The 288,358-nt window shown below is 40.8% G+C and overlaps 6 protein-coding genes and 1 long non-coding RNA gene across 43 annotated transcripts in view; 5 read left to right on the top strand and 2 right to left on the bottom strand.

Moving 5' to 3' along the window:
* The window catches only part of DNA2 (DNA replication helicase/nuclease 2), a 35,060-nt gene extending 5,182 nt beyond the window's left edge, over positions 1–29,878 (top strand). The window contains exons 3-21 of one of the 3 annotated variants that reach the window (XM_037903515.2): positions 2,008–2,191; positions 2,779–2,924; positions 5,522–5,653; positions 6,739–6,958; positions 7,676–7,793; positions 8,156–8,321; positions 9,871–10,065; positions 11,249–11,476; positions 12,185–12,301; positions 12,397–12,506; positions 14,858–14,967; positions 15,717–15,941; positions 17,920–18,113; positions 18,213–18,302; positions 18,399–18,600; positions 24,210–24,299; positions 25,604–25,786; positions 26,500–26,646; positions 28,651–29,878. In XM_037903515.2, the coding sequence (XP_037759443.1) occupies positions 2,008–2,191; positions 2,779–2,924; positions 5,522–5,653; positions 6,739–6,958; positions 7,676–7,793; positions 8,156–8,321; positions 9,871–10,065; positions 11,249–11,476; positions 12,185–12,301; positions 12,397–12,506; positions 14,858–14,967; positions 15,717–15,941; positions 17,920–18,113; positions 18,213–18,302; positions 18,399–18,600; positions 24,210–24,299; positions 25,604–25,786; positions 26,500–26,646; positions 28,651–28,707 (2,914 nt within the window). In that variant the 3' untranslated portion in view covers positions 28,708–29,878. The remainder of the gene's footprint in view (positions 1–2,007; positions 2,192–2,778; positions 2,925–5,521; positions 5,654–6,738; positions 6,959–7,675; positions 7,794–8,155; positions 8,322–9,870; positions 10,066–11,248; positions 11,477–12,184; positions 12,302–12,396; positions 12,507–14,857; positions 14,968–15,716; positions 15,942–17,919; positions 18,114–18,212; positions 18,303–18,398; positions 18,601–24,209; positions 24,300–25,603; positions 25,787–26,499; positions 26,647–28,650) is intronic. The other 2 variants (XM_037903517.2, XM_037903516.2) reach the window with 2 other exon arrangements.
* Positions 29,879–35,612: 5,734 nt separating this feature from the next.
* On the top strand, positions 35,613–97,399 carry RUFY2 (RUN and FYVE domain containing 2). 17 transcript variants are annotated; one of them, XM_043551242.1, is made up of 18 exons: positions 35,614–35,799; positions 38,317–38,490; positions 39,843–39,960; positions 46,375–46,476; positions 48,834–48,957; positions 62,816–62,877; positions 63,343–63,408; positions 66,964–67,030; positions 68,369–68,470; positions 69,355–69,471; positions 70,888–71,055; positions 72,515–72,612; positions 76,960–77,079; positions 79,035–79,164; positions 84,694–84,788; positions 86,124–86,172; positions 92,965–93,042; positions 94,035–97,399. In XM_043551242.1, the coding sequence occupies exons 1-18, from the start codon at positions 35,796–35,798 to the stop codon at positions 94,176–94,178; spliced, it is 1,818 nt and encodes a 605-aa protein (XP_043407177.1). In that variant the 5' UTR covers positions 35,614–35,795; the 3' UTR covers positions 94,179–97,399. The 17 variants fall into 17 exon arrangements, 16 of the variants coding, with proteins under 16 accessions (XP_043407185.1, XP_043407177.1, XP_037759436.1 ...); XM_037903508.2 differs by having other exon boundaries at positions 35,619–35,799; positions 66,961–67,030; XM_037903506.2 differs by having other exon boundaries at positions 35,769–35,901; positions 66,961–67,030.
* An 8,324-nt stretch (positions 97,400–105,723) lies between these two features.
* Positions 105,724–113,987, bottom strand: HNRNPH3 (heterogeneous nuclear ribonucleoprotein H3). 10 transcript variants are annotated; one of them, XM_037905837.2, is made up of 11 exons: positions 113,849–113,982; positions 113,014–113,046; positions 112,031–112,166; positions 111,344–111,482; positions 110,601–110,788; positions 110,123–110,209; positions 109,708–109,823; positions 107,372–107,507; positions 106,592–106,672; positions 106,423–106,512; positions 105,724–106,025 (listed from the first exon to the last, which is right to left on the bottom strand). In XM_037905837.2, the coding sequence occupies exons 3-11, from the start codon at positions 112,143–112,145 to the stop codon at positions 105,949–105,951; spliced, it is 1,029 nt and encodes a 342-aa protein (XP_037761765.1). In that variant the 5' UTR covers positions 112,146–112,166; positions 113,014–113,046; positions 113,849–113,982; the 3' UTR covers positions 105,724–105,948. The 10 variants fall into 10 exon arrangements, with proteins under 10 accessions (XP_037761765.1, XP_043407186.1, XP_037761766.1 ...); XM_043551251.1 differs by having other exon boundaries at positions 110,646–110,788; XM_037905838.2 differs by having other exon boundaries at positions 113,014–113,028; positions 113,849–113,969.
* Positions 113,015–253,298, top strand: LOC119566874 (WAS/WASL-interacting protein family member 2-like). 10 transcript variants are annotated; one of them, XM_043551257.1, is made up of 5 exons: positions 113,015–114,168; positions 115,007–115,071; positions 132,265–132,628; positions 250,360–250,435; positions 253,179–253,289. In XM_043551257.1, exons 1-3 carry the CDS (start codon positions 113,271–113,273, stop codon positions 132,295–132,297), a joined length of 996 nt encoding a protein of 331 aa, XP_043407192.1. In that variant the 5' UTR covers positions 113,015–113,270; the 3' UTR covers positions 132,298–132,628; positions 250,360–250,435; positions 253,179–253,289. The 10 variants fall into 10 exon arrangements, 8 of the variants coding, with proteins under 8 accessions (XP_043407192.1, XP_037761773.1, XP_037761769.1 ...); XM_037905845.2 differs by lacking the exons at positions 250,360–250,435; positions 253,179–253,289 and adding an exon at positions 159,810–164,496 and having other exon boundaries at positions 113,015–114,137; positions 132,265–132,315; positions 132,427–132,628; XM_037905841.2 differs by lacking the exons at positions 250,360–250,435; positions 253,179–253,289 and adding an exon at positions 159,810–164,496 and having other exon boundaries at positions 132,265–132,315; positions 132,427–132,628.
* Positions 117,055–119,334, top strand: LOC122466566. Its single transcript, XR_006292194.1, has 2 exons — positions 117,055–117,381; positions 119,055–119,334. It is a non-coding gene; the product is annotated as an uncharacterized LOC122466566 (long non-coding RNA).
* ATOH7 (atonal bHLH transcription factor 7) lies at positions 164,613–165,065 on the top strand. Its single transcript, XM_007054642.1, has one exon. It carries the CDS (start codon positions 164,613–164,615, stop codon positions 165,063–165,065), a length of 453 nt encoding a protein of 150 aa, XP_007054704.1.
* On the bottom strand, positions 177,662–284,237 carry MYPN (myopalladin). Its single transcript, XM_037905846.2, has 21 exons — positions 283,678–284,237; positions 268,021–268,965; positions 253,158–253,333; positions 250,326–250,377; positions 246,130–246,244; positions 226,120–226,191; positions 225,761–225,902; positions 223,937–223,960; positions 219,960–220,076; positions 218,862–219,228; positions 215,583–216,182; positions 212,104–212,251; positions 204,307–204,399; positions 199,355–199,576; positions 198,707–198,856; positions 197,141–197,220; positions 195,936–196,062; positions 194,234–194,441; positions 187,626–187,791; positions 183,486–183,619; positions 177,662–179,277 (listed from the first exon to the last, which is right to left on the bottom strand). The coding sequence occupies exons 2-21, from the start codon at positions 268,962–268,964 to the stop codon at positions 179,108–179,110; spliced, it is 4,107 nt and encodes a 1,368-aa protein (XP_037761774.1). The 5' UTR covers position 268,965; positions 283,678–284,237; the 3' UTR covers positions 177,662–179,107.
* Between the last annotated feature and the right edge of the window lie 4,121 nt (positions 284,238–288,358).

Genomic DNA, 288,358 nt, shown 5'->3' with positions numbered 1-288,358 from the left:
CTGAAGTGCCTTCCAAAATTTGAGGGATGAGGTGTGGCGCATACTTTCAGAAATCTTAAAAGAGCCACGCTCCGAAGTGGAAACTACGGAACCTGAACCACCAAAGAAGAAAATCAACCTGCTGGTGACATCTGACTCCGATGATGAAAATAAACATGCGTTGGTCCGTACTGCTTTGGATCGTTATCGAACAGAACCTGTGAATCTTTAGCGCATCTGGCACGTAAATATCTTGCAACGCCAGCTACAATAGTGCCACGCGAACACATGTTCTCACTTTCAGATGACATTGTAAGCAAGAAGCCGGCAGTATTATCTCCTGCAAATGTAAACAAACTTGTTTGTCTGAGTAATTGGCTGAACAAGAAGTAGGACTGTGTGGACTTGTAGGCGCTAAAGTTTTACATTGTTTTATTTTTGAATGCAGTTATTTTTTGTACATAATTCTAAATTTGTAAGTTCATCTTTCATGATAAAGAGATTGCACTACAGTGCAGTGTAAGGGGAACTACAAAATACTATTTTACCATTTTTATATTTTTATTACAAATATTTTCACTGTAAAGTGAGCACTGTACACTTTGTATTCAGTATTGTGATTGAAGTGAATATACTTGAAAATGTACAAAAACTTCCAAAAATATTTAATCAATTTCAATTGGTATTCTATTTAATAGCGCAATTAAAATGGCGATTAACAGCAATTTTTTGTTAATCACGTGACTTAACAGCGATTAGTCGACAGCCCTAGTTTTTTACTATCTTAAAGATGAAAACAAAATTCAGAATATATTATCTTAATACAATTAATATAATATCAACTCAATATATGACTTAATATGGTATCAACATGTTAGTGTCTTTTATTAATCTTGAGAGCAGCTGGTATCAAATGTCAATTATATTGTCTTCTAGTCTTCACATCATTTTGTCATGGCTTAATACTCTAACAAACATGCAAAATGGTGAAACTGTAACTGTGCAGTTTTATGTGCTAATTGCAGCAGTTAGTGCTGTTCCCAGGTTTGTGCTAATTGAACTGATGACATGGCCTCGAGGAACACTGATTCTGTAAAGTATGTAGGTTACACATTTCTCAAGATATACAGTCTCAGTAAGAATAACCGTGTCATAAACTGAGTTTCATTTCAGATCACTAAATTTGAGAGTAGCTGTTTAGGGGAAAATACAGCGGAACTAGTTTAATGCAGAATCCCTATCCCCTGGATTTCATGGGCTCAGTTTTTGGGGGCTCTACTCCAGATGTAAAGTTGGCAAACTTGTTATATGAAGATAGGGCAATGCCAAAAAGCAATCACTTAAAATAAGTTAAAGACAGGCTTTCAAGAAGAGGATAGCTTGTGGTAGAGAATTAAAATCTTGGTTGGGATGGGACACTTTCAGAGTGTGATTGCTTTTATAAGGGGCACTGGCAAGTAATTGTTCTCAGTTGTTGTATTACATTGGATAATCTGGTAGAACGTCTTCCTGATTCTGTTCTATTCTGAAGTCACTACTGCAGTTCTTCTTAAAAATTTATCTTAGATTCTGCTTACAAATGAGGCTATATAGAACTGATAAAAATCTTGCAGAATTCTATTTGACGTTACTGTAAATGAGTAGAAAGTCAGTTCTGTACAAAGTCCATGATCATGTACAAGATCTGAGTGCAAAATATACTGGATTAGTTTGTGAGACTGCTCTTGGTGGGGTTTGAATTATTTGAGTACATGTGTGTTGTCTGTAACATAGAAATTTGTGCAATTTTTTTTTTTTGAAATACGCTTTCTCTCAAATATTAAAAGATACTGTTTCTGTAACAGTCAGTGAAAATCATGCTTGTTTTACTAGTGTAAATTGCTTTTTATTTAATTTGTTTTCAGTGGTTTCTCCAGACTGACTTTTTGAAAAATTGGATGGTTTACTCTGATTTTGGAATATGAACTTCATTTCTAATATATCCTTATGTCTTGCAAATGGTTATTGCAATTTGTAATTACTTTATAGGTATTCTGTTCCAGTAGTTCCTGGAGACATCATTCACTTAGAAGGAGATTGTCATTCTGGTACCTGGATAATAAATAGAGACTCTGGATATCTAATTCTGTACCCAGATTTGCTGCTTTCTGGCACTACAGTATCAAATAGTATTCGATGTCTGAGAAAAGCAGTACTGAGTGAAAAGTTCAGGGTGAGTACGGAAACCATGGAATATAAAACATCCTAAAACTGGTGACAAATCACTTAAAAAAAAGTCCATGCTTTGGAACAGGGACATGAAAATTGGCAGATAGTGGCGTTTGTCTGGGTTGTGCCTTTTGCCATCCATGTGAAAATCTACTGAAATTTGGCCAAGTTACAAGCCTTTGAAAAATTCTTAGTTTGCACATTATCGGAGACTTTGTGGAGCTTTGCAACCAAGTTCACTGGAAAATTCCTTGTGTACTGAGTATAGGGCTGAGCAGGACTTTACCTGTAATTGCAGCTTTGGGCTGCTGCAAGCCAGGGTTGGATCCAGGCGTGGGAACTAAAAGCAGGGAGAATCTTCCTGTTCTCTCCCTATTGCCTCCTAGGCAGCATGGGTGAGGAAGCAGCCTGATTTGAATGCAGAGGGGTGGGGAGAATTCACGGTCCCATTCCAGTGGACTGAGGAGAGGCTGGTCCCTACTGCTGGCAGCAGCATTCAAGGGTTGGTAGTGCTGGAATGAGCCCGCTGCTTCCTGCGTGGGGGAGGGGTGTGCTTGTTGTGATTTTTTTTTATTTATTTTCCCCTTGTAGAGTTGTGAGTCCAGTTCACGGCAGATGCTGATTGGTACAATCCTTCATGAAACTTTCCAGCAAGGAGTAACAAATAACTTTGCACAAGAAAAACTACACGAACTTGCTTTCAGAATTGTCCATGGACCAAAGTATCTAAAAGAAATGTAAGTGACATTGCAGATATCTGTGTCTAGATTTGAAGGATGGAAGAAGATGATAATTCTGTCTTCCAGGTGAAGTGTCTGTGGTGCAGTAACTCTTTTAAAGTGCAGGATATTCAGAAGCAGGATTATTAATTCAAGAATATTCCACCAAAATAATCTTTGTGTTTGTAGAAAGTATTCATGGGTTTTATAAAGACACTTCCTTGTCTGAGAGTAAAATATTTTATTTAAATTGAATTCAGCAACTGAATAAGATGTACAAAACCATAGCCACTCAGGGGAGAGGTGAGGAAAATTATTCTTTTGGCAGGGTGGGCAAGTGGATTTTTTTGGCCTGGGCTATTAGATTGTCACAAGTTTTGCAAACCTGTGCTAAACGTGACACAAATAATTTAAAAAAATACTGTGCTGATCCCTAGAAAATTCTCAACTGACAAAGCAGTGAGGCCTCTAATTTTTTTAGAGTACTAATCTAATTATTTTATACCACTCATCTTAGATTCTAACTAGAAACACTAACAGTTACAGAAATCTGTCTCTTCAATTCCCAAACTCCCATTTTGTATTTGTGGCCAAAAGCGACAAAAGACTCTACATTTTGATCTGACGGCCATCAGATTTGTGATGATGCTAATCTCAAGACTTTGATTAACTTTGCTACAAAGTCCGTCAATTATGAATAAGGCTCTGTTTGTTACAGAGGTCATGGAAGTCATGGATTCTGTGACTTCTGCAGCAGCCCTGTGCGTCAGGCCCAGGAGCTGCCTGAGCAGCTTGGGCAGTCCCCCGGGTCAGTCGCACTGGCTGCTGCTTGAGCAGTCTCTGTGCCCCTCCCCTCCCCGTACTCCCCCCTCAGTACCCCAGCAGCAGGAGTTTGGGTGTCGGGGGCTCCCCTACTACCACATGCTGCCTCTGCTGGCAGCCAGGTACCGTGCCCACAGCTCCCGCTGGCTGCGGTTCCGAGCCAATGGGAGCTGCAGAACTGGGGTTTGGGGTGGAGTGGAGGCAGCACGTGGAGCTCTAGAGAGCTGGGGCCGCTGCTTCCTTGGAGCTGGGTAATGAGCCTGCCCCAGCCCCACCAACCCCCCCAGCACCTGCAGCACCCCCCGACCACCTGCGCCCCCATCCCCAGAACCCGTGGCCGCGACTTGCCCAGAGCACCTGTGGCCCCTCCCCAGCATGTGTGGCACCCCCCCAAACCCCCTCTCCCCCAGTTTTAGTCAGGGGTATTTTTAGTAAAAGTCATGGACAGGTGTCAGTCAGATTCAGGACTCACATAATTTGTCAGACCGCTCTGTTTATTAGCAAAGCGCTTTGCCAGTGCACCCAGATACAAGTGAGCCCCCTGCAAAAGCTCAATCTAACTTATTTATACAGAAGCCAAAGCCAATTTAACACAGGAGACAAAAGGAAGCAGAAACTGACAAATATACATACATATCTTATTTGCATACTAACATTTACCAATCTCCTAGCTCAGTAGGAGCTCTAAGTTAATTAGTTTGAGGACCCATTGTCTCACACTCCTTAATGTTTCTCTTCCTGACAACTATATTTCAACGAACTCTTCAAGCAGCATTTCTTTAATGAATTATAATTTCAATATAATTCGTTCTACTTTCACACAGGTTACAGGCCTGTGAATTTTTATTTACTGTCCATGACCTATCCATAACTTTTCTTAAAAATACTTGTGACTAAAACGTAGCCCTAATTATGAACTTGAGTTGTGCAGAAAGTACTTTGTAAATCACAGGCTGCAGGAAAAATTTCAATGGTCACTTGTCCATGGACAGTTAAAAGTTCAAATGTACTGAACTGATAGAAATATATTTGTCCCAATTCTCAGATTGGGGGCCTTATTCTCCCGTGTGAGTTAACCATAGCAGCAATATTTCATTTTATCTGAAGGTATTTTTTGTTTTCTACTTGCTCTGTTGGCAGCTATTGTGGCAGGTTTCTTGATTGTTAATTTTTTTTGTATTTTCCTTCAGTTCTTTTAGTGTCTAATTTTGTCATCGCTTTAAAATAAACTAAAATGCCACTCCTATCGCTCTGAGCTTGAATTAAAATTGAGACCATGTAATTCAATTTAAGTAATTCTAATGCATAAATAAACTTAAGGATAATGGCTGTCAGGTTTGAAATCTAGACCTGATAATACAGAATACAACTAATCTAGTCCTTAGTTGGTGCTGCCTAACATTATAGGGGAGTATCCTGTGCCTGTGTTCACATAAATGTTCATAGTCCCCTTTGAAGCCTTTTCTTTTGTTTTTAACTGAGGCTAATATTTAGTAAACTACTTCAGAGTGCACAAATATTTGTGTGTAAATCTTTCAGCAGAGACTTAAATAATTTTTCTTTTTATAGTGGTTTATAAGTAATTGTCTCAGATGCTCCATTATTGCACACTCTTAACTTCACATAGTGAGCAATCCCACAATGCAGAAAGTTTAAACACTTGTGTAAGTCTTTGAAGGATGGAGGCCCCAGTAAACTAGATTGCATATTCAGTTTTGAGTCTATTCTCCTTCACCCTATATTATTCCTTATTTTCTACTTAGTACTTAACGTGTATGGGTTCACTTGTACAGGTACTACTTAAATCTGAAACAAGAAGAAATCATGCAAGAGATAGAAGAATATCTTCCATCAATTTCTAAATGGGCAGAAGACTTCATGCACAAACCTAGTCAAGCTAACCACAACAAAATGCAGATAAAACTGTAAGAAACCATTACTTGCACATTAAAAACCTGTTTTATTGTTACCTAGCAAAGATGTCACTAATGAAATTACTTTACTTTGTCTCATTAATTTGTTCATCTGAATTTTAAAGCAAAAACCTTTTATTCCTTTCTGCATTTATTGATGTGGAGCTGACTCATGGCCTCGCTGCCTAGAAAGTTGGCCTTGTTAAGCAAAGAATGACTTGGTCTACAGTGAGCTACTTGTTTAGCTGCAGCTGCATTGATTGGGAAACAATATTACAGGTGTCCATGGTGATGGAGAAGGATCTTGTAGAAATAACACCTTTTGTTCTTAAAAAGATTCTAGTCACAGTAGTCAGTGTTGGCCAATTCACAGAGTAGACATTTTGGCACTGGAAGAACTAGCTTATTTAATCAATTGACTAAGCTATAAAAATATATATAGTTAAGATTGAAAATCTGGCTTTCATCATACTTGCTCATTGCAAAGTTTTCTTCCTGTCCATGCTTCTCTGCCATTTGGCTGCCTGCTCCCATGGATGTAAAGGCCAGTCACCTGGTCCTCTATTTCCTTCATAGTTAAATTGGCACTGTTGAGGAATAAAAGTGCTTTTTAAATAGTATTAACTTCAAGGTAACTTTTAAAAAGGTTAAATATTTTGAAGATCAAATAAGGCATGTTCTTCAGAAGGAATTCATGACACTTTAAATTATGTTTTTGCACATCTGTAACAAACATTTAAATTTAATTTTTAAAAATATAACTTCTTCAGACTGAGAAATTACCACATCAGTGTACAGTTTAAGGTAGCCTTTTGAGTTGAGGCCTGATCCATATATAGAAGGTTTGCTTGAGCGGGCCGTAACACTCTAACTATCTTAAATTAATGGCTAATATTACACATGTAAATCTTTTAGCCACTGCGGTGCATGCACACTAATAGAAGTTCCCTGTGAAGATTTAAATCTTTGGAATTCTCATGGGCACCTGTTTAGAGAAATGCAGCAGCTTATATCTGTTTCTAAAGTAGTCTTGTAACTCTTCAGGTGATAAAGTTATTTGTTTTTTTTTTTTAAAATTTGTTTTGCTTTCCTCGTAGACCAAGCGATGGAAAAATAGAAGATTTATCTTGTAATATTGAAGTTGCAGAGTTCCTGGATATTGAAGAGAATATTTGGTCTCCCAGGTTTGGATTAAAGGGCAAGATTGATGTTACAGTTGGTGTGAAAATACATCGCAAGTCTGGAACGCAATATAAGATAATGCCATTGGAGCTTAAAACTGGCAAGGAATCTAACTCCATAGAACACAGAAGTCAGGTAGAAATGTTTAAATGTTCAGCATACACAATTGTCATATACTTGTTTGCACTTCATCTAATAAATGATGGCTGAACCAGTTTATATGTAATATAATTAGGTATTATGGATGGCTTATCATGATCTCAAACCTGTATTTATGAATGAGGAATTGAGGAATGTGGAAGTGTTTACAAACTACCACCTTCAAGCAAAGGTTCAGATTTCCATAAGGGAGTGAGGAGGTAATCTCAATGAGTAGCCCCAAGGGAAGAAACCAGGATCATTGTGTGGAGACTGTATCTTTGACCTGCAAAACCTCCCACAAAGGCTCTAGGGAAGAGAGAATATTAGCTTGAAATTGTGTTATCTTTCAAGAGATTTTTGCAGGGCTGGATGGGTAACTATTCATTTCTCCATAGCTAATACCTCAGAAAGGCCTCTTCAGGGTCCGGAGATGGGGAGGTATAATATTGTAGAGGTGGCAGAGTTATGGGTATTTACTTCCTGCATCACCAACTAAATAAGCAATTCTCAAATTTCAACTTTTTGAGAGATTTTTCTTATGCAAGAAATCTTTAATGGAAAAACATCAATTAGATGACAAGCATTTATTCTTTGTAATCTTGTTGGCCATGATAAGGCTGCTTATCTGTACAACCGTAACATATTCACATGACTTACGCAATTTAGGTAAATATCAAAATACACTTTAATACATTTTTTAAATGTCTTCAGGTTGTTCTGTACACCTTGTTGAACCAAGAACGAAGAGCGGATCCTGAAGCTGGATTTCTTCTTTACCTTAAAACTGGCAATATGTATCCTGTGTCTGGCAATCGAATGGATAGGAGAGGTGGTTTTTTCCCAGAAACAGTGCTTAACTATCATAAATTCTAAGAGGTTTTTTCCACATTAACGGTTACTACATTGTTCACTCTTGAAAATATTTATATTGGTTGATGTACCACTTCCAGGAACTAGTAAACAGTGTTGAGATAAGTTCTTTGTTTTGACAAGAATGCTTAATCTTCCTGGAATAATTTTGAATATAAAAAAATGTACACTACACCAAAAATATCTTTATGATGAATACTGTTTGTGCTGTGTACGTGCCCATTGCTTGGAGCCCCAAATCAATTAATAAATATTCACTTTTTTTCCTGTTTCTAACTCTGAAAGACTAGTTCACATTTCTTTTCTTTTTTTCCTTTACAGAATTACTAAAGCTAAGAAATCAACTGGCCTCTTACTTATTCCACAGTATGTGTAAATCTGCCCTGGGAAATAAGCAAACACAACTTGCCTCTTTGCCTCCTGTAATTGATGATAGTCGGGCCTGTAAATATTGCTCACAAATGCACAACTGCTTTCTTTATAGCAGGTAAAAGAAACTTTCAGATTTTGGATAGTAAACACTTAATTTGTTTAAAAAAAACAAAAACAAAAAACTAAATGGTTTTGGATTTTCTGTGGTGATTTCACAGTGTTGATTAACGCTTGCCCTTGGTATGCAATGACTTTCTCCAAAGATAAGCATTGTTCCATTGATTCCTCCCCAGCCTTGACAATTTAAGAACCTGTTCCTACAGAGGCTTACCCAACTATTTATCTTTACACTCTGTGAGTAGTCCCACTGAAGTCATATACCCAAACCTTTGCAGGGTTGGGGTCTAAATTTGTGATTCTCTTAAGGCTTGCCTACACAGGGAATTGACTATAATAGCTATAAGAGGAATAATTACGCCAGAATGGCATCCACACAGGGAGTTATGCTGGCATAACTATACTGATATAATTATTCTGCTAGAGCTATACTCGAAAAATTTACCACATAGACAACCCTTAGTTACTGTTCAGGGCATCCAACTTCTGAAATTTTTCTGCACTTAGTTTTAAAAGTTGAATTTTTAATAACAAACTTTGATTTTTCTTTTGCCTGTCCAACGGTATTGAACTTTATATTTTTGTTTTATCATGATAGAAGAATACAATTAAAGGCAGTCTCAAAGATATTAAATGGGTTTTCAGTAAATTAACTTTTATTAATTATAATACAGTAATTCATTTGTATATCGTATTTAAAAAAGTCAGATTATTTACATCAGTTATAAGTGTTGGGTGTAAGAGAGTAGGAGGAGTAAACGGAGATTACCCCTAAACATAGTGGCCAAAATTGTATGCCTAAAATTATATGGTGGGGAGATCTGGGCCCACTTGCCTACATACTGTTTTCTAAATTTAAATCACCTGTGCCCCTGTGATATTTTCCTTTTTAAAGTCAGTCTTGTAGTGTCCTCCAATAAAGACCATCTTAAAGCTGCCTGATGTTTTTAGTTAGGTTAAAAATTGTTTCCTTTCAGGAGTGTTGTTTTCACACATGACACTATACCAAAAAGTCTACAGGTATTGCACTTGAAACAGTTGTGGGGGTGAGTCCATTATGTATGCTATGTAAGTGTATATGTACATTAAATAAGATAAGGGGATTTCGCATTCATAAGACAAAATGATGCTATATTGATAAATATAGTCTTCAGATTCTTTACACAGCTGTGGCTCATTTTGTAAATAGAGATAGCATTCTTTATGTAGAGGACAGAGAATATTATGCTTGAATTATTTGGAAAAAAAACAAAACAACAGCGAACTTTTCATCTGTGGACACTCCAAATTATTACCGGGGACATCCAGTCACTAATGTGAAAGTACTAATGTAAATAAGGGATGTAGGAACAGGTTCTGTATTTGGAATTTCATGCTCACATGTAAAGATTTGGAATAGGATGCTTTTCCCCTCGGTTTGATTTGTTTAAATAGATATTTTCATTTAGCTTTTGTATTTTACCTTATGGAATTTAGTAAGCATATGTAGTCTTAAAAGAAGATGACTTTTTTCCTTTTTTTAACTTGATGCTTGTGTCTATTTTTAGAGCTGTAGAGCAACAGATGGACAATGTCCTTATTCCTCTTGCTATGGTACCCATTATTGAAAAAGAGACCCAGCATCTGAAACTGTCTCACTTACAGTATTTCAGCCTGTGGTATCTGATGTTAACCTTGGAGTCACAGTGTGGAGAGGGCAAAAAGGGACGTAAAAATATATGGCTGATGCCTGCTTCAGAAAGGTAAGATGGAAGTGAGGGCATTGTCTGTGGACAGCTCTTACCTGCTTGGTTTCTTGTAACTCATTGTGTCTCCTGCAAGAGACAAGATCTTTCCTTCAATCCTTGGGTAAATATTCTGATTATACAGTTACTTGAGATAGCAGGAAGTGCTAGTTCGTGTGTGTGGGGGTGTCTATCAAAAGCATTGGGCTAGTACATCTGGTGGTATGGTATCACCAACCTGTTAGGTACCTTCTTGGGGGAAGGAGGGGAACCATAAAAGACTCAGGAAGATGATGATAAATTGTGCCTTATCTTCATTCTTATAAAATAAGATCACAATACTTTTACTAGCCTCACCTCCCTTATGTGTGCAGCTGGATGTTGTCTGCCACCCCAGCGCCTTGCGCTGCCTCCCTGAATCAAGGCTCTTGACAGGCTGTATTCTGTTCTCTGCCATATTGCTAGTACAGGCTGCTCCATAGGTGGCTGAAAGTGGACTGAGGGTTCATGGTAGTGCATCATTTCCTATTAAAATCTCACTAGCAGCCATGCATAACTTTATTGGTGAAATGCAGTAAGAGATTGTTTCAGTGAAGCATGGGCAGTAAGACTTACGTTTTACTACTGAAGCGCTAAAAACCAAACTTACATTATAGTGCGATTCAACCTTTTATGTTTCAGAATTTAATACTTTGACTTATCTTGAGTAATCTCCACTGTGTTGAGAATCTGTAGACCACTTATCTGGGAGTTTCACAAAACAAGCAATGTTCTTTTGTTTTGAAGCCCACATATGCTTGCTTTATCGCTTTCCCTTTTGGGAAACAACATCTGATAGTGTAGAATAGAAATGTATAGTATTCATAGATTTCTTTTCTTTTTAAGGCTAGAAGAAACCATTATGATCTAGACTGACCTGCATAACACGCACCATAGAATTTCACCAATTAATTCCTGCTTCGATCCCATAACTTATGGTTGTGATAGAATATATATTTTAGAAAGATATCCAGTCTTGAATTGATCAGGGCTTTGGAATGTAGCTAGTACATTTATCTTGGGAAGAAAAAGACAGCCAATATAGTGAAAAAAACTACTCTAAGACCTAAAATGAATTACTATTAAATCTTAAACTGATAAAAAGCTACTTCTAGAAAATTACTCAAGGCAGCTTACACTTTTACTTTTAATGTGTTCATAGAGAAAAGGCTGGAGACTGCATTGGAAATGTGATCAGAGTTGAACATGTGCAGGAAGTTTCTGATGGACAATATCTACATTATTTCCAGCGTAAAAATGGTACCATGCATGGAACAAACCTGTTGGTAGGAGATAGAGTTGTTGTGAGTGGAGAGAAGACATTACTTGGCTTGTCTGCTGGCTACGTTAAAGAGGTCAATGTGACAAGTATTTCCTGTTTATTGGACAGGTAATACAAACAGAAAAATATGGCTGTTTGAAAGGAAGTGTGGGTGCGCTTTTTTACAATATAAAATTAAGCACACTTTGTTTGTTAATGTCCACCGTCATAAAAAACAAAAGCCCCACACTAAATTCAAATAGCAAAACTTGGGCTAGGCCTGAGAACGTGTGTGCGTTGTGTTTTTCCCAGGGAGTTGTCCACCAATTACCTAGACTATTAGCTAATAAGCAAAATATTACAGCATGTTTCCAAGCTCCATCTATTTATGACAACAAAATGAAATGCTATTCATAGACTCTGTGGATCTTTATATTATATCTTCCTTTCTTCCTTGAATGCAGTGGTGTTGGAATAATTTTTATAGTGGGAATGCTGAAAGCCATTGAACGAAACTATAGACCCTATATATGATGGAAACCACTTCAAGCCAGAAGGTGCTGGAACTAGGAGTACTGGAGGTGTGGCAGCACCCTTGCTTGAATGCTTTCATCACCAGTGAAATGGGTACTACTGCTGATTTAAATGATCAGGCTTCAGAGTTCTCACCTTGCTGACATGAATAGGGGTAGTTTTATTCCTTCTTGGAGCTATTGTTTCAGGTTGCCTGCATACGTCAGGCAACGTTACTGACAACAATGCTGTAGGATGTTAATAAGCAGATGTGGAAGCAAAGGCAATTATATTCCTGCTTATTATTCTTATTATGTCTTTCAGGAACTTATCTAAACTCCCTAAGGACACTATATTTAGGTTAGATCATGAAGAAGGAATTTCTGGTATTGATGCCCCCTTAAGAAATCTTTCTAAACTGATGGAGAATTCTTCTGCCAGGTTTGTAGAATTGAATTGTTTTCAAATCTTGTTTAGTGATTGTATAAATGTTCTCACTGATAGTAATTTTGTCTAATTCCTTTTTTTCTCCCTAGTGAAAAGCTTCGTAACTTAATAATTGACTTCCACAAACCACAGTTCATCCAGCACTTGAGCTCTGTTCTTCCTCCTGAAGCAAAGGAAACTGTTGCAAACATTTTAAAGGGTACAAATTATATTTAACTCATAGCAGCTTAAATTATTCTTTATTTTTTGTGCGAATTCTTATATGCATTGACTGATTAGAAATATACACCTCAATTGCTAAGCACCTGGCACCTTACATCAATAAAATGTGAGCCTTTCCACTTTAAGGTTCAGATCTGAGCAACTCCAACTTGCCCTTATTTCTACTATTAAATTAGTCCTAAACCAGTAAAAAGGTATGCATTTCTTGTGCATTTAAGCTCTTTAGTTTCTTCCTCTTACTGACTATTGGAGGGAGCAGGTTCAAGAGAGATCTACCTTTCACTAAAACATTCTATGGGTTGGTAAAAGGGTGTTAACTGTGAGAACAAACAACAAAAATGACCGTTCAGAGTAGCAGCTGTGTTAGTCTGTATTCACAAAAAGAAAAAGGAGTACTTGTGGCACCTTAGAGACTAACCAATTTATTTGAGCATAAGCTTTCGTGAGCTACAGCTCACCGTAGCTCACGAAAACTTATGCTCAAATAAATTGGTTAGTCTCTAAGGTGCCACAAGTACTCCTTTTTCTTTTTAAAAATGACCCTGTAGATTCTAATTTCTATAGGGGGTGGCAGAGAGAGAGAGAATCATCTCAGGCTTTCTAGCTCAGAGGTCGGCAAACTATGGCTCGTGGGTCACGTCCGGCCCACGGGACCCTCCTGCCCAGCCCCTGAGCTCCTGGCCCAGGAGGCTAGCCCCTGGCAGCTACCCCGGTGTCTCCCCGCCCCCACAGCCTCAGCGTGCCGCTGGCGCAATGCACTGGGCGGCTGGGCAATGCAGTTGCAGAGCCGCGGCCTGACCTGGCGCTCTGGGCAGCGCGACTGTAGTGCCGTCAGCCACTGGCGCTCCAGGCAGCCTGGTAAGGGGGCAGGGGAGTTGGGGGTGGTGGTTGGGGCGGTCAGAGGGTGGGGAACAGGAGGGTTGGATGAGGCAGGGGTCCTGGGGGGGGGGGGGGCAGTCAGGGGCAGGGGTTCTGGAGGCAGTCGGGACAGGGAGAAGGGGTGGTTGGATGGGGCAGGGTTCCCGGGGGGCTGGTCAAGAATGGCGGGGGGGTTGGATGGGGTGGCGGGGGGGAAGTTGGGGTGGTCAGAGGGCAGGGGGTGGGGGTTCCGGGGGTGGTCAGAGGACAGGGAGCAGGGGGTGGTGGATGGGGTAGGAGTCCCGGGGGGGTAGTCAGGGAGCAGGGGGTGGTGGATGGAGTAGGAGTTCTGGGGGGGGGCCATCAGGGGGCGAGAAGCGGCGGGAGGGGCGGTGTCAGATAGGAGGCGGGGGCCAGGCCATGCCTGGCTGTTTGGGGAGACACAGCCTCCCTTAACCAGCCCTCCACACGTTTTGGAAACCCAATGTGGCCTTCAGGCCAAAAAGTTTGCCCACCCCTGTTCTAGATCGTAACCAGCACTGGAAGCAAATTATGTAGCCACTGTGAAACACTGAGGTAGTGTTATGTACTTATAGCAGTCTGTCCGCCCGTGCCCCCTTCCCTCCATTATCTGTAGTGTCCAGGTGTTTTTCAGGCGTAGCCCTAGATGCAGTACCTTGTAGTAATCTAGTCTAGAGGCTAAAAAAATTGTTTAAGGTCTGCATCAGATAGGAATGGGTACAGCCTCCTGGCTGACGGCAAAAGGGGAAGGGGGAACAGAAGGAAGAAGAGCTGTGTGTACGTGAGAATTCAGAAGTAGTATTGGGTAAAAAATGACTCTAAGACTGCAAAACACACTGATAAAGGTTGAAGATCATGACTTCTAGTAGAAAGTGCACTTGTAACATGTACCTATTAGTTTAAACATTTCTTCCTGCTTATCTCTTTCAACTGAGACTTTGTCTACACTACCGTGCTTTTAGAGACATGGCTGTGCCGCTACAGCTGTGCCGCTAAAAGGTGTGCAGTGTAGCTGTTTGCAGAAGGAGAAAGCTCTCTTGCTGGGAAAAAAAAAAACTTGGACCCCCCCCCCCATCTCCCCCTCCCCGGATGAGCAACAGCAGGAGAGCGCTCCTGCTGACAAAGCGCTGTTCACACTGGCACTTTTCGTTGGTAAAACTTTTGTCATTTGGGGGTTTGTTTTTTTGTTTAACACCCCTGAACAACAAAAGTTTTGCTGAACAAGTTCCAGTGTAGGCAAAGCCTGAGTTTTAACTTAGGCTGGGGAGCTTGCATCTGTTCTCTACTGGGAAAGTGAACTCTGTTCTAATGTCTCACGTAAATAGCAAGATGCTCTGGCCTGCATCTTTTTATCTAGAAATATTTTTATCTGAAAATTTTTATCTAGTTCAGGTTGCATATAGGATTAACTACAAGTATTTAACTTTTTTTTTCTTTTTCTAATTAAAGGTTTGAATAAGCCTCAGAAACAGGCGATGAAACAAGTGCTACTTTCAAAAGATTACACGCTCATCGTGGGTATGCCTGGAACAGGAAAAACTACTACAATATGTGCTCTAGTAAGACCATAATGTGACCTAATGTTAGAAGTAAATTGTTAATTTAAAAGCTTGGAGGGCAAGCATCAAATAAGCTGTATATGAGGTGTCCTCTTCACAATTAAGGTTTATACAGGACTGCTGTCTGTGTCATTTACATTGAAATAAATATGGAGCCAGCTTTACGATAAAGAACATTAGCATTAGTAGAATGACAAAATGTATCCTTCAGGTCAAGTGGGGGGTGGGGGTGTGTGTGTATGTGGTTTTTTTCATTACCCCGGAGGTGGGTGATGACATTGATCACTTTCCAATGTTTTAATGGTGTTAAAATACTTTGGCACCAGACTACAATAAAATCTTCCAATTTTGAAGCAGATCTGAGGTTTGGAAACAAGCACTTCATTAGCAGTAGTTCTGGTGTGAGACCCAAGGTTTGTCTGCACTGGGATATTAAGTGCTGGTGTAGCTGCACTAGTGCAAACTCCTAATCTTGGCCTGATTTACACTGGTGAAGCTTATCCCGTACAAATTGTGCTGCACTGGTTAGAGACAGAGGGTTTACACTGATGGGTAAAATTCCAGTGTAGACAAGGGCCTACTTGGGAATCTTTGTCCCCTCATCTGACTTTTTGGCTTCCTAGGTCCAACACCAATTTAGAAAAATGTAGACTAACTTATCCTTTTTAGAAAGGAATTACTGATTCCTATGTTCATGATAATATCTGGGTTTTTTCTTTTTTCTCTCCTTGCTACTACTCCTATTTTAGGTAAGAATTCTCTATGCCTGTGGCTTCAGTGTTCTGCTGACAAGTTTTACACACACTGCTGTTGACAACATCCTGCTGAAGTTAGCCAGGTTTAAAGTAGGATTTTTGCGCTTGGGGCGAGCTCAGAAGGTTCATCCAGACATACGGAAGTTTACAGAGGAAGAAATTTGCAGATCCAAATCAATTAAATCTATAACTCATTTGGAGGAACTCTATAACAATCAAGTAAGAAGAATAATGTTCAGTTGTCCTGCAACATATTCAGGGCAATATAAATGAGTGTATCTATTACAAATGCTGTACAGAGACAAAACTTACCTCAGAAGTGTCTGGGTGGCTCAGTGATCAGAAATGAGATCCTCAATTTCTGTCACTAATTCAAGTTTGGCCATTGTCTATTGTGAATCAGGTTACCATCTGAGTGGGGTTTTTTGGGGGGGTGTGTGTGAAAAGGGGGGCATTTCTCTTGCTCGTGTGAAATGAAATGAGCTGGTTAGTCATGGTTTGCTTCTATTTGATGTCCTATTTGTAGAATAGTAGTGCCTGAAGATCTTTGACTGCGACCCCATTGTGTTAGACTAATACAATAAATATATATACACTTATGTACCACTAGGACTGTCATTGCCCCAGAGAGCTTACAGGAAGTGTTTACATCACAAAAAACTCCATTAGTTGTCTTGTTGGTAGGCTCTGCGAGGAAGTAGAGGACTGAATTGATATGGGAAGTGGCTTACGTTTTTCTTTGATCACTTCAGTCAGGATGCAGTTAAGGCACGTGAGTTGGGGTGAAGAAGATTGCACTGCCATCACCATGTCTGTATTTAATCTATAGAACAGGGATACTGACACTTCCTGGAGGTACCCAGAGTTGATGCACTTTGCTACCACCTGCCCTTAGCGTGAAGAAGTCTTGTTTGTGCCTGCCATGGATCAGCACTCCCCTCCCCCCAAGCCACTGGCAACAGAAACACTCCCCTCGAGGCCCCACTATCAAGCCCTCCGAGTGTGTCCTTAGAATGTTCAGCCCCTGGTCCACTGGACACTTGCAGCATATTCCAAAGAAACAGTACACCCCAATTTACCAGTTCTACCTCAGATTACTGCTCTGCTTAACTAACAGCACTTACGTTTGATTAATGGTAAAAAAAATCCTGTTTATTTCACAAAGCATAGCAATTAAAGTAATACGAAGCAGAAATTTTGGAAACAAATGGTTACATACAAAAAATAACATACATTCTGAGCCTAGACTTGATTAACAAGATAGTCTCATGTCTAGTAGAGTATTGCTCACCCAAAATCCTTGCAGCGTTACATAGCCAGGTGGCTGTGACCGTTGTTTCATGAGACAATCCTGCTATAAGTTTGCCTCATAGATGAAAGATTCAGTGTCTTGAGTTGCACTCCAAGTTATACAGGATCAATCTTTTGTCTTGATTCATAAGCAGGACGCCCCGTTACTGTTTTTCTTCCTGTAGATTTCCTCTTGTAAAATTCACAATATCTCAATGCACCTCTTGCTCAATATGCAAATAGGCATACAGTGTACTGTAGGTATATAATACTCAAGTGGCCAGACAGGGAGATGGATGTCTGTTGTCTTCTGCCTGAAGGGAATATCTCTGAGGTAGTCATTGCCTGGTGACCTGCCTTAGCTCTACAACTTTAAGAGCATTGTTTTCAGGATAGATATTAAACTCCTTAAATATTAGCCATACATATATTTTGTCAATGATTATGACCACCAACTTGCTCAACAAAAGATCTCCGATGCCATCCTTTGGTCAACTATTATGCAGCTCTCTGACCCAGGGGATCCCTGTACAACCTATGCCCCCCTGTACCTCCTGCCAGTTAACACCAAGTGATCTCTATCACAGACACCAGTCTCCAGGGCAGTCAGTTCAGCACTAGGTATAGCCTAGCTCCATATTTGTTAATTAAATTTAAATTTAAAAATAGCATCCTAAACACTTGGCAGGAATGAATCATGAACTGTATGCTAGTCTCTATATTCCAGAACTAAATCAGCATATTGTAAAGTTTTTGGATTATATTTTACTTTCATTTTTTTTTAAAAAATGTAGCTTTATTTGATTAGAGGTCACAGACTTATTAATGTAGAAATTGTATTTAAAATATGAAATGGGAAAAGGGAAGAAAATGCCTTTTTATCTGTAAGATATGTCCAAATTTTCAGCCAGTAGTTGCAACAACGTGCATGGGAGTAAACCATCCAATTTTTGCTCGGAAACTGTTTGACTTCTGCATAGTGGATGAGGCTTCTCAAATAAGCCAGCCAATCTGCCTGGGGCCACTCTTCTATTCACATAGGTTTGTGCTGGTAGGGGACCATCAACAGCTACCTCCACTTGTACACCACACAGAAGCAAGGTAAGATAAAATGCTACTGGAAAAACATAAAATGTGTGCGGTGTTAGGGCAACAAGTGGACTTTCAAGGCACTGACTTTCACATCTGATTTTGTAACAGAGATCTTGGCATGAGTGAAAGTTTGTTTAAGAGACTGGAACAAAACAAGAATGCTGTTGTCCAGTTAACTGTGCAGTACAGAATGAATAGGTATTTAAAACTATTTATGTCAGTTACTAGTGATTTTTTTAATGTAAATTTCAATCTGTAAGACATGAAACTGCTTTTTGTTTTTAAACTCCATAGTAAAATTATGTCATTAAGTAACAAGTTGGTGTATGAAGGCAAACTGGAATGTGGCTCGGAGAAAGTGTCAAAAGCCACTGTTATCCTGCCAAACTTAAAAAACTTGAAGTTGGAGCTGGAATTATTTGCAGATTCTTCAGAAACATGGTTGAAAGAAACATTTGAGCCAAACAATCCTGTGTGTTTTCTTAACACGGAGAAGGTAAACTTTGGTTGCATACTTCCCTTTATCTTCACGCTATCCTGCCTTCAAAATACTGTATTATTTTTATTTTGTTTGTAGCCCATATTTGAAATATAGTTCAATTGTTTAAAGTTAAAATTCTTATGACTCTTCCTTATCAACCTTGTATAACTTAGAGTATAGGCAATGGTATGTAGTCTTGAAAAGGGCTCTTCCAACTGTATGCAAAGTGTTCCGAACTTCAAGTGCTGCATTAACTGAAATGTAGCCAAAAGACATTCTCATCCTTGTTGTATGCTTACACTGTACAGCTACTGCTATAAGCACCACACTTCATGGTGTACAGGCAAAAAGTCAGTTCAGAAGTCTGATCATAGGCTATCTCGAAATATTTAGCATCCAGCATCTTTAACATTATGAAAAATCTTTGATGTGTTTTTGTTTCTTGAACTGTACTAACTTCATTAATATTGAGCCAAATCCTGCACTCTGTTACAAGAATGCAACATCAGTGACATTACTGGAAGTTGTGAATATGTAACCAAATAGTATCCCTTTCTAACCCTTAGCAAATTGTTTCTGAAGGTTTTCCATGGGGCAGATATGAGTTGCTTAGTGCAGGAGGATGAATGTTTCCAGCAGCAAGGCAGATTGTGACACTCTGGTTTTAGGGAATTCTTCACAAAATCTTTCTCTTTGGACTGTACCCTCTACATAATCTGCCTTGCTGTTGTTCTGTACCTGACCCTGGGCTGGAAGCTAACTTGCAGGCCGGAGCGAATTACTTTTGGAATGTGTGATGATCATTCAGGGGGACTGGAGATGGAATGATCTCCAGGGAAGGAAAGTGGCTGGATTGGAGCACTTCAGTGGTTGTGGGATGAGGATGAGTGTTGTAGGCAGAGAACTTTGTGCTCTATCCATTATGCCACACTGCCTAAGGCTATGTCTACACTGCAAAATAAAATGACCCCCAATGAGGGGTGGTAGCTTTGTTGGTTGGAGAGCTCTCCCCAGCCCGACAAAGCACTGTGGACACCAGCACTTTTCATTGGTAAAACTTTTGTCGGTCAGCGTGTGGTGTGTGGTTTTGTTTTGTTTTGTCCCCCCCACACCCCAACTGACAAAAGTTTTACTGACGAAAGTGCAATGTAGGTATAGCCTAAGCCCTGTAACAGAGGCAGCAGGGTGTAGTGGTTAGAGCAGGTTATTGGGAGTTGAGGACTTTAGAGTTTCTCATCTCTAAAACTGATTTTAGTCCCTTCCATATACTCTACAATGGCTTTGCCAGTCTCCATGGCAATTGAAGGAAGTACAGATCTTTCCTCTGAGCCAGGGCTTGGTCGACTACCCCTCAAAGAACTCTCCAGAATTTCCAGCTTCCAAGCAGCACAGACAGCAGACTCCAGATCTCCCTTCGTAGCACTTTCACAGGATCTTGTCCATGTCCCCTTCTCTGGCTGGCTGCCTGCCAGAAAGATTTAACTAATTGTATCTCAATTTCTTCATTGGCTTTAAGGATTTTATTAACTGTTAAAGAATATTTTTTGTTTGGCTTTCTGAGGAGAGTGTGAAGGTACAGCACCTCTCCTTCCCTCTTCTATGCCATTTCTGAATGCTGCTGGAACTCTGCTTCAAGATGGCATGTGGTCAGTCACCATGCTAAGATGGTTGAGTTCCTTTTTAATTGTACATGAGTATATTGAATCCTCCCCCCAGTGGTCGTTTACTGCTTTCTACCCAGGGTTGTTTTTTCCTGACTGTTGCTTGCTTCTCAAGTAGTTTGAAAGAAAAGTTTTTCCTCCAGGAAATTCCTAAATTTCATTTATGCAGCCTAGTGTCTCCCACAATTCTGTGAAATCTGGGCTGTTCCCCTACCTTCTACAGTTCTGGAGATGGTTCAGCATCACAGTGTAGCCTGTGTTGTCCGTGCCTCCAGAACTCCTGTTTCTGTGGCAGCTGTTAGCAGTAGTTTGCTTTGCTGCTGACCAATTCCTTTGCTAACTTTGATTCTTAGTATGTTTTCAGGAGTAGTAAACTTCTCCTTTCCTGGATCAGGTAATTGGCAACATGGTGGCCTCAGCTACCTGGATCTGCTTGCAAAGCACCTTCCCTCTGACACAACCTGCTGCCCCTCAGGCAATAGGAGAGCTGTCCTGGAAACATAAGGCTAAATAAAAGCAGACCTCTATATTGAGGCAGCATTTACAGTCTCTTCGGAGAGCAAATTATTCCACTCCTGTTTGTAGCCATTTGACCCTGAGGAGCTGCAACTTCAATGCAGAAAAGCCTGATCAGGAGCTTCTGAGCATTTTGGGGAGAGAATCTAAGGACAAGGTTGGCGCTGTCTGCCTAGCTCTTGGGGGTAAATTCTGCAAAAGACCCAGAAGGAAAAGCCCTTTTAGAATCCTTGAAGTCTCTTTCCTTAGCCCAAGATCCTGAAGGGGGTCCACAGTTCCCCCCAAGACGGATCTGGGGATTCCTATGAACAGACCCCATCCCCCACGCAAAGGGACTGGAGACCCAAAAGGGAGGACACAGAGATACATCTAGAGGATTCCAGGCTCTTGATAAAAAGGGCCGCAAGAGACCTTACCCCAGCCACAACAATGCAGGAACCCCAGCAGAACAGGCAAAAAGAGCCAAAAACAAAGGAAGCATAAAAAGGAAAAAAAAATATAACATCTAAATTTCATCCTCTGGCACTCCTCCTCCTCCATTGAGGGAGAATTTTCTGATTCAGGCTTTGAGCAGAACAAGGGGAAAAAACAGCCAAGGTTTTTTCTCCAAGCCGAATTTGCTACTGTGTGCAAGAAAATGGCATCTGCTGTACAGCTCCAACCAGATGAGAATTCAAAGAGTGAATACCTGCCAGAGAAATCCCCACCTCAGAAAGCAAATTCCCATGCACCCTTCCTTTTGAAGATGTAATCAGGGATTAATGGGAACACCTTGATAAGGGAAAGCATACAAGCAAAACATGCACTTAACATTTTTTACAGTATTGATCAAAAATACCAAAGGTAGAGACCACCCTTAAGAGGAGTTTTTGGTTTTCTCAGCTGTTCTGAGCATCCATGGATGCTTTCTGTTTAGCAAGAGCTGCAGTAGCCTGACTAAACTACCTAAAGGCCCTGGATGACCAATATCATCCTGACTTCAGGACTATCCTTAAGAGACTGTGTCCCTGGTAAGTGCTAGTTGCAGATGGCTCAGTGAACACAATGAGGTTCTCAGCCAGGGACATGGCATCCAGATCAGCAACCCAGTCTGTTTTTATGCACTTGGATAGCAGATGGCCACTCCAAACAAATCAAGAAGTCTTGCACATGATCTTACAGACACTTGGCCTCCCATCTGTGGATCTGTTCACCAGGAACAGAAAGCTTGACACAGTATTTTGCAAGAGAAACAATTTATAGATCAGTATGTACACATGCTCTTTCACACAAGTGGCTGAAGTGCTTTCTTTATGCATTCCCACAACTTCTGCTTGCAGAAAGGGTGATTGAGAAGATAAAAGGAAAGGAAGCAAAGTTGATCGTTCTACCGCCACACTTGCCAAGCAGATAATAGTTTTCAGATTTGGAGACTTGGCATTGGAACCTAACCCTACAGTATCAACCAGTGAGTCCACAAATCCTTCACCAAGGTTCTAGTCTCTATTCAAATACAAGTTGCCTCCAAGTGACAACGGAGCTATTGAGAAGAAAGCATTAAGTGCACTCTGTTTATCCTCCAAGGTAAAGCAGGACTCTACTGGCTTCCACGTGGACTTCAACGCTAAAGGGCTACTCCTCCATCTGGGCATGGTTTAGCTCATGGTGCCAAGCAGACAGAAATCCCAAGGACCCTGGAATTTCACCTATTCTAGATTTCCTTCAGAACAGTATGGACAAGGGACTGTTGCCCAACACTGGAGAACGTTAGTTGTCAGATTTAAGCAGAGTCTTAACACACTGTGTCCTTGGGCTCCTCAGCTGAAAGTTTGCAGGCTGCAAGATTTCTCAGAGTAGCCAAACTGGCTAAACCTGCAGACAGACCAAGCTACCTAGGTGGGATTTACCACTGGTGCTAAAATCCCTAACCACCTATCCATTTGAACCGTTCAGCCTTTCTAGTTTAAGAAACCTTGCTTCTTGGTTGCTAGCATGTCTGCTAGATGTGTCTTGGATTTGGCAGCTCAGGAACCATACTGTGACCCCCATGATAACAAGGTGGTTGTAAGGACTCCAGAATTTTTCTTACCAAAGGTGAATTCCTCTTTTAATTCTAGATGTCCCAGGAAATGAACTTCTCATCATTTTTGTCCAAAACAGAAAAGGTGTGGTATAATCTAGATATACTTAGAACACCAAAGATCTACCCTCAGGTGCACTGAATCATTGAGAAGATCAGGCTCCTTGTTCATGTTCTTTCACCTGGAGTTCCAAGGCCTTCAGGCATCCAAACTATTCCTGGCAAGATGGATTAAATTGTTATGCATTGTGGTGACACAAAAGGCACCAGGTAAACCTGTTCTTGAAGAGGTGGGTTTTAATTCTTTTGGGATCTCTAGCAACATCTTGAGCAGAATGATATGTGCCTCAACTGAGGAAACTTGCAGGACAGCAACATGGTGTTTTATCAACACCTTTATCAAACACTATAAGATGGACTTTCTAGCCTCTTCAGAGGCCTCCTTTGGCAGGAAGGTGCTGTATGCAGTGATCCAAACATAACTTGCTATTTTAGTTTCAAGGGGAGACTTCTATATTTGTCTGTTTCTTTGTCTCTCCCTTACTACTTACTTTCCAAGCATCACAAAATTGTGGGAGATGCTTGGCTATGAAATAAAACTTTTTACCTAATTATCTTTTTGCTAGCAGCATCTCTTCCAATTCTGCCCTCGCTAATATGACTTCTATAGCCAAGAGGCAACATTTATTTTGTCTAGTTTGTGAACCAGGTAGCCTACTGTAGATAGTTCACTGCTTGGTATTAAGGTTATTGTTGATGATTCTGTGCTAAGAATTTCTACACAGCTTTGGAATGACTCTTTTGGGCGGCAGCTGGAGAAGGGGGGCATGACCAGCATGGGCTGAACAATTTCCAAAACTGTAGAGAGTAAGGGTACAGCCCAGGTATCACAGAATTGTGTGAGATATTGCTAGAAGAAAGGAAATAAATAAGAAACTTTTCATTGTCAAAACTCTGTTGCAAGTGGCTTCAGTTGAAGAGTACTTACAAATTTTATTTCTAAAGCTGAAAAATACAATTATTCTGGAGAGTTCTTCCTGAGGGGTGGTCCTAAGACCAGGTTCAGTTTAGAAACAAAAATGGTCTGCCTCCAGTTACCATGGAGACAGAATCCCTACTGTAAAGATTAACATGGAAGTTCCTAGAAAGAAAAGTCAGATAAGACAGAATTTTCATTTTCTGTGACATTTGGACAAGCCACTTTGTGCTTCAGTTTCCCTGTTGTAAAACAGGGATAGAGCCACCTGGCTAAATTGCTTTGTGATTTTTAGGATGAAATGTGTGATTTGAATATAAGCAGTTTTACATGAGCAAGTGTAATACAATTTCACTGAACTAGTGAAAAAAATAACTTGTTGCATAGAATAGTCATTTGACTTTTTATACAGGTTCCCGCACCAGAACAGGCAGAAAAAGGTGGTGTAAGTAACATGACAGAAGCCAAACTAGTACTCTTCCTCACCTCCTTCTTTATTAAGGTATCTTTCTTTTAATATGACATCTGGAGGGAGGGCAAAATAATTGTACTTTTAACAATGGTATAAAACCACTGCAGAATGCAAACCTGCATGTTCTGGAATGAACTGGAACCTCAAGAGTAAACTGAAGGCTGGTTGAATGGCAGTCTGATGCATGGGTTAGAATTCAGGACCTCATTTTGTCTTCTGCCCCCAGCCTGGCTGGGCCTAGAGTGCATTTGAGGCAGCATGTTTGGTCCTTGAAGGAATGGGGAAATGCCTCTTCCTCTTCAGGGACTTCTAGAGCGAACTTTGAGTGGCATTGACTGACATACTCTGGTGAGAGCTATGTTCAGCCTTCTGAAGGACAATCAGCTACATGGGATTTTTTTCAAGTATGAAGTAGAGAGCGAGAGAGAGAGAAATGAGGACTTTGAGGACCTCTCCCTCCTAAAGTGCCAGGGAAGGCCAAAGCTTGGGGCCTGATTTTAACTAATAACTGCTTAGACTTCCTTTTGATAAATGATTAGTCATATTCTGTAGCATTGGGAGTTCCTAGAGGGTCTCTTGGGTGTAGAACAGAAGTGGGCAAACTGTGGCCTGCGGGCCCGTCGTACCCGACTGCTGAGCTCCCGGCTGGGGAGGCTAGCCCCCAGCCCTTCCCCTGCTGTTTCCCCTCCCCTGCTGTTTCCCCTCCCCTGCAGTGCTGTGCTTTCCAATAAGCCTGTCCTGCTGCTCTGAGTGGCATTGTAAGGGGGCGGGGGAAGGAGGGGGTTGGATAAGGGGCAGGAGGTCCCAGGGGGCAGTCAGGAGACAGGGAGTGGTTGGATGGGGTGGAGGTTCGAGGCAGGGCAGTCAGGAGACAGGGAGCAGGGGGGTTGGATAGGGGATAGGGTACTGGGGTGGTGGGGGGTCCAGGGAGGGGGGGATAGGGAGCAGAGGGGGTTGGATAGGGGGCAGGGTCTTGGGGGGGCGGTCAGGGGATGGGGGTCCCAGGAGGGGGCGGTCAGGGGATGGGGGGGGGTTCGATGTTTTGGGGGTCCCAGGGGGCCTGTCAGGGGTGTGGATAGGGGTTGGGGCAATCAGGGGACAGGGAGCAGGGGAGGTTGGATGGGTGAGGGGGGCAGTTAGGAGGTGGGAAGTGGGAGGGGGCCAGGTTGTTTGGGGAGGCACAGCCTTCCCAACCCAGCCCTCCATACCGTTTCGCAACCTCAGTGTGGCCCTAAGGCAAAAAAGTTTGCCCACTCCTGGTGTAGAACATACCCCAAACTAACCACACTGTCATGTTTTCAAATCACTCTTTTTTGCTTTTTCTTTCTGTTAAGGCTGGCTGTAAAGCTTCAGATATTGGTATCATATCTCCATACAGACATCAGTTAAAGATAATCACTGACTTGATGACAAACTCATGTATCAGTACAGTGGAAGTAAATACTGTGGACAAATACCAAGGAAGAGACAAAAGTATCATAATAGTATCTTTTGTTAGGAATAATAATGACGGAAATGTGAGTGGATCATCTTTGACTAAATTATTCAAAGACATTTCACAAATTTTGACTGCCATAATGGAAATCCTTAAAATAAGACATTAATACTTTTTACTGAACATGCATGAATGTATTTTAGTCATAATTACCTCTATAACAATTGCACTTACAGTGGGGAAATTGAGTGGCTAGTTGGCATTTACAAAGTAATACAGACGGATTAAGGACATTTTTGTTAAAATGCTATTTTTAATTATTTGTATAGTGTCAACAGTTAGCTCAACACTTTGATAAGATGCTTGTTTTAAAATGAAATATTTTAAATTTAAATTTAGTTCATTCATACTGTTTGGCTTTGTTTCTTACACGTGGACAATGAAAATGGATTAATGGGTTTCACTTTTGTATATAGTGTTTCTAACCACTTTTCATTTTTTTTTCTCCTCCACTAGCATATTGTGTTAAAGTTTGGGTTGGAAAAACTTAAGAGTGGTTAAGAATGTTATATTAGAATTAAAATAATTGGATAATTTATGTTGGCTAAATTTTTTAATGCATCTTATAGAAACATAATTTGGAACCAAATTTGACATGTGTTCCTTTTTAAGAAATATATGCAAATTCCTTGAGATTTAAAAATTTGAAGATGGGTTGTACTTATACACTTTTTTTTCATTCTTTTAAAAAGTAGGAATTTAAGAGAGAGAAAATAATTATATTCATTTCAACAGCTTGGAACACTTCTGATGGACTGGAGGCGTCTTAACGTTGCTATTACAAGAGCGAAGCACAAATTAATCATGCTGGGTTGTGTTTCATCACTGTGCCTCTATCCTCCTTTAGAGAAGTTACTCTGCCATTTAAACTCTGAAGCTATGATATCCTTTTCCTGTGCACTTCTGTATATCCTGATACTCTTGCTACTGGTGTTGGATAAATATGTTCTTCTTAGTTTTAATATTTTAAAATGTGATAAATTACAACAGTTGAAACTGCACACTTTTTTTTATTGAAACAGACTGGAATTATATGCTGAGAAGCATATATACTACAGAGAGTGCTTTCAAGGGAAGGAAAAAGTGCTGCTAGACTGGGGCGCTCAAGCTCTGTAGCATGAGAACTGCATTTTCAATTTGTATATTTACAGTAAATATACATTATTCTTAGAATAGACCAACTTAATATTTGCCCATATTTGTAACTTACATTTTTGCCAACAGCTTTCCATTTAGTAGTGGATGTTATCGTGAAAGTCCTCTTTGAACATTAAACTATGAAACAATTTAAGTAAAATACTTTGTGCAGCGGTCCCTATCTCAGTGCTGTAGAATTCCATGTTTGCAGTTAGCCCAGTGGTTTTCAAACTTTTGTACTGGTGACCCCTTTCACACAGCAAGCCTCTAAGTGTGACCCCTCCCATATAAATTAAAAACAACTTTTTTTTGTATCTTTAACACCATTATGGCTGGCTGCAAAGCGGGGTTTGAGATGGAGGCTGGCAGCTCATGAGCCCCCATGTAATAAACTCGCGACCCCCTGAGGGGTCCCGACACCCAGTTTAAGAACCCCTGAGCTAGCCCATTTATTCAGTAATTTAGCAGTTGAATACACAGCATCTCAAAAAGAACAGGGAACACCTTGAAGATGTTGTTTCTTCATCTTGAAAAGTTGTAACAGTCTATTGAATTACAAGTTCTGTTTTTCAGTATGGTCTTCCCCATTGGCTATTGCTGCCATGATACATATTCTGTTTTCTCCCATGATTTGTGATCAACACCAGCAGCCAAAGGAGGCTACTCAAATGCCATTTCCTTGAATGTTGGGTCTTGTGTGTCTAGTGTCAGGAGTTGTATCTGTAACTGAGCTGTAGCAAGATTTGGGGTAAATGTTTCAGACTCTTCAAGATGCGCAAATTGTGGCCTGTACTATATAGTCAACCTATATTACAGTGGAAAAAATTACCAACTAAACCTATTAAAGGGGTATGCTTTGGGTCCAGCTAATAAGTGAGTCCAAACTTTGTAATTCTCTTCCACAATTTGCAAATCAGCTTCAATTAGGGGTTTGTTTACACAATGTGGCAAGGGTCTCTAAAGGGGTGTGACTTGCAAAGCACTCTAACTGCCTTGTGTTAGAACCTGGGGAGGTGCTCTAAAATTTGGCTGGGCCAAATCTGAGAGACTGGTGATATGATCCTATGCACCAGGTTGCAAAACTCAGAGTGGGGAGCTGGGCCCAGCCTCATGGGATAGAAGCTGCTGCTGCAGGGTGAGTGCAGGGAGAATTCACTTTATCAACCCTCTGCATACGAGGCTGGGAGAAGTGTGTTTGCCTAGGCTCAGTGATGGGCTAATGTGCCCCTGGACATGGCACCCCATCTAGAACCTTCCTGTGATCCAGACATACTGTTTGGGAAACACTGAGGCTACACTTTTTAAAATTTTTAAACTAAAGCTACATCAAAACAGGCCTCCTATTTAACACTGTTTTTCTACCAATGCATTTTATAGTCTGCTAGATGTGGTTAGCATGTCAACTTTGTATTTTCTCAAACTTGTGGAAGGAGAGGACATGTATTTAAAAGGAATTGTATTGATAGTGTAATAATTAATAAGGTGCGTAGAACTGCAAAAATGCTATCTTTATGTGCATAATCTCTCTTGTTAATTGAGTCTTTTAGTTAGACTTCATCCCTTCTCAGAGTAATTAGAGAAACCTATAACTGCTGAAAGAGCATGTGAAGTGGAAAGGTTGGAAGATGGCATTGTGATATGCCCCAAAACTACTTTTGACACAAGACAGATCCTTACACTTAAACTCTTTTTTGCAAGAACAAGATATTATCCAAGTATTTGAAGTTTATTTTCCTTAACTTTTATTACATTTTCAATCTTCCATCAGGGGCACATGAACGAGTCTATCAGTGTAACCTCCTATGATTGTAAAAATGAAGAATTTGAGGGGGAAAAGTCATCTTGTTCATTTTCTATATGTGCTGCTGAATGCAGATAATGGTTTAGTAGACTATGGGTGCTGAGTGCACCATGTAGCCTGAATGGATTTGATTTCAGTCTGGTTTCTCAAACTGTAAAAGTTTCTTTTCACCATATTGCACAAATTATTTTAAAGAAAACAGGTAATTTTAATACCAGTGTGACACTACCATATCAGTAACACAAAAGTCTGCACTTGTAGAGGTACTAGATAGCTACTCTCATATTCCATTTTCCTTTGGATATATATATTTCTTGTGGGTGATAAGAAATTTCTTATTGGCCACTCGATACAAATAATACACTGCTTTGAGTGACAAGAAATTTGGGATCATTCTGGTTTTGCAGATTTTAAAATGTAGTTTTTTGCAAGAAAGAAGGGAATTTCTATGTAAAACTTTAAGACTGTGTTTTTGTGTCTGTTAGAAAATGAGAGTTCCCTTTTCTATTTCCAATGCCCATTCTGTTGCTTTCTCTTTAAAGTCTGTCCTACGTGTAAGAACATACATAATTGAATTCCAGACTTCTCACGCTGACACAACTTGATAACGTATCTCTGTCCTCCACTAGCTTTTGGATAAGTTTTGAGAAATATGATATACCTATTCGCCTTTAAGAATTAAAGTAAAGTTTTTTTTTAAAAAAAAAAAAAACTTTCATCGGGTGAAATCCTGGCCAACCTTGAAGTCAATGGCAAGACTCTTTGACTTCAGTGGAGCCAGGATTTCTTATGTAGTATTGGCTTTCTTTTGGGAGTTGTTGGGTTGGAGACAGAATTGCAACTTACTGTTAATAAACTTACATGCCAGGTTGTTTCCTTAAATGATGCAAATTTCCCTTTACTTGACAAAGTATAAGAGCTAAAATAGAACTACCTCATGCTTAACACTTTAGTTTATGCTATTAACTCAACATTAATTTGTAGATTTTAACTTTTGACTCTACAAAAAGACACAAATGCTGTTCGTTGTATTTTTTCACATTTCTTTCTTTTAATATCAAAGTTGTGTCCTAAGGGTTGTTCGTAACTTTATACATTAGATATGGGCATTTTTGGTTTTAAAATTCACTAATTTTTGTAATATTTGTAATGTAATAAAAATTTGCTCAATTGTTACTATTGGGCTAGTTATGGCACTGCTTGAATCAAACAAAATATCAGTATTTTCAGTTGAAATGCTTAAAGACACAATGACTTACTGTGTAACTGAACTTCTCATGTATGTTACTGTTTTTTCAATAGCAACGTAGGCAGCTGGTGAAAATATCCTTTGAAGGGGCTGAGCTCACCGCCATTCACTCTGCAGAGGCAGCTCCTGTTGTGCAGGTTTGGCTTGGCTACCCATTCCGGCCTGTTGGGTCTCGCTGCTCACGGATTCAGAGAAGTGCACCACTGCATCACTTGATGTGTCTGTCCGCACACAGGTGGTTCCTCCTCACCTGCAATACCTGCCTTATTCCCTTCTTGGCCCTGGAGATGCTGGACACCAGCCTTTATCGCTCAAGCTGGGTTGGCGGTGGGCAGGCTCAGAAAATAGATTAGGTATGGCTGAGCCCCTTTGAGCCTTAGCAACCTGCCGCCTATGATAGGCAACAAACAACTCTTTAAAGGTGGGAAAGTTTTAAAACATGTAAAATATATAAAATCTTTCAATACTTCAGTAAGCTTGCTGGAGCAATCTGGTATCTCTTTCCACAGAATTTTTCCTTCAGTTTTGACTTGTCAGTAATTGCTTATAAGTGTTCTGAAGTTTGAGATATTTAATATTATAAGCCAAATCCTCAGCTCGTATATGTTGACATACACTGATTTATACCAACAGAGGATCTGACCCTATTATTGATAACATAATACTGATTTTGATTAACTTAAATGAAAAGTTTGTAAAATCTCACTTACACTACATGAAAATCAGGCAAAAGAGTAAGTCTGCCATCTCCCTCTTCCCCCAGTAGTTAAAATGTGCCTTCTTCAGGGAGTGGAGTTTAGCTGAAACTAAGAAATACCTACAGATAAAACTGCACTGAGCTGGAAAACATAGAAATGGAGAAAATATACTGACAAAGGAAAATACGGGATTCATTTAGAACCTCATAATACAGGAGTGTCTTGGTGCTAGAATGACAGTTTAAGATTTAATTTTTAAAAAATCTTAATATCCAGTTTTGGGTGGCATCAGTGTGTAAGGATACACAGCTAAAGTGTGCTAAATTCAGCTCACTTTCTGATGTAGAAACTAAGGCCCTGATCCTAGAGTAATATCCATTGGTACAGAAATGCAGGAATCTCCAATATCAGATACCAGGATAATAGCCTAAACCAGGACTGTTAAACAGGTCTTAATTTAGTCTTCTGTAAAAGTGAGATCTTAGTGAAAAAGCTGTCAGCTGACTAAAGTGGAGCTGAATGTCTGGTGAAAGGACCATTTTAAAACTCACTTCTTCCTCGAACTGCTTCTTCCATTCCTCACCTCTGCTCTTTCATAGGGATCTGGCTGCAGGAAGTTAAACTTGGGAGTGTGTGTGAGATGAAGTTTGTAGCTTTGTGGCTGTTTGGATTAGACTAACAAAAAGCTACTTTAGTTTTCCATTATCTCTTTTCTACCTACATTAATTTAGGGTTCTTTTTAGTAATGTTTCCAACTGTGCAGTGTTGGATCTTGGTGCATGGATCTGACAAACACCCAGGAGACCTTTAAGAAGGTCTTTGGATACTCAATGTCCATAGTCAGATTCTGTCTAATCCCTATTTTGAAGTAAAGCACTAATGTCCTCTGTTCTGTACTATGCCTGCTGGTGACTAATTAGCTCACCCCTCTGACTCAGGCAAGTGGCTAGCCATAATTTATTCATGGAAATACCAATACCTCTAAGTAATCATGAGAAGTTGTCAAACCTAATGACCAACTTGCTCATAAATATCTGAAAAGAACAAAATTTATAGGATAGAAGGTATACTTTAAGTTACAGCTTTCTAATATATACAGATTTTCAGGTCTTGTAAAGTTATATAAGAACAAATGACAGAATGGATAAAGGCCATAGAAAAGCAAACATTTTTAGAGAACCATTTATAAATGGGTTTTCTCACTTTCTTAAACACTACAGTTCATAAGAATAAACACAAAAGTTGTTTGATCCCAAACTTATTTTAGGCTAACACATACAAATAAAGGCTAGTGCTAACTATTTCATTCAGCATGACTGTATCACTGCTGGCCTATAGGTAGTTTTCTGTTGCTTCTCATCTGTACTTTATAATCACTTCCTGATATCTCTTCATGAATTTCCAGTCACCTTAAACTCAGTGTGGGTGAAGCTGAGCTCTTGAGCTTTCCTCCCGAAGCCCTCTCTGTCTGCCACTGTGGACATCACTGCTATCCTCCTACTCATTTAATATTTTTAAATGAGTAATTTTTTAACTTGGCCCTCTGGCTGGATCTGTGTGTTCAGCAAGATTTAGAAATAGCCTGTTAATACTTACCTAAAATCTAAATTCCAGCTTTTTCTTTCTATCCACAGAGACAAAATTTCAATCCTCATCATTTCATGTCTTGACTGCTTCGGGTACCTCTTTGCTGGCCTTGAATATTATACCCTTGTTTTTCCCAATTCTATTCCGAATGCTCTTGCTAAAATCTTGGTTCAATGCTCCGATCATGTCAACCCCCTCTCTGAGCACCTCCACTACTTTCTCTCACCTGCCCTTGCCCTTCGGTTTTCCTCCAGACTTGTCTTCTTCTCAGCCTTTCTAGAATCTTGTGAATGTCTTGCTGTCAGTTCAAGTTCAACATTGCTGAAACAACACTTAATCTCTCCCTGCCCCCTCTAGGCCCTCTTTGCTACCTCCTTTCTCAATCAATGCAGATAGCATCACTATTTTGTGCTCTTCAGTCAGGCCTGTTAGCTGGGTGTCATCTTTATGGACCTCTTTCAGTCCTCAATTGCAGGCTGTCTAAATCTTGCCTATTCTTTCTGCATAATATCGCTAAGATATGACCTTTCCTATCCTTCCACCTGGACAACTCTTGGCCAAGCTCTCATCTTGATTATGGTAACATCTTTTTCTCTGCCCTTGAAAAATGTAATCTTACCCCATCATATCCATTCAGAATACAGCTTTACAGATGATTCTTACCAGTTGCTTTGAGCATATCATTCCTCTCTTTGATTTTCTAGTGGTTCCTCCTCCCCTGTTGTAACAAACATGTTGCTTGTCTTCACTTTCAGTGCCTTCCATTGCAATTCCCTACCCTATCATCCTGTTTCATTCATTATCCACATGTCAACTTCCACTTCCTCTCTGTCATGATGGCAGTTTATCATTCACTTGTTAAATTTTCAAACAAATACCTTTCTCCTATGGTGCCCTTACTGCTTACTGTACCCAGCTGTAATGCTACCTCATTCTGCTCTTGTGACCCACCTTTCTAAAATTCCTTTTCTGTAATGGTCAGTTTTTTGTAGGCACAGTTAGACCCTGATCTCAGTGTACCAGTACTCCATCATGCTGACCAATATTGTCTCATTGTGTCCTTGTACTCACTTACCTGTATCAATTTCTTGGTTCCTATATTACAGTTAGTACTACTTTCATCTTGTTTTAGTGTGCCTAGAAAAGTGGGATCCTGGTGTGTGAGTAGGGTTTGTAAGTGCTAGGGTAGTGCACTCCTGAATACAAGCTTTTTACATTTCAACCTCTTCATTATTTACTCCCTCATCTAGCTTATCTACTAACCTTTCCTGAGCCTGATCATGTCTTTGCTTTACCAACATTTCTACCTGTTCTTGCTTGTTAATCAGTTTTGTGTCTTACAGATCTCTGAAGGCTTTTGCATGTTCCTATATATGTAGGCAAAACTCCCTCATAAAACCTGATCAGCCCTTTCCTTAACTTCTCTTGATAAGACACCTGCCCCTTGATACTCTATCATGGCTGAGCAGCTGATGAACTGTAACAGTGCCTCTACTTCCTTTTCCTACTCTCTACCTTCCAAGGCTAATGCTAAACATAAGTCTGAGGGAGCAAGGATTTTGTTACATGTACTTTATAAAATGGGGATAAATATCAGATTTTTTTTACCATATTGAAGCAGGATGTTTGAGCTGTAGCATAGCTGTCAATGCTTCAGTGCAAGAGCCTTGAACTTTTTTTTTTCCCCAATAGCCATGACAACCCCAGCTCCCTAAGGGTCCCTTGTCATAAAGTTTCTTAGGCATGCTTTCACTTGTGGAAGGCATGGCTATTTTCTTTTACATGCAGCACCTGTAGCAGAAATATGTGCATCAATCACAGCCCCCGACTAAAACCTCTCCAATGCATCATCAGCAATCTACAACCTATTTTGAAAGATGACCCATCACTCTCCACAGATCTTGGGAAACAGGCCTGTCCTGGCTTAAAGACAGCCCCCCACCCTGAAGCAAATACTCATCAGCAACCCCACAACAGAACTACTAACCCAGGCACCTATCCTTGCAACAAAGCCTGTTGCCAACTGTGTCCACATATCTATTCAGGGGCCACCATCAGAGGGCCCAATCACATCAGCCACACTATCAGAGGCTCGTTCACCTGCACCTCTACCAGTGTGATAATGTGCCAGCAATGCCCCTCTGCCATGTACATTGGCCAAACTGGACAGTCTCTACGTAAAAGAATAAATGGACACAAATTGGATGTCAAGAATTAGAACATTCAAAAACCAGTTGGAGAACACTTCAATCTCTTTGGTCACTCGATTACAGACCTAAAAATGGCAATTCTTCAACAAAAAAACTTCAAAATCAGACTCCCAGGAGAGACTGCTGAATTGGAATTAATTTGCAAACTGGACATCATTACATTAGGCTTGAATAAAGACTGAGAGTGGATGGGTTGTTACACACAGTAAAACTATTTCCCCATGTTTATTCCCCACCCCCACCACTGTTTCTCAGACGTTTTTGTCAACTGCTGGAAATGACCCATCTTGATTATCACTACAAGAGGTTCCCCCCCACCCAGCTCTCCTGCTGGTAATAGCTCATCTTACCTGATTGCTCGCCTTACAGTGTGTATGGTAACACTCTTTGTTTCATGTTCTCTGTGTATATAAATCTCCCCACTGTATTTTCCACTGAATGCATCTGCTGAAGTAAGCTGTAGCTCACAGAAGCTTATGCTTAAATAAATTGGTTAGTCTCTAAGGTGCCACAAGTACTCCTTTTCACTTAATTTATGTTGTACGTGGAGGGCACCTTTTGTATTTATCCCAAGAAACGAGAAGCTGCACCAAACTCAGTCTTGGACTTCACTTCTTCAATTACTTTTGATAAGGGGCATGGGAGAATAGGCTTATTGGTGCATAAACAAAATTTACCTAAAGAGGGAACACTGTATTATAAACATTTATACTATGGTAGGGCCCAAAGGCTGGGTGCTTGTACAATTATAGAAGACAGAATCCCTTTCCTGAAGGGTTTACAATCTAAAGCTACGCCAAAGCGATGGCCTGCGCGACGCAAAATACCCCCATTTGTCAGTACAAAAGGAAATCATGCATTAGGTCAGAAATGGTACTTGAATGCGTGCACTGAGGAGTGAAAGAGGCTAACGTTTTCTCTGTTATGATTGTGAGCCTCCTCTGGGGCTATTGCTGCAAGCCTGTGTAGGACGCTGGTGGTAGCTGAGCCCTGTGTAGTTTGGGCTACTTATGGAAGAGCAGGGTGAGGCTTGGCCCAATAAGTTGCCTCCTGTTCCTCAGGGGTGGGGCAAGGCTGGCTCTAGACCCCAATTTTGCGGCGTCAGCGGCTACTGTGTGTGGCTGGAGCACGGGGGAGCTACGCTGAGCTCTGCCCAGGAGCAGCCACTCCCCGCTGGTTGCGCTCTAGGGTGGGCAGAGAGGGGCAGGTCCTCCTGCCGCCGGGGGCGCAGTGCGGCTTGTGACGGGAGAGTGGAGGGGAAGGAGCCTGCGAAGGGCTGGAGCAGGAGCCGTGCAGGGGAGCCCAGCCCGCCCGCCCGCCCGGGACCAGCTGGCGGCTGCTCTGTGGCCATGGGTGAGGGCGCCTCTGCTCCCCGCTGGCGGGGGGCAGCGAGTCGGGGCGGTGGCAGGCCCCGCTCGGGCTCCCCGGGGGCAGCTGTCGGTTCCCGGTGGGGAGGTAACGGGGTGAGGCGGCGCTTCCCAACGGGCGCGGAGCGGCAGCCCGAGGCGGCGGCGACTGGGCGGTGCGTGGCCCGGCCGCCTCGCGGCAGAACTTGGGGTGGCTCCAGCCGCCTCTGCGCGCCCGAGGCGGGCGGTGTGCGGGGGCCGCCTGCGGCCGGGGGAGGCGGGGCGGCCGGGCGGGTAAGCAGGCACCAGGCCGTGGCTCCCTGCGGGTAACGGGTCCGAGCAACACCGGGCAGCGCGGTGACAAAGGAGCTGAGCCCCCGAGAACGCTGCTTGTCGCCGGCGTGTGGGATGCGGAGCGGGCGCCTGCCCCCGCGGGGCAGACAGCCGCTAGCGGCCGGCTGCTGGGCGAGGTGCTGTCTGGCCGCGGGGGTGGCGGCCGCCTCCCGGGGAGCAGCCCCCCAGGTGCTTTGTGGGGACTGGGGAGGGCGGAGCAATGGGAGAGCCTTCGCCGTTGTGTCTGCACTGGGGGGAGGGGGGGAACTGGTTCTTTTTTGGGAAAGAAAAATAAACATGAATTGTTTGGGGTGCCTTTGCGTATCTTGGGCATGGTGCCACTCCTTGTAAAGTGAAGTGGAATGATTGTGTTAAACTGTGGGCATGTGCAGGTTGCCTTCCTGATTTATAGCGAAATGGTTCAATTAAAAAAAAAATACTTAAATCATAAAAGGGTTCAACTGAACGGCCCATCTTAGTCCAGTTACGAAGTGCCTGAACTCACAATGGGCGCTGTTGGAATGATGTTCACACTAATTTTTTCCATGGATGTGCAGAATGAATTTTGTTATGTGCACCAATATGGAGGTGATGGCCCAACTTGATGATCACTTTAGATAAGCTATTACCAGCAGGAGAGTGGGGTGGGAGGAGGTATTGTTTCATGGTGTCTGTGTATATAATGTCTTCTGCAATTTCCACAGTATGCATCCGATGAAGTGAGCTGTAGCTCACGAAAGCTCATGCTCAAATAAATTGGTTAGTCTCTAAGGTGCCACAAGTCCTCCTTTTCTTTTTGCGAATACAGACTAACACGGCTGTTACTCTGAAACACCTCTATATTGGTGCACATAACAAAATTAATGTGGCGGGGATGGGGCCCAGGGGTTTGGAGTGTGGGAGGGAGCTCAGGGCTGGGGCAGAGGTTTGGGGGGTGAGGGCTCTGGCTGGGGGTGTGGGCTTTGGGGTGGGGCTGGGGATGAGGGTTTGGGGTGCAGGCTGCCCCAGGGCTATAGCAGGGAGAGAGGACTCCCCCCCAGCTCTCTCTCCCTTTTCAAACTTTTATTTAAAACAGTAAGGGCTGGAAACTTAAAAGAAAGCAAGAAAACTGAGATTCTCATGTGATCTCTTTGATTCCAGCAATTGTGATTTTAAGAGAAACAAATAGAATGAGGCTCCTGATAAAATTATGAGATTTGACAGTACTGGATTAAGTATCATGACTGTATAATAATTATATAACTCTCATAACATATTCCGTTAGTCATTTCCCATTTTATCAGAAACATATAATGCACCCTGCTAAAGTGGCCAACTAGTTTTAGGCCCCAATTTAGATTGTTTTGGAAAGTTTTATGTATTATAGGTAGAAATATTTTAATGAGTTTTAAAAAAATACAGAAAAGAAACTTGGTTTTGTGTGTCCGCTTTAAACTTCTCTGTGTAGAACTGTAAATCAAAACTACAGTATTATGCTAGTGGGTGAGGAACTATGTCTGGATCTTACAAATGCTTATGCATGTGCTTAACCATGTTCTACTCATAGAATGTAGTCAGTGGGACTTTACAGTGTGTAAAGTTAAATGCAGGCCTAAGTCTTTGTGGAATCAGGGCCACAATACAAACTGTTTATATGTAAAGGAGATAACTGACATCTGTTTCCATGCTGGATATATAACTTGGATTCAAATAATGTTGCTGGATATACTATATTAATGAGACACATGTTTTGTACTTATGTGACTGCAGCTTTGGTATCATAGAAGAGAGTCTCTGAGCCCTGTTAACCAGCTGATTTTTTTTTCATTGCTTTTTCCATATTCATTGTCAGTGCTGCTTTCACTTTGTCTTACAAGCCAAGCTAGGTTGCCCTTCTGGTCCTGACCAGTACTGAAATGAATTGAGACAATAAGTGTGCCTCAAATTATGACATCCCATATAGTGCATGGAAGAATGGAAGGCAATAACAGCCTACTTCATGTGTATTTACATATTACACATCTTATATTTCTGTAAGCGTGTTTGTTTTGGAGTGAATGCTGTTTTATAGCACTGTGACTTTACAGCAGTTAATGGATTTTATTCCTTTGATTAAATACAGATTGGGATCAAAGTGCTTTGAACAGGAAGGCATTTAGTGAATTTTTTTTGCTTTCCTAATTGAAATATGCGTATTTTTCGATTGTTTTAGCTGTAAAAGACCCAACAGCTGTAGAAAGAGCAAATTTGCTGAACATGGCTAAATTGAGTATCAAAGGATTGATTGAATCAGCTTTGAGCTTTGGCCGTACTCTGGATTCTGACTATCCACCTTTGCAACAGTTCTTTGTCGTTATGGAGCACTGCCTTAAACATGGTCTTAAAGGTGCAGTAATCACTTTATTCATGTATTTCCTGTCCCAAATCATTTTGAAATTTTGTTTCTAGAATGTGATGCATTATCCTCTTTGTACAGCAGTTTGAATTTGTACAGCACTCTATAAGAAGTCTGAAGCTGTTACCACTCAAAAAAGAGATCTTGGAGTCTTGGATAGTTCTCTGAAAGCATCCACTCAATGTGCAGCAGCAGTCAAAAAAGCAAACAGAATGTTGGGAATCATTAAGAAAGGGATAGACAATAAGACAGAAAATATCATATCGCCTCTATATAAATCCATGTTATGTCCACATCTTGAATACTGCATGCAGTTGTGGTTGCCCCATCTCAAAAAAGATATATTGGAATTGGAAAAGGTTCAGAAAAGGGCAACAAAAATGATTAGGGGTATAGAAAGGCTGCCATATGAGGAGAGATTAATAAGACTGGGACTTTTCAGCTTGAAAGAGAGATGACTCATGGGAGATATGATAGAAGTCTATAAAATAATGACTGGTGTTGAGAAAGTGAATAAGGAAATATTTTTACTCCTTCTCGTAACACAAGAACTAGGGGTCACCGAATGAAATTAATAGACAGCAGGTTTAAAACAAACAAAAGGAAGTATTTCTTCATACAGCGCACAGTCAACCTGTGGAACTCCTTGCCAGAGGATGTTTGAAGGCCAAGACTATAACAGGGTTCAAAAAAGAACTAGATAAATTCATGGAGGATAGTTCCATCAGTGGCTATTAGCCAGGATGGGCAGGGATGGTGTCCCTAGCCTCTGTTTGCCAGAAGCTGGGAATGAGCGACAGGGAATGGATCACTTGATTATCTCTTCTGTTCATTCCCTCTGGAGCACCTGACTTTGGCCACTGTCGAAAGATAGGATACTGGGCTAGATGGACCTTTGGTTGACCCAGTATGGCCATTCTTATGAAGTATTGATAACCATAACAAACATTTTTTTACACACTTGCACTTTTTTCTTCTTTCTAAGATACCCCTAAGTGACTATATATGTTTTATCAGTTACCAGGATCAAATGCATGTTACTTATATCTTGATTTCATGTCACTGTTACTCTTACATTGGCATGGTTATGCTTCAGCAGATCTGTTTGAAACATGAAAACAGAATTGCTACTTTATAAGATTCTTTTCAGAAATTCCCAAACCACTGTGACTTATTTTTAAAGGTTAATTAATTTGTCATATAAATACCTATATTCACAGTACAGTATTTTAAAAGAATGTATGTATACAATTTCTAACCCAGGTATACTGTTGTAAACTGTATGTGAGAGAGTAAGCTAAGTAACTTAATTTGTCAACGAAATTATGTTTTCCTTTTCTTAGTAAGAAAATCTTTTCTAAGTTACAATAAAACAATCTGGGGCCCGCTGGAACTTGTGGAGAAGTTGTACCCAGAAGCTGAGGAGATAGCAGCTAGCGTCAGAGATTTACCTGGCCTCAAGTGAGTAGTGTTGGTAAAAACATAACATTTGCTGCAATAAAGGTTTGGGGCCTGATCCAGTGCCCATTAGAGTCAGTGGAAGAGCTCAGACCCTTAAAGAGCAAAACATATTGTGGCAAAAGTAGTACTTGGATTTTAAGATACTGTGTTGAGAGAATTTAGAAGAAGAACCTTTCTCACACTGAAGAAGCTAAATACTTTAAAAATGAAATGCCTTTTATTGTACTGGTAGAATCATAGAAGAAAAGCACTGGAAGGGACCTTGAGAGGTCATCTAGTCCAGTCTCCTGCACTCATGGTAGGACTAAGTATTATCATTCCAGACAGGTGTTTGTCTAACCTGCTCTTAAAAATCTCCAGTAATGGAGATTCCACAACCTCCCTAGGCAATTTATTCCAGTGCTTAACCACCTTGACAGTTGGGTTTTTCCTAATGTCCAACCTAAACCTTCCTTGCTGCAATTTAAGCGCATTGTTTCTTGTCCTATCCTCAGAGGTTAAGAAAAACAACTTTTCTCCCTCTTCCTTGAAAACTGTTATCATGTCCCCTCTCAGTCTTCTCTTTTCTAGACTAAACAAACCCAATTTTTTTCAACCTTTCCTCATAGGTCATGTTTTCTAGACCTTTAATAATTTTTGTTGCTCTTCTCTGGACACTCCAATTTGTCCACATTCTTCCTCAAATCTGGCGTCCAGAACTGGACACAATATTCCAGTTGAGGCCTAATCAGTGCAGAGTAGAGTGGAAGAATTACTTCCTGTGTCTTGCTTACAACACTCCTGCTAATACATCCCAGAATGATGTTTGCTTTTTTTGTAACAGCATTATACTGTTGACTCATATTTCGCTTCTGGTCCACTATGACGGCCAGATCCCTTTCTGTAGTATTCCTTCCTAGGCAGTCATTTCTCATTTTGTATGTGTGCAACTGATTGTTCCTTCCTAAATGGAGTACTTTGCATTTGTCCTTCTTGAGTTTCATCCTATTTATTTCAGACCATTTCTCCAGTTTGTCCAGATAATTTTGAATTTTAATCCTGTCCTCCAAAGCACTTGCAACCCATCCCAGCTTGGTATCGGTCACAAACTTTATCTGTGTACTCTCTATGCTATTATCTAAATCGTTGATGAAGATATTGAACAGAACCAGCCCAAGAACTGATCCCTGCTGGATCCCACTCATTATGTCCTTCCAGCATGTCTGTGACCCACTGATAACTACCCTCTGGAAATGGTTTTCCAACCAGTTTTACACCCACCTTATAGTAGCTCCATCTAGGTTGCATTTCTCTAGTTTGTTTATGAGAAGGTCATGTGAGACAGTATCAAAAGCTTTACTAAAGTCAAGATATACCACATCTAATACTTCCCTCCCATCCACAAAACTTGTTACCCTGTCAAAGAAAGCTATCAGGTTGGTTTGACACGATTTGTTCTTGACAAATCCATGCTGACTGTTCCTTATCACCTTATTATCTTCTAAATGTTTGCAAATTGATTGATTATTTGCTCCATTATCTTTCTGGATAGAAAAGTAAAATTGACTGGTCTGTAATTCCCTGGGTTGTCCTTATTTTCCTTTTTATAGATTGGCACTATATTTGCCCTTTTCTAGTCTTTTGGAATCTCTCCTGTCTTCCATGACTTTTCAGAGATAATCGCTGATTGCTCAGATATCTCCTCAGTCAGCTCCTTGAGTAGTCTAGGATGTATTTCATCAGGCCGTGGTGACTTGAAGACATCCAATTTGTCTAAGTAATTTTTAACTTGTTCTTTCCTTATTTTAGCCTCTTCTGATCCTATCTCATTTTCACTGGCGTTCACTATGTTAAACGTGAAAATTGAATCAAAGAAGTCATTAAGCTCCTCTGCCATTTCCACATTTCTATTATTATTCCTCCCCCCCTCCCCCAATTGAGTAATGGATCTATCCTGTCCTTGGTCTTCCTCTTGCTTCTAATGTATTTGTAGAATGTGTTCTTGTTACCCTAATGTCTCTAGTTAGTTTGATCTCGTTTTGTGCCTTGGCCTTTCTAATTTTGTCCCTACATACTTGTGTTATTTGTTTATATTCGTTCTTTTTGTAATTTGACCTAGTTTCCACTTTTTGTAGGACTCTTTTTTTTTTTTTTTTGGGAAATTGAAGATCTCCTGGTGTTCTCTTGCCATACTTCTTATCTTTCCTTCGCAGTGGGATAGTTTGCTCTTGTGCCCTTAATAATGTCTCTTTGAAAAACTGCCAATTGTTTTTTCCCTTAGACTTGCTTCCCATGGGATCTTACCTGCCAACTCCTTGAGTTTGTTAAAGTCTGCCTTCCTGGAATCCACTGTCTTTATTTTGCTGTTCTCCCTCCCACCATTCCTTAGAATCATGAACTCTATCGTTTCATGATCACTTTCACCCAAGCTGCCTTTCACTTTCAAATTCCCAACCAGTTCCTACCTATTTGTCAAAATCAAATGTAGAACAGTCACTCCCCTAGTAGCTTTCTCTACCTTCTCAAATAAAAAATTGTCTCTAATACATTCCAAGAACTTATTGGATGATCTGTGCGCTGCTGTGTTATTTTCCCCAGAGACATCTGAGTAGTTGAAGTCCCCCATCACCACCAAGTCCTGTGCTTTGGATGATTTTGTTAAAGTTTTGTTAAAGTTGTTTAAAAAAAGTCTCATCCACCTCTTCTTCCTGGTTAGGTGGTCTGCAGTAGACCCCTACCAGGACACCACCCTTGTTTTTTACCCCTTTTATCCTTACCCAGAGACTTTCAACAGGTCTGTCTCCTATTTCCATCTCAACTTCAGTCCAAGTGTATACATTTTTAATATATAAGTTAACACCTCCTCCCCTTTTTCCTGCCTGTCCTTCCTGAGCAATACCCTTCTATACCAATATTCCAATCATGCATATTATCCTACCACGTCTCTGTGATGCCAACTATGTCATAGTTGTGTTTATTTATTAGCATTTAAAGTTTTCCCCTGTTTATTTCCCATACTTCTCACATTAGTATACAGACATCTAAGATACTGATTTGATTTGCTCCCCTCCCCAGTTCTGTCTTGTCCCTTCTTTATCTGCTATAACAGCCCATGCTCCCCACAAAGGTAATACCCTTATGTCTCAGTTCTAATTTTCCAAATGTTGCATAAAAATAATATAACAAAGACTGTCTTACCGGTTAACTAGCGAAGAGTAATCCGCCTGCCTTCCCATTCTTAGCTTGATCAGACATTAAATGAAATCTTCTCTATTTCCAGCATCAAATATAATGTCTTTGTTATCAGCCAGTGTTGCTGGTATCTAATTATTGGGGGAAAAATAAGGTGATTGAGGCAGTCTTGTAAATGTTTTATTCTTTTTGGTGTGCTGGTGTCTTTTGGAATCCTCAAGTTTACTTGTTTACCGCTAGCCTTATTTCAAGTACATGATGTTCCCATGGCATCAGCTGGAGGATGTAACTCTAATCCTCATATTGTGGCAAACAGCAGAGTCATTAGACCATTGCAGTGATTCTCAGTGATAAAATTTAGTTTGCTTAATATGCTAGGAAATATATAGCTTCTAACAGAGTTTCCCAGTCAGTTATATATTCATCCTCTTTGCATTTTGTTCAGTGTTTGGGACACACCTTTATGTTAGTAAAACTACCTTGAAAAAAGATAAGGTCTAAAGATAGAGCTGTGCAAACTTTATAGGATTCCTGCACAGTTTGGTAGTGGACGTCCACATGCTTCTCTCTCAAACCCTCCCGACTTTGTAAGTATTTGAAAGCAGGGCTGAAAATATCGGGGACAAAGGTTGACAATTGTACTGAGGCCCTAAACTTTGGGACCCCCCAAACTTCTGTAACTGGGTGAAATGGAAGGGGGTGGGTCCCCAGCAAACTTGATGTACCTGGGCTCCAAATTTCTCTTGATGGGCCTGTTTATAAGATATTCTCCAAACTTTTTCTAAATAAAATAATTTTTTTGAACTTTTATTGTAAACATTTTTAAAAGGACACTGTCAGATTAAGAATCATTTATTTTTCTTCCCTGTGTTGGTATTAGTACCTTAACCAATAAAAAAAAATGATATTTTACCCTTTATGTTGTTTTTACTTTCTACACAGTGCTTTGCTTGGACAATTAAAATAGAGTGGTTGTTTTCACTCTCTGATTCTCATGCGGTAGCATAGTACTGCACTGTTTGGGTTGCAAACACTGCTGGAAAATGTTGGCATCCAAACAAAAACTATTTTACTTCAAATATTTTCAAAAATAAATTCATGAAAACATTATGGGGGGAGGGATAGCTCAGTGGTTTGAGCATTGGCCTGCTAAACCCAGGGTTTTGAGTTCAGTCCTTGAGGGGGCCATTTAGGGATCTGGGGCAAAAAATGGGGATTGGTCCTGCTTTGAGCAGGGGGTTGGACTAGATGACCTCCTGAGGTCCCTTCCAATCCTGATATTCTATGATTGTATGATTTCTAGTTACAAGATGGATTAAAATCAATAATATAATTTTTTTGTTTTAAATTGGATTTTTTATTTAAATTAAATACATTTTTATTTTGGAAAAAATGTTGAAAATTAAATTTATTATGACAACCTATGTTAAGGCCTAAAATTACTGTAGTCTACTAAAGTAAATTATAAAAAGCTACGTCAATGTGCCCTCCTCAGGTTGTAATGAGTTAAAAAGGATTGGTACATTTTTAAGTATATACAGGATCAGGAGGAAAACATATTTAACTTTTGAGGTTAACTTAAGCTTTTTGAATATATCACAAAGTTGTGTACTTCATTAAGTATCTGTATTATTTTCAGTCTTTACAATGGAGTGAATGCTGGTATTTACATATTTCTAAATGTAAGTACTTTCAGCTTGTTATGTAGAAAAGCTTTTGCCTTAATTACTTGTGGTTTTAGTTTTAGTTAGCAGGTGCAGACTTTTTTTTTTTTTTTTTTTCATTTGGACAAGCTCATTCAAAATTGAGAAACGGACTGGGAGTTGAAAAAGCAGGAAAGCTTGTTTTTTGTCTTCCAGTCCATGGGGAGATAAACAAGTTGGGAGAAGATGAGATCTAGTAATTGTGAAAACTTAAAGGACGTGGAGTGACCCAAGAACCTCTTAATGCCAGCTGGCAAGGGGATGTAGAGAGGTTATAGGGATCTTGTGGATCTGACCTATATGTTCCAGTTCACCAAAGTGTGTCATGTGAGGACTCAAAGCCAGTGTCACATTTGTTATCAATATTGTGACGTGTGCATCGATAGTGTGTAAGGACTTATGTATATACACTGTAAATTACATTCTTAAAGTTTGTGTCGAGGGACTGGTCATCAGAAAAGGTGAAAAGCAGGCTTTTCTTGAGGCAAGATATGCTGCTTCTTCAAGTGATAGTTCTTTTGTGTATTCTGCACGTGGGTATATGTGCCTGAATCCGTAGATTTTTTTTTTTTTTTAAGTCGGCAGTGTCCATTGGTCCACTCGTGCAGTTGTTTTTGGAATTGGTGTATCAGAAACCATATAACCCTCTTCACAATATACCCACCAGGTGCACAGAACTCCCCAGCAGCCAGTCTCATCAGACATTTTCCCACAGATCATGAATGGGAGTTCCATGATTCTGTTCTGAATGAGATGTTCACCCAATGAGGAACACTGTCTTGGGATCTCTTTGGCTCTCAGGAGAACAAGAAACTATTTCTGTACTGCTCTAGGGCAGCTCTGGGTCACAGCTTGAAGGGCAACACCCTGCTGCTACCCTGGATGTATCACCTCACATATACCTTCCCACCCATGCCACTAATACCACTAATCCTATGAAAAATCTGTAATGACATGGCTTGAGTTATTGATCCCTTTATTTAATAAATCCGTTAGTTTTAAATGAAACATGTTTAGGTAGACTTTTTTTTTCTTGTGTATTCTGGAACATTGAAGGTAGTTTTATTTAACTAATAAAAAATGTAAAATGCTTGTTTTGTACATTTTTAATTGAATTCCAGTTTTCATCCAAATGCAACTTGACACACATCCTGAGTAAAAGATTATCATCTCGTAAATAAGAAATGTACTTCAGCATTTTCTAACATAAGAATGTAAATATTAAGAATGAGTAAATGTATGGTAATATATATATGTAAATATAGTATATTCTCCTTCTTAGCTTAAAAGTACCAAAAGTAATATAAAGCTTATAATTGGTTGCAAATCAGCATGTTATACTAACCAATGAGAGTGTGTGTGTGTGTGCGTTTGTTTTTTTGCTTTAGAAAAATAGATAATTGTGTCTTTTAATTGACCGATTGAGTGTTATTCAAATAATAACTTAAAATCTGAATTTGTGTATTAACAAACTGATTCATGAAGGCAATAAGACTAATTGATGTGCAGCTGTATCCTGACTAATTTTTCTTCTTTTCAGAACACCATTGGGCCGTGCCCGGGCTTGGTTACGATTGGCATTAATGCAAAAAAAAATGGCTGATTATCTACGCTGTTTAATCATTCAAAGAGATCTCCTTAGGTTAGTGATTTTGTTGAAATTTTATCTTTTTAAGTTTTTAACAAAATTTGTTTAGGAAATCAAGTCTAGTGTTATATTTGGCACTTTACCATATCATAAAATTTAATTACATTATAACTTCTTGTTTGTGATACTGCAGTTGAAATATATATGAACTTCCATTATAAGCTCCAGGCACGATTCAGCCTATAAGGGTCTCTTCTTTCCTCTTCCCCCCCATGGGAAAAAATTAGTTATCCTTAGGGCTGTCAGTTAATTCCAGTTAACTCACATGATTAGCTCAAAAAAATTAATTGCAATTAATCGCACTTATAACAATAGAATACCAATTGACATTTATTAAATATTTTGGCATTTTTTTTCTACATTTTCAATATTGATTTAAATTACGATACAGAATACAAAGTGCACAGTGCTCACTTTATAATATTATTTTTGATTACAAATATATGCGCTATAAAAGTGATAAAAGAAATAAAGTGTTTTTCAGTTCATCTCATAGAAGTACTGTAGTGCAATCTCTTTATCGTGCAAGTGTAACTTACAAATGCAGATTTTTTTTTGTTTACATAACTGCACTCAAAAACAAAACAGTGTAAAACTTTAGAGCCTACAAGTCCACTCAGTCTTACTTCTTATTCTGCCAATTGCTAAGACAAACAAGTTTGTTTACATTGACAGGAAATACTGCTGCCTGCTTATTTACAATGTCTCCTGAAAGTGAGAACAGGCGTTTGCATGGCACTTTTGTAGCTAGCGTGGCAAGGTATTTACATGCCAGATATGCTAAACGTTCGTATGTCCCTTCCATGCTTTGGCCACCATTCCAGAGGACATGCTTGCATGCTGATGATGCTTGTTAAAAAAAATAATGCGCCAATTAAATTTGTGACTGTTTTCCTTGGGGGGAGAATTGTATGTCTCCTGCTCTGTTTTACCCGCATTCTGCCATATATTTCATGTTATAGCGGTTTCATGACCCAGCACGTGTTTGTTTTAAGAACACTTGCACAGATGATTTAACCAAACGCAAAAAAGTTACTTATGTGAGATTTCTAAAAATAGCTACAGCACTCGACCCAAGGTTTAAGAATCTGAAGTGCCTTCCAAAATCTGAGAGGCACGAGGTGTGGAGCATACTTTCAGAAGTCTTAAAAGAACAACACTCTGATGCAGAATCTACAGAACCCAAACCACCAGAAAAGAAAATCAACTTTCTGCGGGTGGCATCTGACTCAGATGATGAGAATGAACATGCATCAGTCCGCACTCCTTATCAAGCAAAACCCATCATCAGCATGTCCTCTGGAATGGTGGTTGAAGCATAAAGGGACATATGAATCTTCAGCGCATCTGGCACGTAAATATCTTGCAATGCCAGCTACAACAGTGTCATGCGAACGCCTGTTCTCACTTTCAGGTGACATTGTAAATAAGAAGCAGGCAGCATTATCTCCTGCAAATTGTAACCAACCTTGTTTGTCTGAGTGATTGGCTGACCAAGAAGTAGGACTGAGTGGACTTGTAGGCTCTAAAGTTTTATATTGTTTTATGTTTGAATGTAGGGTTTTTTGTACATAATTCTATGTTTGTACAATACAATTTTCAGTATGAGGTGAACTGAAAAATACAATGTTTTTTTTTACAGTTCAAATATTTGTAATAAAAATAAATATAAAGTAAGCACTGTGCACTTTGTATTCTGTGTTGTAATTGAAATTAATATATTTGAAAATGTAGTAAACATCCAAAAATATTTAAAACTAAATGGTTAACAGTGTTTCTGTTTCAGACATCACAAAACTTTGTTTTTAACAAAAATAAATTCAGAGAGGTGGGAAGAGGAGGTAAGATTTTTGACACTGTGTCGGTTGGGCATGTAACTTTGTTAGCAGAGCATACATTTCTTTAAAGACTACTACAGCTTTAGGAAATTCTTCCTGCCTTTTTCCTCCTCCAGCCAATCTCTTGCCTGATTTCTTACTCCTTTGATTTCAAGCCCAATTCTCTTAAAAAAAAAATCAAATATGCTATATCTGAAGTATCTCCAGAACATTTCACAAATATGGCAAGATTTTCTTTAATATTTTTACAAAACATGTGGCGCGATTTCCCATAATTACCACTTTTCCTGCATTTTCTAGTGTCCCTGCTTTCCTCTTAGTTAAAGATCAGTGATGAAGTTAGAGTATGTACAGATCTGATTAATCTTTAAGAACATCAGAGTAAGGCTAAAATTACAGGAACAACTCAGATACACACACCCCATTTACCAGTGACTGACTAAATCTCAATATGTTAAAATGTTGCAGGAAATAAATTATTATTCTGATACAAGATGTTTTATTACTTTACAGTGAATTTTATGAATATCATGCACTGATGATGGAAGAAGAAGGAGCAGTTATTGTTGGGCTCTTGGTTGGGTTAAATGTGATAGATGCTAACCTGTGTGTAAAGGGAGAAGACTTGGATTCACAAGTAAGTGAATTATAAACTTCTTTTGAAAGGAACTTTTCAAGAAAATGGTCAATGCTTTTATAGAGGCAGATGCATAGCTGCTTATAAATATGTTCCAATCTGTTCATCCATGACAATGAATTTTCTTTACAAAATTATTTGAACTTAAACACTTTTAGTGGTAATTCCTGAATTCCAAAATGCCATAGTTAAGTAGAACTGCCTCTTACTTAATATCAGTTCACTATTGAATCAGGGGTAAGTTGTCTACAGTTGTTGCTGTTGTTTACTTGTATTATTGTACTGCCTGCAGTGTGCTAGGCACTTATTGGAAGACATAGTCTGTGCCTTGAAAAATTATAATCTAAGATTACAAGCAACATACAACTGCCAATAAAGAAATGCATGTCTATTTTCTACATTTTAAAAAATTACATAAAATCGGGTATCCCCAAATACTTCTCTACCCAGTCTTGGTTAGTTTGCTAATTTTTATAGGAGACGGTAGAAATGAGTCTTGAAGAGTGATTTGAAGGAGAAGATAGTGGCCGTACAAATGAGTTTGAGAGGCATTCTGTGTGTAAAGGTTGATGTAGGAGAAGCTGACAAATAGGGCATCATTGATGGTGAAGAAGGCTGGAGGTGATGCTGTCAGAGGCAAGATAGGATAAGCAGAGAGTGACAGTTATGAAGGGCCTCGGAAAATTAATACAAGAAGCTTGAACTTGGTGTGTAGAGCCCTGCAAATCTGTGGATATCTGCTTTATATCTGCAGACCATTTTTGCAGATCACAGATTGGATGCAGATACAAGTTTTGCATCTGCACAGTTCTCTACTGATGTGTTGGAAAAGAAATAGCTAGTGGGAAGAGGACTTAATATGGTCAGAATAATAGGCAAGGGAAGATGATCTCAGCATTTGTTTTTGGTATAGATTGGAATAGGGTGGTATGGATGTCAGGCCACATTAAGCAAGTAGTTGGAGTAGTGAAGTTATGAAAAATGAGGGCATGAACAAGAGTTTTAGCTGTATGGACAAAACCTGGATTTGGGCACAACCTGGATATGGGGAAAAGAAGAGGGGTAGGGAGGATGGTAGTGATATCAGCAGTAATGAAAAATAGAAGTGTGTCGAGATGGTGGAAGATAGAGAATTCAGTTTTGACCAAGTGAAGTTTAAGCTGACAGCAAGACATCTGGGAGCCAGTCTGAGACAAGAGTCTGGATCATGGGAGACAAATCCAGAATGAAAAGATAGATATGTCAGTCAAGAGGGTAAAGACTGAAACTATGTGAGAGAGAAGTGCATGTGGTGGGCTGCAACAGAGGACAGAGTCCGTGGAAAGTGTGAGTAGACAGGAAGAGGGGGGACATGTCAAAAGAAACATTGAAGGAGCAATTAAAGGAGCATGAGGAGAACTGAGTCCTGATCTACACTACGAGTTTAGGTCGAATTTAGCAGTGTTAGATCAATTTAACCCTGCACCCATCCACACAATGAAGCCATTTTTGTCAACTTAATGGGCTCTTAAAATCGATTTCTGTAATCCTCCCCGACGAGGGGATTAGCGCTGAAATCGACATCACTGGGTTGAATTTGGCTTAGTGTGGACGCAATTCGATGGTATTGGCCTCTGGGAACTATCCCACAGTGCTCCATTATGACCGCTCTGGACAGCACTCTCAACTCAGATGCACTGGCCAGGTAGACAGGAAAAGCCCCGTGAACTTTTGAATTTCATTTCTTGTTTGGCCAGCATGGCAAGCTGATCAGCACAGGTGACCGTGCAGATCTCATCAGCACAGGTGACCATGGAGTCCCAGAATCGCAAAAGAGCTCCAGCATGGACCGAATGGGAGATACTGGATCTGATCGCTGGGGAGACAAATCCGTGCTATCAGAACTCCGTTCCAAAAGATGAAATGCCAAAACATTTGAAAAAATCTCCAAGGGCATGAAGGACAGAGGCTATCACAGGGACCCGCAGCAGTGCCGCGTGACACTTAAGGAGCTCAGGCAAGCCTACCAAAAAACCCAAGAGGCAAACGCCTGATGTGGGTCAGAGCCCCAGACATGCTGCTTCTATGATGAGCTGCATGCAATTCTAGGGGGTGCCCCTACAACTACCCCACACCTGTACGTGGACTCCTGCAAGGGTGTCTCACGTAACAGGGATGAGGATTTTGGGGACGAGGAAGATGATGAGGAGAGGGAGGCTGAAAATAGCGCACTCTAGGCAAGCGGAGAAACCGTTCTCCTCGACAGCCAGGAACTGTTTATCATCCTGGAGACAGTACCCTCTCAACCCGGGCTCCCGGACCTTGAAGGCAGAGAAGGCACCTCTGGTGAGTGTACCTTTGTAGATATAATACATGGTTTAAAAGCAAGCGTGTTTAATGATTAATTTGCCCTGAAGACTTGGGATGCATTCGTGGCCAGTACAGCTACTGGAAAAGTCTGTTAATGTGTCTGGGGATGGAGCGGAAATCCTCCAGGGACATCTCAATGAAGCTGTCCTGGAGGTACTCCCAAAGCCTTTGCAAAAGGTTTCTGGGGTGGGCAGCCTTATTGTGTCCTCCGTGATAGGACACATTACCACGGCAGACCAGTAGCACGTAGTCTGGAATCATTGCATAAGAAAGCAATGGCAGTGTGTGGTCCCAGTGTTTGCTGGCATTCAAGCAACATCCGTTCTTTATCTCTCTGTGTTATCCTCAAGAGAGTGATATCATTCATGGTCACCTGGTTGAAATAGGGGAATTTAATTAAGGGGACATTCAGAGGTGGCCGTTCCTGCTGGGCTGTTTGCCTGTGGCTGAAAAGAAATCATCCCTGCTGTTAGCCACGCAGTGCGGGGAGGGGTGAAGCGATCGTCCCAGAGAATTGGATGGGCGGGGGGGTTAGTTGGGTTTGTGCTGCACGTTAACCTGAAAACATCAGCTCCTCCTTTTAAATGGCCAGTGTGTCTTTTTCAATTTTAATCTCCCTTTTTTCCTCCTGCAGCTGCAAATGTTTCAATGCTGCGACTAGCATCTCCTTCCCAGAGGCTAGCGCAGATAAGAAGGCGAAAAAAACGCACTCGCGATGAAATGTTCTTTGAGCTCATGCAGTCCACCCAAACTGAAAGAGCCCAGCAGAATGCGTGGAGGCAGACAATGGCAGAGTCCAGGAAAGCAGAAAATGAACGTGAGGACAGGTGGCAGGAGCAACAGGAGAGGTGCCGGGATCAAGAGGAAAGGTGGCGGCAGCATGATGAAAGGAGGCAGGATGCAATGCTGAGGCTACTGGAGGATCAAACTGATATGCTCCGGTGTATGGTTGAGGTGCAGGAAAGGCACAGACCGCCACTGCAGCCCCTGTGTAACCAGCTGCCCTCCTCCTCAAGTTCCATAGCCGCCTCACCCAGACGCCCAAGAACGCGGGGGCTGCGGACACCCAACCACTCCACCCAGAGGACTGCCCAAGCAACAGAAGGCTGGCATTCAATAAGTTCTGAAGTGCAGTGTGGCCTTGTCCTTCCCTCTTCTCCTCCTCCCCCACCCCACCAAGTGCTTTCCTCCTCCCTCACCCCTCCCGGGCTACCTTGGCAGTTATCCCTCTATTAGTGTGACGAATTAATAAAGAATGCATGAATTTGAAACAATGACTTTATTGCCTCTGCAAGCGGTGATCGAAGGTGGGAGGGGAGGTTGGTTGGCTTACAGGGAAGTAGAGTGAACCAAGGGGGCAGGTTTTCATCAAGGAGAAACAAACAGAAGTGTCACACCGTAGCCTGGTCAGCCATGAAACTGGTTTTCAAAGCTTCTCTGATGCGCAGCGTGCCCTGCTGTGCTCTTCTAACTGCCCTGGTGTCTGGCTGCGCGTAATCAGCAGCCAGGTGATTTGCCTCAACTTCCCACCCTGCCATAAATGTCTCCCCCTTACTCTCACAGATATTGTAGAGCACACAGCAAGCAGTAATAACAATGGGAATAATGGTTTCACTGAGGTCTAACCGAGTCAGTAAACTGCGCCAGCGTGCTTTTAAATGTCCAAATGTACATTCTGCCACCATTCTGCACTTGCTCAGCCTACAGTTGAACAGCTCCTGACTACTGTTCAGGCTGCCTGTGTATGGCTTCGTGAGCCATGCCATTAAGGGGTAGGCTGGGTCCCCACAGATAACTATAGGCATTTCAACATCCCCAACGGTTATTTTCTGGTCTGGAAAGTAAGTCCCTTGCTGCAGCTGTTCATACAGGCCAGAGTTCCTTAAGATGTGAGCATCATATACCTTTCCCAGCCATCCCATATTGATGTTGATGAAAAGTTCCTTGTGATCTACCAGTGCTTGCAGCACCACTGAAAATTACCCCTTGCGGTTTATGTACTGGCTGCCTTGGTGCTCCGGTGCCAAGATAGGGATATGCGTTCCGTCTATAGCCCCACCACAGTTAGGGAATCCCATTGTAGCAAAGCCATCCACTATGACCTGCACATTTCCCAAAGTCACTACCCTTGATAGCAGCAGCTCAGAGCTTGTGTTGGCTACTTGGATCACAGTAGATTTGCCCACTCCAAATTGATTCCCGACTGACTGGTAGCTGTCTGGCATTGCAAGCTTCCAGAGGGCTATTGTCACTCGTTTGTGAACTGTGAGGGCTGCTCTCATCTTGGTATTCTTGCGCAGGGGAAAGCAAGTCACAAAGTTCCATCCCAGACCTGCTACACTATGCGGTCCCACCAGTCTGTGCTTGTTTCCCCGAGCCCAAAATCGGCATTCCATGGCATATGGAGCCTGCCCCATTGGCACCAGGATGACCAAATTGTCGAAGCCCATGCTTTGAGAGAAGTCTGTGTCCATGTCCTCATCACTGTCGTCACCACACTGCCATCGCCTCCTCGCCTGCTTTTGCAGGTTCTGGTTCTGCATATACTGCATGATAATGTGCGAGGTGTTTACAATGCTCATAACTGCCGCGGTGATCTGAGCGGGCTCCATGCTTGCCATGGTATGGCATCTGCAGGAGAGCAGAGTTGCAGGGGAAGCGGTGGTTGGATGACCAGTTTTGCAGACCTACTGCACCGTCTGCTGCCAGGACCCAACAGCTGAGCGGGCTGCACACTTGCCGTGTTATGACGAGACAATAGCAGCCGAGCTGAGTTGCAGCAGAAGCGGCCCTGCGAGACCATCAGGAGAGCAGAGTGGCACCGGAAGTGGTGGATGATGACGGTCATATAGAGGACCTGTGAGGTTGATTCATAGTATCAGGAGAGCAGAGTGGCAGCGGAAGTGGTCATTCAGTGACGACGGTTAGCAGTCTTACTGCACTGTCTGCTGAAAGCAGTATGGCGCCAGCATAGAAAAAATGCGCGAAACAATTCTCTGCCATTGCTTTCATGGAGGGAGGGGCGACTGATGACATGTACCCAAAACCACCCGTGACAATGTTTTTGCCCCACCAGGCATTGGGAGCTTAACCCAGAATTCCAATGGGCGGTGGAGACTGCGGGAACTGTGGGATAGCTACCCACATTGCAACGCTCCTAAAGTTGACGCTAGCCTCGGTACTGTGGACGCACTCTGCTGACTTAATGCGCTTAGTGGGGACACACACAATTGACTGTATAAAATCGCTTTCTAAAAAATCGACTTCTATAAATTCAACCTAATTTCATAGTGTAGACATACCCTAAGAGAGAACAGTGTTGTGAACGCCAGAGGAGGGCAAGATTTCAAGAAATCATTTATTCTCAGTTTCAAAAGTAGCAGAGAGATCAGAGGATGAAGGTGGACTGGGGCCCTGAGATATGGCCATGAAGGGGTTGCTAGAGACCTTGGTGAAGAGAGGAGGGAAGAAATCTTGGTGGAGGGAATTAAGGATGGAGTCAAGGGAGAGGAACTCAAGGGAACAATTGTAAATTGCCTGTTCAATTATTTCTTTTTCTTCGGATTGTCCCTATTTGTGGTGCACTTCAGATTGTGCATGTGCTCCTTGCACCCAGACCAGAGACGTTTCTTCCCTAGCAATGTCCATTGATCTGCGCATATGCCCTCGCATTCCTTGTGCTTCGCACCAAGGAGATAAATAGGGCAGTCGGACCACTATCATTTTAGTTTCTTCTTACTGTTTGTGCTTTAAAATGGAGGTATGGTATTTGTGCTGGTTTCTTCAGGTTCTCTCCAAATAGTTTTAAAAAGTTTCTTATAATTAGTTAGTTTTTAGGGGTTAGGTTCCCTAACTATACAAAAAAATATTTCCATAGTTTGCGATCTCTCCCCTGGGTTGGAAGCGATCTCTGTAACTGACACAGACGTTCCCTCCCTCCCTCCCTTCCTCCAGCCTTGGTCTTCCTATGGTTTCAGGAGAGTATGACAAGAATCCCCAGATTTAAAAGCTGCATCAAATGCCACAAGCCCTTCCTGGTTACAGATTACCATGACACCTCTCTGTACTGCCAGGGAGAAACCCACATCCCTTCCAGGTGCAGTATCTGTAAGTTGTAACCAATACGTAGGGCCCTTCCAAATTCATGGTCCATTTTGGTCAGTTTCACAGTCATAGGATTTTAAAAATAGTAAGTTTCATTAATTAAGCTATTTCATTTTGAAATTTCATGGCGTTGTAATTCGAGGGATCCTGACCCAAAAAGGAGTTGGGGTGTGTGTGTGTGTGTGTGTGTGTGTGTGTGTACGTTGTGGTATTGCTACCCTTACTTCTGCGCTGCTTTCGGAGGTGGGTGGCCAGAGAGTGGTGGCTGCTGGCCAGGAGCCCAGCTCTGAAGGCAGAGCTGCCACCAGGAGCAGCGCAGCAATAAGGATGGCATGGTATGGTATGGCATTGCCACCCTTACTTCTGTGCTGCTGCCTGCAGAGCTGGGCCCTCAGTCAGAGGCCACCACTCTCCGGCTGCCCTGCTCTGAAGGCAGCAATGAAGAAAGTAAGGGTGGCATATGGGATGGTATTGCCACCCTTATGTCTATGCTGTTGCTGGCGGGGCGCTGCCTTCAGAGCTGGGCGCCTGGCCATCAACCACCACTCTCCAGCCATGCAGTTCTGAAGGCAGCGCAAAAGTAAGGGTGGCAATACTGTGGAGACCCCCCCCCCCCCCGCCAATAACCTTGTGACTCCTCACCCCCTGCAACTCCCTTTTGGGTCAGGACTCCAATTTGAGAAACTGTGGTCTCCCCCGAAAAATTGGTATAATATAGGATAAAAGCACACAAAAGACCAGATTTCATGGGGGAAACCAGATTTCACGGTCCGCGATGCATTTTTCATGGCTGTAAATTTGGTAGGGCCACATGAGAAAGAAGTGAAGAGACTTGATCTCATTGGGAGAAAAGTGTATTCCTTGGTCTTTCAAGTCTCAAACTGCTGAGCGTTGATGGCCAAGTATGATTTTACCATCTATGGCAAACTAGTTGGCTTTGCCGTTAAGGACATTCGAAATCAATTGGAGGCTCTGATTGGTGAGGGAAAGCTGATGATGAGATTGGCCCTACAGCCTTAGATGTGGCAGATGTGGTGTCAAGGTCCATGGTGACTGCTGTGGTATTAATGAGACACTCACTTGTTGTGGCTTTCCTCCTCGGGAGTCCAGTAGGAGGTTGAAAGTATGGCAGAAGACCATCTGTTTGAGTGGTAAAAACTGTTCAGTGTGAAAACTGGTGAGTCTCTCCACTTGCTGAAAGACTCTTGAGCCACGCTTCACTTGCTGCGTGTTTACGCATCTGTAAATTAACGATTTAGATAATGGCAGAGAGAGTATGCTTATAAAGTTTGCTGACGATACCAAGCTGGGAGAGTTTGCAAGTGCTTTGGAGGATGGGATTAAAATTAAAAATGATCTGGACAAACTGGAGAAATGGTCTGAAGTAAATAGGATGAAATTCAATAAGGATAAATGCAAAATACTCCACTTAGGAAAAAATAATCAGTTGTATGCATACAACATGGGAAATGACTACCTAGGAAGGAGTACTGTAGAAAGGGATCTGGAGATTATAGTGGATCAAAACAAGCTAAATATGACTCAACAGTGTAATACTGTGGCAAAAAAGAAGCAAACATTCTGGGATGTATTAGCCATTATCTAAATCATTGATGAAGATATTGAACAGAACTGGACCCAGAACTTATCCCTGTGGGACCCCACTTGATATGCCCCTCCAGCTGGACTGTGAACCACTGATAACTACTCTCTGGGAATGCTGTTCCAGACAGTTATGCACCCACCTTATAGTAGCTCCATCTAGGTTGTATTTTTCCTAGTTTATTTATGAGAAGGTCATGCAAAACAGCATCAAAAGACTTACTGAAGTCAAGATCTATTCTACCACATCTACCGCTTCTCCCCATCCTAAAGTCTTGTTACCAGAGACAGCTATTAGGTTGGTTTGACACAATTTGTTCTTGACAAATCCATGCTGATTGTTACTTCTAGGAGTCTGCAAATTGATTGCTTAATTATGTGCTCCATTATCTTCCAGGTACAGAAGTTAAGCTGACTGGTCTGTAATTCGCCAGGTTGTCTTTATTCCCCTTTTTATACATGGACACGATATTTGCCCTTTTCCAGTCCTCTGGAATCTCTCCTGTCTTTCATGACTTTTCAGAGATAATTGCTAATGGTTCAGATATCTCCTCAGTCAGCTCCTTGAGTATTCTAATTTGTATTTCATCAGGCCCTGGTGATTTGAAGACATCTAACTTGTCCAAGTAATTTTTAATTTGTTCTTTCCTTATTTTGGCCTCTGATCCTACCTCATTTTCACTGGCATTCACTATGTTAGATGTCCAGTCGCCACTAACCTTTTTGGTGAAAACTGCAACAAAAAAGTCCATTTAACACTTCTGCCATTTCCACATTTTCTGGTACTCTTCCCCTCCCCCCTTATCATTTGAGTAATGGGCCAAGCCTGTCCTTGGTCTTCCTCTTGCTTCTGATGTATTTGTAGAATGTTTTCTTGTGGCCCTTTATGTCTGTAGTTAGTTTACTCTCGTTTGTGCCTTGGCCTTTCTAATTTTGTCCCTACATACTTTTGTTATTTGTTTATATTCATCCTTTGTAAATTGACCTAATTTCCGCTTTTTGTAGGACTCTTCTTTGAGTTTCATTTAGGGAGGTAAATTGGAGCTGGCTAGGGAAACCTGCACCTGATTAGTGAATGGTAAAGAGTTGCCAGTCTAATTAGTCTGGGACTACATATAGGCCCAGAAGAAGCAAGTAAGGGGGAAGCCAAAGAGTGGAAGAAGAGCGGTAGCTCTTCCCTCCTGGGTACAGAAGCTGAGAAGTCCTTAAGGCTGAAAACCCAAGCTGTATGTGGTGAGAAGGTGGTGGGAGTGCATGCTGTAAATAAACTGCACCGGTGATTGCTAAGTCCTAGGGTCTGAGTGATTTGTGAATGCAGCAGAAGCAGAGCAAAGGGGGCCCTGCTACAATCACTTTAACCCAAGCTGCCTTCCACTTTCAGATTCTCAATCAGTTCCTCCCTATTTGTCAAAATCAAATCTAGAACAGCATCATTTTGATTAAAAAATTAGAATGATATAAAATTAACATGGCATACATTGAATGGATTAAAACAGGCTAACTGATAGGTCTCAAAATGTAATTGTAAATAGAGAATTGTCATTGAGTGGGTCTGTTTCCAGTGGGGTTCCACAGGGTTTGGTTTTTGGCCCTACGCTATTTAACATCTTTATCAGTGCCTGGAAGAAAACATAAAATCACCACTGATGAAGTTTTCAGATGACCCAAAAATTGGGAGTGTTAAGTATTGAAGAGGACAAGTCACTGATTCAGAGCGGTCTAGATCGCTTGGTAAACTGGGCTTGAGTAAGCCATGTGTTTTAATATGGCTACATGTAAATGTATACATCTGAGAACAGAGAATGTAGGCTATACTTATAGGATGGGGGACTATATCCTGGGAAGCAGTGACCCTGAAAAAGGTTTGAGGGTGGTGGTGAATAATCAGCTGAACACAAGCTCCCAGTATGATGCTGTGGCTGAAAGAGCTAATGTGATCCTGGGATGCATAAATAGGGGAATCTCAAGTAGGAGTAGAGATGTCGTTATTTTACCTCTGAATTTGGAACTGGTGCAACCATTGCTGGAATATTGTGTCCAGTTGTGGTGCCCACAATTCAAGAAGGATGTTAATACATGGGAGAGGGTTCAGAGAACAGTCACAAGAATGATTAAAGGATTAGAAAAACATGCCTTATAGTGACAGACCCACGGAGCGCCGTCTGTTTAGCTTAACAAAGAGAAGGTTGTGACTTACTTATAGTCTGTAAATATATATGTGCGGAACAAATAGTTAATAAGGAGCACTTCAGTCTAGCAGAGCAAGGTATAACACAGTCCAATGGCTGGAAGTCGAAGCTAGGTGAATTCAGGCGGGAAATAAGGCATACATTTTTAGCAGTGAGAGTAATTAACCAGTGGAACAGTTTTCCCAAGGGTTGTGGTGGATTCTCCAGCACTGACAATTTTTAAATCAAGATTTCTAAAAGAGATGCTGTAGGAATTATTTTCGGAAGTTCTATGGCCTGTGCTAGACAGAAGGTCAGATTGGATGATCACAATGGTCCCTTCTGACCTTAGAATCTATGAATAATACAAGGAAAGGACTAACCTCCCCAACCCAGTCACGCTTCTCTGAGGGCATGGTATTTGGATGGATGTCAGAAATAGAAAATGCCTACTCAGCTTATGTCCAGACCATCCTGAGCAGAAGTAGAAAGGACTCTACCGGGAATTGCTATTGTGCCTGATTCTTTAAAGATTAATAATTGCATTGGTTGCCAATTGATAATAATTTAATGAACTGGGGGTAAAAGGGTTCTATCCCAGAATCAGAAACAACAGAATTAAAACTAAGAAGTTCAATATCTTGTGAGGAACCCCAGAGTATATGGCAAAGACACACTGAAGGCAAAGCAAAGCGTTAGCCACTTTTATTAACACAATCAGTAAAGACAAGAAAGCTCCAAACCACATAAACAAATAGCAGTATTATAGCATTAGAGATATCTTTGGTATCATTCCTTGCATATGCTCATATACTTACCCTTCCTTGGGGATCTGGTGGTTAGAGACAAAGAACCAGCTCTGTCCCTGGCATGCCAAATGAGTCCGATGGTCCAGACCCCTAATGCCCAAAGGTCGGTGATAATAACAATGAAGAGTGAAGGGTAAATGATGGAAAGCTAGCCCCCGTTACATGGTAGTGTTGCCTATTATGGGGTCTGGGGTCTATCATGAATATTCATTTGGATACCCAGCCTCCCATATCCATATCTAACTTCCTCACCTAATAATATTGGGATGCCTTTATCCTGTAGGTTAGCATAATAATGCCTTTTAGCTCATTACCATATACATCAACTATTGTGGTTAAACATCTGCCAATGATTTTATTCTAAAATAACCAAGCCTAATATCAGTTCAGTATTCCTGTGGTTGCCTGGTATCATTATGTACCAACTCTCCTTGTAAGCAAACTATTACCTGTTCCCCAAAATCTAGGCCATGTTGTCTATGCTAAGGGTCGTAGGCCTGCTTCACTTATGCTAACCTGTTTAAGCCAATGTCTTACAGTATGCAAGCTGTAGGTTCCTTGCATTGCTGCTAAATAAAAGGCTAAGCTATCTCTATTGGCTACATTATGAAGCAAGTGGAAAAGATTTGTGTTTTGGTGTGACCAATGAGGAATTCCCTCTTTATGAGCACAGATTCTGGACATGTTGTACTACCTTCTACCCTTAAAATCCACGGGGCGGTCTATTAGTTCCCTTGGGCTACCTTGGCAGGCATCAATGCATTTAATTCACCAGTCATCAAATATTCTTTTTTCCCCTGCACCCAGTCTTTTCCCACTTCTTGAAGGGTATGACTAGAACCTTCCCTTTGGTGGCTAAACTGGGACATGAACTTTGTTTTATCAACCCTCACTAAATCACTGTTGAAGCCTCTAGCATCTTGCTCTCTGATACGTATCTCTATGAAGGTAGTGTTTTTGATCACTATCACATTGGCCGGAAGAATTGGAGTTAGGGGTGCTCATGGCAGGACCTCTCAGTACAATTAAGAATATGGTATCCACGACACTGCATCCAAAGTTCATCCAGAAGGCATTAATCAAAGCTTCCATTTACCGGTATTCTAGCCTAAGCCTTTCTCTAACAGAGAAGTGGCATGGCACTCCCTGGATGTGCGTAGGACTCTTGGCTTTTACCTGCAAAGGACAAAATCATTTTGAGTGTCTCCTAGGCTCTTCGTATAATTTGTGGAATGAAGGAAAGGAAAAGGGACCATTTCCTCCCAGGGGCTGTCAAAATGGATCTTGGGATTCATCCTACTCTACTATGAGATGAACAGTAAGCCCCCTGAAGGCACTGTGAGAGCACATTCAGTGAGAGCTGAGGCAACACTGGTAGCTTCCCTGAGAGCGACATCCCTCTTACACCCATCTGGAGAGAAGCAACTTTTGAGTTCTGTACGCTCTTTTGCTAGACATTAGCTGCTGATGCAAGCAGCCGCCTCTGATGTTTCTTTTGGGCAGGGTAGTTCTGTAGTTTGTTGTATTACAGGACTTCAGGCACTGCTTGTGAATCACCTGAAGTGCACTACACAGGGACAGAAGAATGGGTTACCTTGTAGTAACTTGAGTTCTTTGAGATGTGTTATACCTATGTATAGTGCACCACCTGCCCTCCTTCCCTGCTATCTGGTCCTTACTGGGAACTGGTGGTAGAAAAGGAATTAAGATGACTGTGGCCTGGAAGCCCCCTTTATTCCCTCGGTGCAGAGCATGAGGAGAGTGAGGGCACATGCACAGACCAGATGGACATTTCAAGGGAGAAGTCTGTGGTCCTGGGTGTGTGGAGCGCATGCTCAACCTGATGTGCGCTACATATAGGGACAACATATCTCGAAGAACTCTAGTTTTACTACGAGATGAATAACCCAGCCTTTTGAGGTGAAGGGAATAAGGGAGATGAAGCAGTAGTTAGGCAAGTGGGACAAAAGTTTGTTTTGCAAGGATGGTCAAGATCAGATCATCCATGCGTTGTGCTGTAAACAGGCGGTCAGAGAGCATGAGAGTGAAGGTAAGGGAGGTCAGTAGTCAGGATTGGATAGTATCCAATGGGACAGGTTTGAAGAGTTATCGACAGAAAGCTAGGCTTTTGTGACAGTGTTGGAGTAGGAAAAGTTGTGCAAAGAGGTGGGGAAAGAGTGGAAGGGAAGCCATAGATTTTGTATGTTTTCTTTTTGAAAAACTTGGCAGAATCTTGTGCTGATTGGGAGCAGGATATGATGGGGTCTTAAAGGAAGGTAAAGGTTGTGTATAAGCGGGTTGGAATTGTGGTTGTGGGAATCAATGAGGATGGAAAGTCATGCAGTTTGGCAAGAAATACTGTGGAATTGAATAAAGGGAGAACAAAAGTGTAGTGGAAGAAGTGTTAAAAATCTGTTTACTTAGAATGAGTAGGAATGCCATGTATTTAACAGAGTTCCAATAAAGAGATAAAAATAATTTTTTTCCTACTACTCCTTGGATAAACCCACTCAAATATAATAAGCTTGTTTCTCCAAGAACCAAAAAGGATTTATTGCATGTTTTCATTATGCTCCTAAGCTTATATGATCCTAAACTGATTGTATCTGTTAAAACAGAAAATTTAAGACTTTTTTGTTTTTCAAATAATTTCTTAAAATAAAGATCAACTGCAAAAAATGTTAACATTCATATTTGCATACTCCAAGAAAGTGTGTCAAGGCTGGATCACTCTTAGAGAAGTTGGACTAACCGAGGTTTTGGTAGTTAAATACGTATAAAGGCATGAATAACGACACATTTTTATTCCAACATTATTCATTCCAGGTTGGTGTGATTGATTTCTCTATGTATTTAAAGAATGAAGATGATATTGGGAGTAAAGAAAGGTATGTTCTGTCAAAACACCTTGGATTTTGCATATGAAGTTAAATTATTTGTTGAACATCTTTCATATTTAGTATATTTATTGTATTTGTTTAGATTTCTAAAATGCACTAAGCAATTTTCTGCAATTTTGTGCATAATAGTTTTGTGTCTAATCCACTGGACCATTTCCTTCAACCAATTAGTTGATTTTAAAATGGGCTATTTTCTTTAAGTTTACACTTGCTCACAAATTTTAAATATAAATTTACATTTATTTGCAATAATGCAGTATCAGTTTTTGTCACATGGTACTTATTACTACATGATATGATTGTAGAGATTTTCTTTTTGTAATAAAATTAAGCCACTTCCATGTATTTTCATAGAATTTTTAATATGTATATTTTCATATGCTTATAGAAGATCTGTGTTTTTGAATGCATAGACAAATTGTTTGCTAAAAATTAATTGCCTTCTCTCTTTAGAAATGTCCAGATTGCTGCAATTTTGGATCAAAAGAATTATGTAGAGGAACTGAACAGACAACTAAAGTAAGTATTTCTTGGGGTATGTGTGTCAGTCCAGACTTCCTCCAGGTTAAAACACATCTTTCTCCCTCTGCTCCTATATCATAACCTTGGCAGGAGAAAAGTTCAGGGGAAAAGATTAAAAATCCTTTCTACTTAGTCTGAGGATGGAGAGGAATTGCCAGACATATATTCTCTCCTGGGGAGACTGTAGGAGAGGAGTCAAATGTCAGTTTGTTGACTGTGCCTCTCCAGAAGATCTTTGGCCTTACAGCATACGATGTGTGACCACATCAACATTCCACCCTAGCAACATGAGCAAATTATGATTCCTCAAGGACTCCATTAACCAGTGGTTCTCTAATTTTTTTTTCGCGGACCACTTGAAAATTGCTGAGGGTCTCGGCGGACCACTTAATGATCTTTCCAAATGTTGTTTGTACCGTTAGCTAACTATTGTAAAGCACTTTGGATAAAAGCGTTATATAAAAAAACCTTAATAAGAATTTTTTTTGTTCTACAAATAAAAGCACACCACTCATATTTTAATATCAATAGTCTTACCTTTCTAATTCGATGGATGTGCGCTCTCTCCCTCGCTGTGGCAGCCCCCGAGCTGGGGCTGGGAAGGAGGGGGGGGTCTCTCCAGGCACTGCCCATGCCCACACCTTAGAGGGAACTATCCATGGACCACCTGAATGGAGCTCGCAGACCACAGTTCGAGAACCTCTGCCATAAGCTATTTCTCACGCTAAACTCCATGGCACTTTGGTTGTGGCTGTAATGTTGAGGATCAAGTCTGAATAGAAGAAGAGCAACAAAAATGATTAAAGGTCTAGAAAACATGACCTATGAGGGAAGATTGAAAAAACTGGGTTTGTTTAGTCTGGAAAAGAGAAGACTGAGAGGGGACATGATAACAGTTTTCAAGTATGTAAAAGGTTGTTACAAGGAGGAGGAAGAAAAATTGTTGTTAAAGTCTGAGGATAGGACAAGAAGCAATGGGCTTAAATTGCTGCTAGGGAGGTTTAGGTTGGACGTTAGAAAAAACGTCTTAACTGTCAGGGTGGTTAAGCACTGGAATAAATTGCCTAGGGAGGTTCTGGAATCTCCATCATTGGAGATTTTTTAAGAGGAGGTTAGACAAACACCTGTCAGGAATGGTCTAGGTAATACTTAGTCCTGCCATGAGTCCAGGGGACTGAACTAGATGACCTCTCGAGGTCCCTTCCATTCCTATGATTCTGTGAATGATTTGATGGACCCTGACCATAACTGTGTACACTGGAGATCTAGAAAGAGAGTTTTCTGGAAAGAAGAGTTTCCCAACAAGTAGCCAGTGTAAGTGGTACTTAGTACCAAGGTGATAGCTTTTTCTAATGCACATAAAATTGGTATTTGGACAGAACCTGATTTGAAGGCCTGTGTGAATATGCTGCCTCTTTTTAGGAAAAGTAGATGGAATTTAAGTAGTGAATGAAGCATGTGGTAAAACAGAGAGAGCAGCTTTCTCAGGAACTGATTCCCACATGATTGACGAGTTCAGGTTTCCAGTATTAGGTACAGCAGAGGCTAAAGTATGGAATATGATGGAGGTAATATTTTTTTGATAAGTGGAAAAAAAGGAATTAAGGATCATTTCTGCTGGTAGCAGCTTTAGCATTTTACCATACAAAATCAAAGGAGGGTAAAAGAATTTCAGATTATATTTTATTTTCATCAACATTTGATGTGAAATATCCATATCACATATAATGTACTATCAATAACTACTTTTATTAAATCTTTACTTTTAAGAGCAGAACCTACTGGGACTTGAGACGAGCCTCTGTTCTGATTTTGGGAAATACCATTCTTCCACTGCTGAAATCCCCCAGCAGAGTGTTGCTATGTAAAGCTTAGGAGTTTCATTGTCCAGCTATGCCGGAACGACAGGAGACACAGGATTTGGGTTTAATTAGGCTGTAACTTTATTCTTAAAATATCTGGGACTACCCAGCAGATACAATTATACAGTGCAGGTAATTCCATGATCATTTCCTTATACTCGGGGGCTATCGCCATCCCTCCCTCTTTGCCATCCCACTGCTGGGACCCTGCCACTGCCCCCTCTAGATGAGTGTTAAGGGAGCTGTAAAGAAGGGGGGATTTGACTCTCTACCATGCGAGTTGTAGGAGCCCCATTCCCCCCCTTTCCCACTCACCTTTAAAGCATGCCTCCTTTAAATTCTTTACCCATCCATTTTTTATCAGATCCATATCCATTCCCGACATCTACCACAAGGTTCCATAACGAGTTACAACTTTAAGGCCTAACACCCCTTTATTACCCCAGTAGATCCCCAGCTTGCTGTGGAAAAGGTGAAAAACCCACCTCGCCTAGACCAATCTGGCAATAAAGGGAAAATTCCTTCTCAGCCATCTGTTTACCTCCCCAACAAGATGCCCCAATTAATATTGGGGCCCCATTCTACTAAACATTGTAGAGACACCGATGAATTCTCTAATAGGAAGTATGAGACAACAAATGGGATGTAACAAATGAAAGTGGAGGAGGGGAAGTGAGTAGAATTGCTGCAATAAGACCAAGTGGATAGATAGGTTGCCCATGTTTATAACTTGATGATGTCAAGACATTTAAAAAAAATTATACATACATGCACATGCCCCTTTCTGTACTGAACACCCCACAAACTAGCTGTTCCCACGCACATATAAATAACAATCAATCCCATTAATCCCCTCCATCTAGCCATTGATTATCAGTTGGGAGCCTTCTATAGGCATCATAGTAAAAGTAGGTTTGGAGGAAAGAGCACGTGTCTTTACAGACTAGGTTTGGGATTGTTCAATGCATAAAAGTCAGCCTGGAAGATGCTTGTGCGAGAAATTGGCAGTCAGACAGTGAAGGAGGCTTGGTGGGAGGGAGAAGCTATGTAAGAGATGAGCAGATAAGTAGGAAGGGACACAGCTGTGAAGGGCCTTAAAGATAAGAACGAAAAAGCTTGAAAATAATGTGGTGGGAAAAGGAGGGTTAGAGGAGGGATTTCAAAGGGGAAATGAAATGAATAGAATGATGGAGAAGGAAAATGATTTTAGTAGCTGTGTTTTGAACGGACCTTAAGGGTGAATGGAGTCCAGGGAAGAGCAGTATGCAGTAGTTAAGATGGGGAAGTGCTGAGAATCTGGACAGGAGTTTTAATTGTATGGAAAAAAAAGCAAAAACAGAGCTTTGGAAAACTTATTGAGGACAAAGCAACAAAATTTGGACGCTGTGTGGTTGCCAAGGATGAGGGAGCAGGAGTCAAAGATGACACCCAAATCATGGGCTTGGGTGGCTGGGATAATGACAGTGTTGTCAACAGTGACCGAAGTTGCAGGGAGGAGTGTGTGTCACATAAGTATTCATTAAAGGAAGATAATCTGTAACATTTTTAGAAATAATTTCCAACTGCAATGATCAGTGCAGTTCTATTGGCTATTGCCAATAAACTTAGTGCTTGGCATAAAACTTTTTGTGTTTGTTTGTATGAGTTTTGGTGTAACACTGAATATTGATTTCTTTATTACTTTCAGTAGCACAGTCAGCAGCCTTCATGCAAGAGTTGATTCATTAGAGAAGTCAAACACTAAACTAATTGAAGAGGTATTGTTTCTTAGTAATGTGTAATACTATTTTTTAACCAGTGGTGAACATGTTTCCTTTTTTCCTCCCTCTACAAGTACAGTCTAATTAACTGTATTGAAACACTGCCTAATATATTCAGCTACATTTGACTCAGTCTGAAGAAATAACACAAAGGTTGCTGGGACCTGTGTTCAGCTTTATCCCAGTTGACTATTGGATTAGCAAAATGCTGTAAAACATTGCAATTTCACAGCAGGGTTTAAGAGTGTACAGAAGAACCCTATCTTAAATGTGCTGGGAGTTGCTGTCAGTTCCATTTTGTGGAGACCACAGAGTAAAGGCATTCCTTCAGACTGCCAATCCACAGGCGAAATAGATCTAGTTGAGCGGACAATGTATAATTGTCTCAGTTCAAGCCAAAGGACTCTTTTTCTAAAAGCTCATTCACAATATGCAGGTATAAGTTTGTCTGCCTCTCTGTGCCAGGTTGTTTGGGTTGTTGGGTTTTTTTTAAAACATCCTGTACTTTCCAATGTCTTAATACTTGAAGTAGATAACAACATATTTGGGATTAGGAGGGGAAGAAAGTTTTTCCCCTTATTTTTTACCTGCCCTGAAAGAGAAATGGGAGGAAAAATGATATTTCTACATTTAGCAGTTGAGGGGGCTGTTAGTTTATTCTGGATGTGAACAAATCCAGACAATGAACAGCATGTATACTGCCCCTCACCCCTGCCCCATGTTTCGCAAAATCCCTTACAAATCCTCTTCTCTCACCATAGTCTACCCCTTCTGACAAGCCTTCTGCCTAACTCCCAGGATTAAGTTAAGGGGCCCATAAATATTCTGCTGAGGCCTTTCTTTATTCTGTCACACTGTAGGACTTTCCTAGTCCTCAGTGTCCCAGAGTAATCCTTCCTTACCCAGGAAATTTGCTTCTGTAAGATGCTACATAGTGCTGCATACAGTATACCTGGAGTTTCATGTTGAGAAACTGCTTTAAAACAGAAGAAAATATATCCATTTAAATTGAAGTGTATATATAAGAACTTTAACAAGGGGAAAAAAGGGAGTATGTATCCTGTAGCTAGAATAGAGTATCACTGAAAAGCTATTCTTCTGTACAAGAGATGTAGAATAAAAAAGATGGTCCTAATTTAGATTTATTCTCACCTCAGTATGTAACTCCTACTATAAATGGTAGTTGTGCATGCGCACAAAATAGATATCTTATTCAGCACACTATGAGACTAAAGTAAGCAGTAATGTTAGCTATGTATACATTAGAATAATTTTGTTTTGTTTTTTAGTGTTCGCAAAAATAGTCATACACTTTCTCTCTTTTTTCCCTTTTAGTTAGCAATAGCAAAAAACAATATAATTAAACTTCAGGAAGAAAATCATCAGTTAAGAAGTGAAAACACACTGATTTTAATGAAAACACAGCATCACCTAGAGGTATGTGAATTCAATATAATTAAACGTTACCTGGCTTCTTGTCATTTGAATGTTTTATGTTGGGAACTATATCTCAGCAAATAGTTGGACTGCCATAAAACAATTTTATGTGAGGAATAGGCCTATGTGATTTGTTACATTTATGACTTATGATAAAGCTTATCTAAATATTATAGGAATCAATCTAGATTATTATTCTAAACAAATTTTGAGTTTTTTTTCTTACATTTTGCATTCATCTTTGAGATTATACAACTTTCTGATTGCAGTGGTTAATGTAATATTTTACTGTAAACCTTGTCAGAAAATAATTTGTGTGTTGGACTGGGATATTGTACATCCTATACTACTCTGAACAGTCATGAATAATTTTAGATTCAGTTATTGAAAAATATTTCTGGATAACCTGGAGAACCCAATATCAGTGATATTTAAATAACTGGGTGAATTAAATGCCTGTGGAGTTACTCAGCGACCCGGTGAAATACTGTACCAAAAATTACTCTTCCAGGCCTCAATTCAGCAACATATTTAAGCACATGCCTAATTTTCAGCATGTGAGTTGTCTCCTTCCGGTTAATGGGATTACTCACATGCTTAAAGATTAGGCATGTGCATAAGTAACTTGCTGAATCACAAGTCTGCAAGAAGTTCATTTCATTTTGCAAGGTTTACATTTTTAAGCTAAAATGTAAATTCTCAATTTAAAAGTGATTAATCCATAATGTAGACAATCTTGGATCTTACTGGTTTAGTAGGTGTATTGTGCTTACGTAGTCCACTGTGAATTTAAGCAACATTTCTCTCCACAAATTTGTTACATTTAATTACAACAATTGTTATATTTGTAATGAAAACCAGATACATCTGTAATTTCTGCATAGGTAACCAAAGTGGATGTTGAGGCAGAGCTTCAAACATACAGACACTCCAGACAGGGTCTGGATGAAATGTACAATGAAGCACGCAGACAACTTCGAGAAGAATCACAATTACGACAAGTGAGTGTATTTAAAATGTGCTATGTAAACCTTGACAAGATTAACATTTACTGTCTCTTTAATACATTACTTTGACTATTTCTAGCTTTACATTTTTTTCCAGGGGATGTGTGCTGCTAGTAATCTACCACACTGTTTCTCTAACCTCATGAAAATGTTGTTTCAAGTTTTTGAAAACTTGGAGCCATTATATTAGTATTTCTTTAACAGTAGTGTCTCTAAGCATAGTTAGGAAGAATACTGATTTTTGTATGAATAATGTGTTGGATTTTAGCAGCTATGTTAATTTCAAATATTTAGCTACATCAGTATTTTGAATAGGTTTCCTAAATACATGCATTAAATGTTTTTTCCAAAAGTAGAAATACTTATTTTTTTGACTTTTTAATATTGTAAATAGAAAATTGACTCTCTTATTCTTAAAATATTATTTCACTTATAAGAAATTAGGCTAATGATATTTCATAAAATGAGGTGGCTTTTATTAAGGTACAAACAAATGAACACAAGTCACCAAATGCATGACTGAGTGCAGTGTTTACATAATATTTACAATATCTGTTTTGCCAAGTTTCACAGAAGGTAGAGATTTGTGAAGGTGAAAGATCCAGCACTGCAGGACCTGCAGTGCCATATCTCAATTTTGCATCAGAAATACTAGATAAAACGTTGCATAGCTATTTACAAAATCGGTGTTGACAGAGTATAGGGTTGCCAACCCGCCCGGATTTGCCAGGAGTCTCCAGGAATCAGCCTCAATCTACCGGTTGCTACTGAAAACAATCCGGGAGATTTTAATAGGCCAAAAGTCTGGTTGGCGGGCGTGGCACAGCAGGGCTAAGGCAGGCTCCTTACCGGCCCTGGCTTGGCGCAGCTCCTGGAAGTGGCGGCATGTCCCTGCGACCCCTAGGCGCAGGCAAGGACGGCTGGGGGATCTCTGGGTGCTGCTTCCTCTCTGAGTGCCGACTCCGCAGCTCCCATTGGTCATGAATGGCAGCCAATGGGAGCTGTGGGGGCGGTGTCTGAAGGGAGGGGCAGAGCTGCCTGGCTGCCCCTGCCTGCGCCTAGAGGCCGCAGGGACATGCCGCCGCTTCCGGGAGATGCCGGAGGTAAGTGCTGTCCAGCCGGAGTCCACACCCCCTCCTGCACCCCAACCCCTCCCCTGAGCCGCCTCCCACACTCTGAACCCATCGGCCCCAGCCCAGAACCCGCATCCCCTCCCATACCCGAACCCCCTACCCCAGCCTGATGAAAGTGAGTGAGGGTGGGAGAGATGGAAGGAGGACGGAGTGAGCGGGGGGTGGGACCTTGGAGAAGGGGCGGGGCCACAGGGCAGGAGGCGGGACAAGGGTGTTTGGGTTTGTGCAATTACTTGGCAACCCTAACAGAGTATAATTGTTTTTGTGCAAATTGTAGGACATAGAGAATGAGCTAATGGTCCAAGTCAGTATGAAACATGAGATAGAACTTGCAATGAAGTTGTTGGAGAAAGACATTCATGAGAAACAAGACACCCTCATAGGCCTTCGACAACAGCTAGATGAAGTTAAAGCAATTAACATAGAAATGTACCAAAAGCTGCAGGTAAAAGAGATCATTCTTAAATTGTTGAAACCTCTTTGAAGTATAAATGTAAGATGTGTGTGACTTTTGAAATAGTGCATGCTGCTCATGGCATTTGAAATAGTATAGCAATAGAAGAGTATTTGCTTCAGAAAGCTGATAGTCTTTCATCCATATGTTAAACTCTTGTTTTCTTAGTTTTGCTCATTTTCGCTGCTTTTTTAGCTCAGCTTTCTGCTTCTACTCTCTTCCTCTTTCAGAATAAATAGATCCAACTGTATAAGTTAACTGCATTCACATAACACAGGTTTTATGGAAGTCATTTTAAAGCATCGTTGCGATGTATAGAGGACTGAAGCACAGGTGATCATCATGGTACTGTACATAGGGAGAATGATATACCTGAAGTTTTGTGCTCCATTTGGGGGACCATATTGGAAAGAACAGTGAAGGAATTATAAAAAGTAAAGGAGGATAGTGAAGCGGTTAAATGGGCTTTGAGAGTTATAACTGTGAAGATCAACTAGGATAAACTGCAGCTAAGAAATGATCAAACACCAAGGAAATTCAAGAGAAAGTACTTTGTGATAATTTTAGCATGTGTGGAAGAAGTTGTCAAAGGCAGGAATAGAAGTTAGTCATGGCCACTTGAAAAAGTGCACAGAGAAATGACATTATACGATGCAAAGAGTAGATTTGTGGACCAAGATGCTGCTGTCCACGTCTAAATGTTTTGTGTAAAAAGCAGAACAGGAATAAAGATCTGTCTTTAGTAAAATAAACTGAGACAGTATAGGCTCTTCAGTATTATTGTTGGTGTTTATGCAGAATGTCTGTCAGATCTGTAGTTTTTCTGTTTTAATCTGTGTTTTGAAACTTTTGTGTGGTGATATTAACTGGATTTAATGACAATACTGTACCTATATTTAGACCTGGAAGCATGGATGTTCACAGTTGTCAGAGGCTGGTTAAATTAAGGTTAGAATATTAAAGTACTCAACTATATCAGTAAGTAATTGTAGCTGTTGTTCTGGTACAGACCTAAGGCCTTATCGGTGCCTACCACCTTGCAGGATTGGGCCCAAGAAGACCGCAGCATGAACTAAAACTAATGCTTATAGGTGTTGTTGCTATGGATATAATGAGCTATTTAAAAAAAAATTATCACTGAATTTTAGTAGACACACATAAAAAGATATTTAAAAGAAATAAACTGAAAAATATATATTATTAAATAGAGTGTACACTTGTAAAATGCCAATAAAATGAAAATTGAAATTCTATAGATTAGATTGAAATTCTATACTTAGATATTTTTCTTGAATATTGCTTTATTTTTTTTTAGATGGGAATGTTTAAAAAACATAAGCAAACAAATTCCAAAGCCATATTACAAATATTTTCCTTAAGAGAATGAACAAAAGCATCAAAAATACAGTTTAATATAAAACCTGCTTCAGTATTAATCTGTTTAATATAGGTTTCTGACGATGCCATGAAAGAAAAGAATGAAATAGTTAGTCGACTAGAGGATAAGACCAATCAAATTACTGCAACTATGAAACAATTGGAACAAAGGTACAGCATCCATCTCTATTTTACTTACTTTTCCACATTCATTCCTCCTCCCTTACTGCATTCCCACATAGCTACCACTGAAACTTAACACTCAGTAGGAAGTTTTAAAGAAGCATCATCTGCAACTGGTGTTTTACCATTGATCTTCAAACAAGTAGATTTATTTTTTGATGTTGTGAAGGCCAAGACTTTAACAGGGTTCAAAAAAGAACTAGATAAGTTCATGAAGGATAGGTCCATCAATGGCTATTAGCCAGGATGGACAGGAATGGTGTCCCTAGCCTCTGTTTGCCAAAAGCTGGGAATGGGTGACGGGATGGTTCACTTGATGATTCCCTGTTCTGTTCATTCCCTTTGGGGCAGCTGGCATTGGCCACTTTTGGAAGACAGGATACTGGACTAAATGGACCTTTGGTCAAACCCAGTATGGCCGCTCTTATGTACTGTAAGAGTAGAAAAATACAGCCATAAACCAAGCCTTTTTATCTTAATTCACTTTCACCATTCAGTGGAGCTGACATTCTGTGCCTGCATCCAAGGTTGTTCTTTCAGCTACCGGGCTCAGTGATGGCCACTTCAGAATTCTGATTCATTATTACCTCTGTGTTATATTTTAATGCTATTCAATAAGGCTTTGACCCACCAAAGCACACGGTTAACTTTAAGCAAGACTGCTCACGTGCTTAAAGTTAAGCCTGTGCTAAGTGTTTTGGATCAGGACCCTGGCTGGCCAAGATTCCAAAGCTTACATTAATTGCTTTGGAAACTCCCTTAGTGTAAAGATGTTCACATGAGTATTACATCATGAATTAGTAAAATGAAATGATATAATATCAGTGTGTAAGTTTATATTGTGATTACTATATATTTGTTACATAATATAAAGATGTGACTTGTGTGTGTCAGTTATTTAAATGGAATAGACTATATGCATCGTTAATATTTTTAATTGTAAAATGTAACATATCCATAGCCCTGTCATGTTGGTGTTGACGTGTCTTACCATTGTTTTCTTTTAAAGCTACTTATTAAAAACATAATTATATATTAAAAGATTTAGTGACATGAATATTCTTTTATTGACATCCTTTTTCCTCTTTTTTCTTTCTTTTTTTCCTTTATCCCAATTTTTACATTTTGAACTTTACTACCTTTATCTGTCTTTGATTTTGTCCATTACATACGTGAAGTGACAAAGATCTGTTAACTCAAACTAGGACTATTGCAATGTCATTTGTGAAATGTGCCAGCAATGAAGCACAGCACCAATACAAACTTGTCAAAGATATATCATTTTGAAAGCTACTTGGCTATTGATAGAATAAAATTTGTATGAGTTGGTTTAAAAAAAATATGGTTATGATCTTAAATGGTATTGGGAAATCCTGTATTATAATTGGTCAGTAAGTACTAGTGATTTTGACACAGTGTTACAGCTTGGAACGACTTTGTTTTCCGAAATAAAATCCTCTTCACCCCTTTCTCTCCTCTCCTCTCCTCCCCTCCCAAAGAATAAAAAAATCACTGTAATATTATTGACCAATCAGAAACTAGAATTTTCTAATGCTATTTAATCATTTTACTTTTTTTAATGTTAAATACAAAGTTTATTTAAAAATGTTAGCTGCCTTTACATTTTTGATTTCTCATTGCCCTGACACTTACCTCCAGTTATAGGGTTTTCTCTCACCCCTTATTTATAGCACTTAAATAAATAAAGAACCTCCCTTTCAGTTAATAAAAAACCCACATTTTTATTGTTGTTGCACTTTCAGGACTTCTCTATACCAGAAAACATGCTGTCAAGTCTTTTAATGTGGTTGCTGATAGCATCACTTTCTTGAGTAGCGTAGACAGAAGTATTTTTCCTGAGAACTGGCTAAAACAGCTTATAAAAATGTGCCATAGGTTCTGTCTGTACTTTACAAAAAACAAAACCCAAATAACTTCTGTATTTGTAGGACTCTCTTATACACAGTTAAAATACAGTTCAGTCTGCTAGCATAGAGCAGAATGTAAGATGTTTTTACAGAGCTACTGTATCATGGATACAATCAAGATATGACTAGAACTAAAGACTATAAAGCAGGAAGGCCTTATCTACGTAGAAATCTTCGTAGCTGTAATTCCCTCAGGGGTAGCAGTGGTAGAAAGTGTAGCATAGGCAGGACTCAGACATTTACGGGTAGATCCTCAGATGGTATATAAATTGTCAACTGAGGATCTACTCTTATCTGAGTTGCTACCCTGGTGGAGCTGCACTGGATTTGAATTACCGCTATAGAATTTGCAAGCTGCTAGTGTAGATACAGATTCTGTAGATGCTAGCATGGTTCTCAGAAAAAAAAGTCCTTGTCCATATTAGTCTTGGAAACTGTGCTAATGCAGTTTCAGCTGTAGTTCAGAGAGGGTCTTAGTGGTGTTTTTAGTTTTCCTGTTTCATTTAGTCTTTCACCCTTCTCTGCCTTCTGGCATAGCAGCAAGAATTAGCCTTGCTGTGCACCAATATTCTCCCTTCTCCTATCCATCCTCTTTGGCCCTATTTGTATTACAATTACAAACACATCAAGGAACTTCATTATAACATATTGTAGTGTAGAGTAGACCCTAACAGTTTTTCCTACCTGGGCTAAATTCAGATGCTTTAAAATAACATGGTTCAAGTCCAGTGTGTTGTCATTTCTGCACTGGCAGTTTTTGGTAACTGCCCCACCTGTGCAGCTTCACCGTTGGTAGCATGAGCGTAGGTGGGGAACTAGAGCTTTTATTAACATGAAATCTAATTCTGCTGAGATGTTTAGTAATGCTGGTGCACTGTCTACATGAGCCCTCTCATTAGTTGACTGGTAGCACAGCAATGGTAGGCAGTTTCCCAAAGATGGCCAGTGTAGATGAATATTACATTATAAAACATTAGTAGCCAGGCTCCCTAACATGATTGTGGTTGTAGTGTAGACAGGGCCAGTAAGAAAGCTTTCATTTAATTTTACATTTAACAGTGATAAACTGGGAGTTGTGTGTTACTCTACATTCAGCTGACTGGGAAGTGATGATTCAAGCCAAGCCTTGAGAGAAGAACCACTGAGTTTTCTCTCAACATTTTGCAGGCTTGTGTACACTACAGATGCTACAGCAGCACAGCTATGGTGCTGCAACAGTGCCGTAGTGTAGACACTTGCTACAGCTACAGAAGGGGTTTTCCGTCACTGTAATTAATCCATCTCCGTGAGAGGTGGTGTTCTTCTTCTGTTGACCTCCTGGTGTCTAGACTGGGGCGTAGGTTGGTTTAAAATGTCTTTTGGGGGTGTGATTTTTTTTCACATCCCTCAGTGCAATGTAGCTAGGTCAACCTAAGTTTTAGGTGTAGAGCAGGTCTGAGAAGGGACAAAAGAGGCAATTGTAAAATGAGACACCTCAACTGGGATGAGGCTCTGAATGATGTTTTACTGGCTACTCTAATCTCCCTTGTATATCCCAGTAAGACAGTTGAATATGGAGTAACATACAATTTTTGATTTAGTGTTTACATTTCAATTAAATTTAAGCCACATCTTTTTTGGGCAGAAGAGAGGGTCAAACAGAGATAAATCTTGATGCATTGGTGAGGTATAAGTGAGGGGAGAGGGCTATCCAAAACAGGAATGCAAAATCCCTTGAAAATCAAAAGGAAAGAGCTTAAATGAAAGCCTGACTTCTGTTATTTATTCAGTTTTATTTGTTTTGTTTATCATATGGAGCTATTTTTAACCATGATTTTTAATACACATTATTTAAATATATTTAATAGTATTTTTTATTAGTGGTTATTCTGTAAGTGTAGTAAGACGCTCCAGGGTGTGTTCTGCTGTCTTACTACAGCTGTGTTCTTGCTATCTGATTCCAGTGTTCTGTATTCAGGCTCATGTCTGAATTGCTTCAAGTCATTCTAGCACAACACACACTGTCTGATTGATTGATTAATATAGACAAAGTAGTTACTGTACTTCTACAGTTCTTGTAAAAATTCCTCCACAATAACACATGTATGTACGCTCAAAGTTAGAGCAGTAAGTGATATAGATCAATTATAAAATCTGTATGGTTATGCTTTGATGGCATCTATTAATGGTGAACATAAAATAAAAACAAATTGGAAGACTTAATCTGCTTTTCTTTGTGTAGTGAAAACCAGAAACTAGATTTCTAGGCATTGTGTGGCTCTCTTGTTTGAGTTTGTGAGTTTCCCCCAATCTTTGTTTTTATTTAGAAATGTTTCTATTTCCCCATTTTTCTTTTATTTGTCTTCTTCACCCTTTACACCCTAGTTCTAGCCTCAGTTTTACCCAAAGTTGATTTGAATTACACCAGATTGCAGCAAGCGGAGAAGTCTCAAATGGAAGCTGAGAATGAGGACAAGAAATTCAAACAAGAATGTATGAGTAAATCTGAAAACCTGCAGAAAGAAATCTCCCGAAAGGAGAAGCAGCTGTAAGTATACTTCCCTTTTGGAAAAAGTATAAGGCACTTAAAATCTTTTTTTTCTTTTATGTTTACTTTAAAACATTCTATTAACTAAAAATGTAAGATACATTACATAATATAGGCAGCACATTACTGATGATTTTTAATTGGATAAAGATGCGTCTAGGAAGACATATATTAGGCAAGGGCAGGGTGGAAGAAAATCTGTCATTCCAAGTAAATCAAGCTACAATTGATTTTTTTTTAAATAGCTGTCCAGCCAGAAGAGGGGGAAGAACACGCATGTTTTTTGGCTGAAGATAGTCTTAATTCACTAGGGAAAAAGTTGTTAACAGGAAAAAAAATTTTAAATTTATAATAAACTAGATTAATCCACATTTTATTATCGTAAATCTTGCATAATTTAAACAGCATAAATTTACAGAAACTGCATAGAACAATTAAACTATTCAGGCTTGAAAAAGAAGCCAGAATCCTTCAGAGTGTTTGTAGCTGAAAGGCACTCATGAAATCCTTGAGTCTGCTAGAAACTGAAATATTAAATCAAGAAATAAAAGCCAAATTCTGCTTTTACACTTGTGGAATTCCATAGACAGGTATTTGGCTCAGAGAATCAATGCAGCTACGAGTACTGATGAAACAGTCAGGAATAGCAGTAATTAGCACTTAGACTGTGCTTTCAGTGCACTTTATGAAAATCCCTGAAATATCCATGTGAGGTTGGGTGGTATTTCTCCCCTATTTTAGTGAGAGAGAGAGAGAGAGAGAGTGAATGACCTAAGATTACAGCAAGGATTAGTGCTTGGGAGTTCAAAGTTTCCAATCTTGTGTTCAGACCACATTGCCTCTCTTACTAATTTAAGTATCAATACTTGTTCAACCATCATGACAAATGTTCACTTTACCACCAGTCATCTTCACAGATTTTGGCAAAAGAGCAGTTCAAACCTCAACCTTAGAATTCCGCAATTCTGAAAGCTCAAGGTCATGTTCACTTCTGATCTTTTCCAACAAACAAGATGCTGAGGTAGTGTCCCAAAAAGTAAGTTTTTCCTTTAAAAAATGACTTAGCTATCCTGTTATAAAATCAATACGGACAAGAGTTCCTCTTGAAAAACTTTCATAACTACAGTCAGATCTTTCCTCCTTCATTAGGTAGTAGGATTTCAATCCAGGAGTTTACTCTCATCTGCCGTTAGTTTGTGTTTTCTATGCGGTTTTAAGAATCATTCTTTGTCCATTTAAATTGATGACAGAATTGCAACAGTGGATCCATCGACAGATTGGCCCCAGTTCCTTTAATTGTAATCCAGTAGCTGTGATTCGTATAAAGCAGAGCCTCCTTTATATCATCTGGTGTATAGGAATTTCAATAATATCCAGCAGCTCAAAATACTTTACACTATATTCAAGATCCCTTAGAAGTTATATATTCTTAATTCTGTCCCTATAATCTCCACTCTGAAATAAAAAATAGAGGCTTTCAATTTAAAGTCTTACTAATACAACACCTTTTATGAGCACTAGAAATTCATGTAACCGCTCAACATCTCTCACATAGGAGATCTGTATTATAAAAAAACTATATGACAGGAAAAGCTTAAGACAAACAGGAAAGGCCTCTAATATTTATGTTTCAGTTGCCAAAGAATAGTTACTAGGACAGCAAATTTAAATCATTGCAAAAGCCAGTTCTTCAGAATTGTTTGACACCCTCAAAGCCTCTCTCAATGGAAGCCCTCTATTTTCTTATAATTTATTACACTTGTATACAAAATCTTCTTAGGAAATTGCAGATAAATTTAAAATAAAAATAATGAACTTGTAAACAAATTAAAATAGTAAACTACTGTTGTTTGTTGGGCTGGACTGATAGTGAAACTAGAAAATTGAAAAGGGTTTATTTTTTTAAAAAGATTATACCGAAATGCACCATGATGGTCTTTTGTTTGAAATTCTAGTGTTCAACTGGAAACAGATTTGAAGATAGAAAAGGAATGGAGACAAACCTTGGAGGATGATCTGCAAAAGGAAAAAGAAACGTTATCTCATCTGAGAGTAGAGACCCAACAAATAATTTGTCTTAAAAAAGTAAATGCTGGAGGAAAACTTTTCAATTTCACTTTAGCAGTAATTTAAAAGTGAACTTGCCAGGCTTTTAAAATATAAATGTTAACTCTCCCAGATCTGAAATCCTTAATAGAACAAATGTTTAGGCTTAAAAATACAAATAGATATTTAATTTTTTTTTTAAAATCCGTCCTGTCTCACCCCTGTAGTCTTGAGTTCAGGATTCTGTGTTTTCCATAAGGAATAGTGAAATCCACATTCTCCTTTCTGAATCATACTGAAGGATATTTCACTATAATCTTGTGATGGGCCAGTGAGGGTTAATGTTCTAATCCATCAAGCCCTGTCTATCTTGCTACTTAAAAATCTCATATCACTAATTTCTATAGTATCTTTACATTTCTTTACCTTGGAAGTGATTGAAAAGAAGCAAGTGAGTGGAGTGTCTGTCATTTAGCATCAAACTGAAATGAAATTAATTTGTGAATTGCTACTGTTGCTGTTAGAATTAGATCTGAGATTTTAATAGAAATAGATATTTTTCGTGTCTCAGCCAGACTCCCAACGTTCACAATTTGGTACTGGAAAGGCTGATGTTAGAGGATCTGTTAGGAGTTCCTGAAATCCTTCTGGCTCACCTAGATTCCATTTCTTTTCCAGAGGAGTTACTTAGACAGAATGGTCAACCACAAGCAGAACTAAATAATCAGAAATCACTGCTGGGATTCAACTTAGAGTAAATTCTTTTGAGAGAAATTCAGGAGGCTAAAAACCATGTGGAAAATGAAGTCTGCCCAGAGTCCAATGCTGGGAGGCACTTATAATAGAGAATAGGTCTAACTAACAAACTGCTGTGGGTAAGAGAGAGTTCTTGAGAAGTGTCTCACTAACCTTAAACTTTACCTGAATATATAGAAATTAATGGACTGTACCATGGATAAATATACAAAAAATTGCATGGATTCAAAATGTCATTTTAAGTTTAAAACAAAATCTTTCAGGCTGAAGGAAATTACACCGTCAAAAATAGAGGAAGCAATAGATTAGTGAACGGTCAGGGGGATAATGTATGATCTGAGACAGGAGAGCAGGGCTTCCATTTTTGTGTATTAGCAGACTCCCAAATAAAATACTAAAAAGAGTTATACAAATATATTCACAGAAGGATATTCCTGAATGGAATGAGTATTTATTGTATACCTATTTGACACACTCAGTGTGATAGGATTTCAGGAACCTACTGTTGTTTTCAAGTAGTTGGAAAAAATCCACCCATAGATGTTATGGTTTTTCAGGATTTTATTACTCGAGCCAATAGAACTAAAATATATTCTAGAGACATAAACTATAGATTTAAATTATTTGTTTCAGTTTCTTTAGTTTATCAGGAGCAAGTAACGTAAAGCATATTTTCTATTTAGAGCAGCTAGCTTTACTAGTAAAACCCAGTTAATAAATGTGAGGACATTAGTGTCTCATTTAAGAGAATTTGATCCTGAATTTTGCCCATTGAGGCACTTATCAACAAATTGGCATGTGTTCATGCACATTGCTGCTGAACTCTCCAGGACTGGTATCGGAGCTGTGTACCCTCTTCTGTTGGTGTAGCCGTCTCAGATGGCCTGTCATAGCCTGTGATTGGTGGTATCATTAGCAAGAGGTAAGGCACACTTGGACTGGGCGTTTGGCAAATTGTTCTTGCCTGTTTGACAATGAGGCAGCAATTTGTTGGTAGACGTTTTCAGGTAGAAGAAGTGCTGGGATTTTTATGGTCCCTTTTTGTGCAGTTCAGTGTTTGGGCTTTTTTTGTGTGTGAAGAGCTCAGATACTAAAATGAATGGGTGTTTACAAATCTTTAAATAAGAATTTTAATTAGATTCTGAATCTTCATTAGAAAAAAAAAAAAAAAGGTTATGCCCTGTCAGGCATGGTATCACATTTTTCCCAGATCCCTTACTGACTGCAGCTAGCTAGCACCTTGGGAGAAATATTTGAGGATGACCAGTTTTCTGACCTATGTCTTGGACTTGATTGCCCAGTGTCCGGTACACTTTGCCCCTCTGCCCCTCACCAGATATCAGCAGTTAATATTTCTCGTCTTGAGGAACCAGTTAATGTAAATAACAGTTAAAGAAAAAGAGGGAGAAATCTTAAAAGAAAATGTTATTAGGCAGTCAAGAAACCAAAGGAAACCAGCTGAGAAGTAAGTGGATATAGAACATATGAAGGTCTGAAGTTACACTGAACTTCATTTAATGTAGGTGAAAACTTTGTTCTAGAGGCAGATCTAAAAATGCTTGTATTGTTAAATCTTGTCTGCTTGTATCATCTCTCTCTCTGTCTCTTAATATCACCATGTCTAGAGGATAAGTCCATCAGTGATTCTCTGCTCTCTTTGTTAGTCTACTTTCCTCTACTCTTCCTTTGTGTCATGTCTTATCTCGGACTTCTTCTTGGTTTATGCTGAGAGCCATTGAAGGAAAGGAAAAGTAGTACTTGTGGCACCTTAGAGACTAACCAATTTATTTGAGCATAAGCTTTCGTGAGCTACAGCTCACTTCATCGGATGCATAAAGTGGAAAATGCCGTGAGGATGTTTTACACACACAGACCATGAAAAAATGGGTGTTTATCACTTCAAAAGGTTTTCTCTCCCCCCACCCCACTCTCATGCTGGTAATAGCTTATCTAAAGTGATCACTCTCCTTACAATGTGTATGATAATCAAGGTGGGCCATTTCCAGCACAAATCCAGGGTTTAACAAGAACGTCTGAGGAACAGTGCGGGGGGGAAGAACAGGAAAAAACAAGGGGAAATAGGTTACCTTGCATAATGACTTAACCACTCCCAGTCTCTATTCAAGCCTAAGTTAATTGTATCCAGTTTGCAAATGAATTCCAATTCAGCAGTCTCTCGCTGGAGTCTGGTTTTGAAGTTTTTCTGTTGTAATATCGCAACGTTCATGTCTGTAATCGCGTGACCAGAGAGATTGAAGTGTTCTCCGACTGGTTATGAATGTTATAATTCTTGACATCTGATTTGTGTCCATTTATAAGAATAAATCCATTATGCAAGGTAACCTATTTCCCCTTGTTTTTTCCTGTTCTTCCTCCCCCCCCCACTGTTCCTCAGACGTTCTTGTTAAACCCTGGATTTGTGCTGGAAATGGCTCACCTTGATTATCATACACATTGTAAGGAGAGTGATCACTTTAGATAAGCTATTACCAGCAGGAGAGTGGGGTGGGAGGAGAGAAAACCTTTTGAAGTGATAAACACCCATTTTTTCATGGTCTGTATGTATAAAACATCCTCACTGCATTTTCTACTTTATGCATCTGATGAAGTGAGCTGTAGCTCACGAAAGCTTATGCTCAAATAAATTGGTTAGTATCTAAGGTGCCACAAGTACTCCTTTTCTTTTTGCGAATACAGACTAACACGGCTGCTACTCTAAAACCTGAAGGAAAGGAGTGAGAGCTCTCCTGTGTATTTCTTTTCAGGGTTTTATACTGTCATCATAATATATGAGCGTCCCTTTCCTCTTCTAGACATGCCATTGCCTCTCTATTAGTACCCAGACTACGTAACTTTTTGACAGGGCATACAATTAGAAGGGACTCAAGTAATCAAATCCAGTCCCCTGCTATCACAGGCAACCCTGTTCATATGATCCCATTCATAAATTTATCAAGATCTGTCTTTAAACTAGTTTTAGTATCTTTAATCTTTAAGTATCTTTAAATAGTTTCAGGTGATTTTATTTCTCTCTCTTTCTGCACATCTACTATAGGATATAATATTTAATGTTAGCCATATTCTCTAGATAGGCTATTTGCTGAATTCAACAGGTGTATATGCAGCTTCATATCTTCCCCATGCAATGTCCCCTTTCCTGCTGAGACAGCACATTGAATGCTCATTTATATAGCTGCTCTTGTCTCATCCCATGTTAATTTTTGCATCACAGTGCTTAGTTGTTGTATATTCAAAATATAGCATTGCTGGTTTTTGAGGAGGAGTTAAGTCTTGATTTGCATTTTAGGATGAGGCCTGGTTTTAAAAGGAAGAATAAATCAAAAGGAAGAGCAGACATGCTTAATTTTTAAAGAACTGACTATGAAAAGAGAGAGAAATATTGTCCAAAATATTGCAGATTTAGAAAGTTTTCAAGATCTACAGTAAAGAAGCCAATTTTAATTGTCTTGTTTCAAATTACCACCTGTAACTGATCTACAGAAAATAATTATTCTATAGATATTGTATTAATTAGTCGCCTCTTAGCTGTTTCGAAACTAGAGAATCATAGCAGTTATTTTTTTAAATAATAGGGTGTGAGTGTTCCTTTAGAAAACTGTCATCTGACATAATTACACTGTAAGATGAAATACCCATCTGTATATAGTAGAAAGAAAAATGTGAATCCATTACTTCTTATCAGAAAAAGAATCCCCGACTCATACATTCCAAGTAATGTGTTTTTCCTGAAACAGTTAAGATCACAGCCAACTAAAGAGGACAAAAAAAGGGCCTCCAGCTACTTGAGGTGTTTGCAGTCTCTGCTGTTGCAAGGAAAATGGGAAGGTGAAGATGCCAGAAAGATAGGAAAAAAGTGAATGTTAGATGAATTGTACTCATAGATGCATGAATACTTTTTCAGCAGTAGGGTTTGAAAACCAACTGTTTGTCTGCCACAGTCTTGTAAGAACCTCAAGGCTCTGAGGTTAAGTGAGCATAAAATTTAAATATAAAGTAAATGTAGATTAAATAGCAGCAGAATATCCTTTCTAAGCATATGTTTGTTATACCTTTCCACCTGCTAAACTTATTTCTCAGATACCCACACAATATTTTTAGTGACTAATAGGCACAAAAATTGTGTCCAAGGAAGGATGCTGGGGCAGTGGCATACTGGGGATGGCGTAGGCTATGAGAGTCTCAGTGCTTCATGCTCCTGCAGATCTGCTAGGACTATGCCAGAGATTAATTTCTTAGGAGAACGTGAAGCACATTTAAAAGGGTAAAGCACATTTAGCCACATATATATTCTTAACCTTTTTTGGGTCTGCCTTAATCCCACCAATCCTACCTTTCCTTTTAGGGAAATAGTACAAGAATGGGGTTTCCCTTAGTATTTCTCAGTGCCTGATCCAAAGCCCATCAAAATCAGTAGCAGTCTTTCCATTGACTTCACTGGGCTTTGATTCCGGAACTTACAGCAGAAAAGTTTGAATAGTACAGGAGGAAGTGGAAATCACATAACATTACTGGATGTGGAACACAGGCAAAACCACTGGTGGTAATTATGTGAACATGTCTTCCCTCCCTCAACCATCACACAACTTTGTTTATGGGGTTGCTATTTATCCTTTTGATATTACCCAAATATTATTAGTGACTATTGCCCCTTCCTGTAACCTTCTGACTTGACATACAATATTGGTTAACATGTAAAGTTCTAACACTTAAGAGTAACTTTCTAAGTAATAAGTGTGTACTATGTTATTTCTTCTTACTTTAAAAAAACGCCACCTTTTATTTTTTTTAAAGGAATTCCTTAAACTACAGGACAAAAATAGGCAGTTGAAAAAGATATGTCATGACCAAGAAGAAGCTCTCCAAGAACTGGCCTGCAAGCTTAGCGAGTAACTTATTTTTCTTGATGATTTTTGCAATGTAAAATTCAAGATAAAGCTACTGAAAATAACTGTGCAACTACCATGTAAATTGAGACCATGGAAATTAGGGAGGATTACTGGCTTCAAATGAAATTTATTCAGTTCAGTAGGAGGAAATTATCTGACAATTTTTCAGAAAAGAAAGCTGTGTACAAATGGCCTGGGTCTGCATCTTGAACAGAGTTACCTTCACATTAGGGTGGTGGGTAGCCTCTAGCAATCGTATAATAGACTTAATTATGTTCATCTCAGAAAAATCAGTCCTAATTAAAAATGTTTTGGGCAATCTAAGAGATTCCTCAGACTTATCTTATGAAGATCTTCCTGTCTCTTAATAAATGCATTCAAGACACTGTTGGATAAAGTTTGAGCATTTGTGTGAACTCCATTTCACTAAAGACTAATTCTGTTAGGAATCAATAACTGTGGGTTCCACAACAGGAAGATTCTTATAATTTGAGATGATTGTCCACGTGGATCCCATTCCCTACTCTTCGGCGATGCACATCCCTGGCATATGAGCTCAGAAGCTTTTAGCAAGTAGTGATCATTAGATGCATGCGCATGTTCAAGCCTCTGCATACGTGCTAGGATTCCAGGGTATAAAATGGGATGCAACTCCAAAGACTGTTCATGTCATTAGACCATTTATCAGCAGTGGGCTCTGAACACAGTTCAGTGTCCTTTAACACTTTCCTCCTTGGTATTTTTGAGGAATGCTTTCTCCTTTTTAAGGCTATTTTTCTCTTGTAAATAGTTATGCCATGACTAATGCCGTGTTTTACATCCTGTGTCTAAAAGAGTAGTATCATGTAGCTTATAGCTTAAAGCCCTGTTTATACTGCTTTGTTTTGCACTGGTGTAGTTGGACCCAGGGTAGATGCTCTGCAATGGAATAAAATTGCTTGCACTAGTGAAATTTAACCCAGTGAGTTCCAAATCCCATTTTGCACCAGTGCAGTGTGTCAGCATTAAGGATTTGCATCTAGATTTAGTTACATTGGCATAAATTTCCCAAGTCTATACAAGCCCTAAACATATGCCACCATTCATAGGATTGCGAACTCTTTGGAGAAGAGATTGTGTCTTCCTTTGTGTTCGTACAGCACTGAGCATACCCTGAATTGGGGCCTCTAGGTGCTACTGTTCATATAAATATTTTTAACAATATATCAGCCAGAAGTTCATAATAATTTGCCTTTGACTTTTAAAAGAATTGTAACTTCTAAAGTATTTTAACCATATGTGGTAACTAAATACTCTCAATAAATGTCTAAACTATGTATAATCTTCTATGTTTAGATCAAAGCTTAAAATAGAAGATATAAAAGAAGCAAACAAAGCATTACAGGTTAGTAAGATTTGGAGGGAAAAGGAGGGAAGCTTTTTCTTAGTTATTTTCTTGGAAATTTTTAAACACGAGAGAAGATTGTTTCTCCAAAGGTAAGCATTTAGAATAGATTTTCATTTATCTGGTCTCATGCTCCAGGATGAAATAAGTAGGCATTCTCTGAAGCACTTAATGGAACAGTTTGACTGCTTTGGACCTACTTAATTTTGTTTGGAATGTTGCGATGGGACCTTGGTTTTTGTTTTGAATTTGCTATCAAAATACCTTAATCTTTTAGTTTAAAAAAACTATATTATTATATGAAATAAGCGAATATCTCCTTGGTGAAGTTAAATTCCAGCTTGGTTATTTAGTCCTAAGGAACTGAATTATTACTAAATATAAATTTGTATAAGAGAGCCTGGTGAAATGTCCTTGGAGCTCTTTAGTTTCTGGATGTTGGGTGCTATCCTGAATGCTTATGAAGCTCTTTGGGGCAGAGACCATCTTCTTGTTACTTGTTTTTACAGTGCTTAGCACAATGGGGCGTTGGTCCATGACGTGGGGCTCCTAAGCCCTACTACAGTTTAAATATATTATATCAAATTAATGATAAAATTATTTTCATGTAACTGTTGTTTGAAATAATTTCTTGTGCGCACTCATCTACACCTCAGGCAAAGTTGTGATTTATTGATTGTTGGTTTGGCCAAAAAGAACTTAGCAGTTCACAATGCTGCTATCCGTTTCCCCAGTCTGAAGCATTAGATTGTTGCCATCTGAGAGGCAGCATGGTCCAGTGGATGGGGCATTGGATTTGGTCTCAGAGAATTTATGTTCTCTTACTGGCTAGCTGTGGGACATTGGGTGAATCACTCTGTCCCTTTGTACGTCTCTTTCGGTTTCTGAGTAGTGTCCCTGCGGGAGCTCCACTTCAGATGTGCGTGCATCCCTGCACCTTTGGAGATTTGTGGCAGCAATGCCCATTCGACCCGCGCATGCCCCTACACATCCTCATGCCCCATGCTGAGGCTATACAAAGCTGTGCAGGCGAACCCCCCTCAGTTCCTTCTCAACCAACATTGGCCTGAAACAGAGTTTAGCGTATGCCTGTTTGCTTAGCGCTTGTTTGCCTCTTTTATTAGTATTTAGCGGTAAAGTTAGTAGAGTAGGTTCAGTACCTTACAGTTGGACTGTTTGTCCCCTTTTTTCTTTTCTTTTCCCCCCAATGAGGGGTTTGAGTAACTTATTTTCTTCTGTTGGGAATCTGGGCTACCTGGGCTTTAAAATGTGCCTCTCGCATAGAGAAGCAGTCCTTGTTAGTCATGGGCACTCCTACTGCATTCATAGTTTGGGAAACTCGCATATTCCTAGCAAGTGTAAAATCGGCTTGTCCTTTAAGGGAATATCCTGTAAAAACAGGGACATTAATTACAGACTTTAAATGATAAAAAAGAATACTACATCCCAGCCAGAGACTGAGTTTTTTATTCTCTCACCCAGCACCAAACTCTCTGGTCATGGATGTAGTCAATGAAAGGGGCAGATGGTGTACCCAAAAGGCCACTCCTTATAATATTTGATACCAGATATGTCTATTTGTTTGTAAGAGCTATTCATCAGCAACACTTCAGTTCAGGATAGCTCATCACCAGGTGCTGATGTCAAAATATGATTACCTGGACTATGCGAAGTTTAAGGATTTTATTGACCATTTACTACAGGAACATCGAGGACAGTTCCGTGCCATAATAAAGGAGGATCAGGCTTTTGTAAAAGACCTCACTGCAGGCTTCATAGATGTGGCTGACACTGCAGCCGGCTCTGTTTCCATCGCAGTTGTGACAAGGCTAACTTCCTGGGTTCAGTTGTCTGGGTTTCCACAGGAGGTACAATCAGCCATGAAGGATTTACTTTTCAATGGCCAGAAGCTTTTCATAGATTCCACAGACAACTCACTTCACACCCTAAAAGACTCTAGGGCAACGCTTAGGTATTTAGGAGTATATGCATCTGCTGATAAGAGAGAATGTAGCATGTCTCAAAGATCCCACCCTGTTCAGTTTTCTATCTCCCGCAGAACGCTGGAACCAACAGCTAAGAGGTTGACTGCATCAGCTGAGCCTTTGGCATTGTCCAAACATCGTTTTTGATGGTTTGGTCTAGAGTCCAGACCACCCAATGACCGGATTTTATCAGCTGCATTACACATACACCCCTTCCTCAATTTGGACACTGTCTCTCTGTATTTCATCAAGCCTGGGAGGCTATAACATTGGACAAATGGGTATTGGAGGCGATTACTTTGGGTTCTACAATCCAATTTACCTCCATCCTGCCCCTTCAACCACTTACCCCCTTATGATTAATTCTTACACAGGAAATGTCATCACTTCTAAATCTAGGAGACATAGAACCAGTCCCACAAGGGAAAATGGTTCTATTCAAGAGACTTTTTGATACCCAAGAAAAATGGATCTCAGACAACTGGACAAGGATGTCAGACACTTAAAATTCAAGATGGTGTCCCTAGCAGATGTAATTCCCTCCCTGGAATTGGGACTGGTTTGTGACCCTTGACTTCAGAGGTGCCTACTTCCATGTAATAATTCATCTTTCCCACAAAAGAGTTCTACAATTCACTTTCAATCATAATTGTTACCAATACCAACTCCCACCCTTCGGTCTGTCTTCAGCCTCTAGGGAATTCTCAAAAATTATGGCAGTTGTTGATGACTACCTCTCTTGTCTAGGAATAACTGTTATTCTACCTCAGCAACTGGCTCCTCAAAGGTTGGCCATATCCGGAGATATGGTCAGCAGTGCAAACAACAATTTCAGTATTCTGAAGTCTAGGCCTGCAGATAAATCTCGAGAAGTTAATTTTCTCAGTGATTTCTCTTCATAAGAGAACTTCCAGATTTAATAATGTGCAGATCTTATCTCCCTCTCACCTGGTTTCTTGCTCTAAGGAATCTTATACAAAGAGTGCAGCTCAGCCCTCAAGTTCCAGCAAGGACATCTGTGCAACTGCTGGGACACCTGGTGGCTTGCATTTTGTGATATATAACCTGGTGTTGTATCTTCAGTGTCTCCAGGGATAGCTCAGGACTGTTTCTGTACCCAGCAAACATGGTTTGAAGAAGCAGGTATCTGTACCTAGATAGATTCTACAGTCACTCACCTGGTGGCTGAATCCTTCCAAAGTTTGTGCAGGAATCCTGTTCAGTCAGAAACACCTTACAGTTATATTAACATTGGATGCTTCCCTCTTGGGATGGGGAGCACATTTGGGTCCTCACACAGTCCAAGGCAAATGGCCACAAAAGGAACAGCACTTGCACATCCACCTGTTTGAATTAAGGGCAATCAGAAATGCTTACCTCCAATTTTTTCCCTGCTCAGAAACAAGTCCATCAAGATCTTGACAGCAAAGCATGCATGAACTATATCAATCATCAAGTCAGAGCATTTTCCCCCTCACTCTGTGCCAAAGCGATAAAGCTTTGGAACTGGTGCGTCACCAGTTGGATAGTCATCTTGACTTCTTACCTCCTGAGGATACAAAATACCATGGTGGACGACCTGAGCAGATGTTTCGCCCTAAATTTTGAAGGGGAGTTGGACTCTGGAGTCCTCAGCAAAGTATTCCTAGCTTGGGGATTTCCAGAGGTTGACTTTTTTGCCACAGCAGCCAAAACAAAGAGCAAGAAATTCTATTCCAGAGGAGGATTCAGTCCCCAATCTCAAGGGGACTCTTTCCTCGTTACATGGACCAAAGATCTTTTTTATGCGTATCCAACTCCATTGCTCTTAAGGGTCCTTATCAAGATCAGACAGGACCAAGCCAAAGTCATTCTGACTGCACAAACTTGACCAAGCCAAGTTTGATTCCCCTACCTCATCAAAATCGTCTCTTGCCCTCTGTGGCAGCTCCTGATCATATCTTGATGGTTGTCTCAGGATCCAGGTCAGATGCTTTGCCCTAATCTGAACATCCCACAACTGCAAGCTTGGTTCCTCAGTAGTTTTCAGGACAAGAGATCACATGTCCATTGGAAAACAAGGATACCATTAAATAGCAGAAAGGAATCTACTAGACACACTTACCTTCAGAAATGGAGAAGATACTCTCTGTGGTGTAACTGGCACCATTTTCCTCCGACCCACTCCTCTTTCTTCAGTCCTGGAGTTAGAACTCATGGAAAGGCCTGAATTTTTTTTAGCAAGCTTCATTCAGTGGCAGTGACAGCTTTACATGTGGTAGGTTTCTCAGTATTCGCTCAGCTGACCACAACAAGATTCCTAAAAGGACTTATCAATTTTTTTCTCAGATTAGAGCCCCTATGCCGCTTGTGGGATCTCGACCTGGTTCTTAACTGACTCATGAAACAACCCTTTGTGCTTGCTGCTACATCTCTCTTTGAAGACTGCCTTCTTGGTGGCCATTACCTCTGCTCAAAGGTTGGGGAGATGGGGATTCTAATGGCAGATCCTTCTTTTACTGTCTTTTCCAAGGAGAATGTATCGATACAACCTCATCCAAAGTTCTTACATAAGGTGTCCTCTGGGTTTCATATCAACCAAGCTATTCACCCTCCAGGTTTTTTTCTTAAGCTGCATCAGCTTACAAAGTAGTCTGTCTTTCATACACTGGACTTTGAGGGTGTAAGCCTTTTCTTTGAACAGGTCTAGGCCAGTCAGAAAGACCCCTTAGATTCCTTTTGTTTCTATTTCAGATTAATCTAAGGGGGTGCCTGATTCCACCCAGGGATTTTTTAAATGGATCTCTGAATGTATTATTGCCTCTTATGATTTTACTCAAAATACACTTCCCCTAAGAGTGATTGTACACTCTTCTAGATCACAATCTACAACTGTAGCCATACTCAGATATTCCTGTTGCTAAAATTTGCAGGACTGCAACAATGTCCTTGGTGCACACATTTTCTGACCACTGTGCCCTAATTCATGCTGCAAGATCAGATGTGTCAGTAGGTAACACAATTCTTTCTTCAGTGATGGACTCTGTTCTGAAACTCCCACCTCCTTAAAGGGTTACGGCTAGGGAGTCATCTAAAGCGATGCACCAACAGGGATGCTACTCACAGAAGGAGCAGAGGTTATTCACTTTGTGCAATAACTGGAGTTCTTTGAGATGTGTCCCCCTGTGTGTGCACTCCACTACTTGCCTTCCTCCCCTTTGCTTCACAGTTGCCTCTGTGGGTTTTGCAGTAGAGAAGGAACTGAGGGCAGTTCACCTGCGCAGCCCTACATAACTTCAGTATGGGGCATGAGGATGTGTATGGTGCATGTGTGGGCCACATAGGCACTGCTATCAAACATCTCTGATCTAAGGCATGGGTGCATACGCGCCTAAAGTGGATCACCCACAGGGGGACACATCTCAAAGAACTCCAGTTACTGCACAAGGTGAGTAACCTGTCCTCCTCCTTCCACTCTTTATTCCTCTTGTTTATTTAGCCTGTGTGACATTACCGAGGGTACAATCTGGACTGTTGAATAGCTGGGTTCCCTCAAATTTCCAAGTTGGGGTGCCTTTTACAATGCTTCGCTGTAAGAGCAACCACTCGTGGTCCTGCTCTCTCACACCCTCTAACATGTAAAATTGCTCCCAGTTGAATTGTACAAATGCTTTGGCCACTCACTCATGAATGACATACAGGGCAACACCACCAACTTCCCAGTCCCAGACCTTCCCCCAGAAACGTGCATCTTGTATTACCCAGCTCTCTACTGGACAATGCAAGCTCATATAAGGTCAGTGCTATTATCTCAAGTGGAGGTTCCCAACACTTCAATACAAACACACACTGGTTTAGATAAAATAAGTTTATTAACTACAGAAAGATAGATTTTAAGTTATTGCAAGTAATGAGGCATAAAAGTCAGAACTGGTTACAAAAAGGAAAGAAAAGGTAAAATGCAAACTAATACCGAACTTAACAAGTTAAGTGTGTTTTAAAAGCAAAAAGGGTTTTCTCGCCGTATGCTTACAGCAGTCTGGCTGGATTGCTTCAGCCAGGACCTCCGCCCATTCAATGATTCTTCCTTTGTTTTTCAAACATTGTTGATGTCATGAGTAGAGATGAGGGGAGAAATAATTTGTGTTGTGGGTGTCCTCTGTTCTTATATCATTCTCCACTCCTTGAGGATTATTTCCAGCTGGAGTTTAGGTGACAGTCTGTTTATACAGAAACCACAGTTGACCCCTGCTGTCGATATGTTACGTTCTTGCTTACACCCTTCTTCATGCTGAAGAATGGCCACTTAACCAGGTGATAGTTTATGATAATCCATTTGATTATTCTGATACCTGGTTGGGGTATCTGCGTCATCACCAGCTTTTCTAACCTTGGAACATGTCAGAACACTGTTATACAGTAAACTCTTACAACTTTACATACAACGTTACCACACATATTTTACCAGGACAATAATGATCAGCAGATTGAGTTTTTAAATGATACCTCACAAGGCATATTTTGTACAAAATTTATCATAGTTTTGTAAAAAGAGTAACATTGGGTACAGACTGTCACAGCCTATGCAAGTTGTTTTGGGGCAGGATCCATCTCTTATGTCTCTCATCTGTTTATACAGTGCCTCATGCACTGGGACACTGATCTCAATTGGCACAATGATGGTACAACTCCAGATGCTACTGTAATATAAAAAAAGAATAGTGCTTCTGTTGAGCACTCCTGTCCCCAAGAGCCCCAAAGGTTGGATGTGTCACAAATATTTTGTGTTTTCTGAAAAAAACTTTTCCTCCCCTCCCCTCCCCTCTAGGGACAGGTTTGGCTGAAAGACAAAGAAGCTACACACTGCAAGTTATGTGAAAAGGAATTTTCTCTTTCCAAAAGAAAGGTAAGATTGGGTAGAGATCTAGATCAATTCCCAATCTTTAAATGTCATATATAAAGAACATTCAATTTAGTACTCTTAGAGGTACAGCAGAGACTCTCACACATGAATTAATACAGTTATTTTAGGGACATTTCCTAAAATGCTTATATTTGAACTTCTCCATCTGTGTTTGTTGTGTACATACACACATGGGCCCTGATTCTACAAGGTGCTTCATGTGGGCAGACCCCTATGCCTGTACAGAGCCCCACTCATGACCTCAGGGGTTTGTCCGTGCAGTGCACCTTGTAGGATCAGACCCTTAAGTAACTTTTGAAGTGCACTGAGATCTGTTATTGTCTCAAGTAAATTATTACAGTTGGTGATATTGTATTTAAAAAGTGTTTGCAATGCATATTTATACAAGAGACTAAGAAAATATGAATTAATATCCTGAGTTTTAAAACAGCTTGTAGAAGGTTGTATTTGTGCATGTGCTTTAACTGCTTCTGAAATTAAATTATCTCAACCATTTTTAATTTTTTATTTTAATCCCTTTAGCTACTAGAGATTCTGGACAGATCATTTCATTTTCAAATCAAACCCATATTGACTTCTACAAATGTAATTCAAGACATTTCTAGCATGTTATTTTACAGCATACATGATGCTGCATGCATAGGTCTTGAAGAGCAAAATCAAGCCCCAGTTAGTGGTAACATTATTTATAGTGCATTTTCATTTGATTTTGGTAATTTCAGTTATACTTTACTTAGGTCAGAAATAGGAGGTTCATAGATTGGTAGCTTGTCTAGAAAAGCATTACAGATTGGGGCTTTTCATGTGTTGTCCTGTCATCTTTACAAAACAGCCATCACACTTCTTACCTAGAACTTAAAAGTTTAATTTCAAAGAGTTCTGTTTCTGTATTTGTTATAACAGCTAATTATCAAATGTATAACAAACTTTGTGTGCAATTTAAAATATCCTTTTGTTTCTCTATCTTTATTTAGCATCATTGTAGAAACTGTGGTGAAATTTTCTGCAACGCCTGTTCTGACAATGAACTGCCTCTACCATCCTCGCCAAAGCCTGTACGGGTCTGTGATTCCTGCCATGCGTTTCTTATACAGAGATGCTCTTCTAACATGCCATAAGATTCCTCTCCAAAATATTTATGAACTATTGCTATTTAACATAGTATATAAAAAGATATAATGTAAAGTAATAACATGTATATTCCTGGAATACAAGTAAGCAGTGTAGATTTGGATTTTCAAAATATACTAAGGCCTGGTCTACACTACAGTTAGGTTGATGTAAGCCACCTTGTGTTTTCCTAGTTGTGCATGTGTCGACGCTTAGTCTCCTACTGATGTAAGCGGCCTGTTATGCTGACATAGTAACACTACCTTCCCAAGCAGCGTTGAGCCATGGTCGATGCACCATGAGTGTAGATGCTGCGTTGCCCATGTCAGCTCAAACAGTCCTCCAGCAGCTGTCCCATAATCCCCAACACTGACCGCTCTGGTTTGTTGTGTAGACGTGGCCTACGGGAGTTAGGTATCCAGCTCCCATTGAAACTTAATGAGAAACAGGTGTCTAGCACCCTTGTGCTCCTTTACAGATCCCAGCCTTTAATATTTGATTCTGTTTGTTACACCCAACAGGTAGCAAAGGAATGAAAGGTTTTATATAGTTTTAATGGAGAGAGTATTTCATATTCAGGTTTTTCTTCAACAGAGTTCATGTAATGGTATTTAAAGGACATTGAACAAAAGTTTGACAGGAACCTATTTCCTTTTCTACCCAAACACAGACAGTGGGAATTCGAATAAATGTGCAGGGTAATTCAAAATAATACGTTACAAATTAAGCAATTTTGTAAAATATATTAAATCAATCTTGTTTAATTAAGCATAAGTATTTACACAGTTAACATTTCCCTTATTTTTAGTTATCTACGTATTTTTTTAAAAACTGGGCTGTTATTTTAGGAGAAAATACACTCTTATAATAGCCGAAATTACTCTCAGATGTATGCAAACAACTTCCATTGATGTCAACGGAAGTTCCACATGCATATCTGAGGACAAAATTTTAAATTTAGATTACTCATAAGTGTATGTTATGTATTTACCGTATTACTTTAGAGAAAAATCACTGCTTCACACTCAAAACACTGTTTCATTGTAGTGCCTGTTTTTTAATACTTTTGATCTTCAGATTTCTGAGATAAGTGGGAATATGTTAATTACAGTGAAAAACCGTCTTTAGGAGGAAATGATTCCATAAATGTAAATTAAATATGTTTTGTGCTTTTTTTAGGTCATATTCCAACTGAGGCACTACAGTAAATTTTTTCTTTTCATAATGTTTACAGGATATAAGAATGTTTTATTTACTTTTAATTATTCAGTGGCGAAAAAAGGAAAAATCCAATTTTTTTTAGCAGTATTCGATCTGCTTTTTAACATTTCATCCCCTAGTTTACATTATAATACTTTATTTAGAGGCTTAATATTAAGTTAGTGCATAAACAGCCTTCTGTTCCTGCTACCAGCTGCAGAATATGTGTACATCAAGATAAAATGCTTTAAAAGCTAAACATTTCAATAAAATATACACTAATCCTGGTCTAACTGCAAATTCCAATAGCGAGTTAGGAAAATGTTTTAGCCAATCAACCTCCAGGAGTGATTCCATTTAGTTTAAAAATATTAAATGAAGGAGCAACTGAATTATGAAGCTATAACTCTTTTATATTAAAGGTTTTAAAACCCAGTATTACTACTTGTTTAAAAGAAGCCTATCTAAATAAATGAGAGAGAATAGAGTTGTAAGGCTATGTCTACACTACTGTGGGATTGACGGTGCTGTGATCGATGCACCAGGGGGCGATTTAGTTCGTCTAGTGAAGACCTGCTAAATCAACGGCAGAGTGCTCTCTGGTCGACTCTGGTACTCCACCGGGAACAAGAGGAGTAAGATAAGTCGACAGGAGTACATCTCCTGTCGACACATGCGGTGTAGACACTGCAGTAAGTCGACCTAGGCAACGTCGACTCTAGCTACATTATTCACGTAGCTGGAATAGCGTAACCTAGACGACTTACTGCAGTAGTGTAGACATAGCCTAATACTAAGTAGGACGTGCCTTGTGTTAATAGGTTGATCAACTGTTGTTTTAGCTGCCATCTGGCAGTGACAACTATAATTAGGTTGCATAACATCTGTTCTAACTCCCTGTTTTCACTGGTTGTAACTTTTCCATATTCACCTTTTGAATTAAAATTTTCCAGACTTGATATCTGCTTAAAATGAATTTTGTTATGTAAACTTTTTGAGCAGAAACAGTTTGGCCTGTTTTCACTATGAGGATAGTGAAGGTGGGGAAATATTTTTTCAATTTAGAAGAAAAATTGCAAGGTTTTTTCAGGTGAGAAAGGTGAAATATGGAAAGGAAATAGTCATCACTGAAGCTGTGCACAAGATTGTTCTGGAGCAAAATGGGTTTGATTTGACCAAATGAGTGTTTGAAACATCACTAACCCCTTCCTTTAGACTTAGGCATTCTCCATTGGGGGAAGGCTCTGGCTGATGAGATGCTGTGCTCCTGAGGAGCTTAAGAACTTCACCAGCCCAGAGCTTTGTGTAGCTGCAGTGTTAATAGGGTGCAGAAGAGAGGGCTTCTGTTCCCTCTGAGGGGTTGACCAGTGTTTTGTTTAGGCAAGCTGACCTGGACTACATGCACAACACTCCTTAGACTGCAGTTCTACTTAGACAAGTAGCTCCGTAAAAATGGTATGTAATTATTCTGTGTCCATGCATACAAACAAAGGGGAGAATTAGGGTTGAATGTGAACCCTTAACTTTGTCATATCCTGGTATTTGTTTGAGTGCTTAACCATGGGACCTTAATGCTTTTTTCTATGCTTTGTGGGTGAGCACTAAGACCCTTCCCTTGATTTTTCAGAACTTCAAATTTGATAATTAGAAACTTCTTTGAATCTAATAGAGAAGTTTCTGCTCTGATCTTACTTAAGGTAGAGTGGATATCTTGAGTTCTGTGAAAACAGAGTCCATTCTGGGAGCAAAATAAAGAGGTGAGATCTGAACTGTGTCAACATTTTTAAATTTACAAGACCCATTTCTAGACAGAAAAATGTACTGCATTGTCCAAGTTTGGATTAGTACATTTGCACTGATAGTAAAGTATTTGTACAGTGGAAATTCTTAGAGGAGTATTGTTTTGGTATTAAGAGGAGCAGCCCTAAACTGTGGATTTATTGTTGGTCTCTTTGTTACAAAGAGAGTCTTTACAGTCAATAGGCCAAATTCTCCAGCACGTTATAGCCTTTTGCATCAGTCTACCAATGCCAAGGGTCAAAAAACCACACAGCCAGTATAATGAGCTATATGACAGTCCTCAACCTAGGGAGTGTGACCAAAGCACCTTAACTCTGTCATTCACTGGCTGCCTGAACAGCCCACGGGCTTTGCTCTCACCTACACCAAGGTGAAGGGTATACTACATCAAACACAGATCTAGCACTGGGATCAGGGAGCTCTTAATAGTTCTTGCTGACACCGCTCCTTAGCTTTGTCTGTCATCTATTAGGCATAGCTGAGAATCTGGCTCTAGTACCTGATATGAACTCCTACTGAAACCTCCCCGAGGAGAGTTATGAACTTCTGTTAATGCCTTAATGGGTTGTTTACATCAATCCTAACTGCAAACACTTTGGATGCCACATGCACAGATAAACTCTTCATGTCTCAGTGATGTACAGTACCAAAGAGACAAAATGGACTTGTTTAGGTGCAGATTCTGCGCCTGTGGGTATATAGAGCACTATAAGTGGGTCCACTGCATGTGGAGGAGGAGAAGAATCGATGAGGGTTAGGAATGAGAGGAAGTCCGACAGTGTGGTGTTGAGGCTAGTGATTGCGACTGCACTGAACTATTGGCTAGGCCCCAGTAAAGAGAGATGCAACAATTACTGTGCTTACAGCAGCCCGCAGGCGGTTCTAGCAAAAGCTATTTGTGCTCTGCAGTAAGCTAAATTCTGTAGCAAAATTCCTGTATTCAGTGACACTTTGTTGTGGTAGAGGAAATTTTGTGGTAGGTGTCTTAAAAGTAAAAAATTGAGGTTTTTATTTAAATATGAAAATGAACAGTATAACCAGTAGCCTGTTTATTTTAAAATTATTTCTTAAGTTTCCCTTCACTTTGAGTTATTGATATGCCAAAATATTTTTGCAGTAACCACATAACTGTATTGTAGATGTTGTCCAGAGCAAAGCTGGAGATTTTGCCAGCTACTTAAGAAACACTTGGGCCTTTTAGCACCTGGGTGGGTGTGGGAGACGCTCTGAGATTGTTCAAAGAACATTTGCAAATGTTTCTTCTAAGCGATCAGCAATTTAAATGTCAACAATGTGAAATATTTGTCTCTAGGTTTCAGAGCCATGTAAATGAATAGGAAAGTTCACATCTCAGAGTTGTTTCAGGCTGTGCAAAAGCAGGCAGATATCACTACATCAGTTACACTTGTGCTGCATTTTCAAGTTCTTCGCAACTGTAAGTGTTAGAATATTTATTAAAGATGTGTAATTGTATGGCAAAGTCATGGACTACATGGGGCCACAAAGCTGTTCTGCTGCTTGGTGAGAGGGGAAGATTCTCCCTTCCTATCACCTTGCAAACCTGCAGAACTCGGGCTTTGTGAGTGAGAGGGTTTGAGTCAGTATGACATGACACGATAAATCCTGCCCCTTTTAAAAATGGATATTGCATGGCAACTGTGTCTGCTGCTAGAACACGTGTACCTATTCCTGTAGTGTTTGATGTCAGTTAGATAACAGGTTTCAGAGTAACAGCCGTGTTAGTCTGTATTCGTAAAAAGAAAAGGAATACTTGTGGCACCTTAGAGACTAACCAGTTTATTTGAGCATGAGCTTTTCGTGAGCTGCTATGCATCCGATGAAGTGAGCTGTAGCTCACGAAAGCTCATGCTCAAATAAACTGGTTAGTCTCTAAGGTGCCACAAGTACTCCTTTTCTAGTTAGATAACAATACACCCAGCAATTATTACATGTGATAACATCTCTATAAGTTTCAGAGTAGCAGCCATGTTAGTCTGTATCCACAAAAAGAAAAGGAGGACTTGTGGCACCTTAGACACTAACCAATTTATTTGAGCATAAGCTTTCGTGAGCTACAGCTCACTTCATCGGATGCATTCAGTGGAAAATACAGTGGGGAGATTTATATACACAGAGAACATGAAACAATGGGTGTTACCATACACACTGTAACGAGAGTGATCACTTAAGGTGAGGTATTACCACCTCACCTGAACTCTGCTCCCTACCCCATTTCTACTGGGATTACTAACAGTCCAAACTTTTGACCACTGTTTGAAAAAGAAAACCCACTCTGCCAGAATAAAACTTCCTTCTTCCATATGAATGCCTCAATGCTCCAATAAGCATTGCACACTAAATTCATTATGGGACTGGGCTCCAACTGCAGAATTTACTCCTAAATCTGCACGTCTCTTGTGTTAAGCCTATCAAATAGGGTCTGTTCTCCAAGTCCTCTCTCCCCAAAGGGCTCAGTTCAGTGTCATCTCCTTTATCACACCACATGCTGGCATGTCTTCTTTTATGATCTCCCACCACTTCTTGGGTCAGCCTCTCTTTTTCCCTTGATCTGTTGGACTCACATATTGTGAGGACTGCACTGTACATGGCCAAGCCATTTGAGCCTGCATGCCCTCATTTTTTTAAATCTGTCAGTGTTACTGTGAACATGTCTCTAACAACACATTCCTCACCAAGTCTTTCTTGCTTACACCACTCATCCATCTCAGATTTGCATTTATGTGGAACAGAGCTGTTGCTCAGCACTCAAGTGTCATACATTAATACTGGATGAACCACTGTTGTATAGACTTCTCTTTTAAGTTTACTGGTAACTTCCTATCTCTTTCCATTTGACCCAGGAATTTATTCTAGCTCTGATTTTGTCCTTATTTCTCCCAAATCTGCACTGGCCAATGGAAAACCTGAATAGTTATCAGCCCAGTTATTTCCTTTATCCACAGATTTGGATTGCTCCTATTATAGGAGCCAAGATGGTTTTGAAACAATTCCATTTTTTAACTCAGCTTCATAAATCATTCTTGCACATAAAATGCTTAGCTGTAGCCTTTGAGAGTAGTCATGCAATTAATGTTCTACTGATGATGCCAAGAATTTAATTGTAAGTGTTTTTGTAAAGAATTTTTTTTAAAAATTGAGATTTTTGTAAATTAAAATAATGCAAATGTTTGTAAACATGTAATTTGTTTGAAAAAATAAAATGTGACGTAACCAAACTGCACCTAAGCTATTATTTGTGTGTTTTGGACACTTGACAGTTTCCACTATTAAAATACTTTGTCTTAATATTGCCTCACAAAATGGGCTAAATGCTGCTCACTTTATTCCTGATGTACTACCCAGCAGTGGGACTGTGTGAATAAAGTGAGCAGGATTTGGCCTAGTATGTAGATTTGCTCTGGTTTAGTAGTACCCCAGCTTTCCATGACATCTGATCTTGAAAGCTGGAGAAATACACTCCTTTAGCTGACACTATGAGAGCTAGGGCCTACGATGTCCAAATTCATGTGCTGATCATCAGAGCCCTGGGCACATGGGACCCTGGTAATGAGCCAGCGCTGAAAGAATGTGGTCCATCAACACTATGCTCAGCTGATGCGGCAACTCATGGGTTTGGACACCATCAAGTGGTCAAGGGACATCTACATAAAACACATCACCAGACAGCGGCAATACCAGGAAGGAGAGCTGAAGTGCCCATGAGAAGCAGTCAGGAAAGTAACAAATACTTTCCTCATGGACTGTCTTTTTCTCTAAATGGACAGCCTATGCTAAATTCTCAATTACTGAGGGACAATCTTCACTCATTAATAGATTTTGCTTTCCACCACCAACTCTGTATAACTTTTTTTTTCCATGAGTAATATACTGAAATGCATAGATGCTAGATATCTAAACCGTATTCTTAAATTCATTCACCTCAGTTTGGGTTATTGCTGATTATGCACTATGTGTATCTTCTGACTTTAAAAACAAACTTTGTATTTGTGGATAACCCAGCCACTATACCCAGATGTACAGACACTTTTTTTGTTGCTGAACCCATGCTGCCCTGATTTTGGACTATGCTAAAATAGCATGTGGATAACACCATCTCCAACATTAGAAATCCAACTTAATAGGCTTACTTGGTCCTACTAGAGGGCAGGGGGCTGCACTTGATGACTTCTTGAGATTCCCTTCCAGCCCTACATTTTTGTGATGCTCTTCTTTTTCCAGCCAGCTTTGAATAAAGGGCAATTACTTACCTTGTAAAGTAACTGGTTCTGCAAGATGTTTTTGCCTCTGTGTAACCCCACGGCTAGGGGCTTTTGACCAAAAAGTTATAGAATAACTTTTTCCTTCTCCCTTTTACTAAACATTTTACTACCAACTAAAACTAGCTAAGGCTGTAGAGCTGCTGTCCATGTTTATAGCCATCTGTACTTGTGTGCAATCAGGTTATTTGCCAGTGCTCAGCCTTTCCACCTGATCTTACCTGGTTTACTAACTTCATAGGTTGCCTTCTGCTGTGAGGCTTAACATCATGGAAGAGGTGGTATAGCTTTTCTATTTGAAATCCCTTAGAGCAGGAGTCTCAAACTCACAGCCCACAAACCTCCCCAATGTGGCCTGCAGGGCTCGAGCAGTTTTGGGGCTGGTTCTCTCTCTTGGACCCACCTGCTCCCCTGCCAGTGCAGCAGAGCTGAGCAGTGTCTACATGCACATTCCAGTGGCTGCTGGCCCCTCCCTGTGCTGTGGGGTAGGGCTGTGCCTCTGCATGCTGCTCCTGCCCCACGTGCCCCTGTGGCCAATGGGATGCTGTGGGGGCAGTGCCTGGGGGCACCACACCCCTGCACCCCCTCCCCCTACACTCCCTCAGAGCCTGCACCCCCTCCCAAACTCCTTCCCAGAGCCTGCACCTCAGACCCTCCCTCCCAGAATTTTGGGGGGGCAAGTTCTGGGCAGCATGAGTGACATCATTGGCCCACTAGGAGGATTTGAGGACTGGCACTGGCCCTAAGGTAAACTGAGTGTGAGACCCCTGCCTTAGAGGGATAGAGCATCTGACCTTTGGAGTGCACACCTGATGATGGGACTGTAAGTTTAAGCATAATCATAGGTACGGACGTCCCGTCACAGTACGTTTCTGGATTAAAAAGGGGAACATAGCTGCTCCCTGAGCCTTATCTCCAGCTCTTCTAAACTTCCTTGTTCCTGTAGGCCTGGGAGAAACAGATTATAAAGCTGCAATAAGAACATGAGGTGCTGTTTTGCATCAGTCTTCCCCCCCACCTCCTCAAGTTTGGCCATCTTTTAACTATGCAGAAGAGTTGGTACTATTTCAACAGTTCAATGCCAAGCTTGTATGTTAAGCTGTCTCCCCCACTTATCCCTTTTAGAAAAGATATTGTAAAAGTGTGGGGAAAAATCCCCATGAAAGAAGCCAATTAGGAGCACTTTAATGGCCAGCTTTCCTGTGTCGGCAGTTGGCTCTGCTTCCTCATCTGAGGAACATAAAGGACCTCCACCAAATCTACAACAGTGGCCAGGCCTACTTCGGGGAGAAATCTGATTACTTCACATCAGCCTCCAGTATGTAGTTATTTCATATTTAACATTGAAGCTATCAGCATAATGTGAAAGTGTTGCTACTATAAAGGCTTGTAAGTCATTTCCCAGACCTGAGGAGGAGCTGTGTGTGGCCTGAAAACTTGTCTGTCACCAGCAGACAATGGCCCAATAATAAAAAAAAAAAATACTAGCTCACCCACCTTGTCTTAAGTTATTAAAGTGAGTACAAATAAATATATTTTCAGATCATTAAACTTCAGATAAGCAGTTCTAGTTCAGTATCAGATGGTACTGACCCACTGACTGAAAATAGGCCAGGTAGATGGCAATGAGTTGATCTCACTCCATTCCATCACAAGACACCATTTGCTACCACAATGTAACAGAATGCACTTACCTTTGGCAGTTGGTAACCTCAGCACTAACTTTTAAATAAGTTAGGTCACAGTGCAACAAGTTGCATGAAAAAGCTCTAAGTAGATTTCTGTAAGAGCTATCCACCATGTTTCAAAAGCAGAAGCTAGGAATGAGGCAAGGAGATGCACAACTTCAGCTATTTTACATGTAAGCACCTAATTTTCAACAGGTCTCTGTCACTGCATGTTCAATAGTTATAGCTAGGGCCCTGTGTAAATCAAGATTTTTTTTAAAATCACATTCATGACTAAAGGGTAAGGTATTGAATTTGCACTGAAGGAATTTTACTAGTAAATTTAATCAGTTTCAAGGAACAAATATTAAATTGGGATAGTTGAGGGGAATATTTTCACGATTCCCATATGATTACAGAGGGCCTTAGTTTATCCAAACCCAGAACTAGACACATCTAACTTTTCTACTTATGATTGAGGAAAGCTTACTTAGCTTTATCCTAAATGCCTCTCCCCCTCAATAAAAAGATACCAGAAAGCCCATCTAATGGAGTGGTGCAGTTTAGTTCAGTACTATGCTACTACTACTTTAAGTATGAGTAAGGCATTGGGTCAACAAATGAAGTTCACTTCAGTCTAGAACATGGGTTCTCAAACTACATTGCACTGCGACCCCCCTTCTGGCAACAAAAATGATTACCCAGCCCCAGGAGTGCGGACTGAAGACTTAGCCTGCCCAAGCCTCACCGCCCCGGGGGGGGGGGGGGGGGGGAGCCTCAGCCCCACTGCCCTGGCCAAGGAGGCCAAAGCCAAAGGGCTTCAGTTCCAGGCAGGGGGCCTGTAACCTGAGCCTCGCTGCCCAGGGCTGAAGCCCTCAGGATTGAACTTCAGCGTCTATCAGTGGGGCTCAGGCTTCAGTTCTGGCCCCGGGCCCCAGCGAGTCTAAACCAGCCCTGGCGACCTCATTAAAATGGGGTTACGACCCAGTTTGAGAACTGCTAGTCTAGAATATTCACGATCAAACAAAGCACGTTTCCCTTTTTCCAGTATCGAACTAGCATACCTTTTCGTCGCCCAGACCACTTTGGTTGCAACCACTCAGCACTTAAGGTTTGACCCCACCATACCCTCAAAAAGTCTAGAGCACAAGTCTCAGATGGGTTGTGACTCAAGCAGTCTGCTGTCCCTTCATATCTAAGAGAGACAGATTCAGCTGTGGTTTTTCATATCATAGGGCCTGCTCTATGATAAGGAAAAACTTGAGGAGAGGAAGGGAAAAGGTTAATACTATTGCAGGTGTAGCTACACTGAACAAGAAACTTCCATTTTAATTCTCTCAGCTGTTTTGTAGACCTCTTAAGGTAATTTGACACACACACACACACACACACACACACACACACACACACACACACACACTTCCTAGCAAAATAAACTCCATTCTATTGTCTCCCACAATAACACATTTATTACAAACACATTACTAGCAAAAACAGGTGACAAACTTTCAATAACCAAGAGCACATTTGACAAATTAGAGGGAGGCATTTAAGGACAAGCAGTTAAAATTTGGAAGAGCATGGTGGCTGAGAATTATGAAATACCTTTTTCTTCATTATACATCATGTATGTTAGTGTCTTCAAACAATATGGTTCCAAACATCTTACATGTCACAAATGCACAAAAACATTACCAAGCTGTGGTTGGGTTGTGTGAAAGTACTTTGAGAAGTACTGGTCTTATATGTTTGCTTTCATTTGAAGGGGTATTTGGATGCCAAATAACTCCCTAAAATGATGAGTGCTTTCTTCAGTGAAAAAGAAACTGCCAAATTTTGAATAGATGTAGGCTATTACCTGCTATTCAGCAGCAAAACTACTTGTATTTTCTTTTCTGAACAGACTCAGGAAAATGAGACCCATACACAATTTGACTTAATGCCTTTTAATATTCTGACATGTTTTGGGTATTAAATATATTAAAACCAGACATAGTTTAACGTAACTAGTACTCTGCCCCATTTATTTTTGTGTCCTGTCCATATGGAAAAGGAAACTTTAGTAATGTTTGAAGGTAATTTAACTAACAAGACAAATTGGTTTGTAAGTATACAGACATGAAGATTTATCAGTAAATGTGAAACTTGCTAGATATTAGTGCAAGGATCAGCAAAATGAGGAGTTGAGTTGCCCATTCTTATGGACATACAGACCAGACACCAACCAACCTATGCAGTTGTGCATTTGAAGATAGTGCTTTTGACATGAAAAACAAGGAAGCCAAATTTGAAACTTTTATCCTCCATACCTATAACTTAGTATTTTGTTGTGGGATTTTTTTTTTTTGTAGTATATACTGGAAAGTCAATTTAGAATAAGTTGTAACCAAAACCAAACTAATCTACTTTTCTATCTTATTCCTTTTAACAAGTGTATCTTTAATCTAAGATTCAATTATACCATGTTTACAGAGAACTGAATCAGTGTTCAGAGAAGTTACAGTACAACCACCTTTAATAAACCAATAGTACATCTTAAACCAAATGCATTCTTGAATATGCAATACATCCTTAGGAGTAGCTAGTATAAAAAGTATCAACATCAGTGGTTTGAATATAAAAATTTATTTAAAGTCAGAGTATGCAACAAATAAAACCTACAGAAAACAGATTTTCCCCATCACAATCTGTTGCTTACCAAATAATATTGTGAAAACACATTCCTTCAGTCATTATAAAGTTCTTAAAATACAAAAGAAATTAAATTTTGTAAGAAAGTCTAGTAGACCAGATACTGTTTCTTCCAGGGTATTTTGTAGAAGCCAGGTCACTCTTCAATACATTCCACGCCATCCACCTCCACCCATACTGCCTTGCCCATAGTATCCACCACTATTTCCACTGCCACGACCTACAAAGTAAGTGATTAAACAGTTACCAGTTTCAGAAGTAGTTCTCCATTTGATCCACTGAGACCTGCTTAGTCAGAGGATATGGACCCCTTGTTTTTAAACTGTTAAATTGCATTGAAAAGCAGCTGAAAATGTTCCATTTCCCCCAATATTTCTTTCTGTATGAAAACAATTGCCACAGTTGCCATAAAAATTTGATTCATTCACCAGTGGGAGCAAAGGTGGTCTATAATAAAGACATTACCTCTGGTTAAAAAAAAAAAAAAAATTCAAGTTTTAAAAATGTTTCAATTCTAAAATTTCAAGTTCTCACTTTAAAACTGCACAAAAACTTTCAAAGTGACAGCAGAACTTTTGTAGCCAATTCACGTAATTAAAAACAAAACCACTACTTACCATATCCACCCAAGCCATCAGGAGTACCATATCCTCCGCTGTAATTGCTACCCATTCCCATTCTGCCAACAGAACCATAACCTCCTTGATCTGGAAGGTAAAACATGCAATGTTATAATGAGATCAAGTTTCTATTTGCTAATGAACTAAAATCTGAAGCCATACATACCCATTCCATCTCTGCCATAGCCTCCCATTCCAGAGCCTCCTCCAGCAGTTGAATTCAGAAACAGTTCAATATATCGATGTTCTTTAACAAATAAAAAAAACCTACTCAGTATTTTAGATCAGAGAGTCGGTGTTAGATTAGTTCCTAATAGATAACTGTCCATATTCATTATGACTACTGTCACAATTTGCACCCTTACTGGTAGTCTCAAAAAGACAATGACTTAAATGGACAATGAAACCTCTTACTCTGCATGTGGTCATCCCATGCCAGAGCTGAGATATACAGGCAGGGCAGCATATGCTGCACATGCTCTGTGGGTAAACAGGTTTCAGACTTTCAATGTTATTTTTCCACAAGCTATTAACATGAAATCAAGCCATTAAAAAAATAAACAGGAAAATCAAGCCACACCACAATGCAGCATAGGTGCAAGCTCAGATATTTAAAGGAACTTTCAGGATCTGCAGATGTGGAGTGTCTAAAGGCAAGAGCCTGCCTCCACTCTCTACTTCCACTATTCCTCAGGCTAGTTGGCTCTATTCACGTTCATAGCACCTTAAGAACTGCTTTTCCTTCCTACTGCCAATAAAATATGTATTTCATAGAGAAAGCAGAAGGCAGGTGGAAGAAAGAAGTGAGCTGAGAGCATGCTGTCAGTTTCATCTTAAGTTTTTACAACACCCAATGACAGCTCTCATCTAGTAGATGCACAAAAGACCTAGGAATCTAATTAGGGCTGGTCATTGAATGGTTCAAGTTCACACTGGTAATACTTACGCATGTTATTTTTATCCTTAGACATGGCAGCCACTGCATCTTCATGTGTTACAAACTCCACATCTGCTTCTCCTGTTGCTCTTCCATCTGCCCCAATATCAATGTGAACTCTTATAGGATTCAGTGGTGAAAAAAACTAAAAGATTTACAAATTAACAATGTTCATTCACAAATATCAAAATAATATTCAAGCATTGTATTAAACAGCTTTAGAAGCAACATTTAAATTACGATTTTAAAGAGCTCATCATGATAAGTGACAGTTTAAAAAGAAAATGTTTGGAATTACCCAATATTTTTGGTTCTAATTTGCTCAATCAGTCCAATGTTTCTTATTCCTAGAGTATGAACAGATTAATTCTCCTTCTAGACATGACTATATTCTCTATAAATACTACCTCATCTTATAATAGTAAGATTTATCCAAGGATCTCACTTTACAAAATTTAGCTGTCTTACAGGTAAATTCTTAAGTATTATCCCATTTGTCAAACAGGTAGACTAGATTCAGAAAGGTAAGTGATTTGTTAAAGGAAACAAAACAAGCCAATAGAGCCAAAAATAGAACTGTGGACTCATGGATCTTGTCCTTTGCACTTGACATTTCCCACGATTGGTATAACTAGTATAACAATACTTTGAAGTTAAATATTGTAGAACAGTAGCTGAATCAAATTTAATAAGCTAAAGGGTACTTGAACATGTGAATTGGTAGAATTGCGACCTCTTTAACTGCTGCTTACAGAGAATATAAACCTAAAGAGCAACGTGGTCAGTCTGAGTAGGTCTGATAAGACAATAGCATTCCATCCACAGGAGATCAACATTTGAGAGAAAACAAAAGCTTCAATTAGGTAAATGCTTTCAGAATCGAAAGCTTTTAAGTAGCACATAGATAACTTGTTAAAATGGTAGTGTACTGTTAAAGCTCCTAACCTGCAAACACTTAAGCATGTGTTTGCAGAACTGGGGCATAACAAGATACCTGGGTAAGGTGCGTATCTGGGAAATTGAGAAATACGGTAAGCTGAATCATGGTTGTTGCCTGTGCCACATGAAAGCCAAAGTACCGAATAAGTAATGAAAGGTGTTTTAGACCAGTGGCATTCCCACCTCAGCAAAACCACTAGTCCATGGGTTCAGTAATAATTTTAGGATCACACATCAAGCAAACTACCAGTCCTACGTAAGTGTGCTCTGCAGCAAAGCTTTGTAGTCAAGTTCTTTACCATAAAAAGATCCAATGACAGGAAGCTGAAATTATGTTTTCATTTTGAATTTTTGAGACATGTTCCCCCCCCGCACAAATCAGGATTGGAACAATTTAACAATGGATGTAATGATCATCAGTCACTTGGAGTCTTTAAATCAAGCTTTCATATCTTTTGAAAAATATTTTGTATTTCAAACCACAAGTTATTGGGCTTGATACAGGAATTACTCTAGGGCAGTTATGCAAGAGATCATCTTATAGATGAGGGCTGCCTCTAGCCTTAAAACTGCAATTATTTCCAAATTTGACAAGCTAACATCACCTGCTAGAAAAAAACTGCTTTGCATCATCTAAATACAGGCTAGAAATCCCACCTTTTGAAAGGCTAGAAGCTATTAGCTCCATCTATTTGAGAGATAACTGCTGCTGGATAACTAGTCTAGTGTGGAGAAAAGCCAGAGGGTAATCAGAGAGTGGTACCACTTAAGCTGAAGTAGAACCTAAATAGTTTTCATTTATGGCCAAAAAAAGTTTAGTAACTACCCACTTGCTGGTTTGGAAATCTGACATCAGAAACATCACAAAGCCCCCCCCCCAATTTTTAAGAACTGTTCAGTTTTAATTATTTCTGCTGTTTCACAGTGTGCTAGTAACATTCTAATAATTTTGAAAAGTTATATTTAATTAGGAGCTCTCATATCAAGAACACTTTCTACAACTAAATCTCAACCAATGGGACTGGAAACAGAGGGCTAAGCCATAAACCTGGTAATTTTCTCAGACTTCTAGTCAAAAGAACAACTGTGTATGTTAGGATGGGATTTTAAAAAGCATTTAAGGGAGTTAGGCACCCAACTTTCACTAAAAGTGAGTGAGCAATGGGTGCTTATCTCCAATACCTCTGAAAAGCCCAACCTTAAATTGTGAGTTCAGTGTTGTGTTGCTGCAGATACAAGCAATTGTTTCCACTGCAGGAGAAGCTACAATAGATTCAATGGGATTAATTGCTGACTCTTAGAACAAAAACATGGAGAACCATAAAGAAGAATAGCTATGTCTGGGAGAGACAGCAACATGAAAAGCTACAGCACAACAGTAGGAGAAATTTTCTTATCATACTTACATTAGCAATATCATTTTCTGTAGCTCGAAAAGGCAATCCTCTCATATGAACAAAATGACCACCATGGAAACCTGAACTTGCATCTCCAGCTCCACCATAGCCATGTCCTCCCATACCTGTAAAACAGTACACTTGAGTACCTCATGAAAGGCTGGAAAGACTCAATTACTACCACTGGTTGCTATTTTCAAAGTATACACATCATGAAACTGCCACTCTTGACTGGGACAAAGTACACCCATATCCCAAACCTTGGTAACAAAAACATTTTAACCCCAACACTCATACATGCCAGATATTTTTACTTTAATTGACAATCTGGTGGTTACTTCTCATATGAAGACCAATATCCGTTCTTTGAGAATACCCTTTAGAAGAGCACATTATGTACAAAATTTTTAATTCTTGATTTTACCTCTCCCATCTCTCATTCTGTCATCATAGCCATCATTTCCATAGCCATAGTTATTATAGCCACCATAATCATCAAAGCCACCATATCCTGTACAATTTAAGAAGAAAAGTGTGTGAATGTGCTATAATTACAAAACTATAATATATGAACAACATTTTTGCAACCTTTTGGTAACTTCCGTTATGTGCTGATGACAGTAGGATTTCTCAGCATCAAGTGTAAATGAAAAATTTCCTGCATCAATTAAAAATAATAATTTCCTGATGTGTTCTCATACCATTCCTTTACCTTTATAAACACGTCACCATTTTCAACAAGTCCCATTGGGTAATGACACCACAGATAACAATCCAGATTTCAAAAAGACTCTCCAAACCTAGTAGGTACTGAAATTACTGCCATTTCTCTATTTCTTGACTAAAATGTCAGAAACATGAAGAAACTGACAACAGAACCTTTGCTCATTAGATACACATACCACCGTCATATCCACCACCTCCTCGACGCATTCTGTCATACATACTTCCACGCCCAGCTCCATAATAACCCCCTCTTCCTCCTAATGGTCTATCATATGGTCCAGGTCGTTGTTGTCCCATCATTCTTCTTGGTGGGTCATAGAATCCTCTGATTTCACTCTTACTACTTTTGAAGATTTCAATGTACCTAAGTAAGAGAGGATTTTCAAGGCACAAATAAGAATACATGCATAAGCTCTTTGAAAGTTACAACAGATATTTAAATAATTTTGTACAATCATTTCTATAACTAGATGCAAAATCCAATAAAAAAGTGACTAGAGATACCATACAACTTAAGTTTCACCTAAAGCCTTAAAGATTCTTAAGTGTATCAAAAGAAAACTTTACATTGGTAAAATTTACTACTTAAAAATTCTAACTGTAAAAATTAAATTCAAAAGTCTCTGAAACTTGTTCCCCCAATATGAAATAATACAGCTGAAAAACGGCTGACTATAGATTTATCATAGAATACCCTATACAAAAAGACAAAATTCTGATTTTAGCAAACTACATAGTATTACTATCTTCCCCCACCCCCCAAATCTATTGTATTTTCCAAGTTAAACTTAGGATCATAATTATAAATTCTTTAAAATAGCCAGTTAAAATATTATGGTCCCCACCCCCCAAAAAAGCATTACTGACCCACAACCCCCAAAAAAAAGATTTAACACCATCCCAAACTCTCCATCCCCACCTGTGCCCTATTCTTTCCTTGTGTTTCCCCAGAGCATTTTCTGCTATCTCCTTTGAAGCAAACTGCACGAAGGCCTCCCCTGTGCTTCTCCCCTGGTAGTCCAGCGTCAATGTTATCCCATTTGGCACGATTTCCAACCCTTTAACCCAAGGACAAATAACCCCATCAAGGGGAACAGTGTTAAAGGCTGAAACATTCCCAACTGTAGCAAATACTTAAAGCAAATCTAAACAACAAAAAAAATAGCTTAGTTTTCCCCCGTCACCCAACAAGACAAGCCATTGATTTTTCATTAAAAATTAATGGTTTAGCCATATTCGTTCTAGTAGTGTTTGTTTATGCTATACAGGAATAAGTCCGCCCACATTATATGAAGATATCATAACTACCAGTCAAATATTTTAACTGTGCTCCAAATTCTAACAAACAGAGTAAGTTATTTCAATATGCATGATACATTTACTACCCTGACTAAAAGTTAGACATATTCTAGTCTTTACTGAATCTAAATTTATTTGTACTTTAATTAGAAGAGCATAATTCACAGTTTGGAAAAACAATCTAAGTTTAAAACAAGACTCCCCCTCCCACCCAAAAAAGTGGGTATTAAAAGTTAAACTATGTGAAACACTGATGTGAGAGAAATGTAAAAACAAAGTCACTGTATTTTGACTATACTAGAGATACCTTGAAAGAACTGAACAATCTCCTCTTTGCTGCAACCAAAAGGCAGTCCACGAAGTCGTACTGTTCCATCACTAGATGTATCATTTGGACCATTGTGTTTCCCAGTCCAGTCCATCTTGCTACTTAAATCAACACACTACAAAAAACAAGGAGAAAAAGTCAGTGTTTTATAATCATAAGGTACTGCTACCCCCTCCCTCCCAAAACCCTACTCCATACACATTTAATTTTACCTCAGTTACAAGCTAATATGATGCATCATACGCTCCATTAATGTTACATTCTGGAGTTGTACTATAATATGCAACATACATCCAGAAGGGTATCAAATATGACACAGAGTACTGTACTGCCTCAGATTTAGTTGAACAAAGCAGACAAAACTCAGTACACAATCCCTCTACAGTCTGACAGTGTCTCTCACATGCACTCACATCTTCACTTGCGGTGGGGGGGGGGGGGGGGGGGTTGAGATTCTACAAAAAAATCCCCCTTAACTCTTCACAAATTAAACTAAGAATAATGTCCCATTTTTAACTTGGCCTGCTGTATGGGCCTTCTTGAAGACATGAGAATAACTTTACTAAAGATCAGAATGCTTTACTTTAAAAACCTGAAGAGACAATTAAAAAGGAATACAGAAAACAAGGACTATCTGAGAGTCAGGGGTAGATACGGAACAAGAATACAAGTTAAAGCTGAGTTGTAACTTGGGTCCCCGGTAATGGCACTTTTTTCATCTCATTAATATTATTGTATGATTCAAATTTGACCAAGATAATGATTCAAATTTGACAAACGAGATTATTACTGTTACTACCAGAACACATCAAGAACATCTGTTTATAAATTAGAGAGACTTTTGTATGAATTAAGCATCAAAACACGATATTTAGTTTTAAAGCAAATATATGCTACCGTGCCAACAAAAGACATGATTTTTTTATTACTATTATACTATAACTACTAATATTAGCACTTACATAAATCAATTTTGTCTTCCAAGCGCAGTGTATCTGTTAATGGATTAATTCCCACAACACCCTTGTGAGGCAGAAAATATTATCCCGACAGAGGAAGTCTTTGGGGAGCAAACTGCAGGAACCCGGGGAAGGGGGACGACTAATCCACTCTGCATGAGGTAGATCCCTCCACAGAGCGGGAGACTCAGTCAATCCGCGCCTCGGATCGCACTAATCCCGTGGGAGTCTCACAATAGGCCGCGAGGCTGGGCACGGGGATGACAATGGCGAGACCCTGCACGCGTTACACCGCGGCCCCGCCTCTTCATCAGCAAGGCCGAGACGTCTCTCGCCGTTGCCGTCCGCCTTTGTGGTCGCCGCTGCCGCTCAGCCAGGCCGCAATACTAACTACCGCCAAGTGCGCGCCTCTCCCGCCCGCTCTCAGGCGCCATTTACCGCAGCTCCTTAGCCACCCCACCTCCCGACCTCCTATCCCCCCCACAGGGAATCCCTCAGGCGCCTACTCCCATCACCCCAGGGACCTCGCAGCCTCCATCCACACCCGCTCAAAGGCTGCCCCGCCGTACAGTCAGGCTCCCGGGCCACTGCCGCGTTCAACGCCACCACTCAAAATGGCGGCCGCGCCCGAGCTAGGCCCCGCGAAGAGTCGCCGCCGCACGTCCCCTACCGAGAGGGTTCTCGCGGCCTTCAGCGCCCTCAACACCCCTGCCCGCCCCCCTGCTCGGGGGCGGAGATGTCTGTCCGCCCCCAGGGCCCGAACTGCTGCAGCCGCCTCCTCCGGGCACACCGGGCGGGCTGGGCTGCGGCGAGCTCGGGCCCTTCTCCCCGTACTCACCGGGAGATCCTCACACTCTCCTCGATGTGCGGCGACGGTAGGCTCTATGGTGAGGGTCGGGAGGGCGAAGAAACCTCCGCCTCCTCTCTTCTCACCGGCGGGCGCCTTGCTTGCTCGGCAAACTACGCAGCGAAGGCAGAAACAAGCAGGTAGGATGGCGTCGCGGGCACACAAGTATCGCGATAGCCACGCTGCGCACAGAACCCTAGCTCTGCTTACGTCCAAGGTACTGGGAACGGCGCATGCGCACCTAAGTCAAGATGAAGAAAAGCGCATGCACGAAGGAAAGGTACTGCTCGACAATAACTCCCGAGTGCCTAGTAGGTGCAAGGGCGCATGCGTTTCAAAACAGTGGGCGTAAGCGCGCATGCGTAAGGTATTCGTTATAAGACCAATACCATGTGTCCTTAATAGCGCACAGACAACGCCAAGGTGCTGCTTAGACATCCCGCTAGATTCTAGAACAGAGGGAAGGGTGGTGGCGCATGCGTAGTTGTTGGGTAGAGGTAGGGAGGTCTATTGTGCCTTTGTAACGGAACCAGACAGCTCCGCCCTGAGGCGCGAAATACCCTGTTCCCGCCCCACAGGCGGCAGCTTCCCTCTCACCTGGAACGCCGTGACCACCCCCCCCTTCCCACCGCGCAGGCCAGCACCTTTCCCCCTCCGCCTGCTGCCTACCCGTTCACGGGCTGGCTCCTCACCTCGCAAGCCGCGATCTCTCGTTCAACTGACCTCTGCCCGGGGGAAGGCGAGCCCGGCTATGCGCAGTGCTTATTGTAGCCGCGGAACACACTGCGCGCGCAGGAGAACTGGGCTGGTTTGGGGTGTTTGCCTTGGGGACGATCGATGGTCATGTCCGTGCACGTTCAGGATAAAGAAGGGGAGCGCGTTTTCTAGCCGTTTGCCTTGTGGGCGGGTGGGGAGACAGAAAGTCTTGAGACCTTTGTAATTATTGTGCAGCTTGGGGCTTTTCCAGCTGGCCACAAACATCACCCTCAACCACTCACATGCTCTGCTGTCAGTAGCATTATTAAGGAGTAGGCTGAGAGCATTGGCCAGGCTTATACTCCACCAGAGAGCCTAGTCAAGCCAAAGCTGTAATTCTTTTCTCTTTCGTTCACTTTAACATAGTCCTAAAACTGTATTCTTCCCTGTCAGGTCTGGAGCAACTCAGTAAAAGTCATAGAATCACAGAAGATCAGGGTTGGAAGAGGCCTCAGGAGGTGATGTAGTCCAACCGCCTGCTCAAAGCAGGACCAATCCCCAACTAAATCAGGGGTGGCCAACCTGAGCCTGAGTAGGAGCCAGAATTTACCAATATACATTGCGAAAGAGCCACAATAATATGTCAGCAGCTCCCCCATCCAGTCCCTAGCACCTGCCAACAGGCCCACCAATCAGCGTCTCCCACTCCTTCCCCATGCCTCCCGCGATCAGCTGTTTCTTGTGTGCAGCAGGCTCTGAGGGTGGGAGGCATGAGGGAAATGTAGGCCCCAAGGAAGGAGCAGGGACCATCGGGAAAGGGGTGGAGTGGGGGCAGGGCCTGGGGCAGAGCAGGGGATTGAGCAGTGAGCACCCCACAGCACATTGGAAACTTAGCATTTGTAGCTCCAGCCCCGGAGTCAGCGCCTATGCCAAGAGCTGCATATTAACCTCTGAAGGTTGGCTCCGGAGCCATAGGTTGGCCACCCCTGAACTAAATCATCGCAGCCAGGGCTTTGTCAAGTCGGGCCTTAAAAACCTTTAAGGATGGAGATTCCACCATTAGGGGTGGTCAGGGCAGTCAGAGGGCGGGGAACAGGGATTGAATGGGGGCAGGGGTCCCGGGGGGGGGGGGCAGTCAGGAAGGAGAGGAAAGGTTGGTCAGGGCGGCAGCGGGCAGTCAAGGGACAGGGAGCAGGTGGTGTGGATGGGGCAGGGGTCCCAGGGGGGGGGGGGCAGTTAGGGGCGAGGGGTCTGGGGGCAGTCAGGGAGAAGGGGTGGTTGGATGGGGCAGGGGTCCCGGGCAGTGATTTCCCTATGGCAGAGTCAGATTCAGGACTCACATAATTTGTCAGACCACTCTGTTTATTAGCAAAGCGCTTTGCCGATGCACCCAGATATGTGAGCCCCTCTCTGAGGCTCAAGCTAACTTATTTATACAAATAAGCCAAAGCCAATTTAACATAAGAGACAAAAGGAAGCAGAAAGTGACAAATATACATACATATCTTATTTGCATACTAACATTTACCAATCTCCTAGCTCAGTAGGAGCTCTAAGTTAATTAGTTTGAGGACCCATTGTCTCACACTCCTTAATGTTTCTCTTCCTGACAACTATATTTCAACAAACCCTTCAAGTAGCATTTCTTTAATGAATTATAATTTCAATATAATTCATTCTACTTTTACACCTACACCCCCCCGAATTTCCCCAACCCCCCCCCCCCCCCCCCAGTTTTGTGAACTAGTTACATGCCAATTTAGTGACTTTGGAAATTTGAATTGAAATTGAAACATTAATACACACTTTAAAAGCATATAAAGTATATGATAAAATACATGTATCTGAAAAAGTATAATAGATTTGAAAAGTATGAACATAGACTAGCTTACTTATACAGCTGTTGATTTTTATGACAATATCAGTGCATTCATTTTGGTGATGTTGGCCAACCTAATAATTTCAAATTATGATTTGTAAGCAAAGTCTAAATGAGCTCTCCCTCACAGCTAGTGATGAGCTGGGGGGAAAGGCTTCAGGACCAGATTGTATTTACATTTATACCTAATCTACCTAGGTATCTAGCAAACAGAGCTGTGTTGCCCTCGTGATAGATTTTGGCTGGGGTTGGGTTACAAATCACTTGAATGCGGGGGCGGGGGGTAATGAAATGTTGTTATTCTTATTATATGAGTAAAGGGCGGTAGAACTGTACTTAGCCTGCGTTGATTGAGGGCATCAAGAGAGAGGGTGGGGACAGGTGTTTTGCTTGATGGTCTGTCTGAGTCACAAGTACGATTTGACCTGCCCCTCTCCACTGTTTAAAGACAGAGCTGATTAGGCTCCATAGAGAGTCTTTTGTTCTGTTAAGTGACCACTACAGCTGAAATCACTGATAATCAGGTCTAAGTGCTTAGACCTGCTGTGGGACAGTGTTTCTGTGGAAGAGACGGCCCAGCCTGTATTAGCAGAGAGGTTCCCCCACTGAGATCTCAGCTGAAATCACTGATAATCAGGTCTAAGTACTTAGACCTGCTGTGGGACAGTGTTTCTGTGGAAGAGACGGCCCAGCCTGTATTAGCAGAGAGGTTCCCCCACTGAGATCTCAGCTGAAATCACTGAGAGCCAGTGGAACCTCAAGAGATGAGCTTGCAGAGGTCACGGTAGTAGCAGAAGGGCAATTGTGCAGGGCCATTTGCAACAGAGCAGTGGAGTGAATGGTAGTACAACGAACAACTGGACAGAGCAAAGAGTGAGCAGCTGGAGGAACGATCAAGGTGCCTTCTTTTCCCCCAACTCTGAGTCTCCACTGACCAAGGACAACACCGGTGAGTGGGGTGCGGTGGAGGGAAAAGTGAGGGGACGTTAAATAAACGTTTGTTAGACTATATTTTAGTGACTTTGCTCCAGAATGCTAGATTTGTGACTAGGAATGGAAACTTATATACATATGTTGCCTAGTAGGCCAAGATTTTTAAAATGCATTATTTTCCAAGGTTGTTATCTCACATCGTTGCTAACTTGAGAGGCCATTATGTTGGGGAGTATCTGTACTAAACATTATTATTATTTTATTATAATTAATTTTTATATAAGAATGGTCATACTGGGTCAGACCAATGGTCCATATAGCCCAGTATCCTGTCTTCTGACAGTGGTCAAGGCCAGGTGCTTCAGAGAGAATGAACAGAACAGGTAATCATCAAGTGATCCATCCCCTGTCGCCCATTCCCAGCTTCTGGCAAACGGACTAGGGACATTCAGAGCATGGTGTTGTATCCCTCTCCGTCCTGGCTAATAGCCATTGATGAACCTATTCTCCAGGAACGTATCTAGTTCTTTTTTTAATCCTGTTATAATTTTGGTCTTCACGGTATCCCCTGGCAAAGAGTTCCACAGGTTGACTTTATGTTGTGTGGAGAAGTACTTCCTTTTGTTTTTTTAAAACCTGCTGCCTGTTAATTTCATTGGGTGACTGTTAGTTCTTGTGTTATGTGAAGGATTAAAAAACATTTCCTTATTCACTTTCTTCACACCAGTCAAGATTTTATAGACCTCTATCATATCCCCCCTTCGTCGTCTCTTTTTTCTAAGATGAAAATTCCCAGTCATTTTAATCTCTCCTTCTGTTTCATACCCCTAATCATTTTAGTTGCCCATCTCTGTACCTTTTCCAATTCATATATATATATATATATATATATAATTTTTTTTTGGGATGGGGTGACCAGATCTGCACACAGTATTCAAGGTGTGCATGTACCATAGATTTATATAGAGGCAAAATAATATTTTCTGTCTTATTATCTATCTCTTTCATAATGATTCCCAACAGTCTGTTTGCTTTGTTGACTGCTGCTGCACATTGAGTGGATATTTTCAGAGAACCATCCACAATGACTCCAACCTCTCTTTCTTGAGTGTTAACAGCTAATTTAGACCCCATCATTTTGTATGTATAGTTGAGATTGTTTTCCAACGTGCATTACTTTGCATTTATCAACATTGAATTTCATCTGCCATTTTGTTGCCCAGTCACCCAGTTTTGTGAAATCCCTGTGTAACTCTTAGTTAAGTCCAAAGCAGACTGCTATCTTGAATAGTTTTGTATCATCTGCAAATTTTGCCACCTCACTGTTTGCCCATTTTTCCAGATCATTTATGAATATGTTGAACAGTAATGGTCCCAGTACTGACCCCTCAGGGATACCACTATTTATCTCTCTCCATTCTGAAAACTGGTAATTTATTCCTACCCTTTGTTTCCTATCTTTTAACCAGTTACTGATCCATGAGAGGACTTTCCTCTTATTCCATGATGGCTTACTTTTCAAAAGTCAATTTAAATTAAATACATTTTTAAAAAAAATTTATATATATATTTTTTTTTAGAAATCTAGACCTGTTATGTGTGTTGGTGTATTTTGCATTATCCTCATGTTAAATTTGCATTATCCTAACAAAACATTTAATTTATTCATGTCTCTTTTATATGTTGCAGGTGAAAGTGAAAATGAAAAGACAAAAAACAATACAACAATTTTTCCACTCAAAGGCCTCAAAAACTAACCAAGGTGAAGAACACACGAAGAACCAAGAATATATCAACATGTCATCTGAAGATTCAAGTGGTGTATCTATATCTGACCAGCCCGAAGCACAAATACAGCTACCTACTGAAGAAACTGTGTCTCCAAAACATAAAGGCAGTTCCCGATGTTTGTTGGTCAAAGTGTTCCCATTTATTGAAGTTACAAAAGATGGCTACTGGTGCACCTCTTGCACAAAAAAAAAGAAAAGAAAAAAAGCCTTAGGAAGAAGGAAAGCTTTCCAATGCTATAATTGGTAAAAGTGGAGGAGCTTGGCTTGTCAGACTGATCAGCAAAGCCAATGCTGACAAACTACATGAAAAGGCAGCAAAACACCAGGCCTCTGGACTGCATCAACATTCAGAAAGCCTTATAAGCCCACTTTCAAAGCCAATTTTAGAAGTACTTAATGAGGCTGTTAAGAATGCTGGAGGCACAACATAGTTCATGCGAACAAACATGGCTGTGGCATTCTACTTTCTATTTAAGCAAGAGATACCACACACTGCAAACTGGAGGCCAATGTTAAGTGCATTGTCACTTGTTCATCCTGTAATTGAACACTAGTTCCAAACAAGACCAGCAAATGCTCACTATCTTTCTGCAAGAAACTTAACTGACTGGCTACAAGTATGCAGTGCAACAGTGAAAGACTCAACAGTTGAAAAAGTGAAGAACTCTCTCACCACAATCAAAAAAATTGCATACATGGCTGATGAATGCACCGATGCAAATGGGCATCAAGTATTAAGTCATTGTGTACGTTATCTTGATGTCAGTGGTAGGCCAGTAGATGCATTTCTAGATGTTCAAGTTATAGAAGACACATCGGCTGCATCTCTGACAGCCCACATCTTAGAGTTAAATGCTTGTCAATTGGACCCCAAACAGATGGCTGCTTGTGCATTTGATGGAGCTGCAAACTTTTCTGGAAGACATGGTGGAGTACAAGCTTTGCTCAGAGAAAAGTGTAACCGTAATCTCTCCTATACACACTGCAAAGGCCATCTACCGCAACTAGCGCTAGTATGAGCTGCAGAATCTTCAAAAGACAGGAAAAAAGCCATAAATTTAATGTCTTCATTATATTCTTTTTTCAGCAAGAGTCCAAAAAGACTGAATATCTTGGAAAATATAGAAGATCCTATTTGTCCAACCTGGGAAAACCCTCTGGCTTTCTCATGAGCAATCCTTGGCTGTTATTACTGGCTTTGGAAAGTATCTACCAAGATGGGATGGATCTAAGTAGTGAGGCTGGTGGATTATTTTTGCTACTACGTTCAGAGAAGACTATTGCCATTCTCTCTTGGGTCATTTTAAACAATGCCATCCAGGCATCTACTACAACAGTAGTAGATCTTTGTCCAGCAATAGAAGCTACATTTGGATCAGAGAGCTATCCATTGAAAAAGTACTGGAAGAAGCAAAGACTTCAGTCCAGAAGTTGACTAATGAAGGCGTTTATATTGAATCCTTAAGTGAAGAGGGCAAGAAGTGTTTGTTAAGACAACTGAAAAAGTACACAGACTTGATTCTTAAAAATCTACAACAGCAACTTCTAGATTCTACTCAACCTCTACGTAGCTTTTACAGATGCCTGTCCTATTAAAAGTTGAGTGGAGTGAGGCACTACCAGCAATGGGGCTGCTATGTGATCAGGACAAAATAGAGACTTTGAACACAGAGTGGAATATCATATGATGAATGAATGAAGATTTGACTTCAACTTCTTTTTTTATCATTGCTAGTGGTTCGACCCGATCTTTGTGCTATGTTTCCTGGGATGAAAGAAGTAGAATTCATCTCTTGCTACTCCCAGTCACAACAGCTACCGTTGAGCATTCTTTTTCATCATTAAATAGAACTTTGTATTCTGAAAGAAGTTGCCTTCTGCCTGATCATGTGAATGAACTAATGAGCATATCAACTGAAGGAATGGAAGTACCGGACACACAAGAAGCCACCAAAGATGAACGCATTGTATTCAAAAAATTCCTTAACAGAATTGTGCAAAATTACAACAAAAAACCAAGGAAGATGTAGACTTAGTGCTTCATAGAAGGCTTGAGTAGCCAACTTTAATTTGTGTGATGATTTTAAAACATGAGTTAAATCAAATAAAATTGGTCATGAAACGTTTTTTCAGTTTTTACTATGGTGCCATACAGCCCACCTTCACCTCACAGTCTGACCCCTCATCAGCCCTGACTCCTTCCCCCTCTGAACACCCCCCGCTAATTTCAATCCCTGGGGAAACCACTCCCAGGGAGGCAGTCAGGAAGGAGGGGGGGTTGGATGGGGCGGTGGGGGGCAGTTAGGGGCGGGGGGTCTAGGGGCGGTCAGGGGACGGGGAGCAGGGTGTGTGTGGATGGGGCAGGGGTCCACGGGGGGCTGTCAGGGAACAGGGGGAGTTGGATGAGGCAGGGGTCCCGGTGGGGCATCGGGGGCGAGAAGTGGGGGGGTTGAATGGGGGCGGGGGCCAGGCCATGCCTGGCTGTTTGGGGAGGCACAGCCTCCCCTAACTGGTGCCCTCCTCTGGGCTAGATTATATTAAGGACACAGTAATATCAGTGGCTATACAACTATATAAAAAAATATAAATGGAAAGATTAAAAACAAATTTTAAATAGTTAAAACTGGGCCTGATATTCTGAAAGCACAAAAAGCTTGGTGCCTCATGAAATTGGGCTAAAAGTATGTCTTAGGTGTAGGGGTGTCATGAGAGAGACTTACTAGCATACAAATTATCAAGTCTTTCTGCACACCTACTGAAACATTAACTTTGAGATTTGTGCTAGTGCTTGGAGAAAGATTAGTTAGTCTGCTCTTTGACAGAACTTTTAAAAGCAACTTTATAAAGACGGAAAGAATGCAGATTTCTTTCTTCACAGTTGATGTGTTTATATGTCAGTCATTTTGTGGAAATCTTACAGCAGTTTGTCTCCTTGAAGATGTAAGTTTTTTTTAAAAAAAAAAATTATTTTAAAAGCAATTAAAATGTTATTACCTGTGCTATACTTAAAATGCGCCTGACCTTACACAGACTCTACTTCCGTTCATTTTTTACTTGCATAAGACTTCAGTATCTGATATTCTGCTGGTAGAGAGAGCTTCAAACCAGTGTTGTTAACATCAACTATTATGAACACTAAATTCTTTTTTTCAAAAGACAAATGTTTAAATTTTTTTTAAGAAGCACATTTTTTGAGGTTGATATGTGTTTTAGGAATAAACTAATTTTGTTCCAGATTATTTGAATTTTTGAAAAGCATTAGAGCAACAGAGCAGGAAAACAAATTTATTGAAATCTGGTCTGGCAAGCAGTTGTAATAGAATGGATCTTGAATGTATGCTGAAAGGAAACTGAGCAGGGAGTCAAAATGACCTAGGGAATAAAGACCAAAGTAATTCCTACAATTTCTGAAACTTGTGTTTTCTTTTTAATGAAGTTGGATTATTTTTTCCAACAGGGAAGAGCAGGAGGAATAGAAAGCTTGGGGAACTGTTAATGGGATAAAGAGCCTTTCACCTCTGTGTGGTTGGTTCAACTTTAGCTCACTTTAGTAGAGAATAAAAATTTGTGCTACTTGATGATTGTGGTAGTTTCAGTCCAATTCCCAGTGGAATTGTCCATATCACTAAAAACTTGGTACCAACTGGCACTCTGTCAGTCTCACCAGAGAGGCCAAGTATTAAACTGGGATGCAGAATTCACTGCCCTTTCATTACAAGAGGTGGTTTCACAAGATAAGGTTTGAGGAATATTGGTAGAGCTATGCGTGGATGCTCGCATTGCCTCTGTCTAGTCTAATTTATCTAAACTGTCTTTCTTACATTAAACATTTTAAAACATAACCATACTCATCAACATTGATGCAGTTTCAAGAGAATGGAAGGAAATCCTTACACTCCCTCTCCCCTTCCAAAAGAAATCCTAGAACCATCCCTACTTAACCCAGGACTGGATTAAATAAGCTTGAAACATGCCCCAACTCCCATTTGGAGTGGTGGTGGAAAGAGGTTCCCTTCCCTTCACAGAGAGCCAGGAGTAGTGGCATGGGGCTAGTTTATAACTCCTTCAGGAATAGCAGCACTGTCACTCCTCGTAGGAACGTCAGGAATGGCAGTACAGGTCTCCTCAGTATTTAGCTCAATAGTCGTGGTGTAGCTACTTATGTGGATGTGTTATGCTTACAGCACTCTTTTTGCTCCTGTCACACAGTCCTCTGCTGGGGCCTCCTGGAGCAGTGGGTCTTGTAATTTAAAATCCCATTGAGGTGCAAGTAATTGTGGTTTTTTTTTTTTCCCCCCCCTCTCAGAACCATGTCTGTAGGCTTAGATGTTGCTGAATCTGTAACATTCAAATCACATTCCCAATCTTTTCTTTGTAATCATGTCGGCTAGAAACTAAACCCTGAAATTCTAGGCATTGCCTATAATGTCTATCACTGGCTCTGGTCACGATTTAATCTACCCATTCAGGAAAAACCTGTTGTGGAACCTGCAGTGTCTCTGGACACCATTGGGATTGCCAGTCCTACCTGTTAAAAAAAATTATGAGTCAAGCTTCCCAAAATGATGAGATTTTTAGTTTTAAAAAAGTTTATTTTTATTTGCCTTCTGCTTTGGGTGCTGTTAGGTTCACATTTTCAAGATCTCTACAACGAGGTCTAGAAATTTACTTTAAAAAATGAAAGCATAGATTTTCTTGTAATTATCTGACTGCAGGATATGGGGCTTTAAAAAAAACCACCAAATATTGTGAGACTCCTGAGAGTTGGCAATACTGAATGGTTGTTTTCAATCCTTACATCAGCTGATGTATTTCAAAAAGTATTGATCACTTACACAAAAATGGGAAAGTAGATCATGTTATGTTTCAAAACTGCCACAAGATGGCAGTGTTTCAAAACATTACTGATAAACTCTGATTAAAACCCCCCTGATATTTTAGCAGGCCTTTCATTTTGTTTTATTGTATTTATAATGGTTAAGATTCAGAGCTGTTCCTCTGGAGAAATAAAGAGACTCAGTTACTATAAAAAGTTAGCATGTTGTAAGTTATGGAGGATCAGTTGTTCAAGAAAAAGATATGTTATTAAGCAATCATTATTTTACGTCTGTAATTTGGGATCACTGGCTGCAAATAATCGAGGAAAATAAGTGGAGTTAGCAGATTGGCAAACTTCAATCCGTCAGCAGTAACAATGAGTGAGTTTTGGAAGATTCACTGATTTACTGAAGTCCCAGTACTTTAAAGACCAGATCCTCCAGTCTGGTCAAGGTGTGACCCTTGTAAGACTGTGGGACCGAAACTGGAAATGGGTGAATGTGGCTTTAAACTACCTTTACAACTCCCATATCCTGGGGTCAATTTGCACTGGCTTGGACCCCCAGTGAAAGTTAGAGCAGCCTGTTGAAAGGTCAGGCAGATCTGGCAGTCTCTCTGATTGGTACCAGGTGTCATTCTTTTCAGATTTCTTCCATTTTGGTGGTTGCCTCCAGTAAAAGGTGCCCTAGGAATTACACATGATATTTGAATAGAGCCTGTCTGAACTATAATCCCAGCCTTCAGAAAGGCTTGCATTCATGAATGGGATTGAGTTTCAGGGTGGTACATTTTTGAATGATCCCATTTTCTCCTCCTTAATCAATAGATATGTAAGATAATGAGACAGACAGCTATTTATCACTCATTGTGCAAAAGAAAAAATATATAAAGCATAATATCTTTTCTAGTAAATGGACAAATCACTTTATCTTTATTATAACAGAAAATGAGATGGTTTAGTTAAGTTACTGAAAAGTCTGATGCTGTATTTGCTGGCCTCCTATTGAATTTTTTTTCATGAAGATTCACACCAAAAAATTGCAACAGAAATGAACCTCTTGGAAACTGCACTCTACAGATGAGTTTACCAAAAGTAAATCTATGTTTTCCTAACAAAATTACTTGCCGCATAACAAGGAGAATTTCTTTCTCCATATTTTAATGGTTCAAATTTATGAGCCTGTAAGAAAATAAAGCAAAAATCTTGGAGATGTGATGGTGTCATATATTTGAAAGAGGGTAGGAAAAAGTGTCCTGTACATAGATTTTTAAAGAAGGTGAATTCACTCTTTGTTGATCTGTTGTGTTTTAGGTGAATTACATAAAGACAATATACTAACTAGCAACCTAGGTAACGTAATATTTAGCACTTTATACGTAGTATGTAAAATATATAGCAAACACATATCCTTAAGGCATTGTGCAAAGATTAATAAATCTTCATCTGAGATAGGTAGGAGGAAAGTGTAATTATTCTTATTACACAAGTAGAGAAACAGACGCATAGAGAAGTTATTACTTGCACAAGGCTCAATGTGAGTCAGTGACAGATCTAGGAATAGAACATGGTTGTTCAGTAGATCATGATTGTTTGCCTCCAGTTGAAGTGCAATGTCTGATTGTATTATATTCCATTATCTCATATCCACATATATCCTAGTACTAAGTGGGTTATAATACTGCCATCAAGTGTCAAAATAGATTCATTAAGTGTATTTTATATATTTAGGACTTCTATTTCATCTGTTTATTAATTTCATTTGTGAGGAATTATTTTTAGGCATTTTTGAGTTTTATGTAGATGTTCACAAATTGAAGTTTGTTTTTTCTACTGGTTTCTCTTTGTATATACTGTAATGAGTAATCACTTTGTAATGTTCCCTGGTGCGCTTTAATGTGGTTCTTTTTCAAACAGCACTATGTTAAAGTGCATTGGGGAATCTTTAAGCAGGGTGGACCAATTAATGCACAGTGCTTCAGTACACTTCAGAAATCACACCACTGTAGACGACATTATTGCTCCGTATAGACAAGACTTTAGATACAAGTAACTATTTTTGGTGTTTTTTCTAGCACTTATTGTATAAACTCAAATTGTATCAGGTTTTTTAAATCTGTGTTTATCGGTTAAAACCAAAAATCAGAAGCCCTCCAGATTTAGATTTTGCATATCCTTTAAATGTACGATAAATACAAGTTAATATTACATAATTAAATTTACTTTAATAGATAGTGGGTCAGAGCCTCAGCTGGTGACTCTGATGACATTACCAAGAGTGGATCACAATTAAATGGTCTGAAGAATGGTGGTAGGCCCTGAAGATGGTTTACAGGCACGGGGGTTGCAGCTGAGAGCAAGACAGTATGCTGTGTGTGTTGGGCGGAGGGTCAATAGTATACCACAGATCTGAACTTTATGTAAACTACGTCTACCTCCAGAAACATGGAGCCCACCCATGAGGGTTCTTGGACAACAGGATGTGTTTTTGGAGGAGGAGCAGCTGTAGTCAATCCCATTCGTGGAGCACTGTGTGACAAAGTTCCTCCTCTATCTTGGTGGGTCTTGCGCGTATTGGCAGATTTGCTCTCCTTGGAGCTTCACGGCAGCCCTCAGCTTGACTGTTTTTCTGAACCTATAGTCCAGGTCAACTCCTCCTGTGTCTGACCAGGAGTTGGGAGGTTTGGGGGGAACCCGGGCCCGCCCTCTGCTCCGGGTTCCAGCCTAGGGCCTGTGGAATGCAGCTGTCTAGAGTGCCTTCTGGAACAGCTGTGCGACAGCTACAACTCCCTGGGCTACTTCCCCATGGCGTCCTCCCAGCATCTTCTTTATTATCACCATAGGACCTTCCTCCTGGTGTTTGATAATGCTTGTACACCTCAGTCCTCCAACAGTCCGCGTTCTCACTCTGAGCTCCTAGTGCCTCTTGCTCCCAGCTCTTCACAAGCACACCACAAACTGAAGTGAGCTCCTTTTTAAACCCAGGTGCCCTGATTAGCCTGCCTTAATTGATTCTAGCAACTTCTTGATTGGCTGCAGGTGTTCTAATCAGCCTGTCTATTTTAATTGTCTCCAGAAGGTTCCTGGTTGTTCTGGAACCTTCCCTGTTACCTTACCCAGGGAAAAGGGACCTACTTATCCTGGGGCTAATATATCTGCCTTCTGTTACTCTCCTGTAGCCATCTGGCCCGACCCTGTCACAACTGATACAAGAATAGTACAGTATTCTATAGTAATAAGGCCTCCCCCTCAAAAATAAATAAATTATAGTAACTTTACTGTATTCTGTAGTATTTTGGGACCCTTCTGTGCTCATATATGGAGTGGCATGCTACATCCCACTTCTCTTTGCTGGCAGTTAAGAAAAACTTGGAGCACAACAGTACTTGGGAGAAGATATTACCACTGTTTGTGGGGACACAGTATTGCTGTTTGGGGGAGGAAGGGACATAGTGTAACTGTCTTTCCCAATATGAGCCCTATGGTGGTATTTTCTACTAAGGGCACCATCCAAACAGGCTTCCTGCATAATGACCTGCTTGTCTGTCTACAGTCCTGTCATAGCTAAACTCCATCTCACCCTGCTCTCAGCCACACAGTTTTGAATGCAAAAACAACAAGGAGTACTTGTGGCACCTTAGAGACTAATACATTTCTTTGGGCATAAGCTTTCGTGGGCTAAAACCCACTTATCAGATGCATGGACTGGAAAATATAGTAGGCAGTATACGGAGTACATGAAAAGGGAGTTGCCTTACCGTGTGTGTGTGGGGGCGGGGGGACTCAGTGCTAACGAGACAATTCAATTAAAGTGGAAGTGAGCTAGTCTCAATAGTAGAATCCCAAGGGAGGAAAAATCACTTTTGTAGTGGTAATTAGACTAATGTAATCAGGGTGGCCCATTTCAAACGGTTGACAAGAAGGTGTGAGTAACAGTAGGAGGAAATTATTTTTTGTAGTGACCCATCCACTCCCAGTCTTTATTCAGGCCTAATTTGATGGTGTCCAGTTTGCAAATTAATTCCAGTTCTGCAGTTTCTCGTTGGAGTCTGTTTTTGAAGATTTTTTTTTGTTGGAGAATTGTGACTTTTAGGTCTGAAATTGAGTGACCAGGGAGTTTGAAGTGTTCTCCGACTGGTTTTTGAATGTTATAATTCTTGACTTGATTTGTATCCATGTATTCTTTTGCTTAGAGACTGTCCGGTTTGGCCAGTGTACATGGCAGAGGGGCATTGCTGGCACATGATGCCATATATCACATTGGTAGAAGTGCAGGTGAATGAGTCCCTGGTGGTGCGGCTGATGTGGTTAGGTCCTATGATGGTGTCCCTTGAACAGATATGTGGACAGAGTTGGCAACGGGGTTTGTTGCAGGCATAGGTTCCTGGGTTAGTGTTTTTGCTGTATGGTGTGTAGTTGCTGGTGAGTATTTGCTTCAGGTGGGGGGCTGTCTGTAAGCGAGGACTGTCCTATCTCCCAAGATCTGTGAGAGTGAGGGATCGTCCTTTAGGATAGCTTGTAGATTCTTGATGATGTGCTGGAGAGGTTTTAGTTGGGGGCTGAAGGTGATGACTAGTGGCGTTCTGTTACTTTCTTTGTTGGGCCTGTCCTGTAGTAGGTGACTTCTGGGTACTCTTCTGGCTCTGTCAATCTGTTTCTTCACTTCAGCAGGTGGGTACTGTAGTTTTAAGAATGCTTGATAGAGATCCTGTAGGTGTTTGCCTCTGTCTGAGGGATGGGAGCAAATACAGTTGTATCTTAGAGCTTGGCTGTAGACCAGTGGTTCCCAAACTTGTTCCGCCGCCTGTGCACGGAAAGCCCCTGGCAGGCCAGGCCTGTTTGTTTACCTGCCGCGTCCGCAGGTTCGGCCGATCGCGGCTCCCAGTGGTCGCGGTTCACTGCTCCAGGCCAATGGGAGCTGCTGGAAGCGGCAGCTAGTATGGCAGAACTAGTTTGGGAGCCACTGTTGTAGACAATGGATTGTGTGATGTAGTCTGGATGAAAGCTGGAGGCATGTAGATAAGTATAGCGGTCAGTAGGTTTCTGGTATATGGTGGTGTTTATGTGACCATCACTTATTTGCACTTTAGTGTCAAGGAAGTGGATCTCTTGTGTGGACTGGTCCAAGCTGAGGTTGATGGTGGGGTGGAAATTGTTGAAATCCTGGTGGAATTCCTCAAGGGCCTCTTTCCCATGGGTCCAGATGTTGAAGATGTCATCAGTGTAGTACAAGTGGAGTAGGGATTTTAGGGGACAAGAGCTGAAGAAGCATTGTTCTAAGTCGGCCATAAAAATGTGGGCATACTGTGGGGCCATGCAGGTACCCATAGCAGTGCCACTGACTTGAAGGTATAAATTGTCCCCAAAGGTGAAATAGTTGTGGGTGAGGACAAAGTCACAAAGTTCAGCCACCAGGTAGCCACCAGCTGTCTTGAGTGGTTCCTTAGAATATGTGCTAATTACTTATGCTAAACAATGGGTTCCACCTTGCATTAGCTGTGCTGCTGAGAGTACCTTTTGTAGACCTGAAGTAGAGCTCTGTGTAGTTCGAAAGCTTGTCTCTCTCACCAACAGAAGTTGGTCCAATAAAAGCACCACCGTGTCTTTCTAATATTCTGGGACTGAGCCGGCTACAACTGCACCTTAAATTATTGTCTGTCTGTTATAAATAGGACCAAATCTTGAAGTCCATATTCGGATACCCATAACCTCCCCCATTACTCTCATTAGTGAAGGGAGCCAAACGTGCAAAACTGGACTGGGGCAGCTACTGAAGGGAGAGAGTTTCTCCAGTTATTTCCCCTCTTAGGCCAAGAGGAAATCCCTACACAGGTTGGGGCCCCATTGACTGATATCTGGTATATCCATTAACTTCAGCAACATGTGAGTTTTGCTTGAATAAGCACTGTCTGACTTGACCCGAGATCTTTTAAAGTACAACTCTAGTTTAGATATTCTGCTGAAAATGTAATAACTCTACCTATTTGAATATGCCAGTAAGTGACTTACATAATCCACAGATTCTCTTCTTACTGCTTCAGCTTCTTGCTTTTGATAATGAATTAAATGCAACAAAATGTTGCAATGTTCTTTCTCTAGAAAACATGAATACATCTCCCACTTTTGTAACTCTGAGTAGGGAATTAAGGCCAGACAGGCAGAAGATAATATTGTTTTGGACTTACCCCATACTCAACCTACCCACAAGTCAGACAAAATTATATTTATAAATTGCTTTCAAGAAAAATGTATGTATTGCTTAAAATTTTTTTAATCTAGGAGTTTCAGGAAGCGGACGAGTTAGTAAAGGTAATATTTCAGTCTACATATCAAATCACTTTTGTAATGGCTATAAATATTGTAACATGTTAAAGGTGAAATTCTCCTGCACAAATCTGAGTTCAGGAGTTCAAGAAACTTTGTCCTCCAACCTGGTGGTAGACTTTTTAGTGCAGCAGTTCCTCTGTGATTTCTACTCCAGCTCTACTTCCTGAAATAGTAGCCTTTCTGTGTCACCTTTCTATCCTTTGTATCCATGTAAGAATAGATATTATCCTTTATCTTGTTTCATTCCAGTGCTCCCTTCCATGCTGGCATGTACGATGCTGACATGTAGCATACCCCCCTATGTTCTTCCATCTATCTGGATTCAGAGGGCCTTAATGCAGCTGCTCTTTGCCTACACCTTCATTGCATTTATGTATGCTGGAGCTGCATGAAGGCCTTGCCTAAGTCCACTGCTAGCAGGTGAATTCACCTTTAGTAAAATGGTAGAAAAAAATCATATAATGTAATGACCCTTAACTAGTCTTTTTGTTTTATCTAACAGTTTGTTCACCAGGAAGCCGTAGATGATAAGAATATTCAAAACATTCACTATTCTCCTGACACAAAGCTCCAGAACAAGGAGCAATGGTCTCAAGTTGCAGTGGGGGAGGTCTAGGTTGGATATTAGGAAACACTATTTCAGTAGGAGGGTGGTGAAGCACTGGAATGGGTTACCTAAGGAGGTGGTGGAATCTCCATCCTTAGAGGTTTTTAAGCCTCGGCTTGACAAAGCCCTGGCTGGGATGATTTAGTTGGTGTTGGTCCTGCTTTGAGCAGGGGGTTGGACTAGATGACCTCCTGAGGTCCCTTCCAAACCTAATCTTCTATGGTTTTATGATTCCTTGTCCATCTCTGTGCACTTTCTGTGATGCTGTTCTTGTAGTAACATATAAACTTTGTTGATTTACCCACCTTCCCCTCACATAGTGGTCTTTTTTTATTCTTGTCTTTGAAAAACACGTGGAAATAAAAAAACCCTTCGCTCCTATATTCCACAGTTGTATGACCTTGGGCTGTGATCTTGTTGGATCTTACAAACTGAACAGGATCAAGTTTAGTCAGTACTTGAATTGATGACATCCCCAGTAAAACCCAGGAAGTGTAGAAAATAGTTTTAGTGACTTACTAGGTAGTATTCTTCCCACTGAGCCAGTAATGATCCAGTGACCCACCAGAACTGTAGTGACACTGCAGTAGCATGAGTGTATGAGCCCACCCAGGATCCTGGGTACGTACTTGAGCAGCTAGCCAATGTTGCTGCCCTTGCTGCCGAAGCTTCACCGCAATTGTTGTTTGAGCTAGCTATATCAAAGCTACCTTGGGTATGTGTTCACATGCTGCATTCACACCTCTGATTGCAGTGTAGACATACCCGTAGTGCCATCATGCCCAAGGTTGGCAGTCAGTTAAGTTTTTGCAGCTCTGAGGATATTAAACCCTCTCTCTCCCACTGGATATCCACATCAGTCCAGCTTGTCCTTTTTAAAATGCATCTAAAAGCCTATTTCCAATAAATTATTTTTCTTAATCATAGTGTATGACTCCTCTTGAACAACATCATTTTGTTTGTTTGGCTATCCAACTTTTTGTTCTGTTATTATGATATATTTTATTTGTTTTATTTATTTTAAAACCTTTGGTCAAAGGTTTTTAAATATTATTTATTACTACTGTGGTTGCCTAAGTAAGAACCTTCCAGATTAGCTAAGCTCCCGTTGAAACCAAAGGGAGTTTTTCCTGAGTAAGGACTTAGGTTTAGATCCAAAAATCTTACTGTTGTTATTAATAATAATTAAGCTGTAACTAATAACAGTGTTAGTTTAACTCCTCCCTAGACTCTTAAATGCTTTGACTCTAAACACAATAAGCCTAGTTCTTTTATGTTTACTATTTGTGTATATTTTAAACTGTGATTGGTGCCTTTAATGCAGTGTTATAGTGTTTTTTTGTTTTTTTTTTTTAAAAGGATTTGCCCATAGCTACTGGTCACAACAGCTGAGGAGAAAAGAAATGCTTGGTAAGAAGAGCTATTCTCTTGCAAAATTATCCACTTTTGAAAAATGGATATTTAAGCAGTATACAAGCCATCACAGTAAAAGACCCATCCTATTTGTCTTACTCATGAAAGTAGTCGCAGCCATGTCATCGTGCGCAAGAGAGAGGAGCTGAAGGGCTTCAACTCACTGGATGACCTGCTGCACGTCAAGGGCATCACCACCCAGATCCTGGAGCTGAACAGCCAGCGCATGATCTGCAGGAGGAGGCCAAGCAGCGAGGAGGTTCCTGGTGGGAGCCCCAGCCAGCAGGGGCACACTGCCCCCGTGCCTCAGGTAGGGAGCAACGGGCCATGTTCTGCCTGTGCTGTGCGGGGTGCCCAGTTGGGGGAGGGTGTCTATGGCTCTCCGAGTGGGAGGGGTCCAGCCATTATTGTAAAGGGAGGCAGGTACTCATGGGTGTTTCATTTGCACAGAATCTTTTTCATCATTTTAATGCAGGGAGGGATAGCTCAGTGGTTTGAGCATTGGCCTGCTAAACCCAGGATTGTGAGTTCAATCCTTGAGGGGGCCATTTAGAGATCTGGTGCAAAAATTGGGGACTGGCCGTGCTTTGAGCAGGGGGTTGGACTAGATGACCTCCTGAGGTCCCGTCCAACCCTGATATTCTATGATTAGTAGCGTAGTACAGCTATTAATATATTCAGAAACTTATCCTTATTATAGTCCAAATTATGATACAATATGCAGCTACAAACTCTGCGTTGTGTATGTTTGCCCACTGTTTAGTATCTCCTGTCCGTTATTTTAGCTTAATAGTATATTTAATAAATGTATTGAAATGCGTTCCTTGTGTTGTTTATATATATCTGAAAGAAACTACCTCCTTCCTCGTGTCCCAGTATAGCACTCAGTGTTTGCTGTGGTGTTTGAACTGTGAGTGCCTAGATCTGAGCTTTCTGCTGAGAGTGTCAGCAACTTTTGTCTCTGGAGCTTGCGCCTCCTGGCTGTCTGTTAAGGGTTTTTGGACTTGGCTGTAGATATTATACTAGGTGTCCTTTTGGAGGCGGGAAGGAATTAGCCTGACCATTGCGGGGGCTTTTTTCACCTTTTTCTATCAGCAGCTTAGGGACTCAGTGAATAGGTTAAATTGTAAAAATCCATGTTGTGGCATCTTGGCAGGTATACAGTGCAAGTAATCATTCAATAGACAGTTCAGTTCCCTGATAAACTAGAATTGGAAGTTGCTTAGGAGAAGGCAACTCCTAAAGAAGGTAGGGAATAAGGCTGGGGCTCCTAATGTTTGGTAGAAAGTGGAGACAATCCCTCTTCCCCGTCTTCTTACCCTTCATATGAGGAGAGGGTGGTGGGATCTGTGACGTTATCTGATTAAAATATGATCATATAGATAATTGTTGCAACCACTGTTATATATTTGCAGCAAATCTTATACAAAGGTTGTCAAGTGAGGTGTCTATGAAAAGGTTATGATTTGCTGGTTCTGATTATGCTATAGGTATGCATGTATCATTTTTGTATTTGAAGTTTATAAATATTGGCTCTATACCTGGATTTCAAATGTTTGTTCCTGGGGTAACACCCACAAGGTAATTAGCCAGCACATCTTGGAGAGACTATTTACATTGAGTGGCCCATCAAAAGAACATTTAACTGACAATGGACCATGGGAGACACCTATCTACACTTAATAGAATTTCCTGCTGTGACAAGGCAAAATGCATGGACATGTGATTTGCCCATGTGACTCCAAACTCCATCTTGTTGCTGTAATTTTCCACAGTAAGAACAATGGGATTCCCTCCACATGGCAGAAACTATAAAAGGCCCTGGAAACTCCTCCATTTTACTTCTGTCTTGCTCCAGCCTCTGGACTATAAACTTATATTAATGGGAGCATTCTAACCAATGAACTGAGGTCCTTCCAATGATTTGGAAGCAGCCAGAGACATGATTTAAGCCAGCAGTTTATCCCATCACTGCTACAAGCCTGAACCAAGAACTTTTCAATTTATGTATTTGATTCCTTTAACCAGTTTTAACTATCACCTTCCTTTCTTTCTTTTTATAAATAAACCTTTAGATTTTAGATACTAAAGGATCGGCAACTGCGTGATTTTGGGTAAGATCTAAGTTATGTATTAACCTGGGTGTGTGGTTGGTCCTTTGGGATCAGAAGAACCGTTTATTTGATAGACTGGTTGTAAAGAACCGCTCACCTTTAAATCCAGTGTTTTCGGTGGTAATACAAGGACTGGAATGCCCAAGGAAACTGCTTTTATGACTTCTTGTTAGTCAGTGTGGTAAAACAGAAGTTTACTTTTGTTGCTGGTTTGGTATATCCTATGGGGGATTAGCCACCAGTCTCGGGGTGTATATGCCCTATTCCTCAGCAGTTCGTCCTGAATTTGGCATCCTCATTTGTGACCCACTGAGGCACGGTTACAGGGTCTCAGTAATGGTGCTGGGACCAGGTTAACGGAGTGGAAGGTTGATGGCAGCCCTCTACCAGATTACAAAGGAGAGAAGATCTGCACTGGATGAGTTATTGGTGCATAGATCCCAGATATTTTACTTAATAAAGTTGCGGCCTACTTAGACAAGACATCAGGAATTAGTTTTATCTGTCATTTGGCCTGAAAACCTCAGAATTAGTGGTCTCAGTTCTGTTGTTCACCGGCTACATCACAAAACCCACTATTCGTAATTTGTACTAACTGGCTGTCTTGTTGTCAGTCTCAGTAGAAAGGGGCTAAACTGGCACAGAACTTGATCTATCCTTCCACATGTAAGGCTCATTGGTGAGGCAATATTTGTACTGGTGTTGCACCTGTTCTGTAGTTTTCAGATCCTTTCAAGAACACTAAGTTTATTTTTAAAATAATGGAAAATTGGAAATATAGATATTAATTTGTGGACTCTTGTTTTCATTTTAGCGTTTTAGTCTCCTCCCTGTGGAGGAGAAGAGAAGATTTCACTACGGAATGATGGAAGGGTTGATGTTGGTGGTCAGATAGTTGTTGTATTAATAGCAAATTTGACATTCTGAAGAGAATCGGCACTAATGGCTCCATCACTCCAAGCTTCAATTTGTTCAAATTGTGTGTAATTATCTCTTAGTCTTAAACGGTAAATCACCACCATCTTAAGAAACTCTCACTTCTCTCCTGTCTATTTCAGAAATCCCTGTTTTCAAGATCCTGTGTAGACTTTTTCTCTTCACCTCACTCTCTCTCTGAACTGAGCAGTTCATTCCCTGTGTTTCTCCAACTGCAGATGTCTTTGTCCTCATTCCTTGCCTCTTCAGAGGTGTAGATCATTCTTTTGCACTGTCCAGGAACAGCCTTTTTGTGTTCCTGCTCCCAGCTTATGCCATCTTTATTTTTTTTTTTTTTTCAAATCCCATCTTAAAAGCCTTGGATATCTTTTAAAACTCTGTCTCTAATAAAATAAGCAAATTCCTCTCCCCTTGCTCAGTCATTTTCTCTCAACTGTGACAGTTGTTCTTCTTTTATCCCCTTCTTTTCCACACCTGTAACCTACAAATTATACCTGTAACATTAGATAAGTTATTAGCATCTGAAATCTGTAAATGGATATTAAATATTTTTTGGTTCTTTTTATGAACTATGCTTTACAAAAATGTATTGTAGAGGCCCATAATGTTAAGTCTTGATTTGAAAATTGAGTAAAGTTTTAGAGAAAGACTTAGAAAAGTGATTAGCAAAATGATATGTTGGATAAATCTGGCTGATACCTGGGAGAAACACTCTTGCCTACACTATAATTATTTTTACTGAATGTTTTAGAGACTGGCTAAAAAGTTCACCCTGCAGTGCCCTCTATGGACCACTCTCTGTCTTACCTCATGTAGATTACTCACCTGGGTTTTTATTTTGACCCATTCTTGGTCTCCTTTCAACTCATCAGTTGTGCTGCCCTATTTATCTAGAACTCTCTCCTCCTTTTTACAAGTTATTACAAGTTATTTTTTTCTAAACCTTGCTTTAAGTCCTTCCTTTTCTCTTTAGCTTGTGGTAAACCTGGTGTAATTCAAAGGCATCAGTCCCAAGTCACCTTCTGTGGTCATATGAGAGCAATTTGCACCCGTTATGTATGTGGGATTAGCTCCACTTTTGATTTTATCACAAGACTCTCAATATCTGATGTTTTACTTAAAGCTCTAGTGCTGTTGGAGACAAGTGATTATGAGAGAGTCTCATTTTATGGTTAAAAAAGTGAATTTCTGGTCCACATGCTTGCAGAGAAAATCTTGAAAATGAGAATAGGAGTGTGCCCTAAAGGCTCAAAAGCCAGAAGACAAACATAAAGAACCTCCAATTAAAAAAATAAATCTCATCATTCTTAAGCCAATCTCATGACTCTTTGCAGCCTGATTCATGATTTTGAACATTTGGGATTATCAATACTGGAACCCCAAACCAGTGGACGGTAATAGAACTAGCCCTGGGACAATGCTGAAAGAGCATGTTTGACAGCCAGGCTGGCCCTGCTTATTCCTGGAATGGATTTGTCCACTTTTGGGGTGCACTGCTGGCTCAAGGCCCCCTGGTGGAGCAGTAGTTATACCTTGCCTTTTCCGTTATGCTCCCCACTTTAGACAGGCTTACTCAGGAGTGGATGTGGCTCATAATCTAACTATGAAATACTGTTAGAAAAACTCCATAAGAATGTAGCTGCATTAAAGAAGCAGTTATTGTTCACCTGTCCAGATTTAACAAATAGATAGTACGGTTTTCTTCCCCAAGGGGACTAATAATCAACAAAGCCCAGTAACTTTTTAATATGTCTCCTATCTAAATCTTCCTGACCAAACCAATATACTTGCTGTTTAATGCAGATTTTTTGTAGTTTATTTCTTCTTAGTCTCCATTTCTGTTTAGTGTAGAAAAATCACCAGAGCTCAGGTGGGACGCTGTGCAGTAATGTGTTTGTAATCAACAGATTAGTTAATCAGCCATGATTTATTAATGATGAATTAATTATACCTGATTGTGCAGTTCTGCTGGCTAAATGGAGCTTTAACGGGGTTATTTTATTAATCATCACTGTGCTAATTGCAGACACTTACAGAAAGTCACTAATTAAACATGCAACCAACCATATGTGAAACAAACCAGGCTGCTGAGAAGGGCAAGAATAAGAGCACATATTTTCTGAACAACAAACTTTATTTTCCATGAAATATTATGTTGTTGACTTGGCGATGCTAATTAACCACCAAGAATTGTTTAATACATTACAGATTTTTGGTCAGCAAAAAATGGAAATTGATCTTTAGGCCAAATTCAGTAGGCACTCTTTCTAGCCCACATTCTGCCTGGCTTCTCTCTCTCATGTGCACAGCCCCAAAACAAATTGTTTACAGTCTGTGTCCTTGTTCACTGTAAATAGCGAAGAAGTCTTGTTAACTGTAAAAGTGGATAGCCATTTTGGAAACAGTGCTCATAACCTTGTGCCCAGTCGTCGAGGTGCTGAATGACCTCAGCACATTGTAGGACTGAGGCCTTTATTAGGATTGAAATTAGAACAAGTGTGAGTGAGCCCTCAGAAAGGGAACCATAGATGTGTTAAACCTTGGTAAAGCAAATATTAGCAAAATATATTTGAACAGAGTTTTAGGAATTGAAACAAATGGAAAGGATACAGAAGGAAAATAGGAAAAACCCAAAGGTGTGCCGCAAGGAATACAAAAAATATGTGTCTTCCTGATAGGGTGACCAGATGTCCCAATATTATCAGGACAGTCCCTATATTGCCTCCTCGCCATGTCCTGATTTTTCACACCTGCTACCTCGTCACCTACTTCCTCTTGAAATGAATAAATTGCATTCCAGTCAGCTTGATTAACATTAAATGGTTGATTTTTGTCCATTTGATCTTCAGAGTGCACATCACAGGTTGCATTGTGTCCTTAAAACATCAATAACAGTGTCTGAATGCTGCAATGTTTTGTTTTAGACATCATTTATGGGTTTTCCCTGGGCCTGGAATCTTGTTTTATTCAGACTGTTGGCCTTTGTTAATTAAATGTCAATTTACTTTTAAAGCAACTACTTTGAATGGTGGAATTGTCTAGTACTACCTGCCGAAAGTGACCACAATTAATCAAAATAAATAAAGTGTGTAGTTTATATTATTTTTAATACAAAGGATTTAATTTCCGAGGTTTGATCAAATTAAATGGTGGGTTTAATTAACTGATAATTGAATTAAATGGAAGACACTCTGAGGAGGAAGCGGGGAGAAATGTAGTGGTCCCCATTTTGGGCTCCACTGTGGCTCCTTTATGTTCATTCACCTGATACAGAGGGACCACATAGTTGTTGAGGGGGCTTCTGGGCCATAACTCTGATTCCCAGGATGGCATAGGACTACTGGAACAGGCCTATGCTGCTTGCTTTATACAGTCCCTGGCACAGGGATGTGCTCATGGAATGACTATGGTCAGCCGAAGCATGTTGGGCAGGGAGTGGGTGTGTCTGGATATTCTGGGTCATGAGAGCATCCACAGAAGGCCATTCAAAGCCACCATAACTTAAAATAAGTCCCTGGGTAGGCCAAGAATTCAAAAGATACATATGTGGCTTAAATCCACTTTTGCTTCCACAACTTTCTTGACCTGCACTGCTGCAGGAGCACAGCTCAGAAATGACATATAGGAAGGAAACAAAGTTGAAAAAGAGTAAGAGACATAAATCAATATGGTTACTACTATAGGAGAAGCTAAACTACAGAAGAGAATGTAAGACGATAGAGAGAACCAATAGTGCATAAAATAAGCAATTTAACTGATTTACTTAATGTGCTCATGAAAATCCTTTGTTACAGTTCTTTGTCGTGTAGGCGAGCATAAACCGAAAAACATACATAAAGTCAAGACTAAAATTAAAAAGATAATTTTAAAAGTTGCAAATAAAAGCAATACCAGATTTTGCAAATCTCCACACAGCAAGAGGTCACTGAGACGGAGACCATGTGCTCCATGAGGGATAGTGAGGGAAGCTTAGCAACAGATGAGGCAGATATTGCTGGGAAACTAAACAATTTCTTTGTCTCAGTGTTCATCAGTGAGTGACAGGGAAACATGCCAGAACCAGAGAGGAGCTTCCCAGGGATACAAAATTGAAACTGAATGAAAATTAAGGTTGACACCAGAGCAGGTAAAAATTGAATTAGTTCAATTAACAACCGAGACATCTCCAAGACAGGGCAGCTTGCAAGTCAGAGTTCTGAAGTGCTTTTTGTAGGAGCTGGCCTTTAACTCATTCTCAGGTTTGTAAAGAAAAATATGAAACAAAATATAATTGTTCTAAGTTTTTATTTTATTCCCTAAACATTTTCTGTACAACAGTCAGAAAATGTGTATGGTTCATAAGATTTTGGAAAGTAAAAATAATGAAAATGAAAATATCTTTGTACATTAGAGAAGTTTGAAAGAGAACACTGATTGAATGGCTGTAGCAGAGACTGTTCCCTCCTGCTGATATGAACAGACTGGAAAGGGGTTATTTGAAAGTTATATAAAATTGTGAAAGCCTTTAGGAACTGATGAAAGCCCCACAAATAGGAGAGCCAAAGTTTTCAAAAGGGTCCCCTTTTTTTTTTCAGTGCCTCATTTTTTTGCGTGGCCAACTTCAAACACGTTAAGATGAGGTGCTTCAAATTGGTCACCATGAAATGGAGACAACTCCAAATCAGAGCCCATTTTTGAACATTTTAGCTTTAATATCTACTACAGGATGGACAAAGGTGAATTTTATAGATGAGTCATTTGAAGTAAAAGGTTGGCTTTACAACATGGTGTCTTCATTCAGACACAGATATTATTCCAAACCCTTGATTTTTTTTTTTTTTTTTTTTTTTAAGGATTCAGTGGCATTGCTGTGATGGCATTTAAATATGTGATGGCATTTAAATATGATCAGCCACAGCAAAACAGCATGTGCATGCATCAGTTCTGAACTTGAGCTGTTGTCTTATGCACCAGTCATTACACAGGAAAAACTCTCTTTGACTTCACTGAGTTTTTATTTTTAGATTATAGAATGGGACCCTGTAAGTGAAGGAAAAGATGAGCATTACGTTGATTTGTCTTTGTAACTTTTAATTTTGTTTTGATACAAAAGTTGTCTTCAGCATTAGAAAATCTCATTAATCTGTTTCAAAAGGGAACCTGAACCTGACATATCACACAGATATTTCAAAGCTTTTTTTAGCGAGAGATTAGCTTTTGGGACATTGTGTTTTTTCTTGGCAAAGCTTTAGGTGTTTTGCCTTATTAACTGATAAAACCAGACCTCTTCTTTTCTTGGCTTCATGATCTATGTTATAGGCTTGTGCAGGATGTTACACTTTTCAGGTTTCCCTGTCTCACTTGTGACATTATCAAACTAAAATATTGTTTTTCCTATGAATAATTATTGTGCTGCATAAAACTATGAAGTAGGTAAAATTAAATTAAGCAAACGCATGGCACGATCCAAGGTGTGGCTTTATCTGGGGGATTATTGGGACGCAGAGATTCGGAGGAGACAGGAATAACTATGACTCTGAGCTCCATCCAGGTTATGCTTCTCCTCACCACCCCAGATACCATGCTCACATAGAGATTATATGGTGACGAGTGTGGTTTAAATATCTAAGGCAAGATCCTCAATGTCTGCAAATTGTCATAGCTCAGTTGAAGTGAATGGAATTATAACAATTTACACCAGCTAAGGATCTGGCCTCTAGATATTAAACTACCTAGAGCTGGCAGCAGAGCCTGGGTAGAGATGAGAGAAGGTCAGAGACCTGAATCTGCAATCAAAATCAGGTCCTTTGCGGTTTTATTTCTGCATTGGACCCAAAACAAAGGGATTTGTCTGATTCCAGATCCCTGAAACCAAAACCCTTTTAATTCACAATGGGTGGGGTTAGATTTGGACTTTTTGATTTTGTCTGGTCTGTATTTTGTCAATCATTTTTCTTCATAAAAGCTTCCTCCTGGGGGCACTAACAGAAATAAATAATCTTAATGATAATGAGCATTGCAGTTGAGCAAATTCAGAAGAAATGGCTACCACTTATATTGTTTCCATTCAGAACAAATGCCTCTTTTTTGAAAGTGAAGAGGCAATGCTCTGAAGAATACTCTGGATATCAACTTCCTGAAGAAATGTGTGATTGACTCGTGTGTTTAACACAAACATCTCTTCTATTACATCTGGGTTTATATTTTTAAGAAATCTGTTTATTACAACTATGAAAAACTATGTGACATAACTAAAATATTTAATAGCAACAATATACAATATATTACATTTAATAAGAAACTGAAGACTCTTGCTCAGTAAAATAACAATTTCAGCAGAAAAACAAGATGTAAATTAAAAGCAAACACCTGCTCTTGTAAAATTGCACCACTGCAGGTACCAGCCCAGGAGAATTTGCAGATGGTTCTGTGTTTGCACACCTGACCTTAGCAGCCCTTCATCAATCTTAGACTGATTGATTCTCTGGAAAGCAGAGTACATTGTATCCCAGGATATTTCAAGACACCTTTTGAATTAGTTCCAACCAGAAGACCAATTAATTAGTACTTTCTTTCTTTTTAACACTTGCTAACAAAGGATCAACTGTGTCATCAAGGCACAGGTCTGACTGAGGGGTGGTGCGGTTATGTTGTCTCAGGGAGAGCTCTCTGAGGAGATGTACCTCAGGAGACAAAACCCTTGCCAGAATTCCCAGACACATGGGGGAGTGTGCAGAGTCCATCATTCTCTAAGATTGTGGAGAGGGTCAAGGAAGATTTGGTGGAGCCATGCGCCCTCTCTACATCCTCTAGAATGGTGCAATGTGATCCCATCCCTTCACCTGGCCATCTCTTCTGGCCAGTTCAAACTGGTAGAGAGACCATGGCTCCATCTTCTTTCTCTCCTTCCCCATCCCCTTTGAGGTGTCTTGCACCTCTCGGAGCTATAGGAGGGAGCAGTCTCTGCTGTCCCCTGAGAGGAGGGAATGATTATGCCTCATCTTTGCAAGGCTCCTTTTGCCCTCCTCCCCCTGTGCACCCATGCAAGGGCCTTGCACAACTAGAAGATGGTGCAGCTTGGTTAAAACATAATTGCTTTTTATAAAATTCATTAATTACAATCTAGAAAAAATGATTATTTATAATATAGATATTTGCTTGTCTTTCCCAAAGGCCTTCACATGTGGAGTCCTTCATGTTATGTACTTGTATACTTGTTCCTGTCTTAGTGCAGGGGGCTGGAGTAGGTGAGGTCCCTTCCAGACCTACATTTGTATAATTCTTTGTTTCCATCTTGTCACCTGTCTCGTTCAATATTCATAGGAAACCACTGAGGAAGATGGTGGTGTGCTTTGGGATGCAGTGTCGTCAACATGTTAATGATATTCAGCTTTATGTCTTCTTTACATTGAACCTGGATTCTATGATGTCATTATTCTCTCAGTGTTTGATAGAGATAGGGATATGGATGAAAGTGAACTGGCTGCCATTCCACTGAGAAAAAATAGAGGTGAAGATTGTAGGAAGTAAGAAGCATTTGAAGGTGTAAATGAAGGCTTTGGTCTGCATCTAATTTTTGCCAAAATTGTTTGCATTCTCAGGATTTACTGGATCCATTCTGGATTCCCATATAGCTTTAGTGGTCTGTGGTGCATTACATAGATGCATAGATTTATAAGGGATGATTGTGACCATCTAATCCAAACACAGGCCATAGTATTAAATCAAGTAATTCCTGAATTGAGGCCAATAACTTGTGGTTGAAGTAGAATTTATACTTTAGAAAAATATCCAATCTTGATTTAAAGACTTTTTACTTAATAGAAAATCCATCACATCCTTTGATAAATTGTTCCAATGGCTAATTACATTCACTTTCAAAAATTTGTGCTTTATTTCCAGCTTTAAGTTTTCTATATTCTACTTCCAGCCATTGGGTTTTGTTATCGTTTTGTAAGGTGGATTAGGCAGGCTCTATTACAAAGCCTGGATTCGTGGCTATTTGATGGTGCAGAGCACACCTCCTGAGCCTTGTGGGTTTACCTGATGTCTGTCCCTAACATTGTCACTGATCCCTGGAGCTAGGACTGGTTTCACTATACATAACTATGTGATTCACAGTTTTCAGTTGATCTTAATCACAAAAAAGTAGTTATTGTTACCAAATTCAAACACTTATGTCTTTGTCCTTTAAGGTGACCTGTAAAGAAAATAATTTAGTATGTTCTTTGTTGCTTTTGCTTCTGTATGGTGTATAAGTAAGGCCTGCTGTATTTTTACATTAGAAATTCAGATCTTGTGTATGGACAATTAGAGAAAAGAGGTTGGTTTATGACAGATACCAAGAGAAATTTGATTAACTGAGAAAGAAAACAGTTTTTTGAATGTTTAAAATTTTTTGTTTGTTTAAAATCTATTTAACTCAAGTGCCTGAATATATAGTAGTAAGAAAAGCTTTTTGTCTTAAATTTTAATAACTCCTTTAATTAGGGGCTTAGAAAATTCCCAATCCATATCTCTGGATTCTCCAAGAGACCTCCACTAATAAGAGAGAAAGCACAATGTGACATTCCTGATATGTCTAAAGTAATAAAACGTAGAAAAATGACTAACTAACTAGGATGATGCGGGGGTCTGACTAATTGTCTCTTTTTGGAATTAGAAAGGAATTTTTCCAGTTGGGCCAAATTGGCTGAAGCTGGTGGTTTTTTCATCTTCCCTGAAGCATTCTGGAGGCTCAGAAGGGGTATAGAAGACTAGGATTCAGAAGTCTAATATTAAAAGAAAATAGAGTCTATGTAGTTTGTCACAACTTTCCGTTGGTGTTCATTGGAGATAAAGGCTAAAAGGGCCAATTCCCAGAAGTAAATGAGATCTGGGATTTTGTAGGTGGACTTTGTGTTGGTAAAGAGAAGGGGAGGCCTGAACTCTTCACAGAACAAGGTTCCCCATTGGTACTTTCTACCTGCGAGGGGGAGGGTTAGAAGACTCATAAGTGAGCTAAGTCCTGGAGAGTAAGCTCAGGGATCAGCTTGAATTATTGGTTCTGGGTAGTCCTGAAACCCCCCACTGGAACTAGTTAAGTGCCTGGTATGTGAAATGGAGTGGGCATATACTGCCCCATGCAGTGTTAAGTTGCAGGCTTCTGCTTAAAATCCATTCAACTGTCTTTCATTCACCTGCATGTCCTGAATAAAAAGCTGTGGCATTCTGCTGTCCAATAGGACAATGAGCAGCTGTGCATGAAAGTGTCTAGGGAAAAATACAAACCACTATAGCAGCATTTCTCAAACTGAGGGTTCCGACCCAAAAGAGGGTTGCAAGAGTATTGTAGGGGATTTGCAAGAGCAGCAGCTGCTGGTCGGGCACCCAGCTCTGAAGGCAGTACTGCCAGCAGCAGCACAGAAGTAAGGGTAGCATGGTACATGTGTGGGGGTCATCACAGCATGAAATATTTTCAAAGGGAGTCCCAGCAAAAAAGCACTATAGCTATAGAAATTTATAGCTGTATAGCCATAGAAACGTTTTTAATGTTCCCTTTTAATTTTGGAGATCTTTAGTTAAAACTGCAGCAGTTCTCACAACCAACTGCATAAGCTATAAGTTAAACAGTGTGGATGACTTAATTTGCATAGCAGTTATCTAATTACAATGTCAAAATGTGGGGATAGAGTAACATAAAAGGGAAGTGTTGTATATGTTTTTTTCTCTTTAGCCAGCCGTCTTGTTTCTACATATCTTTTTATCTTTTCACCCAATTCCTAACCGTCTTTGCAAATTGCAGCAAATAAGACAAAAGACCAAAATGTACTTACTCTCTGGTTTTTGAAATAAAGTCCACAAGACAGAGTACTTCAAAATGGGCATACAGTTGGTAGAATAATGTAACTCATTCACTCCCTGAAAAGGCTAATGCACTGCTGTTATTAACAAAGCACTATCTTCATTAACACTGTGAGAATTGCAAAATTGAGGTCCCAGTCCTGAAAAAACTTACACATGCTTAACTTTATGCACAAGAATAGTCATATTAAGTTCAGTGGATTACGCACATCTAAGTCTTTGCAAAATTAGACGTTGAAACAACTAATTAGCTGTAGAACTCTCATCAGTAATTTTTCACATAACATCCTAAAACATACCTCTAAACAGAATATTCTTAAGATTAAGTGATAGCTTAATATTTAGAAACATAACATGGTCTGTCTAAACTAATGTAATGTTAAATACAGACATGCAGCCCTCTTGGCATCTCTCATTGACTGGCTTAGGTAAGGAACAACCTACTATGCTCGCTTTTGGAGATGGCATTCTTAGGCGCCTGTCTCTTCCCATTCATTGTAGGCGCCTAACTTGGCGTTGTAGATCTCAGTGTTGTTCCTGTTATTTTCTAGGCACCTCAAAGTTAAGTGCTGTCACTCTGTGTTGCAGTGCCTAAGTCCTATAATGGATCCCAGCCTTTAAAACTCTATCACATTGTTGTTTTTTTATTGAGAAAATTGAATGAAATACATCTTAATGCTGAATGTCAAAGACCGTTAAGCCATAATCTAGATAACATGAGCTGTTTTGTTTTTGCCACATTCAGGGAGGCATTTGAGTGAAAACAACGATTTTTAAAATTATGACTTTTTTAAAAAGGCTCCTTTAATTTCAGCCTTATGAAACACCACTTTGACAATTTAGCCACAAATCCTCCAGACATTGCTGAAAATACAGTAATTTTCCTCAGTTTGTATTTCTTTATGGAAGAATCGTATTTTGTCTTTTGGTTGTTTTCATTTGTAAAAATGAAAATTAAGTAAGTTTTCAAGTTAAATACAGATAGCTTGATTCCCACCCCCACCAATCTTAGTATGAAATACTCTGGACACTGATTGTGAGTACCTATACCTAAGAAAAATAAACTAAATGTCTCATTTATGTAACTGCTTTGACCCATTAGAGGCTTTTAAAGCATGCATCGCTGACTTCAGGGTTGCCTTTGTGAAGCTACTTACAGATCCTAGTTAAATCAGGCATTTTTATGTTTTTGCCCTCAGTCCCTTTTGTTTACCAGCAGGAGACAAAATATTTAATTAGTTTGGGGCCATTTATAATCTCTTCTGGGACAGCTCCAGCCACAACGCTGGACGCCACTTCTGAGTTAATTCCAGTCAGGCTGGCCCTTATACTACAACATATGGGTAACCTATAAGCCTCCAGCAAAAGTTGCAACAGCAAATATTAGTGGGGTGGGACTTCCCTGCTGGGAAAATACCGTGCAACAAAGCAAAAGGGGGCCAGCGTCACTAGTGGAGGTCAAGGCAGCACTTAGACCAAACAGCATCTGGCAAACTGTGGCAATTGGAAATCAATGAGAAACAGGGGGGTGGGCTGTAATTTTATGGCTGTTTGCACAAGAAAATAACTCCTCCTGAATCTAAAAAAAAAAAAATCTTATAGCATCCTTTGACATCATTCTCCATTATGGTTTTACATCTCTGTGTTTCTGTCAGTAAGTTGCATTGCACAGTTTGGTCATGATTTGTTTTTGTCTGTCAGAGTTAAACTGTGCCATTTGTTAAGTTTATCCGTTCTTTGACAATTTGGAAATTTCTTTCTAATTGGTTATATATAGGAGATTTAATTGTAATCCAATTCCAGTGTGTATTAAACTCTGTTAATGATGTTAATAAAACACTGAGGCTGAGGATTTAACTTTACAAAAGTCAAGATTCAAAAACTATAGAGCCAGGTCCTTAGCCAATGTAGACTAGTGTAGTGTTTCCGTGGCGACATCAACTCAGTCACAGTCACATACAATGATGATATATTCTGGATGATTGATTGTTAGTGTAGATTTTAAAATATAAGTGAGAGTTCCATTAGTCCTTGATTTTGTGCATTTAAATTCTCAAATTAGTGCTGTATTAATAAAAAATGAGGAGTATTTGTGGCATCTTAGAGACTAATAAATTTATCTGTCCGTAAGCTTTCATGAGCTAAAACCCACTTCATTGGATGCATGCAGTGGAAAATACAGTAGGAAGATATGTATACACAGAGAACATGAAAAAATGGGTGTTGCCATACCAACTGTAACTAGACCAAACCAATCAATTAAGGTGGGCTATTATCAACAGGAGAAAAAAAACTTTTGTAGTGATAATCAGAATGGCCCATTTCAAACAGTTGACAAGAAGGTGTGAGTAACAGTAAGGGGAAAAATTAGCATGGGGAAATAGTTTTTACTTTGTGTAATGACCCATCCACTCCCAGTCTTTATTCAAGCCTAATTTAATAGTGTCCAGTTTGCAAATTAATTCCAGTTCTGCAGTTTCTCGTTGGAGTCTGTTTTTGAAGATTTTTTTTGTTGGAGAATTGTGATTTTTAGGTCTGAAATTGAGTGACCAGGGAGTTTTAACTGTTCTCCGGCTGGTTTTTGAATGTTATAATTCTTGACGTCTGATTTGTGTCCATTTATTCTTTTGCGTAGAGATTGTCCGGTTTGGCCAATGTACATGGCAGAGGGGCATTGTCAGCACATGATGGCATATATCATATTGGTAGATGTACAGGTGAATGAGTCTCTTATGGTGTGGCTGATGTGATTAGGTCCTATGATGGTGTCCTAATAACTAGGCTATAGAGTCATTCTCACTCTTTTTCTGCTCCAATTAATATTTAATTATTTAATACAAAGTGGAATGGCTTGAACAAGAGAGACCCACATCAGAAAATCCCACAGTCCAGTAGTTACAGCACCCACCTGAGAGGTGAGAAATCCCTTTTCACATCTCTTCTCCTCATCAGGCAGAAGGAGGAATTGAACCAGGTTCTTGCACATCCAATGTAAATGCTTAAGAACTGGGTTAAAGGAGATAAGGTAGATTGTGCCTCCCCTACCATTTTATGTGGAGCTAGATGTACTCTGAGCACAACTTGTAGATCAGGAAAGTAAACACCTGGTTTGAGGATTGCTCCAAGGCTGCCTGCTGGCCTGGGTCCCATTCAAAACCAGGAGGAAGAGATGCCCCCATTATAACTTTTAGCCCAGTTTTAGAGCACTCATCTGGGTTGTGGGAAACCAAGATTCAATTCCAACCCCTCTGCCGGAAAGGGAGAAAAGAGACCCCTTGTTCAAGTCATATCTCTCAGGAGAATTCTCTAATCACTGAATTCTTGGTTCTTCTTCAAGGAGCATCCCTATGGAAATCCAATTTAGGTGTCTTGGCGCCCTGTGCTCGTAGTGGGAGATTTGTAGTAGCAGTGCCACTCCAAGCAGGTACTTAGCATGTGCTGCCAACAGTCCCTCAGTTCCTTCTCTACTGCCTTTGGCTCAGGTCGGAATGACTGCAGCGCTCCATCCAACTCGTATATTGCTTAATCTTCACTTTTATTTGTTCTTTCTCATCTTCCCCACTTCCCGTCCTTATTTACCCGTTTAAAAAAAAACCCACCAAAACCCTTATTTTCTTCATCCCCTGTCCCGCCCCCCCCCCCCCCCCCCCCCAGCAGCGCTCCGCCAATGGTGACTGAACTCCAAACCTTCTCAGCCAAGCCTGGTTCCCCCCGGATTTAAACGGTGCTTAACCTTCAGGATATCAATTCCTGTATCGGATGGTCACGCTCTGTGCATCCGCTGTCTTGGGGAAACCCACGTATCTCAGAAGTGTCCACGCTGCAAAAAAAATATCTGCTAGGACACTGACAGCCAGGAACCTCCAACTACAATTCCTAATGATGGAAAAATCCCTCCGGCCAGCCTCTGACCCAGAGTCCAGGACTCCTCCTGGCCAACAGTCTCTGGCGACAGCCTCAGACAAGGATTCCGCATAAACTGTGTCAAAGGACCCTGCACCTAAGAAGGCGACCAAACATCAGTCGCAGTCATTGCCACAAAGAGATCCCCCCCCACCCCCCCAAAAGAAGCGGTCTCCTGGCGAAAAATCTGCCCTGGTACCTATGGCATCGAGAACCTCGGACTGAGAGGCACCAGGAACGTCTGGTTCCGAGATGTCCCGAGGAGCCAAGGCAACGACGCGGCCAGGCTCTCATTCAGGTGCATGGGCGAAAGCTAAGCTCCCTAGCTCAGCACTGACAGTGCCTAAGAACGCCTTGGCACCGACTAGTGTAATGGTGCCATCTGCCGCATATACACAGCCTAGCAAGACCTCGGCACCATCAGAGCATACCATGCTGCAATCCATGGCACCGAGTTTCCCAGTACTGCAGCTCTTTACCAGTCAGGCGGAGCTGGCAATCTCCTCCACGCTGGCAACCCCTTTGTTCGGTACCGACGACCCCAATCAGGCCAGGACCAAGCCGAATAGGCACTCCTGCTAGATCTGCACCACCACTCTCTAGTGATGATGAGGAAGGGGATGACTTAAGTCTTTTCACCCCTCACCATTCCTCCCCGAAACCTGGACCCTCACACCAGCAACCACCCATGCAAGGGCACAACTGGCAGACACTACGATGGATGCCCCTGCCCATTGGTATTCCATCTGCTTGGCCATGCTGGGACCTATCGGCAATTTATAGGGCTCAAACTCTTATACCGCCCAACCCTCCAGCACCTAAGACTACTCAGTCCCCATCACCGAGGGGACCACCGCCATCAGAAGACCAGGAAGAAGAGGGAGAGGACCCCGAAGAGGCCCCTTTAGGTGATACACGGCCGCCCACTCATATTTCATCCTCATCCTAGGACGAAACAATTATGCCATGGCCTCCCACTACAGGTGACAACTTCAAATCCTTCCAAGACTTATTTAAAAGACTGGTAGCATCCCTTGATATCTCTTCAGCAGAGCTGCCACAGACCCAGCACAAATTTACTGACATCCTGCAGGCATCCCCGTCAGCGAAGATAGCCCTGCCCATTAATTCAGCCATCATGGACCCTGCAAAGACAATATGGCAGACACCTGCCACTATCCCACCGTCCTGCAAAAGCTTGGACAGGAAATCCTATGTGCCAGCAAAAGGAGCTGAGTTCTTACCCACACGTCCAGCTCTTAATTCACTGGTTGTGGAGGCTGTAAACTGAAGGGGAAAGCAGCACTAATCAAAACCACCCCTCACAACAAAGACTGGAAAAGGCTCCACCTCTTCGGACGTAAAGCCTATTTCTCATCCTCACTGCAATTTCACATAGCAAACTACTCTGCTCTGTTAGCTAACTACACTTAGAACTTGTTTAGTAAAATGACATCTTTTATTGAACAAATCATAGAATATCAGTGTTGGAAGGGACCTCAGGAGGTCATCTAGTCCAACCCCCTGCTCAAAGCAGGACCAATCCCCAACTAAATCATCCCAGCCAGGGCTTTGTCAAGCCTGACCTTAAAAATATCTAAGGAAGGAGATTCCACCACCTCCCTAGGTAACGCATTCCAGTGCTTCAGCACCCTCCTAGTGAAAAAGTTTTTCCTAATATCCAACCTAAACCTCCCCCACTGCAACTTGAGACCATTACTCCTTGTTCTGTCATCTGCTACCACTGAGAACAGTCTAAATCCATCCTCTTTGGAACCCCCTTTCAGGTAGTTGAAAGCAGCTACCAAATCCCCCCTCATTCTTCTCTTCCGCAGACTAAATATCCCCAGTTCCCTCAGCCTCTCCTCATAAGTCATGTGTTCCAGTCTCCTAATCATTTTTGTTGCCCTCTGCTGGACGCTTTCCAGTTTTTCCACATCCTTCTTGTAGCGTGGGGCCCAAAGCCGGACACAGTACTCCAGATGAGGCCTCACCAATGTCAAATAGAGGGGAATGATCATATCCCTCAATCTGCTGGCAATGCCCCTACTTATACATCCCAAAATGCCATTGCCTTCTTGGCAACAAGGGCACACTGTTGACTCATATCCAGTTTTTCGTCCACTGTAACCCCTAGGTCCTTTTCTGCAGAACTGCTGCCTAGCCATTCGGTCCCTAGTCTGTAGAGGTGCATGGGATTCTTCCGTCCTAAGTGCAGGACTCTGCACTTGTCCTTGTTGAACCTCATCAGATTTCTTTTGGCCCAATCCTCTAATTTGTCTAGGGCCCTCTGTATCCTCTCCCTACCCTCCAGCGTATCTACCTCTCCTCCCAGTTTAGTGTCATCTGCAAACTTGCTGAGGGTGCAGTACACACCAACCTCCAGATCATTAATGAAGATATTGAACAAAACCGGCCCCAGGACTGACCCTTGGGGCACTCCACTTGATACCGGCTGACAACTAGACATGGAGCCATTGATCACTACCCGCTGAGCCCGACGATCCAGCCAACTTTCTATCCACCTTATTGTCCATTCATCCAGCCCATACTTCTTTAACTTGCTGGCAAGAATACTATGGGAGACCATGTCAAAAGCTTTGTTGAAGTCAAGGAACAACACATCCACCGCTTTCTCCTCATCCACAGAGCCAGTTATCTCGTCATAGAAGGCAATTAGATTAGTCAGGCATGACTTGCCCTTGGTGAATCCATGCTGACTCTTCCTGATCACTTTCCTCTCCTCTAAGTGCGTCAGAATTGATTCCTTGAGGACGTGCTCCATGATTTTTCCAGGGACTGAGGTGAGGCTGACTGGCCTGTAGTTCCCTGGATCCTCCTCCTTCCCTTTTCAAAAATGGGCACTACATTAGCCTTTTTCCAGTTGTCTGGGACCCCCCCCCGATCGCCATGAGTTTTCAAAGATAATGGCCAATGGCTCTGCAATCACATCCGCCAACTCTTTTAGCACTCTCGGATGCAGCGCATCCGGCCCCTTGGACTTGTGCTCGTCCAGCTTTTCTAAATAGTCCCGAACCACTTCTTTCTCCACAGAGGGCTGGTCACCTCCTCCCCATGCTGTGCTGCCCAGTGCAGCAGTCTGGGAGCTGACCTTGTTCGTGAAGACAGAGGCAAAAAAAGCATTGAATACATTAGCTTTTTCCATATCCTCTGTCACTAGGTTGCCTCCCTCATTCAGTAAGGGGCCTACACTTTCCTTGACTTTCTTCATGTTGCTAACATACCTGAAGAAACCCTTCTTGTTACTCTTAACATCTCTTGCTAGCTGCAACTCCAGGTGTGATTTGGCCTTCCTGATTTCACTCCTGCATGCCCGAGCAATATTTTTATACTCTTCCCTGATCATTTGTCCAGTCTTCCACTTCTTGTAAGCTTCTTTTTTGTGTTTAAGATCAGCAAGAATTTCACGGTTAAGCCAACCTGGTCGCCTGCCATATTTACTATTCTTTCTACACATTTGAGATTGTTTGTCCCTGTAACCTCCATAAGGATTCTTTAAAATATAGCCAGCTCTCCTGGACTCCTTTTCCCCCATTATGTTATTCTCCCAGGGGATCCTGCCCATCAGATCCCTGAGGTTGTCAAAGTCTGCTTTTCTGAAGTCCAGGGTCTGTATTCTGCTGCTCTCCTTTCTTCTCTGTGTCAGGATCCTGAACTCGACCATCTCATGCTCACTGCCTCCCAGGTTCCGATCCACTTTTGCTTCCCCTACTAATTCTTCCTGGTTTGTGAGCAGCAGGTCATGAAGAGCTCTGCCCCTAGTTGGTTCCTCCAGCACTTGCACCAGGAAATTGTCCCCTACACTTTCCAAAAACTTCCTGGATTGTCTGTGCACCGCTGTATTGCTCTCCCAGCAGATATCAGGGTGATTGAAGTCTCCCATGAGAACCAGGGTCTGCGATCTAGTAACTTCCGTTAGTTGCCGGAAGAAAGCCTCATCCACCTCATCCCCCTGATCCGGTGGTCTACAGCAGACTCCCACCACGACATCACCCTTGTTGCTCACACTTCTAAACTTAATCCAGAGACACTCAGGTTTTTCTGCAGTTTCATACCGGAGCTCTGAGCAGTCATACTGCTCTCTTACATACAATGCAACTTCCCCACCTTTTCTGCCCTGCCTGTCCTTCCTGAACAGTTTATATCCATCCATGGCAGTACTCCAGTCATGTGAGTTATCCCACCAAGTCTCTGTTATTCCAATCACATCATAATTCCTTGACTGTGCCAGGACTTCCAATTCTCCCTGCTTGTTTCCCTTCTTGCATTTGTGTATAGGCACTTGAAATAACTTGCTGTTTGTCCCTCTTTCTTAGTATGAGGCAGGAGCCCTCCGCTTTCATGTTCTCCTGCTCGTGCTTCCTCCCGGTATCCCACCTACCTCAGGGCTTTGGTCTCCTTCCCCCGGTGAACCTAGTTTAAAGCCCTCCTCACTAGGTTAGCCAGCCTCCTTCCGAAGATGCTCTTCCCTCTCTTCGTTAGGTGGAGCCCGTCTCTGCCTAGCACTCCTCCTTCTTGGAACACAATCCCACGGTCAAAGAATCCAAAGCCTTCTCTCCGACACCACCTGCGTAGCCATTTGTTGACTTCCACGATTCGACGGTGTCTACCCAGGCCTTTTCCTTCTATGGGGAGGATGGACGAAAACACCATTTGCACCTCAAACTCCTTTATCCTTCTTCCCCGAGCCACGTAGTCCGCAGTGATCCGCTCAGAGTCATTCTTGGCAGTATCATTGGTGCCCACATGGAGAAGCAGGAAGGGGTAATGATCCGAGGGCTTGATGAATCTCGGCAGTCTCTCCGTCACATCGTGAATCCTAGCTCCTGGCAAGCAGCAGACTTCTTGGTTTTCCCGGTCGGGGCGGCAGATAGATGACAGAGTCCCCGACCACCACCACCCGCCTCCTGCTCTGCGGAGCTGTGGTCGTGGAACCCCCATCCCTAGGACAGTGGATCTCATGCCTTCCAATTGGCGGAGTCTCCTTCTGTTCCCTTCCCTCAGATGTATCATCTAGTCCACTATCCGCATTAGTACCTGTGGAGAGAACATGAAAACGGTTGCTTACCTGTGTCTGCGCTGCTGGTACATGGACGCTCCCCTTTCTTCTTCTGGAGGTCACATGCTGCCAAATTTCCTCATCGTCGTCCTGTCCCCGCTGCGCGGCCTGCAACATTGTGCCCGTAGAAGCATATCCTGATGTCTGTCCAGGAAATCTTCAGTTTCTCTTGGGAAATGGACTACCCTACCCTCATGACCATATGACCCTCATAACCTGGTGGGGGTTCTCAACTGTAGATTCATTTGCAACAGCCCACAATATGAAATGCCCTCAATATTGCTCCTGAGTGGGGCTTGGACATCATTCACTGGGCGATGCCCTCCTCATAAAATGGGAAGCACCGCTTCCGTGTTCCCCCCCAATTTCTCTACTGAACCGTGTGTTACACAAAATCAGACAGGACAAGAACAGGCGCCTAACGCAGATGGCGGTGAGCACATCTTGAACCCTTCCACAGCTTCCTCACCTCTTGACACAGGATGCTGGTCTCATCATTCACCCTGACCTAGCAGTTCTCCACCTCAAGGCCTGGTTATTCCATGGCTAATGGGCTTGGACCAGGATTACTCTGAGGAAGTAAAAGACATTCTCTTGAATAGTTGCAAACAGAGCACATGCAAAACATACGCTTATAAGTGGGTACGCTTCTGCACCTGATATGAGGCTCATCATATGTTGCCCCACTCTGTCCCTCTACCCAGAGTCCTGGACTACATAGTAGGCCTTAAAAAGGTGGGCCTTTCCAATAGCTCTATAAAGGTGCACTTAGCAGCAGTCACCTCCCTACGTGATAAAGCAGATGGAACCACGATCTTTGCCCATCCAACAACCAAACGATTCTTAAAGGGCATGACCAACATCTACGCTCCTCTGAAATACCCTACTCCTATATGGGACCTTAACCTCATGGGGAAACCATTCGAACCCCTTGCGACTTGCTCACTGTTACATGTATTGATGAAGGTCTCCTTCCTTATCATGATCACTTGAGCAAAAAGAGTAGGGGAGCTAGGAGCCCTAAAGGCACACATATACCATATTCCATAAAGACAAAGTGATTCTAAGAGCCCACCCGAAATTTATACCTAAAGTCATCTCCACATTTCATTTAAACCAACCGATTTACTTACCTGTGTTTATTCCAAAACCCCACGCCGACGCCAGGGAGGCATCCCTTCACACTCTCAATGTCTGTAGAGCTCTGGCCTTCTACCTAGAAAGAATAAAGTCATTTAGAAAATGATTACGTCTCTTTCTATCAGTCACAGAGCGTATAAAAATATTGCTCGGGGATGCAGGAGTGAAATCAGGAAGGCCAAATCACACCTGGAGTTGCAGCTAGCAAGAGATGTTAAGAGTAACAAGAAGGGTTTCTTCAGGTATGTTAGCAACAAGAAGAAAGTCAAGGAAAGTGTGGGCCCCTTACTGAATGAGGGAGGCAACCTAGTGACAGAGGATGTGGAAAAAGCTAATGTATTCAATGCTTTTTTTGCCTCTGTCTTCACGAACAAGGTCAGCTCCCAGACTACTGCACTGGGCAGCACAGCATGGGGAGGAGGTGACCAGCCCTCTGTGGAGAAAGAAGTGGTTTGGGACTATTTAGAAAAGCTGGACGAGCACAAGTCCAGGGGGCCAGATGCGCTGCATCCGAGAGTGCTAAAGGAGTTGGCGGACGTGATTGCAGAGCCATTGGCCATTATCTTTGAAAACTCATGGCGATCGGGAGGGGTCCCGGACAACTGGAAGAAGGCTAATGTAGTGCCCATTTTTGAAAAGGGAAGGAGGAGGATCCAGGGAACTACAGGCCAGTCAGCCTCACCTCAGTCCCTGGAAAAATCATGGAGCAGGTCCTCAAGGAATCAATTCTGAAGCACTTAGAGGAGAGGAAAGTGATCAGGAAGAGTCAGCATGGATTCACCAAGGGCAAGTCATGCCTGACTAATCTAATTGCCTTCTATGATGAGATAACTGGCTCTGTGGATGAGGAGAAAGCGGTGGATGTGTTGTTCCTTGACTTTAGCAAAGCTTTTGACGAGGTCTCCCACAGTATTCTTGTCAGCAAGTTAAAGAAGTATGGGCTGGATGAATGGACGGTAAGGTGGATAGAAAGTTGGCTGGATTGTCGGGCTCAGCGGGTAGTGATCAATGGCTCCATGTCTAGTTGTCAGCCGGTATCAAGTGGAGTGCCCCAAGGGTCGGTCCTCGGGCCGGTTTTGTTCAATATCTTCATAAATGATCTGGAGGGTGGTGTGGATTGCACCCTCAGCAAGTTTGCAGATGACACTAAACTGGGAGGAGAGGTAGATACGCTGGAGGGTAGGGAGAGGATACAGAGGGCCCTAGACAAATTAGAGGATTGGGCCAAAAGAAATCTGATGAGGTTCAACAAGGACAAGTGCAGAGTCCTGCACTTAGGACGGAAGAATCCCATGCACCGCTACAGACTAGGGACCGAATGGCTAGGCAGCAGTTCTGCAGAAAAGGACCTGGGGTTACAGTGGACGAAAAGCTGGATATGAGTCAACAGTGTGCCCTTGTTGCCAAGAAGGCCAATGGCATTTTGGGATGTGTGTATATATAGGGGCATTGCCAGCAGATCGAGGGACGTGATCGTTCCCTTCTATTCGACATTGGTGAGGCCTCATCTGGAGTACTGTGTCCGGTTTTGGGCCCCATGCTACAAGAAGGATGTGGAAAAATTGGAAAGCGTCCAGCAGAGGGCAACAAAAATGATTAGGGGACTGGAACACATGAGTTATGAGGAGGGGCTGAGGAAACTGGGATTGTTTAGTCTGCAGAAGAGAAGAATGAGGGGGGATTTGATAGCTGCTTTCAACTACCTGAAAGGGGGTTCCAAAGAGGGTGGATCTAGACTGTTCTCAGTGGTAGCAGATGACAGAACAAGGAGTAATGGTCTCAAGTTGCAGTGGGGGAGGTTTAGGCTGGATATTAGGAAAAACTTTTTCACTAGGAGGGTGGTGAAACACTGGAATGCGTACCTAGGGAGGTGGTGGAATCTTCTTCCTTAGATATTTTTAAGGTCAGGCTTGACAAAGCCCTGGCTGGGATGATTTAGTTGGGGATTGGTCCTGCTTTGAGCAGGGGGTTGGACTAGATGACCTCCTGAGGTCCCTTCCAACCCTGATATTCTATGAAGAGTGAGGTCATCTCCAAACAAAGACTATTTAAGTGGATTTCTGGCTGTATCCACCTGTGCTATCATCAGAGCAACATTCCAGCTCCAGCTGGGATTCATATACACTCCACCAGAGCACTAGCCACATCAGTGGCATTTCTCAGTAATGTACCCATTCTAGACATTTGCAGGGCAGCTACCTGGGCCCCGGCACACACATTTACCAAACACTATGCCCTAGAACAACATTCTGCTGCTGACGCGCAGTTCGGACAATTGGTGCTATCCACCATCAACAGAGATGCTCCGAAGCCCCTCCTTCCATCGGGGGATACTGCTCCATAGTCATCTATAAGGCTGGAGAGTACAATGTAGGATTAGGCAAACCAATAGGAGGCATTTTGGTAAATCTGAGGTTTATATTAGGCAAAAAAAAAAAAAAAAAAAAAAGGAGGGTTGGAATAAGATATAAACCACATGGGCCGAGTAATGTTATTTCAGGATGAAATTTTTAACTCTTTCAACATTTCCATCGTTAACTTGTTAAAATAATTATTGATTTACATACACTCCAGGTTATAGCATAGAAATGGATTATTTTCCTTATGAAATCTGAAAAAAATAATCCATTTGACAGGTTAAATTATTAATGCAAATGGTAACTAACTTTTTTTTATATTTGTTCCTCAAAAAAAGTTTTAAGAAATTATGCAGGGAATCACTTTTGCAGTTTAAGAAAATAATATATGTTTTGCACAGCGGTAGATTTGAGATGGTCTTGTTTCTGGAACATATATAGGATAAAAATGATATGTGAGAAGCTCTCACTGTCTGTGCTAAGGGTAGAAGAAGAAAGGGAGTGGCTGAATTCAAGTTGGTGTTTTATAGCTGCTGGGAGGGAAGTGGTTGTGCATGTTACCTTGTAGTTTTGTATTATAGACAGAACTGATAACACAGCTTCTAAGATCTCATCTGTAGTGAGCATGCTAGCAACCTGGGATTGCCAGGAATGAGCAGGCCTTTCTATGTAATTGCTTCTCCCAGAAGCTGTGGGGCTGGGAACAACAACTGAAAACAGGGAAGCTGTCTTCCCTGTGCTTTCAAGGTTCCACTTGCAAGTGTTAAGGAAAAGTTAGCATATGTGCATATGTGACTCCATTTTGGTTTGGGGCCCACCATTGTCTAAAAGCAAACACATCATGCACCAGGAGGAGTGTTCCTTAGATACTGCATTCCTGTAAGCCCCCCCCCCCCCTTTGTTTCCCTCCTGCCTCGACTCCTGGTTTCTGTTCTTTGTCTGTTCCTAACTCCCTGCCTCCTGGCCCTGATGTGAGCCTTCCATCCTGATAAGAAAGGCTACAGGTGCATTGCTTTAGGACCATGTTGTCTAGTTGAAATAATGGTTTAGCACAGGGGACGCACTTAGCAGGGATAGGTGGTAGATAAGGGAAGGGTTTGTCTATTGGCTAAGGTTTCCGATGCACGAGGGCAACCTGCTTTGCTAAAAGGTACATAATCTCTGTATAACCTGCATTCGGGGTCCCCTCCTGATTAGCAGGGGGGCACCACGCTCGAGCGTAATAAACTTAGTATCTTTGGGAACTCTGCAGTTGTGGACTTTGTTCGTGTGCCTCAGCCTAGACTCGAACTGTGCGTGACCTATCGGGTATAATTTGCAGCAGTTCCTGTGCGTGACCTATCGGGTATAATTTGCAGCAGTTCCTGTGCGTGACCTATCGGGTATAATTCGTAACACAGGTAAGTGGGACACAGAGTTGTAAAAAAATGGACAGGGTAAAAGCAGAGGGAGAGAGGGTTACAGGAGCTGGAGAGTGTAGGTGGAGCAGCAGGGAGGGAGGGGGACAGGAGCTAGGGAAGGGGATTTGGATAGGAGCAGGGCAGGGGCCATGAGATGGGACCAGAAGGATTTGTAACCACTAGAGGATACTCCTCTACTGAGCCTGGAATTGAATGCATGAGTCCTTCCTGAGTCTCAACATTCCACTTCTGTGAGCAAGTAGCTGTGAAACCCACTAACAAAGTGGGTCTCATTCTGCCTCTAATAGCTCGTCCACACAGAGGATAACACCCTACTACTGCTTCTTTATTTAGTTCAAGTGGTAGAGGTCTGTGCTGTAGATTTAAAGTGGTCTTCTGGAAACTCAAATGGGAGTCAGTATGACTCCACCTGGAATTTCTGTTATTTCAATTTCTTGAAAATTATATTTAAAAGCCTGTGGTTAAAGGTCATTAAGGTTGCAAAGTCAAGCACTTAAAAGTCAGAAAATGCCAGAATTAAGGCTGCCTATGTAGGCAAACTTCGGCTCCCTTATGCCTATGCATTATAATGCAGTCTTTAATTATATGATCACATACTATTTTTCCCACAGGCTCCCTGCCTCATTCAGTGCACAGGATGATGATGCTCTGGGGATGAATTAGGGTTGTGTAGTGAATGACGGTGCTGTTTGTAAGACCCCTGCCTCATTTGTTGCAGAAGCTGGAAGGTGTGAATGAAGCAGATGGTTGAAGGAAGAGAGGATGGTTTTATGGTTAAGGAAGTTGAATGCTACTGTGGAGAACTGGATTCTAGCTATGTATCCATCAAGTTCCTTTGTGATGCTGGGCAAGTCTCTTAAATCAATCTTTTCACAGGTGGCCACTATTTGCATGTTTCTCCTATGTGATACACCTGGGGCCAGATTTGCTAAATTGCTGAGCTGCCGTGACTGCAATTGAAGACAATGGGAGTTGTACATACAACATGCTACATAATGCTAAGTACTCTGAACAATTTCTTGGCTTCCAATGGCCTATGCCAAGGTTCCTTTGTGCTACTATAATAGTTCAAAGGTACCTTAAAACCATCCTATGAGCATAGAAAATAAACTATCCAATTAACCTCGCCCTTTTTTTCTCTTTATGAACCAATTCTGATATCAGTGTGTGTATTCATTGTTCATATTACTCAACAAATAGTTTGGATAAGCAACTTTCAGGCTATTGGAAGTTCACAAACTGTTCATGGAAGTATGAATCCTTTTTTCAGTATTGTTGTTTGAGGACTATAGGGATATTTGTATTCTAGAAACATGTTTTAAAACAAAGTTAAATTGAGTGTTTTGTTCAAAGAGAGCTGAAATGGGAGATATAAATCCAACCTGGGCCATTGGGGAAGCTGTTCTTTATGGCTTCCAGGTGGCAGGCCATCAGTGTCACTTTAGGAAATAAGACAGGGGGTGAGTGGGGAACAGCAAGAGATGACATGGTAAGAAAGAGAGAAAAAAGAGGAGAAGAAAAAAAGGTCCCATCAACATGATTGCAGGAATTTCCTTTCACTGGTGAAACTATTGGACAGTCAGAGAAGCTTACTCCTAAGAGCACTTGCGGCAAATTAAGCTTTGGAAGAACTGTGTGTAGAAAAGTAAGTCTTGCATAGGTAAGTTAAAGATGCCCTGGAAAAAGTTATTGCAAGAGATTTTTATCATATTTCAATACAGTTCTGCTCAGCTTCCTGAGTATTTGTGTTTGTTTGTATAGCCAAAGAACATACAAGTACCTTACTCCCTGGGTATATTATATCAGTTATCTTGTCCAGTCTGGTCTAAGCTCCTCATCCTGAGCTTTTATTCTGAACTGAGTCAAACATTACCTGAAGTTGGTCCCTTAATGAGATCCATGTTTTGGTAGTTATCCACCTGCTATCAGTTAAGCAGTATACAGGGCACTAGTCTTTCAATTAAGCAGTATAAATTGCCTTTTGAGCCTGCTGCAGTGATCAAGAGATTTCACCAGGGGAACAGTATTTGGGAAAAGTATTTGGAAGGGATCTACCTGAGAGGAAGGAAAAGACCTAGTTCTAGCCTGAAAGAACAGGTAAAATAGCTGTTGTCATTGATGTTTCACACATCCCATTCTTAATATAGTTGGAGAAGGTAATGTGTGAGTTCCTAGGTTTCCATCTGAAATGCTATTGAGTGGTATGAGTTTTATTTGGCTCCCACCACTTCCTTTTAAAATTAGAGCTTGGTCCCAGGCATCCTAGTACAAAAAGGATTAAATCATATTTGCTATGGTAACAGAGGTAGGTGACCTTAAATTCCCCTTGTTAGCTGTTATAATAATTGGCAATTGAGTAACTAACTTTAAGATCCAGCAGGTAATTTTTAACATACTTTTTACTGCTTTAAATCTTAGTCACATGCTGAAGACATCTCAAATCCATAACTCAGGAGCCACTGATAAATCCTGAAAACACTGACAGTAATATAATATTTAACAGAAAAATAAAAATATCAACTACACATTAGTTACTAGCGATACATTTCTGTAGTTGTAGTATTCGTGGTTATTTAACAGTACAGTCAGTATTGGTGACTTTTTTTTTTTTATCACCACCCATGATCAAGATAGCCTGAAGGAAATATTCTTAGCTGAAAACAGAAAAACATGAGATTTTAAGAAAAATTTTGTTCTTAGTTATGCAAGGGTAAATCCAGAATAACTCTGCAAAAGCCAGTGCAGTTATCTTGGATCTGCACTTGAGTAATTAACAGTAGACTTTTGTCCTTTGTATGTTGTTGAAATCTGGTTCACTGAATACATCCAGCATTTCCTTCCAGTATTTCTAATTTGCTGATTTGAGATGATACTTTTCTATTCAGTAAGATTAAAAGAGGGTGCTTGGGAAACAGTTGTATGTAAGAGACACAGATGGGACTGCTATAGCTAGAGATCTCTAAAGACTTCTACCACCACAGTATTATGGTAGTCTAGAACATAGATGTAATGTACCCTTTGGAAGATGAATCCCAGGAAGGTCTTATGAAGCACTTGGGAAACTATTGAGAAAATTGGATCAAAGGATAAAATACCTGCAAAATGAATTGAAGTTGGGGACTGAATAGGGAAGGGAAATAAGGCAACATAAGCAATATCTGAGACTGACCAAAATATATGGGAAATCAAACTATATGAGAGCAAGTGAAAAATACAGAAGAAAAAACTTCATCCATGTCTCTTCTATTTCTCTTTTGCCGAGTAAGCATTAAAATAGAATTGATTTACCAGTCTCCGATCTCCCCTTTTTCATGTAGGTAGTGAGCTGTACAAATTAACTACATTTGTTGGTAGGCACAAGTCTTCCGGAAGTTACTGTTCCAACTCTTTCTCTTAGACAAAAGCACCAAAAACAATGTCTCACAAATCATTGTTTGGACAGTAATATTTTAATATGTAGTGGGTAGAACTCTTTTGACTGTGGGGAGAATAGGTCAATGCACATAGAAAAAAATAAGTGAGACATTCTGATGAAATGTCAACAAGACGTTTATTTAAAAATTGAAATCACAGCAGACATTTTAATAATGGAATAATGTGGACTACCCATCACCACCCATGATCAAGACCATTTGGGATTCAGAATATTAAGAGCAGAGCAACTGTGCATAACAGCCGGTGTTCAACATCTGTCATGCTGGAGTCCATTAATGTTCAATTGCATTCTATTGTTTTCAGATTATTCAACCTCATTTCATTGTCATTGTTTCTGCTAGGGATTAATCAACTGTTTACAACTACATGGGGTTTTGGAGTCATAATGGAACCAATTAGTATAGAGTTTTCGACAAATATACAGTATTCAATCCCTAATGAAAAATTACTAATTTACAAGTACTTGGTAACAATTTAATCAAGCTTGAAATCAAATACACAGAATAAATCATAGTGTGACACATTTTTGAGGTTCTGCATATTTCATAAAGACAGAATAAAATAAATAAAAGTTCCTTGTAAATTTGTGAATCTCTGTTTTAAAGAGAGCAATAAAAACATGCTGAAATTATATTAAATACCAAAATTAAATATGGTCTTTATAATCAACAGCAGAAATTATCTTTTGGTGATGGTGAACAGATTATCTTTGTTTCTTTTAATTTTAATTGTTCTGAGCTCCTTTTACCTATTTGGAGATATTCCTAAGTAGCAACATTTCCTTTCTATATAAATTTTAGGCACTTGTATATACTGTGTGTTTGCATGCATTATATACATAACCAGAGGGTTCATGTGTGTGTATCACTCTCTCCTCATATATTTTGAATTAATTTTCCATTAAATAAGTCCATATTTACATCTTAATTACTATAGAAATATTTTTCAAAATTTCAATATCTTAAAAATTAAATATATTGCACCTCTCCAGTACCCACTGAAATACTGTGCTCCCTACAGAAATGTTCCACATAGTGTATACAATAGTATTTAAATTCTGCATCATAAAGCTTTTCTAATAGATAAACAGTCATCTGGAGTCAACATTGTACAGTCCCAGACTGTATTATACATTTCCACAAAGCATGAAACGGTATCCTTTTAACGGTTACCTCTGCCACCCCTAGTAGTTTCTAATAAATACTTTTAGTTATGTGTTGAGAGAGATTTTTTGCTGAGTTGCAAAAGATTATTCACTGAAAAGACTTTTGCCTCACTGTTGTGATTCTTGTGAGGCCAGCCAGACATTAGTCCAGATGGCACGCTGTTAGTGCTGGACAGACATGGCTTTGGACATGGCTCTGGGTTTTTTAATTTTGCGTCTTCCCCCCCACCCCGTTGTTCCCAGGGTGGGAAGGTATTGGGATGGAAGCAGAGAGCTGCCCGCCCACCTGCTGCCACCTGCTCAGCTCTTGCTGCTGCTTTTATAAAGCCTCTTCTTGCCCGTAAGATATGATCACTGCATACCCACAGTAATTGAGGAAGGAGCAATCTTTCTTTCACTCTCAGAAAGTCTTTTTTAGATTGCCACAGTTCTCAATTACAAAATACATTATCCTGAGAAGACCTGGGGCTTTTTCTGCCAGTTGACACAAACTGACCACCGGAATAAATGTGTTTAATCCATTAAAATCTTGTTGGATTAAACAGACTTTTTTTTTTCTTCAGAAACTGAATTTTTGAGAATGGAGATGGTGTTTATTTCTCTCATTTGCCAAGCTTAAAGAAATGTAAAGAATGACAGAAACAGACTAGTTGCTAACTACAGTTCTGTTTGTTTTTTCTTTATTAAACTATAAGCAACAATTGTAAAACTCCTGGAAAATGGTTATTTTTTTGGAGATGCTGTAAAAAAAAAAAAAAAAAAAAAAAAAAAAAAACAAACCCAAAAACCTTTCACACTGACTTCTGGGAACACACTCGAAGTACAGATATTGTATTCTAAGACTGTTTTTCCCAACACATTCCAGCTACTACAAATTTTTTGGGAGGGTGAGGAAGGCTCAGTATTAAAGTGGCAACAAATATGAAATCTTCTAAATCAAACGTGGATTCCGGTTTAGAGTCAGATACCCAGTGCAAAAGTGGAACAGGCTGTGTAGTGAAATGTGGCTCAGAAAGAATGGAGAGTGCTGCCAAAAGGAGACTGGCTGCTAATGCCAGGGAAAGGAGAAGAATGCAAGGACTGAACACAGCCTTCGATCGACTAAGAAAGGTGGTTCCACAGTGGGGTCAAGATAAAAAACTCTCCAAATATGAGACCCTTCAGATGGCATTAAGTTACATTATGGCTCTAACTAGGATCCTTGCTGAAGCAGAGAGATACAGCACTGAAAGAGACTGGATAAACTTTCACTGTGAACACTTCCATCAGGAGAGCTACCACACTTATATGGGACAGAAAATGGAAACAGACAATGACCCATACGCACAAAGAATCTTCAGTTATCCACCTGACCATTTTCAAATAGCTAATTAGAACTAATTATGGGCTAGTATAATTCAACAGACCAACTGAGTAATTTTGAACAGTTAGCATTCCAGAATTAAGCTGCTGAATAAGGTAATCTTGTCATTATAACAGCTATATTCTTGTTTACTACTTATGCTGATGTTGCTTAAATAAGTTTGTTTTGAAAAATTTTAATTGCTATGCCTCTAAGAAGATTGTTTGTTTGTTTTCCTGGTTACTAATGAAATGTGTATAATAAATTTGTGTTGTATATTTTATTTATGAAATATTTGTAACAATCCCTTCATAGTTCATTTGAATGTTGTTAAATTTTACATTATCTTTGCTGTGATGGATCATGTCACATAATATTTTACACACCAGCGGCCAAATTGATCCATGGTATAACTCAATGGAATTAAACATGGATAAATTTGTTCCCATGTGTCTCCCCCCCCGCCAGCTTTGAGGATACATTTTTGTTTCCTATCCAATGGATACTATGAAAAAGATAATTAAAATGCATTCAAGTCAGAGAACTAACTTTAAACTTTGTCAGTTTGATATATGGGTTGTGTAGGTTTACTTTAATACTAAACAGTTTATCAGAAAAGAGCTAATTTCAAGTAGTGTACAGAATATTTTTTCTTTAAGCTGGCTGTAAAAGCAGATGTTTATATATTGTAAAGTGAATACTCACATGAAAGTAGAGATCTAACTCTTAAATTTTGTAGGTTTTACCTACATGTATGCTCTGTGGGTTTTTTTGTTTTGTTTTTCTTTTCTTTTTTCTCCCTAGTATCTGGAAACAATAATCAATTTTGTAAATAAAAAATTTTTTTTCCATTTGAAATGACCTTTCTGACTACCTGAAATGGTTGGAGTCCTACTGTGGGTGTTGTGCGTTGGTGGGTTTGCTACAGTGAATGTTACACTACCTCAATCAGGCTCTCATCAATTATCATGAAGAAAAAGCAACTACTTACTATATGAAATGATTTTGCCTTTGGGTGCTACTGCAGTCAGAATCACTGTGCTAGGTGCTGTACAAACACATGGTCAGACTTAGTCCATGCCCCAAAGAATTTATAATCTAAAAGACTAAGTGTGGAGAAAAGTGAAAAAACATCCAAGTAAAGTAGTCAGGTTGAAGACTGGCATACCTCTTGTTTATTCCATAGACTTTTTTTTTCTTTTGGGGGAGGTAGGTGGGAAGTAGATAAAAAGGGAAGAGGAGGAAGGGATGGGACGAAGTTGATGAAATGTTGGGGGAGGTGAAAGTGAGGAGTAGGGCAGGGGGAAAGGTAGAAGTGATTGTAGCAGAGTTCATAGTCTACATAACTTCAAGTGCAGATGATGTCCATTGTGATGTTTGAAGGCTGCTCCTGCTAGTGGGCTACTTGTTGGTCCTGGCTTTGTAGGTTAAGGGTATGGGAGCTGCAGGGGAGGCAGTCGGGTTCCTTGCAGGGTCCTGCCATATCCTGTATTATATCTTTTTCTCAAATGAAAGGTGTTGCTGAAATAACTAGGGAACTTTGAATGAAGAGCAAAATCAGCAGTAGAAACTGAGCCCTGATGTGAAAGAGATGGCTGAATACTGAGAATGGTTAGACTCAAAAGCCGTGATCTTGCACATAGGCACTGACTCTGTGGGTGCTCCAGGGCTGGATCACCCATGGGGAAAAATTAGTGGGTGCTCTGCACCCACTGGCAGCCAAACTCTCTGCCCCACCTCACCTCCACCTCCTCCCCTGAGCAGGCCGTGTCCCTGCTCCTCCGCCTACCTCCTAGCGCTTGCTGCCGCCAAACAGCTGTAGCAAGCTCCAAGGGGGAGGAGCGGGAATGTGGCGTGATCAGGGAAGGAGGTGGGGAAGAGGCGGGGCTGGGGCGGGGATTTGGGGAAGGAGTCAGAATAGGGGCAGGGAGGGGGTGGAGTTGGGGCGAGGACTTTGGGGAAGAGGTTGGAATGGAGGCAGGAGGGGGAGGGGCAGGGGTGGAGTCGGGGCAGGGCCGGGAGCAGAGGGGGGTCGAGCACCCACCGGCGCCAGTAGAAGTCGGCGCCTATGGTCGTGTAGTCTTTATTCTGGCAGAACTTTCACTGAAATAATTTATCAAAATTTTGCTCTTAGTTACTACTCTGCAGCCCCACAGATTTCATAGGAGTCAGACTGGCTACCCAGGAGGAAATTGACCCAATGGAAGTTTTACTGGAATAAAGGCTGCAGGACTGGGCTCTACTAAACCTATGTTTAGTACACATAAAAAGGAAATCCTATTTTTGTGAACAACTTTGTCTGGAAAATGCTGGCATATGTTATAATTAAGGCTGCAAGTCTGTCATGGAGGTCACGGAAGTCACGGATTCCATGACTTTCCATGACTTCTGCAGTGGCTGGTGCTGGCTCAGGGGCTGCCTGAGCTGGGCAGCCCCTGAGCCAGCAGCAGCAGTTCGGGTGTTTTGGAAGGGGGCTAGGGGCAGGGGGTTAGTGGGTGCGGAGGGGCGCTTACCTTGGGGTAGGAAGCTTCCTGGCTCCCACGGACATGGCACTGAAGCTCCTAGGCAGAGGAGCCAGTGCTTGTGGTAGGAACAGTGCGTGGAGCCCCCTGACTCCTCCGCCGCCTAGGAGCTGTAGGAACACGCGGAACCGGGTAGGGAGCCCCTGCCAGCCTCGCCAACCCTCCTCCCAGCACCAGTAGGGGTCCCGGGCTGTGCACTGTGGCCTTCCTCTCCCCTAGCACCAGAGGGGTCCCAGGCCAGCTCCCCCAGAGTACCCACAGCCCCCTGCCCAAGTTTTAATTAAGTCATGGACAGGTCTCAGGCCATGAATTTTTGTTTACTGCCCATGACCTGTCCATGACTTTTACTAAAAATACCCGTGACTAAAATGTAGCCTTAGTTATAATGTTGCTGTAGCTTCATATCATACATCAGCAATCCTCTCTCTTCAAAACATGTATGGTAGATCACCAAAACACTGTTTTACTTCTCATTAATTAGATAACGTATGTCAATGTGTAAATTGTCTACAAGGAAAGCATTTTTACATACAGGGAGCCAAATTCTGCCCTCTTGGGGAGTGCAGCCCCACTTAGATTATGCTGTTGACCTTATTAGGAATGCATATACACAGAGGGCAGAATTTGACCCATGACTTTGTTTTATCACGTTGTCCAATTAATGCTGTATGATATGGATACACTACAGATTGTTTTCCCACTAATAGATGGGGGATTCAGGTACATACCTTCCACTAGTGTTAATGGAGAAAATCTGTGCTGACTTACACCTGTTCAATCCATGTAACCTCTGAGCAGAGACAGTGTCTTCCTCTTTATTTGGATAGCCCCTAGCCTGCAGGCACTACAGTAGTACACCTAGATAATGGGGTTGCCTGGCATGTACAGCACAGACTTTGCCTCAGGGAAAATTATCCTTTTAAGTCTCTTGGCAGACACATGGGACAATACACAAGTGTAAACGAAAAAATATATGTAGTGTTTAGAAACAGCATTGGTGGGCTACAAGTTTATAATTAAATGATAAAGCACTTCTAAAATTATTTTTTCACATGTAATCTTGTGGTACACAAACTACTGTATGATTTCATGCCATACATAATCCATGTAAAAGTAATTCATACACATGCTCCTCCCGTTGCATATTCCATATATTATTTATCTTCCAGTGAAGTATAACTGATAGATTTAAGTATAAAAATATTAGAATAGTGTGTAAAGAATTACATTATAATACTGCTGTTAAGCCCACAAAGGGAAAAGCGAATCAAGATAAGAGATCAAAGACCTACAATCCTATTACTAAAGAATTTAAACACATTGTCTCCTTGAAAGACACCATAGTGCAATGGATTGGATGTAAACACATTATAAATAAGGTCACTGGATCCATATCTGCTGTTGAACTACAGTAAAAGAAAATTAAAATCTCCATCCTCTTAGTCTTGATTATACTACTGGGAGTTCAAACTCAATAAACTACTTGGGCAAGGTGGATCACTTGATGATTACCTGTTCTGTTCATTCCCTGTAGGGCACCTGGCATTGGCCGCTGTTGGAAGACAGGATACTGGGCTAGATAGACCTTTGGTCTGACCCAGTATGGCCGTTATTATGATCTTATGTTTATCATCTTAATAATAATTAGTAACAAAAAGCCATTTCTCTGCTATACATAACTTTGCAGTGGTTTTGTTCTTAACCATATAATGCTAGACTGGAAGTTGAAATTTCCGATTTATCTACAGCACAGTTGGCAGTAGTACAAGTTTCCCCATGTTTATCTGGCAATGTGCTTTAATTCTGATCTGGATTGGCCCTTACAAGGAGAGAATGCATAGCACTGTCGACTTAGCATTCAAGCCCAGATTTTCAGAAGTGACCACTTTTGGATGTCTTGCTTTCTCTGTGTTTGGATTTGAGGCACCTTGGCCTGATATTTTTTTTTTTTTTTTTTTTTGAAGTCTGAGTGTCCACACCATCAGTTGAAGTCAGTGTGAAGTGGAAGTGCTCAGCACTTCTGAAAATCAGTTGGACACCCTGAAATCAGCAGCTGCTTGAGGCCTCTCTGTCTAAGACTGCCAAGGTTTTTGTGATGTGGATACTTGACCACTGATTGAGACACCAGTTAATTTCACACAGGCTGTTGAACAGCTGTTAGAGAACCTCAGAAGACTGGGAAGGGAAGATGTAGTCGGATTGTTTAAATGAGGCCCTGATCCTGCACCAAGTTCCCTATGGGCAGACCTATGTGCCCACACACATTTCTATTCACTTCAGTGGGACTCCCAATGCAAGCAGAGGCCCAGCCATGTGGAACTTGGTACATTTACCCACCCAGGCTGAATTCTAACTGTTGACACAGATTCTGATCCCACTTGCATCTGTGCAAACCAGGAGTAACTCAATTTTATTATCAAGATACTGTGTCAAATGCAATTACACCTTTGTAAAAACAGTGAACATGAGATCAGAATTGGGTCCCATAATATCCCATTATTACACATCACCTGGGCTATTCAGTCATCCTCTTCCAGTAATGTTAAGTAAGTGTTCACTCTCTTGGATTGTGATTTGCCTCTGCTATTAAAATTAATGTATTGGTGGAGGCCAGAAATACTTGTTTTGCTAAATATTTGTTGCTCTACTAAATATACTTGTAACGGATATTAAAAATTGTATACTAATGGGAAATTAATGCTTGTCCTTAAATAATATGCTCAGTGCCAGTAACAAGCTCAAATCCCATTCCAGGGTTTTCGTCTTTGAACTTAGCTGTGGGACAGGGCCCATGGTCGCTGCGGGCCTTGAGTGGCAATTTGTGATTTGGGAGGGAAAAAACAGGCTGCTCTCTGTGTAGGGAATGAAACCCAAATTCCAAGTGCAGGATGGGCTAGAACTCCCTTTTCTCTTATGTGCTGAGGGATTGCGGGGAAATGTAATTCACTAACAGCCAGTTTATACTTCTTGGCTGGGGCAAACCCTGTATGAAGGAGAAACTTGGTGGGGAGCAAGAGGGACTGCAGAATCTCTCCCAGGTGGGACAAATAACCTAGGGTTTTGTTTTGTTTTCTTTCATCTGTGTTCATTTAGAAAACCTTTTGAGACAGATTCCTCTGGGGAAGGACAATATTAACCTCAGAAAACTGGGAAGGGAAAATCTAGTCAGATTGTTTACATTTTTGTAGTTTAAAGAACTCCATGAGTTTGGCCCTTTTGCATTATTTTTCCTGCCACGTGCTCATACAATTCGCATGTAACAGGATGGGCAGTCGTTGTTATTCCTTATATCTAGTGACAACTGCTAGGCTCTCAAGCTCTATCCAAGATCCAACAGACCCAGTTATAGAATCTTTGGCGTCTTGTGTGGGGAACCTGGAGGTGGGGGGAGGTGCTTTATAAGTGTATAAATGATGATAATTATGAATGGAGCCATCGCCATGTTAAAAATGCACATTTTACCAATCTCGCAGGGATTCTCTGAGGATTTTTATTTTTTTGTACAGTGCTTTAATAGTATAAAGTGCTACATACTTTTTATTATTATTTATTATTAACCTGCTTGGCGGAAATGTGGAGCTGAAAATCACTCTCTGTCAGATCTGCAACACCCAGATCCTAATGCACAGACAAGGATATGGGATGATGTATTTGTTGATCTTCCTAAATGGGAAAATCTAATCCTAAATGAATAATCGCATGGCAGAAAAATAAATAACCTTTTTTGAGAGCTGGAATGTATAGGGGGGAATTTTCAAAAGTGCTCTGCCTTGGCCTAAGTATGATTCACATTGAAGTGAATGGGCAGGGCTCTATATAGATTTGTGAGGTCACTGCTGTCCTCTGTGGTTCTCTTTGGATCCCAGCCTGCTTGTTTTGCCACAGAGGTTGCTGCAGTAATTTTGGAACTCACAGAGCTGCAGTAACCTTTGAGAACCTGCTATGACTGAGAAAGGGAACCCAACCAGTGTGTTACCTGGGGAAGCACACATGGTTTGTGGTGGGAGCTCTGCATAGTCTCTCTCCTTCTCCCACATGATTGCTAATGGGGAGTGGGCAGGACCCTTTCTTTCCCAGCTGACAGCTCTTAATGTGGTCTGCACTGAGGAGCACTCATTTATTATTACTAGTTTGTATTGCTGTAGTGCATAGGGGCCCCAATGCGTGGTCAGGGCTCTGTTGTGCTAGGTGCTGGACAAACATAAAACAAAAAGGCAGTGCTTCTCTCACCATTGATCTTCTCTGGTATGGTAGGGTTGGATGCCCATTTTTCATGGAGCTTGTCCTGATTTTTTGAAAGATTGTTGCTAAACAAAAGAATGAAGTTCTTTACATGATTGTGAAATTATGACGGGATGAAACTGTTCCACAGACACAGTGTGCTGTATAACTCTGAGACATGTCACTTTTCAGCAACATGCTCACCATATGCAAAGAGACTCATAAATATCACTTATGGAGTTGATCTTCAAGCCAGTGGAAGTTTGCTGTTGACTTACGTGGAGCAGTGTTGGACTCCACTATGGGCCAAACTAGGGCAGTGAATGTGGCTCTAGACTGGGAGTCAGGGGACCTGGGTTCCATTCCCATCTCTTCCAGTGACTCATAGTGTGACGATAAGTCATTTCCCTCTCACCATATGTCTTGTTGTCTATTAAGATTGCAAGCTTTATGGGGCAAGGGCTGTTTCCTATTCTGTGTGCATCCAGTGCCTAGTACAGTGGAGCCTCAATCTCAACTGAGGTCTCTAAGTGCTATTGTAATACAAATAATTAATAGTAATAATAAAATGCTGCTAGCCTTACTCAAATTTAATTCTGCTCACTTTACTCACACAAGAGTTTCTATGCCATTGGCTTCATAGGATTATAGTCTATCATGTATACTATGAAAATATAACATCCACATTTTCCTATGATTGTTAAGCAGAACTTCCCACTGATTTCACTGGGAAAAGTGACTGACATGATATGGACCAATAAACACTAGTTTAGAAACAATACCCACTAAGCAAAACTTTATTTTCCAATACATGTTACACTCTATTTGTGGTGATGAGCACTGCTTACATTTAGGCTTCCAGATTTGTGTGTTCAGTTTTCATTAAGAAACCCATTTTTAAGGTGTATCTCATACTAAAGTTGATCTAGATTTTTTTTTATTTCAGTAAGAATTTACAGAATAATTCCTTTTAATGTTCTAAAAGTATGCATCTATTCTAGCCCTGTAAGAAGTCCAGGAATTTATTAAGAACAATAAACATTGCTTTATTGAAGAAACAGTCCATTTCCTCTACACAGGTTTATCTTTAAACAGTTTGGTTTCAGCCACTCATCCTGGCATACTTTTTAAAAAATGCTTAAATACTTTATAAAGCAAAGATTAATAAAACTGCAAGAAAACATTGCTAAAAAAACCAACACAAACCCCCTGTATCATTTAATTACATTATAAATGATAGACTGTGTACACAAATGTGTCTCCTAACTTGTAGTTTAGTCTTAAATCATACAGAAAACTAGCATGCAAAGTGTATGTTAATGCATACAGAAATTTCTCAAAGTGACCACATGCTTTACTTCAAGGAGTAAGAAGGGCCTGATCAAACTCTGAATTGGTTTCCCGCAATCAGCCATGCTCTGTAGTCCATTGTCATATTTTCAGCATTTGAGAATGGTGACTTCAGTATTTTTCCAGATTTTACCGACTAACATTTAGAAAGCTGTGTCACAATCCTAATAAAGGGACCATACTGTGCCATCAATTTCTGAGCAGAACTCCCCATTGATTTTAATGGAGAACTCTGCTTAAACTGATGGTGCAATGTGGCTCTAGATTTGAGTATGTGTGATATAATAAGTGGCTCTGTGTAGCTGTGATGGATTCAAGGGGCAAGTAGGTTAGTTCAAAGTAGCTTATGCAGCTGGCTAGTACCCCAGCAGAAATGAGAAGACATAGGAGATCCACTTTTGCTCATGGAACAATAGCTGAACTACTAATGTAGCGCTCAGAATATTGCTTCTCAACTAACAGGCAGAGACTGATTGAATTCAGGCCAGCAGTAACTGAGAAATATGGGAAAATAAGAGCAAAATCAGGATTAGCAAATGTACTGGGGCATATCCATGTTCTTAATTTACACCCATATCTGTAGCATCCAAGTTCCCTCACTGTTGGCTTTAAACTTGCAATGTATTTCAAAGTCACTGCGAAGTATGCTGATAGGCCCCTTCACAAAAGTGTGTTGAACCAATCACAGTAAAAACCCACTTGGGGAAGAACAAAATGCTGTAAAGCCATCAGTATTTGTATTTGATTAACTCATTCTGTTTCTCTATGCTCACTACCAGATTGAGGGAGAAATGCCCTTGGCTGTCTACCCCTGCACTGGTCCCCTGTGCAAAAGTCCATTTATTTAGACTTTGGTGGAGGGGATGAGAATTACACCTACAGAGTGAGAGCACAAATTAAAACAAAGGCAAATTTAGCAAAAAGATTCACTCCCAGTTGAAATGTGTCCAGTGCATTTATTTTTTAAAAAGACCACTGCTGTACTTCACAAAACTGCTGCTTGCTAGAAGTATGGCTAATAAACACTTGTCTAATAGTATTTTAGGGTTTTCCTCCAAATGATTTAGGGCCTGTCCTATAGTTATTATGTGCATGGAGCCTCCACTGACATCATCGGCTCTCAAAAACAAGCCCTGAGGAGACTCGTGGTCCTGTTACACACTTTTGCCAACAATTAATTTATCTAAAAACATGTCAAAGAGACACACTTTGATATGCAACTCTGAAGCATTTATTTAAATGGGATGAGGGACAATACATTATTGAACAGTCAGGCTTTTTTTCTTTTATGTGCATTTAAAGTATATTTTGAAACCTCTATGTTAACTCTTTCTTCCTTTTGAGGATGACTTTGAATCATTAGACCAAAATAATAATAATAATTAATAATAATTAATAAATCCATTTAAATCAAGAAAAAAAAGTAAAATGTTTTAAAGCTCAAAGTGAAGATTTTCCTATTGGAATTAATAAGGCAATTAACAATGAATCACTTGTTCAGTTTTTAATTTAACAGATTATAGTATTTCATTAGATCTTCTTTTGTATATTTGCTCAGGTACCATTTTTAGTGGGTATCAGAGGTCACTTTTCAGAGACTTTTAATGGTTCTTGCATCAACAGCAGAATTGAGTTCTTTTTGCAGTACTTCTATTACTAACAGTTGCAAGTAGCAATTATTTACATATTCAGGAGAAGACTGCACATGTTGGCTCAAATTTTCCGAAGTATGTGTCCTATTTTGCCCTCCACACTTGCCCACATCAGGCATTCAAACTGTCTTCAAACTCTTGCTTTCAGAGACAAGAAGGCCCAGTCCAGTTCTCCTTAGACTGGGCAAGGCTGCTGAGAATTGGATCTACAGGTTTTACATGTTTACTATTTTCGAAGCAAAGATGCAATACTCGTGCTTTCTAGAATTTTGAACAAAAATACAGCCACTTGACAACCCCCTGAAATACCCTGAGCCTATGTGTTAACATGTGTGAAACTATAAGGCTGAAAAGGAACCAGAAGGCAAATAAAGCTACAAATGTGTGAATTTGGAAATATTCCGTTATTTAACATATACAATTTTAGAGTCACTACATTTAATTCGTGCAAAATTCTACTTAGTATTGTAGTTATTCAATGGACATTTAGATGATAACTTACTGACTTCTTGGATTCTGGCATGAATTTTTTGTTATGGCCTCTACTGAATACTGAACAGGATGCCTTTTTTGTGCAAAGTCAAATTAGTTACTGTTCATTAAATAAAACAAAACAATGAAATGCCAAGCAAGCTGTTCAGGAAGAAAGCACAATCACAGAATCTCTAATGCTTCTTGACATCGTATCATTACATAGAGCCATTCGTCACATAATATTAACTTCTCAAATGGACATCACACAAGTTATGTGATAATTCACTGTTGCCCTCTGCTGCTTACATAAATCTACTTACAGTTTTTCCTCAGCTTTTTCAATAGTCACCAACACACATGATAACTTACACCTTTCTCTATAAAGGTTTTATTATGACAAGCACAGTCAGATCTATTAGCATTAATGTCTATGCACCTAAACTTCCTTTTTATATTCCCATTTTGGGCTCAGTGTATGCAGAACAGAAGGATTCTGTTGTTATTAACAATACTGGAAATTAATTTCTTGTTTCTTAACAAGAATTAATCTATTTGGTAAAGATCTCAATATCTTTTTTGATACAGGTCACTTATACTGGACAAAATTTTGTTGTCTGTCTCATAGCAAAATGCCTATTTAAATGAAAAGGAAATTTGTTGGATTACGGGCAACATAATTTGATCTACAGAGACTTCTGCAACTTTAGGAGCAGATTCTGATCTCATTTATTCCGTGTACATTGAAGTATCTCCATTGACTTCAGTATTCAATGTATGCTAGTATGAATGAGATCATGACCCTTAGCTAGTAAATAAGAGTGAAAGACAGTGTTGTCAGCTGCCAGTATTCGACTGCCAGATTTTGGGGACCCAGTTTGGCTTAACCTCTCACATTGGGAGGTATTAGGAACCTCTTACTGAATGACCAAGGATCAACCCTTCATTCATCTCCCTCCTTTACAACATTTCTTCAGCAAGTCTTTCAATAATATCAGCCTCTCTTCCCCACGGCAAAAGTACAGAAGTTGTGTTTTGGAAAGCATTGTACCACTTGACCTTCAGCCTACCTGTCATGGGTGTGAATCACCTCTCACTTGTGGTGATGTAAATCAAGAGAAATTACAGTGAAGTCAATGGAATTACACTGGTGTAAAATTGGCATAAGGGAGAAGAGATTCAGGCCACATGTTTGGTCTGTGTTCTTTGTGTTTTAATTTACATTGTAAATTCTTTGGGGTGGGAATCACATCTTTCTCTGAATTTGTAAAGCTGTGAGAACACTGCTGTCAGTAATACTAGTAATTATAATATTGGCACCTAAAATAAAATATCCTTATGGTATGATATTTATATATATTAACAAGTTTAACATACTGCTTTTCCTGTCTTTCAAACTATACACAGAATGCAGGTAACATGATTGCTCTTGGACCTACTACCTAATAAAGGAAGATTCATTCATTTCTTCTAAACCTGAAAAGTTTGTACAGATTTAGTTTTTTAGTTTATATTATTTAATAACTTAGTCTATATATTTAGGCTTGAAAGGGTTATATTTTTATCAATAAATATTGATTTCACCATACACAGACTGGCAAAAAAATATTTCCATTGATCATTGAAGTTTACATAAGGCAAAGTAAAAAAAAAAATGCTGCTTAAGATACTTTGTATAGGTTGACAGTTTGTGTTTCAAAAGCTTTAACTTTCTGAATCTTAACGTGTACTGTCATTAAGCAATTATTGTCTGATTCCCTCACCCCAATTTTCTGCAACTGTGAACATTTAAATTGATATAAACAAAAGCTTAAAACTCATCATTTTGTGCAACTGTGGAAATTTAAATCAATACAAATTTTTAAAATGTCATCCATTGAAATCATTAAAAAAAAGATCAAATTCTGTCAAGCCTAAAGATATTCAGTCAAGTTTCTGGCAGTGCACTGTAGCTTTATTATTTCTATGTATATAAAGTGCTACAATTGCTGTAGAATTTTATTATGTTGAATCAAAATCTGCTTTTTATTTACACCGCTGAAATAGTTGGAGGTTTCAGAGTTGTAGATGGGAGCAGAATTTGGCCCTTCTTCAAAAAGAAACCCATAAACAACATTAATTTAATTTACAAAATCCAATTATTTTCTTTTTAGAAACATTACTAGGAAATACACCATCACCACATATTCACTTGATCTGAACCCTAGATGGCTCTCAGAGAGTAACACACAGGTTAGATTTGAAAGTGACCTAACAGTGAAACACTGTTTATCTCCTTCCCAGTGTCCCAATATACCCAATGTCTCATTAACTCTTATGCCTTTATATTTTCATATTTAGTGCATGTACACTTCTAATTTAGGCACATTTTATTTTCAGTGGTAATTTATTTCTTTTAAAGTGTAGTTTCTCCTTGCTTTAATCTCTTCTTTCTTTCTCCGAATTTAGTACCTTTTTTTAAACTGTGAAAAAACACTGAATTGCAAAGCAAGCCAAATAAAACCTAAAATTACAGCATCTGTAAAGGTGATCTTTAAGCCCCTGTATGATTCTAGTGAGGACCCCATGGCTGTCCCTGATCAAGTTTAAAGTAGTGAGTTAGAACTGCTGAAAATAAAGTCCAAATCATGTGCAAGAAATCATCAGATACATTCCTAACCTCTAATCATTGGGGTCAGAAGGGTGTCAATAAAATTATGTAAAAGAGAAATATACTGAAAGTGTTTGTTTTAGTGCTGTTATTAAATATCCTTCGTTATCGTCCCCCTATAGCATTCCCTGGTTTACCTACTATTTATCAGGGTACAATACTTACTTTAGTTGTTTATACTAACCACTATGTTTCTTAAATATTATAACCTTCTTTGCATGTTACAGATGGATTTTTCCCCTGTTTTAACAGTAGGAACTCTACCTGTGATTAAGTTTTCTAAATGATCCTGAAAGAAGTTTTTACTGCAGCAGGCCACAGTTCCTCTTTAGTCAGTTTAGCAAATGAGTCATATGATGTGCTTTTTTTGTCTAGGCATGTCAAAAACTCGTGGAAAAAGAGACTTGAATTTAAAAACCATGAAGTTACAAGAACAGTATTCTGTGTGTTTAAAATCAGGGAGTCACTAAAACTGAAAAGGAACAAATATGAAACATACATGGAAATATACAGTAGTTTCAGCTGTGATCTCTACAGTATGTGCTTCATACAAAATAGGATGTTTAGTTTCATGTGTTAATTTTCTAAGCACATGCCTTATATCTTACTGTATGTTTCAAAACACCATGAGTACACATGGCATGGTATGTACATACATATATACACACACACACAAATATAAATGTATACTGTATATAGCTGTACCTCCATGAAATGCTATGTTTATCTAGTATGATCACATACAAAAATTATGTTCCAACTTCTTTTCTTTTCCTTATGCAAATCCTTTTAGGATTACATTCAAAGTCACATTCTTTACTCTCTATCACAGTGTCAGTCCTTTCATTGGCAGTATCCACTTAAAAACCACAAATCCTTAACTTTGCTTGTTACAGGAGCTTTAACTGAAGCATTAAAAAATGGTGTTGATTTTTAAGTGCTAAAACTATGTCTCTTCACTCTGAGATTCTCAGAAAAAGACATAGCACTGAACTTTTTGCGCTACACTCTATACAATAATCATACTGGAGTAAAATACAAGCAGACATCTTGTACAATATGTAACTTGCAGCAGTTCCAGCAGCAGAACACTTACTAAAAACAAGTAGCTTGTAAACCTTGAGTCTCTTGGTTTGTACCTTCTCTCTCTCTCTTTTTTTTCCCCATAGTTCTAATATTTCTGTGGGTATAATTGGAACTGTAGGTTTTTAAAGTTCTTCACTTTCTACCACGCTCTGGGATGGGGATGAAAACAACTTTGGACTTTCAACAGCTGAAAAGGCAGAAAAAATGTCGAGTCCTTGACCAGTGAGGTTTGCATACCGGCTACCACTAGGTCGAAACTTTATTGGTAGTGGAATCTGTTGGTGCCATTGGGCTGAAGAAACAAAAACAGTGAAGAGAAAACATAATTCCAAGTCAAGTCCCACATTTATTTTAACATATATAAAAAGCCAATGGAAATCTTCACACCCGTTTGGAAAGTGCTGCTTTCCATGTTTCTAGATGGGAACCCCTCTCAAGTCCTTTTAAAAAAATCATTACCAATGTAGGGTCTGTTCCTTCAGATATCCTCAAATACAGTGCTTTACAATGATGCAAAGTCCTGTTAGAGCCAATGGGTGAAATCCTGGCTCTACTGAATTCAATAGCAAAATTTCCATTGACTACAATAGGACCAGGATTTCACCTACTGAGCCTACTCATGGTTGTAAGCACTACAGTCAATAGTAAGAGTTTGTGGATCAGCAAATAGAGATAAACAAAACCAGAAATCTCCCTCAGCAGTGATTTCCCTCCCAGTTCCTATCCCCAAAACCCCCCAAAAAATCAGGGAAAGATTTTTTTAATTATTTTTTATTTAAAAGATAAATAGTTCTGACTTTGGTCCATCTCTAATTTTCATTGCAGCTACTTTAGGGGACTGATTATGAACCAATTATCAATTTGTTAATCAAGTTATTAAGCAAAATGAAAGGAAATATATTGCTTTACATCATTATAAATTTAGTTGCTAACAGTTAATTAGATTCAGTGATATTAAAATGCAAATACAGCTTGTACTTGCACATTTAAAAGTATCATTGAACGTTTTTGAAGTTAATAGTAATACTAATAATACTTAGCTGTTCTATAACAATGTAGCTCTCACAGCCTCTTTCACCACCTTAATAAGACTCTACTTTTGTGCACAAAACCTCCAATTCTGCACGCAAATGTGACAAACATATTTCTACCAGAAATCATTTGTGTATCTTTGTGCTAATTGGATGCACAAATTCAGGAGTTGGTGTGCAGATTTGAAACCCATTTGGAAAAAGTGTCCTTTAAAAAGTAGATCCATCTTCTTAAATTTTGACGTGTAGTTGATTCCGTAGCTGACAAATGCAATTTCATAATAGATCATTTCATATTCAAACATCATAGTGATATTTAGGGCATAACAGACAATTGGCAGATGTAATCAGCACTGATCAATTAGAAAAACAAAGCAGCTAATCACTGGAGAGATGCTTGGGTCCACTGTAGGAGTTTTTGTAAATAAATAAAAGAATAGTAAAATCAATAAAAAGATTTATAGGAAATTGGGGCAGAGTTATAGAACAGGGGTGATTTCTGGGATAACTAGGAACACAGTAAATATTTAGGCTGCAGCATTGTAGTAGCTGGATGAGCAGTACTATGTGGGAGACCTGTAAATAAGGAACTAACTGTTACACAAGAGTAGAATCCTTTATCCCTTTTCTGCACTGAACTTTAACTCTAGCCTTCTTTAAGATTCAGTCGGTTTTGGATAAACAGCCTTTTCTTTCTCCCAGTCTCAAACAGGTTCCCTCCCTGGTGATACCTTTTATGTTGATTATACATATTTTTTTCTTTAAAATGTTTCTTCACTGAATTGGAGACACTGGAGCTGGAGAAGACTATTAACTACCAGAACCACCTGACATTGCAGGACTGTTCCCTTCTCCGTTCATTCTAGTTTAGTTCTAAATGGCACAAATGATGAGGCTTCTGTCACTTCCCTTGGCAGATTTTCCAGAGTCTCTTAGAAAATGTTTTCTGATGCTCAGTCCAAATTTTCGTATGTCATTTCTCTCAATTGGACAACCTAAACAATTCCTTTCTGTTCTTGCGGTTTGCACTCTTCAGGTGTGTGCTATTCATATCTCCTTCAAAATATGGGATGCTTTAGATATATATTTATTTAATCTTTTTTAAATATGCCAATCTTTCTCTGGCTCCCTATGTCTATCATCAAGCATTAATGAAGTTTAAAATGCAATTCTCCATAAGGCCACTGAGTGGCGGAATCTGACAAGGATGTGGACTAATTCCATGGCACTGGCAGCCTGGCTTTTTTCTTTTTTTCTAGGTAAAGTAGCCTAGTAATTCCTTTTAAAATGTAGATTAAAAGGATTGAAAATTCTCAGCTTGTGGCTAATGCTGCAGAAAAACGGTCTACGAAGTATATGTGAGCTATCTTATTACACAGCTTAGGCATTCAGGATAAACGTTTTTTAATTCCTTACTAGCTACAGATAATGGCTATGCTGTTGTTACAATGGCATTTACTTTCATCTAGGGGTTCATAGCTGCTCAATATCATAGTTTCAAACAGAGTGTTCTACATCAGATGAACTGTGCATGGTGGCTCTATATGTTCTTGTGGAAGCATACAAAGTGGTTGATTAAATCAAATGAAATGCTCAGATACCTACTTGTAGAAAAGACTATTAGTGAACAGAACACATTCCAGAAAGATCAGAATTTGGACCTCCTCTTAAATGCAAGATTTTCTTTTCTAACAAGACAAACTGAATGAATTTGTAACAAAAAGACAAGGAGGAAAAGAACAGGGTGCTGGACTGGTAAAGAAGAACGGAGCCTTTTAGCATTAAGTCACTGGCTTCAACAGAGGACAGATTGATTTGATTGCCAAAGTTGTTCAGTGGCCTAATTAGTTTTCAGAGTAATTGCTATGGAGCTTTAGTGGTTGCATCCCTGCCATCTTCTACTGGACATTTTCATAAAGCCAAGACAGCCATTTTTTTAATACAGACTGAAACTCTGATAGAAAAATATACCAATTTATTCAGTTCCTTCCTTTGGCTTCTCAAATTGTTCTAGCCACAGAACTGCATAATTCTCACTTGCCTAAATGGAAAATTGACTAATAAAATCTGAGAGATGCTCAAGAGAGAATGAACATTGCTGCTTGACTCAATGATTTCATTGAATTATATATGCAGAAAGTAACCGTATGATTCCAAAACCTGTTTCCATGTGAAATTTCTCTCCATAAATGTATATCTTGGAAACCTCTAATGTTTCTGCAGGTAATTGCTTATGTTTGTGCTGATCGTGTCCCTCAATGAAGTCAGTGGAAACAGAGTGTATCCGATTTGTTCTTTTATCTCTGTATTGTTTACTGCACATCTTGCAATAAAAACTGCCAGGGAGTGGGGTCAGAGGCTTGTTCCGCTCTGCCCACCTGGTGCTCCCCAGCCCCCAACTCATAATTCCACCCTCTTCTGGCACACTGCCCAGGCATGACTTCATCATGCTGTTTCCGGGATTGGAACCCCGCCCCTACGCAGCAGCCCCCTCTACGCGGCAGCACACCCAATCCCCTCCTGGTCTTCTATGGCACCATCCTCGAGAGCCTCGAAACCGCCCAGGGGTGGCATCCGTCCCAGCTAGGATATCTCTGCCCGTGGTGGTGCCTGGTACAGCCGCCTTGGTTTCACTGCCAGCAGGGCCCCTATGAGTCCCTGGTACCTCCCCTGTCAAGTCCCTCCACCCCCTGTGCCACACCCCATGAGTCCCATCTCCCCCCACCTCAGTAACATCCCTTATAGAGCCCCTCCATGCTACACTCCACAGAGTCCCTCTCCACAACCGGGCATTCATGGCCTGCCATACAATTTCCATACCCAGATGATGGCCTTCAGGTCAAAAAGTTTGCTCACCCCTGACCTATGGGCTACATTGAGTCTGTCAGCTTATCCTGGTGTAAGAGGCAATGCTTAGCTTTGCTTCCTCAGGAGGAACTGTTTATTATTATTTATTTATATTATGGTAGTGCCTAGAGGCCCTATGAGAAAGAAGGGGCCCATTGTAACTAGGCACTGTACAAAAACATAGCAAGACAAGTCTCTGCTCCAAAGATTCTTATAGTCAAAATAAACAGGACAGAGGAAGTATTATCCCCATTGTACAGATGGGGGAACTGAGGAACAGACTGTTTAAGTGATTTGCCCAAGTCACACAAGCCATGGTAGCACTGGAAAGTGAACCCAGATCTCCTGAGTCTGGTGTACAGCTCCTGCTCTACCTCTCACCTGCACCCAAGTTGTGATGCAAGAGTGCTAATATGACCACGCAGGATGTGTGTGGTTCTTACTTCTCTTTGTGGCCATATTAGGCTGCGGACATACTCTGACTCTATACTAAGAATGGGTCTATTCAGTTCCCATCAATGTAAATAAAAAGATTTCAGCAAGAACTGCAAAGAGTACAATAAGAACCAAACCACGTAAGTTTTGCTTTGTTTTACTTAGTAGTCAGGAGTAGGACACCTACCATATATATCAAGTCTAGCAGTGCATGAAACAATACCAGCTTCATTTTTCGCAGACAGAGTGTACCAACCAGCATCTACTTTCTTGGCAGGTTGAATCAAAAGGCAGACGTACCCTGTTGTGTCTTGATGCATGCTGGAAAAATAAGTGTACAGAATTAGTATTTCCCAAGTGTGCATCTGCTGTTTAGGTTTAATATCACATAGATTAAATACATACTAAATCATAGTCTTAGAGTGCAGCTTTACTCTGAAGGCCTGTATAAAAGCAGCAACTTCTTACTCATCATATCTGCTCCTTGCATGTTCTTGGAGTCTGATCTGTTCATTCTAGTGATTCAAATATGTGTTTTTTCCTCTCAGCCCTGCAGAGCCATCACAACTAAGAGAGAGAGTGAGCTGGATTCTATTCTTTATTATGCATCAGATACAGAATTGTTAGTAAGTTCCAATTAGTTATACCTATGCAAACCCATTTAAAACAGTTGTAAAGTATTTATTTTTCTAATGCTGAAACTGGAGATGCAATATATGAAATGCCAGCAAAATTTTAATATTAATCCTGGAGGAGAACATTCATAAAGGTAGTAATTAGAGCTGGTTGGAAATTTTCATGTAAAATGTTTTTCTGTTGGAAAATGCAGATTTATTAAAATTGAAATGTTCCAGGGAAATTATTGATTTCAACAAAATCCCAGTGGAAACCTGCCTGGTTCCCTGCCAGCTTGCCCACCTCCCGAGGTCCTCAGCAGCTCACAAGGCAGGATGTCATAGACTGGGATGAGTTTGCTCTGTGGGCTGCTCTCCTCTCATCACCCTGGTGGTTTCCCTCCTTCCCCTCCCATCCTCTCCTATTATCAGCCCTGGAGTTTTCCTTCCCCCAGCAACAGCAGTGGCAGACAGGAAAAGCAAGGATAGGCAGCAATGACATATTCCCAAATGGGAATATTCAGTTTCTCAGGAAATTCTGAGGTTCACAGTTTTGTTCTGATTCAGAATGAAACAAAATCTCAAACATTCTGAATTTCGCAGTTGATGGAAATTCCATCTTCTGGCCAGCTCTGGTAGGAACAGCATTCCTAAAGGGTAACATTCACTATTGTTCAGCTCCCCACTTAACTCATCCATATGGGCTATGCTGATGTACCAGGGACACAGCAGCTGTGGAGCAGGTTACATGCATACCCTCTTTCCACTGCAGAAAGGGTCTCCTGGCCTCACACAGGCCAACACAGAAGATAAGCTTGCTGGCAAGATAGGGATGAGCCAGGGAAAAGGACTGACATTTTATGTTCATGTGGATCCAGGCATCTTAACACTGCACAGGTGGCACTGCAGGGCTGGGGTTGGATTTATGATAGGCTGAAATAGAAGCTGTGTAGGGCAGGCCTCATAGAGCAGTCCCACACTCTGGCCTTGGGCTGTGGTGGTGTATGTCACCTCCTTGCTCCACAACACACAGATTGGACGAATACTCAGACTTCCTGTCGATGTTGTGGATGTTGCAAAATTAATTAAAAATGAGGCAAGCCAGGACAGAGCTCCATCCTGTTTTTAACTACTTAGCAGAATAGCCAGCAGGGAGCCAATGACTCCATGTTGAACTTAGAGACTGTGAATCTAATTCAAACATTACATTGACCCACAGATTTACATAGGAGTAGGAATCCTGGCAAAGAAATCATAAAATATAATTAATTTCTAAGCTAAACAAAACCAAGGAAATATTTTATAGCAGATTTTCTTTATTCAGCTAGAAAGCAGTGATGTATTTGAGCCAAAATGCTGGATTCCAAACACTTCTGAGTTTTAGAAATGTGGACTGAAATCTGTACCTGGGCTTGGGCCCAAATTTTGCAGTCAGTTCCTGTCTTTCATGTGCTAAACTAGAACTCTAGATCTGAAATTCAGGGCATTAAAAATAATTATCTGAATATTCTGGTATTGGGCCTGTCTGTACTAAAAAATGAATGCACGAAAAAATTATCTTGTCTGAGAGAAAATTAGCTGCTGTTGCCCACAAAAAAATACAAGGCTTCAACACCAGCATTTGTTACAAGCACAAGCCTATTTGCTGATGCTGAGTTTATCTAATGGTGGATTTAATGTCTGACACAACCACTTTTATGCTCACTTCAAAAGAATTAATCAGATACTTAATGCAAATTTGCTTGTCACTGTATGAATAATGAACATTATTTTAAAATCTACGATATAAAATTGAACCTTTACTTGTCTGCACCCTTCAAACCTTGGGGAAATTAAAGTTTCTAGAATTTTATTGGCAAAAAAAGAAAAAGACAGTGCAATTATGGGTTTCAGAGTTTCCATTTTAAGAAAGAGGAAAATAATTATTTTATCTACAGCGCTGATGAGATCTCTGCTAGGAATCTTAGTATCAAAGATACTAACTACTTGGAAGAAATCCAAAGAGGGAACAATGTCAGTTAGAAGACTGGAGGGATTCCCCATGAGGAAAGATTAAAAAGTTAATTATGCTTAGCAATAACTAAGAGGGGACAGAACTGGCTGTGACTATGTGGAAGGTGTTTAATACCAAAGGCCAAATTCTGAAACAGTATTTCTGGGCCACAAAAATGGAAGCACATTAATGCTGCAGACTAGTAGTGTGTCTCTGTATTAAGGAAGGAGTATTTCTGTCCAGAGCAGGAATAAATCTGCACCAAGGGTTGGAGTGTGGATAGATGCCAGTTTGGGACCAAGGAGCTTCCTGACTGCTGGATCCTGCTCTGCTAATCCCTTCTATGGCAGGACCTACAGAACTCTCCTCCCTGAGTTCTGGGAGAGATCAAATCTGGGTAGCCAACTTCTGCCTCCTATCCTCCCACTTCTAGTTGCAGATTCTGGTGTCCTCCTCTGTGTACTAGCCAGCCAGCATTTAGGGAACATGAATGAAGAGACATTATTTAGGGTGGAAAGGGGCAGAATGTGTATATAACTGCAAGTAATGGGATGAAATAAATAAAAACTTCCTGAAAAGGAGATCTGTTAGGCTGTGGACTAGGGAAGGGGCGGAAGCCCCATCTCTTGGAATATTTAAAACTAGACTGGACAAGGCAGTGGCTATAATATACTGTACAGTACATTCCTATGTTGATAGCTGGGTGAGGAACTAGACAGGACCTATATGGTTTTCCATCTCTGACTTCTGTGATTATGATGAGTTTGACTTTCTTATTTATTATTTACACCTACAATGTATTGTATTACATTTTAGTCCACTATGTAAACTGAGCTGTAGCTCATTTGTGAATTTCATATTTTGCATAATAATTGCCTATACTCTTAAATCAAATATTTCCCTCTTATCCTAGAATGAGATATTGCTTTAAAAATCCTCTTAATAAAGGTCAGTATCATTTATGATTTTACCCCAGATCTACCAGTAAAAAGGCAATTTGAAAGATCAAATGACCATTGCAATGATGGATCCCAGCAGCACTTTACTCACAGCTCAGCCAGCTCATCTCTTTTAAGTTTAGTTTTAAAAGCTAAACTGACATAAATATAAAAGAGAAGCTCATCTTTAAATATAAAATTATATTGTTAAATTGGAAAGGTTATGGCAGTGAAGTGCTGATGCCTATATTGGTAGGATGCACTGAGCAGCAGGCACACAGGAGGTAATGAAGAACTGAGAGGCAGCTGGGATGAAATTCATCCTGGTACAAAGGCGCAGTTCAAGGCACTTCTTAAACCCTTCAGGGATGGATTATGTATTGCCAGAAAGGCATATATGTGTTTCACAACTGGCTCCATGTAGCAAAGGACTGTGCTGGGGTGAGTACGGGAAGGCGCAAAAGGATCTGTGGTGATAAAGTATAAGTACCATACTATGCAAGTGGCCCAAAAACACTATCACCACTATTCTAGTCTATTGGCTGGAGCAGTGGCTGTGGGGTGTAGGGAGCTGTGCTGCACTTCTGCACTCTGACCCCAAATTAGGGAAGTGGATTTTATTTCCTTATCCTTCATACTAAAGACCAGTTCTTTAGGCTTTAAGTGGGTGAAATGAATTTCATCTAGAGAGAGGACAAAACCTGCTCTGACAACAAAACTTTTGTGCCAACAACCAGCCCAGCCTCAAGGGGACATTAACTGTGTGAATGATTGTACAATACCTCATCCTTTCTCTGTTTGCAGGGATGGTTTCATTGTCTTTCTTCCAGTAGAATACTGGTGGTGGCATTCCAATCACTCTGCCTTCTAATCTGACTGGGTGCCCTTCAGGCACACCACAATTCTGTAACTTCTCCAGGAATGCTGGGGCTCTTTTGACTTCCTTTGCTGGAAAGGAGGAGGAACAATTACTGTGCATCAATGACTTTATTCAGTCTTTTGCACTGAACCATGTGGAAACAATCCAAAATGATTCCTATGACATCTTAAGCCTTGTCTACACTACCAAGTTTTTTCTCCAAAAACTGCCTTTTGTTGACCAAACAGTGCATACCTACACATTGCAATGCGACTTTTGTCGGGAAAGATGCCCGGTTTTGGTGACTAAGTAGCTCCACCCCAACCGAGAGTCGTATGTCTTTTTCCTCTACATATTTCTCAACAAAGTGCCAGAGTATATAATGTGCTTGATTTCATCGCTGTAATTGGCCACCAGGAGGTGTCCCACAATGCCCATCATGACCTCTCTGGTCAGTGTTTTGAACTCCACTGCCCTGCGGCCAGGTAAACGACCATCTGCCCCTCCCCCTTAGAAGCCCCAGGAATTTTTGAAATTCCATTTCCTGCTGGCTCGGTGTGGAGAGGTCTCATCACATCTTCCCTGGTGACCTTCGGGGGTTATCGCACCAAATGCTCTCCCGCTTAGACCACTGTAGAGCTGTTGGATCTGATCTGTATCTGGGGAGAGGAGGCTGTGCAGTCCCAGCTGCGGTTGAGCCATAGGAATTGGGATACCAATTTCTCAAGGCTTATATGAAAAAGGCTATGATTAGGACACACTACAGTGCAGAGAAAAGATAAAGGAGCTGAGGCAGGCCTACCATAAGGCGAGGGAGGCAAACTGTCGCTCCGGTGCTTCACCTAAGACCTGTCAGTTCTATAAGGAGCTGGACACTATCCTTGGTGGCGACCCCACCTCCATCGCCAAGAGCCCCGTGGATACTTCAGAGGGAATGGAGGTAGTGGAAAGAGGTCCTAACCTGGAGGACGAAGTTATTGATGAAGAGGTGGAGTTAGACGAGGATGTGCAGCTCCCAGCGGGGTCGCCCGGTAGGGCAGGCAGCCAGGAACTGTTCCCCACTCCAGAGGTGTCTAGCCAGTCTCAGCAGTCACTCTCTGGGGAGCAAGAAGCAGGAGATGAGATGCCTGGTAAGTGGCTGTGGCTTGTGTGGTGCGGAGGTGGGTTCAGGTTCAATGTGGGAGGCCGGCTTCATTTCCGTGAGCTGGACATTTGCCTGTGTAGCTAATTCATATGGTAGAATAGTGCATTGATGCATGCCAAGATCTCACAGGAATCCTCTAGAGAGATCTCCAGGAAAGTTTCCTGGAGGTACTTGGTAATCTTCTGCCGAAGGTTTCTTCCCCCATTGTAGGAAACTTTCCTGTGCCATTCAGCAATCACTTCTGCAGGGACCAAAGTGGCAGACAGGCAAGCAGCATAGGGAGCAGGGCGGAAGCCACAAGCATGGAGCAGATGTACCCTTATTTCCCTGCTTACTCTTAGCAGTGAGATGTCTGCAAGAATGATCCCTGCCTGTGAAAAAGTGCGGGAGAATTTTAGAATTTTTTCCATAGAATGCTGCACCACGACCCTTGCAGAGAGTGTGTGCTCTTTTCCCCATGTGGAGCTCCCCCCCGTCCCTCCAACACTCACCATGCTTTGGCTGTTCGCAGATATGTGTGCCTGATTAGGGTCAGTGAGAAAGTGATTGTAATGTAGCAAAAGATGTATATAACTGAAATGTTACAGTGCTGTCCGTGAATTTAACTATCCCACTTCTGTGCATTGTCCCCTGTGCTTCACCAGATGTGGCTTTCAGGAACACCCCCCGCCCGTCTGCTGAGCGTCTTTACCAGATAAGAAAGCACCCAAGACACAGAAAAGACGACATGCTCCAAAGCAGAGAAAAGGGAACTCCAGGAGTTCTGGGAAGCCAAACAGTAGGACAGAAAAGAGAATCAGGAGTTTGTTAAGGATGCTACAGAGCGGATGATTAAAGTAATGGAGGAGCAAAAGCAGATGCTGTAGTCCTTAATAGTGCTGCAGACTGAGAGATCTATGCTCGCCCACCCCTGCAAGACATTCAGAACACTTTTCCATGCCCCACCCCCAAACTCCACCCGCACATTCCCTTCCACTTTCCGGGACTTCTTGGTTTCCCCTTCACTCCACCCCCTCGAACAACTTTCACAATGATAGCTGGACGTACACACAGCTGTGAAAGTCTGCCCTTCCCTGGTTCCTCTTTTCCCAGCAGGCATCTGTGTGTGCTGTTTCTTGTTCAATAAAAACAAAGTTTTTTAATGGTGAATCACCTTTATTTTTTTTCTACAAATTCAGATTGTAGGCACTACCAATACATGCACAGGCATTGTAATCATTGTCTCACAGGAATATAAAGCCCAGAATGACACAGTTGCTTCCTAGGAAAACTAACACAGTGACAGAGATATACATTACTGGTGCTCATTGTCAAAGTGCTGCCTCAAACCCTCCCTGATTCTAATTGCCCCTCTCTGGGCTCTTCTGACAGCCCCAGTACCTAGCTGCTCAAAATCAGAGGCCAAGCGGTCTGCCTCAGCACTCCACCTCTGAGCAAACCTTTCATTCTGAGCTTCTCAGAGATTATGCAACGTATAGCACGCGGCTGTGACTATGGGAATGTTATCCTCATTAGGATCTAGCCTGCCATAAAGGCATCTCCAGTGCGCCTTTAATCTACCAAAGGCACATTCAACTGTCATCCAGCACCTACTCAGCCTGTTGTTGAACCACTCCTTACTGCTGTCCAAGTGTCCTGTGTAAGGTTTCATGAGCCACGGATGAAGGGTCTCCTAGGATCACTATGGGCATTTAACATCCCGCATTGTAATCTTCTGGTTTGCAAAGGAAGTTCCCGCTTGTAGCTTTCTGTACAGGCTGGTGTTCATGAAGATGCATGTGTCATGCACCTTTCCAGACCACTCCGCGTTGATGTCAATGAAACACCCACGGTGATCCACCAGCACCTGCAACACCATGGAGAATTAGCGCTTCCAATTGATGTACTCTGTCGCAAGGTGGTCTGGTGCCAAAATTGGAATATATGCGCCATCTCTTGCCCCTCCACAGTTAGAGAACCCCATTTCGGCAAAGCCATGCACTATTTCATGCACCAGAGTCATGGTCCTTCGTAGCAGGATTCAATTTATTACCTTGCACACTTGCATTAACACAGCCCAACCGTCGACTTCCCTGCTCCAAATTGATTCGCAACCGACCGGTAGCAGTTTGGAGTTGCCAGCTTCCACACAGCAATTGCCACATGCTTCTCTACCGAGGGGGCAGCTCTCATTCTCGTGTCTTGAACCACATACAGTTCCAGGAAAGTGGCTTTCCACATCTGAAAGTGCCGTAGTCACTACTCTTGACACCATACCTGCATGACGATACGATCCCACCATTTAGTGCTTGTTTCCTGAGCCCAAAAGTGATGGTCTACCCTATGCAGCTGCTTTGTGAATGCCAAAAGCAATCTAAAGTTGCTCCTATCCATGTCATGCAGAATGTCGGGTGCTTGTGAGTCTTCTTCAGTTAGGAACTTGACGATTAACTGCACTGCCATCCGCAATGTCTTCATGACAGTTAACAGAGAAAAGGAGAGCAGTGCGGGATCCATCCCTTCTCACAAAGATGCTGGGGTGCACAGCAGAGAATGGCTGTTGCAAAAATGCCGTGAAATAAAGCCGGAAGTCAATGGAGTGCTGGGACACAAAGCAATGCATCACAGGACATTTAGCCAGGTCTCAAGATGTGCCGCGATCCGCTCTACCTTCCCGCAACACCTAGTGACAGAAGGTGTTGAGCTGGGCTGTGGCATAGGTACCCACAGTGCAATGCTCATACTGTTGACATGGAGCCCCCAATGTGTATGCAATCTGCTGACAGAGGGAGCAAGTGTGAACATGAAATTCAGATTTTTATTATGACAGGTTTCAGAGTAGCAGCTGTGTTAGTCTGTATCCGCAAAAAGAAAAGGAGTACTTGTGGCACCTTAGAGACTAACAAATTTATTTCAGCATAAGCTTTCATGAGCTACAGCTCACTTCATCAGATGCATTCAGTAGAAAATACAGTGGGGAGACTTATATACACAGAGAACATGAAACAATGTGTGTTACCATACACACTGTAATGAGAGTGATCAGGTAAGGTGAGCTATTACCAGCAGAAGAGCGGGGGAGGGGGGGAAGGAACCTTTTCAAGTGATAATCAAGGTGGGCCATTTCCAGCAGTTGACAAGAATGTCTGAGGAACAGTGGGGGTGGGGTGGGGAATAAACATGGGGAAATAGTTTTACTTTGTGTAATGACCCATTCACTCCCAGTCTTTATTCAAGCCTAAATTAATTGTATCCAGTTTGCAAATTAATTCCAATTCAGCAGTCTCTCGGAGTCAGTTTTTGAAGTTTTTTTGTTGAAGAATTGCCACTTTTAGGTCTGTAATCAAGTGACCAAAGAGATTGAAGTGTTCTCCAACTGGTTTTTGAACGTTATAATTCTTGACGTCTGATTTGTGTCCATTTATTGTTTTACATAGAGACTGTCCAGTTTGCCCAATGTACATGGCAGAGGAGCATTGCTGGCACATGATGGCATATATCACATTGGCAGATGTGCAGGTGAATGAGCCTCTGATAGTGTGGCTGATGTGATTAGGCCCTATGATGGTGTCCCCTGAATAGATATGTGGACACAGTTGGCAACGGGCTTTGTTGCAAGGATAGGTTCCTGGGTTAGTGGTTCTGTTGTGTGGTGTGTGGATGCTGGTGAGTATTTGCTTCAGGTTGGGGGGCTGTCTGTAAGCAAGGACTGGCCTGTCTCCGAAGATCTGTGAGAGTGATGGGTTGTCCTTCAGGATAGGTTGTAGATCCTTGATGATGCGTTGGAGAGGTTTTAGTTGGGGGCTGAAGGCGATGGCTAGTGGCGTTCTGTTCTTTTCTTTGTTGGGCCTGTCCTGTAGTAGGTAACTTCTGGGTACTCTTCTGGCTCTGTCAATCTGTTTCTTCACTTCAGCAGGTGGGTATTGTAGTTGTAAGAATGCTTGATAGAGATCTTGTAGGTGTTTGTCTCTGTCTGAGGGGTTGGAGCAAATGCGGTTATATCGTAGGGCTTGCCTGAAGACAATGGATCATGTGGTGTGGTCTGGATGAAAGCATGTAGGTAGGAATAGCGGTCAGTAGATTTCCGGTATAGGGTGATGTTTATGTGACCATCGCTTATTATCACCGTAGTGTCCAGGAAGTGGATCTCTTGTGTGGACTGGTCCAGGCTGAGGTTGACGGTGGGATGGAAATTGTTGAAATCATGGTGGAATTCCTCAAGGGCTTCTTTTCCATGGGTCCAGATGATGAAGGTGTCATCAATGTAGCACAAGTAGAGTAGGGGCATTAGGGGACGAGAGCTGAGGAAGCGTTGTTCTAAGTCAGCCATAAAATTGTTGGCATACTGTGGGGCCATGTGGGTACCCATAGCAGTGCCGCTGATTTGAAGGTATACATTGTCCCCAAATGTGAAATAGTTGTGGGTGAGGACAAAGTCACAAAGTTCAGCCACCAGGTTTGTTGTGACATTATCGGGGATACTGTTCCTGACGGCTTGTAGTCCATCTTTGTGTGGAATGTTGGTGTAGAGGGCTTCTACATCCATAGTGGCCAGGATGGTGTTTTCAGGAAGATCACTGATGGATTGTAGTTTCCTCAGGAAGTCAGTGGTGTCTTGAAGATAGCTGGGAGTGCTGGTAGCGTAGGGCCTGAGGAGGGAGTCTACATGTTGACTTTCGGGTGTTGACTTCACTTTTGTTGACGAAAATTGGTAGTGTAGACATGGCCTTAACAGGTTGTGATTTTATTTTCTAATGAAAGATTACCAACCTGTTTAAGATCCAAGATCCTTAAGGGAATGTACTGAAAATCATACACAGAACTGATTTTTTTCTATAGATGAATGTATATATGGGGTCCAAACATTCTACCATTGCAGGAAATGAGTGCTGCGGATGTGGATTTCAACAGCACTTTTACCATGGCTGCTCAGGTTTCATCAGGCTTATTAAATAAAATGAGTAGCATTCAGCATTTTTACATTTAAATATTTTTTAAACTAATAAAACTGTAACTGTGACATGGTAGGGAAGCCATAGAGTATTTTTAAAACCCAAGACTATGTCTTTCCTGGGGAAGAGATCGAGAACAGCAATGTATGAAGGCGCGGACTGAAAAAGAAAAAAATTATGGATGAATAGGCAGGGGTTTGCACATAGATACTGTATAGACTCATCACAGCCCTGAAGGAACAACTGGAATACCTCTACAAAGGAAGCACTGGATTTGATTCTCTTCCTTATATCAGTTTTACACTGGTGTAATTCCACTGACTGCAATGGAGTTACTTTTGACATACAGTGGCGTGAGAGGAGACTCAGTCTCAATACATACAAAGTAATTGATACAAGTAATTACAGTATCATACTGTACATAGTCTTTTGTTAAAACCTTTCAGTAAGTCTTACCTACAACACTGAGCTCCAGGCTAAATGAATTTTGTCCTGTTTTGTTGGTTGCAATGCAAGTATAAGTTCCAGCATCATTTTGTGTGAGAGGATCAATAAGCAAAGAGTGAACACCAGTCTCTCTGACCAACATCTTGTGAGTGCTATCTGGTAATACAGGTTTGCCATTCAGAAGCCACATCAGGTCTGGAGTTGGTAACCCACTCACCTAACAGACAATGAAACAGCTAAAGAGAAGTGACAGACTGACACACAAATTCAACAACCCAATAAATTAACTATCTTAAGATAACATATGAATGATGTACATGAAAATGTAGAATAGAAAGTGAGGCCAGAGATAGAACTGCTAACTGCTGTTGGTGATTATTTCCAGGAAAAAAATTTGTTCCACAAATAAGATTTATAAAAAGCAAAATGTTAGTATTCTGCTTGTTTTCAAATTGTGATTGGCTGAAACCAAAACACTAGATCTGAACTTTTATAGAATTAATAGGGATGAAATCAACTGGATTCTACAGAACTCATTTGAAACACATATAATTTAATCATACAGAATGAGGTATTTCTGTAGAAGTCTTAAATCAACACACAATAGAATTTTGTCAGTTAATATGATTATTTTATACCTCTGTTACATTATATAGGATTGTTCCATTAGAGATAGGTGCTCACTCAGGGTCAAAAGCTTCCCTTCAATGGAGAGAGGCAAATGCACAAATTCCACAGATTGGAGAAGGGAAATGGAACCTACCTGGCATGGAGATTACTTTTCTCCAACCTTGTGAAATCTCCACTTTGCTTTTAGGTCCCCACAAGCACTGGTAGGAGAGCAGTGCTAGAGAGTAACCAGCCTCTGTGGCATGCTCGCCTAGTAAACTCTGAATTATTCCTAAGGAAAATTCACTCGAAATGGGTGATAACTTCCACTCTGTCTTCTACTCCTTTCAGGCTAGGGAAGAGCTACTTGCATAGTAATGGGACTCGTGTCAGCAGTGTGTGTGTGTGTGTGTGTGTACATCCTCAGATCTGGAATGGTGGAGGTTATGAATCGCTTAAAGGTCCCTGGGTTCTGCACAAATGCTATGCCACTGCTAGCTCATTTGGGTAGGCACTAATCCCTGTGACCCACAGCTCCTCAGAGTTGGGAGCATGGGTCAGTAAGTTGGGAGTTTTTCTTCTCTGTGCCCTTGAGAGAAAAAGGGAATGATCGAGGCTCTGTTGCACCTTTCTAAAAATATTAGTCTTCTTACTGTCAATAAAATACAGTATGAACCTTGGAATGAACAGCATACAGTATCTTCAATCATTTCCGCCGCACTTTTATAGCTATATGGGAGTGTGTTCAAGCACCTGTTTACAGGATGGCTCAATGACTCAGCAGAGGAGCCCTACATCTCTATGGAAGTTCCTTCAGTTTGCCACTCTGCTAAAAGGCTGGTAGAAACTAAGCCACATAAATTGTATGAACTCTGTTGTAAATGAGCCTTCTAGTTTTGGTGAAATTTATACAGTGTTTTTCATTCCATGTGGCATGTGCTAGGTAGAAAACACCTGAAGCTCAGACAGAGTGGTAGTAAGAAATGAGAGAACAAACACAAGAAAGGCATTAAATATTAGAAGAAAGTATTGAAGAATGCCTATTAAAGAAGACAGCTTCCAGTATGTATACAGAGAGAGTAAGAGTGAGCCACGAAAATACCTTACAGTCCAGTCTACAAAGTCGCCCCTCATGAGCTACCATGTCTCCAGGTGCCTGCAAAAAATATGGCCGGAAAAAGCGTTCTTGTAGTGGTTCTTTATCTCCTTCTTGCACACGGGACCTTGCTCTGCAATACAAAACAGCAGTATGTGCTTGGAAGAAATATAAATTATTTTCCTAAAATTTGGTATGGGGCTCAAACTGTAGAAAATGATCAACAGATATTTAGGTAAAACCAAAAAGTAATGACCAGAACAGGTGTACAAAGAAAAGCATTAAGTACAATATAATGAGTGCATATTTTAAATTTGTTAGGATTATCAAATGAACTTTTAATATAGTAAGTAAAACTGGATTCCTAAGTAATTCCATATTTTTCTGGCAGAATTTATTTTTACTATTCCATCCATTTCCACTAACTCCATTGCAATTGTGATTAACTAACTGTAATAATAATACTTTGTATTTAATTAGTACCTTCCACCTGATGATATCAAACACTGTATTGACATTCGTGAATTAAACCCCACAACTAGGGAGGTAGGGAAGCATTATTATCCTCATTTTACAGATGTGGAGAGTGAGATATAGACGGGGGGGGGCTGAAGCCAAATTTTAAAAAATGACCAGTGATGTTGAGTGTCCAAATTGAGACACATTAAAGGGGCTTGATTTTCAGAAGGTGGGTGCTCAGCAGTTTCTGAAAATCAAGTCACTTTAGGGTGCCTCAAGTCTGGCACCCAAATTCACTGGTAACATTTGAAAACCTTGACCTAAGTGATTTGAACGCATTAACACAGGAAGTCCATGGCAGGAGCAGGAATGGAACTTGGATCCTCTGGGTGAAATCTTGCTCCCATTGAAGCCAATGGGAGTTTTGCCTTTGACTTCAGTGGAGCCAGGATTTCACTCACCAACTCAAAGTTCTGTGCTTTTGGTCACAGACCGTCCTTCCTCAATTAATCTGCTAAGTGCAAACCCTCTAGAAACTAAATTACACCAAAATATCAATGAAGGATCAAAAGATGAGCAGATAATGTTGGGACAGATAGCAAATTTTAATCATGCCAATAAAATTCTATGGGTCTGGACCAATCAGCACCAAGAAATTCAAGTAAATCACTCAACCTGAAAAATATTCTGGGTCAAAATGGCAACCTCAGTAAAGCAAAACTGTATGATTCTAGCATTGTACTTCATCTTACCTATGAGACTGAGTAGTTGTTAATCGGCCACGCATGGGAACAGTCTGAACCATCAAGTGGCCAGAACAACTGATTCTTCCCTAAAAAACAATGGAAATAGAATCAATTGTCAGTTAACTACTCGTTCAATTCTTCATTACAAGTGTTTGATCCTCTACAGTACATTACAGAACTAATATATTTTAAACTGTGAATGTACTACAGGGCTTTTATATAATATCTTTAATAAAACTGTATTACTTAAGTACTGGGAAGTGCTACAAAACAATTTGCAATTTCACATCTTTCAAAGTATATTAACATTTAAGGGTCCAAGTTCATCCCCTGTGTAGCTCTACTGGAACAGGGTAAATCTATTGAAATTAAATCCATACAAGTCAATGAAATAAAGGAAAGATCATACAAGCCTAGAATTACACCAGGGATGAATTTGGCCCATTATATATAAATTATAGCAGTTCTATCTTTATAGAGTAAAACACAAACAAAGGAACCCACCAACTGTGTGGCTAACCTCATCCTCACTAGACATTTGTCAATCAAAGAACATGTATTTGACAACACAACTGTTGTCCACACATAGAACTCTACTCTGCTTTGCTAGGCTCACCATAGGTTCAACCCGTTTTACGCCAGTTTTCAGAGTAGCAGCCGTGGTAGTCTGTATCCACAAAAGGAAAAGGAGTACTTGTGGCACCTTAGCGACTAACAAATTTATTTGAGCATAAGCTTTCGTGAGCTGTAGCTCACGAAAGCTTATACTCAAATAAATTTGTTAGTCTCTAAGGTGCCACAAGTACTCTTTTTACACCAGTGTAATTTGATTGACTTCAATATCATTCCACGAACACAAAACTGCAGTAACAGAGTGGAGAATCAAGCTGTTGTCAACTATCATGTTACTTTAAGCAAATGCACCATAACAACTTACTCTATCTGGTTTAGGGACTATATAATCAAAAATATTTATAGTAAAACTATAATAGTGAAACTTGCTAAGAATAGATGGAAAATTTTGAGCAAAACAAAGGTAACGTTTTAGATTTACAATTTTTAAACAGGTCACATGCAAACCTCATTATGCACTGATCTGTGGTCAATTTACAGCAGTTGTTAAAAAAGAAAACAAAATATTAGAATGTATAAAGAATGGAACAAAAACTAATACTGAAAATATTATAATGGCATTTATATAAATATTGCTCCCACCTGAAATTATTGCATCCATTTCCTATCGCTTTGTCTCAAAAAAGATATAGCAGAAATAGAAGATGTTTGGAATGGGTGACCAAAAATGATTAGAGGCACAGACACACGTTCATATAAAGGGAAACTGATTGTGACTGTTTAATTTAGAGAAGAAATGAGTAAGAGCATAGGCAAGTTTTCCATAACTGTTTACTATGTGGCTGCTTCTACGCATCTGGTTCTAGCCATTGTCACAAACAGATTGCTGGACTAAATGAACCACTGGTCTCATCTGGTATGGCAATTCTTATGTTCCTAATTACTTATCTTTCTAAGCTGGAAAAAAAACACGCATTTGGAAAGAAAAAATTCCCTTACTTGAGGATTTGCAGCCATTATTGTATAGTTTCCATCATCATCATTAGTAGTAGCTTCAATGTGTAGAGAACATGTTCCATCTCCCTCTCTCTTCATTTTGCAATGTTCATTTTTCTTTGAAATCTGCTTGCCATCCTTGAACCAATATACCTGAAAGTGATCATAAAGAAAAACAGCTATTTAAATTTGTTTTGCAGTTGAATAGTGACAAGGCAATCTGCAGATAAGAGTAAAATGTGTTTGCTGAACATTTGCTACTGCACATTTAAAATAAACGACTGAATGTTTCAGTATTGGGATAATGTAAGTTAACATTACAGAACTGTTATCTTGGCTGTATGAGTATGTGCACTGCTAGACATCTCATCAAATCAGCCCACGTATATGAGACTGAATCAGACCTTAATATTTTTGTCAAGTTTTGTTTTCCTTTGATCAAAAGAGATCTGGAGATCAGTCCATACAGATCACTTTGGGCTGACTTTCACTAAGTAGTAGTGGGGAGATGTTGCTATAGTAACTGCTTTACTGATTACTTTGAGAACTACCTATGCAGAACAACAGGAGGGAGTGTCTGCAGAAGTGATATACTGGAATTAATGGTAAGTACCCTTTATTTCTGTCCATCTGACTATAAGCATAACCTACCTTGGGTATGGGTATTCCAACAATTTTGCAGGTGAATGTAATAGGAGATCCTTCCATGACCCGAAAATGCTTGAGTCTCTTGTCAAAGATGGGTGCTATGCACTTGCCCATAGGTATTTCATCATGTTGGATTTCATCATCTGATTCATCCACTGGGGTGCGTTCCAGTCGAAACTCTATTTCATTCATCAACCTCTGTTCAAAGCTTGAAATCTTGTATTCCTGCAGAATTATATTGGCAGTGATCTGAAGAACACTATTACACTCAAAGGTATTTCCAGTCACTTGTTGTCTTAAACCAAATGTCATCTAAAAGACCTGAAAACCTAAAAAACCCTAACCCCAGCGTAGGTGAACTGGTGCATTGTGCATTGTGCAGCAGTATACACCAGTATGTGCACCCACAGGCTCTTATTGTAACTTCAGTGTGTATGTTTCGTGAAAATGAGACTAAGACTGAGATTTGTCAAAGGGAGTTGCACCTCTCCAATGGGAGCTGTGCACATAACTCCTTTAGGCCTCTCTCGAGAATGTGGCACACTGAAAGAGTAGACTGCGATTTTCAAGGGTGTTTTCCAGAACTAACAGCCTGCTAAATATACGAAGTACTGCCTTTTTGTGTAATAATTTAATTCATACTTAAATAAACGAAAGTATAGCTGCCAAAAGACAAAGATATCAAGATTAAAAAATATGAAACATTTTTGGGTTTACTTACCTTACTGCCAAAATCTTGACCAGTGGAATTACTTTGGATTTGCACTGGTGTAACTGAGAGCACAATCTGGCCCATGATGTAAAAATGTAAGTTTGAAACTGGTCCTTAGATGATAAAATATATGGTGCAACAGTGACCATTCCAGTGTGAACAACCAGTTATAATTTGTTTGAATCATTAAGGGCCTGATCCAAAGCCACTGAAGTCAATGGAAAGACTCACGAATTGTTCGGCTGCACCTTCCTCTCAATGCCAATGAGAAGTCTGTCCAAAACTTCTCTTATTATGAGATCTGTACATACAGCGTCAGCCTCTTCTCTATTTGACACAAAGATATGTCTCCTACTCAGTAGCGGATTAATGATTTTGCCGCCCCCATATGAACTTGTGAACCATACTAACTGATACAACAAAGGAATCTATTTTGCGCATTTTTGCTATCATTTGATTTTCCCTTTCTTTCTTTTGTATAGCATTTATTTTTAACTGAGAACCGCTTAATTTCTTCCTTCCTGTCATATTATTAACACTTAGGATTGTCGCAAGTATGTTTACTAAATGGCGTCGTGCTGTCATGGGTGCTTTCAGTACGCACTATGATTGGTAGAATCGCGGCGTCACTGATGCTTCAGTTTGGTGGGCAGTTACAATATGAACAAACGACGATACAGGCATCCGACAGCCAGTGGGCGTGTGCAAAAATGCCTCAATTACAAACATGCTGCTATTATAAATTTGCCGCCCCGGCAAATTTGTTGGCCTAGGCGAAAATACACCATTGCTCCTACTCCTGTTGAAGTCCATAGTAGTTTTTGCCATTGATTTCACTGGGAATAGATTCTGTCCTTATCCTATTTCTGATGCAGATGTGTGTCATCAAAACTGAGTTTTAACTGCCTGCATACAGGGACTGGAACTGTGATAAAATACAGGCTGCTTTGATCTAAGAATATTCAGTAAGGAAAGGTTCCAAGACCCTAAGAGACATATTTCAGAAATTAAGTATTTCTGAAAAGATAGTGATGATTTTTCTTTATTCAGGATAATAATACTTGAATTTCTAAAGCATCTTCCCTCTAAAGATTTACAAATATTTATGGATCAACCCTCTTAACATCCCACATGACTTATGTTAATACCCTCACGTGCAAGATAAGCAAAGATCGCCTGTCAGATAAGAAGTGCAGCACAGTTCCTTTTACTCAGCTAGAAGGACTCTCCTTTTTGTGGTTGTTAAAAGTTGCTACCTACAGACCATAGGCTCCTTCTCCACTGCCCAGCCCTCCTTGTACAACAGGAACTGCCTTACTAGGCTAGTTATAGATTTCCCTGTGTAAGGGAATCCCTGGCTGGCATAGATCTGGCTCATCATCCCCCTGTCCTAACAACCCAGTGTAGGGGGCATGGTGGGGATATGAGGGTGTGTGGCTGAGGAGGGATACTGTACATTCTGATGTCCTAAGATACAGTTACCAGCCCGTGCACACTACAGCATATTTCAAGCAGTAAACATATTTCAAGGGATCATGATCATATACCTATCACACACTTTACTTTCCCCACAAATGATACAATTGTGTCCTGACATTGAGGTTTGTTACAGCATAACTTTAAAGTAGGAAGGCACATACTTCAGAGTATTTGGCTAGATTTATAGAAACATTAGGAAACATTTTCTTTTTCTTTTCCTTTTTTTTTGGTCAAGGGATATTGATATTTTGACTTATGGCTTATGATCAGAAACTAGCAGAATATGTTGCTTCCTAACATGCTGTTAGGAAGAAATCTATCTACAGTAGCATCTCAGAGTTACGAACACCTTGGGAATAGAGGTTGTTCGTAACTCTGAAATGTTCGTAACTCTGAACAAAACATTATGGTTGTTCTTTCAAAAGTTTACGACTGAACACTGACTTAAAGCAGCTTTGAAACTTTACTATGCAGAAGAAAAAATGCTGCTTTCCCCCTTTTTTTAGTTGTTTACATTTAACACACTATTGCAGTGGTTTTCAAACTTTTTTTCTGGTGATCCAGTTGAAGAAAATTGTTGATGCCCGTGACCCAACGGAGCTGGGGAGAGGGGTTTGGGGTGTGGTAGGGGCTCAGGGCTGGGGCAGGGGGCTGGGGTGTGGGAGAGGGTCAGGGCTGTGGGCTGGGGGTGCAAGCTCTGGGGTGAGGGGTTTGGGGTGCAGACAGGGGCTCTGGGTTTGAGGGGGGCTCAGGGCAGGGGATTGGGGCACGGGGTTGGGGCACAGGCTTACCTCGAGCGGCTCCCGGTCAGTGGCACAGCAGGGGTGCAGAGGCAGGCTTCCTGCCTGTCCAGGCACCGCAGACCGCACTGTGACCCAGAAGCAGTCAGCAGGAGATCCAGCTACTAGGCAGAGGTGCGTAAGCGACTTCGCGCAGCTCTTGCCCGCAGGCACCCCACCCCCGACAGCTCCCATTGGCCAGGAACTGGCCAATGGGAGTGCGGAGCTGGTGCTCGGGCCCTTACGTAGAGCCCCGTGGCCCCCCCACCTAAGAGCCAGACTTGCTGCTGGTCACTTCTTGGACACAGCATGGTGTCAGAACAGGTAGGCACTAGCGTACAGGTGGACACTTTTAATGGCCCGGTCAGCAGTGCTGACCAGATCTGTCGCAACCCAGTGCCTTACATTCCACGACCCAGTACTGGGTCACGACCAACCCACAGTTTGAAAACCACTGCCCTATTGTACTTTATTTGCTGGTTTTGGTTGTCTCTGATGTTGCCTGATTGCATACTTCTGGTTCCAAATGAGGTGTGTGGTTGACTGTTCAGTTCGTAACTCTGAGGTTCTACTGTATCTCAAGTACTTATATAGTCCCCATTTATCATAGTATCTGAGCAGCTGACAATCTCTTTTTACTGCATTTACCCTCACAACACCTCAGAGAGGTGGGAAAGTACTGTTCTCCCCATTTTACAGATACTAAGTGACTTGCCCAACATCATATGGTAAGTCTGTGGTGGAGCAAGTCATTGAATCTAGGTCTCCCATGTCCCAGATTAGTATGTTAAGCACTTTTCCATTCCTTCCTTGGAATGTTGAAAGAATAACGCATCAAATAAGTATCTTGACCTGAACAGAATACATTGTATTAGGGGGACTTCTGATCTATGTTGATCATTTATTTTCCAGGCATGGCTTCCCCAAGTACCATACCTGTCAAATCAAACTATACTGGAGGTTTAGTTCCAGTTACACCTTAATATCAGGGATCTTTTCCTGCATCCATTATCTCACCTTTAAACTGTGGTTGCAGATTAACAATTGTGAAGTTGTCTGCGAGTCACTAAACAAAAACGTTGTTTTTTGTATATTTAGGACATCAGAAAATCTCTTACAACAGCTTTTATCTCTCAGCAGTGCCCTGGCTACACTGTTTTGTAAAGTGTCATGTGCATTTGTGTAGCTACAGGGCTGGGAGGAAGAATAGGGTGATTGAACAGGTGATTAGGTAGAGGATATGAGGTCAGAAGTAAGGTACAGTAAATCCATGAACAATTTGGAGAATTCAGGAAGGCAACTTTTAGCTACAGTTGAATTAGATGGAACTTGAATGAGGATGGGGAGTGTTATGTCTTCATGGAGTAAGCAAGTTGCGTGACCACAACTGAAAATTTAGAGGATGGGGATTTGGACTACAGAAGCCAATAAACCCTTGGTTTTTACACACATTGTAATAAAGAACAAAGGAACAAAGAAGAACGCATGGCACATGAATCTTCTCTCATATAGTCATTTGAGTTATTACAGTACAAAGGAGAACCCAACGCAACACAGCAGAATTGTTGGAATGGTTACTGCTCTTTAAACCTCCAGAGTAGTCAATATCAAGCAACAAAAGGCATTCCATTCTGCCAAGTGTGATGTCTTCACAGCGCTCCCAGCCCCTGCTACCGTAAGGACCACAGTTTGAGCCCAGAGATTTTTACATAGGGTCTTTGTGTAGCAGTGCAAAGACCTGCTACTGGACTGGCTCAACTGTATAGTTTTAAACTATATTAGTGTGTTTAGCAGCACAAATGCTGATCATGCAATTTTTCAAACCTACAAAGAAATGCAAATATAATAACTTTTTAGAACAATGAAGCAATTATTTTCATATCACCTTTTTTTTACCAATTGTGTCAAAGGCAGAATTTGGAAAAGAAAAATCTAGTGACAAGAATTACATATGTTGTAACAAAAGTTGGATAATAATGTTGTACCTTTGATACATCCTGAGTTAGATAGTTGAAGACTGGGGAATCATTGCTTGGTCCCTGAAGTCTGCGGGTCAGTTTTTCATCATATGTTGTTCTCTAGCAGAGGGAAGTAATGGGATTAGGAAGATAGTACCATAACACTTAAAGGCATAATTTTAATGAATCTGGAGCTGATTTCGGAATAAAAATATAATGAATGAAGTTCAGAAGTAATGAAATATTACAGCATAATTGGAAAGTCTGATACTTGTTCTAGATACTTGGGGTATTTCAGCAGTTTTTCTGCAGATTTTTATTTTATACTGGCTGCTATCAAAAAAAAGATGCAGTATGCAATTACAAAGTAAGGGCATTTTCTTCTTTATATTGTGCTACTTTACAGCAGAGAATATGGGAGGAGGGAGTCCATCTGATGGAGCCATTTAAAAGTCAACCATAGGCATTTATTCTTTCTTGTGTTTTTCTTTAATTAAAAGTATGGCATGCATAAATGACCATGTTATTGCAACATCCTGATCCTGCACTGTGATACATGCTGGCAAATTGTTGTGCTCATGTGGAGTCCCAGAGATGTAAGTGGGGCTTCATGCAGACACAGCAGTCTGTGCACCCAGATGACTATGCAGAATCATGGCCTAGATTTGCACAGTTTAAATTTTAAAAATCAGGAAATGACGAAGATAAGGTTCCAACAGTACAATTAACTCAGGAATGTTGTAGGTGTCGTATTTCCTCTTCCTGTTTTTTCTTGTTATGTCTATAATTCAATAGATTTGTTAAAACTATAATAATATATAAAGTAAAACAAGGTCATGTTAATATTGCTGTAGGAATCTTAACTTTAACTTTTATTGAGTGAAGGTATCATAAGAAACTTAAAATGGGGAACATGAATCTCTTGCTGAAATAAGTAAATACTGTAAAATTTAATAGACTTTAGTCTATTTGTCTATTTACTCATTGTGTGTGTGTGTGTTTGATTTGTTTTTGTTTTTAGGATTAGCATGAAAGAACAGAAACAAAGCGATTGCTGACAGGTTTTCTGAATGACTGATCTTGTCAAACAAAGGTTATAGAATTTTTTAAAGGGTGATTTACATAGAAAGATTAGAGAAAGGTGGTTCTAATTGGGACTAACTTGGACATCAGTAAAGCATTTCATAAAGCATCACACAGTAAAGTAATTAATGATCACAAGTTTGAGTAATAAATCTAGACTGGAGTCCTGGACAATAAACTGGCTGAAGGGAAGAGAACAAAGGCTTGAGCTGCAATTTAAGGACTAAAATTCAAGGTTCTTTGTTCCTTCAGCTGGTGATGACTGTGACACCCTGGTATCCCAATATTCACCACTGTGATGTAATTAGGATATATTTTGTACAAAGTATGCCTTGTGAGATATCATTCTAAAAGTCTTGATCTGCTAGACAGTAATATCTCATTGGATTGTATGTGCTAGCATCATATGTGAAGTTATGAAGTTTGGCTATATATGTGTTACTGAAACATTTGAGGTTGAAAACATCCGCAAGCAGCCTTTCAGGTACAAAATTAAAAGGCCAAACAATGTTAATGGCTTATTGAGGAAATACACACAAGCACAAGGATTACCCCAGGAACTGTGTACAATAGAAACCTCTCAGAGATAGTGCTACACAATGGGAACTGTTTGACCCAGGTCACAGCAAAAGAGCTTTCCAGCAAGTGGGAAGAAGATATAAAAGGGGTTCAATGACATCATGATGGTACCTCATTCTCCCTACAACAACACACCTGGAAATACCTGAGGGGCAAGGACAGAACTGTGGAAAGTGATGGTCCCAGGCTAGAGGGATTTTTAGCCTGTGTATGAAAACCTGGGAAAGCCAAGGCAGCTTGTGCCTTAAGAATCTGCCACCCTGTTTATCACTCAGGGTGAGAATTTGCTAATTCATATCCTACCTTTCTAGTGTGTTAAACTCAGTTTGTGGTTTTGTTTATTTACTAAGGTAATCTGCTTTGATCTGTTTGCTATCACTTATAATCACTTAAAATCTATCTTTTGTGGTTAAAAAACTTGTTTTTGTTTTGTCTGAAACCAGTGCGTTTGTAGATTATAATTTAGGGCAGAAAGCTACTGCATATCTCTCTCCACATTGTGGGAGGGGGCGAATTTTATGAGCTTACACTGTGTAGTTCCCTGTGCAGCGTGAGATGGTACAATTTTGGGTTTACACTCCGGGTGGGGGGTGCATGCCTTAGAAACTGGGAGGTGCCTTAGCTGAGCCTTCCATGCAGAGCTGATCTCAACATCTGTTTGTAAAGCTGCAGCTGGGCGTGTCCTTATCTGTGTGTATGCTGGTGAAAGAGCAAGCTTGGAGAGCTTGGCAACTTATCACAGCACCAAAGTGTGAAAAGGAGCCCAGGCTGGTGGGTCAGGTGAGGTCAGTGGTACTCCAGTTCCAAGTGGCATCCCAGGGGGAACCCGTCATAGTGACATCTTGCTGTACAGTCAAAAATGAAATATAAAATAGTAAAAATCTAAGATCACAGCCACTCACATATAATACACAGGCATCAAAAATACAAACCACCCCCAAATGATCAGTTCTCAAGTAGTCAGATGCAAGAGGAAAACAGAAGAGCAAATGTGGGGAGGGGGGGTGTGAGTGGGGAGGGCAAGGTGCACCCAAACTGTCAAAGGCAGACCAACTGAAATTAATGGATTTGCAGTGTCCCAACAAGCAGAGTGTGAAAATCTCAATGTCTGTTTTCTAGGTGGTGAATTCTATCAGTGAGGACCGTTGTCCAAAAGAGACCTTTCTCTTTGATCTTGATTAGACCTAGGGCCTTAAAAAAGACCATAACAGTCAGCCAGGGACATAACGCAACTGGTGACTGCTCAAGTAATTAGGGTACATCTACACAGCAACCCCCCCACCCCCTCACAACAGCAACTCTCAGAGCCTGGGCTCATGGGGCTTGTGCTGCTGGGATAAAAACAGCAGTGTAGATGCTCTGGCTGGAATCTGGGCTCTGAGACCCTTCCCCTCTTGCCAGGTCTCAGAACCTGGGCTCCAGCCCAAGCCTGAAAGTCTACATTGCTGTTTTTAGCCAGCGTGAGCCCCTCAATTCTAAACCAGTTGACCTGGGCTCTGAGATTCACTGCCACAGGATTGTTTTTGCTGTGTAGACATTTCCAGAGAGCCTAGATTGCTAAGAGTTTTACATATTAATACCAAGGTCTTGAATTATATCCTTTGGCATATTGCCAATTACTAACCCTGTTTTGTCTTGTATTATACAACTGGGCATTCTCCTTGAGGGCACCTTGACTTTGGAATTTAGTTCCCTCCCTTTATCCAAAATAGCCTACATCTGTATGTTGCTTTTTGGGATGGCTGAAGTATGTGTGATTATGGTGCTTTAGGGTATAGGGTTTTCTGAGGGAGTTTTGGGGGTCTTTGTGGGGTGTGACTGTGTTTTGTGGGCTCTGAGATGAGATAATTGTGGTTATCAATGATTGGTTGTTTTGTTGGTGGTGGTGCAGAATGAGTGAAAAGGAAATGAACTCTGATCTGCTGTTGCTGTGTTTGGTTTTCATGAGGTGTAGTTCTGTTATTGGTTAGGGTGCCTAGATGAGCCCTTGGATAAACTCTCTGCCTCCTGTATTGTGAAAGGGCCCAAAATGTCCATTACTTAATCATCTGCAGCTTTACTCTTTGTACTAACAATAAAACAATCACATGCTGCTCTCAATGTCTCATATGAGATACAGCCAGAGAGCATTGCTGCATGGTTTTCTTCCTGGTAAACAACATAAAAGGGTGGGTACAATTCATAATTCTTAGGGCTGCAAGGGTTCTACTCACACAACTAATTCAACTCCTTGTTCTCATTCCTTAACTCTAACTTTCCTTGATTATTGTAGATCTAGTTCCCTTAATTTTACTATAACACAGGGTTTTGAGATTTATTTATCTTTGTTTTCCAATCAATTATGTAACTTGTATGGTAGCTTTCCAAGGAAATAACACTGCTGTTAACTCACAAGTGTTGTCCAAATAGTAGAACTTTTCCCATTCATAGTCCCATTGAAATGAAGCTTGTAAGTATAATTCAGTTTAAAGTATGGTTATGAGGATTAAAGTATTTAGTAAAAATGGCATCTTATTACTGCACATACAGTAAAATTTACATCTGCTATTAGCAAAAACATGTTTTTACTCCTGCCAGCACTGCACAGCTAACATAGCTGGGGAAGACTATATTATAATCTATTCCACCTCATGCATCATCAGCAAAATTACTGGCTATATTCTGAATCTAGAATCCTTTATTGTTGGTGATGAATGGTATACTGGATGAAGCTGAAGGAACACATCTGGATTATAAAATATCATGCTGAGTGCACAGTTAGCAAACTCTTGACTTGTAAGCTGAACAGATTTCACATGAAAGTCCTTGTTGGATAATAGGGAATCAAGATGTAAATGTATATGGAATCACTCTTGTGTAATATAATAGTAATTATAGTAATATAATAAAATGATAGCAGCACTTTATATTTACAATTCAGCATAGTACATCTTTCATTCCGGATGATCCCAAGATGCTTCACAAATTGTATTATACAGCAATCACTTTCCCTGCCACTGAAATTCGGACAACTCTAAGATACAATACCAATGCGGAGTCCGGTGGCACCTTAAAGACTAACAAATTTATGGCACTGTTGCAGCTGGTGTTGCAAGATATTTACGTGCTAGATGTGCTAAAGATTCATATGCCTCTTCATGCTTCGGCTATCGTTCCAGAGGACATGCTTCCATGCTGATGACGCTCGTTAAAAAAACAATGCATTAATGAAATTTGTGACTGAACTCCTTGGGGGAGAATTGTATGTCTCCTGCTCTGTTTTACCTGCATTCTGCCATATTTTTCATGTTATAGCAGTCTCAGATGATGACCCAGCACATGTTGTTCATTTTAAGAACACTGTCATTAAAGATTTGACAACATGCAAAGACGATACCAATGTGAGATTTCTAAAGATAGTTACAGCACTCAACCCAAGGTTTAAGAATCTGAAGTGCCTTCCAAAATCTGAGAGGCACGAGGTGTGGAGCACGCTTTCAGATGTCTTAAAAGAGCAACACTCTGATGCGGAAACTACAGAACCTGCACCACCAAAAAAGAAAATCAACCTTCTGCTGGTGGCATCTTACTCAGATGATGAAAATGAACATGTGTCGGTCCACTCTGTTTGGATAGTTATTGAGCAGAACCCATCATCAGCATGGACGCATGTCCTCTGGAATAGTGGTTGAAGCATCAAGGGACATATGAATCTTTAGCGCATCTAGCATGTAAATATCTTGCGACACCAGCTAGAACAGTGCCATGCAAACGCCTGTTCTCACTTTCAGGTGACACTGTAAACAAGAAGCAGGCAGCATTATCTTCTGCAACTGTAAACAAACTTATTTGTCTGAAGTACGTCTGATTGGACTTGTAATAAAAAATAAATATACAGTGAGTACTGTACACTTTGTATTCTGTGTTGTAATTGAAATCAATACATTTGAAAATGTAGAAAAATTGAAAAGTATTTAAATAAATGGTAATCTGTTATAATTTAACAGCGCAATTAATCACAATTAATTTTTTTAATCGTGCGATTAATTTTTTAAATCGCTTGACAGCCCTATTAAAAACAATATTGAGAAAATCAAATATAGTGAAACTACTAGCTAAGCTCAATATAGGACAATACTCATATCCATTCATTAAATACTTATCTTTTCTATGCAGGACTGATTTATCAATGTTTGAAAAAGCTGAATACAAATTCCTAAAAAAGAACTGTCTCCTGGTACTCAAAATAAATAAATAAATAACCCCCACAAATAAACAAACAGAAATCCAAGTTAATGCAGAAATACTTGATATAAAATAAAAAAAATATATTTTTCAATATTTCATTTGCTGGGACAAAGTACAGAAACACCTACATATAGTACATCAATTTCAGTATGGTGATTTTTGCCCACCTGGCAAAAACAATGGTATTAGTGGAGAACACCATATGTCCACTATTCTTTTTTTCCCCCCCCTTCATTTCATGTCCTGTTTGAAGACCAATACCAAGAGGTTTTCTCTCAAACTTTCAGGTGCTAGTATCAACCAAACCAGTATCCTCCCCCAGTTGTGGAGGTATAAAGATGTTAGTGACTCAGGGTGGGGATCTGAAAGCAGAGGTGAAAACAGTGGATTTAGCTCTAACACTGAGTCCATTGCGGAGGAGATGGATTGTTCATTTTGCGGTGGAACTAGACTTCCCCTCTTTTTTAACATTAACTTTTGTTGAACCTCCCCAAAATTGTATGTTGTCTGGCAAGTTATCTTAGTAATTAGAGATGGGTCAAATCTGAACTTCCTCGAAGTACTTGGGCTGCAGGATTCAGGATTTTGGTTTGGCCTCATTCCCAATGATAAATACAGTATATAAATAACTTGTGGCATCAGCAGATAACTTTAATACTATGCAGTGCCCCTTGTTTCTACAGAGATTATCATGCAGTTAACTTGACAGACTGACGTGTATTTCACAGTAGTTATCTAAATAATTTGTCTTACTACCATAGCAAGTACAAACTGTCACACTTGTGATTCATCTGCAAAACATACCACATGCCAATTGTTTTACTAGAAGTATTCTAGGAGGGGAATCCATGAGAGGAAAGGTTAACAGCATAATTAAAAAGCCAGAGATTACAACAGCAGTTGTAACAGTGGGTAACTGACTCCACAGAGCCACAGTTTTCAGATACCTGTGTATTCTCTTTCAGAGATGCTTACATACACTTTTTAAAAAGTTCTTCTTTGTGAGAAACTTGGGCAAATCCCTTCTTTTGGGACTAAGCCTCAGTAAACAGGTTTAGTACAAGGGGTCCCATGTAAGTGGTGAGAATAGAATACTTTCCGACAGATAAAATGGCTACTCTGTAGCCATTAGTACACGCTCAGTCCTTCATGTCCAAGTTCATACCAATATTGTTAAATGGCTGTTGAATCTGCATTATCAAGGAATTTCCGCAGCCTCCCCCAACATTTTGTTGCCACCTTAATTTCTTATTCACCCACATTTTGAAGTATTTACTGATCCTACTTATTTCAACTGATATTCACTGTCTTGAGCTCTGTTAAAAACTTATTTAATCAAGCTCACCTAACACTGGCTTTGAAGTTCCTACTGAAGGACATAACGGCTACCACAAACATTTTTATGATAAGCTGATAATGAAATAACCTCTCAACTAATATTACTAAGCTGTCTGAAAAAATGTTCATAACAAAAAGAATTAAAATAGCATATTAATTCATACTATTTCAACCCAAGTAAACAAGCAATCTTTCATACAATTAGTTGCCTCTACTTAAGTTGTAACAGATATGTATAGTAGATGAATTAAGATGTGTGTAATTAATTAAATGTCATGAAAAGTGAGGAAGTGAAATCCAGTACAGGTGAGGAGTCTATGCCCAGATAAGGTTTTATATTCCTGCACTGCTACCTAAATTTTCTCTATTAGAGATTATCAAGCAAAAATGTAATTCAGTCATAAGAACTCTCACAGTACAAAATTCTACAATCCATACCTCTTTATATCCTTTTAAAAACTCCAGTTTGTTATTGCAAAGCAGTACGTACTACGAGACCTCACAGCCTTACAAGCATCTATGTCCCATAAGACTCAACATCTGTCTTGCTTGTGATGAGTGAATGAAGTGCACTTTAATAACAATCAATATTTTTACCTGCTGACTACTATGTCGATGGACTTCCTCTTTGAAATTCATTTTTCTCTGCAGGTCCCTTACAACTGCAGCTTTATTGTCATGAATATAATCATCTGTTGTTAATTGCTGGGGCTTTACATTTTTCTTCATTAGTCCATGGGTTGCTCTAGAAAACAGATCTGTTACTAAAATGCTGATAATGATAAATAGTAGTGAATCACTTTTGTAATGTCATTCATTATACTCTAAATATGCAAAGAAATCAGCTGACTGCTTCATCTATTAAACAGAGAAAAAAACTTACTATCTTACTGTGTGCATTTAACTCTCCTTAATGCCAGTAGGAATTAAGAATGCACATCTAGAAAAGAATACACATTATATACTACATCTTGGTTCCAGATCCTTCCTTTCTGGAATGATGTCATCAGAATAACACCAAGCTGTTCAAGAAATGTGTGTACATCTAGGCATAGGTACACAGAGACATAGATGTAACATATCAAAAAAGTTAATGGTGTTTACCTTACCAGGGTAACCATGTAGTGGGTGTGTCTTCACTCTCCCCTTCTCTTCTGATATTTTCCCCTGATCATTCATTCCTTTCTGTGCCCTCCCCTTCCTGGTTCTTCTAAGCCAAATCCCTACTTTTCCATTTCTGAGATGCTGTCTCTTTTTAAACTAAATAAAACTTTAATAAATGTTTGAATATTAAACAACAGTCTCTACACTAAGCGACTATGACATTGGAACACTATGGCCTTCCTGCCCCAAAAGCAATTGGGGAGTAAATCTGGAATGTACTAATATAATTAATTAGTTGTGTTCTCACTAATGGGAAGTAACGGTAGAAGGGGTAACAGTCCCTCACTATGAAAAGCACATTTATCTTAGATCATCCCGCACAAGTTTGGTGTTATCTCACCATTCCTACTGCAGTAACTCTTAACATCACCAATGAAAAATAATGAAGCTAAAGTTCTGGTAAATCATGGAAATGTAGGGCTGGAAGGCACCTCAAGAGGTCATCTAGTCCAACCCACTTCACCGAGGTAGGACCAAGTATACCTAGACCTAAATGTTCATCTGTTAACTCAAATAATGTTCAGCTCCTCTGTATGATTATTTTTGGGCCCCTCATTTTGATGCTTGCTCCCATATTAAGATGCACATTTGGCCCTTGGCAGTTTAGGAGCTATTTACATGTGGAGTTAGCTCTGGACTATGAGCCAGGAACTGAATAATATGGATAATAATAGTTACCTACCATACTTCAGTATTCTGAGGATTAATTAGTTAATGATTGTAAAGTGCTATATAAACATGAAGTGTGATTAATGTGAAGGGAACAATTATTCTGCAGTACTTATGCACTAGCTCCAACTGGGTTTTTGTTTGTTTGTTTTTTGCCTATTGTTGTTGTGAGGTTGTAAAAGCCTGCAGAGATCTCATTCACTGTTTGGTGGGGTAGGGTTAAAATCGTAACTAAGAACATGACAGCTCTGTTTCATGTGTCTGCCTTCCATGCTGCGACTGCAGAAGACCCCAGGCATGTGTTCTAGAAATGTTGCTGAGCTCAGCAGAAACCAATTACCTGGTGGTGCTGAGCAATCTTAAATGTACAAGGGGAGAGGTTTCTTCGAATTTTACTGTGAAAGGCTGGTGAGTGTTGGGAGTAGACATAAATTTTTGTAAATTCCTAGATTTGTCTGTATTTGACATAAAGTTATGGTCATGGGGACTGCACACACGACTGTGAGTTAGGAGACTCTAGGTTTATTCTTGACAGTCACTGCCTTGCTGTCTCTCATTTACTCCATGTGCAAGATAAGGAAGTAATGCTAACTCCCCCTTTGTAAAGAGTTTGGAGGTCTATTCATGAAAAGATCTTTAAAAGTGTTACAGTCTCACGCAGTGTTGGTGTGAGATACAGCAGTTATTATTATTATTAATAATCTCAACTCTGTCAAGAAAACAATGACAGAACACCCTCTTCTGGCCTTCAGGCAACCCCCCAGCCTCTCCCAGCTCATCATCAGAAACAAGCTTCCTACAGACCAGGACACACCAACTCCAAGTAGCACCAGACCCAGCCAGAACAATAGATGCAAAAACTCTAGATGTTATCTTCACTGCTACGATTATCAATACCCCCAACCACATACCTTTTAAGATCCGTGGGTCCTACACATGCCAATCACACTATGGGGTATACCTCATCCAGTGTACTAAATACCCCAGTAACAATCCCAGATAATCCCTACGCTCTCAAATGAACTCACACAGGAAAATAATAAAAGACAAAAACACCATGGTGAACACTTTTCACAAAGCAATCACTCCATATCTGACCTATCAGTCTTCATCCTCAAAGGACACCTGCACAACACCTTCAAAAAACAAGCCTGGGAGCTTAAATTCATAACTTTACTAGACTCTAAAAATCCTGGACTGAATAGAGGCACTAGAGTTATGTAAAACACTATATAACCCACTAACCCCCCCACACCCAGCATTTTTTTTCCTCTTTCCCCCCATGACTGCAGCGGTATTAACTGGCCACTTCACCTTGAACAGTCCCTTGAAATATGTGTCATCTACTTATTCTAAACAATCTGTTCCACGGTGAGTACATTTCCCAGACCTGAAGAGGAGCTCTGTGTAAGCTCAAAAGCTTGTCTCTCTCACCAATAGAAGTCGGTCCAATAGAAGATATTACCTCACCCACCTTGTTTCTCTAACAAAAAAACGAGACACTTGAAACATTAATCTTTTGGGTATAACATCTTACTTGTTTGGTTACATAGAGCACACTAGTCTGTCACATAAACCTCTCTCTACAACTTGTTCTAATAATTAAATTACCATTTATTTGGAAACTATTAATTCATCAGAGCTTTTATATGGGTCTTTAAATGTTTAACAATTGCAAACAAAACAGCATCCTTTTGTAAATTATTTTTAGATATACCTATTCTATATGCCTACCATTGGGTCACCGTGTCTTGGTTACCAAATCCTTTAAAAAATTTTAAATAATTTACGCACAGTAGGTAAATGAGCTTTTATAGCTCACAGATAAATGGGTTTAGATTACTTATCCTGTAAAATCTCTTCCTCCCACTAACAGAATTCTCTGCATCCCTGACGAAGTCCTGAGAGTCCTCAATATCTCCCACCTCCATCCATTTTAACCCTACCATCTTGTCATCCTGAGTCCACCCTGTCCTCCAGGTATCATGTTTTAGCTACCATCTTTCCAGATGGGCCTGCCTCAAAGCTTCCTTAATTGGGCATAAGGGTTGAATGAATCAAATCCTCCTTTCCAAGAAGTGGGCATGCTGCTAAAGGATAAAAACCCACCAATATCTTTTTATTTCTCTTTCATGAATGACATTATTTCAACAAAACATCCATGTGAGCACAAAACAGAAATTAACGATGGTTTCAAAGTAACCTCCTGTACCAATTTCAGCTTGTAAGTTTGTGCTACTTACGCAGCTGGTGCGCTTCTAGGCAGACCCATAGCATTGGTTGGTGGTATAGAAGGAAGTGAAGGAAGGACAGAACTGAGAAAGGCTACTGGGTTCTGAATCCGGCTGATTGGAGAGACAGGAGTAGGAAGTACGCTGTGGGGCTGAAACTGGTTCAGGCTAGATATAGAAAGCAATAGTGGAGGCAACACTGATTCTTTGGGACTTGCTAGAGGCTGCTCACTTTGGCTTGTAAACCTTCCTGGAGACCTTGTCTGGATTGGTGGAGGAGATCCTACGAAATTTTCCTTGTTCATTGTTCTTTCGGTTCCTTGAGGCATGCTGTTGAATGTAGGCACTGGGGAGCTGGAAGGGGAGTTGATAGGTGGTGTGGTGTTCTGGGAAACAAGGAACTGTTTCGGTCGGGTATAGCTGAATGTCTGGGAAGGAGAGGCTTTGGCCTGCTTGTATATAGTTGATGTAGACTGCTGGTTGAATGAAGTAGCAGAGTTCAATATACCTGTGTTGAATGGCAGTTCTCTTGGAGATGTGGGAGATGGCTGCTGTAGATGCTGCTGTTCAAGCAAGACTTGGTTGTGGAGCTGTTGTAACTGGGTGGGATCGCTGTATACAAAACAAGGATAGGTGAAATCTGTCATGTGCCACACCAAACTGTTAAACAGGTTGTCTGTGCTGCCACTGTAATTCTGAGAGTATAAATTTTCATGTGCAGCTGGTCACACCTTGGGCTCAAAAGGAAAGGGGAGGAAATTGTGATACTGATAACAAAAACTAGAGAGAGCGTCTTTCCTTCTCCCAGCTCCAGTTACATACCATGTACTGTGGCATCAAGCAAAGAGAATGATATCGGGTGGAAAGGAAATACTGTTAAAATAAACCACTCCTTTCCCCTGCTAAAAGCCCTTCCCCTTTCTTCCCAGTGCCATAATACATACTATTTGATTGGGACAGTTTTGTTTTTTTAAACTTTAACAGGTGAAGAGAACTATTTGCAGGAATATAAAACTCTGATCTGGAGACTTCATTTCCTTTATTTTAAGAGAGTCAGATTCTGCTGTTATGGTTAGTACTTAGTAGTTCGTCTCCACTGAAGTCTATGAGCTTGCACTGGTGTAACTGAGAGAACAATTAAAATGAACTTTTACAATCCAATATCAAGCCTACCTTGTTAACATCGGTTAAGAGTTTAAACTGAGTGCTGAAACCAATAGTATGGTAAACAAAACTCTGTAATAACTACACTTCAAGAGTAAATGTAATCAGCCTTAATTTGGCTAGTGTTGACATTCAGTGCAGGGCTGGAGTACATCATTCAGGGAGTAGGTGCATTTCATGCAATTTTTATTTTCTAGATGTTATTTATAGTGGATGTCTTTGTTTACTTTGCAGTCAAGGTAAATTCTTTCCCACATTATGTGATATATTTTGTTATTATGCATGTGGAAATATAGCATATGGATAATAGGCTGCCTTTCCCCTTAGTGAAAAACAACATAAATAACCAATATGGGATGTGAAGAGTCATCATGTAATAAATTGCTCAATTTTTCTTTAATATCTAACAAAGAAAGATAGACAAGCTGCTATTGCTTATTTTTTTAATGTTCATTTTATATTGCACTTTAATCTTCACCATTCTACGCAGAGTCTTCAAACCTTATGGTGCATTCATCTGTCTATGAATTCACTTACATTTTCTTCACAGGATTATAAATTTCACATGAAAATTTATCTTTCTGGCACTCCAAATCCAAACCCCATGAATTTAGTGGACCTTCAGATTTATTTAAATGTAACTGTTGTTCTTCACATAATTTAGTACCCACAAAAAACTATGTTAAAAGAACATTATTAAGATTTCAAAGTCAAGCACTGAAAAGTTACAAAATGCCAGAATTAAGGTTGCCTGTGCAAGTTTAATTTGGCCTCCTTGAGCATCTGCATTATGATACAGCCTTTAACTACATGATCACATATTATTTTTTCCACAGAACTCCGTAGTCATTCAAGTGTTCGGCAACATTAATAATGTTGTGAAGACTTACCATGTCCCTCCTCGGCCTTTTTTTCTCTAGACTAAACATCGCAATTCTTTCAACCGTTCATCATGTCAGGTTTTCTACATCTCTTATCATTATTGTTACTCTCTTTTGGACTCTCTCCAGTTTGTTTACATCTTTCTTAATGTGTGGTACCCAAAACTGGACACGTTACTCCAGTTGAGGCCTCAGCAGTGCCAAGTAGAGTAGAACAGCTACCTCCCTTGGCTTAGATAATACATCCCAGAATTACATTTTCCTTTTTCACAAAAGCATCACACTGTTGACTCAGATTCAATTTGTGATCCGTTATAACTCCCAAATCCTTTTCTGCAGTACTACCATCTAGCTTATTATTCCACATTTTGTAGTTGTGCATTTGATTTTTCCTTCCAAATGTGCCAAACAAGCTGTTGGCAAGTCACTTAATCTCTGTTTTCTCATCTGTAAAAGTGATATGATACTACACATTTGCCTCAGAGTATTAATTAGTTAATTTTGTAAAGTACTTTTAGATCTTTAAATGAAAGATGCTATGTAGGTTTGCTTGTTTGTTTGTTTGTTTTTTATGAAGGGCTCTACACTGCTTGCTAAATTGGATTTGAGGCAAGGAACTCTATAAGTTCTATTAGCAAAAAGATAGAAGTTCATTTCTTTAATTAACTGCAAAAGGGTGTCTAGATAAAAGAGGATGCAGTTTGAGTGTAAATCATGGCTGGGATTCCAGAAGTTGCCCTTGAACAAAATTACACTGGTCCTTAAAATCTCCCCTCAGACCACACAGTGCTCTAATCCTGCACTGGTATCACACAGTCTTAAACCTCTAAATATTTGATTTGTCTCAGGATGAGATTAATTTTCTGGGTTATAAAGTTATAAGGGAAGGTCTCATGAATCTTCAGTTTCAGTCAAGAAATACTACACCTACTTATCTATATGAAATACAAAATTGTATGTATCTACACCAGATAAGATTACATAAGCAGAGCTGACTGAGAAACTTGCAAAGTGTGCTTGCATTTTGCCTGGATCCAGGCAGTATGATTAATCTCTTACTTGCAACAACACACACAAAATATCATAGAATTCATAACACAAAAAGGAATGGGAAAATATTTTTGAATTTTAAAAAAATGTTGTAATGCACTTTCATTTTCTCATGAAATACACATGAAATCAGAATTAATTTAATGGAATGTGATTTCTAACACTCATATTAAGACTTAAAATCCCTTTTACTTACAGTTTTGGTTTAGCCAGTACTGGAGGGGGCTCTTTTGTAGGTGAGGTTGGCTCTGGTATTTTCATTGTCTGTCCACTACTTTCCTGGAAGTAGTGTGGTCTAATCTGGTTTGCAGATACTCCTCCATCTTCTGATGATGTTTCACTTTCTTTATCATCTTCAGGCAGTTTAAAGTGCACCCGCAGGCCTATCTTAGAACTTGACCTGGGTTCATTGTGGTTCACAAGAACCCCTTCTAATTTAGGTTTTGGGGGCTGATCCACCACTGGAAGTGAAGGGATGAGTGGGGTAGGATGTTGTTCAGCAGCAATTAAGTTGATTGAACTCATTGTATGAAGGGCAGCAGTATTGCTATGGTCCTCAGGCCCTGAAATGGCAAATATTAAACTTATATTGTTACTTAAATGTGGTGAATTAGATTACAGTAAAATCATAACTGTTGCAGTTGGGAAAGCTCAGATTAATGCCTTAGCTAGCTTTGGAATGAATTGCTTTGCTGTATTCATACACATACACATACCTATTTCTTAAACTTAACGGAATATTATAAAGAGAAAAAAAGAATTTTTCTACAATTGGAAAGATCTAGAGGTGACCTACACCCCTGTTCCCCAATGAGTTTGCAAGCATCTTCAGAATCAGTCAGAAAAATTCTCTAGCTTTTATGGTTGCAAAGGAAACCTTCCAAACATGAGCGAAATGCAAACTAATGATGTGCTGAGTCTTTCTTTCCATTTATTGATGCGTTACTCAACCAGCTGCTTTGTATCTCCGAAGCTCAAAGCAGGTGAGTGGCAGTTGAGGATCTGGGCCAATGTGTTCGTTTTGGGCTTTATACTATAGTAAGAGAACTGATACACTGGAGAGAATCCAGGGAGATTACAAAAAAGATTATTGATCAAATCCTGAGGTCAGTGACAGTTTAGCTCGAGAAAAGATGCTGCAGGATTTGTCCCTTCATGTCCTACCAGGATGGACAGAAGTACTCTAACTGGAGGAGTGAAGTTCTGAAAAGACACAGCAATCTGCTCTATACAATATCACAGCCTGATCCATTTATATGTACTTGCAAGAAAGTTACTAAAAATTCTCTCTTACCTTTAACAGTTAGACAAGCAATGCTAGAGACGGTGCCATATTTATTGCTTGCAGTACATGTGAAATTCCCAGAATCTTCTGAAAACACCTCAGCAATTACCAAAGTGCAAATGTCCTCTGAAATTCATCAGCAGAAATATTAGTGTTTTATAGCCCACTGTAAGTGAACTCATGCTAATGAAACACATAAAGGCCTTGCCTACATTAGGACATTTTCTAAAAATTTCCCACTACTGCTAAGAGTGATTTAGCTTCACCAGTGTTAACAATGTTGGCAGCCCTAGCATAAGTTGGCTGCCAGCTGTCATTGGCAGATCTGCAGCAATTGGTGTCCCATCTATAATAGGGCTCTAACATTGCTTGCACAAGTGAAGCTGAACAGGTGTTAGCAATATTGGGAACATTTTCTAAAATGTCCTTACTAGGGATGCCAACTTTGTAATATTTAAAACCCAGACACTCCAGCAGGAGTGCTAGAACCTCTCCTGGCCCACCCCCCCAGCCCAGGGCACCCCATGTTCTCCCCATGCCCCTCCCCATTCCACATTACCTGGGGGCAGGAGAGATGCTCTGTCGTCCCTTGCGCCGGCTCCCCCCGGCACGTTCGGCCGCCCTCTCTGGCAGCCAGGCCTGAGTGGGGAGTGGGAGGGAGCTACTCCCGGTTGCTGCTCTGTGCAGTGTGGCCAGCTGCTTGGGAGAGAGCCTGGCTGGGGAGGGGTGGCGGTGGCAGCCTGCTGCCTGCCTAGGCTCGGCTTCCGGGGACAGGAATAGGGTTGCCAGACGTCCACTTTTCAACCAGAACACCTGGTTTAAAAGGGACCCTGGCGGCTCTGGTCGGCTCTGCTGACTGGGCTGTTAAAAGTGTGGTCGGCAGTGCAGCAGGGGCCTGGGTCTAAGGCAGGCTCCCTGCCTGCCCTAGCTCCGTGTGGCTCCAGGAAGCAGCTGCCAGGTCCCTTCAGCCCCTAGGCGCATGGGCTGCCAGGGAGGCTCTGCATGCTGTCCCCACCCCCAGTGCCGGCTCTACAGCTCACATTGGCCGGGAACCACGACCAATGGGTGATGCGGAGGCGGCACCTGTGGGTGGGAGGGCTGCATGTGGAACCTCTCTAGCCACCCATGAGCCTAGGGGCTGAAGGGACCTGGCGGATTCTTCCTGGGAGCTGCGGTAAGTGCCACCGGGATTCCGCACACCAACCCCCTCCCCCAGCCCAGAGTCCCCTCCCGCACCCAAACTCCCTCCCAGAGCCTGCACCCTGCACCCCCCCAACACCCAGCCCTGAGCCCCCTCCTATACCCCAAACTCCCCAGCCCCACCCCAGAGCCTGCACCCCCAGCGGGAGTCCTCACCACCCGCCCTGCACCTCAATACCCTGCCCCATCCTGGAGCCCTCTCCAGCACCCTGAACCCCTCATTTCTGGCCCCACCTGGAGCCCGCACCACAGCCCATACTCCCCCTCACACCGCAACCCCCTGCCCCAGCTCAGAGCCCCGTCCCACGCCCCAAAGCCCTCATCCCCAGCCCCACCTCAGAGCCTGCACCGCCAGCTGGAGCCCTCACCCCCCTCCCACACCCCAACCCCCCTGCCCCAACCGAGTGAAAGCGAGTGAGGATGGGGGAGAGCAGCAATGGAGGGAGGGGGTATGGGGCGAGCGGGAGTGGGGCCTCGGAGAAGGGGCAGGGCATGGGCAGGGCCAGGGGGAAGGGGTGTTCGGTTTTGTGCCGTTAGAAAGTTGGCAACCCTAGATAGGAGACAAGCATGCCGGGGGGACATGCTCAGTCGCTGTCCCCGGAAGCTGAGTCTGGGCGGGGAGCAGCCTGCCACTGCTGCCCCTTCCCTGCCAGGTTCTCTCCCAGGCAGCTGCTCTGGTCCCACCCCTTCCACTCCCCGCCTGGGCCAGCTGCTGTGGGGGGGACTCGACCCTGTATGTGCACCCCCCAACGCGTCGCCTAACCATACTTTTGGTGTCCGGTTACTGCTTCTGACCGGACATTGCCAGGTGCCCCTTTCGACTGGACTTTCGAGTCGAAAACTGGACACCTGGCATTCTTAGTCCCTACTATATACAAGGCCAGAAAACAAGTTCCCCTTCACTAAGGAGCTTAAAATTGAATTTAAGCAAGTACAATGGGCCAAATTTTTCCAAACTACCGCAAAAAGGCTCTTAACGCCCTAAGATAGGTGGAAAAATGAGTGCAGTTAGCTGGAAACAGTTTTGGTAGGATCATCCCCTGTGGTGAAAAACAAAGACCACATCTACATTTAGGGCCTGACTTTCAAATTTACAGGCACAATTTTGCACATGGAGTGAACTGTCACCACAGTTCCCACATCAGAAAGTCACTCTTTCTGTACCATGGAGACTCACTGTGGGCACCAAATTCTGAATACAAATTTGGTAACTTGGTTTGAAAATGAAATCTGTGACTATGCTGTTCCTGGCTGACCAGTGTCTGACATGTCCTGGCAGCTGCCGCAAGCTGCTAAATACCCATCATGGTGGGATTGTTTGTATTTAGTCAAGCAGCAAGTTTGGATAGCATTTCAAGATTATAGAAGTCTGGGCTGACAAAGTTTTCTTCAAGGACCAGTGAAGGTTTTACTGTTGCTTTGTAAGAACTTTGCCAGGAAGAACAGGTGATCAATCTTCTATTAATATCTTGTGGGGTGACGGACCATGCCACATTTTGATTTGTTAACCCTTTGTACTTATTGGGAGAATCCAGTAGCAGTACAGAGGTTACTTGCCAATGATGGTAACAGAATGATAGTTTATTATAATGCTAGTTTGTCGTATTATAGTACCTAGCTTATGCTAAGATTTGCCAACCACTGCTTATGTGGAAATCCAGATTCTTTTTGAATGAGCAGTGGATGATGAGTCAGTGGCAACTGCACCCAGCTGATTACCTGCTAACAACTGCTTCACATTAAGCAGTGATACCACTAGCTGATAAATGATGGCATTGGTAGATTCTGGTGGAAGTTCCATCTAGTCATTCCTGAGCTGACGTGAAAGCTATTGTGGAGCAGGAGAAAATGTAGGCATCCACAGGGATTTGTTGGAGACCTTAAAACAAAACAAAAAACCTCTCTGCAAGGGGCTGATGTTAAACTTCTTATTTATAAAAATGACAGTTAAAAATAGTGATTCAGTAATTTACGGCTACTTTCTCAGGTGCAGGGAACTTTCTGTTTTCAAATAGGCACCTTTATTCTTTAATAGTTAGAGCAGAGACTTCCTTATGGGGAAGCAATCACAAATGCCAAATCTTCTGCGTTTTTGTATGTTTATTTTTGTATTTCTAAATTACACTGTGAAGGGTAGCCCATGCTCAGCCCTGGCCCCTGACATTGGCAAATCCAGCCACTGAGAGGATTCTCTGATGTCAGGGGTCGAATGTCTGATGTGGCACTCTCAGATTTCATTTGTTGGGGGCTGGGGAGGTAAGAGGGAATAGCTGACATGGCTAAACATCTGAGACAATGCTCCCTGACTGGCAAACTGGATAAAAATAGTCTATTCCTACATCATCTGATGTACATCTGACCCCAAGAAAACAGGGGACCTTAATACAGACTATTCCATTCATGTTTAGCCTGTGAGAAAGAATACTTGGGTCCCAGGTCAGGTCACATCAGAACAGAGTGGAGGCCTTATTGTTTTCTTCTAAAATGAGAGAAGTTATTTCGTTTTAGTGGGTTTTCTCTTTTTCAGAGCTTCTATACTTTCACCTTTATGGAACACTGTACAGTAAATATTTGCATAACAGCTAAATGGATAAAAGAAAAGTCTATGTGAAATTTACTTTTTGCATTCAAATACAGAAATTTGCACCCAGAAAAAAATCTGCAACCATGAGTAAACATTACCACCGACCTTATTTGTTTTCATTGTTATAATTCTTTTTATTTTATCCGACTAAATCCTCATGTTTATATAATCCTAAAGAAATAAAATGATAGATTATATTTACCTGGCTCAGTCATAGATCGAGGTTCTAAAGGGGAAAAACAATAGCAAAATAATTATTGGATTAAATATATGATTAATTTTATGAATATGCTTCATTTTTCTCACTCTGACCCACTATGAAGTGATGTCTCAATTCTCCATTTACTGTAACATACCTTGCAATATAAATTTCTGTTTGATGTGCCAGCAAAAAACCTGAATTTTTAGTGTCAAGAGAATAGCAAATCCATAAAGTGCATTCTCCTGCTCTGGGCTGGTCAACAGAGAGTAATGTTCTAATTAACTCTTTAAAAACAGCAGAAAGACATTATCCACATTTTAAACATAGTTGTTTGTAAGTCCATATGTATACATACACCTGAAATTTTACTGATTATTTACCACAAATGTGTGGAGTTAGTGTGTGAATGAGGCTAACTGCGTAGGCAAATAGGTAGCTAGCAGTCCATAAACACCAATATACTAGGGGTTAACATTAAAGATTAAACACATCTCAGTTGCTGGGATTATACAGAAATGGAGTAGGAGACAAATAGAGAAAGAAGACAGACAAACCAGGAAACAGGCAAAGGAGGAGTAGAGGGAGATGGAAGCAAAAGAAAGCAGTAACATAGAACTCAAAGAAACTATGTAAGGATAGGAAGACAAAGGAATATTTGGTCGCAAACTCAAGAGAAACAAAAACAAAAAACAAACAAATAGAAATTGTGATTGCTTGTGGCCCCACTCTAAAGTGCAGTCATATGGGAAAAGCCATAATCTGGCCCTTTATATGTAGGTGAAATCAGCATATAGAATCACAGGCACTGACTTTCTGATTTCCCCCGGAGTGCTCGACCCCTGCTCCGCCCCAGGCCCTGCCCCCACTCCACCCCTTCCCCCAAAGCCCCATTCCCTCCCGCCTCTTTCTGCCCCCACTTCACCCCGCCCCTCCTCTTCCCTCCCCATTCTGCCCCCTCCCCTGAACACATCCTGTCCTCGCTCTGCCTCTTCCTGACTCCGCTCTTCCCTCTCCTCCCCAGTACCTCCTGCCCGTCGCTGAACAGCTGATCAGTCATGGGCAGGAGGTGCTGTGCGGGAGGGGGAGGAGTTGATTGGCAGGTCCGCTGGTGGGTGCTGAGCACCCAGTATTCTTTTTTCGTGGGTGCTCCAGCCCCAGAGCACCCACGGAGTCAGCTCCTATGTATAGAGTGTTACAGTGATGTCTCCAAGGACTTGTGTCTACTCTGTCCATTCAGGAAATCAATCTGAGTATGTAGGACTGGTTAGACTGGAATCATTTCCAGTCCTTCCTCAGTAAACCCCACGATAAAACAATGTGAATTCTGACAACTAAATTCTAAATCAGAACTTCAGAATTGGGGTCCACTAGCAAGGACTCTACTTGTCACATAATGATGTAGGTTATCTTCCACAGATGTAAAGGAGAGCAAGCTTTACCCCATGGGAGAGCACACAGTCTTTGCATTGCTGTTCATGCCACATTCAGGCATTCTGCCACAGGACACCAATTTTAAATTGCAAATAGCACCTACTGAGGAGATGCTCTGAATGAGTACAGCCCCTTCGCTACACCCTTCCGTGAAGCACCACCCACTCTTTGAGGCAACACTTGCTCCTTGAGGGATCCCAGAGAAGTGAGACTTGTGTGTATCTTGAGCCAATGCAACACTACTGCTGATGAGGCCTCTGGTCTGTTAGCATAAACCATAGTTTAATATAGCTCTATGCATTGTAACCAAACAGTCCAAGAGCAAATATGTCCGAATTTTTGTTTAAATGTCTATAATATGGCACACAAACCATTTCCATGCAGGAAACATACTTTTTTGTAATATTCTAAAATCTGGAGAATCTTGTATTAATGTCCCTTCTCTGTACCATTCAACCTTTGGAGAAGGAGCTCCTTTCACCCTGCACTCAAAGACAACCAGCTGACCCTCAGAAGCTGAAATATCCTGTAGCATCTAAAATATAAAAAAGATCAATACATTGTTTAATGATTCTGGAAGTAAAACTAAGTCTTTATGACTTTGCAACATATTAAAAAAAATCTGATAGACAAGAATGCTGTAGATTTCCTTTTTGCTATATAGCAACAGTAGGAAACAACGTTTTAAGTTATGTATGCATAAAAATTAGTTGACTTGTTTCATTTTGAAATGTGTATTCAAAACAAATTACCTTTGTAAACACAGGAGCAGCTATTAAGGGTCTTCCATCCAATCCTTGCAAATAATTAGTGGGGCTTTGACTCTGGAGGTTAAGAGACATGCAATGGTGAAGTTTAGATATACAATGGGTATTATAAAGTAGACAGGAGAAACATACGATATCCCTCACACTTCAAATGGAATCTGCTGAAAAGTCAGAAGGCTCATTACCAGTCTGTTTACATGTTACCTTTAAAGTGTTTTGTGTTCACAAGTTTATAACTGTTCCCTTCTCTAATAAATTCTGAGGAATTTATTTAGTGCAGGATAGTTATTACCAAATTAACAGGGAACATCCTCAAGTTGGTGCTACACGGAAATGTCCTTGCAGTTATATCAGTCCTTGCTTGACTGGCTACTGTACATAACTCTGCTCTGATTGGCTACTGTCCTCAGAACTTGGTCCATTTACCCATAACAAATGGCTGCATCAGCATCTCACTTCACCCTTTCATAGCCCTACCTCACATAATCCCAATCCTGTCGCTATCTACTCATGTTTCTCCTCTGTGTCCCTTGAAAAAAGCGTATTCCCCACACCCTGCCCTCTGACCACCAACCCTGTATCTATTCTAGCATTTAAAAAACACGTGTAAAATACATCGGCAGTTGTACCAGTAGTAGCTGCAGTGGGAGTGCTAGCATAGGTAAAACTCTAGAGATATGCCGAGCTCTTAAGCACATTGTGCTGTCTAATCCTGGTCATAGCAAGTCTTCTTGACAGTGGTAAAAATGCTGGGAGCTGGCAGAGCCCTGAGCTAGTGCTCCCACATTGTCACTGCTGGTGGGACTGACGAGGTGTTACTAATCACAGAAAACATTTTAGAAAAAAGACTATGGCTAAAGAGTAATTCCTCTGACTGGCTGAGACAGTCCATAATGAGATTTGTCTCTCAGTAACTGGACAACTATATCTTAGCATGTGCACTTTTAAATTTAAAATAAAATAAATAAAATAGACATGGATTCATATGGCAGATTTGATTATACCACAGTTAAGCATAGTAACATGCAGATCTTTAAAGCATAATATACAAAAGTTTTCTTCTAAAACTACTGGCTGTTCATTTTTAAAAGTATGTTGAATGAGTTAATCTCCAAACTGGATAGGGAGCTTTATAGGCTGAAAGATAGGCTTTCCAAACGAAAATCTTAGGAGAAATCCTATCCCCATTTAAGTCAATGGAGTTTTGCCATTGATTTCCATGGGGGACCCCTTGACTGTCCAGTCCAAACTTCGGATTGCAGGTAGGAAAATATATTCTACCCAGGGCCGGATTAATCATTAGGCTAGTAAGGCTATAGCCTTAGGCCCACCTATTTTTTAGGCCCTACTGGTCAGGCAGGGGGTGCAGGCAGGGCCGGGGGAGGGGGAAAGGGGGCGGAGAGTGAGCTTCCTCATGTAGCCCTGCTGGAGCACTTCCCTGCCAGCAGGAAAGGCAAAGCAGCCCCCTGTGGCTAGGAAGGAGCTCAGCCAGCAGACATCACCAGCTGGAGGAACACACTGCCAGGTATCCGATTAACACTGGTGACCGGACACTAAAAATCCAGTTACCATGGGAACCCATGCCAGCTATGGGTGTAGTTTAAGCAGGCATTATTCCCCCACCCCCAGTTTCTCCAGAGCTCTGCTTAGCTGTCAGGGAGGGAAGAGGCTCCCTCTGTCCCTCTCCTCTGCTGAAGCTGACAGACAGCTCCAGGAAGCTTCTTCCTGGGTCCTAGTGCCTGTAACCGTCATCTTTTATGTGTGCTGGGTCCCGTTTCTGGACAACTGGTGAGTGCCTGTGGGAGGGCAGGGCCAGGGGCTGGCGGGGAAGAGCCAGTATCAGAGCGGTAGGGTGGGAAGCTTGCACAGAATCTGCACAAACTCTATCCCGCTTCAGGCAGAACTATTGCCCCTCCCATGTATAAGGAATAAATGCCCACACATCTGTAGGAAAAACAAAACAAAACATCCCATTCTGGATACCAGTACTTTAACTTTTACAGAACCTTCCATTGAGGGGCTTCAGATTTATGATGCACTGTGTTCAATACTGTATTGAACTGTACTAAAAATCAAAGAAATCCAATCTTTTTCTTTGATGTATTTTTCTGTACTGGGATGCACAGGGAACCAAGCTATTTCCTTATGATCAGCCTAGTTCCACAGGCCAATGCATCTTTGTACTTTTAAGGGGTTGCAAAAGTACTGGAGGAAGCTCAACACACAATGTTGAAGGTTTCTCCCTCCCCTCTCCCTCAGGATTTTAAATCCACTTCTTAGCAAGCTATGATAGAAAGACTGGCTGAATAGACTAAAGGCAGATTCTGTCCATTTGCTGGTACTCTAGCAGTTCAATCCATCATAAAAGTACCTCACATTGAATTTCTTTTCAGTTTCATTCCAAAAACTTAAAGTTAAATAAACCTGAAGTTAGTCCTCATTTTTCTGCCCCAACTAAAACTAACTTCTTTCCCAAGTGGAAAATGTTGGGTAAGCGTGGAATGTGATTTGAGAAGGGAATGAGAACACAGGCCAATTCCTGCTGACAGGTACACCTGTGTAGCTTTATTGACTTCAGGGAGAACAGATTTTTGCACAAGAATAGATTTTGGTCCCTTCTGCTTTTTCACACCTGGTATAAGCGGAATCTCATTCACTTTCCTCCCCTAAACTCTGAGCACTTTAAGGAAAAAAATAAGCAAGGTCTGCTTGATTTACACATACAGATGAAACAGAAACACCAGCCTTAAACACCGGACCTGATGTAACAAGGGTGTCACTACAGCAGCCTTGGTTGGACTGTTCTTTTGAAAGATCCCTAATGGTTCTTTTAAGATGCTGATTTTCAGTGAAGTCTTCTTGTTCAGGGGGGCAGAGAACACAACAGGGAATAGCTCTGTTTTGTCAGTTCCTAGTTATTTAAAAGCTGAAAGGCTTTAGATTGTTTGTTTAATCTTCTTACAGTGATTTTGAAGAGCTAACATAGTACAGAAGTGCTAAATATTATGACTGGGCAACCATCTAAAGATCTGTGTCCCTTCTAGCTGTTACCTTTTTCTTACAGAAAGCTTAAAACAAACAAATTCAAACTATAAGAGGCTGGTGCACACAGAACTCATGCTTAAAAAACCTCATGTCAGACCTGGTGATCACCCATTCTAGATAATACAGGGAACCGGACTAGATGACCTCTTGAGGTCCCTTCAAGTCCGATGATTCTATTCTATGATTCTAATTGTGGAAGAGCTTGGTGACAGAATGGCCTGATGTGGTGAATCACTGGAGATTAACAACACAAACTGGGTATCATCCCACAAATAATATTTGGGTTCAATGTCAAAACAGTAATTCATTGTCCTCAGCCAGTGCAACACTGGGAGGCAGCTTTCAGCGCAAGACAGCCTAAAATACAATGACAGGTTTCAGAGTAACAGCCGTGTTAGTCTGTATTCGCAAAAAGAAAAGGAGGACTTGTGGCACCTTAGAGACTAACCAATTTATTTGAGCATGAGCTTTCGTGAGCTACAGCTCACTTCATCGGATGCATACTGTGGAAATCGCAGAAGACATTATATACACAGACACCATGAAACAATACCTCCTCCCACCCCACTCTCCTGCTGGTAATAGCTTATCTAAAGTGATCATCAAGTTGGGCCATTTCCAGCACAAATCCAGGTTTTCTCACCCTCCGCCCTCCCACAAACAAACTCACTCTCTTGCTGGTAATAGCCCATCCAAAGTGACCACTGTCTTCACAATGCGTATGATAATCAAGGTGGGCCATTTCCTGCAGAAATCCAGGTTCTCTCACCCCCTCACTATTACCAGCAGGAGAGTGAGTTTGTGTGAGTATGGGGGTGGGGGAGTGAGAAAACCTGGATTTGTGCTGGAAATGGCCCACTTCGATTATCATGCACATTGTAGGGAGGGTGGTCACTTTGGATAGGCTATTACCAGCAGGAGAGTGAGTTTGTGTGTGTGGTTTTTGGAGGGGGGTGAGGGGGTGAGAGAACCTGGATTTCTGCAGGAAATGGCCCACCTTGATTATCATACGCATTGTGAAGACAGTGGTCACTTTGGATGGGCTATTACCAGCAAGAGAGTGAGTTTGTTTGTGGGAGGGCGGAGGGTGAGAAAACCTGGATTTGTGCTGGAAATGGCCCAACTTGATGATCACTTTAGATAAGCTATTACCAGCAGGAGAGTGGGGTGGGAGGAGGTATTGTTTCATGGTGTCTGTGTATATAATGTCTTCTGCGATTTCCACAGTATGCATCCGATGAAGTGAGCTGTAGCTCACGAAAGCTCATGCTCAAATAAATTGGTTAGTCTCTAAGGTGCCACAAGTCCTCCTTTTCTTTTTTCTAAAATACAATGCCACCCAATGTAATTTTCCCACTACTACTTCCTCTACTTCAGTGGATTTTACACTTGCGTGGTTTTCTTGTACATAATAAAAGCTGACTGCCTCCCAGACTGCAGTCAGAGTGAGATAGGGATGTGGTGTAGAGTCCATAGCTTGGGGGAAACGCCTGCAGGGCTTGGGTTTGCCCTGTGCCATGCACTGAGCTGAGGGTAGAAGCACAAGGTTGAAAGAGGTGAGCAGGATAGAGAATGTTGCAGTGTGCATCCTCATATAGATGAACACTCCGCTACCTAGGAGGAAGGATGCCTAAGCCCTGGTCTACACTAGGAGTTTAGGTCGAATTTAGCAGCGTTAAATTGATGTAAACCTGCACCCGTCCACACGATGAAGCCCTTTTTTCGACTTAAAGGGCTCTTAAAATCGATTTCCTTAATCCACCTCTGACAAGTGGATTAGCGCTTAAATCGGCCTTGCCGGGTCGAATTTGGGGTACTGTGGATACAATTAGACGGTATTGGCCTCTGGGAGCTATCCCAGAGTGCTCTATTGTGACTGCTCTGGACAGCACTCTCAACTTAGATGCACTGGCCCAGTAGACAGGAAAAGGCCCGCAAACTTTTGAATTTCAATTTCCTGTTTGCATGGTCACCTGCAGCTTGCCACGCTGGTCAGAGCTCATCAGCAGAGGTGACCATGCAGAGCTCATCAGCAGAGGTGACCATGATGGAGTCCCAGAATCGCAAAAGAGCTTCAACATGGACCGAACGGGAGGTATGGGATCTGATCGCTGTATGGGGAGAGGAATCCGTGCTATCAGAACTCTGTTCCAGTTTTCAAAATGCCAAAACATTTGTCAAAATCTCCCAGGGCATGAAGGACAGAGGCCATAACAGGGACCCGAAGCAATGCCACGTGAAACTTCAGGAGCTGAGGCAAGCCTACCAGAGAGGCAAACGGCCGCTCCGGGTCAGAGCCCCAAACATGCCGGTTCTATGATGAGCTGCATGCCATTTTAGGGGGTTCAGCCACCACTACCCCAGCCGTGTTGTTTGACTCCTTCAATGGAGATGGAGGCAACACAGAAGCAGGTTTTGGGGACGAGGAAGATGATGATGGTGAAGTTGTAGATAGCAAGCGGAGAAACCGGTTTTCCCGACAGCCAGGAACTGTTTCTCACCCTGGACCTGGAGCCAGTACCCCCCGGACCCACCCAAGGCTGCCTCCCGGACCCGCCAGGCAGAGAAGGGACCTCTGGTGAGTGTACCTTTTAAAATACTATACATGGTTTAAAAGCAAGCATGTTTAATGATTAATTTGCCCTGGCATTTGCAGCTATCCCGGATGTACTCCCAAAGCCTTTGCAAAAGGTTTCTGGGGAGGGCAGCCTTATTCCGCCCACCATGGTAGGACACTTTACCACACCAGGCCGTAGCATGTACTCGGGAATCATTGTAGAACAAAGCATTGCAGTGTATGTTTGCTGGCGTTCAAACAACATCCGTTCTTTATCTCTCTTTGTTATCCTCAGGAGAGTGATATCATTCATGGTCACCTGGTTGAAATAGGGTTCTTTTCTTAAGGGGACATGCAGACGTGCCCATTCCTGCTGGGCTGTTTGCCTGTGACTGAACAGAAATGTTCCCCGCTGTTAGCCGGGGGAGGCGGTGAGGGGCTAACCACGTGCTGGGGGGAGGCAAAATGCGACCTTGGAACAAAAGCACATGTGCTGTGTATGTAATGTTAACAGCAAGGTTTACCGTGAAAGAGTGTAGCCATTGTTCTATAAAATGTGTCTTTTTAAATACCACTGCCTCTTTTTTTTTCTCCACCAGCTGCATGTGTTTCAGTGATCACAGGATCTTCTCCTTCCCAGAGGCTAGTGAAGATTAGAAGGCGAAAAAAACGCACTCGTGATGAAATGTTCTCTGAACTCATGGTGCCCTCCCACACTGACATAGCACAGACGACTGCGTGGAGGCAGACAATGTCAGAGTGCAGGAAAGCACAAAATAACCGGGAGGAGAGGTGGCGGGCTGAAGAGAATAAGTGGCAGGCTGAAGAGAGTAAGTGGCGGGCTGAAGAGAGGGCTGAAGCTCAAATGTGGCGGCAGCGTGATGAGAGGAGGCAGGATTCAATGCTGAGGCTGCTGGAGGATCAAACTAATATGCTCCAGCGTATGGTTGAGCTGCAGGAAAGGCAGGAGGAGCACAGACTGCCGCTACAGCCCCTGTGTAACCAACCGCCCTCCTCCCCAAGTTCCATAGCCTTCTCACCCAGACACCCAAGAACGCGGTGGGGGGGCCTCCGGCCACCCGGCCACTCCACCCCAGAGGATTGCCCAAGCAACAGAAAGCTGGCATTCAATAAGTTTTAAAGTTTTAAACTTTTAAAGTGCTGTGTGGCATTGTCCTTCCCTCCTCCACCACCTCTCCTGATGCTTCTCTCCTCCACTACCCCTCCTGGACCTTGGTAGTTATCCCCCTATTTGTGTGATGAATGAATAAAGAATGCATGAATGTGAAGCAACAATGACTTTATTGCCTCTGACAGCGGTGATCGAAGGGAGGAGGGGAGGGTGGTTAGCTTACAGGGAAGTAGAGTGAACCAAGGGGTGGGGGGTTTCATCAAGGAGAAACAAACAGAACTTTCATACCGTAGCCTGTCCAGTCATGAAACTGGTTTTCAAAGCTTCTCTGATGCGCATCACGCCCTCCTGTGCTCTTCTAAACGCCCTGGTGTCTGGCTGTGCGAAACCAGCAGCCAGGCGATTTGCTTCAACCTCCCACCCTGCCATAAACGTTTCCCCCTTACTCTCACAGATATTATGGAGCGCACAGCAAGCAGCAATAACAGTGAGAATATTGGTTTCGCTGAGGTCTAACCGAGTCAGTAAACTGCGCCAGCGTGCTTTTAAACGTCCAAATGCACATTCTACCACCATTCTGCACTTGCTCAGCCTTTAGTTGAGCAGCTCCTGACTACTGTCCAGGCTGCCTGTGTATGGCTTCATGAGCGATGGCATTAAGGGGTAGGCTGGGTCCCCAAGGATACATAAAGGCATTTCAAAGTCCCCAACGGTTATTTTCTGGTCTGGGAATAAAGTCCCTTCTTGCAGCTTTTGAAACAGACCAGAGTTCCTGAAGATGCGAGTGTCATGTACCTTTCCCGGCCATCCCACATTGATGTTGGTGGAATGTCCCTTGTGATCCACCAGTGCTTGCAGCACTATTGAAAAGTACCCCTTGCGGTTTATGTACTCGCCGGCTTGGTGCTCCGGTGCCAAGATAGGGATATAGGTTCCGTCTATGGCCCCACCACAGTTAGGAAATCCCATTGCAGCAAAGCCATCTACTATGACCTGCACATTTCCCAGGGTCAGTACCCTTGATATCAGCAGATCTTTGATTGCGTTGGCTACTTGCATCACAGCAGCCCCCACAGTAGATTTGCCCACTCCAAATTGATTCCTGACTGACCGGTAGCTGTCTGGCATTGCAAACTTCCACAGGGCTATTGCCACTCGCTTCTCAACTGTGAGGGCTGCTCTCATCTTGGTATTCTTGCGCCTCAGGGCAGGGGAAAGCAAGTCACAAAGTTCCATGAAAGTGCCCTTACGCATGCGAAAGTTTCGCAACCACTGGGAATTGTCCCAGACCTGCAACACTATGCGGTCCCACCAGTCTGTGCTTTTTTCCCGGACCCAGAATCAGCGTTCCACCGCATGAACCTGGCCCATTAGCACCATGATGCCCACATTGCCAGGGGCCGTGCTTTGAGAGAAGTCTGTGTCCATGTCCTCATCACTCTCGTCAGCGCGCTGACGTCGCCTACTGGCCCGATTTCGCTTTGCCAGGTTCTGGTACTGCATATACTGGATAATGCGCATGGTTTTAATGTGCTCCTAATTGCCAAAGTGATCTGAACGGGCTCCATGCTTGCCGTGGTATGGCGTCTGCACAGAAAAAAGGTGCGGAACGATTGTATGCCTTTGCCCTGACGGAGGGAGGGGCAACTGATGACATGGCTTACAGGGTTGGCTTACAGGGAATTAAAATCAACAAAGGGGGTGGCTTTGCGAGAAACTGAATGGATAGAATTCAAAACCTTAAGGATAGAACTCAAAACTGGGTTTGGCAGGCCACTGATTTCACAGAGGGAAAGAGGAGAAAATGAATACAAAACAAATCTGGTCTATTTCTTGTTTTGAGCCACTTCATCTATCTTTATACATCTTGCTGGCAGCAGACTGTGCAGTACGACCGCTAGCCGTCATCATCTCTTGGGTGCTCGGCAGAAGACGGTGCAGTATGACGACTAGCCATCATCTTCTGCTGGCTGGAGGTTAAAAGACAGTGCACTGCCGGCAGGACTGAATCACCACGAGACAAAACTTAAAAGGGAAATGACCTGGCTGAGTCACTCCCATGTTTGCCCAGGCGCCCGATTAAAAGAGCACCCAGGACTACGTCGATGACGGCTACCAGTTATACTGCACTGTCTGCTGTCAAAAGGCAATTAACTGCTGCTGTGTAGCAATGCAGTACCACGTCTGCCAGCACCCAGGAGACATACGGTGACGGTTTGCTGAGCGGGCTCCATGGTTGCTGTGGTATGGCGTCTGCACAGGTAACTCAAGAAAAAAGGTGCAAAATGATTGTCTGCCCTTGCTTTCATGGAGGGAGGGAGGGAATGGGGGCCTGATGATATGTACCCAGAACCACCCACGACAATGTTTTAGCCCCATCAGGCACTGGGATTTCTACCCAGAATTCAGATGGGCGGTGGAGACTGCGGGAACTGTGGGATAGCCACCCACAGTGCAACGCTCCGGAAGTTGACGGTTGCCTCGGTACTGTGGACACACTCCGCCGACTACATGCACTTAGAGCACTTGTGTGGGGGGACACACAATCAACTGTATAAAACCGCTTTCTACAAAACTGACTTCTATAAATTCGACCTAATTTCGTAGTGTAGACATACCCTAAGAGAAGGACAGTGCAGCATCCCTCGTGCTACCTCTTACTCAGCAGTATCTGTTTGAAGAATTGAGTGTAGTGAGAGTAGAATAAACATTTTAAATTTAAATAAATAAATAATATGTAAATATGTATGTAGCTAAATATTTGATGACTTCATAATTTTTTTTGCAATATGTAATTCATACTTTGGCCCTTCACTCCCATTAGCCTGAGGCCCCTCATAACCTTAATCCAGCCCTGATTCCACCATGAGTTTTCTTTCTAAATTTGTTAAGCACTCTTACTAAATTTGAAGACTTTAGTTTTACTTATTGAACAGCCCATGTAAGCAAAATTAAATAAATGTATATAAATCATTGCTCACAGTTACAACTACAGCCCACCTTGTAAAATGACTGTATGATAGGCAAAAAGCCCCCATGATTTCTAATCAAATCAATATAGAGGTTCTTTACTAAGAAAAAATGGAACAAAGAACAAGAGAAATTGGAGAAGTGTTTGCCTGAATTTCTTGTTAATGAACTATAAATTGAAAAACCATTCAGGTATTGTGTACCAAAGAAACACAAAACACATATGGTTTTCCTTAATAAAGTTATTCTACAAAGGGAGATGGCTACACAGGCTTTATAGCAGCATGCAAGGGGAATCCTTAGCAGGCTGAATTGTGACCAGCTTTATGTTGCTGTGCTTTATGTTAAGTGTGCTTTGTGTTACTAGAATGTCACAAAGTAGATTTAGTGGGGGTAGCAAACTGCATAGAACTTGCAAGGAGGAGCACAGGTTGCAGGATGGAAGAGTTTGGAGGCGGTGCGAGTAGGGTTTTTTGACCGGAAGACCCATTGAAAAGGGATTGTGGCGGCTCTGGTCAACACTGCTGACCAGGCCATTAAAAGTTCAGTTGGCTGCCCACAGTGGAGCAGGCAGGGTGCCTGCCCAGCTCTGCGCAGCTCCCAGAAAGCTGCCAGCATCTCCCTCTGGTTCCTAGGATTATGGGATGCCAGGGGAGCTCCGCGCACTGCTTTCCCCTCTCCCCACAGCGCCGGCTCCGCAGTTCCCAGACAATGGGAGCTGTTGGGGTGGCGCTGGCAGGCAGGGACAGTGTGCAGACTGCAGAGCCGCCTGGCTGTGCCTCCGCCTAGGAGCCAGACATGCCGGCAGCTTCCCGGGAGCTGCCTGAGGTAAGCGCTGCCCAGAGCCCACACCCCAAACCTCCTCCCATGCCCCAACTCCCTCCCATGCCCTAACCCCCTACTCCAGCCCTGAGCCCCCTCCTGCAATCTGAACCCCTCGGCCCCAGCCTGGAGTCCCCTCCGACACCCTGAACCCTTTGGCCCCTGCCCTGAGCCCAGAGCCCCTCCTGCACCCCATACCCCTCATCGCCGGCCCCACCCCAGACCCCTCATCCCCAGCTGGAGCTCTCACCCACTCTCGTACCCCAATCCCGTGCCTCAGCCCAGTGAAAATGAGCGAGGGTGGGGGAGAGCGAGCGATGGGGGCGCAGATGGAGTGAGCAGGGGCGGAGCCTCAGAGAAGGGGCATGACGGGGCATGGCAAGGGCGTTAGGTTTTCTGCAAATAGAGAGTTGGCAACCCTAGTTACGAGGAAGCCAGTTTGTGTGCATGTGACTAGAATGATAGCTACAGTTGCTTTTCTGTAAATAATTTTCATAATAAAAAGCCTGTTTAGTTTTACAGTCATGAGTTCTTTCATGGCATTACCTAGTATGCAGTATGAAAAACAATGGGATTCAGGATCCAGACTAGGATATTTAAACTGGAGAAAAGAAGTTGCTCTGTAGAAGACTGATAACGGTAGTAATCTTCCTGGATATGCTGTTGCCTGTGTACCACTAAACCTTTTAAAAAGAGTTGTTTTACTATGTTAACCCTAGAAAAGAGGACTGAATTCTTCATTACAGGCATTGTATTTGCCATGGGTACTGCAGCAAGGCAAATCCATGTAGGCTGCCTGAGAGGTAGGCTCCTTTTAAGTGAGCATTCCGATTTACAAAATACTTAGGGGGTGTTAATTCTTAGAAATTTAAATCATACATGTGACCTTCATCTGCCAAAGCAAACAGATTTACAGAGGTGGAATACCTCAGCACTGACCTTACTCAGCTGGGTGAGTGGAATCAAAATGAAAATATCATGCTGCTGGCAGAGTTTTTCTAATCTACATTGCATAACTTGCTGACGAAAACTTGATATACAATTCCTTTCTGGGGGAGGAGAAATCGCCCAAAATCAGTATAATTAAATTTTCAGTTTCACTGGAGAGAGGAGGCTTTCAAATTTCAAAGGCAGTCTCTTACAAGCCAACAAAACTGAAACTGATGACTTTTTCTGGACAACTGATGGACTTGCTTGCATGCCCCAGGCAATGCTGTCAAAGCTGGGGTCACTCAAAGGACCTGTTCTTGTTGAAGTCAACAGCAAATTCCCATTAGTTCAGTGATTTAGCATCAGGTTGGACGTTACCAGCCTAATTCCAGGAAATGGAGAAATTTACCATGGTACAGCAGACCTCATTTTTATATAGGCATCTAAAATCCGTGTTGACTGATATCTTGAAAATGTCTGGTAAAGGGCTGAAAAGTATAGCAGACTCCCCAGGGTAGTACAATCAGAACACCCTCAAGATTTTTAGTTCATCAGAATTTAAGAGTGAGGAGTGTGACCCAAGGACCACTTGATGGCCACTGGCAGACAGGGAACAGGGGTACATAGGGTTACAGGTATCCCCTGGGTTCACCAAAAGAGGTCATGTAAGGTCTCTACTGAAAGCATGTGTCACATTCATCGTCATAATTATTGTGAAATGTATCTGCAGATAATGTGTAATCAGTTTTGTACATATACGGAACATTATATCCTTAAGGTCTTGTAGGTAAAGGCAGGTCACACAGAGGTAGTATGCAATGAGTCAGACTTCTCCAGGCAGGAGATAGGAGATACTTATCTCCCTGGCTGACCATTGTGTATTGTGTATTTTACAATGGAAGTCTATTTGCATATTAATTCAAATGCTTATGAATAGATTGCGAGTGCTGGAGGAAAAAACAACAGAGGGGTTATCCTGTTTACAAGTACAGATAATGAACTTTTAGGGGTGTAACTGGGGGAAATAGAGGTACACTGGGCATCCTTCAGTCTGGGCAGAGAAACTGCCAATGGGCTTGATCTTATGAAAGGAGGATCTCAGCCATCCTGGCTGAAAACAATGGGGAAAGGATTTGGGGTAAGCCATGCTATATGAGACTAAGGAATGTCCCGTGAGTTAAGTTTAGGCTCTAGAAAGCATGTTATGATTTTGTTTTATATGTAACCATTTGTTTCCAATATTTTTACTTACTATAATTCGAATTTTTGTTCTTTGATAATAAATGTAATCTTGTTTTCACTATAAATATATATATAAATGTGATGTGTTAAGAAGAGTGGTGATCCTGAGTCACAGCTAGTAAGCTGATGTGTACTCTTCCTTTGGGAGTAGAGAATCTATAAATTCAGTGAGTGTTCAGTGGATCATGGGCTGGGCAGGCCTGAGGGAGGCTTTGAAGCCTTGGGGGTTAATGTGTGCCTATTGCTAACATAGACAGCAAGAATCAGGGAACTGACAAGACATCCTAATGCTAAGGTCAGGTGGTAGCGAGGGGCCTCATGACCCTGGGTATCCCTGGAAAGCATCACAGAGAGTTTTCTATACATAAGGGGCCAGATTTTTAAAGGTATTCAAGTGCCTAAAGATACAGGTAGGCATTAGGTGGGCTTTTGTAAATCCCACTGGGTAACTACCTGCATCTTTGAGTGCCCAAATATCTTTACAAATCTGGCCCAAGATGGCTAATTGTTTCACAGTAACTTGCTACTGTATACAGACTTCTTATGCAGATGTATAAACCTTTCAGTTCTTGTAAGTGAGATGTGCTAATAACTATGATGGTGAGCCTTTGGTTAACTAAACTGAGCCTCTGAGGTGAAAATGACTTATAGAAATCACAAGGTAATCTTATTTTGATAGCATATAGAGGCACATTTTCAGATGGCCTTTAATTTTGCTGAAGTAAATTGTGTATGCAACCATGGGAGCACAATTTCTGCATTTGTGTTTGGAAACTGGACATTTGCACACCTAACTACTCAATTTGTGTTTAATGCAAGTATAAAAGTACAAAATGAAAGCCCACTCTTGAAAATGTGGCCCTCAAAGTCTGTAGGAGAAAAAAGCTGATGAGCAATTAAGTCCTTAGAGTCCATAGGGGGAAAAAAAAACAACGGTAAGAGATTATTTTCCAGGAAAAGATGGGTGAGTGAAAACTACTTTGAATGTCCTTAGACACATCCTCCTCTCTGTACTGGTATAGTGTCACAGAATGAAAGGCCTGTTCCCTTGTCAATCAGAACTGATATACAGCACTTTGTCTCTTGAGAGCATGCCTCATCTATATGATTTCACATAAGAAAATGGAAAAGATAATGAAGGTGTAGAGAGTTTAACAAAGGAGGACTTGTACCTACTGTGTCTAACACCTTTGCTATTATCCATTTTACTCCCTCCTAATAGACCTAAGATGTCCAGTTAAATGCGTATCTTTACTTTGTGCTATTGTTACCACGATTCCATTGTGTAACTGCCATTATTTACATTTAGCTTCCTGAAAGAAATTCAGCTCTCAGTTACAGTGGTGTACATCCAGAGTAACTCTGCTTTAAAGGAGGTTAATTCAGCTATACCATAATATAAGTGAGAGCTGAATTTGGTGCACTATTTTGTTAGCTCATCAAGCCATAAAATATAGTAAAAATTTGTTGTACAAATAATATTTTGCCAGTGTATTTCATACCTTTCCTAAATATTATATAGGTACAATACAATACACCACTAACTATATATATAATGAAGTCCGGCGAAATAAATAGCTCATTTATACTCTTGGCAAAGAGTAGGCAAATAGGCTTAGACATAACATTTTAAGGAAGTTGGTCATCAAGGATTCAGTCATATCTGCTCACAACTTTTCAATTAAACAATATGGCTAGCGGTTTCCTGTACAGAGGGATATAGTTTACTCTTAAAGGCAAATATTCTGCCTTCACAAAGGAGAAGAATTATAAGCTAAGATCAATTAGAAAACTCTAAATAGGAATATTAAAATATGAAATAATATGCTAAATAAAAACATTATAGAAACTATTTTAACACAAATCATAGCAGCGTCACTGAATTAAAATTAATTGCAATGAGTCCCATCAGGAAAAAAGAGGCTACATTATATCATATGTCTATCACTACTGAATGTGAACAAATCAGTCTGTAATGTGAAGACACTAATGAACTGATCTACAGTTGCAACTGCCCTTTACTACATGGAATGTCTGACCTGGTAGAGAGTGCATGAATTCCCTCTACTGGCTGAGATGGTACAGCTGCTCCTTTTGCTCATTGCCTCATAGTTTTAGCCCTGATCTACACTAGGAGTTGAGGTTGAATTTAGCAGCGTTAAATCGATTTAACCCTGCACCCGTCCACACGACGAAGCCCTTTTTTTTGACTTAAAGGGCTCTTAAAATCCATTTCCTTACTCCACCCCGACAAGGGGATTAGCGCTGAAATCGGCCTTGCTGGGTCGAATTTGGGGTACTGTGGACGCAATTAGACAGTATTGGCCTCCGGGAGCTATCCCAGAGTGCTCCATTGTGACTGCTCTGGACAGCAGTCTCAACTAAGATGCACTGGCCAGGTAGACAGGAAAAGGCCTGCGAACTTTTGAATTTCAAATTCCTGTTTGGCCAGCGTGGCAAGCTGCAGGTGAGTGCAGAGCTCATCAGCAGAGGTGACCATGCAGAGCTCATCAGCAGAGGGGACCATGAAGGAGTCCAGAATCGCAAAAGAGCTAACATGGACCAAACAGGAGGTATGGGATCTGATCGCTGTATGGGGAGAGGAATCCGTGCTATCAGAACTCCGTTCCAGTTTTTGAAATGCCAAAACATTTGTCAAAATCTCCCAGGGCATGAAGGACAGAGGCCATAACAGGGACCCGAAGCAGTGCCGCGTGAAACTTAAGGAGCTGAGGCAAGCCTACCAGAAAACCAGAGAGGCAAACGGCCGCTCCGGGTCAAAACCCCAAACATGCCGGTTCTATGATGAGCTGCATGCCATTTTAGGGGGTTCAGCCACCACTACCCCAGCCGTGTTGTTTGACTCCTTCAATGGAAATGGAGGCAACACGGAAGCAGGTTTTGGGGACGAGGAAGATGATGATGATGAAGTTGTAGATAGCTCACAGCAAGCAAGTGGAGAAACCGGTTTTCCCGACAGCCAGGAACTGTTTCTCACCCTGGACCTGGAGCCAGTACCCCTGGAACCCACCCAAGGCTGCCTCCCGGACCCGCCAGGCAGAGAAGGGACCTCTGGTGAGTGTACCTTTTAAAATACTATACATGGTTTAAAAGCAAGCCTGTTTAATGATTAATTTGCCCTGGCATTCGCGGCTCTCCTGGATGTATTTCCAAAGCCTTTGCAAAAGGTTTCTGGGGAGGGCAGCCTTATTCCGTCCACCGTGGTAGGACACTTTACCACTCCAGGCCAGTAGCACATACTCGGGAATCATTGTAGAACAAAGCATTGCAGTGTATGTTTGCTGGCATTTAAACAACATCCGTTCTTTATCTCTCTTTGTTATCCTCAGGAGAGTGATATCATTCATGGTCACCTGGTTGAAATAGGGTTTTTTTCTTAAGGGGACATTCAGAGGTGCCATTCCTGCTGGGCTGTTTGCCTGTGGCTGAACAGAAATGTTCCCCGCTGTTAGCCACGTGGAAGGGTGAGGGGTGAGGGGCTAGCCACGTGGTGGAGGGAAGCAAAATGCGACCTTGGAATGAAAGCACATGTGCTATGTATGTAATGTTAACAGCAAGGTTTACCGTGAAAGAGTGTAGCCATTGTTCTATAAAATGTGTCTTTTTAAATACCACTGTCCCTTTTTTTTCCTCCACCAGCTGCATGTGTTTCAATGATCACAGGATCTTCTCCTTCACAGAGGCTAGTGAAGATTAAAAGGTGAAAAAAATGCACTTGCAATGAAATGTTCTCTGAGCTCATGCTGTCCTCCCACTCTGACAGAGCGCAGACGAATGCGTGAAGGCAGACAATGTCAGAGCGCAGGAAAGCACAAAATGACCGGGAGCAGAGGTGGCGGGCTGAAGAGAGTAAGTGGCAGGCTGAAGAGAGTAAGTGGCGGGCTGAAGAGAGGGCTGAAGCTGAAAGGTGGCAGCAGTGTGATGAGAGGAGGCAGGATTCAATGCTGAGGTTGCTGGAGGATCAAACTAATATGCTCCAGCATATGGTTGAGCTGCAGGAAAGGCAGGAGGAGCAAAGACTGCCGCTACAGCCCCTGTATAACCAACCGCCCTCCTCCCCAAGTTCCATAGCCTTCTCACCCAGATGCCCAAGAATGGTGAGGTGGCCTCCGGCCACCCAGCCACTCCACCCCAGAGGATTGCCCAAGCAACAGAAGGCTGGCATCCAATAAGTTTTAAAGTTTTAAACTTTTAAAGTGCTGTGTGGCCTTGTCTTTCCCTCTTCCACCACCCTTCCTGGTGCTTCTGTCCTCCACCACCCCACCCAGGCTACCTTGGCAGTTATCCCCCTATTTGTGTGATGAATGAATAAAGAATGCATGAATGTGAAGCAACAATGACTTTATTGCCTCTACAAGTGGTGATCAAAGGGAGGAGGGGAGGGTGGTTAGCTTACAGGGAAGTAGAGTGAACCAAGGGGTGGGGGGTTTCATCAAGGAGAAACAAACAGAACTTTCACACCATAGCTTGTCCAGTCATGAAACTGGTTTTCAAAGCTTCTCTGATGCGCATCACGCCCTCCTGTACTCTTCTAAACGCCCTGGTGTCTGGCTGCGTGTAACCAGCGGCCAGGTGATTTGCCTCAACCTCCCACTCCGCCATAACATCTCCCCCTTACTCTCACAGATATTGTGGAGCGCACAGCAAGCAGTAATAACAGTGGTAATATTGGTTTCGCTGAGGTCTAACCGAGTCAGTAAACTGCGCCAGCGTGCTTTTAAATGTCCAAATGCACATTCTACCACCATTCTGCACTTGCTCAGCCTGTAGTTGAACAGCTCCTGACTACTGTCCAGGCTGCCTGTGTATGGCTTCATGAGCCATGGCGTTAAGGGGTAGGCTGGGTCCCCAAGGATACATAAAAGGCATTTCAACATCCCCAACGGTTATTTTCTGGTCTGGGAATAAAGTCCCTTCCTGCAGCTTTTGAAACAGACCAGAGTTCCTGAAGATGCGAGCGTCATGTACCTTTCCCGGCCATCCCACGTTGATGTTGGTGAAACGTCCCTTGTGATCCACCAGTGCTTGCAGCACTATTGAAAAGTACCCCTTGCGGTTTATGTACTCGCCGGCTTGGTGCTCCGGTGCCAAGATAGGGATATGGGTTCCGTCTATGGCCCCACCAGTTAGGAAATCCCATTGCAGCAAAGCCATCCACTATGACCTGCACATTTCCCAGGGTCAGTACCCTTGATATCAGCAGATCTTTGATTGCGTTGGCTACTTGCATCACAGCAGCCCCCACAGTAGATTTGCCCACTCCAAATTGATTCCTGACTGACCGGTAGCTGTCTGGCATTGCAAACTTCCACAGGGCTATTGCCACTCGCTTCTCAACTGTGAGGGCTGCTCTCATCTTGGTATTCTTGCGCCTCAGGGCAGGGGAAAGCAAGTCACAAAGTTCCATGAAAGTGCCCTTACGCATGCGAAAGTTTCGCAACCACTGGGAATTGTCCCAGACCTGCAACACTATGCGGTCCCACCAGTCTGTGCTTTTTTCCCAGACCCAGAATCGGCGTTCCACCGCATGAACCTGGCCCATTAGCACCATGATGCCCACATTGCCAGGGGCCGTGCTTTGAGAGAAGTCTGTGTCCATGTCCTCATCACTCTCGTCAGCGCGCTGACGTCGCCTACTGGCCCGATTTCGCTTTGCCAGGTTCTGGTGCTGCATATACTGCTGGATAATGCGTGTGGTGTTTAATGTGCTCCTAATTGCCAAAGTGATCTGAGCGGGCTCCGTGCTTGCTGTGGTATGGCGTCTGCACAGAAAAAAGGCGCAGAACGATTGTCTGCCGTTGCTCTTACGGAGGGAGGGGTGACTGACGACATGGCTTACAGGGTTGGCTTACAGGGAATTAAAATCAACAAAGGGGGTGGCTTTACATCAAGGAGAAACAAAAACAACTGTCACACAGAATGGCCCCCTCAAGGATTGAACTCAAAACCCTGGGTTTAGCAGGCCAATGCTCAACCCACTAAGCTATCCCTCCCTCTGCTATTTCAGGCAAGACTGAATCTCTTATTAAAGTTTTCAAGGTGCCCCTGACAGACCTCACCAAAACGATTGTCGGCCATTGGTATCATGGAGGGAAGGAGGGAGGGAGGGGGGAGCAAATGAATACAAAACAAATCTGGTCTATTTCTTGTTTTGATCCACTCCATCTATCTTTTACATCTTTGGCTGGCAGCAGACAGTGCAGTAGGACTGCAAGCCATCCACATCTCCTGGCTGCTCGGCAGAAGATGGTGCAATAGGACTGCCTGCAGGACTAAAGAGAATGATCTGGTCGAGTCACTCCTAATTTAGTCCCTGCGCCCATGTCTGCCCGGGCGCTCCTGACCAACCTTACTGAGGCGGCCAGGAGCACCTCGGACACGATGAGGATGGTTTTCAGGCCTATTGCACCATCTGCTGCCACAAGGCAATGGGTTGCTGCTGCTGTGTAGCAATGCAGTACCGCGTCTGCCAGCACCCAGGAGACATATGGTGACAGTGAGCTGAGCAGGCTCCATACTTGCCATGGTATGGCGTCTGCACAGGTAACTCAGGAAAAAAGGCGTGAAATGATTGTCTGCCGTTGCTTTCACAGAGGGAGGGAGGGAGGGCCTGATGATATGTACCCAGAACTACGCGCGACAATGTTTTTTGCCCCATCAGGCATTGGGATCTCAACCCAGAATTCCAATGGGCAGCGGAGACTGCAGGAACTGTGGGATAGCTACTTACAGTGCAACGCTCCGGAAGTCGACACTAGCGTCGGTACTGTGGAAGCACTCCGCCGAGTTAATGCACTTAATGCACTTAGAGCATTTTGTGTGGGGACACACACAATCGACTATATAAAACGATTTCTAAAAAAACGACTTCTATAAATTCGACCTAATTTCATAGTGTAGACATACCCATAGGGTATGGCTATGCTGCATTTTAAAACCCTTGGCAGCAAATCTCAGAGGCGAGCCTAGGTCTACAGACTCAGGCTCATGCTATAGAGCTAAAAAAGGCTGTGTAGACCTTTGGGCTTGGGCTCTGAAACCCACCACTTTCCCGGTGCTTCTGATGCCTATGCTCTGGGAGCAAGAGGCTCCACTCTCTCTGCCATGTGTTATATGGTTAGCTAGCAGTCATGATATCTATGTGTGCATGCAGCCACGTATCATCATGAGGTGCAGAGCTACAAGTCTATCATGTGTAAAAATTGAACTGTATAAGATGTATATTTTAAAGAAAGATTTTTCTTAAATAGATCATATAGCATATTGTCTCCTGTACCTGATAAACTGGCTGACCCACAGTAGATGGCACCTTTGGTGTCTCTTGATGAGTGGTTGTAGTGTTAGTAGCAGGAGATGGTGCATTCAAAGAGACATCAGTTGGTTTCTGGACTCTGTGAAATATTTAAACAAACAAACAATTTTTTCTAAAAATGAGCAGTGTGCTTTTGTGAGTAGAGGATAGTATTGCATAGATGTTCTCTCTGATTATGCTCCCATAATATGCACGGTATTACAATACTATAAAAACTTCATTTTAGGATTAACTTTAGGTCTCATCTAAATCAATATGATAAAGTCAATTTCATATATATATATGTGGAGTTAATAATTTTGTTGCATAAATTTGCCATATACTACTCAGGTGGCTGATTTAGTTTTACAGTATATTATAAAAACCAGCATGGATTAACCAAATTTGTGTCTCTAAAACTGCTCCAATCTATTGTGGGGGATTGGACCAGCACAGAGCCAACTTTAGGAACAAGGGGTGCATACCATTCCTTCCTCAATTGTACTCAATACTCCTTAGGCACATGTGAGGATCTGGCTCTCAGAGTCTAACAGAAATGTTGTTGTCCACTATGACACAGAATAAATAATCTGGTTCTTAAAAAAGAGCAGCAGGAATATCTTCACTTTGACAAAAATATTAAGAATTTTGGTAGCACATTTTACAGATGTAATTATGGTTTTTTTATTTCTGCTATGTCATTTCCATTTATAATTCAGCTAACATCCTGAATATGATAGCTGGTTCTGTTTTGTTTTTAGTGCTAAGTAAAAATGATTAAAATGAAGAGCCAGTCTTCTTTTTCATTTTCTTTGGGCCATATGTGCACCTCCTCTGGAAGGTATCAGAGCCTTCCCAGGGAAGCCAGACTCAAGAGTCTGAAAAAACACTGCTGCAAACTGAGTATTCAGCTTTAGGAAACATTGCTTTCTTATTTGCAAATGTGAGAGTTGTTACGTTTTTAGCAGATGATGTAGTATTCATTTCCTTTAAATATAGAATATTCAGGTTCATGAGATGACAGCTGGAAGCTAAGTAGCAAGAAAAGGAAATTCTGGTTATCCTACATCTAGTCCAACATCATCCTGTTCTTTGGGGACATCTAGCTACTAACTCAGAGCAGCATTCTCTTTATCAAGAAATACAGGACTGCAGTACATGGCTTCAAAACCTAACTGAAGCAAGCAACCTGGAGACAACAATCAGGTGGTGTTTTCCCATCTCTTTAAGAGCAGGAAAATAGTTGACAGACCTGGAGGAATCAAATAGCTCATCCTCTAATAATCTTGCGAAAGAGAAGAACGGTTAGGAATGAGACCCTTAGAAAAGCCATTGCTAGTGCTGTGCAAAACTTTCATTTTGAAACTTGAAGACTGGTGGAACTCTCCTGATTTCATGTAGGGCTTTTGGTAGAGCAGGGCAAAAATTTCAAATAGTTTTATTTGCCAAAAAATGCAGTTGATTGGTCAAATTCAGTTAATAGTTTCAGCCAAAACAAATTATTAAAAAAAAAGAAGTCTGAATGTTTTATTTCAACATTTTTGAAACAAAATGTTGTGACTTTTTGTTTTGAAATTACATTTCATTTTGAAATTCAGCTAGACTTATTTAAAGAACAACAGAAATAGGGGGTTTAAAAAACACCCAAAACAGAAACAAAACAAACAAACAAAAAAGTTGGTACAGTCACCAAGCTGAAAAATCAATTATTTGCTCAGCTCTAGCTTCATGTCAATTCCAAAATTTGAGGAAGATTCATGAACCAAGCCAACCTGAGTCATTTGAGGCTGTATGTTCCTCTCTATGGTACTGGCTTTGACTGACAATTTGGCAGCCAAACTGCCAAAAAAGGCTAAGAAATCATTGTAGTAAGGTTTGGAGTTAAAGAACATCTCAGTGGTTTCAGCATTCAAAGTTGATGCAACCAGGGATGCTTTGATGTTTTCAGCATATACCTTGGCCTCCAATGTGGTGACCAGATGGCACCTCTCATTACAAGCCTGGAAATATACAGGCTGAAATCATGTTAGGGGCTTCAAAATATTCAGGAAGTTGCTTATGTGGGGAGTAGTTTGACAAAATGGTGGTGGAATCCTCAATTAAATTAAAAAAGACCTTACAGAACCCTCTTAACTCCAAATCCAGGAAAAGGAATAGCTGGTCTTATTACAGTCTATATATCCTTTTCATGACTACTCCTCTAATTACAGAAGGCAAGACTATTGCAAAAGCAAATGGCCCAAGGCTAAGCCTGAAAGGGGAGAAACAAATCTTCCTGCAATACAAATTCCAACACTAGATATAATGCCTCACTTGTTCAGCAGAGTTCCTGCATTTTCCTGGAGTTATGCCTAGATAAAATGCCTTCCCACTGTGAGGATGGAGACACAGAGTCTTGTGGTGAAAGAGGTTCCATGTTGTTTGTTAAAATGCAGCTCAACCTATTCCTGTCCCTCTTCATTGCCAAAGAATGGCCTCTTGACAGGTGATGACAATCAACTTTGATGACATCTGGCTAGAGGCATCAGCTTGTCCTTTGTCTTCGAGGAACAGGTTTACCCACTCCCCATACTAGTCTGATAAATACATTTCAGTCATAATTTTAGCTTATGTTCATAATTTTACTTTATAATGGACCTTCGCAGGCAGAAGAGGATACAGGTATACCCTTTCCTGGGCAACATTCTAATCAGAGACCCATCAAAGGAGGGGCTCGCTCAAGCGACTCAGTCACTGATCCAAATGTGGCAACAGCATAGATGTATAGTAAATTTCTGAGTCATCTTCAACTATCTCAGTGCTTCATTACAGTTGTTCAGCTATTGCATCTCCATAAGGTGCAGCAAGCTTTGTCTTGGGATTTGAACATTGTGCTGCTCAATGCCTTAATCCAGGTGCCCTTTGAACCTACGAAATCAGTTTCATTGTATTAATTGACTATCAAAAGACGTTTTTGATCGCTATCACTTTGGCAAGAAGGTTGTCAGAGTAGGGAGCTTTTTCAGTTGATCCATCCTGCTGCAAGTTTCACAAAGATAAGGTGAATTTGAGAATGGATCCCACCTTTATTCCAAAAGTAGATTTGATTTTTCATTGAGCACAAGAGATCTCATTGCCTTCTTTTTGTCCACATCCGTCTCATCCAAAGGAGAAGCTATGGCATTAGCTGAATGTAAGGAGAGCTTAAAAGTTTTGTCTGAAAAGAACTGCATAAGAAAAACACCCTTACTGGTCTTATTTCATCCAAAAAAAAAAAAAAAAGTACCAAGGCATCAGAATCATCAATTTCACAGTGGATATGCTGATGCATTGCTGAGGCATATAGAGCAAAACAATTCAAACCTCCAGTGGGCACCAGAGCTCACTTAGTACAAGCGCTGGTGGCATCATGAGATGAGAAAGGGAGGTCTCTTATGATGAAATCTGTAAAGCTACAACATGGTCATCCCTGTATTCATTTACCAAGTTTTACAAGATATACACAGTATTCAGCTGATGCAGATGTTGACAGGCAAGTCTTGCACGCTGCAGTGCTTTCATAGAGTAGGGGAATCCTTTTCTCTCAGTGACATTATTTTGATCATTCCCTAGGAATTTTGTTACTGTTGAGAAAATCACACACTGAGGATCTATGGAGCTAGCCCTGAGAGAGAATTGGAGAATTTGTGGTTGCTTACCTGACAATTTCCCCTTCTTTGAAGGGATAGGTCCATGGATCCAGACCTCCTGAAAAAGGGAGATCTTTTAAAGTTATGGTTACAGTTCTCTGCAGTAGTAAAATTTTTCTTGCTGAGTATTATTTTTGCAAGGTGCTGATGCAGAACGAGAGATTCGGGTTTTTTGTTTCAGAGTCCAGAGTCCAGAGGGGCTAGCTTTGGAAGCGTCTTGAAACTGTGGGGGTCCCTGGAAAGTGGGGGTAGTCTTTTGTAGTCTTTTGTCAAGCATCCAGTCAACTTTTGGTTCTGTACTTTATGGCTACAGACAGGTGGTGACCCACATTGAGAATCTGTGCACCTACCACTTTGAAGAAGGGAAACTGCTCACTTAAACAACCACAAATTCTCCCATTTTATATTTTAGAGGTTAAAAATATTTTAAAAACTTTAAAAACTTAAAAATCACACACCTACTTTTTTTTTTCAATAAAATTTTTGGAATATCTTAACGCAAGCAATACTTACTGATCCATTTCTTCTGTGCTAATTTCACCTTCAGATTCAGAAGAGGAGGCACCTGTGGAAGGGAAAAACATTTCACATGGAATCAAAATTTTCAGCAATTTGTCTAGCAAGTACGCAAACCTCCATTATTAGGATTTCTTATATAGCCTTTTAAAATTAGGATTATAAAGTTAAAACAAACCAAAAGATTATGTGCAGTAAAAATGAAGTAATACAGTACACTGAATTAAATCCAACACTACTAATGATAAATCTTGGTCCAATACAGATTTGAAATGGGATGGATTCAAGTGAGGAAAACAGCATCTAAAGTGAATGTCTGGCTCGATGCCCCACAATTCCTCCTTAAAATGTCACTAATATCTAAATCTTTTGACTGTTCTATGCTCTGTGGCACATGCCTTTGGAAGTATTGTGTGGTCAAATAAGAGCTTATACTTAGATGTTTGGTATTACTATCACAAAAACATCAGGGACCTGTAACCACATCTAGTATTCTTCGGGTTACTGGTTCCTCCTCCAGCCACTGCCCATTTAGCACTGTTTTGGTAAGAGGAATCATAGCTCCATTTGTCAGTGGCCTGGTACTCAAGACAATATCTGACTCTGCTTCCCTTGTGATCAGAATCTGTTTTTTTCTTTGAGGTGCCTAGTAGAGAATGTCTCCACCTAGCGGTGTCTCCTATCCAATTCCAGTTGTCTTTTATAAAAGCAGATTGTGGCCCAAATCTGGAGAGGTAGTAAGCGCCTGCTGAGTACCCACAACTCCCACTGTTTTAAGTGGGTGTTGCAGGTATTCAGCACTTCCCATGATTTGTCTCTTCATTGGCAAATTATAGAAACAGAGAGAGAATATCATTAAGGGACAGTTTGTGATACCTTTATATTGAGTAGTACCTTCCTCCGCAAACAGTCTCATTGAGTTTAACGGGAGTAGTCATGGTGTAAGATACACATTAGCAAGAGTAAGGATCTCACAATCTGGCCCTAAATACAGTAGCATGTACAAAATACATAGAAAATGGAACTACAGCAGGTTTTGCTAGGTTTGGCAATGTAATATTACATTGCCAAACCAAGTAGAAGGCACATATTTATATCCCATAAATACTCTTACAATTTAAATATTCAATTTTGGAACCAAATAGATACAAGGAAAAACTTTACTCCACATAAATATCAAAATGTATATTAAAATCAATATTCCCATTCCAGAGCAATTTTTAAAAATGTAATGATTGGAAGTAGTAAGATAAATAACTGAAAACTTGAAAACTATCTTTCCATTATATAAAAATAAGAGAATACACCCATGGAAATATATTATTACAATTAAAATGACTGAAAAAATAGAATAATGTTGTTATTCTATTACATTTTATGAGACTTAAATCACAAATGAAATTGGGGTAACAAGGTTTAAACTTTGCCTTTGACCCTTAGGACAGAGTTGAGTAAAACGTTGGGATGAGCCATTAAAATAAACTAAGATTATAAGAGTCCTTTGTTAATTCAGGGCCTGAATCAACTGAAGAGCAATTAAGTTTACAAAAGAGGTGCCTCTTTATTCCCATAAACAATGAAAAGGCTCTAGTTAGGTGACCCTCATTCTATCTACACAGAAATGTAGATCCCAAAGTGAGACGTCTTTAACCAATCAGAACCCAATAAAGGGTTACTGTCTGCTTGATTGAAGGCCTCCCTGTTCTCTCCCGTGCAACCACAAATATTAAACTGCATGTTAATATTTTTGCACAATTTTATTTTGTTTTCCCATTTTTCTCCAAAATGTGGCTCACAAGGCTGAAACCAAGCAAAAGTGTAAATGTCTGAAATAGAAGGTAATTTTGCCCTACATGAGCTACAATACAAGAGTTACCTCGTACTGAGATTTCTTTATTGTCGGTAGTAGTGTTACAGCCAGTGTTTAGCCAGTTAATAGTTTTTGGCACCAACAGCAGCTGACCAGTTAGGAGGGGAATAGTGCCAAACTAAGTTAGGTCATATAACTCACAATAAACACACACTCTTAACAAAAATATGACATAAAAACCCCTTCTGCTTAGAGTCTGGAAAGAGAGAGAGACCAAGATCCTATGAATTTCTTTTAAAACTTGTGAGGCCCTCCAGCTACTATGATAATGGGTCCAGTGTAAAAACCTAGCCATGATAGACAGAACTCACTTTAAGCTAAATGGCTTGGTTTTGGAACATAAGGATGGAAAATATGAGATAAGGGGCTTAAATCTGAGAAAACAAATACATTCAGTTTCATTTACAGTACATATTATATGCAGATATAAGGATCAAAGTATGTGTTGGACTTGTTTGAATACAGCTACAAGTTGGGGATAACAGGTTAATCTCAGGCTACATTTCAGTTTTCCTTGTTGAAATAATAATTATTGCCAGAACTATCATATTCCTCAAATGTTTGTGCAACAAGTGTGAGAAAAACAGATTGATGGGGAATTAGACACATAGGTTGAGTTTTCTTTTTTCTAGAGGAGCTACAGAAAAGAACTATAGAGCAGTATCACAATCTCAGCACTTTTAGTCCCTGATCTTATAATGAGATCTGCAAGAGGTCCTGGATCTGAGTTTGTTGCAGGCTCAAGGCTTAGTAAAAATGTATTTAAAGAGCAATAAGAATACCTATATAAAAGAACTTTCAGAGAGAAAATGATAAAATGTATTAATAGACTGGAATTGTTGACTTTCCGCTGATCAGCTGTGCAGCAAACCAGTAAATTTAGTGCTAGTAAATAAAACACATCTTTCTGTTTTTAAAGATTTATGATCAGTTCATTTTGCAAAGATTTATAATGTTACCTTCTATGTATATCTCTGCAGAAGTTGAGTCTGTCCCATAGATGTTTGAAGCAAAGCAAGAATAACGTCCGGTGTCCTCTTCAAAAGCTTCAACTATAATCAATGAGTGCAGATCTCCTGACTGGATAATGTGAATATCTGGTGAGTTTTCAAGCTCCTTTCCTTCACTGTACCACCTGCAAGGCAAGATTACAGTTTATCATAACAGAAACTTGACAACCAGAAGGCAGTTTAACAACAAAACAGATGGCTTATTGCCCTAAGCAGAGAGATACCTTAGGCAAATTAAACTGACAGTTGAAAGAATAAACCATTGATTGTTTTTGGAACACATAATTAGAGCAATTAATAGAGCTACAATCTCTAGAGTACTTATATCTATTAACATACTAGTTTATGTCAGACAACAAAGAGGTATTTTTCCAGGTATAGGGATCTCACTGCTAACATGACAGGGGAAGAGAATAGAGTCCTAATTTGAATTCAGCTTCAGTTTCTCATTACGTCATATGAATTACATTAGATTTACTTCAAAAACATTATGTAATGTACAAATGTACATTAGTTTTTGGACATATAGAAAAATCTAATCTCAAACTTTCAAGCATCTCTTGACTGACTCCATTTCACTAGCTTGTTTACGTAAGTATCTTATCATTCAAATAGCATACCTTTCTGATAGCTGTTACGTGTGGCCTGGGGATTGGAAAGATTGACTGGATCACTGTACAGTAGTAAAGATTGTTATTCTTCCTTGTTTTTTGTTGTGGTATCCATGTTTCTGGTACATGTGTTTAACAACTTTTTAAAAAGATCAGTGCAGTTATGAAAGTCCAAGAGGGAGCAGATAAGATGGGTTACTCTGTGTGGGCCAAAGGAGGTGGCGCCTCATCTGCCTTTCCAGCACGGCTAGGCCCAACCCATAAAGTTCAGATCCAGATCTGAACTCATCCAAAGTTTGGGAGTGTTCAGGTCTGGTGTTTTAGTTCAGACCCATCTGTACTTGCCTGGTATAAATTCCTGATATAGAAATTTCTCTTAAACTTCATCCCTGTAAAATGTCGTGTTCAGCTTGGAACAAAGTAAAGAAAAGGACTGGAATTTAATTTAACATGACTCTTTACATTGTCATGTGTTGCTGCATATTTGTGACCACTTGATGATTACATTTATAAGGTTAATGTTTATATCCCAAGGAAAAGAAGCTTTCTTCCACATTATAAGACATCTCCATGGACAGGTCTTCTCAGGGGCAGATGGCCATTCAGGCAGCTGGACCCTAAATTCTTCTCTAGGTCCTGTTGCTCCATTTGCCTTTTAACCCTCATTTATATGCTGCAGATTACACTGGGTGTGAACCTGAAATCCCAAATCCAATTTCTCATGTGAAAACAGGGATTTCACAACATTTCATTAGACACTTAGAGATATCAATTTTCTTCAGCATTTCAAAGAGCCAATGCAGTAGAAGATACAGGAAACAAAGGAGCATGTCTAGATTTTGTTCGAAAAGCAGCACCTCAGAAGGCAGCTCCATGAGATAGGCAATCTCAGCACCAATCAGCTCACCCTTACGCAAACAAGCTGGAGGAGAGAGGAGGTCATCCTGCTGCCCTGTAATGATGTGGAGGGAATGATGAACGAAGGTAAAAAGCAGCTGGGTTTCACTCCAAAGCAAAACTCAGATTGATGGAGGGTGGGGAGAAGGAAAGGTACTATGGTTTATTGAAGTCAGGAATTAAAAGTTCTGGGTAAAGTGCAGAAGCATCTGTTTTTAGATATTGAACTAAACTAATTCTGAACTATAAACCTTTTGAGGTCTGTCCAGTTTATCCAGCCCAATGCTTTCCACATATATGCAATACTGTTTCTTACAAGCAATAGTTGTATTTTCTGTTTTCTGCCATTTTTCTAATTAACTCAAAGAAATAATTAAGACTGGTTGAGTAAAGTATTCAGTGGATATTATTCAGTGAATTCTGATTTTTTTCAAATACATTTGATTGTCAAATAACATAATTCCCTGAAAATATGCACTTAGTGTGCAGTGGCAGTCAAAAAAGCTAACAGAATGCTAGGGGACCGTTGCTCAGGCATCAATGTTCCCTTTAATTTTTTACATTCATGCACAGAATGAATTTTGTTATGTGACCAATATGAAGGTGATGTGTCAATAACAAAATTCATGTGGTGAGGGCGGGGCTGAGGGGTTCGGAGTGTGGGAGGGGGCTCAGGGCTGGGGCAGAGGGTTGGGGTGCGGGGGGGTGAGGTCTCTGGCTGGGGGTGCAGGGTCTGGGGCGGGGCCGGGGATGAGGGGATTGGGGTGTAGGAGGGGGCTCAGAACTTGGGGGGTGGGGCCAAGGGATTTGGTATGTGGGAGGGGGCTGTGGGTTGAGGTAGGGGGTTAGGATATGGAAGGGGGTTTGGGCTCTGGGCTGGGGGTGTGGGCTCTAGACTGGGGCTGGGGATGAGGGGTTTGGGGTGCAGGAGGGGGGGTTTAGGCTGGGGGTGGGGCCGAGGGATTTGGTGTGTGGGAGAGGGCCGTGGGTTGAGGCAGGGGGTTAGGACATGGAAGAGGGTATGGGCTCTGGGCTGGGGGTGTGGGTTCTGGGCTGGCACCAGGGATGAGGGGTTTGGTGTGTGTGGGGGGTCTATGCTGGGGGGTGGGGCCGAGGGATTTGGTGTGTGGGAGGGGACTTCGGGTTGAGGCAGGGGTTGAGATGTGGGAGGGGTTGAGGGCTCTGGCTGGGGGTGCGGGCTCTGGGATGGGGTTGGGGATGAGGGGTTTGGGGTTCATGAGGGGCTCATGGTGTGGGGGGGACTTAGAGCTGGGCAGGGGGTTGGGGCGTGGGCTTACTTCAGGCGGCTCCCGGTCAGTGGCACAGCAGGGCTAAGGCAGGCTCCCCACCTGTCCTGGCTCCGTGCTGCCCCCCGGAAGTGGCCAGCAGGTCCAGCACCTAGGTGGTGGGGGTCGAGGGGGGTCGGGCGGCAGGAGGCTCCGCATGCTGCTCTCGCCCGCAGGCACCGCCCCCAGGTCCTATTGGCTGGTGTGGCTGGCCGCGGAGCTGGGGCTGCTCCAGCAGTGGCTGGTGAGGCTGACTGCGGGGCTACACGAGCGGCTGGCTGCAGAGCTGCTCCAGCAGCAGCTGGTGTGGTGTCTCCAGGTCTGCCTGAGCTGCTGGCCCCAGGGCTAGCTGCTTGGGAAGCCCTGGGGTCAGCCACACCAGCCACTGCAGAAGTCACAGAGGTCTCAGGAAGTCACGGAAACTCTGACTTCTGTGATCTCCATGACAGACACGGAGCCCTACTGATTGAGGTCTATATAATCATGAATGGCATGGAAAAAGTGAATAAGAAAGTGTCATTTACCCCTTTCACGTAACAGAAGAGCCAGGGGCACCCATTGAAATTAATACGCAGCAGGTTTAAAACAAAGGGAAGTACTTTTTCACACTACTCACAGTCAACCTGTGGAATTCATTGCCAGGGATGGTGTGAAGGCCAAAAGTATAACTGGGTTCAAAAAAGAATTAGATAAGATAATGGAGAATAGGTCCATCAATGGCTATTAGCTAATATGATCATGGATGCAAGCTCATGCTCCAGATGTCCCTAAACCTCCAAAAGCTGGGACTGGATGACAGCAGATGGATCACGCAAAATTGCCCTGTTCTGTTCATTCCCTCTGAAGCATCTCGCATTGGCCACTGTCAAAGACAGGATACTGAGCTAGACGGATCATTTGTCTGACCCAGTATGATTGTTCTTATGATTTAACTCTTCACCCAGCTCTAGAAATAATTCAACTAAGTAAAAGCTGTATACAAGCCACTGAGCACAAGCAGATATTATCAAAGAACTGGCAAGTAAAACTATATTACAGCAAATTTAAATTCATTGTAGAAAACCTTAGGAAAGACTTTCAAACAATAAACTATACTGTGCTTGCATAGTGTGTCTTAGCACACATCATGAGGGTCAGATCATTAAGAATTTGTTTGTACCTCAGATCTTTAAGCATATGACTAAACAAATAAAATTGCTTACATTTAACACTTTAGTTGCATTAGCATGTTGGAAGTACTGCATTTCAGATCAGTTTGGGGTGTATATCAGACAGTATATAAACTCTGGATCCCCAAAAGATCTTCCTGAGAAAAGAAGGGTAAGTAGCCTATACCATTGAAAGATGAACTCTAACAGAATTATGTGCAGACTGATAAGTGAGGCCTGAGGGAGCTCTGTAACAAACACAGCATGATAGGCATGCAGGAAGAAGTGGAACTTCAATGTTTATTACATAACTGAGATGCAAACTAGTTACTATTTGTGCCCCATAAATCCTAAAAGCCTAATGTGAGGACAGGGTATATTCCCTATTATTTTGAATAAGACATAGTATAAGCTATACCTGTCCAATTAATTGACTTTGAGTGTTCAGTCCTGGAACTTGTAAACTCTATCTATTCTGCAGGGGAGTTTCTGCCTTGCAGAGTGAACTCAATTGCCTACCACACTGGCATCCTGTTAGAAAGACACTCCTTTATAACCGCAGAGTAGGATTTCAAGGCTGAATGACTGTATGTATCAGTTTTGTGCCTTTAAGTGTCAGTTTTACCTATCCACTTTCACAAATTACTAGCCTCTACTGTAACAAGCACTATAAACTGATTTAATGAATAAGTACTTACAAATTTAAAACCACCAATTACAACTGACAAATATGTAAGCATATATAAAGAAAAGAGCCCTGTAACATAATTTTGTTACAACAGACTGAGAATAGAGAGAACTTTGACATATACTCAATTTTCACTTCCTAAATTTTTCACAGATGAAATACAGATTTGCTTATGTGAAATATATTCACGTTGTTTTTGTGAAATTTTGCCATTGAGAAAATGGCAACATTTTATGCTCACAACCCTGATCTCTTAGTTGGTCATCATCTAGGGAAGACTTGGATCACATTCCTGTATCCCTTCCAGTCCTGCTTTGCTCATTTTCTTGGGTGGGCAAAATTAGATGCCCTGGCATGTTTTTTCAGTCAGCAATTTGACCAGGACAGAGCTGTGATCCAATATACTGTATTTCATAGCAACCACTGATGCTGCCTCTAAGCTTCATGGACCTTGTTAAATATGTTTCAAAACACTTCTTAAAAACTCTGTTATTGGAAGCCAAATTCAGTAGTGAGGAGCTCAGTCAGAAGTTTACAAAATACCATTATCTGCAATCGTTATTATAAAAGGAGCAGAGACAGTTACGCATTCCTTAAAAAGCCAAATGGACTATAGAAAATTTCCAAAATGGCCAAAGAGACAAATCTTCAAAATTAGTATAAAAAGACAAAGGCAGGGGACTGAAAATAAAGAAGCTTCAAAAGAAGCCTCTCTTTTAAAGGACTGATTGGGCAGCCTAGTACTATAGCTATTCTACTGGCTACAGTAAGATTATATGGTTCTTTGCTGTGTGTGTGTGTGTTTGTGTATGACAAAGCACAGACAAAGCAAGAAACACTAAAATGGAAAGGCTATATGTGCTCCTTCTGATCAACTTTTTGAATAAAATTCTATTGGGGTAGGTTGGAATTTATTCTTCATTCCATTGTTTGTCAAGTGTATTTTCATGTAAACCATTTCTTCCTATTAACTTGCATGTCTTCTGTTACAGAGCACTACAGATGACAATGTATAACTCAGTTACTGCTGTTCTTTCCTCTGCAGTTACTATTTCTCTCATCCCTTCAAAATGAGGAGCATAAGTTAGTAAAGTAAACTTCAACTTATGCTTCAGACATAGGCTCAGTTTTCCCAAGTAGTATATTTTTAATCACTACTTCCATCTTACTTAAAGTTCGTACACTAATTATTTTGAGATTACAGAAACAAAACCCAAAAAGATCAAGAGTACAATATGCCCTTGTAATTTTTATAAATAAAACATATGTTTTTACACCAATAATCCTCTCCTCACTACCACAAATTGTAAAATAACATTTTAGGAAATGTTTTAGTAGGATTTTTCATCCATCATATAAAATGTCAGATTGTGATATAATCCTTATTAATGAACATTTTATTCTTACCATTGAAATACTGTCCATGGCAGCAATGAAATGTTAGTTATAAAAGGAGTACTGACACTGAGATACGTGGCGTGACTAAAGTATCAATACTCTCTGTCACTGACATTTTATTCCTGCCACAAATTGTGGTGATAGTTCCACTACACAAGTCAGATTCACATGAAGCCCAACCAGCATCAAACACTTATGGCCAAATTCATCTCTGGCATAACTCCACTGACTTGAATGGAGTTATATCAAAAACAAGTTTGGCCCCATGGCTTAAAGAAATAAAAACCAATAAATGAGTTTTTATTAAACTCAGAAATATTTTTCAAATTAATGGAGATTATATGACTTTTAAATTTAACTACAAATTAATCAATCACAGATCTATTTTCTTAAACAAAGCAGTGCTCAAATGAACCTTTTTTAGCTATCTGTGTGTATGTTAAAGAGTGCTGTCATAGAAATTTCATGACATGCAGCCTGTTTATAGCACTTCAAATCCTCATGACACTTACAGAATGGTTGTGTGTGCCAAATCATGCAATGTGATTCATAAGTAAAATTAACTTAGCAGAGATGAGCCAAACAGTTTGGAAAAAATTTAGACCCGTCTTAGCCTGAGCGGATAAGGAGGGGCCATCTGCCACCAATACGAAGGATGTATGTTATACCTACTACTTTAGTAATTAAAAAAAAAAAGAGAGATGCAGAAGGAAGCATGGAGAGAAGTCCTCACAACCTTTAGCTCCATGAAAAGAATTTAACGGTCCTCACCCCAAATACCTATTGTATATCTGACCTGTAGCTAAAGTAAATGTGACTCACTGTTTCAGAGTTTTTTGGGGGCAGGGGTTAAATTGTAGTTCAAATTAACTTTTTAAACTATACATGCTTTGGAGCAAGGCAGTCGTTTTCTATGTGTTCATGCAATGCCTTGTACAATGAAGCTGCATCTTGGGTGGCCTCTAGGTGCTACCTCAACATAAATGTTAAATAATAATAAGCTAAGTGTTTCTCTCTAGCTGTGAACTCAGTTTTGGGGTCAGTATAACCAGATTTTGTGCTGTCATTCTTTGATTTTTCCTTTTTTTATGGCATTGCATAAAACTGATATAAAATAAAAGGGATAAAGTTTGGATACATTGAAATGTCTTTGTAGATAAGCTTAACCAACTTCACCTAGTGATGTGCTTAATTTCTTAAATCTTCCTGAGGCATTTGGCATTGCCTCATTTGCCACCTGTGGGCTTATTTACACTACATTTTACACACAACCATCTTTACATTAAGCCCTGGTTGCCTCAAAGGTTTGGATGGATCCGGATAAGTATCCAAATCAAAACAATCAAATCTTCAGAGGCTCACTTACCACTATTTTAAATCAGCTTCTTGTGCCACCCATCTTTCTGTCCCTCACTGATTACCCACAAATACTTGCCCAATTGGTAGATTACACTACTTTACCATTTACACCCGTTTTCTGGCCCAGTTCCACCCAACATGATTTACACTACTATTTACATTACCATTGAATTTGTTCCATAGTGTTTTATTTTTCAATTTGACTTATGAATGTCAGACATATCCAAATTCCAATCATGGACTTCTGCTCTTTTTGTATTTCACCTAGTATCTAAACTTCTTATCTCTGTAACATCATCTGACCTCCACCCATTCAATGTGGTGCTTGGTCCCCCTCTAATGGTGGTTGCTGGGCTACAGATATAGGTTGATAGGTCTGCTGCAGCGTTGGTTGACAGAGCAGGATCTTTTAGCTCAGGCAGTAGAGGCTCATACTTTTATAACCTGAGGTCCTGGGTTCATTCCTTATTGATGATGATCCACAAAGGGGCACTGTGTTACACCTTAAAAATGGCTTTCCTGTCCCTGGATGGCTGTTGTCCAAGTTTCAGAGAGAACTCCTGCAGAAGACACTGAGTGGGATTGGTTTGGCCAGTTCTGTAGTTTGTAATTTTTAGTAATTACAGTTACATAATTAACATTAAAATACAGTAAATTATTTAATTTAATTTTGCAAGTCTCTATGTTACATCCACTAAGTGTAAGAGTTCTCATTTAGAAAGAAAAATTACAATATTATAAATGCAACATTAAAATATAGATACAAAAATGTATCTATACACAACTTATCTATGTAAGTGTATCTATATATAACGTATGTATCTATAAATACATATATATATATTTATATGTATAAGTGTATCTATATACAACTTATACAAATCCATGGTATGCCCACATCTTGAATACTGCGTACAGATGTGGTCTCCTCATCTCAAAAAAGATATACTGGCATTAGAAAAGGTTCAGAGAAGGGCAACTAAAATGATTAGGGGTTTGGAACGGGTCCCATATGAGGAGAGATTAAAGAGGTTAGGATTTTCAGCTTGGAAAAGAGGAGACTAAGCGGGGATATGATAGAGGTATATAAAATCATGAGTGGTGTGGAGAAAGTGAATAAGGAAACCTTAATTACTTGTTCCCATAATATAAGAACTGGGGGCCATCAAATGAAATTAATGGGCAGCAGGTTTAAAACAAATAAAAGGAAGTTCTTCTTCACACAGCGCACAGTCAACCTGTGGAATTCCTTGCCTGAGGAGGTTGTGAAGGCTAGGACTATAACAGGATTTGAAAGAGAGCTGGATAAATTCATGGAGGTCAAGTCCATTAATGGCTATTAGTCAGGATGGATAAGGAATGGTGTCCCTGGCCTCTGTTTGTCAGAGGGTGGAGGTGGATGGCAGGAGAGAGATCACTTGATCATTGCCTGTTAGGTTCGCTCCCTCTGGGGCACCTGGTGTTGGCCGCTGTCGGTAGACAGGATACTGGTCTGACCTAATATGGCCATTCTTATGTTCTTATGTTAAAAATATCAGTTAAGTCCTTTGTTATAACAAGTACAAAATATTCTTACAATGCCACTTTTACAAACAGTAAGTCAAGTGCTGAACAAACAGAGTGTAAAGAAACTTGATCATTTACAGGGAGTAACTGGATTATTAACCCTTTTCCTTGAAGTAAACAAACAGTGAGCTGTAGCTCATGAAAGCTTATGCTCAAATAAATTTGTTAGTTCTAAGGTGCCACAAGTACTCCTTTTCTTTTTGCGAATACAGACTAACACGGCTGCTATTCTGAAACAGTTTCATGTTATACAAGTGTAAAACTTGAAAATGGAAAGGAGAAATGACACTGCAGTAAAGCCTAGGTTTTCATCACATTGCACTCTATTTCCACATGTAGTAACTGAAACTTATAACCAGAAACACATGAACAAGTCACTGCACATGGAATTAACCACATACAGTGTGGCACTGTCAAATCAGGTACAAATACATGGCAGTATGTCAATACAATTAAAAAATAAGAGAGATATGTTCAAAAGCGACTCACACCTGAGACAAGGAGCCTGTCTACACAATGAGTTAGCGTACAGCAAGCCAGGATGTGAATCTACAGTGCACGACCTTGTTCCATACTAACTGGTTGTATGGCCCTTACTACAGCACACTGGGAGTTCTGTAATGCTCTTTGCCATATTCCCATTTCAAATAGCAGTATTTCAGAGAACACTACAGAACTTTTAATGTGCTGTAAGAGGGTCCATGTAGTGAGATAGCGTGCAGCAAGCTCATATGCTGCAGATTCACACCCTCACTTGCCACACTATGCAGACACCGTGCAGACAAGTCCAAAGTTAGCACAACTTATACAGTCTTAACCAGGGGTAGATTCCCTTTTGTTTCACCTGGTACAGCTGCTGCTTATTGACGCAAGCCTCTGCACTAATGTATGGGATTCACAAATAATGTGCCCAGCTACTGGATGGGGATTCTATTAATGTGCTCTTGTATGTTCTTGCCATAATTTAGTAGACACAACAAGTGGATACTGAATACTGCTGTATAAATGTAATTTTAAAAGAATGATTTTTATTGATGTCTCAGATGGTTCTGGAGATATAAAAGCTGAGCTAAATAAGGGAATTTTGTGTTTGGGTTTAGAAGGAAATTTACAAATGAATTCTGTTGCCATCAAATAACTCATATTTTATTTGTATACATTTTCTGGGGTAAAAGTTGTCTCCCTGATACCTCATTGTTGCTATAATAACATGTTTTAAGTGTTCTCACCAGAGCTGGTCAAATAGTTTTCTAAAAATTAATGGACACTTTTGCAAACAAAAATGCCAAGTTTGGTTTGCTACGATTCGTGGAGTTGTATTATTTATTATGAACAGGTGTTCAGACAACTGCTGGGCATTTGTGAAAATATCTGTGAATCTTAAAGTTTGGCAAATTTTAGCACAAATGATTATTTGTCTGAAAATTCATACTGAAGTATGTTATTTACTATTCATTATTCATCCTTTAAAAAGAGTTTTCGTCAGCCAATCAAAGCAGAAATTATATCATGTATCTTAGCTGTTCCATCACACAATGGAAACAATGAATAGTCAAAGTGAACAGTTTATGAACAACTCAGTCTGAAAGTTTGGAGTGTTATTGCTGTGTTGGTCCCAGGATATTAGAGAGATAAGGTGAGTGAGGTAATATCTCTTTTTGGATGGACTTCTGTTGGTGAGAGAGACAAGAGACACAGAGCTCTTCTTCAGGTCTGAAAGCTTGTCTGTTTCACTCATCTTGTCTCTTATAGTCTGAAAGTTATTTCTCTAATTATTCAGCAAACATTTACAAATGAGAAATATATTTAAAGAAAATCATCACTGTATGAATAATTCACTAGGCAAATAAGTGGCTAAATTAACATTGAATCATATGCATAATGAATAGTTCAGTCAGGTCTAGTGGTCATAGAGTAAGCAGTGTCCCCTCCCTACATTACTATTTCCAATCAGATCCCTTAGGAAACTTCCAGTCCCCACCGCTCAAATCATTCAGGCAGTCCCAGGGATGAGAGGTTCAGTTCAAGACTCCAGCCTCTAATATGATAATCAGGATATTTTATCTCAAACCTCAGACTTCTTCCATCTAGCCATTGAGTCAAAAGAACTAGACTCTGTCTGATTTCTTGCTACTATTGACCATTTGGTAGCAGTTATTCCTATTAATCCATCTGTCTCTGATGGAAATTCTTTGCACCCATCTCTCTGCAGTACTGAAACTCGTTGATTTAGAAGCACTGAAATCATGATAACATTTTGGATTTAAGTTACTTGTTTAGAAAAGTGCTTGTTCAGCAGCAGTAATGACAGGCTAACATGTGAAAAGTAAATCAGTAATAACAAAACCGACATTGCAATCCCAATATCTGCTAAAAGTTAATTGACATTTACCTCAGATAGTGGCTACAAAAAGTAAATGCACTCTCAAATGCCCACATGCATATTCTTGGAAAAAGAAGATCACTATCATTTGCTTTGAAGCCCAGCAAAAACATAAATCAAAATTGTAGCTGCAGACAACCCATGATACTGTGTTCCTTTTAGGCATTCTTCTCTAGGTCATCTATTCCACCACTTTGTGTGCAGAAGGCCAGTACATTCTGTCAAGATGGCTGATACCAGCAATGTGAACCGAATGTCAAGTGATAAAGTTAGTTTCTATTCTTTCTTAATACTATCTTAACACAGGTTTATGAATCAAAAAAGGAACCTGTTGAAACAACATTTTGTGTTGACAATCATTCTTTTTTGACATCAGTGGAGTTATTCAGATTTACACCAGTGTAAATGAGGTCAGAATAACTCTAATAGATCAAACCAACATGATGGAACTAAGCACTTCTAAACCTGGAGTTTCAAAGTCCAAATCAAAACTTCCTTCAATTCAAATTCATTCAAATTTGGTATTTGGATTCAGGAATTACAGGTTCCAGGCAATAGCTTGTATCCAAACCTCAGACTAGAGGTTGTAGTTTGAACCATCTCTTCTACACAGTTTTTGAAATAGTCTTTGTAGGGGTATATTTTTAAGACCCAGGTTGTACCATAGAAACAAATTACCTTTCTGCCTCTCAAATACTCCATCAGAAGCCATGCTGTCACATCCAACATGACAATCCATGCCCTCATTCCTCAGGCTACCTTCCACTGGTCAGTGGGAGGACCAATGCGAGTTACTACTGACCCACTCTCGTATTAACTTGTGCCAGAATGTGCTACAGGCCTAGGAGTGGTGGGGGGGAAGGGGAGTGAATTATGATTTGGAGAGAAGCCATTGCCCTTCTCTAGCCACAGACTATTAAAGCAATTGAGCATTCAGAGAGGGGCTTCTGCAAGGTTAGGGGAAGGGACAAGCATTCCATGAATCCCGCATTAAGCTCTGCTTCATGAACTGCTGATAAATTCCTGCTTTCCAGAGGCTGCTGACTTTTTTGTCTCTATCTTTCTTGGCTATTAGAATATAGCTGTCTCCTCCTTGCATAACTTCACAGCCATTACATTAACCAACCACACACCTTCTTAAAAAGTGCTACCCTCAAAGTAAGCTGATCTCCAATACTTTTTCTAATCCATGGTCAACACATTTCAGCATCTACAGGCAACAAGATACCTTTTTTACTGTCATTGACAGCTCTATACACCAGGCCAAAGATACCCAATATTTTTAGTGAATTGTATGCTCAAGTCCCCATAGCTCATTGGAAGTTGGTCCACAAGTAAATTATTTTCGGATTTTATTTTTCCTGGAACTAATCACTATGAGTGAGTCAGGATCATTGTATATGGAAATGTATAATATAGACCGATGCAATCAAGCAGCACAAAATACCACATAATGCTCTCACTCGTTCTCACAAAGTTACATCTCATAGGACCCACTTGTCTGGCTCCCAGTGTGAGTCAGTGTGGGTCTTGTGGAATTTTTTAAAATATATTATAGGAAAGATCCTTGAAGGCAAAGTGCCTGGACAAGTCAGCCCCGGAGTCTTTGGAATCTGAGAAGTTAGAGATTTCTTCAAAGTAGGGAATTTGTATCTAGGACTTGGCAATGTTTCCCCTGTAGTCTCTTCAGGAAAAGCAACTCCCTTACACTACTATCTTCTTTCATCCTCTTTCTCTTCTACCAAACAAAGAGCTGAATTCAATTTGGCATTTGTGATGATGGAGGCTGAACAAGAGGAGTACAAAGAAAGGTTCAGAGGAAACTGTTAATCAGAGCAGTGAGTTTGGGCAGAAAACATACTGGAATGCACATATCTACCCATTAAGATGCTTCCCTATGATTTCAGCCTAGAAATAATATACCCCTACCTCCTCTGTTAATAACAGTCAGTTCCTGTGGAGGAAGGGCACATTATTGCCATTGAGAAACTTAGCAAGAAATTCTTTGTGGCACCATGGGTTGTGACCTGGTTGGGGGTTCAGAAGCTAGGCTCACCAAGAATAAAAATGATCTGGCAGTGTCAGATAAGAGTGGAGCCCCATACATTGCGGGACTTCTTGTCTTCTTGGAAGGATTTCTCATAGCTGAAACGTGGCCAAAACCAAAGGATTTGTTTGTAGATGCTCATTCCTTTGTCCTTATTACAGGAATGTGCTACCGTGACTGCTTCTTTCTGAGAAGTAGCAATTATTGGGGAAAAAAGCTGGGAGAGTGGAAGACAAAGATTTTTTACTACAAAAATCTTGGTATGTCTTTCACTTGATGCTGAAGCCTGTTATTCTTGTGAGAGAAATGATAAACCTAGTTGGGAATGGCGACTCTGAAGATGCAAGAAAGACCCTGCAATATATTTTAAAAGGGACTTCTAAATTATGAAGAAAATTGTAGATGACTGTCTGAGCTATTGGGCTATTTAAGATACTGTCAATATTAATTGGGAAATAAAAGTAAATAGCATGACTTTTCGTTAGAGGATAGGTTGAATTCTCCTTTCAGTCACTGATGCATCCTCATTGCAGTCACTGGGGTTGCACCCAGGTGACTGAGAACATTTAGTCTATGGGCTATCTTTAAACAAGTTTAGGTTGAGAAACACCAATAAAATCTGAGAATTTGAAGGTAAAAGTGAGAATTTTAATAAACCATTTCCCAATCTGTGTCCCTGGCATATAATGTTTAGCATTTTTATAGTGCCTTTCATCACCAAAGGTCTTTACAAACATTACCTAATTAATCCTTGACATTCCCCTGAGATGTAGGCAGAAACTATACCACGCGGTTTAGCTGTTCAACCACGTGGGTAACAAACAGTGATTAGTTAAAGCATTTCACAGTTGAAGACTCTAAGGTTACGTGACTTTCCCAAGGCTACAGAGGGAATCCTTGTCAGACCCTGTATTAGAATTAAGGAGTTCCTGGCTCCGAGTGTAATAACAGAAGAGGGGATTTTTAATCTCTTATCATTTATATTTATGCATTTATTAGTGAAAATCTCTTGGTCATACAATCCTGTACTTACTCAACCCAAATGCATTCAAACTATAGCAACAAGAATCAGGCACATAGCTATTTTCACCTGGTTCACTTTGATTAATCACTCAGTTCCCATAAAAAGAACAAATCTTTCTCAGAAAGGAGATAACACATTTTCTAATTACAGAAGTGTAGCTCTTAACAGGTATCTCCTCTACAATTCAGAGAAAAAGCATGCCCCCTAAATGTCTTAAGTTTAAACAGCAACAACCCTCTGGATGATTTAAAGAAAGCAATTGTTTTTCCTAATTAATGTTAATAACCAAGATCAAAGAATTTCTGCTACAAACTTTTAAAACATATACACAAAACCATCTTAGAGGTGTAACACATCCACCTGCCATTACAGAAATGCAAAATAGCAAAAGTTGAATATGTTTACCTGACTTCAGGTGCTGGAATTCCTACCACAATGCAGTCCAACTGCACTTTGGTTCCTTCAGGAACTTCTCTGCTTTTCAGTTTTTGTGTAAAGCGTGGTGGCTGTCCGATAGGCTCCTCAAAATATAAAGATGTGGGTGCTGCCTCTGTTGTTAAGTCTGTACTTTCTAATTGATTTATAGCTTCCAAGTTTTCCTCCTGTTGATCATTTGTTTTTTCAAGTATATGCTCTGCTTTATTATCCAAGTCTTGAGGTACTGGAATAGAAGGTCGTTCTCTCTTTTCTGACAGCTTTGGGAAACTAGGGCTACCTTCTTGAGCAGCCTTATTTTTAGATTCAAGTTTGCTCCTGTAGTTTTTGCACGTTTTAGGTCTTATTCTTTTAGATTTATGTGCTTTGAAAAGTGAAGAAAGCTCCTCAATAAAATCTGCTGCCTTGTTTAGGAATTCCTTTTTGGATTCTGCTTCAGAACCAAACTGTTGTTTCTTTAGATCCTGAGTGCTCTCTTTGGAACCTTTTGTTTCTGTGACATGATCCAGGCAAAAGTTTGAGTGGAGACCGTTGTCTGAAGTTGGCAAAACTGTGGACTGGGCCACTTGTTTGTTTGAAACTGTTTTTCCACAGTTTTTCACTTGATCAGAGCTATAATGTACATGTGTCTGTTGCTCATCCTGTTTTTCAAGTGGATCTTGATCAATTGCTTGTCTTGCCAGATTTACACTTTCATCTAATTCTTCTTGGCTCAAAAAGGCAGAGAGATCTGGAAGGTCATCTTGGCCATCTACTTCCTCAGAAGCCCCAGAAGTACTGCCATAATGGAAAGTGTGTGGAGATGCTTCTGATCTACTTCTTTCACTGTTCCCTTGATGTCTGGTTTCAGCTAAATAACTCTCTCTCAGAAGTTGAGATATTGAAGTGGAAGATTCTAAACTGTTGTCTTGCATGCTGTCAACAAAAAGGACAAATAGGACCACACCTCATCAATAGTAAATTAGTTACCAGCACAGAATTATATGTGTCTGAAAAGCAGAACACGAAGTTTTTAAATTGTACTTCTATTCTAAAAATTTTCTTTTAAAAATGGGCTCTTTTTATTAAATAGACCTGTTCTTGTGTAATTCAGAGTCAGATCTGCTGACTTTGTGAACTAAAATCAGTTTTTATTACTTTTTACTCCTGTTTAGACTTGCAGAACTATTCTATTCCCAGGTAATAGGTCAAGAGAATTGTTAAATAACTTCCAGTTGCAAAGCCTTTATGGTTGACTATGTGCAAGCCAGCTTTGACTTTTAGATTTGATGCTGAATTTGTAGGACTGACAATTAGGAGAAAAAACAAACAAACAGCTTTACGGTACTTATAAACTGAGCAACTTTGGTTTGAAACCACTGAGAGTCAATAAGTATATAATCCCACAAAGTCAATTTTTGGGGTTAAAACACACTCTAATGGCAATTTTTCATTGAAAACTCATAGAAAATAATATATTAAGTACATAAGAACAGCCATGCTAGGTCAGACCAATGGTCCATCTAACTCAGTATTCCGTCTCTAACAGTGCCCAGTGCCAGATACTTCAGAGGGTATGAACAGAACAGGATAATTTTGAGTGATCCATCCCCTGTCATCCTGTCCCAGCTTCTGGCAGTTGGAGCCTTAGGGACACCTGGAGAATAGGGTTGTGTCTCTTAACATCTTGGCTAATAGCCACTGATGGACCTATCCTCCATGAACTTATCTAATTCTTTTTGAAACCCAGTTATACTTTAGGCCTTCACAATTTCCCATGACAATGAGTTCCACAAGCAGACTGTGCACGGTGTGAAGAAGGACGTCCCTTTGCTTGTTTTAAACCTGCTGCCTACTAATTTTACTGGGTGACCCCTAGTTCTTGTGTTATGTGAGGGGGGTAAATAACACTTCCCTATTCATTTTCTCCATACCACACATGATTTTATAGACCACTATCATATCCCCAATTAGTCGTCTCTTTTCTAAGATGAACAGTCCCAGTCTCTTTAATCTTTCCACATATGGAAGCTGTTCCATGCCCCTAATTATTTTTTGTTTCTCTTCTCTGTACTTTTCCAATTCAAATCTATCTTTTTTAAGATGGGCTGACCAGAACTGCACTCAGTATTCAAGATGTGGGCATATCGTGTATTTATAAAGTGGAATTATGATATTTTCTGTTTTATTATCTATCCCTTTGCAATAGTTCCTAAGATTCTGTTAACTTTTTTGACTGCTGTTGCACATTGAGTGAATCAGGGAACTATCCACAATGCCTCCAAGATCTCTTTCTTGAGTGGTAACAACTAATTTAGCCCCCATTAATTAGTATGTATAGTTGGGATTATATTTTCCAATCTGCATTACTTTGCATTTATCAACACTAAATTTCATCTGCCATTTTGTTGCCCAGTTTAATGAGATTCCTGTGTAACTCTGCAGTCAGCTTTGGCATTAACTATTTTGAGCAATTTTGTACTGTCTGTACATTTTTCCAGCTCACTGTTCATCCCCTTTTACAGATCATTTATGAATATGTTGAACAGGACAGGTCTCCATACAGACCCTTGGGGGACCTCGCTATTTAACTCTCTAAATTTATTCCTACTAGGGCTGTCTATTAATTGCAGTTAACTCACGAGATTAACTCAAAAAAATTAATCGCGATTAATCACAGTTTTAATCGCACTATTAAACAATAGAATACCATTTGAAATTTATTAAATATTTTTTCTAAGTTTTCAAATATATTGATTTAAATTACAACACAGAATACAAAGTGTACAGTACTCACTTTATATTATTTTTATTACAAATATTTGCACTGTAAAAATGACAAAAGAAATACTATTTTTAATTCACCTAATACAAGTACTGTAGTGCAATCTCTTTATCATGAAAGTTGAACTTACAAGTGTAGAATTATGTACAAAAAAAACTGCATTAAAAATAAAACAATGTAAAACTTTAGAGCCTACAAGTCCACTCAGTCCTACTTCTTGTTCAGCCAATCACTACGAGAAACAAGTTTGTTTACATTTATGGCAGATAATGCTTCCCACTTCTTATTTACAATGTCACCTGAAAGTGAAAACAGATGTTCGCATGGGACTTTTGTAGCCAGCATTGCAAGGTATTTACGTGTCAGATATGCTAAACATATGCCCCTTCATGCTTTGGCCACTGTTCCAGAGGACATGCTTCTATGCTGATGAAACTTGTTAAAAAATGTGTTAATTAAATCTGTGACTGAACTACGTGGGGGAGAATTGTATGTCTGCTGCTGTGTGTTTTACCTGCATCCTGCCATATATTTCATGTTATATCAGTCTCGGATGATGACCCAGCATGTTGTTCGTTTTAAGAACACTTTCACTGAGGATTTGACAAAACACAAAGAAGGTACCCTAATGTGAGATTTCTAAAGATAACTACAGCTTTCGACCCAAGATTTAAGAATCTGAAGTGCCTTCCAAAATCTGATCGGGACGGGGTGTGAAGCATGCTTTCAGAAGTCTTAAAAGAGCAACACTCCGATGCGGAAACTACAGAACCCAAACCACCGAAAAAGAAAATCAACCTTCTGCTGGTTGCATCTGACTCAGATGATGAAAATGAACATACATTGGTCTGCACTGCTTTGGATCATTGAGCAGAACCCATCATCAGAATGGACGCATGTCCTCTGGAATGGTGGTTGAAGCATCAAGAGACATATGAATCTTTAGCGCATCTGGCATGTAAATATTTTGCAACACCGGCTACAACAATGCCATGCGAATGCCTATTCTCACTTTCAGGTGACATTGTAAACAAGAAGCGGGAAGCATTATCACCTGCAAATGTAAACAAACTTGTTTGTCTGTGATTGGCTGAACAAGAAGTAGGACTGAGTGGATTTGTAGGCTCTAAAATTTTTCGTTGTTTTATTTTTGAATGCAGTTATTTTTTGTACATAAGTTGTAAGTTCAACTTTCATGATAAAGAGATTGCACTACAGTACTTGTATTAAGTGAATTGAAAAATACTATTACTTTTATTTTTACAGTCCAAATATTTATAATAAAAAAAATATAAAGTGAGCACTGTACACTTTGTATTCTGTATTGTAATTGAAATCAATATATATGAAAATGTGGAAAACATCCAAAATATTTAAATAAATAGTATTCTATTACTGCTTCACAGCACGATTAATCGTGATTAATTGCGATTAATTTTTTTAATCGCCTGACAGCCCTAATTCCTACCCTTTGTTTCCTATCTTTTTACTAGTTACTGAACCATGAGAGGACATTCCCTCTTATCCCATGACTGCTTACTTTGCTTAAGTACCTTTGGTGAGGGACCTTGTCAAGGGCTTTCTGAAAGTCCAAGTACACTATATTGACTGGCAATATATTGAGGGGCGCTGGAATGGGGTGGGAGGGAGGAAGTGGCCATGGCTCCATAACTTTTTTCCTGCCTTAAGGGCAAGCGATGGGGGGCAAGGCTGCGGAGAGGAGCAAGCAGTGTGCAGAGCCTCGGGAGAAGAGGCGCAGTGAGGGCAGGGTCTCAGGGGAAGAGGAAGAGTGGGGGCGGGGCCTCGGTGGAGCAGGGATGGGGGCACAAGGGAAGAGGTGGAATGGAGCCTCACGTGGGAGGGGCAGATCAGGCTACAGTTCAAGCGTTAGTCACCTCCGCACTTTTAGGGAGCTTCCAATGCTCCTGCCTTGTCCACATGCTTGTTGGCACCCTCAAAGAATTCTAATAGATGGATGAGGCATGATTTCCTTTTACAATAGCCATGTTGACTCCCAACATCATGTTTATCTATGCGTCTGATAATACTGTTCTTTACTATAGCTTCAACCATTACAAAAAACAAATTATGGCACAGCATGTACTGTACTTTACTTACTTTACATACTTAGAATATTATGAATTGTTTTATCCATTGATTAAGACACACAGTTCAGCACATTAACTTCACAATATGTATTTGAGTAAAGGTGGATATTGATTTTATACTTTGACAAGAATGCCATTTCTATAATTGGACCATATAAAACTATTTGAGTCAAGTGAGCCAAGATGCAGTGAACCATTAAAGATGACAAGATGGTATTGGGAAGCCCAAATTTCAATTCTAAATGCCTTAATAAGAATTCGAAATCCTACATTTGGATGCTCAGATCAGCATTTCAGCACATAAATTCTTGTTTTATGCATATAACGCCCAATATGAATATCCAAATGTGGGACTTGAATATCCTATTAAGGTGCTTATATTTTGAAAATTCAGCTTGATGTTGTTTAGAAGAAAAGGAGATTCCATGCAGAGGACTAGGTAGCAGATGTGTGTGTGTGTATATATATAGTAAATGTTCTCTGAATGAAGTTAATACAGACTTCCCCCAACAGACTTCTAGTGTCTAATAAATGTAAATCCCTCCTCTTTACATCATCTTCTCATCCATACCTTGAGACCTGAAACGTCCCCTGTCTAGCTAGCCCTGCTGATGGACTGTGCTATTATACTTCTCTTGCTGCCCTGTCACCTCCTAGCTATAATTCTGCAATAAGCAGCCCATTTCCCAAAGTGCTGCCCGAATCCCAGTCTTAATTTTGTAGATTGGAACTACATCAGGCTTGAAGCCTTAAATTATCCAAAGTGGGTAAAAGGTGGTAGAAAGACCATTTTAGCTATACACGTTATGTAAAGTTGTTGCGGAAAGAAGCACAGAAAGAAGTCAAAGAACAGTGTAAACTGAATTTTTCTGAACTAAAAGAACTGCTGATAAAGGATTTTCAGGATTACAGAATTGTTATAGCAACAGGCCCAAATGCAAGATCAGAGAAAGTGTGCATATGTGGACCATCAGACACTTGTTTTCATTAGCCAGTTTGGATGGGACAAGGTTGCCATCCCTTTTGTACACTCCCTTTCTGGGGAGTACTTGGCAACTGGTTTATGCCTGGAGGACGCATTAACAAGGATCACTGTCATCCTGGCCTTCATCATCACCAACCCATGCTGGGACCCAGAGACACCACTACATTTTATTTTTCCTGCTCCTGTAAGATGTTCTCAACAGACCAGATGGAAGGAGGGGAACCAGACATCATCATTATTTCCATGGCTTTATCTTAAGCAACTCCTAAAATTGGAACCTAATGTTCTACTATTACTGCTTCCATAGTGGGTCAGTTTCCTCACAAAACTTATTGCTTCTGTCTCTTCTCTATCTTTCTCTTTTTGTCTTCTGTTCGTAAGAGTCAGGCTTAGCCAACCAGGACAAGTCAACCCTTGCATCCAGTACTGGGTTTACAATGGTGCCGTTGCACCAGGCCTACACTCGGAAGGGGCCCATTATGGTTGCTAGCCTGAAAGTCCAGTCAAAAGCAGACCTGGCAGTGTCCTGACACTAAAAGTCCAGTTACAGGAGTAACTGCAATCAACCTGCCCACCAGGAGGGCAGGGAGAGCCGCTGCTGCTGCCTGGAGGAGCTGCAGCTCAGCTGGAGAGAGAGAGAACTGGCTCCCAAGGACCTGGCTCCTGGGGAGAGAGATAGGTACCAGCTCTTGACCATACCCTCCTGCCCCGCTGTGCTTGGTTGACACAACGTTCCAGTGGAATTTTGGCACATAAAAGAACAGTGATTTGGGATGCTCACAGCTTTGTAAATGACTTGACAGAGAAGGGAATATTACCTCTTAGAGGACAATGTCTTTCTAATACATAGGTCAATGCCAGTATAGATGCTACAATAATTGCTGGGCCAGCTTCTGCTCTCGTTTACAACCATGCAATCTTACTGAAATATAATGGAGCTAAAGTAGAATGTTGTATCTGCTGATAGTGTGCAAGATGCTGTACAAGCCACAAATAAAGACACAACCGCTGCCCTAAGGAGTTGACTATCAGAAAGGCAGATAATATCAAACAAGAAGTACTGGTAGACCCTCCAAGATTGTAATAACCTAACTTGTCAGCCAAGTTGTCCTTAGCATGTATATGTGTATGTAAATGGGAGGGCACAAGGAGACTTCTTCTCCTATTTATCTATATCACACCTGGGCCATGGACAATTTCAGTCCCTCTGTTGGGCTCACCAGGGGCATAAATCATTCCAGAGCAGGTGGGGAAGAAGAGGCAGAGCCATAGCCTAGTCCCTACTCCATACCATGGAGCTGGCTGGGCATGGGGAGGAAAGCACATTGCCTGTTTCCATTTAAGGCTGTCGGAGACACAATCCCTTACAGAGTGTCTCTGGACTGGGGCAGTTTCATATCACTCCATTTAAGGCTGAGGCTAAATGTTACAATCTGTCTCTTTGTGGTTTTATACATGGGAATGGTTTGATATTTTACATGAATTGTACAAGTGTAACTAACAGCAGTATTTGTCCCACTGATTTGCCTGGGCACGTTTGTTATCCTGAAAAATTCATTATATTTAACCACAATGTCACTCCATTTCTGTGCTCTCTGTAAAACTAAATGCATTGTCCATCAAGACCTGAAGAGGAAGGATGCATTCCTGTACAAATATGAGCACAATGGGTGGTCACAGGAGGAGATACAAGTTGAAAAATGACTCGATGAGACCAAACCCTGTCATCTCCTGCAGAGAAATAAAGGTAAATGCTTCATAAATTGATTGGATGGAGAAGATATATGGAATCATCTAATGATGGCTAATCAAGATTTCATTTAAAAAGATCTATTGGGATTACAAATTTCTCATTTCAGTGTGATGTCTATTCCCACAGTCCTCATTAATCATCATGCAGGTTTTTCTGCACCTAGACAAAACAAACAGTTGTGTTTCTGTGTGTTTCTTCTGAATCTTTGTGCTGGGGCTTGTGTTGTTCCTTTGGATTCTTCATAAAAAACATTGAAACACAAATAAAATGATCTCTAATTCCCTAAAGAAATAAAATTTTGATGTCTGGTAGGTCACTTAAGCCAGTCATAAGGAGGAACATTTGGCTTAGCAAAGTAGTTGGAGAATGTACGCTAGCAAAAGAGTACAATAAATAGGCATCTTTCAATAACAAAAAAAGGAGCATTACTTTGAAAATATAAAATAGCAGATATAATATTTTGGTCATGCAAATTCTTCAGAAAGGATCTTTAATAAAAATAACAAAAAACAAAACATGTATAACTGAAGCCTGATACCTTTAAAATTACTAAGGGCTAGATTTTGACTAGCTATAACACAATCACATAGGGGAGTACAAAGTGTCTCCCCTCTCATGTGGCCAGACTAGGGCTGCTTGCCTGATGACTCAGACCTCAGGGGGGAGAGCTGAGGCTCTGTACCTAACACTGACCCCTGTAAGCATGTGGGCAGGAAATAGGCAAAACTAAGGCTCCACCCAGCTATGTGCCAGCCAGCAAATCTGGTCAGGCATGAGGTGGGAAAACAAACAGTACCCCAGAAAGGGCATGAGTTAACTTTCTTCCTCCTACCCATCAGAGCAGGAGTGGAGCACAGAGTTCCTCCTAGGAAAGTGCATCTAGGCATATCTTCATACTTAGGCTGAACATAAAAGCTCAATCTAATCCTAGTTATGCTTACATTTTTCTTTAGAGATCATTCAGGGTCAAATTGTTGTATCTAACTCTATTTTCAGCTTGCCTAGAAGATAATTCTTTTGTTCTATTTTTAGTAAGGTAGAAGTTGGCTGCTAGTCAAACATCACACTTTGAGACAGCATTTGGTTATCTAAAATCAGAAATATTGTGAACAATATGATAGCTAGAGTCAAATGAAAAAATGCTGCGTTTCACCAAGGACTTGCTTTGAGAAAATCGAACAAGCAAATTACAAATAAGCCTTGAGAGATGTGCAATTTATTTTATTTTATTAAATGAAGTTGTACTCTTCAAGGACTCCACAGAGCAAAGTGATAAAGAAGTACATAGAGAGTTCCTATATTGCAATGGTAGGGACGATAGAGGAATCTGAAGTACATCTGGGTAAGCTAAAACTGTACTGATTTCAAATTGGAATCTGAACTGCAAAGTATCCAGATTTGGATCCAGTCTTTAACATATCCTTTCTGGCTCAAATATCAGGATTTTGATTTGGCCTGATTATGTCTTGGGGATTTCCTCTTCATTTTTCTCATCAGAACGTTGGAACAGCCAAAGAAGAGTTTGCCCCACATAATCTATTCCATGCTTCACAGTGGACCCAATGCATAGCGGGATAGAAGTTTGGTAGATTAGTCAGTGATGTGTGAGATACCCATACAGTGCTGATGTGATCAATAAAGCTTATACAGAGTTATGCATCTCTCTATTTAGACTCTGTGACTTGACACCCTCCCACCCCAGTAAAGCGCTACTCAACAGAGACAGTCTCTAGCAAGGACACACTAGACTAGATTTTCTCAGATAAATCAAAGCACCAAAACCTTAGCCAAATTTTTTAGTGGAGATTGGAAAAAAGAGCATCTGTTTTAGTAAACTAAAAGTCAACAGGAGAAATTGTGAGCTACTTCTAAATAGCTTGTTAGTGATATTTAGGATGGAAAATGGGGAGATAAAACCTGATTTTCTCCACTGACACAAGGACAGAGTCTAGCAACATTGACTATACATGGTTCTTCTGTCCACCGTGCTAATTTGGGTTCAATTAACTGGATAAACACTGAGTTCCAAAAAGCCTACATTTCTGCTAATGTTCTGTTGTTAGCCAAATGTCCTTTAGGGTAAGATATACCACAGTGCTCGAATTGGCTTCCACAAGTCGATTTTGGCAATGGCTTGACCTAAATGTCATATGTTGAAAGCAAGGGGATTCCTAAATGACAGAAGCTTGTCCCATGAGACTGTCACATGCCAATTCATTTTATATAGTATGGAGTCACTTAAATTCATTCTCTTCTTGTCACCGAAAGAATCCTGAGTCTTGTTGAGATAAATGATAGTGAAATCTTAGCAAATAGGGAGAATTCTTGGACACAAGTCAGCTCCTGTGTTTGGCTAGGGAAAAATTTGAATGCCTGATGTTACAAGCGATCTAATAATAAAGTGGTAATCTGGAAGTGAAGCATTCAAACACCTTCTTCGGCAATTCTGATTTTAAAATGAGTAGATTTAGTCAATATATATCATTTCTGCCTGCCACTTCTAACTCCCATTAATAGAATATGAAAGAAACTGAGGTTTAAAACCTCCACCCGTAGAATAACTAGCAAATTGCTAGTTTGACCTTTTTTCTTGCATATTGAAATTTGTGGGTCAGATGCTGAGAGGTTGAGAATTGGTGTTGCTCTGTTCATGTCACATGAGCTGAGGCCTTCTTCCAGTATTTCTACTGCTTCTGGTTAAAAATCTAAATCATTAGTGATATTAGACTATATCCATCTCCAATTAATTTCATTTAACATAAGTCATCCCTACCCAATTTATAAAATGTAACATTAATCAAACACAAAAACTTCAACACTAAACAAATTAGTTTTTAATAATTAAAATGGTAGATAGGCAATTAAAAAACAAGCACAGAGATGTCACAAGTGATCTTTCAGATATCTAAAGATCACAATCACATTCCCACATGCTTGTGGGAATTGTCACATAACAGTTGTCCTAGTTTCTGTTTCCGGTTACTGCCTGTTGATATGTTAGACAGACTTTGAGACGCTCATGAAAGGTTAAGCTGGAGCTGGGGAGTTAAGTCAGCTGTGTTCTGTGTTCCTAAGGCTTTTTAAAAAAAATGTATTATGGAAAATTACTTACAAGAAAATGGTATATCACTTTTAGATACAGGTAGTAGTTTTAGATACAGGTAGTAGTTTTTAGATACAGGTAGTCGTTTTTAATCCAGCTGTCCACACCAATTGCAGTTAACCTCATAATAGAAATTGCATTTCAAAATACTGGCATGAAAACAAAGAAAAATAAAGGAAGCTTCCCAGTTCTCAGAGAAAGGAACAGCCTCTGATAGGAAAAATACCTATAATAATAAGTGGGGTAAAATGCAAGTCTGTCTATTGCTTCAGATATATTTTTCTAGATAATTTACTTTTCAACATTCACATTTTAATATGCATCCAGCTTTGTTTAATCTATAATACATTTTAGAATCCCTAATAGTTACAAACATAATTTGATTGGGAGGCTAAGAAATTCTTACAAGTGTTTGCTCATTGTTACATAATTTTGTAAATAAGTAAAAATAATTTAAATATCTCCACATACTGTTATTCCAGCCTCTAGGTTGTATGTAAGTATCTAGTTTCTCATGGATTTTTTGAAAATTGTGGTTATAATTGATGTAAACTGAGGATCTATGGAGAAAACACTGACTCCCTTTGGGACTGCTACAGCTTCTACTGAAGTCAATTTTGTCATTGACTTAGATTGGATCAGAACCAGGTCTTCTGTGTGAACAAAATCTAATGAAAAAGGTAGAGTGTTGCTGAACTGTGGAGGACAATTACCTTTTTATTAGTGAGTGTTGACATATTTCTGCAGAGGCCATTCTTATGAATATATATTTTAAGCCTTGCCCTTGAATATTTATTCACCTGACCCTCAATCTCAGAGTAACATCAATGGGATGTCTAAGAAAGAAGCAACGTAGAACTTTCAAACCTTCATGAAATTAAAAAAACACATAGAAAATTTCCCTTTTCCTTTATATTGTTCTTTTTTAAAGCTTCTTTAATCTTGCCATATATTAGGAACTATATACGTGGTATTGGAGTATGGTCACAATAAACCACTTTTGTGATTATCGTGCACAACAGATATTATCCCTAGTTCAAAGTTTAGATGCGTGGTGCTCTAATAAAATGAGACTAGTTAAGACCCTCTCTTACCCTGATTTTGAGTTGTTTTTGCCTTCTCAGCAGCTCTCTTTGGACTGCAAAGCAAACAATATTTTTGAGCAATACTAGCTGAAGTCAGATTGAAATTTAAATAAATTCAGGATTAATTTTAAAATATAAAACTGCTAAAGATGAACATGTTTTCTAAATTATCTATTACTTATCAGAAGTCAGCATTAGCGCTGCAGTCTTGGAGGGCTGGCGTAGTTGCTTTTCCACAACCAGATGTCTTCCTCTCCTACTGGGATGTGAGGCCGGAACCAACGTCAATGGGCCCTAAATACAGTATTGTACACCGTGATACTGTAAGCTTTTTTGACTCAAGTAGTCCTTAATCACATGGACCGTCCCATTTACATCAAGGATTACCCCCATAAGAAAGAGTTTGTATAACTGGGCCCAGAGATGATGCATAACCGTGGATAGTGGGCGGAGGGGCACAATTAAAACATTTGGGGGGGCGGGGATATGTGACCATCCCATGTGTTGCCTCTGCCTCCATCTCCGACTCACATCAGTGGGTGGTCTGCAAGGCAGGCAGCAGAAAGTGCTGAGACTCCAGCAGCAGGGAGGAGAAGCAGCCCCGTGTAGCAGATGTGGGGAGCTCAGCCAGCCTCCCTGTTGCTTCCTCTCTCCCCATGCTGCACGGACACACGGCGAGTGCTGCCGCTAGGGGGACCTACATCCTTCTTGCTACTGGGTGTCCTGGCGAGAGGCGTCCCGAGAAATCAGGGAGGGGGGTGGGGGTGTCACATGACCCCTGGGTGCTCCCCTCCCACACGCATCACCTCTGATTCTGGGCCCACAGTTTGTAGACGTTGAGATTTAGCACTCTAGAGCTGTGTGAACAACTGATTTTTCTGTTTGCTGCCCAGCCCAAAATACCATAAAAAAATTCATTTTGGGTCTACCTAAAACAAACAAACAAACAAACAAAAAAAATCAGTTTTCTCAGTGAAATGAAAAACAAACAAAAATAAGTTTCGGGTTGATTGAAACATTTTGCTCAACCTGAAACAAAAACATTTAGTTTCATTTTTAGATTTTTTAACCCTTTAATAATTAGTTTAAACAAGTTTCAAAACAAACATCAAAATGTAAAAAAAATATTTAAAATGTAAAAAAAATCAAAATGTTTTGTTTAGAAACTTGTATAAAAATGGTTTGAATTCTTCTACATTAAAACCAATTTTTTTTCAGATGAAACTATTCACTGAATTCAACACAAATTTTTTAGTAGTTTTGCTCAACCCAAAAATGCACTCTTTGGCTAATAAAATATTTGTCCCAAAGATTTTGCACAGCACTGCTTTGGTAAACCCAAAGGGAGAACAGGATGTTATGTATAGATACAAAAAAGCCACAACTATAAAGCAAAGTAAGAGTGACAAAACTTTGTGCTCCTATTCTGGCTCCCATCCAAACATAAGGAGACTTGACTCGATGGGTCCTCCGTGCCCAGAACTATAGATAAGCTTTCCAGGCAGAAGTTAAAGATCAGAGATTGGGGCCCAAATGTTTTATGGAATATGTAGCCTGATTTAGCCTCAGTCTTATCCACCCCAATTCTTTATATTATTCTTGCTTGTATTAGGACTGATCAATGCATGGGAGCACTATGAATAGGACTGAGGACAGTCTGAATACAACCTTAGTTCATGTCTGAAGCCAAAACTTAAATGTTAGTGCTCAGATATAATTTTAATATATTTCATGTGTTCATTGTTAGGCTGACACATTAAGATACCCAACGAGGTACTGTGTGGTATTTTACATTATTTAAACAATGAGCTATGTTCTGCTGTGTTATACCATGCACACGAAGGCATTACTTCAGTGGGGTTGTACTGGTATACCTGAAGCAGAATTCAGCTAACAGTCTGTATGACAGGGATGGACAAACTTAGTGGTATTTGAGATTTCTTGTCAGTAGTCCTGGTTTTTGGGTGTGCAAACTTGCTTGAGATCACAAAACTTTTCCTCTTGTAATTTAAACCTATGATTTCTCAAGGGAGATTCAGTTTAAATAAAAACATTTTCTAGTGAAAAGGAAGCCTTTCCTCCTGCCAAGTACTGGGCTGTCACAGGTGGATGCCTTATTTACAATAGATAACCTGTATTTTTCCTCATTAGAATTTTTTTCTGACTACTTTTCTTCACTCTTTTTTCCCACAGTCCCGCTATATTTGTTTTTCTCTCTGCCTGTTGTATGCTCCATTTTTACCCCAATTTTTTCACATTTTTCTTCCTTTTTTTTTTTTTTGCAGCCTCTCCTAAACAAAATGTGAAATCAATTAACACTGAAGTTATCAGACTTTCAAACTACGAGATTTGAGTTAGTTTGAAATTAGGCAAAATGAATTTGCCCATCCCTGCAGTACATTGGTTATTAAAACAAGTGAAATATTAATTAGTATAATGGACTGATTTGTAGTGAGCGATACTGATTTAGTAATCACTCAGACAATGGTTTATGATCTTTGACTGCATTATACAATTGTTCTTTATTGTTCTATGTAATTTTTAAAGCCCAAAATCTCACTATAGCATTACTTATAAAAATGTACTTACCCTGCTAATGCTAGCTGTTGGCAGGAAACATTGAAGGTCTGTATAATTCCTTCAGTCCCATAACAAAACTGTTGTAAAATTTTAAAAGAATATACAGGAATAGTACCTAAAAAGTCTGAACTATGTTGTGTCATGGTCTTTAACTATGATAGACTATTGTCTATAAAAGCTTGCTCCTGAACTTATTGTAGAAGGAGTTTTTATTAGCTTAAATAAGTAATTACTTTTAGTTATCAGTACAAATACATTTAATTTTATTCAATGTTGATAGCATTCTCTGAGGAAAAAAGAGGAAAGAAAATATATCCTGTACTCATGAACTTTTAGGAAGGCCAGGGGAAAGAGTAGAGTTGAAATATATGAAATTGGATCCTTTAATATTTGCTGATTTTTTATTTAGTTTACAAACCTAAGAGCTTCTAAGTAAATTTAAACCTAATGATGTGAACAAAAATCTACCAATATAATGATCAATTTGCTTAACATGATCTGCATAATACTATCCTGACAAAGCAGATGAGCTCAAGAGCTACTCTATTCTCTTTTAAATTATGTATTATTTAATATAATTCAAGATGTGCTTCTGATTACTGCTTAATGTTGCAATTTATTGGGCCAAACACTTGCCACTGACAGTCAATGTCTTTCTGAGTGAGGTGGGGCCGGGGAGAGAGCAATGCCCTTCTATCTGGAGTGTTTCTGCAGCTGTTGTGTACATTAATCCAGAGAGCAGATCTCCCAACACTAAATATAGCCAGCAGTGTCATTTTACTTGAAAAAAAGAAAGAAAGTATTTAACCAAGGAGTCATATTAAATTAGGCTCGATTTTCTTGATGAAGGAAATGCAAATTACTGTATATTGGTGTAATTCTAGCAATTATAAAGTAATCATTTCGCTATATGGTAAAAGGGGGGAAAACAAAAGTAAAATTCCAGCAATGCAATTTTCATGTCATTGCTGCCTTCTGTTGATTCTTCCATCAGAGGCAAACAGGCTGAGGGAATTTAGGAACCCCACCAATCCTATTCAAGCTCTTTATGATCCTACAGGACATTGTTTCTCTTTCACTCTAACTCACATGCTTCAGTGTAATTTAAATCAGATGGTTTAAAAGCGATCTGCTCCCTGCATATTTCTGATCTGCAATAAGTAGCACTGCGGTATACATTTTCATCGACCCTCTGTGCACCTGTGCAGTGTTATCAAAACACAGTAACAATCTAAAGTAAAGACATTACCTTTTTCAATTTCTCCAGATGTTGATGTCCAACTCTGGCACTCAGCAGCAATGCAATTATCCAGAAGTATAAAATTAAAGTTATAGAAGCACAGGAATTCTTCAGGTCCTTAGGAACAGAAACAACTAGAAGTCCATAGGTGAAAGGAGTTAACCTTAGTTATAGTGAGGATGGCTGTAAGAAGCCGGACAACCTGTCACCACCGGAGCAATAGCATTTGTCAGTTTGCAGGTCCCAAGTTATTTTGAGCAGCATAAACCATGTGCCTTTGAAACATTCCACCTCATTGGACAGGAGAATATTGAGCAAAGGGATTCCACTATAACAGCACCTATGGACAGCTATTCAATCTTTCTACTCACAAAACTGCTTCTGCAGATGCTTATGCAGTCTTTTGCTGATTCAACCATGGAATAATCCCAAATATATTTGCATTATATTAATTTCCTCTTGACAGAGAAGTTTATATTTGAAAATAGGAATGGCATAATTTAGCCTTTTCATTTACTGTATTTGTTACAGGCAGAATCTATTAGAAGTGTAAGATTACACTCACAAGGAAATCCATCAGCATGTAACAACTTAAATGTTATGCAACTATATAGACATAATCCTACAATTTCAATAACAACTTGTGATAGAGACATTATTAAAAATAAGGTGCTCCTGAATTTTTCTGAATGCTCACATGTGGCAGAATCTTGCAAAAACCCCTAACAGTGGCCAGTAATTATAAATCTTCCAAAAGAAAAAAACAACATCCTGCTAATTTTAGAACTTCGGAAATGTTATATTGAAAATAAACTTTGGGAAACAAAAAACAAACAAACTAAAAGCCTAATGGGGCGAACCAGTTTCAGCTGCAAATAAAACTGAAATGTCAAAATACATGTAGAAAAACTTCAAAATATTCAAAGCAAATGACAGACTAAGCAGCCATGCAACTCTTTATTAACATTATTACATGCAATATAGCATATAAGAAGTAATTATTGATTAAATTTATGTGACCAAACCCCAGCACATCACTTTGAAAATGCAAAGGATAGATTTTTTTCCTCACACTCATTCCAGATACTGGCAGGAAAGAGGTCTTTGGTTCCATCATCTGTTAAAATATCCATCTCATCAAAGTGCTATTGGATTTCTAGCATATACAAAAAGTACTGGGCCATAACTCCATCTTTATATCTTCTGGACAGTAGATAGGTAGTGTAAGCAGTGTCAGGATGAGCTTCACCCTGACATCTGGTGGTGAGGTGTGGCAAGCTGTGGAAAAAAACTTCAGGGGCCGATCTCATTTGCATAGGCACACCCACCCCGCCTAGACTGAGGCCATAGCTGCCCAAATGGTCACTTTGGCTGCTGTGGGATCCCCAGTGTCTCTGTTATTGGGGCAGGAAGAATAAATTGTTATTACCCTGATTATGGGAACTGTGCTTGGAACTGTACTTGGCCTTTTGTTATGATGGAGGGACTCACCATCAACTAAGTAGCACTCGCTAGGCAAGGGTCATGGGTTCCAAAACTGTGTGAATTGAGAGAGGCTGGGGACAAGTATTAATACTTGGTGGCATGGGCCCCTTGGTGAGGGCCTTACATGCTAATTGCACTTCCTCCTCTCTCCACTGTGGAATATCAGAGCTAATTTTGATTTCATTAGAAGTCTAGTTACAGGCTGCTGAGCTCACTTTGGGCTAATGGTGCACCAGCACTGAGGCTCCCCTACTACAAGCTGAATTCATCAAAGAGCTGAACTGACTAAGAGCTGAAATCACTGAGCATTGGATTAAGTAGTGGGGGAGCCTGAAGATATATCGTGGAGCAGTTTGTGGGACGGCTGGAGTGCCTTGTGGACAGGCTGGCGGAGCAGTTCGTAGGACGGCGGGAGCTGTTGGTGGGACGCGGAGCAGTTTGTGGACTGGCTGGTGGAGCAGTGCGTGGGACGGCGGGAGCTGCTTGTGGGCCGCGGAGCGGAGCTGAGCGAAGGAGTTCGTGGGGCGGCTGGCGGAGCGGAGGCCTATGGGGCTGTGGGACGGTCAGCTTCAGATCATGTAAGGTGCCTCTTACCCCCGTCCCATCTCCACCCAGGGTGGGAGGTAAAGCTCCGCAGATAAACTTTCGAACTCTGGGGCTGCCCTGACCAGGGACAGAGACTTTTGGGTCATTGGACTTTTGGGACTTTGGGTGATTTGGGGTTGCTGGACTCAAGAACCAAAGGGAAGGGGGCATGCCCCAATTTGCTTGGGGTGGGGTTTTTTTTGCTCATGAGTTGTGTTATGAATCCTGTTGGTGGTGTTTCCCCAACATAATGCCACATTGTTTCTCTCTGTTATTAAAAGGCTTTTTGCTACACTCAGACTATGTGCTTGCGAGAGGGAAAGTATTGCCTCTTGGAGGCGCCCAGCTGGGGGTGGTATATATTTGTCCCAGGTCACTGGGTGGGGGCTAGAGCCGGTTTGCATTGTGTTATTGGAATGGATCCCCTAGATATTGAACCCGGCCCTTGTTGCTGCCAACTCTGACGGGCAGAAGGGTTACAGTAGTATCTCCATAGCAGCTGGTTCAGCGGCATATTAACGCCTAGGCTGAGAAGGCCTAGGCCTAGGGTGGCAAATTTATAATAACAGCCAGAGGCTGCTTCCCTCGGCGCCGGTTTGCGCCCTCCGCCTCCAGCCCCACCCCAACTCCACCCTTTCCCCGCCCCCATTCTCTGCCCCTTCTCTGCCCCTATTGGTCCCCTTCCCCAAATCCCCGCCCCGGCCCCGCCTCCTCTTCTGAGCATACTGCGTTCCCTCCTCTTTCCCCCTCCTTTGCGAAGCTGTTTCGTGCACAAGCACTGGCAGGGAGCGAGGAGGAGCAGGACCCGGCGGTGCACTCAGGGGAGGAGGCAAGGCGGAGTTGGAGTGGAGGTGAGCTGCGGCGGGGGGGCCGGGAGCTGCTGGGGGAGGGGGCAGCAATTATTTCAGGGCCCAGGGGCTGCAAAATCATTAATCCGCCACTGAGCTGGTTTAGCTTTCTGTTATAAATTAGATTTCAACCCCCTCCAGTTTCATCAAAACAGTAATAATCTGTCTGAAACTTATCAAGTGTGCTCCTCTGGCAGAGGAGAATTTTTAGGAAATGTACTTTTGAGGTGTAGTTATGAGACAAGTCATGATAATGTGAAAAGTCAGAAGTATTTCACTTTTGAAAAGTCTCCTAAACTCTTGGGGTGGTTTTTTTGGGAACATTGTGGCATGAACAGCTTGGACTCCAATATCAATTTATTTTGTTGCCTTCAATGATACTGAAAAGTTGAGTAGTGAATTCAGTCCATTTGTGGAGAATTTTGAGAGTTCCATGAGGTCAGATGTACACTTTATTATCTGTGATATCTGATGTGAATCTTACAGGATTGGCAAGAGCAGCCTAATAATAATGTAATCATGGGCATTATGACATTGACATGGACATTACAATACCTACAGGTGCAGCCTACAAATACTGCAAGCTCTTTGTGGTCTGTTGTGCCTCTTAATATGTCCATAAAACCTACATGGAGTTTGGCTGAGATTATAGTTATTATAAACTTTGCATAGGCTCTTGCAGAACTTTGAACTTCTGGCTGGACTACTGTAGAGCTTTTCAGTCCTGTAGAAAGGCCCATTATGATTTAGTCTGACCTCCAGAACACAAAGCATAGAATTTAAGCAAGTGATACCTGTATCAAATCAATATAGATTAAAATACACTCCAATTTTTGAAACAATAATGGACATCAAAGTGTCACAGAGTCATTCATCAAAACAGTTAAAAAACTTCCATAACAAAAATTAAGCTGGAAGTACAGTTGTTAATATATATCAACAATGCAAAGTTAAAACCTTTAAAGAATACTATAGTTAGAAAGCCAGAGTTTTGCCTTACAAGACACTCCTCCTTTCTAATGCCATTTGAATAACCCAAATACAAATTATTCTGCCCCTTCTCAGTCCTCACAGCTGATATCATGTTAGCAGCCCCCATAACATTGACAGGCTGTAAAAGTAATCTAATGGATTTACTTCCATATGTGAAAAACTTCGCTTTGAACCATAATTTGGACATATTATTTTAGTCAATGTAATTACTCAAAGCTGTATTTCTGGCTTTCAATTCTAAGATATTTTTACTGAAATACTTTTTTGGTAAATTCTCTCATAATCACAGATGCCTTTTGGAATTCTCTAATCTAAATTTGCTTAGACTTTTTTGTTTAGCAGTTTTATATTAAATAATATCTCTTATGAAACAATCCAGAAAACAAATAGTGTTTAAAATGCTTGCCCTGTGACCGAGGATGTTTATGAAATTGTTTACAAGAAACAGCCATATATAGTCAAATTTTAAGTAAGTGATTATAAAAATGGATTACATTTTAAAAATGTAATCTTGAAAATGAATATACTCTTCTTTCAGTTACTTTCTTGTCAGTCCTGAAACTCCTGTCCAGGGCATTACTGATGATGGAGTCCAAATGCTGTCACAATAAGAACATAAGAATGGCCATACTGTGTCAGACCAATGGTCCATCTAGCCCAGTATCCTGTCTTCCGACAGTAGCCAATGCCAGGTGCTTCAGAGGGAATGAACAGAACAGGTAATCATCAAGTGGTTCATCCCCTGTCGCCCATTCCTAGCTTCTAGCAAACAGAGGTTA

Source organism: Chelonia mydas, chromosome 7 (assembly GCF_015237465.2).
Source record: "Chelonia mydas isolate rCheMyd1 chromosome 7, rCheMyd1.pri.v2, whole genome shotgun sequence".
Taxonomy (NCBI): domain Eukaryota; kingdom Metazoa; phylum Chordata; order Testudines; family Cheloniidae; genus Chelonia; species Chelonia mydas.
Note: the sequence above shows the minus strand (reverse complement) of the source record. Positions and strands in the feature narration are given on the sequence as shown.

Excerpts from the sequence above, each read along its gene's own strand:
- RUFY2 (XM_037903506.2), top strand. The coding sequence starts at position 35,796 with ATGGGTGAGGGCGCCTCTGCTCCCCGCTGGCGGGGGGCAGCGAGTCGG. Across the intron at positions 35,902-38,316 it reads TGTCGGTTCCCGGTGGGGAG|CTGTAAAAGACCCAACAGCT; the intron begins GTAACGGGGTGA and ends CGATTGTTTTAG. Across the intron at positions 68,471-69,354 it reads AAACACAGCATCACCTAGAG|GTAACCAAAGTGGATGTTGA; the intron begins GTATGTGAATTC and ends ATTTCTGCATAG.
- HNRNPH3 (XM_037905839.2), bottom strand. The coding sequence starts at position 112,145 with ATGGACTGGACTGGGAAACACAATGGTCCAAATGATACATCTAGTGAT. Across the intron at positions 110,789-111,343 it reads AAGGAAAGAATAGGGCACAG|GTACATTGAAATCTTCAAAA; the intron begins GTGGGGATGGAG and ends TCTCTTACTTAG. Across the intron at positions 107,508-109,707 it reads CAGAAAATGATATTGCTAAT|TTTTTTTCACCACTGAATCC; the intron begins GTAAGTATGATA and ends TAAATCTTTTAG.
- LOC119566874 (XM_043551256.1), top strand. The coding sequence starts at position 113,271 with ATGACAATGGCGAGACCCTGCACGCGTTACACCGCGGCCCCGCCTCTT. Across the intron at positions 114,169-115,006 it reads CAATAACTCCCGAGTGCCTA|GTCTGGAGCAACTCAGTAAA; the intron begins GTAGGTGCAAGG and ends CTTCCCTGTCAG. Across the intron at positions 115,072-132,264 it reads GTTGGAAGAGGCCTCAGGAG|GATTTGCCCATAGCTACTGG; the intron begins GTGATGTAGTCC and ends TTTTTTTAAAAG.
- ATOH7 (XM_007054642.1), top strand. The coding sequence starts at position 164,613 with ATGAAATCTTCTAAATCAAACGTGGATTCCGGTTTAGAGTCAGATACC.
- MYPN (XM_037905846.2), bottom strand. The coding sequence starts at position 268,964 with ATGCAAGACAACAGTTTAGAATCTTCCACTTCAATATCTCAACTTCTG. Across the intron at positions 253,334-268,020 it reads ATTCCAGCACCTGAAGTCAG|GTGGTACAGTGAAGGAAAGG; the intron begins GTAAACATATTC and ends CTTGCCTTGCAG. Across the intron at positions 223,961-225,760 it reads TTTTAGAATATTACAAAAAA|AACCTCGATCTATGACTGAG; the intron begins GTATGTTTCCTG and ends TTTCCCCTTTAG.